Here is a 279,289-nt window from a genome sequence, read left to right as displayed (position 1 = left end):
ATTCGTTTGCTGAAGCTAATGACAGGTTGGCTCTTAGAAACTAGTGGGGACGGGGCTTCTGGTGGGAAGAGAAGAGAGTATTCAGTTTCTTGTTATGCAAAACCTGTCCCCCAGAAACAGCTAAAACGTCCTACTGCGGTTGAATTTAAGCTACAATACACAAATGTTTTATGATACGGTCCTTTTTCATGATACTACTGACTTGGAATGCGCTTGTGTTGGTTTAGAGTTTCATTTCTGCCCTTAGGTTGGCATACAGACTGTGCTTTTCAGTAAAATGGCAGCATTTGTCAAGGTGTGATTGTGAATTCTGTCCAGATGTGTTAAGCACAACTGTCCTTGGAGAGCCTACTCTGCGGGGTCAAGGGGACAAAGCCACCTTGCCCGAGGAGAGAGGAGACTTCTGAGGAAAGCGCTGTGGATAGCTATTCGAGTGGAAAGGCACTCAGGAGAGAGGAAGCAGATCAACAGGGAAGGAAAGACCCCCACACATGCTCGGCTGCTCGGAGATGAGTGCCAGAACCTAGCGTCCATTGGCATGCAGACATGGCAATCCTCAGGCTGGCCCTTGGCCTAGGGTCACGCTGTAGAGCAGGCTGGGAGTATCTCCCTGGCACTTGATACTCCTCTCTGCCCTATTTTGAGACTCTCCCATTTTAGGCTTTCTGACTTGCTCTCCAAAGTGTTCTATGACCTGGGTCAAGAGGAGCACAAGGGGAACATTTGGAACAAACTCTTTCACACGGAGATGTGACCCAGCATGATTCCTTACCCCCACTCCTGCCCCCACTCTTACCTTTAAATTCTCACTGAAGTGAGCAAAAATGTGTTGGGGATCTAGGCAAATATGCAATACAGCCCCTTTATTCACCTGATCCCTAAAATGGATATCTGACTGTGATTGTTCTAGCTCAGACTCTCTTTGCCCTGCTCTGGTAAGAGAAACCCTTTATCCTGCAGAGAACCTATCATCCTTGCAGTTTGGTTGGAGCTGAAACCATCTGCCCCTCCTGACCACAGGGCTGGGCCTCCTGTGACCTAAACTGGCCAGTCAGCATCCACCTCCCTCTTAGGCATAGTGCTTGAACAAAGGGAGGGCACAACAGAGAGCAAGACTTCAGGTACTAAACTAGCTATGGAAGCCAAAACTTGACCCCATGGGTAATCAGATTGGGAAGAGACGTTAGGATATACTGGAAAGAGACAAACACAGAGTTCTAATCTGAGAGCATCCAGGGGAGAAGACATATCGTCATGGTAGATATCCAGGCTGAAGAAATGAGACAAAAGTCTAGTTCTGTGAAATGGACTAGAAAGATGCAGAACCAATTTAGAAGCAAGCAGAGCCCAACGCTGAGCCCAGAATGTTAAAGCGGGGCTCCAGAAGTTTTCACTGCGAAGAGACAGTGTTTGTTATAGAGAATGAGGCAAGATTTAGCCTTGAGGTGGGAATTGAGGGGTCCTTTTAGGAGAAAATGATAATAGTGACTAGAAAGCCAGCTGGAAATGTCACTGCTACCATCCTGACACCTCCTTCAGTTCTATGTATGCCACTATTAGAACTGGATTTTGTTTTTAGCAAAGGGCTATTTCATTCCTTATAGGAAAATTTCCTATTAGTATATGGGCCATCATTTAAATGGTTATCAGCCATTTATACCTTAGTATGAATTTGCTTACATATTTCCTTCTTGAGAGTGGATTTTGATGGAGGCTGGAAGAAATTATTCATATAGCAGAGTCTTACTGAGAGGCTAAGGGCCAGGCACTGTGCTACACCCTAGGGATACAAATATGAAGCAAAGCACATGTGCTTCATCCCTGAAGAATTTTATAGCCCTCTAGATTGAAGGTTGAAAGGAAGCCACTAAAAAGAAAAAGATGTGCAACAGGGAACCTGGATATAGTATAGAGAAAGGTTTTATTTTCTAGTGTTTCCAAAGGACTCATTTCTCCATGGAAATCCCACAGATGATCCTCGCCATCTTCCCACAGCCGTTAGCCTCAACTCTTCAAGTAGCATCAGGGCTTCTTGTTCCATGCTTACTGTCAGGAGTAGAGATGCTGGGAAGATCATTTTGTCCAATAGCCTTTGACTTATTAACAAGGAAAATCAGGACCAAAGAGATAAAGCAACTGGAAGAAATTATGATGGGAGTTCATGACAAAAGTTCATGGGTTCCTCCAAACTTCTCAGCAAAACCCTTTCACTGAACCTGCTGTATAAAAATAAATAAATAAAAAATTTTTAAAAAAGGATGGTGATGGTGGGATGAATTGGGAGATTGGGGTTGACATATATACACTGATATGTATAGAGTAGATAACTGATAAGAACCTGCTGTATAAAATAAATAAATAAATAAAATTTAAGAAAAAAAAGAAAAGAAAAAACCCTTTCACTGCATCACAGCATCTCCTAACAATAGGCTGGGGGGTGGGGCTATAATAACAGAGAAACCCCAGGTCACTTGTTCTCCAGTGTCCACTACATAAAATTCAAACCCCTCAGCCTGGCTTTCAAAGCTTTCCATTCTCTTTGGTCTACATAACTGTACTACTTGATCTTTCATTACTCATCTACTTCAATTATCTGACTCATGATTCCCAGAATAGAATCTGTGCTTTCCTATTTCCATGCCCTTGCTCATGCCATCCTCTCCACCAGATGTCCCACTGCCACCATTTCTATATAAAGAATTTCTACCAGTTCTTCAGTGCCATCCCATTCACTAAATCATCCCCAATCTCACCCACCAGAAAAGATCACTAACTATATTTGTGCTTGTACCATTCCAATGGCTCTTACCACATACCACCTCAGATGGGTAGTTTTTAACTGTCTTATGTATCCTACTGAAAGACAGGGACTCTAATGCATATCCAGAACTCCTCCAGCACTCCTAGCACAGTAAATTCTGGGCATCATAAATACCTGATGAATGAATGAATTGAATTGAATTCATGTCGTTGGCAGAAAGATAAAGACCAAATCAAAGCAATGTTGTTCCAAAGCTTAGCCTGGCTGAGGCAGGCAAATAGGCCAGAGAAGGGGAAACCAGAAGGAGGCTGCAGAGGAGCCAAATAAGGGACCTGTGATTATCACGGAGTGAGGAGACAAAGGTAGAGATCCAGACAGTAGAACTGGGCCTGGACAGGAAAGAGCAAACTGGAAAGGCATTTCAAGCCAAGACGTGCGGCCTGTAGGAGATGAAGGATAAGGTTTCATCTTGGGTAACTAAACATGGAGGTGCCCTAGACACAAATAAGCAGAGAGCAATTGCCAAACTGTTCTGTGCTTTTTTTTCTTCTTGATTCAAGATCTGAGCTTAGTTGATAATAACTCATTATTTTAAAATTTTTGTTGAAAGGTCTTGGAAGTCTTTAAGGTGCAGATGTGGAGGTTGTGTTCCTGGGAACCCTGTCCCCCACCTCCTCTCTCCCCATTCATGCTCTGGGTAGACATCTCAAGGCCACCAGGGCTGTCAAGTGGCAGTACAGGCAGGGTTCTGGAACTCCAACTAACCTCACTTCAAGTACTCGACTTCAATTTATCTTGCATTTTGGGGTTTCCCATAAAATGTATCTTGAAAAGAATTTGCTGTTTGAAAAGTGTTTTATATGACACAGCAATTCCATTCCTTTTATTCAAGAGAAATGAAAATATATGTCCATGCAAAAACTTGTACGTGGGGCTCCCCTAGTGGCACAGTGGTTGAGAATCTGCCTGCCAATGCAGGGGACACGGGTTCGAGCCCTGGTCTGGGAAGATCCCACGTGCCGCGGAGCAGCTAGGCCCGTGCACCACAACTACTGAGCCTGCGCGTCTGGAGCCTGTGCCCCGCAACAAGAGAGGCCGCGACAGTGAAAGGCCCACGCACCGCGATGAAGAGTGGCCCCGGCTTGCCGCAACTAGAGAAAGCCTCGCACAGAAACGAAGACCCAACACAGCCAAAAATAAATAAATAAATAAATAAATTTATTTAAAAAAAACGTGTACGTGAATGTTCATAGCAGCACTATTAATAATAGCCAAAATGTAGATGCAAGCCCAATGTCCATCAACTGATGAAGAGATAAAATGTGGTTTATCCATACAATGGAATATTATTCAGCCTTAAAAAGGAATGAAATACTAGGAATTCCCTGGTGGTCCAGTGGTTAGGAGTCGGCACTTTCACTGCGGTGGCCAGGGGTTCAATCACTGGTTGGGGAACTAAGATCCCAAAAGCTGCGTGGTGCGGCCAAAAATAAAAGAAAGGAATGAACTACTGATACATTCTAAAAGTGAGTGAACCTTGAAAACATTATGCTACGTGAGAGAAGTCAGTCACAAAAGGTACATATTGTATGATTCCATTCATATGAAATGTCCAGAATAGGCAAATCCATAGAAACAGTCGATTAGTGGTTACCTTGGGGAGGGGGGGAATGGAGACTGACTTCTAACGGGCACGAAGTTTCTTTGAAGGGGAGGACAAAATTGTTCTAAACTTAGATTGTGATTATGGTTGCTTGACCTTATAAATACATTTTAAAAACCACTTTTAAATGGTGAATTGTAAAAGACAGTCTCTTCAATAAGTGGTGCTGGGAAAACTGGACAGCCACATGTAAAAGAATGAAATTAGAACACTCCCTAACACCATACACAAAAATAAACTCAAAATGGATTAAAGACCTAAATGTAAGGCCAGACACTATAAAACTCTTAGAGGAAAACGTTAGAAGAACACTCTTTGACATAAATCACAGCAAGGTCTTTCTTGACCCACCTCCTAGAGTAATGGAAATAAAAATAAATAAATAAACAAATGGGACCTAATGAAACTTAAAAGCTTTTGCACAGCAAAGGAAACCATAAACAAGACGAAAAGACAACCCTCAGAATGGGAGAAAATATTTGCAAACGAATCAATGGACAAAGGATTAATCTCCAAAATATATAAACAGCTCATTCAGCTCAATATTAAAGAAACAAACAACCCAATCCAAAAATGGGCAGAAGACCTAAATAGACATTTCTCCAAAGAAGACATACAGATGGCCAAGAGGCACATGAAAAGCTGCTCAACATCACTAATTATTAGAGAAATGCAAATCAAAACTACAATAAGGTATCACCTCACACCAGTTAGAATGGGCATCATCAGAAAATCTACAAACAACAAATGCTGCAGAGGATGTGGAGAAAAGGGAACCCTCTTGCACTGTTGGTGGGAATGTAAATTGATAACTGCCACTATGGAGAACAGTATGGAGGTGCCTTAAAAAACTAAAAATAGAATTACCATATGACCCAGCAGTCCCACTACTGGGCATATGCCCAGAGAAAACCATAATTCAAAAAGACACATGCGCCCCAATATTCATTGCAGCACTATTTACAATAGTCAGGTCATGGAGGCAACCTAAATGCCCATCGACAGATGAATAGAAAAAGAAGATATGGTACATATATACAATGGAATATTACTCAGCCATAAAAAGGAAGGAAATTGGGCCATTTGTAGAGACGTGGATGGACCTAGAGACTGTCATACAGAGTGAAGTAAGTCAGAAAGAGAAAAACAAATATTGTATATTAACACATATACATGGAATCTAGAAAAATGGTACAGATGAACTGGTTTGCAAGGCAGAAATAGAGACACAGATGCAGAGAACAAACATATGGACACCAAGGGGGGAAAGTGGGGTGGGGGGGTGGTGGTGGGATGAATTGGGAGATTGGGGTTGACATATATGCACTAATATGTATAAAATAGATAACTAATAAGAACCAGCTATATAAAAATAAATAAATAAAATAAAATTCAAATAAATAAAAAAATAAGTGAATTGTATAGTATGTGAATTGTATCTCAGTAAAGCTGTTTTTTTTTAATTTAAACATTTTACTCTAGGGCACTGGTTCTCAATGGGCAACAAGGAGGTGATTTTGTCCCCCAGGAGACATTTGGCAATATCTAGAGACATTTTTGATTGTCATAAGCAGGTAGGTGCCACTGGTGTCTAGTGTGTAGAGGCCAGGGATGCTGCTAAACATCCTACAATGCATAGGACAGCCCCCACAACAAAGAATTATCTGGCCCAAATGTCAGTAGAGCCGAGGTTGAGAGACCCTGATCTAGGGTGTAAGGTGCTTTAGAGGGGTGGGATAGGGAGGGTGGGAGGGAGGGAGATGCAAGAGGGAAGAGATATGGGGACATATGCATATGTATAGCTGATTCACTTTGTTATACAGCAGCAACTAACACACCATTGTAAAGCAATTATACTCCAGTAAAGATGTTAGAAAACAAAACAAAACAAAACAAAACACCAAACAAAATAAATAAATAAATAAAAATAATAAAGATGATTGTTCCTAATACTCTTATCAGAGTTTGTTGTTGCTGCTCTTTCATGACACTTGCGCCCACACCCCCTATACAGCCGTCGGACTCTGGAGTTGTCTTGCAATTTTTGCAACCAGCTTCTCAGGCTAAAGTAGCCACTAGGATGCATGAATTCCTGTGTTTATAGCAGTGATCAGCTCCTCTTCTGTCACAATGGTTAGAAACCATTTTAGGATTACAGTCAGAGCTATTGAAAATATTTATGCAACAAACAATTTTTCAAGATAGTTATGGCTCTATAAAATGGGCACAGGATATCTTAACATTCTAAATAAAGTATTGTATTTTAGAAAGTAAAGAAACGTCCATTTTTTTATAGTCTATAACATGTAAATCTATGCTTTAAAAAGAGACCTTACGGGCTTCCCTGGTGGTGCAGTGGTTGGTAATCTGCCTGCCAATGCAAGGGACACAGGTTCAAGCCCTGGTCCGGGAAGATCCCACATGCTGCGGAGCAACTAAGCCCATGCGCCACAACTGCTGAGCCTGCGCTCTGGAGCCCGCGAGCCACAACTACTGAGTCTGCGTGCCACAACTACTGAAGCCCACATGACTAGAGCCCGTGCTGCTCAACAAGAGAAGCCACCGCAATGGGAAGCCCGCACACCGCAACAAAGAGTAGCCCCCACTTGCCGCAACTAGAGGAAGCCCGTGCACAGCAAAGACCCAATGCAGCCAAAAATAAATAAATTTTTTTTTAAAAAAAGAGAGAACTTACATGAAATGCATACACAAGTCAGTAAGTTTATCAATATACAGTTTGACAGGGACTTCCCTGGTGGCACAATGGTTAAGAATCCAGCTGCCAATGCACGGGACACGGGTTCAAGCCCTGATCCAGGAAGATGCCCCATGCCACGGAGCAACTAAGCCCATGCGCCACAACTACTGAGCCTGCGCTCTAGAGCCCACGAGCTGCAACTACTGAAGCCCGCGAGCCACAACTGCTGAAGCCCGCGCGCCTAGAGCTGGTGCTCCTCAACAAGAGAAGCCATCGCAATGAGAAGCCCACGCACCACAACAGAGTAGCCCCTGCTCGCTGCAACTACAGAAAGCCCATGTGCAGCAATGAAGACCCAGTGCAGCCAAAAATAAATAATAAAATAAATAAGTAAAATTTTAAAAAATTGAAAAATATATACAGTTGACCCTTGAACAACGTGGAGGGTTAGAGGCTCTGACCACCCCAAGCACACTTGAAAATCTGCATGGTTCCGCATCCGCGGTCCCTGTAGTACTGTAATACTTATTTGTCCAAAAAATTGCATTTAGATGGACCCAAGCAGTTCAAACTCCTGTTGTTCGAGGGTCAACTGACTATTTATACAAAAGGTGCATTATGAAGCTAGCGAATCTGGTGAGACTGGGTATTTATAGACCAGATCCAAATGAGGGCAAATGCCTATGGAAAAATTTTGTGACAGGCAAGTTGAAGTTCATGGAGATAAACTCTGTATAGGGGCAACTCTACAACATTGGGAAACCAGAAACATTTGTCTTTATGTGTCAGAGCCTCCCTTGCCTGCTTTACTGGTTTCCCTCAGGAACACCTCTCAGATGTTAGAAGCTATATTCTTTCCACCTTACCCCCATCACACTTTTAACAAAACCAATTCTCAGAAAAAAATTCTGCCAAGGTCTTCACCTGGAAGTGTACATCCTATTGTGAGTATGAACTGGGGGATGCACATTTCAATGGGATTTGTTAGCAACAGCAACACTTGGATGGGAGTCTGCAACACTGTAGGTCCTGTTCTACTTAATATAAGCAGAATCATGCTGTATTTGTCTTTTTGTGACTCTCTTATTTCACTTAGCATAATGTCCTCAAGGTTCATCCATGTTGTAGCATGTGTCAGGATTTCCAGGGCCATTTTTTTTAATGTATAAGTCTCCACTGAAGATGTCATGGACTTGCTCCAGAGCCCCAGGAGTCTGAGTTGGGATTCTCCCACTGGGGCTTACTATAAATTCTCCACCATCTTTTCCCACCACTGATATTTCCAACAGCCTAATGTCTGCCAGATCATATGTCCCAAGCACTAGAGCTGCTTGAACTGCACCTTGAACCTGATACAGGGCCCTTTCCTGCTCTGGGTTCCAATCAAATGCAGCAGCCTTCTATGTCATCTGGCATGTGGGCCAAAGCAATAACCCCAGGTGTCAAATACCCTGCCTGCAAAATCTGAAGAGGCCCACCAGGCACTATCCTTCCTCTGTGGCGGGAGATGCAAGATGCAATAATTCATCTTTTACTTCGGAAGGGATGTTCTGGAACTGAACTCTGGACCACTGAACTCCTAACATTTTTAAGCATGTGACAGATTCCTGAATTTTCAGTGTTCATCTCCTACCCTCTGGAGCACATGTTTTCCGGTTGTCCAGTGTGCTGGCCATCTCTTACATGATAACTGATGTAATGAATCAATATGATGTTCTGTGAAGTGGCCAGACAGTCCTGATTATTTTGTACTAATTACAATAGAAGGCAGGAGAGTTAAAAGAGTTTGGGGACAAAACTGTAAATTAATATTATTGTCCATTCTATGTGATTGTAAACTGTTTTTTATCTTATTTTCTGATAGGGATAGAAAAGGATGCATTCAACAAATCGAGGGCCGCATACCATGTACCTGAGGCCATGTTAATCTTCTCTAGCAATGATATCGTATCTGGCTGCCACTGGGACTGCTGTTATTAGGTTGAGCTTGGAGCAGTCCACTGTCAACCTTCAGAATCCAGTCAGTTTCTGCAGGAGCCAGACTGGCAAATTAGATGGATATACAATGAGGATCACCATTCCTACATCCTTTAGATCCTTAAAGGTGGCACTAATCTCAGCCATACCCACAAGGATGTTATATTGCTTTGGATTTACTACCTTTGATGAGTGAAGGGTAGTGTTATGGGTTGAACTGTGTCCACCTAAAATTCATATGTTGAAGTCCTAACCCCCAGTACCTCAGAATGTGGCCTTATGTGGAAATAGGATTGTCGCAGATGTAATTAGTTAAGATGAGGTCATCCCAGAGCAGGATGGGCCCCTAATCCAATACAACCAGTGCCCTTACGAAAAGGGGAAATTTAGAGACACACACACACACACACACAAACACACACACACACAAAGGGAGAATGCCATGTGAAGATGAAAGCAGAGATCAGGGTGATGCAGCAGAAGCCAAAGAATGCCAAAGATTTCCAGCAAACCACCAGAAGCTAGGAAGATGCACAAAGAGATTCTCTCTCAGCCTCAGAAGGAACCTTCCCTGCCAACACCTTGATTTTGGACATCTAGATTTCAGAACCGTGAGATGATAAATTCCTATTATTTAAGCCACCCAGTTTGTGGTACTTTGTTACAGCAGCCCCAGGAAATGAATACAGGCAGTTCCAGAGGTTTCCACTTAGCCTTCCCCACTATCATAGCTCTTATCCTACAGGCCAAGGAACCAATATAGGAGTTGCACCAACTGCCCATCATGTCAATCCTGATTATACGTTCAAAGTCTGGCAAAATGACCACGGGTTGGGACCATGGACTCAGTGCCCCCACCATAAACTAGAAAAAGTGTCACTGTGAACTGGTCTTGGGACAGGACTCCATTTATTACCTGGTCCTTATATACCCCCACTCTAACAGTGAGGCCATGATGACACAAAGTTTCCAGATATCAATGTCAACTCAGATCCAATGTCCAACAGTCCTTAACACATCTGGATATTTCCCTTCCTAGTGTAGTTGTCCAAGACCAGTTGCAATGGCAGGGTCTGTGGTTCATCCCACTAATCTCCCTCTTCTAAGTTACCCCTCAGGAACAGAGGCCCATCAGTACTTTGGAAGAGCAGCACCTGATCATATGTGGAGAAGTAGATCCATGTGATACAAGGGGTGGGCTGTGCAGACACAAACTTGAGCCTCCCAGGCCCGCTTCAAGCTCCTTTGGCATCTGCCTCAGCTTCAGAGAACCACCTGGGTTATAGCCTTCCCAAGACAGCACACAAGCAGTGACTGAGGGAGACAGGATGGATGAAGGCCCAGCCAGCTCCACCCAACACAAGACACTCTGATGAGCATTACTTACTGCAATGGATTGAATGTTTCTGTCCCCCGACCCATATTCATGTATTGAAACCCTAGTCTCAATGTGATGGTATTTGGAAGTGAGCCTGTGGGAGGTAAATGGGTCATGAAAGTGGAACCCTCAAGTGGAATTAGTGCTCTTGTAAAAGAGGCCAGACACCTAGCTGGCTCTCTTTCTGCCAGGTGAGGATACAATGAGAAGTCGGCAGCCTGCCACCCAGAAGAAGGCTTTCACCAGAACCCAGCCATTCTGGCACCCTGATCTCAGACTTCCAGCCTCCAGAACTGTGATAAATAAATATTGTTGCTGAAGCCCCTGGTCTATGGTAATTTGCTGTAGCAGTCCAAGCAGACTAAGACACTCCAGGGTTCCCTCCTGGGTTGGCTGGCCGAGGCTTTGTCAGGCTCTCAATCACAGTTTGATTTCTCCCTCTGCCCAGTTCCACTTCTGTATCCTTCTTTCACAGGTGTTGGTCCTTAATAAATGTCTTGCCCCCAACTGTCTTGGGAGAATACAACATGTGACATATGTGTTCATTCTATACTTGTATCAGAGTCATGTTTGAAAATTGTACTTTAATAGAGATTTCACAGACAGTATAGGAGTGTTACAAGCACAAACTCCTGGATGGAATAAAGAATCAGTTCTTTATTAAGAGCTGTGTGAGGTCAATTGATGTTCTTATTTCATCTCAAGCAAAACTGTTATTTTCTGAATTCCTTTCCTTGGAAACACATGGAGGCCCGTGTAGAGAGGGAGCTACACTAAAGAATATAAATGGAAGGGAACACTTCTCAGTAACGTTGTAAAACGTGTTATGTTCCTTCAGGGTCTTCACTTTTCCCTTTGGGCATCCTCCTCCTTCTCCTCCATTAATCATGTGAACTCTCACTGTGACCTGGGTCCCCAGCAAACCTCCAGGACCTTCTCCCCCATTAAACTCCCCTGCCCACCAAAAGTGACCCATTCTTCATTATCCCTGTGGGTCACATCCCCATAGACAAGTGCTAAATGACTCATTAATTTGGATCAACCAGACGATTAATAGCTGCTAATAGCAATGTAAACAGTCCTATTTCTATGCTTTTTCCAGAAGAGGAGTATAATGCAGGGACTTCAGAGCTATGTTGGGGACAGTGGGGGGCAGACTGTCATAAGTAGAGGCAGCCACAAATCATGGCTTCTCAGCAGCCACCTTGATATGGAAAGACAGAGAAAGATCAGAGTGGTATTCTAAGAAAGGGTTAATGACAAGCACCACGCTGGGTTATGGCCCTCAGCAGCTAGAGTGATCTGGGCTACTCCAGGGGCTGGAGAAATGGTGAAGGGACCTGGGAGGAAAGTGAGACTACTCCAGCCACCTGCTTACCCAGTTCTGAATCTTGTATTCTGAGGAAATTCCAGACAAATAACTGATTTAAACAGGCTGTTTATCCAGTCTGCCTTTGTCTTGGAGAAATTGGCTTCAGATAAATGATAGCATCCTGATTAAAACAAACAGGAATCGTTCAGAAATCCTGACAAAAAGAAAAGAAGATCGAATTGAATACTGAAGACTGTATTGAATTGAATACTGAAGCCCTACTGACACAGCCAGAGAAAGTTATCTGGAAGAACACTTTTCTCTGTGGGTTTTCAATTTGATCAAGAGTGAGGTTCATTTACCCCCCTTCAGTATTGGTGGGAATGTAAATTGGTGCAGCCACTATGGAAAACAGTATGGAGGTTTCTCAGAAAACTAAAAATAGAATTATCCTATGATCTAGCAATCCCACTCCTGGGCATATATCCAGACAAAACTATAACTCGAAAAGATACATGCACCCCTATGTTCATAGCACCACTATTCACAATAGCCAAGACATGGAAACAACCTAAATGTCCATCAACAGATGAATGGATAAAGAAGATGTGGTATATATATACACAATGGAATACTACTCAGCCATAAAAGAGAACAAAATAATGCCATTTGTAGCAACATGGATGCAGCTAGAGATTATCATACTAAGTGAAGTAAGTCAGAAAGAGAAAGACAAATACCATATGATATCACTTATATGTGGAATCTAAAATGTGACACAAATGAACCTCTCTGTGAAACAGAACAGACTCACGGACATAGAGAACAGACTTGTGGTTGTCAGGGGGAGGGGATTGGGGGAGGGATGGAGTGGGAGGTTGGGGTTGGCAGATGTAAGCTTTTATATATAGAATGGATCAAAAACAACATCCTACTGTACATCACAGAGAACTATATTCAGTATCCTGTGATAAACCATAATGGAAAAGAATATTTTAAAAAAGAATGTATATATATGTATAACTGAATCACTTTGTTGTACAGCAGAAATTCACACAACATTGTAAATCAACTATACTTCAATTTTCTAAAAAAGAGGTTCATTTGTGTATGCTTGTGTTCACTTTTAGGGTTTGCTTTTCCTCCCATACTTTCACATTTTTACGTTTTGACTACGTAGCTTTCCCCACTTTCCTATGCATCACAAGAGAAAATGTTTGAAATATATGCTGCAAACACAGGTGTTTGTTGCCTTTAAACATTTCTGCTGTGTTTTAAAACTAGATTGCAGTACGGTTTCAAGATAAACCTGGTTCCAGGCTTAAAGTATTTCTGCAAAAACAGCAAAAAGAAAACCCACATGGGAAAATATTTCATCGCAAAAGCACCAACTGCTGGAAACTGGGTTTGTCTAAGGAGCCCTGCTCTGTGGTCCTGGGATCATGGGCCTTCCACCAGGGCAGGATTTCTGCTTAATAAAGTAACTTTTGTGAAATTTCCCTAAATCTCAAATCCAACGATGCAATTTTAGCAATGGAGAGAATGAATGAATGAATGAATGCAAGGAGGTAGAAGCGCTTGCTGGGCTTGTGACTGAGTTTAGGGGCAAATGGGAAACATGAGACTGCAGCTGCTCACACAAGGTCGGCCCCCATCACCGCTGCACTAAGAGATATAGTTTTAAATTCTGCTACAGGAGAATCTTCAGCATCTTTGACAAGTGAACCGACTGAGTCACGTAGACAGGATTCGAACGGAATCTCCATCCCGAAAGCCCCGCCTCCACAGCCCGAAACTCTGGCCAAGCCACCATCGCGCCTGCGCCAAATCAGAGGCCAATTGGAGTTCGGCGCGCGCCTGGGGGCGGGGCTAATGCCGCTGTGCGCACAGAGAAAGCTCCGGATTGGTAAAAACTCGTGTTGACCAATCAGATCCCAAAACGAACCTTGAGACCCGCTCACCTCTGCGTGGATCCAATCGCTTGCTCCTGCACGCTCAAGCCACTGATTCAAAGGTAAAGAAATTGTAGGGCGGAGACCGAGAAGCTGCGAAGGAAGCTTGGGCAATGTGGAGGCCTCAGTCCAATAGAGGGTACCTGCCTGGGACTCGGATAGGAATCGGGAGGATGGGTGGGCGCTGTGAACGGTCAAGGTTCTGACATTCCTGCCTCCATCAGGAGCTTGTGCGGAAACACTTAAGCGGCCCTTAGTGTCCCCTCCAACCCACGCAGTAGTTTGTTCCAAAATAGATGCCACCTACCCAGTGGTACCTCCCAGAACTGACTGTTCCATCTGTGCCTCACGCAGGGGTATAACCTGAGAGGACGGTTCTATTACCGACTCCTCATCCCTACCTCCCGTAGGCCCCCTAGTGGTGTGATCAAGTAGGCTTCGATGCAAATGCCCTGTGAACCGTTCCTTCCTCAGCCTCCTGCCACTCCCTGGACCCTTCCATCCCTGTCTCCCCCCACTCCACACCCACGTCCCCAAATGGACCATCCCAGGCCCTGACCCAGAAGGTCTTGGCAGAGAGCAAAGGCAAGGGAGTACACCCACCTGCCTTAAAGTTCCCGCCCCAGAAGAAGGCCGAGGATGTCAGTAATTGGACAAGTGTGGCAGCATCTATCAAAATAAAAACTGGAACTATCCTCCACTGGAATGTCAGCTCCACCAAAGCAGGAACATGTGGCTTTCTAGTTTCTTGAGTCTCCCCAACGCCTGGAGCAGTGTCTGGCACAGAGTAGGCACTAAGGTTGTTGACTGACTGACCCCTTTGACTCAGCAGTTCCACTTCTAGGATTGTGTGCTAAAGAAACACTCACACGTGCACATAGCTGTGTGCACAAGGATGATACGAGCAAACTATTGGAGAGGGAGGCGGGGGGTGGGGAGGGGGGCTAAATGACCATTTATAGCCAATAGCTTGCGGAGTAAAATTAATGACTGGGATTCATGTTATATACACAGCACCCACTGGATATGATACAAAATGAGTGGGACCTGTGTGCACCTGCAGGGGCAAGGGGGAGTGCTTTCTACAGGACACGCTATTAACAGAGAACAGCAGGTGGAACAAGTGTGTTGCAGAGAAAAGTGTCCGACCCCAAGAGGCTAGTGCCCGATTCCTGCAGAAGGAATGGGGACTGGGCTTTGTTCACCGCAGGTCTGTCTCCACACCACTCGCAGGACAATCTCAGAGGAGGGGCTTGGGGAGGGCTGGCTCAGGAGCCTGGGAGGGGGTGAGCCATTCCTTTGAGTGTCATTCATTTATTCACAAATGCAGTGGGCTGCCAGTTACCTTTAGGACTTGGATGAAGATACAATGAGAAGCTTATCCAGACTGACAGTGGGAAGACAGGAATCCCCAGACCCTAACTGTCTCCAGGAAGTCAGGCCTCCTGGAGTGACCTTCACGGGGCCCAGAATGAGGCCCTGACACCCAGCTGGGCCTTTTCATGGCAGGGAAAGGGGGTTCCATGTCACTTTGGGAAGGTACCCTTGGGAGCCACAGGGAAATCTTGGAGGCGCAATAACAGGAGTGCCATCCAGAATGGAGGAGACAGGCCCCCTGCTAAGGGATGGAGACTTAGCCCTAGGACTAAGGCTAGGGCTTTCTCAAAGTGAACACATTAAGAAAGATGTAACAAAATAGGCGCAATAAACTTTGGAGGGTAGTGCTGATATCACCTCCAATTTACATGTGAGGTGACCTTTATGTCTTCTTCCCCTGTGTCCCTTCTTGAACTTCCGTGGGCTGCACTCCTAATTCAGTGCTTTAAAATTGTTTCATTAGCAAGCACTTATTAAATGTTTATTATATTCCAGGAACTGTTCGAAATTCTTTACAAATATTAACTCACATAATACTCTCACAACAACCTATTGAGTTAGGTAGTTTTGTTTTCTCCATTTTACAAATGAGGCACCTGGGAAACAGAGAGGTTTAGAAACCTACCAGAGGTCACACAGCTGGGAAATCATGGAGCCAGGATTTGAACCAAGGCCATGTGGATCCAGAGTTCCATCCTTGTAACCACATACTGCAGTGCCTTATTGTTTTCTTTTTGTGCTTGTGTGTGTGTGTGTGTGTGTGTGTGTGTACACTAGATCCCCAGGGCTTATTTACGTTATGACTGGAACTGTGTACCTTTTGAGCCCCTTCACCCATTCCCCAACCCCCACCCCACCTCCCTGCCTCTGGCAACCACCAATCTGTGCTCTGTTTCTATGAGTTTGGTTTTTTAGATTCCACCTATAAGTGAGATTATTCAGTCTTTGCCTTTCCCTGACTTATTTCACTTAGCACAATGCACTCCAGGGCCATCCATTTTGTTGCAAATGGCAGGATTTCCTTCTTTTTTATGGCTGATCCCAAGCACTTCTTTTTTTATTGTTTTGGGGGTTTTTTTGTTTTTTGTTTTTTGTTTTTTAAAATTTTTTTAACATCTTTATTGGAGTATAATTGCTTTACAATGGTGTGTTAGTTTCTGCTTTATAACAAAGTGAATCAGTTATACATATACATATGTTCCCACATCTCTTCCCTCTTGCCATCCTACTTAATCCTCACTAGGCCCCTTGGAAGAAAACCCTGTCACCCCTGTCAGCGATGAGGACACTCAGGCCCAGAGAAGGCACTTAACCGGCTCTGTCATCCAGCTAGGGCAGGTGCCAAAGCCCAGGAGGACAGCAGCTGGGGCAGTCCTGCCCCAGCCCCTCCCAGAGTCCCTTCCCTGTCCTCACAGATCCAGCCCTGCACTCTGTCATCCTACCTCCTGCGGGACACCCAGCCCAGCTCCTGCTCTCAGAGACCCTCTCCCTTTCCCCCCAGCCCTGCAGGAACTGCCCTGGACTCCTGGTCTGGGTCTGGATTTCATCTGGATCCTGGAGAGATTTTCAGTTCCGCCCTCACAGTGACTTTTTGAGAGACCCCTGTTTGTGGGCAGGAGCGAGGTGTCCTGAAGACACCTCTGCCCTTGCAGGGAGCTGGCAGGGTCCTGAAGGGATCCTCTGAGGCAGCACTGGGTGCTGGGTGAGAGGACACAAATGGGGGGAGGGTATAACTGAGGCCCTGTAAATAGGGCTGGGGGAGGGGGCTAAAGAGGCCCCTGGGTGGAAGGGGAGGCCTGGTGGCAGGCGAGGGGAGGTTTGGGAACAGACGTGTTGGGGTGTCCGGAAGTCCTTGTCCAGACACGTGCACCATCCACGGTCTGCTGCCCACCTTCCCCCAGATGCCCACAGGAGACTTTCACTCTCCCAGGCTGCCTCCCGCTCACTCTCAACAACTAGGCCACTTTAATGGCCTAGAATCTTGAGCTGAGGAGATTATCCTGGACAGGAATGTGGAGCTTTGTGTAAGGCATGCCCCACGCGTGCTGAGGGTCATCGTCCCTGAGTTACGTAGATACATAACCCCTAACTTATGTAGATTAAGCCACAAGTATAAGATACCATGCTGTGTGTGTATGTGTAAGAGAGAGACAGACAGAGAGAGAGAGGGAGGGAGGGAGAAGAGACAGAATCAGAGAGTCAGACACAGAGAGAGGTGGAGCCAAACAGCCTCTCTGTAGGTTCATAAAAGGTAGTGATCTGGCCACTAGCAAACCCTAAAATCCATCCTACAATTCTAGGTCCATAAACGATCCATTCTAAGGAGGTCTCCCCTGACCTCTGGGGGTCATGGTCATAACTTGAGGCAGTGGCTTAGGGGCACAGGCTGTGGAGAAAGCTGGAGTTCTAACCCTGGCTCCTCCACTCCTTCCCATCTGCGTGATACTGGGCAAATCATAGAACCTTGCTGGGCCTCAGACTCTCACTTGTAAAATGGAGACAGTGGCAAGTATAACTCATGCAAAGCACTGGCACATGGCAAGCCTAGTGCAAACGGTACCTGTTATGATCAACATTGTCGCTATTATTATTCTTTTTTTTAGGTAAGAAGTGGATTTATTTAGAGAGAAACACACTCCACAGACAGAGTGTGGGCCATCTCAGAAGGTGACAAAGGCCACTATTATTCTTAAGGCCATCGACTGTTGCTGGATTTTTCTCCCTTGTGGGATGGGGACCTTGCTACTCTTAGAGGTAAGCCCCATCTGTCCACCTCTGTGGACCCATTTGGGGACAGTGACAGTCACCACAAGGGCTTGGGGGCGGGAAAGGAGGTGTGATACACAGAATAATGACCCCCGCAAAGATGTCCACATTCTAATCCCCAGAACCTATGAATGTGTCACTTTACATGGCAAAAGGGACTTGGCGGATGTGATTAAGTTAAGAATCTTGAGCTGGGGAGATTATCCTGGATTATCTGGATGGCCCCTGTGTAATCACAAAGATCCTTATAAGTGGAAGAAGGAAAACCAATGTCCATATGACCAAATTCTGAGTCATAACAAAATCTTAACAAATTTCAAAGAATTGAAATAATGCACAGTATGTTCTCTGGCTGTAATGGAACTAAACTAGAAATCAATGACAGAAAAATATCTGGAAAATTTCCAAACGTCTGAAAATGAAAGACACTTGTAAATAACCCATGGGTGCATCAAAGAGTAAGTCACATAGCAAATTAGAAAATATTTTTAATTAAATGACACTGAAAACACAATGTAACAGGGTTTGTGGTATGCACCTAAAGCAGTGCTTAGAGGAAAAATTACGACATCAAATGCTTATGTTAGAAAAGAAGGTTATAGGAGAGGAAAAATTTCCCCTTGGCCCTCTTAGGGTCCTTGGCTGGGTCTGAAAATTAAAATGACAAAGACAGATTAACAGGAGAAAAGTATGCAAATTCATTTAATATAAATTTTACATGACACAGGAACCTTCATAAGGAAATGAAGACCTGAGGAAACAGACCTGAGTAGTTTTATTCTAGGTTTGATGAAGCCTAGACAGTCATAGAGAAATATGATAGGGTCAGAGAGCATGTGGTAAGTGTAGTAAACTGGGGGAAAGTTAGCAAGGCCTGTTTGTTCAGATTCTTATTAGGGTTCCTTTGTCTTCAGAGATAAGAATGCTCCTTTCCTCTGGGTATACAGAGGGCACCTCTCACATGAGGGTATATGAACTGTTTCAGGGGAGAGGGCAGGAGGGTCAGAGTGACCTCCCTGCTTCTGCTGTTTTCTCCACTTCCTTCAGCTTAAAGTTTTCAATATGCCAAGGTGCCATATTTGGGAGCAGCATGTCCTGAACTCCATCAAGTCCTCCTATCAATGATCTAAGCTTCCACCTCATGAAATTAGAAAAAGACAAACAAACTTAAGCCAAGCTGAAGGAAGGAAATAACACAGAAAAGAAATCAAGAAAACAGAATAACAAGAGGAAAAAAAAATCAATGAAACTAAAAACTAGTTCCTTGGAAAGATCAATGAAACTGATAAAACTCTAGCCAGACTGACCAAAAACACAAACAAACAAAAATCAAAGAGGAGACAAATTACCAATATCAGGAGTGAAAGAGAGACAGGGGGAAATGGAGAGGTCATGTGTAATGGGTACAGGGTTTCAGTTTTGCAAAATGAAGAGTTTTGGAGATGGATGATAGTGATCATTCACAGAAATGTAAATGTACTTAATGCCACAGAACTGTACACTTAAAAATGGTTTAAAAGGTAAAACTTGTGTTATGTATCTTTAACCGCAATTTTTAAGTAAATAAAATAATTGTTTGAATGAAGCAATGGTTGTTACCAGGACCCCAAAGCAGAATGTTTCGTGCAGGAGGGGGAGGCTGCTTACCCGCAACTGCTGCAAATGCTTGTCCTGCAAGTACTGGAATTCCAGGTGCCCAAGACCCTGACCGACCTGAGCTGAGCAGCCTGGAGGGGCTGGTGCCTCTTTGGGGAATTCATCACCGGATTCTCAGCCTCATGATTCCCAGCAGACACATCTGGTGGTCTCTGGTCATCCTGAGGCCTTTGTCCCTATGACATAGACCAATTTGTGCAACTATAAGCCTTACCTGGGGCCTAGATAAGTATCTTTTCTCTAAGGAGCCCTGGCTGAGGGGGGCTGACACCAGTCTTCAGCATGACTTCTGACCCAGCCACACAGTTCCTGACAAAGGTCTGTGATCCAAAGCCTGAGCAATAAAAAGAGATTTCCAAACACCTTTAATGCGTAAACTTGAGTCTAAACTGACCAGATGTCAGGGATTTATCTTCTTCCATAAGAAAAAAAACAAAAACAAAAAACAACTCCCTACATTCCCTCATTCCCTGCATTTTCTGTCATCCTTTGAGTGCCTCTTCACCTATATTTCTGAATCAAAGACAGTCATCAGGTGACTTGGGGGAAAGAGCAAACATCAGCCAGTTTTCCCTGGCTTTCAGCTCATTGAAAACACTCCAAAGTTGGTACAACCTAAGAATTTCTGCTCCCATGGGCCATCTTTTGTCCTTTACAAAAGGTTATTGTCAAGGCTAGGGGACACCAGGGTTTGTAAGTCTATGGGCAACACACAACTTCAGTGCTCTGTAAACTCTTCCATTGGGAAGGGAAAAAAATGAATTTCCAAGATTTTGTAGGAATTTGCCGTAATATTGGTTTCAGAACTCAATAAAGAGACCTTAATTGGATTAAGTGTATGTTTATATTTTAATCACCCATTAATTAAGAAAAAGCAGAAAAGTACATTTTTTTTTGGCCACACTGTGAGGCTTGCAGGATCTTAGTTCCCCATCCAGGGATGGAACCCATGCCCCCTGCAGTGGAAGCGTGGAGTCCTAACCACTGTACCACCAGGGAATTCCCAAAAAGTAGAATTTTTTTTGTTTTTTGTGTTTTTAAATTTTTTATTGAAGTGAAAAAAAATAGATTTCCAAAAAACCTCCTGGAAATCAGGCAGCTAATATGAAACATTCAATGGAAGGCTTGAAAAAACAAGTTGAGCAAATCTTCCAGAAAGTTGAATAAACAGACAAAAGGAGTGAAACAATTTTTTTAAGTCTTAATAAAGGTGATCTAGAATTAGATTTTAAAACTTTCCAGATACTTAGATACTGAGAACAGAGGAAAAGGCAGAGAAAAGTATCAAAGAAATAATGCAAGAATGTGCCTTAGAAATGAAGGCCATGTGTATCCAACACAAATGAATAATGACTTAGACAAAGGGATATTACTGTAAAATTTCAGAATACCAAGTAAAAATAAAAATAAATAGTAGATCCAAAAAAAAAGAGAAGACAACCCAGGGACGTCCCTGGTGGCACAGTGGTTAAGAATCCGCCTGCCAAGGCAGGGGACATGGGTTCGATCCCTGGTTCAGGAAGATCCCACATGCTGCAGAGCAACTAAGCCCGTGTGCCCACAACTACTGAGCCTGCGCTCTAGAGCCCATGTGCCACAACTACTGAAGCCCATGTGCCCTAGAGCCCGTGTACCGCAACTACTGAGCCCGCGTGCTACAACTACTGAAGCCCACTCACCTAGAGCCCATGCTCCGCAACAAGAGAAGCCACCGCAATGAGAAGCCCACGCACTGCAACGAAGAGTAGCCCCCGCTCACTGCAACTAGAGAAAGCCTGCACACAGCAAGGAAGACCAATGCAGCCAAAAAAAAAGACAACCCAATAAAACATGTACAAGAAATGTGAACAGACAAGAATAAATGTGGATGAAAAATTAGCACATGAAAATAGGCTCAACATGTTGAAATGCAAATTCAAACCACAAGGAGATGCCACGCACTCCTTTTAGAATGGCTAAAATTAAAAAGACTGACCATCCCAAGAGTTAATGAGGATGTGAAGCAACCCTCATACACCGCTGGTGAGAATGCAAAATTTTACAGCCAGTTTGAAAAATATTTTGGTGGTTTGGCACTAAAGCTGTAAAAATAAATAAATAAATAAACTCCAGATGAATTAAAGAGAAAGAATTCATGGGACAAGCAGAGCAAAGAAACATATGTATGGTGAATGTGAATTAAGACAGAAGACAATACTGAAAGCAAATAGATGGTTATAATGAGAAGCACATAGGGGTTCTAAGAGTCCTGGGTTGAAAACTAGCTGCACTGGGGGCTAGTGATTTGACCTTGAACAAGATACTTATCTTCTCTTATCTTCCATTACTTGACCTATAAAATGAGGGTAACAGAGCAGTGAGGTTTTTTTTTTTTAAAAGGGTAGTAACAGAGAGATTGAAATGTACTTATAGTGAAGCAGTACCTAGAGCACTCTCACATCACCCCCTGGGAGAAGCCATTCCTGACCACCTGGGTTACAGGGCTGTCCTCTGTATTCTGAGCACCCCCTGGCTCTCCCCTGCCATGGCTCTCATCATACTTGTTCTATCAATCATTATCTTCTGGATGGTTCTCTGCTCATTAACTCTGAGCTCTTTGAGAACTTATATCCTGCCTGAATCAATCACTCCTATGTCCTCAGAGCCTGCCTAGCCCAGAGCAAGGAGTTTGATTCCCAGCAGGGGCTCAGACAAGACTTTTTTGTCTTTGGTTTTGGGTTTGGTTTGGTTCGGTTTGGCTTGGTTGATTGGGGGGTTTTGTCTGAGTGATGACGACACTAGATAATCAAGTTTAGAGGATGATGAAGTTCAGGACACGCTACCCCAAAATATGGCACCTTGACATGTTGAATATTTCCAGCTGAAGGAATTTAAGAAGCGGCAGGTACAGGCAGGATTTTCTGACCTTTCTCTGAAATAGGTCATAAGACCCTCATGTGAGAGGTGCCCTCCCTCTACCCAGAGGAAAGGAGCATCCTTATCTCCAAAGACACAGGGACACTGACAAGAATCTGAACAGACAGGCCTTGATGTTTCCCCTAGTTTATTACACTCGGCTCACATTCTTTTTTATCTTATCACATTTTTCCAGGACTTCCCACTCTTCATCAAATCTAGCATAAAACGCTCAGGTTTAACCACTTCTTCGGGTCTTGTAAAACTTATATTAAACAAATTAATATGCTTTTCTCTTGTTATCTGTCTTTTGTTACAGCAGCCCCAGCCAAGAACTTCGAAGGGTAGAGAAAAAAGATATTTTTCCTCCCTACACCATTATTAAACCAGCATTTGGTTATTGGAAATAATACATTATAAACAAGAGATCATAGGAAATATCTCTTTGCAAACTTCTGTTCTCTTAGAGGGGGATGTGCAGGAAAGGGTTACCTCAGTGGGCCTGGGTTGCTCAAATCCTGCACATACCAAAGAAAAGTCTGCCTCCGGGATTGGCCCTTGGATGGCTCCTGAAAGATAACTTCTGAGCCCTTCGAATATTTTGCCTGATAAGAGTTTCTGCATGTTTGAGACCTTGGGCCATGCTGTACCAGCAGGATCAAATAAGTTTATCCTAACAATGTGATTTATGATGAATGTCTGGTTTTGCTCTGGGGAGATATGGTCTGAGTAACTGAGATCAGTCACATGAACTCTGCATGCCTATGCGACTGACTCCCCCAAAAAAACATGGACACCAAGGCTCAGATGACCGTCCCTGGTTGACAACATTTCACATGTATTGTCCCACACCATTGCTAGGAGAATATACAAGCATGTCCCCATGCAACTCTACTGGGAAGGGACCCCTGGGAAAGGAATCTTGCACCTGGTTTCTCCTGGCCTCCATCCCATACACCTTTTCCCTTTGCTGATTCTAATCTGTATCCTTTCACTGTAATAAACCAAACCAGGAGTATAACAGCTTCTGAGTCCTGTGAGTCCTTCTAGCAGATCATCAAGCCTGAGGGTGATCTTGGGAATCTCTGGCACAGGGAGCTTGTGCCCTTTACCCCACACTCTTGCCAGAATCAACTAGTACCAGTGTATAGCCCACTTTTATATTTATAATGAAACTTGGTCACTGCTACTTTCTCATATCAGCCCCCAGGGGCTGCATTGGCTAATTCGCTAAAGCCTTCCCATATACAAACGGGCTAGATACCTTTCCCACCATCACACAGTGCGTGTCAGAGGCAGGATCGAAACCAATGGCTATTTCATGCCATGGCCTGTAAGCAGACAGAGTAAGTAGGACCCAAGTCGTTTGGCCTCAGCCAGTTGCCCTGCTCCCTTTCCCTCTTCTACTTACATTCTAATCCTTTCATCCAACTCTACAGCCTAGGGACTTCTCACATATTTTGTAGCAAATTGGGATACCCTACGTTTAGTCTTTTTATTTGAACCATAGATTTTCAGTCCTTTTGGGTGAGGAAGTATCTTTAAACCTGTATTAAGAGGGAGAAATAATTGCATTTATTATTCCTTAAGCAGGATGGATTCTGAGCAGGGTCTTTTCTTCAGAACTGTTTTTTTGGGGTGTTAAGGTAAAAATGCGAGCTCAGAGATGTAACTTGCTCTCGTATATATTAATAGGGGTATAAGGCTGGAATCAGGCAGTTGGGGGCTTCTGAGTGTGATCTGTGACTGTCAAGCCAGTGGAGGATTTTGCAGAGGAAATAAGAGATTTGTGGCTGCTCCCTCCCCACCTCTGAATAACTTGGAAGGATAGGTGTGTTTGCAGGGGATGTTGTGGCATTTTGCCATGAGGCTTGTGGCATAAGTTTTTTTCTCTGTCTCTCCACAAACTGTCCCCAAAAGGTTTAGTGTTCTAGTTATATTTTTCTGTAGCACTATAAGATAAGCATGTTACTATTTTTAAATGTTTGTTTTTAGTATCAATGATTTCGTCTGGAATACCATCTGGGGCAACGCTTCATCTGCAGTATGTGGTCTGTGTTTCACATACTGGGAAACCCTTCCTTCAAGAGAAAAACAAAGCCTTTTAAGTCAAACAATTTTATATATTTTTTAAATTTATATTAAATCTGTTAAAAACATCAGATTATAACTGAAGTCATTATATACACCATCAGTACTGTACTCAACACTTCAGGAGCTTCTACTCTGAGAAAAGAGCAAGGGTTTTGAACTCAGAACTCGAACCCCCAATCTGCTTTTTACTGGAGTCAGAGATTCTCAATTTTGTGAAAACTCTTGACTTCCTTTGTGAGGATCTGATGAGGTCGGTCATACATGTACAGAATCTAGCACACAAAAATGGCTAACAGTGCATACTCTGTGAGTTTTTATAGTAAATCCTATCATTATTAGATAAAAGAACTCAATAAATGAAGCTATGGTCATAATTTTACATAGCTCCAGGGTTGGTCAGCCATTCGTGACCATACAGGACAGATCAAAATCATCTAGGCAAGTTAACAGAGCCGTGACTTTTAACTTTCTGTGTAGAGGAGTTTGGTATCAGCATAGAAACAGGAGCAGGTAGCTTTCAGAGTGACAGCATCATTAGAGGTATCTTGCAGGGAAGATGGGCACCTCACAAAGTTTGAAGGGATGGCAACCTGGAGCTGCCCCTTCTGTCTCTACCTTTTAAGTAAAGTCCTATCTTCAAAGAGAAAGGCAATTCGGAAACAGCTGATCACAGGAGAGCCTGGCCCTACATTACTCACAACCTTGAAGCTCTAGAGAATAGAAGAAGAGGTTTTACATCCCAGCTCATTGTATGAAGCTAGCATAACCTTGATACCAAAGTCAAAGAAAGAGAGTACATGAAATAAAAGTATAGGCTAGTGTCACTCATGAGGACACACATAATCCTAAACAAATTATTAGGACATAGATTACTCATGACCAAACTGTGTTTATTTTAGGAATATAAAGTTGGCTTAAACATAGAAACTTATCCATTTAATTCAACCCATTAACATATTAATAGAGGGGAAAATCTTATGATCATCTCAATAAGTGCACTTTAAGTGTTTGGTGAAATTCAACATGTAATCAAGATGAATAGTCTAAGCAAACTAATAATAGAATAGAATGATAAAGTATATCTACCAAAAGAAAAGCACAGTAAACACCATGGTGAAATATTGAAAATTTTCCATTTCTCATCAGGGAAAAACAAGGATGTCCACTATCACCAGTTCTGTTCAACATTATTTTCCTGGGTGGGTCTATCTAATGCTTTAAAATGAGAAAAGGAAATAAAAGCTATAATGTTTAAAATGGCAGGAACAAAACTTATTAGTATTCAAAGATGATATGATTATGTATGTTGAACACTGAAAAGGATCTAAAGATAAACTTTAGGGCTTAATAAGCATATTTTAGCAAGGTTGCTGGGTAGAAAAAAGAATACACAAAAATTAGGTCTCTATATACCAGATTAAACAAAATATAAAATTTCCAAAAAAAGGTACAATTTTCAATAGCATCAAATACCTAGGAATAAATTGAACAAAAGACACACAAGACTTCTTTGGACAAAACTGCAAAACTTTACTGAGAGAATTTGAACAAGTCATGTTTCCAACACAAGAGCAGCCTGCATGGTTACAGTTTGTCTTCATTTAAACCTGTGGTTGCCCTTCACCTGTAAGATAACATAACATTTGGGAATATTAGTTAGAACTTTATTCAGATGACGCTAAAGGGATACAGAGGACACTACGGTCTTAGTTTTATAAAATGGACTAAACCCAGAACCCTAAGGGTGACCCTTGGCTTATATACAGTTAAACCTCTGTAGCGACTTTGAAGGTAGACTTTCAGGCACATTAACAATATTTGTAAACACACCACTCTTTCTAGTGGTACAGAGAAACAAAGAGACTGTTCAAGTTCAGAACTGATTAAACCCAATGCTTCCATTCAGAGGTAGTTTTAGGTAGAAAGCAACATTTTTTTATACTTTTAGTAAAAATCCAACCAAACAACAAATAAAAAACCTAAGAAACAAAAGAAACTTTTTAAAAGTTCATTTAAACGTTTTGACTTGAAAAAAATATTCTTAATATAGGATATCTAAAACAGTAATGTCACACTTAGAATTACTTAAATGGAAAACAGAAAGGCTAGTATTGCATTTGTTTTGGCTCTACTGTGGAAAAGTACAAAACTTTCTATGAGCCAGTTTAGCCCTTACATAGTAGTAGGTGAACCATTTGTCCCTGTTTTCATCCATACTCCTGCTATAATTATGAGTAGTGACTCTCTACACACCTAAAAGCATTCCAGTTTGTATAATAAATTATATGGTTACACTAGTTTTAAGCCATTACCATCAAAAGTAACATCACATTGTGAAGGAAAATAGTGCCATGTCTCACAGTCCGGAAGAAAAAAAAGGACAGAAGCGGGGTGGAGAGAAAGGAAAAAAACCTGGAGAGCCAAGTATCTAGATAGACAGGTAGATAATATAGTCAATATCTGTTAGTGTCTTTTTTTTTTTCACTGTATATTTATTAACATTTGTATTGACTTGCTTTACAATGTTGTGTTAGTTTCTGCTTTATAACAAAGTGAATCAGTTATACATATACATATATCCCCATATCTCTTCCCTCTTGCGTCTCCCTCCCTCCCACGCTCCCTATCCCACCCTTCTAGCTGGTCACAAAGCACCGAGCTGATCTCCCTGTGCTATGCGGCTGCTTCCCACTAGCTATCTATTTTGCGTTTGGTAGTGTATATATGTCCATATATACACTACCACTCTCTCACTTTGTCCCAGCTTACCCGTCCCCCTCCCCGTATGCTCAAGTCCATTCTCTAGTAGGTCTGCATTTTTATTCCCATCTTGCCCCTGGGTCTTCATGGCCTTTTTTTTTCTTCTTCTTAGATTCCATATATATGTGTTAGCATACAGTATTTGTTTTTCTCTTTCTGACTTACTTCGCTCTGTATGACAGACTCTAGGTCCATCCACCTCACTACAAATAACTCAATTTCGTTTCTTTTTATGGCTGAGTAATATTCCACTGTATTGTGTATACTTAGCCTTTTGTCTGTTTTCTGCAAGATTATTTAAACTAGTGGATCTTCCACTCACAAATATTTTCTATAAGAGCAATCTCATTGATTTATTAGTTGTATTATTTTTCCTTTTCCTAATGATTCATACCTGTCTTTTATTATGAATCCCCTTCCTTTTCCCTTAGATTTATTTTGTTGCCTTTTTATTATTTTTTTATATTGGATACTCATGTACTTTTATTATTTTTTTAAATAGCATATATATTTAAGGCTATGATCTTCCTATGAGTATATTTTAGCCATGTTCAATAGGTTCCTGAAAGTAGCCTGAAAACTATCTTTTAACGTAAAGAGTCTGGAATGGGCCAGGAATGTAAAGTGAAAATATTTAGAAGACTAATGCAGGGTAATTCCTTCTCTAAACATCAAGTGCTTCCTTTAAATTCAGAAGCTGTGTGATTAATGGTCAGTAATTTGGAAAACACACATGTAAAACACACTTAAACTGATTACTCAGGAAGTACTTCAGTTATGGTCTTTGAAATTCAGTCTTACCAATTTGATGCCTCAAGGTGCAAAATCTTCATGCATTTGACATGGTTAGAGGTGACTGTATCATGCTGTCCACATGTTATTAGGAACAGTAGCTCACTAAGACTGACTGTGGGGACAGGGAGCGTGCTCAGCACAGGTATCTTACTAACAGTCACCTTGAGCATCACTGACTACATGCACTCTCTACTTGATCAGCCACAGAGACCAGAAACGAGACTGTCTCTTGATATTTTATTATTCAGTCATCTGAGGCTTCATTCGGGGAAGGATTTAAAATGCAATTGTTCACATTTTTGTCAATTATACACCAATGAAGCTGGAAGAAAAAATAAAATGGAATTGTTCTTTAAGAGCCAGAGAATTCAGAATTCAACAGAATCTGAGGACAGGCATTCAGAACTCCAACAGAAAAACAAATATCAAGCAAAGTGTTAGTTCATTTTCTTAGTAGTGATGAAACCTCAATTCAAATGTAATTTGACTCAGGTCAGGATTTGACGATTTATGATAAACAGAATCACATAAAGCAGCTTATCTTTGTATTCTATGCAACAGAACCAGAGTAAGTAAAAATGAGAATTGAAAATAATTTTTAAATATCTGATTTGAAGTCACTATTTTTATAAGAGCAAAGATGGGTTTAGAAGTTAAGGGATTTGCCCGGAGTCACACAAATTATGTTAGAGCTGGTACTAGAACCTACTTCAGCGCTTCAGCATATTTCATACAAACTGATGTGTGTTACAAATGCATTACACATTTGTTAAATGCAGATCTCTATAAAAGCATCTGACGATTATTAACTGTTGGTTAAAGGGCTTATACTTAAAAGTAAGAAAATGCTCTCATTCTATAATTCAATATGGCTTTGACCCAATTTGTTTCTATACCTGATAGTTAAGGTCTGAACTCCATTTCAAATCATCTTTATATATGAACTCTGTTATTAAAGCAACAGTAATGTTATCTTTATATTATTAAAAATATAATACTGTGGAAAACTGACACCCTATAATTTGCATGCTTAATAGATAACATACCTGCTTCCGGCTCTTCAATGGGCTCTGGATTTGGCAGTCTCTTCCCCTTGACATCAGAACCACCTCCACACCCACACCCAGTCTTTGGCTGAGCCAGTTCCTGTTGATTAGCTTCCAGGGCAAGCCCTTGCAAATAAAAAGTTTATCAATTTAGGAAGTAAAACTTGAGATATGAATAAGGGAATGATAATATTCACTCCTTCAGTGTTGTGAAGTAAAAGCCTTAGGCTAGTGTGGTAATAAATGTGATGCATGAGAATCACAAGAGCATTATTTCAGGAGTCTGTTACCAGAAACTAGGAAAACAGGGTTTTATTACCCTCTTCCTTTCCCAAGACTGCCCTCAGACAAATTAGGCGCTCCCTTTGTACTTATCCATATTGTACTTGTGACTGTACTTATCAGTGATTTGTTTGGGTCTCTCCGACTAGATTGTGAGCTCAAGGTTGAAACCATGTCTCTTATTAGTACTTAGCATATTACATGGCATGAGCAGACAACAATAAATGTTGAGTGGGGAAAAAGTCTTAAAAAATACCTCAAACTGATTAACATTTTGCAAACCAACTGGTATGTCCTCTTCAAAAACGTCAGTGTCATGAATGCCAGAAAACTAAACAGACTTGACAACTAAATGCAATGCATGATCCTGGACTGAACTCTGGATCAAAAAAAATTCTATAAAGGAAATTATCGGGACAACTGGGGAAATTTGAATATACACTGTGTATTTAATGATTGCATATTCTCATTGTCAAATTTCCTGATTTTGATAATTGTACGGTGATTAGCCAAGAGAATGACTTTTTCTTTGTTCTCAGGCTATATATACACTAATGTACTTAGGGTAAAGGATCATAATAGTTGAACCTTTATCTAAATGACTCAGTAGTAATAATAGCAAACATATCAGTAAGTGTGTATGTGTGTGTGTGTATATATATAGGGGGGAAGGGAAGAGGATATGAAACCAATGTGGTAAAAACTATTAACAATCGGTGAATCTAGGTGAAAAGTATATGAGTTAATTGTACTATTCTTCCAAATTTTCTGTAAATTTTATGTTTTTAGAAATATAAAGTAAAAATTAAAGAGAATACATGACAACTACATTGTACTTCAGGAAGACAAGAGTTATCTTATTTTTAACTGTGGTTTAAAAACACGTAACAAAAAAAAAAAAAAACACGTAACAGTGAATTCCCTGGTGGTCCAGTAGTTAGGACTCTGTGCTTTCACTGCCGAGAGCCCAGGTTCAATCCCTGGTCAGAGAACTAAGATCCCACAAGCCACATGGCCAAAAAAAAAAAATTTTTTTTTTAAAAACACATTAACATAAAACTTACCATCTTAACCATTTTTAAGTGTACGGCTCAGTAAGGGGTTATTTTTGCATCATTAGCAGAAACTAGGAATGGACTTTACATATTTGTTTTCCTGTATTATGAAACCTTTATTTTAAATGGTCTAAGAATAAACCATAATAAATGTATAATTTCTGTATTTTGCTATAGTGTACTAAAAGCAGTGAGCATCAGCTATTTACAAAGCCTGAAGTCTATACCATGTATAGGATTTCAATTACAATTAAAATGTAATCTTCTGAAGGGTTAGCTCAGTGGATTTGCAGGCCCATGACAAATCTTATAGTGTGACACCCACCCTCTACTGGGGTAGCCAGAAACTTACTTTGTTAAAATAAACAAAAGTTATATTTAGGTCCAAAGGTCCTATATGTAACTTTCCATAAATAAATCCCATGTAAAACAAAGTAAAATTATTTTACTTTTAAATAAAAAAAATAACCAAAATAACAGTAAAATTATTTATGAATAACAGTCAAATATACAATGAGAATAAAGGAAATGGGGTAGAAAGAAATGAAAGGGCATTGTTGCCAGTCATATTCTACAAACCTTTAATAGTGGCCTGAGTTATGTAAATGTTTTGCTTCAAAATACTATATATATCCAGGAGAAATAATGTCTGTCTCATGTTAATCTTAGAATAATTAATCTTTTGATTTTCCTAACCATAGAAGGATTTAACCACCTTTTGAAAACCACTTTAAAAAAATCATACTAAACCAGCTACCTGTATGCCAGTATCCTGAACTATCCAGCTTTCATCAAACTTACCATGTAAAAATATCAATTACAGAAACAATGGCCATCATGCATGACTCATTTCTGGAGCCTCTATCCTACTACATTGAACTGGGGCAATACTGAACTACATTACAGTACAGACATTTGAGTTTTGAGCAAAATCATTCACCTTTTTTACAGCAACATTCATGGTAGGAAGACACAAACTTTGGAGTGAAATACAGATTTTGTATTCAAAAGCCAAGTGCTCTTTGATAAACCCAATCCTTTAGCCTCAATTTTCTCATTCATAAAATGGGGAAAATTTATTATAGTGAGGGATTGCCCTAAGCTGCAAATTATACTCTCTTCACTTCTCCAGCCAATTGTCAGGCCATGTTTGAGATCCCTTTCTATTGTTTTCTTTCCTTCTCTTACTGGTATATCATTAATGCGTGAGACATCACATACACACACACACACATACACACACCCAACAGGCATTCTTCTTCCTTTTCCCTTCACCTTGAACTGAAGATGCTCCTTCATCCTTTTTCTCTTGACCAGGTGTAATGTCCTGAGTTTCAGTTAGTGGCTTCTCTCGTTGAGGCTGCTGGAACTATGGGTGTGTGTGTGCAAATGAAAAGTTTTGTTACTAACACACGTCAACAATATAAATATACAAAATACAAAGATACATTTGATCATAAATAAATCTAAAGACATTTTTCCAATACTATTCAGTACACTTATTCTTTTTTTTTTTTTTTTGGAGCAGAGAATGTTGTATTGCAGGGCCATGCAAGGAGATGAGGTGGCTCATGCCCTAAAAAGTCTCGAGCTCCCAGCATACTTATTCTTAATAAAGTTACTCTTCCCACAGAGAGGCTACTCCAAGAAAACAGTTACCCACAAGGACTTTGGAAGCTATTTTAATCTATGTCGGGATGGCTGTGTGCAATCTGTTAATAAGCATGAGAAGGAAGTCATCAGTCAAATTCCCCAGGAACATAACAGCATTCATCCAGGCAACACCAGAATGTAATCCTCCTGGCTCAATGTTCCTTATCACATGGAAGACCTTTATCACTGTATCTATATTAGTTCAACAACATTTTCACAAAAATTAATTTCTACTAATAAAAAACATCAAATGTTAAAACACTTACAACCACAGGCGCAACTGCCCTGGGAAAGCCTTGATCATAACCTCTTTCTTTAGGTCTGTATGTTGACTTTATTCTCCGACTCATATTTCCCACTGAAAACAGAATATTGTCATTTGGAAAATGCACTTAAGAGGATAATTATATTTGAACACTTCTGTGGCCAAATGATGATGTATACTATTTTTGTAATATTGAACACATTTTCAAAATAAGTCTCAAGGTAATTTAATTGTGTGTGCTTTCCAATCACACCAAATCTGGCAACTTACAAAAGCAATTGTTTATGTCATGGCCAAGCTGACAGAAAAATCACCTTAAAACACATGGTAAAAGACAAGAACACATTTCTGATGAGTTCTGGATTCACAACTTGATTCACCATTATGGAGACATTTAGTGAAATACTACTGGAAATTTAAAACTCGAGTGACTATTGCTTTCGTCACGCTCTCGTTTACCAAGCCCTTCCCCCCACCCCAATAAAATTTTATTGGAACACAAAGCCACACTCACTCGTTCACATATTGTCTACAGCTATTTTTGCACTTGCAGAGTTGGGCGGCTGCAGTAAAGACTCTTATGAGGCACTCTCCTTCCTTGGCACCCTGTTCGGGGCACTACAAATCTCGGGATGCAGTTACAACCCCACAGCGGTCCTAGGTTTTCTAGGCCTTTCCTTTACCTCCCGCCCCGCCCCGATGTCCCGGGCCCCATTGCCGACTCCGGATTCTGTGCTCTGTCTGCAGTTCCAGGGCCTCCAGGACCCAGATACCGCAAATAACGCCGCCATGACTCGCTCTACCTTCATCTGACCCCCCTGACCTCCACCGCCCACCGCCCTCCCTTTCCTGCCACCAGGACGAGAGCTATGGTGGCCGTGACGCCTGTGGCGAGAAGGACGACGACCTCGAGGACCTTCCTCCTCAGAGGCCATAAATCGCACCGCCTGACCCGCCCGAAGCCCGCTGGCTCCCCCTCACACGCACGCACACTTAAACTCCACGCACGACAGACCTGTGGACCTACCTGGTGAGTCTCAGCCAGGCAGAACGAACGGAGACGCTGAAAAGCGATGTGCGCAACTCCGCACCCCGACCACGTTGCACACGCCGCACAAGGGCCGACGGGAAGGCGTGCAGCCCTGAGCATGCGCACTGCGTCTCGCATGTGCCACGTGGGCTGGTTTCCCCGCCCCTCCACGGGACCCCACAGAGAACTCCCGGATCTGTACTCGTTTGCAGTTCCGGTCCCTCCAGGGTTCAGATACCTCAAGTAACGCCCCCAAGCCTCTCGCGACTTTCAACTGCCCCTCTCCCCTTTGTGGCCCACCATTTTCCGTTTCGCTGCCTGTGAAATGAGTAGAATGCCTGCTAAAACCGAAATGACAATATACTCCGTAGGATTTGCATAAGACCAGGTCTCAGAACCTAATATGCAAAATGTCCAGCATATGATTCAAAATTACTCAGAATACTCAAAAAACTAAAAATAGAACTACCATATGACCCAGCAATTCCACTCCTGGGTATATACCCAAAAGAAACAAAAACATTAATTGGAAAAGATACATGCACACCAGTGTTCATAGCAGCATTGTGTGCAATTGCCAAGACATGGAAGCAACCGAAGTGTCCCCCAACAGATGAATGGATAAAGAGGATGTGAGATATATATACAGTGGGATACTGCTTAGCCATAAAAAAGAATGCAGCAACATGGATGGACTTGGAGGGCATTATGCTAAGTGAAATAAGTCAGACAGAGAAAAATACTGTATGATATCACTCATATGTGGAATCTAAAAAATGCAACGAACTAGTGAATACGACAAAAAAGGAGCAGACTCACAGATACAGAGAACAAACTAGTGGTTACCGGTGGGGGGAGGGGGCAATATAGGGGTGGAGGAGTGGGAAGTACAAACTGTAGGGTGCAAGATAGGCTCAAGAATGTATTGTACAACACAGGGAATATGACCAATATTTTGTAATAACTGTAAATGGAAAATAACCTTTAAAATTGTATTAAAATTTTTAAGTGAAAAAATTGCTCAAAATATGAAAAAACAGGAAAATCTGAGCTCACATGGGAAAGACAATCAATAGACACCAATGCAGAAAAGACTAAGATGCCAGGATTATCTGACAACGTCTTTAAAGCAGCTATTGTTAAAAAAAAAAAATACATAAGCAAATCAGTCATGAACACTTCTGAAATAAATGTAAAGATAGGAAGTCTTGGCAAAGAGAGAGAGAGAGAGGGAATATTTCAAGAAACAAATGGAAATTTTAGAAGTGAAAAATATGATAACCAAATAAAACTCTCACTGCATGGATTCAATAGCAGAATGGGGATGAGAAAATAGTGAACTTGAAGATAGATCAATAGAAATTAGTCAATCTGAACAACTCAGAAAAAAAGAGATCGAAAAAAATAAACAGACCTGTGGGAAAATACTAAAACATCTATAATTTTTATACAAAACATATATAATTTTTCCTTCAGAAAACCAGAAGTGAAAGAGTTATAGGGATTAAAAATAAGAAGAGGGCTTCCCTGGTGGCACAGTGGTTAAGAATCCTCCCGCCAATGCAGGGGACACGGGTTCGAGCCCTGGTCCGGGAAGATCCTACATGCTGAGAAGCAACTAAGCCCATGCACCACAACTACCGAGCCTGTGCTCTAGAGCCCACATGCCACAACTACTGAGCCCATGGGCCACAACTACTGAAGCCCGTGCACCTAGAGCCCGTGCTCCACAGCAAGAGAAGCCACCGCAGTGAGAAACCCGCGCACCACAATGAAGAGTAGCCCCCGCTCGCCACAACTAGAGAAAGCCCGCGTGCAGCAACGAAGACCCAACGCAGCCAAAAATTAATTAATTAATTAAAAACATATTAGAGCTAATAAGTAAATTTAGCACCATTGCAGAATATAAGTTCAACACACAAAAATCAAGCTTATTTCTTTATACTAGCAATGGACAATCAAAACCAAAATTTAAAAACATACATGCAATACTGTTTTACAACAGCTCCTCAAAAAATCTAACAAAACGTGTACAGGATCTGTGGATGTTGAAAACTACAAGAAGCTGATGAAAGAAATAAAAGAAGACCTAAATAAATGAATATAGTGTTCATGGGTTGACAGATTCAATGTAGTTAAGACATCAATTGTCCCCGAATTGATCTTTAGATTTAATGCAATTCCAATCAAAATCCCAGTAGGAATTTTTTTGTAAATACAGAATAATTGATTCTAAAATGTATGTGGAGGACATTCCCTGGCAGTCCAGTGGTTAGGACTCTGCTCTTTCACTGCTGAGGGCCCAGGTTCAATCCTTGATTGGGGAACTAAGATACTGCAAGCTGAGCAGGGCAGCCAAAAAAATTTTTTTTTAATTAAAAAAAAAAAGAATAAAATGTATGTGAAAAAACGAAGGAACTACAACTGTCCAAATAATTTTGAAAGGAGGAACAAAATTGGAGGACTAACATGGATTTTAAGAATTACTATAAAGCTACGAAAATCAAGACAGTGTAGTATTGGCAAAGGGATAGATACACCTTTGTAAAATATCAGTTGGTCATATTTGTGTGTGAAGGTGTGACTATGAAGGGACAGCACAAGGGAGTTCTGTAGGGTGATGGGACAGTCATGTATCCTGAGTGTGGTGGTGGTTACATGAATCCACACATGGGTTAAAACTCACAGAACCCCCAAGGTCAATTTTACTGTATGATTTTTTTAAATTAATTAATTTATTTATTTATTTATTTTTGGCTGCATTGGCGAGCGCAACTAGAGAAAGCCCGCACAGCAACAAAGACCCAGTGCGGTGCACGGGCTTCTCACTGCGGTGGCTTCTCTTGTTGCAGAGCATGGGCTCTAGAGCGCAGGCTCAGTAGTTGTGGCACACGGGCTTAGTTGCTCCGTGGCATGTGGGATCTTCCTGGACCAGGGCTCGAACCCGTGTCCCCTGCATTGGCAGGCCGATTCTTAACCACTGCGCCACCATGGAAATCCCTGTATGATTATTTTTTAAATAAATTTTTAAGACTTTGTCAATCAAGCAGGTGAGAATCCTTGCTTTCTGTAAGACTGTTTTAACACAGGTGTACCTATGCCTAAACAGCAGTTCTGTTTTCTTCTGAGCTACATATAAAGGGAATCCTAAGTTATGTCCTCTCGTATCTGACTTCTTTCACTTAACATTTTGTCTGTGTGGTTTAGTTCATTCCATCTCATAATTGTGTAGTATTCCATGGTATCCATATAACAACTTATTTATGCATTTCCTATTGATGTATAATTGGCTTGTTTCCAGGTTTTTTACTATTAAAAATAGTTTTACTACATGAACATTCCTGTATCTCTCCCAGGTTTACATGCATGTGCAGGAACGCTCACCACAGCTAGTATAAGATGGCAAAAAAGTAAATCAAACACTACCTAACCACCCAATAGGGAATGACTGAATACACTCTGGCTATAATAGATGATGGCACATTATCAAAATCACTTCAAAACCTGTGAGCCACTGTTTGGATAAGTTACACAAGTGCTCACCAGGGGCTGTTGTGGTGATGGCTCATGTCCCTGAGACTGCAGATGGGTCTCAGTAACCTTTAGGGCAGGGAGCTCACTGAGCTCATCTTGGGGCTCCCGAGGGCAGAGATAAGGACAAACAGGAAGGAGCCTGTGACACAGGCTGCTGGCTGCCCCAGAGCACTCCGGAGAGGGCCTCAACGGGTCCTGGCCCAGGGTTCTGATCTCAGAGCTTCTGCACCTGCCTGCCTGCCCCGAGCACTTCCAGGAAGGCAGCCCTGGGCCAGGCCTGAGGCGGCCACTTCAGTCCTGCCCCACCAGTTCTGACCCCCTTCTCTTCCTCCTCTTGGGCAAATCTGCTCTCTCATCTCTACAGATCACCCTCCATTCATGAGCACCCCCTGCATTACACTGGGAGTGTAATAGTGCCTGCTGTGTAGGTGAGGAGACAGGCCCAGAGAGGGCAGGGGCTGGGTCTGCAGCCCCACAGCAGGTCAGCAGGCAGGTTGTGGGTTGTGGTCCTCACCCTGCAGCAGCGCTTCCCCTGAAGCCACACGGAGCTTTTCTGCTGCTTCTCCCTCCAGGCCTGTGTCTCCCCAGACAAGCAGCCCTGGTGCTCCACTCACCCCAGCCAGGGGTTCTAGACCAGCATTCAGGCCCAGGGAGGGGACTGGGTGGAGGCAGAGCTGGCGGCTGGCCAGGATCTGAATGGGGACTTGGGGGCCTTTTCCTAAACCCCAGGCTCTGTTGGGGCTTCCCCCAGTGCCTTCAGCATCCGTGGCTGTGCCTTCTGGCTATAGCCAAACCTGCCCCAGGATCCAGGCTGCAGAGCCAGTCTGTCTTGGTGAAAAAAGGCATATGATGCAAGCTTTCAATGAGAAAAAGAAGATTAAAACTATGACAACTTCCCTTTAGCCCTGGAAATGAGCTTCTGGTAGGAGGCAGTAGAGCAGGAGGGAGAGGAAGGCACTAACAGAAGACCCTGAACTTAGACCAGGGTCCTCCAGGAGGAACAGGCAGAGCTGACCCTAGGTACCCCCAGCTGCCCACACACAGAGAGGGAGCCTCCGAGGGACACCCAGGCCTGGGGCTCACGCACCCAGAGGCCTGTGACCGTCTCAGGTGTGAATGTGAAAGCCTCTGTCGCTCCTCTGTCTTTTTTGAAGCCTTCCCAGTCTTGGAGATGAGACGCCCCTGCTGGCGAAGGCAGGTATCGCTGTAACGTGGACAGTGCGTGGCTGAGCAGTGCCTGGTGACACCAAGACCTCCCATGGGGCCAAGGCTTCAGTCAGGCTTCCATGGATGAAAGGAAAAGGCTGCTTTAACTTAGCCGGCTGCTCAGGTTTGGACCTGGGCTCACCCTGCACCACAGACATCCAGAACGGGAAGTGGGGAGGTTGTAGGATGTGGTCCAGTAACAGCCAGGCTGAGGGCTGAGAGCTCAGGACAGAGGGCAGAGGCCACTGTGAGATCAAGATACTGGGCCTAGTAATGAGGAGAAGGAGGGAGAGGAAGATCAGGAAGGCCTCTGCAAAGGACTGGGCTCAGGGCTGATGAAAACATGGACACTCAGGGCCTCAGTTTGCCCACCTGTACACTGGTGATAAAAGTTGAATTTACATGGTGCAGTTGGTGTGAGAAAAGCACGGTTCATGTAAAATGATCAGGCAGTGTCTGACACAGAGTAACTGCGAGGTTAATGCTGATGGTATTGTTATTTTTATTATTACAATAATCACTCAATCTTAATTAACTGTTGACATGCTCTTCTCTCCCGTGGGGTGGGCACCTTGCTCCCTTCAAGGGTAAGCCCCATCTGTCCACCTCTGTGGCTCCAGTGTGGGGACACTGGCAGTCACCATAGAGGCCTGGTGAAGGAGGGGGTGTTTGATAGGCGGAATAATGGCCCCCGAAAGATGTCCATGTCCTAAACCACAGGACCTGGAATATGCCACCTTACATGGTAACAGGGACTTTACAGATATGATTAAATTTAAGCATTTTGAGACGGGGAGATTGTCCTGGATTATCGGGTTGGGCCCAGTGTAATCACGAGGGTCCTTATAAGTGAGAGACGAAGGCAGGAAAGAAAGAGAATGATTTGATGTGAGAAAAGTCTCGACTGGCTATTGCTGGGCTTTAAAGATGGAAGAAAGGGGCCAAGGACTGCAGGCCACCTCTAGACACTGGAAAAGGCAAGGGAATGATTTCGCCCCGAGAGCCTCCAGAAGGCCCAGAAGGAACACAGCCCTGAGGACACCTTGTGAGACTTCTGAACTCCAGAACTGAAAGATAATACATTTGTGTTGTTTTAAGCCACTGAGTTTGGTGTAAATTTGTTACATCATTAATAGGAAACCACTAGATAGGGAAACACATGTCCTCCCCACTCCCTTCCTTCCTCCTTCTCAGGCCCCTATTTCTGTCAGAAATGCCCAGTCCTGTGGCCCCTACGAGATGGTACCCCTGGGATGAGGTGGTGGCCCTGTCCCCTCGGTCAACCTCAGAAACAGGGGGAGACTGAGGAGGGTACGGGTCCCCTGGGGAGGGTATATTAGGACCCAGTGCTTCTCAAGGGGGCAGGCAGGGAAGGGGCCTGGAGGAGGCCCCCACATTGCCCATTATCCACCCACTACAATAATACACACACTTGAGAGTGGGGACAAGGTGTCGTGAGTGACGGTAATTGTGAGATCTAGAGGGGGCTGATAACAACTGATGTTTACTTGCTCTACCAAGCACTTCCCTAGGTGAATGATGTATTATCTCATTTAACCTTCACCATGACCCTGTGAGGAGGGAAAGTTATTACCCCTGATGACAGAGAAGCAAAGGGAGGCACAGAGAGCTTGAGTAACTTGCCCATCACGTGACATGATGGAAATTTAGTCCTGGACTGTGTCATTCCAGAGCCCCTCCTCTTGCTCACCCTACTCCACTGACTGGATTACTAGATTAATCAAATGTTGTCATGGGGAATTCCCTGGCTGTCCAGTGGTTAGGAGTTGGCGCTTTCACTGCTGTGGCCCAGGTTCAATCCCTGGTCAGGGAACTAAGATCTCACAAGCATGGTGTGGCCTTAAAAAAAAAAAATAATGTGGTCATGAGTGAGGGCCATTACACATGTTTTCTCCAAAGCCCAGTGGGCATTAGCACCCTTTTATGAATGAGGAACTGAGGCTAGGAGAGAATAGATGACTTGCCTAAGGTCACACAACCAGGGCTTGGGGTTCTGGCCTTTAAATGAGATTTGCCAGGCTCTAAAACCACATTTCCTCAGTTATTATGAGTGTGAATGAGGTCCAAGGGGAGATGGACTCCAACATCTGAGGACAAAATGGGCAGACCCTCTCCATCCCCTCAGAGACAGGTGTCCCCACACCACAGCTGGTGCCAGGAGATAAAGAATAAACAATTCCCCCAAATATGACTTCCACAGACAGGGCTGAGGGAACCTCAGTAACTTCCAGGGCTGAAGGCAAGAGGACCCTGACCCCAGAGGAGGTTCTTTTTTGTTTTTTTTAATGTTTTAATTTTACACATTTATTATTTTTTAACATCTTTATTGGAGTATAATTACTTTACAATGTTGCATTAATTTCTGCTGTATAACAAAGTGAATCAGCTGTATGCATGCATATATCCCCATATCCCCTCCCTCTTGAGCCTCCCTCCCACCCTCCCTATCCCACCCTTCTAGGTGGTCACAAAGCACCAAGCTGATCTCCCTGTGCTATGCGGCTGCTTCCCATTAGCTATCTATTTTACATTTGGTAATATATATAAGTCCATGCCACTCTCTCACTTCGTCCCAGCTTACCCTTCCCCCTCCCTGTGTCCTCAAGTCCATTCTCTACACCAGAGGAGGTTCTGAAGGAAGTAGTCTACACTTTGTGGTCTAGACAAGGAAATTGGGGTGGCTCAGACCCTGTGTGGAGGAGTCCCAGAGTGTCACATTACTCCCCATTCTCACTGCATTTTTAGTTTTTTCTTTGGTATTTTTTTTTAACCTGAGAAATGTACATCTTAATGAATATTAATGAATTTCACATCCATGAACAATCACCCAGATCAAGCAGTATACCATTATCCACATTCCAGAAGTCCCCTGGGTCCCTTCTCAATCATGTTCCTCCCTCCACCAGAAGTAAACACTATTATGACTTGGTCATTATCATTCCCTTGATTTTCTTTATAATTTTACCACTAGCAATGGATTCGTTTTGGCTGTTTTTGAACTTTGTGTAAATGGGTCATACAGTGTGTAATCATTTACATTCGGCCTCTTTTGCTCGACGTCTTATCTGTGTGGTTCGTCCAGACTGTTCCATGTATTCATGGATCTTTCATTCTCATTGTACAATATTCCATTCTGTGAATATACAACTTATTTATACACCTCGTGGCACTTCTGGTTTTTCTATTTTTAGTTTTTAATATATTCTAGATGTGTTTCAATTACCTTTTCTCCCAATTTGTGTCCCAGTTTGTGGCTTTCATTCTCTTTATGGTGTTTTTTGATCAATAGACATTCTTAATTTTAATGTAATTGAATGTTTTATAATTGTCACTTAGTGTTTTTCTGTCTTGTTTAAGTAAAACTTTCCTATCTTCTATATTCTACTATTTTAAAGTCTTAAAGCTCTTTGGGGGACTTCCCTGGTGGTCCAGTGGTTAAGAATCCGTCTTGCAATGCAGGGGACACGGGGGATCCCTGGTCGGGGAGCTGAGATCCCACATGCTGTGGGGCAACTGAGCCCGTGCGCCACAACAAAAGATCCCTCGTGCCACAAGTAAGGCCCGATGCAGCCCAAAAATAAATAAATAAATAAATAAATATTTAAAAAAATTAGAAAGCTCTTTTGTTTTGCCTTTCACATTTAGGTTTTCAATCAACCTAGTATTATTTTTATTTGTGTTGTGAGGTAAGGATCCAATTTCATTTTTTTTTTTTCTATATGGATAACTGATTGTTCCATTTATCAGAAGTCCAACCATTCCCCACTGGTTTCACAGTACCTCCTTGGCCACCTATTCTCTGTCTACATTATGAATGGGTCTGTTTCTGAGACCACTGGTCTTTCACTGGTCTATTTGTCTACCCTTGCAGCAATATCGCACCATCTTAATTGCTATACCTTTAAAATAAGTATGGGTGCCCTGGCTAGTTGGCACTTCCACATAAATTTAAGAATTAACTTGTTAGGATACACACACACGAATCTATTGAAATCATGATTGTATTTGTATTGAACCTATAAAACAGTTTAGAGGGAACTGACAGCTTTATGACATTGACTCTTCCATTCGATGAACATGTATATCTATTTATTTAGTCTTTTTTTAATATAGAGCTATTTATTTATTTATTTATTTATTTTTGGCTGCGTTGGGTCTTCCGTTGCTGTGCGTGGGCTTTTCTCTAGTTGCGGCGAGCGGGGGCGCCTCTTCATTGCGGTGCGCGGGCTTCTCATTGCGGTGGCTTCTCTTGTTGTGGAGCACAGGCTCTAGGTGTGCAGGCTTCAGTAGTTGTGGTGCATGGGCTCAGTAGTTGTGGCTCGCAGGCTCTAGAGTGCAGGCTCAGTAGTTGTGGCCCGCGGGCTTACTTGCTCTGCGGCATGTAGGATCTTCCTGGACCAGGGCTTGAACCCGTATCCCCTGCACTGGCATGCGGATTCTTAACCACTGCACCACCAGGGAAGTCCCTAAAAGCAATAGATTTTTAAATATGGATTTTGTATCAGAAATCTTCTTAAATTCTTAAAAATTCTAATAATTTATCCATGGACTATTTTGGATTTTCTAAATATACGGTGGTATCATCTACAAATAATGACAATTCTGTTCTTCATTTCCAATTTTTAAACATTTTATTTCTCTTCCTTGCCTTACTGTGCCTGCTAGACCCTCCAGTACAATGCTGAGCAGAAATGGTGATAGCAGGCATCCTTGCCACGTTCCAAATGTCAAAGCTCTTAACATTTCACTTCTGTCATTTACTGTAAATCTTTGTAGATACCCTTCAAGAAAATTTATTCAACTAATTTGCTAAGATTTTTAAAATCATGAATAGATGTCGAATTTTATCTAACCCTTTCTCTACATTCATTAAGATGATATTGGTTTTTCTCCTTTAATCTGCTAATGAGGCAAATTATGCTGATTGAGTTCAAATGCTAAACCATATCACAGGTTTACAATAAATCTAACTTGATCATATTATTCTTTTTTAATATATTGGACTTAGGCAGTGCTATAGACTGAATGTTTGTGTCCCCTCAAAATTCATATGTTGAAACCTAATCCCCAGTGTGAGGGTATTAGGAGGTAGGGTCTTTGGGAGGTGACTAGGTCATGAGAGTGGAGCCTTCATGAATGGTATTAGTGCCCTTATAAAAGAGACCCTAGGGCATCCCTGGTGGTGCAGTGGTTGAGAATCTGCCTGCCAATGCAGGGGACATGGGTTCGAGCCCTGGTCTGGGAAGATCCCACATGCCACAGAGCAACTAGGACCGTGAGCCACAACTACTGAGCCTGCGCGTCTGGAGCCTGTGCTCTGCAACAAGAGAGGCCGCGATAGTGAGAGACCCGCGCACTGCGATGAAGAGTGGCCCCCGCTTGCCGCAACTAGAGAAAGCCCTCGCACAGAAATGAAGACCCAACACAGCCAAAAAAAAAAAGAGACCCTAGAGAGCAACCTTGCCCCTTCACTATGTGAGGACACAGCGAGAAGACAGCCGTCTAGGAACCAGGAAGTTGGTCCTCACCAGACAGCAAATCTGCCAGCACCTTGATCTTAGACTTCCCAGCCTCCATAACTGTGAGAAATAGATGTTTGTTGTTTATAAGCCACCTAGTCTACACTATTTTGTTATAGTAGCCTGAACAGACTAAGACAGGCAGTTATCATTTAGCTTAAAATATTTACATCTATTTTCTTGAGATTGTTCTGTAATATTCTTTACTTACTCATCAGGTTTTAGTATCAAGGTTATAGCAGCCCCATAAATTGAATTAAGAATGCTCCCTCTTTTTCTACACTCTGGAATTGGTTTTATAAAATTGGAATTATTATTATTATAAATAATTATTATAAATTATAATTATTATTCCTGGAGTATTTCACCAGTGAAGCCATCTGAAGACAGTTTTGGCAAGTCATATGTCTGTAGTGATTTGTCCATTTTATCTAATTTTCAACCCAATTGGCATAAAGTTGCTTTTTTGGACATTGAGCAAATTGTCACATCAGTGGAGGGCCACAGACACATGCCCGGACTTTGATATTTGACAAAGTCAGAATATCCTCATTGAAAGGTGAAATATGGGTGTGTTGAATTTGTTTTCACTAGATGTTTTCCACTTCCAGACCTCTGCAATGCTATTCCTTCTTACTGGACTGCCCTCTCTTCCCCTTCATCACCTGGTGGATTCCTTCTTGCTTTGTGTGGTGTTTTTGTTGTTGTGTGTGAGGGTGGGGGGAGTTGGTTTGCTTGTTTGTGTGCCGCGCGGGTTGCAGGATCTTAGTTCCCCGACCAAGGATCTAACCCGGGCCCTGGCAGTGAAAGCACCAGGTCCTAACCACTGGACCACCAGGGAATTCCCACTTCTTGTTTTTTAAAATGCAGTTCAGGTACCACATCCTCCAAGAAGGCTTCCAGAGTCCCACAGTGGACTAAGCATCTGTCCTAGGGTCACCACAGCTCACTGGATCCATCACTGCTAATGTACTAACCACACTGCACTGAAATTCTTTCTCTGCGTCTGTCTCCCCCACTAGACTGTGGGCTCCTTCCTCTGTGTCCTCAGAGCAGAGCAGACGTCAACACTTGTGGAACTAAAGTGAGCTGTAACCACTGAATGACCAACTAAGTTCTCTAGCCGTGTCTCTATATTTTCCCACACACGTTTGTTTGTTCTTTTATTTCATTCAATAGGTATTTATTGAGAACTTACTATGTGCCAGGTAGTGTTCTAGAAGAGTGGCCAGTGAGGAAAGAGGAAAACTACGAGAGTGTGGTATCCTGGAAACCAAGTGAAGAAAGGATTTCAAGGTTGAGGAGATGGTTAACTGTGTCAAAGGCTGCCAATAGGTCAAGTAAGACGAGGTCTGAGACTTGACTGTTGATAGAACATTGTGAATATCATCAGTGACTTCAGCACTTTTGCTGAAGTGGTTGGGCAAAAAAATCCAATTGCGGTTAAGGAAAAGCACTGGAGCCCTGGGGGAGAAGGACTGAAGAAAGCTGGTATAAAGTTTTGCTGTGAAGGGAAGCAAACAAATATATTGTGCTTTATTTTGCTATGCAGAGTTTTTTATTTGCATGCAGTATATACATCTATCCTTTCTTTCAAAGCTTCTGGGTTTCCAGTTTTGAGTTAGAATGCAATGTCTGTGGACAGCAACTCTGAAATGAATTTTTCACAGCACATTAAGTCCTCTGTCCTTTCTGAGGCCTCCTCAGTCTTGAGGGCAGAGGGCTCTCCCTGCTAGTGTCAAAGGCTGTGTTTTGGGGTTTTTTTCCCACGAACCTCAAAACCTTGTGGCTGATTCACAACAAATATCCCCTCAACCACAGCTGACCACGTCATGCAGTCATGTATGTGACACCAAACACTCATGTGGCCACCATTCTTCCTCCCTCCCTGAATGTGGAAAAGACCAAAGGACCTGCCCCCCAAAGACCACCAGACCACATGGATTAGTACCACAAGATGAGGTGACACAGATCCTCAAGGACATATTGAAGCAGCAGCAGCAGGCAATGACCACATCCCACCCACCCCTACCCACTCCCCACCGTGGTCCTCCCACAGAACGTGACCACCCTGCACATTCAGACCCAAACAGGAGAACATTGCACAAGACACATCGTTTCTCATTGAGCTGTATTGTGGCATATAATAATAGGTACTCTATATAAATTAAATTAAAAATAAAGCTCCAGCAGGTTGCACAGGTTGGCTGTTAATAAATATATCTCTGGGTAATTGTGCCCCAAGACCAGCTCATGACCACTCTCCCTCATCCAGAGAATTATACAAAAATAAATACAGGCTTGGTGGGGGGGGCGGGATGGGAAGGGAGGACATGCCCAGTTCCATTCTGAAAGTTCTCACTCACACCATCCACCCATGCTGTTTCTCTCCACTGCTATCACCGCAGGGAGCCCCATGCTGACTGGAGAGCTAAGGGACAGGAAGGCCTCTCTCCAGTCAAGCATTCTCAGAAGCAAAGGACCCTTCGCTGTACAGGCCACACATCCCATCTGAACCCTCTGGGGGGAGGGGCTGCCCCTCCCCAGAGAGGGGGAAGCCTGTTATTGCTGATCTCACAAGCAGCTCCTACGAGAACCAGGCCAGAGAGAGGCACAGCACAAGCACCAGGAGGGACATACCACTGTTCAGAGCCACAGGGACCACCACCAGCCCAGCCAGGACCCCCAGAGTCTGGGTCAAGGGCCCCCAGAGCTGGGGAGGCAATACACACACACTCTCTGCAGGGGCTGCTAGGGTAGGAGACCTCTTTGGGGGCTCAAGGCTTGGGCCTGAACTCTCTTCATCCTGGGAGCTCACATGGGGCCTGGCCAGGCTGGAAGGACAGACTTCAGCCCCCAAGGGACCAAGGAGGGGGAGATCTTGCCCCTGCAGGACTGGAGCAGCTGGCTCCTTGCCAGATATGGAAACCGATCTGTCTGCCAACTCAGTGGTAAACTCCATCTGGACTTCTGTCCCCCCCGGTGACCCAGTCACCCCAGCTATCACCCTATTCACATGCAAAGAGTCAGAGTCCTTGCCCATCCCCTTCTCTGGAGCCCCAGTGAACTGACCCTCCATACTCAGAACCACAGGGCTGTTACATCCTGAGCCTTCTGCCCATGGGAGCCACACATCTCCCATAGTGGCTACCACAGGATGGGCCCCAGAGAGGATTTCCGGAGGCGATTCCTTGGGGGTGTCCCCTTCTGGGCTGGAGGGTATGATGGAGAGCCCCTCTTCCCCCTCCCCCTCCTCATCAGGGTCCTCGGTGTCCTTGATGAGCTCCACACCACGCCCCAGCCTGGCATAGTGCAGCGTGATCTCCTCAGCCAGGGCACTGTTCAGGGCCCGCTCGGGGCCAGGCCACTTCAAGATCAGGTCGCGGTCCGTGAGTATGCCCAGGGAATGGCTGGGAGACACCCCCCCATCTGTGGGGCCCTCCCCACCACCTCCTGCCCCACCAGCAGCCACGGCAGCCCGCAGGCGGCTCAGGTGGGACAGGTAGAGCTGCTCCAGCTCCTGGTCAATGGTGTCCTCGCCAAGCAGCTCCTCCAACCCACTCACGACCTCCAGACCCCCAGGGGGCTCATCCATGATAGCTCCCACTATGGGGTCCTTTCGGCCCCTTCCATTCTCTCTGGATACTTCCCACGTGGCCTCCACCTGTCGCTGGCTGGGTTCCAGGAAAGGCCCAGCTGCCCCCTCACTTGCATCGGGCCCCGAGGCCTGGTCCCTGGGAGAGCCACCCAGGCCACAGAGGGAGGAAGAGAGGGGAATCCTGATGGCCGGTGCCTGGGGGACCTCTGTGAAAGCCACAGGTGGACTGCTTCTGGGGACATCACCTTCCTCTGGGGGTTTGCCAGTCACTGTAACTTCAGAAACCTGGAGCCATAGGGGGAGGGGGGAGGGAGGGGAGAGAAAGGGAAGGGAATGAAGAAGAGGAGGGGATGGGACAAGCAGAGACAGTGAGAACTGGTGACAGCCCACATCCAGCCCCACAGGTGTTTCCAAATGAAAACTCTGTAAAGAACTATAAACTCCAAAGACTATGTCTACATTAAAATAACAAAATTAGATGGAATAAAAGGGGGCTTCCTGTAGATCATAAAGCTGAGGAATTCAGTGGGCACCAATATCTGGTGAATGATTATCAGTAACTACTGTTGGTTGACCTCCAAAACATATCCAGAATATCCATATGAATTCATGTATTTTCTCCTTTAAAAAAAATTTATTTCCTAGCTCTGTCTTTTGACAAGTCCTAGAAACAATTACCAATCTAGTAGCAACAAGCACATCTAGCACCCAGATCTTGGTTTCTAAATACCATTCTCCACTAAAAGGAATCAGGGCTCCTGAAATAAATGACTGTTTCCAGGCTTGGGGCAGAGAAAGTACAAGATGAGGCTGGGACATATTGACATACCAGAATGTGAGAAAGTGCTCAAAGAATGTTGGGGATGTATCAAAAGAACTCTAGAGCCAATGGAAATAAGCTCCCACTGGCCAGAGACAGTTCAATTTAAGTGTCAAAATAAATAAATAGGTGCAATGGGTTGAAACTCATCAAATATGTTTAAAATTCATGAGTTATTAATGCCACCCCAAAACTTAAATCCCTTAATTGGTCACCTTTGGAGAAGTTCATTTCTTCTGAAAACTGGTAAATAAAAGGGAAGTTTTTAAGTATTTATCCAGCTTTTTCTATACAAACCATATACCCTCAGGGCATATATGCTCAAGGTAGCCAAATAGTTGATGTGAGAAAGTTTTTCTTTAGAGAAGAATTCCAGCTAATAAATAAAATGGAAATAGAATTAAGTAGAATCAATTCTATTTAAATTAATTTAATAATAACAGGTTATATTTAATAAAAGTAATAGTTTACTAAATTAAATTAATTAAATTTAATACTAGATCAAATTAATTAAATAGAATAAATTAATAAAAATGGAGTAGAAATGTGTTTCCACGTGGATGAAATCAGCCAAATCCAGACTGTGGGAAACTCTATAGGACAAACAAGGCTTCTTCAACAAATAAATTGCAAGAAAAGTGAGACAGATTTAAACATCTAAAAAGACGCATCAACCAAATACAATGTGTTGACCTTGTTTGGACCCTAAAACACTTATGAGACAAGGAAATTTGAACACTGACCAAATATTTGATGACCCTAAGGAATTATTGTTAATTTTCTGAGGGGTAATGTGGCATTGTGGGGGTTTTTTTAAGAGTGCTTAATTTTCTGAAATACAAACCAAAGAATTCATGGATGACATAAAGTCTGGATTTTTTCCAAAATAATTCCATAGGGAAGGTGAGAGGAGGGGGTGGGGTATAGAAAAAAGTAGGAACGGACCTGTTGAAATTTGTTGAAGCTGGGTGATGAGTACATGTGGGTTCATTATACTGGTTTCTTTACTTTTATTATTTATTATTATTATTATTTTTGGCCACTCGCATGGCATGTGGGATCTTAGTTCCCCGACCAGGGATCAAACCCATGCCCTGTACAGTGGAAGCGCAGAGTCTTAACCACTGGACCGCCAGGGAATTCCCGGTTTCTTTACTTTTATATGTTTGAAAATCTTTGTAATAAAAAGTTAAAACACACACACACACACACACACACACACACACACACACACACACACACTTACATCTCTAGAATCTCTCTTATCTCCCTGCCAGCACCAGCATCACTCACCTGGACCACTGCAGTGGCCTCCTCCTCAGGGTCCCCGGGCTTCCACCCTCAACCCTGCAGTCTATTTTCCTCACAGCAGCCAGAGGAAGCCTGTTAAATCCTAAGTCAGATCATGGCCCTCCTCTGCTCAAGACCCTCCTGCGGCTCCCCTGTCATTCGTGGTAAAAGCCAGAGTCCTCTGCATGGCCCGTGAGGCCTCACACGATCTGTGCCTCCACCTCTCCCACCTCACCTCCTGCGGTTCCCCCTCACTCACTCTGCTCCACTGCACGGCCTCCTCCTCCTCCCTGTTCCTCACACATATTAGCCACGGCCCCGCCTTGGGGACTTTGCACTTGCCTGAGATGTTCTTCCCTTACCTTAGTTATCCACATGCCTCACTATTCCACTTTCTTCAGATCTTCTCTCAAATCTCACCGACCACCAAGGCCTTCCCTGGCCACCCAATCTGAAGTTGCAAACGTCTTCCCTCCCCCAAACCCCCGCCCCGACACACACACACACATACACTCTCTCTCTCTCTCTCCTTATCCCTTTATTTCTTTTGGCCTTAGCACTCATCATCACCTAAAATACCATATATTTTAACTACTATTTTGTTTTATTATGTCTCAGTCCACTAAAATGTAAGTGAGCCCCATGAAGACAGCGTTTGGGTCATTACTGTATTACCAGTGTCCCTAACAGTCCTTGGCACAGAGCAAGCACTCAATAAATACTTGCTAAACTAACAAATGACATTTCTATAAGCCCAGGCGAATAACTGCATTCTACCCTTCTGCCACCAAGTTCTGATTTGGGGGGCCACCCCCCAACCTAGGGCAGACCCAGAGCAAGTCAGTCCCCACCACCCAGCCTCCCGTCGGGCTGTCCATCCAGAGGCTGCCAGGCCTGCTTACCTGAAGTGTCATCTGGGGCCATGGACGGAGAGGCGTGGGGGCCACCAAGGGACCCACTGACTCCTGGACATCAGGACGCTCTGCTGGAAAGAAGAGGACAGCGTCGGGGCCAGGCAAGGGTATAAACAAGCCTGGTTTGGTTAAGAAAATATACTCTTCTAGCCAACTGGCAGATTTGCCTCTGAAGCTTTCTGCGACAGTCTAAGGCAGGAGGTGCCTCTTAATTTGTGGAGAAAGAAAAGGGGAGGAAGAAAGAAATGGTAAATATAAGCTAAAAGTCCCCAGCCTGCCAATCGCTTACCCACAGCAGGGGTATTATCGTCCGCACTCTTCATCCTCAGCTCCTCCTCGTTAGGCCTGTGGGGCGGAGGAGAGAATGCATGGATCTGATGCCCTGAAAGGCCGGTTCTGCCACCTACCGGCACCTCCTGAGCCTCTCTGCTGGCCCACCCTCACCTGACGGCTGCTGTTTTCTCTTCTGCTGCCTCTTTCTATCCTCTGGTCATAAAGTCCTACACACTCACTGTAGAAAATTGACGAAATACAGGAAAGCGTAAGGAAGCAGGAGAAAAGTCACGCATCAGCCAGAGGCAACCACCGTTACCATTTTGGAAAATTTCATTCCACACATTCTGTGAATCGCTTAGATTCTGCGGGCATAATTTTGCAGCTGGCTTTGTCCATTTAACAGTAAGAAGCAGCATTACATACTTTTGTAAACATTTGAAATGGTTGCTTACTACCCCTATCACATGGGCTGACCTTAATGTACGTAGCCATTCCCTTCCTACTAGGCAGCTAGGTTGTTTCCTTCATCTTGCTCCCACAAAGCAGACTTCGGCAGACATCATTGGGCAGAGCTTAATGAACATTTTGGATCATTTCTTTAGAGTATATTTCTGGCTGTGGAGGAAACCATCTTTTCCAAGAAAGGGCAAGCGAGGACTGTGGGGCACAGGAAACAGCAAAGGGAAGGAAGGAAGCAACTGAAGAATGGGAAGGAGGTCAGCAGAAAAGGCAGTAACCCGAGATCACAGAGGCCTAAGGTCCCTCTGCCAACCCTCCACCCATCGCCATATCAGCCTGGCAGGGCACTTAACCTCCCTGAACCTCGCTCTCCTCACCTTAAAATGGAGCACAGGGGAGCCAGGATGTGTACACCAAGCACAGGGCAGTCGAGGGAAATGAGGACATCAAGCCAGACACCAGGGCCTGGCACAGAGCAGGGGCTGAATCAAGCATAGATATTTGTTGGTCTTTTTTCCTCATTTGCCAGGCAAGTCAGACCCCAGGGTCTGAGTGGCGGAAACCAAGGGTATTTCAGCCAGTCCCTGCCAGGGGTGAGGGCATGAGGATCATGGAGAAATCGCTGCTCTCATTCTCACCAATAAGTATCAACTGCTTACAAATTAAGGCAGATGAGGGAACCATTAACTAAAACACATGCGGAGACCTGAGAACAGCTGAGGCAATAGCTCAGACCTTTTTTCTTCCTCAGAAGTAACAGGATGATGTTGACATTTCTGGAAGTGGCTGCAACTTTTCTGAAAACACACAATCAGTTACCTTCACAATTACCTACAGAAACAGAATATCACTAGCTGACCTGAATATAGTGCTTACTATGGTACTTCGTAGCAGAGCTTCACATATATTCATTTAATTCTCATGAGAACCCTATGAGATAGGTACTTTTACTCTTTTGAAGTAGGCAGTTTTATTATCCTCATCTTACAGATGGTGAAACAGAAGCCAAGTAAATGGCTCAAGGTCATGCAGCAAAGATCGAAACCCAGGTCATTCAGCTCCTAACTCTGTGCTCTCAACCAACAAACTGCTGCTTCTTGGATGACGGAGGCTGGGGTCTTACCACAGCCCCACCTCCAGTCCTTTCCAGGGCAGATAGAAAGAGGCAGCAATAATGGACAAGATCACTCCCTCCACCTTCATTCAAGCTTTGCTTTTGATCTGCCTTTTGCCCACACCCTCATTCCCAGTTTCCCTGCCTTCAGGGGACATGTGGCTAGGAGACCACCAGAAACAGAAATGGCTGCAAGAACTGGTTTTTATTAGCACCCTTGGGGAGGAAGCTTGAACCATGTACATGGATCTAGAGTCTGGAAGATCCGGAAGGGACCGTCTGGTTTTCTCCACAGACTAGGGCTCACACATCACACCAGAGGTATTTGAGTCAGAAGACTACAGGGCATGAAGTAGGTGACTCCAGGAGCCCAGCCATCAATTCCTGCACTTCACGGATGAGAAAGGGGGATTCGGAGCAAATTGGCTTGGTTCTGCACCAGTCCCCTTAGTAGGTCAAAAATCCAGGTCTTTGGATTTGTGGCCCAACACAATTTCTGCTGACTTCTTTTGCTGGTGTAGTCCTTCATTAGAGAAAATGTCATCTTCCTAGGGTCTTCTAAAGCAAGCATCCTCAAGACCCACAAACAAACAGAGAGGCAGCCCTCCTCTCAGGGCAGGGCTAGGCAAGCCTTCCCCTGCCATCTGGCCCAGTGCAGGTGCATGACAACCAGGCTTCTAAAAGCTACTCCAGAGTCCTAGATGTACATGAGAGAGAAGAGAGGGGAACTCAGGACGCAGCCAACCAGCAGGAAAAGAACTCCATGGTCCATTTGAAGGAAAAAGAGAGAGAAGAAAAACAAATACAAAACAAATCCTTCAGCCCCCAGAACATCTCTTCCAAAGCCGGGGAGGGTGAGAAGAGGCGGAACATCCAAAAATCACATCAAGCAATTCAGCCAATCCCAAAATCCACGAAGTCGGCAGAAGTACACAGGTCACTCTCCCTACTTCCAAAGTCAGAGAGATGAAAGCAGGAGGCACAGCATCTATTGTTCACCTCCTCCACCGTGGGCCCTTTTCATTGATACACCAAGTCATTTGAAAACCCTCACATCTATCCTTCAAAGCAACACCCTTCCCTTTGCAGAAACTGTTCCCAAATGCAGAAACTGAGGCTCAAGGAACAGTATCTACACCCACTAACTACTAACTACACACCACACTGATAACATCCAAAGAGGGTTCCATTTTGAAGACAGTGTGTGAAACTGTGGGCTTAAAAAAAAAAAAAGAACACTAAATATCCTTGAACTGTCTTTCACAGTAAATATTCGGAGGCAGCTATGACTTTAATCAAAAGGAGGATAGTGAAAGAAATGGAGTACAAATGTATACTGACTCACTAATCAGTAACAGAGAAGAGGGGTTCTTAGAAAAATGGGGAGGGAGGAGATTAAGAACAAAACTGTACCTCCCGTATGCTTGCTAATTTTCGAGAAGGAAACTTGCTCTTTTGGCACCAACCCCACACACGCCACGTGGTATTGCCTCAAGGGCAGTGGGCAGTCACGAGCTGTAGCACAGACCAGGGGGCATCTTGGGCACTCATCCTCTGGGTGCTCTCGCGAGAACTAGTCAAGACAGTGTAGTCTAGGATGGGCCGTGTCAGGCCTGCACGCCTGTCTCCTGGGCGTGAGAAGTCTTCCTGCCATCAGGAGACTCAATGGCCTCTGACCTCAGACGGCACCCAGGGAGACCAGGGGGTGAGATTTCAGAAAGAGGTGCTGTGGGCCCCAGCCTAGGCCAGCCAAGACAGAACAAAAAAGTCAATCGCCACAGTCAGAGAGGGAGTGAGCAAGTGAGGGCTGACAACCTCTGTGGAGAAGAGCAAAGCAGACTTTCAGAGCAGTCACATCACTGCCACCACCACCCAAGTCCTCTGAGAGCGCCCCCAACACTCGTGTTTTCAAAGAACCTGGCCAGCCCAAAGTGGGTCATGCGCTGAAACCCAAAGGGAAACTCAGCAGACCCCAGCTCCCATGCAGTCAGCCTGAAGATAATGCTGACTCTCCGAGGGGACAGGTGGCTTCGGAAATCTGCCCGAGATACTTGGAATCCCAGTTACCCTGAGCCATCTGCTTTCTGAAAACAACAGGGTTTGAAGGAGGCTGTGAAAGCCACCAAGTTATGTGGGGTACTGCTCTGTCTTCCCCAGCTAGTCTGTGTCAGTGTCAGTTCTGGGACTTACGGACAATCCAGTAGGGCGGAGGGAAGAAGCTGAGCAGTTTGTTGTGCTATGAGCTTCTGCTACAGCAATGACTTCATTCATTTGGCCATGACCCACGGTAAGAAATACATTTTACATCATAACCCAGCACACACCCATATATACATCTCTCTGAAAATCAGTTGTTCTTTGAATGAGACAACACTTACCTTTACTACGTGTTGTGATGCACTCATTATTTTCTATGCTATTTTTTTAATGTTTGTTGGAATCCAGTAAATGTATTTCACATCTTAATAAAGGGTCATGACATGTAGTTTTGAATAACCCCAGCTCTGCCACCTACCAGCTGTGTGACCTGGAGCAAGTTACTTAACCTCTCTGTGCCTCCGTTTCCTCATCTGTGAAGAGGGTATAATAGTAATACTTACCTCAGAGAGCTGTTAGGCAGATTGAGGAAATATTTGAAAGTCGCCTTTAAAGTGCTTAACAAACAGTACTCCACTCCAAATTCCCACTGAGAGAAACTGAGGCTCTGAAGAGGAAAGCAACTTGCCCAGCATTGCCCAGCTGGTAAGACACATCACCCAGCCTGGCACAGCAGTTGAGAACTGGGGCACCAGAACAGGAGCACCCAGCTCAAATCCCGGCTGTGCTGCTTTCATAACACGTGGCCTCAGGCCCACATCCTCGACCATGATGCCCTATCAGTTTTCCGTGGAATAAAAGAGGATCACTTTCACACTAAAATCCTCACTCCAGACAACTAAGATGACCCCTGGCCCATCCTGTTTCGACTTTGATTGTTCTGATTTCCCAACTGCCAACTCAGATAGCAAGTTGGGTCCCCATCCATTCGGCTACAGGTACACCTAAAAATCATCGAGGGCTTACTGTGCATCAGCCCAGGGACAGACTCTGGAGACACAATGGTGAGCAAACCCGACTAGGAAGCTTACAATTTAGCGTGCAGGAAGACATCAAAAAAAGATACTCACACTCATTCTTTCAACAAACATTTATTGAGCACCTGTTAAGTGCCAGGCACCGTGGCAGGCCCTGTGGGAATACAGTGGTGAACAAAAGCAGACCATGTCCCTACCCCTCACGGAGCTTACAGTCTAGCAGGGCAGAGAGGGTCATCCGATAATCCCCTAATGAAGGTCTAACTACAAACTGAGGTCAGGGCCTTCAGAAAAGGAAAGACTGCCCTAGAACAAGGGGCCTTGGCCCAGACTACAGGGTCAGGGAGGGCTTAAGATGCTTAGAAGGAAAATGAGCAATGGAGGGGTCAGGGAGTGAGGGGCTGCTGAGGACTCTAGGGGGGAGGTGATGGAGTCAATCTCGAACAACGGGAGTTTGAGGCATCTTTGGGACATCAGCCAAGTAGAGATACCGAGTTTGTATGTATGAGGCTGAAGAAAAGAGTAGGGAGAAAGAGAAGAACCAGAGAGTTCAGAGGAAAAGCAGCAGAGTGTGGTCCCAAGGCAAGGGAAGAAAGTGTTTTAAATAGGAGTGCTCAACCACTTCAAGAAGAACACCAAAAAACCACCTGTGGAATCTGGCAGATGCAGGGGCAGAAGTGAGTGGAGAAGACAAGTGTAGGCAACTCTTTAGAGGGGGGTCGACAGTGAAGGGGAGAAGGGTGATTGGGTGCTGGCCAGGAGCAGTGGGGACAGAGGTGGGGTCAAAGGACAGATTTCTAAGACAGCAGAGACACTGGCATGTATAAAGGCCAATAGAGAGGCTCAAGCGAGGAGGGCAGTGAAAAGCTGCCAGGAGAGAAAGGGTAACTGATTATGTCAGGTTCTGGAGCAAGTGGCAGAAAAACGGAACCCAGAGCACAAGTGGGGAGACTGGCCTGAGGGAGGAAAAGGGCCCCCCTCCTCCCCTGTAACACAAAGGAGGGAAATCAGTTTGCAGGCTTGGGGGCTACAAGTTGTGGGGAGTTCCATTCTTATGGTTTCTACTTGTTTTTTTGAAGCAGGAAGTCTGAAGGTGAAGAACATATGAAAGAGTCACCTCAGGGACGAGACAAGAGTGGATCAGAATAAAACAGTAGGACTGCCAGGCAGGGTGGAAAATGATCCTGGATTTGTGGCAATGCTCATCTCCTCTGCTCTATGACATTCTCTAATGGGGCTTGCCTGCTTGGCTGGTCAGTTGCTATAAAAAGACCCGGGCCTGAGGTGGTTGGGATGGACAGGCTTCCAGGAGGAAGCACTCTTAGAACTGAAGGATCAAAATGAGACTGCAGTGGGCACCGGACCAACATTCCTGATGAGGGAAACAGCATGGACAAAGGCCCTGAGGCAGGAAAGGGCAAAGCACCTTGGAAAGACCACAGTGACAGAACCTCAGAAGGCAGAGGATGGCATGAAGTGAGAGTAGCTGCCCTGGAGGCCAGACTGGGGGAGAGGTCAGAGGGTGCTCAAAAGCCATGCTGTAGCTTTCTTGGTCTTTATTTTTAAGAGGAATAGGACACCTCCCAAGGGTGTTAAGCCAAGGCAGACCCGGAGGGCTCTCCTCCCCACACCAGCCCTGGGATTTTGGACTCTGGGAGCCTCAGTTTGCTCATCCAGAAAAGAGGGATCGAAACCATCTATCTCACAGGGAATGTTGAAGGGATCAGATGAGACCGTACACGCAAATACTCCGCAGGGTCTCTGCCAGGTCTTGTACAACAAACCCTCCATCCCTGCCCCTCCCACCCGGTTCCACCACCGGCCCTTTGACATCTTAGCGCCAGTCTGCAGCTTTGGCCCTGTTTGAACCTAGCACTGTGCCCAGCACATGGTAGGCCCTCAATAAATGCTTGTTGATGGATCAGCTCTAAGCCTAAGGGTTATCAAAAGCCTGGTCCAGCAACTCGAGGAATGCAGCCATTTCAGTTTCTGAGCTGTATCCCGAGGGCTAGCACAGACTTCTCCCGTGTCCCCACGTGACGTGGCTGTGCTGGTGCACAGTGGACCTGCAGGCAACACTTCCTGAATGGGAAGCCCTCTACAACAGGGCTCCCGCAGGCTGAGGCTATCCCCTAAGATCCTCTACCATCTCCCAGAAGGGCTGGGTCGCAGGGAGCGGCTGTTCTCCAACAGCACTCCAAGTCACCGGCAGCACGCAAGTTTTAAAACAATAATAAGTTGAAAGGTACTCGCCAAGAAAGCCACCGACCTACAAAGAAAATCTTATCGCTGATCTTGCAATGAGCACCAACCTCCCCTTTGCAAGAGCTGAGATCAAGATAAAGAAGCTATCAAAAAGCCATCTGCCCACTTAAAATAATATCACAAGTCATGTTAGGAACCACAGACCTGGGGCCAGATACCAAAACAATTGTCTGAACGGGCTGCTTCAATTTCTCCTTAAAACCACCCATGTATTTTAAAAGAAAAACACCCTCTCCGCCCACCTTGGCCCTGCAAGCTTTTGACTTCTCTGTTCCCTTCCGTTCACACTCTAAAATGACCAAACTCTGTTACCCAAACTGTCGCGTCTTACAGACAAGGCTCCCACGACAGCCAGCTGGAATGACGACTCGGGAAAAGTGACAGAAATTAAGGCGAGGGGCACTGGAATGGCTGGATATCTTGATCTGGGTGATGCTTTCACAAGGGCATACATATGTAAAAATCTATTGAGCTTCACACTTAAGATCAACAGAAGGAAAGCAAGGCATGCTAAGAACATGGGAACACCTGGAGTGAAATGCAGAATTTGCCCTGAATCCTATCAGGCCTTCAAGAGGAACAGTAGTTTTTAAAAAACGTTCCTACCGTCTCCTCCCTGGTCCTATCACTCACTAGCTGAGTGTACCTGAACAAGCTGGCTCACTTCTCTGAGCTACCTCGGTTTCCCCCTCTATTAAATGGGCATAACCATAGCACCTACACCACACAGCATGCACAGCGGGACTCAGGGGAGAACAAACTTGAAGCTCTCAACACAGAGATCGTTAAATGTTGGCCACTGTTAATCTTTCAAAGCTACCACCATGCTTCAGTTACCTTGCCCATGCTTGCTGCGTCCAATCCAAGCACACAAATTGACTGTCATTCCCCTTTAGCAGATGAGAAAACGGAGGCTCACAGATGAAGAAACTGAGGCAAGGCTACACAGCTGGTGATGGACAGAGCAGAGTTTGGGAGGGGAATCCAAGGAACTATCTGTGATTCCCTAAGCATTAATACTGACACCTATACGGCACTACTAAGAGCCAGGCTTGGTTCTGAGTGCTCTTACTCATCTCCTGTGAAGTGGCTGCAATAATTATCTCTGCTTTACAGATGAGGGTACTGAGGCACAGTGCGGTTAAATGAGTTGGCCAAGATCATAAGGCCAACAGATGACAGGACTGGGATTTGAACCCAGACACTGATATCAGAATCCACACTCTTACGCCTGTAAGGAAAGCCATGCTGCCTACCCTGCTCAGATAGTCCCAGGTTACTGTTACCAACACAGGTTGGTAAGTAGGTACTTGTCTGCTTGCTCACTTACCCAGGCACATCTGCCCACCAGCCCCAAGCTAGACCTTTCTGAACTACTCACAGCCTAAGGCCCTTCCAGAATCACAAACATCTTGCTGCAGCCAGAGGCTTCTGATCAAGCATATACAAGGTCCAAACAGCATTTTCCCATTCCCATTTCCAGTCCTCCCAGGAGCAGGGAAATGTATGCATTTCCCACACGTGCTTGGAGAATCTACTTATCCCAGGTTAGACTTAGGTTATTCCCCCCAAAATCAGGCCTAGCTGCTACTCTTGAAGAACTCATGGCTTGATAGAAAAAACCTAGGAGAATCTTGTATCAGGGGCTTCTGGGGTTAAGTGGTTCCTTCTCCCAGGCCCTGAATGGTCACAGGTGGTACAGCAAAAACAAAGGTAAAGAGCTTCCAGTCCAGGCCCATCTGGTTCTGCCTCTGCCAGAGCCACTGCTTCCTGTGAGAGCAGGGGCTCAGCCCCTCAACTCCACAGGCGATATCAGACTAAATTAGAGCGAAACAGTAAGGAGAGTGCACAGGCTTCAAGGTCAGACATGGCCCAACTGGAAAAGCCAGGAGCCATCACTTCCTCAACCAGTTGCTCCCTCTAGAACCCTGGCTTCCTGCTCCGTCAAATGGGGATCAGATTCCCTGCCTCCCACTGGTAAGGACCTTGGTCCACACTACCATATCACTGCAGTTCTCTCCGCTCCAGCACACTACCCTTCATTCACACCAGATTCAGTCCCACCTCAGGACCTTTGCACTTGCTGTTCGCTCTCCCTAGAACACCTCTGCTCCCATTATGTGTGCAAAACTATTCGTCTTTATCATTCAAGGCTCAGTTTAAACAGTACCTCCTCAGAAAGTCCTCCTTGTTCCCTTTTCTACAAACTCTCTCCCTCCTCATATCTGGGCATAACTCTTATCAGCATCCAGGACTCACTTCCTCGAAGGCCTTCCCCAAACACCCTACTTAAAGCAGCTATTCCCTCCCAAACTGTCCCCTTACTCTATTTTACTTTCCTCTCAGCAGCTAAACTTATTCGTCTGTATCTTATCCACCTGCTGGTTTTTTCAAACTGTCTCTCATAAAAGCCTGTATGCTCCTTGAGGGCAGGTAAGATGTCTGTCTTGTTCAGGGCTTTACAGTGCAATTCAATAAATGAATGAAACCCCAGTAATTAAAACACAGCCTAGCACATGTTTGGTCTCCATTACTCTTTGACCGACTGACTGAATGCGCCCTCCTCCCTGTCCTGGAGAGCAGGCCTCAGGGGCTCCTGGGTCGGAATGCTTGTCCTCCATCCTAAACACAGCCCTGCGTTGGCGGAGGTGGCGCTGGCAGACATTACCTGCGCCTCACCGGCTTCATGCAGCTCTTCAGCTGCCTGGCCTCAGCCTCCACGGGACCCTGGCACTCGGGCTGTGGCTCCAGCTGCTGCAGCTGCTGCTGCTGGGGCAGCCCTTCGGCATCAGTGGGTGTGGGAGCGGGTGCAATCCGGAGCAGGACTGTGTAGTTGCGGCCGTGGTTGTTGGCCCAGAAAGTGCCCTCGGGGGTCTCATAGCGCACCACGAAGTCCAGGCGCGCCCCATCGCCCGCACCCTCAGCAAAGGGCAGCTGGAAGGCAAAGCGGTCGGTGCGGCCGCCGTCGTCGGGCGAGGAGGCGGGCGCCTGGCCGGGGCCCAAGCCAAGGCCCAGATCCAGGATGGGATCTCCTGCTCCTGGTCCTCCCGCTCCTGCCCCCGGCGGGCTGCGCGGGACGTAGCGCGCTGGGTGGTCGCAGAAAGAAGCCCAGCCGTCGTGTGAGGCCCGCACGTGCACCGCCTTCTCGAAGGAGCGGTTCAGCACGCGGACCAACCCGCGCAGCACCGGCGGGCGCCCCCCAGGCACCCACACCCCGGCACCCCCGGGGACCGCTCCGGGAGGCGGCAGCAGTGCCTCCAGCTCCACCATGACGCGCCCCAAGCGCTCCAGACGGCCCGGCGCGGGCGGCAGCGAAAATGTGGGCACCAGGTAAAACCCCCCGCCAGCGGGAACGGGGCACAGCAGCGAGGGCTCGGGGCAAGCCTCCTCTTCCTCCTCCCCTTCATCCCCATCCTCGCCATCGTCGTCCTCGTCAGCCCCGCCGCCGACGCCATCTTGCCCGGCCGCCACCGCCATCTTGCCCGCCCCGGGCCCGCCCCACGGCCGGTAGCGGCGCAGCTGCGCCAGCGGCAGCCCCAGGGCCTCGTCGGCGAACAGCACCCTCCGCGGGGCCACCGCTGCCTCGACTGAGGTGCGGGGCTCGCCCGCGGCAGGCGAGGGGGGCGCGGGATGCCGCAGCGGGGGCTCCACAGGGGCCGTGCGCGCCATATCGGCGGCGGCGGCGGCGGCACCGACGGCACCGGCAGCGGGACCGGCGGGGGCAGGGCCTGAAGGGGCGGGCAGCCAATGGGAAGGCCAGCGCCGGGGGGAGGGGGATACGACTCACGGGGGGGCGTAGGCGGCGAGACGACAGGTAGAGCGGAGAGCCAATGGGGAGCCGCGCACGCGTGACGTAGACGGTGAAGCGAGTGCAGGGGAAGCACGCAGCCAATGGGGATACCCGAGAGTGGGCGGTGTAAGAGGCGGGATGATTGGGGAATCAATGGGGACGCGTGAATGGGGGGGGGGGGTGCGGGGTCCGGGATGAAGAGAGCAGAAGTAGGACAGCTAATGGGGAAGTGTGAGCGGGAGCGGCGTGGGAGCGGCGGGGAAAACGGAATGGCTACAGGCGATGGGGGCAGCAGGGAGCGAACGGAGAGGCCGGAAAAGTAGGAGATCCGTGGGTTGCGTATGTAGTGGGACGGAAGGTAGAGACAGCGAACAGCCAATGGGGAGCCGCGCGCAGGTGACGTAGAGGAGGGATGACGATAATGGCTGCAGCGAGCCAATGGGGAGTCTTGTGAGTGTGCACTACACCTTCAAGGGGCGGTGCCAGGGAGGAACTAGCCAATACGGAGACTGGTGACCAAGAGGTGACCAAGAGGCGGTATGTGAGCGGCCTCGGAGGCGGGACTGGAGGGGAAGAGCCAATGGAGTGGGTGATGAAGGCGAGAGCGAGGAAGAGAGGTAGCAGATAGCCAATGGGGGAGTCAGAGTGAAGGCAGTTGAGACCTCAAGGGGCAGTGCAAGAACGGGATGAACCAATGCCGAAGCTAGAAAGTGTAGCGGGACAGAAGGACCCAGAGGTGGGACAGGAAAGAGCGGAGCCAACGGGGATGTTGTAGCTGGTGTGAAGGAGGGGATGAACAGCCAATAAGGAGGGTAGAGGAGAGGCAGGTTCGTAGGCCGTCTGAGCTGTAGAGTGGTCGGGCCTCTGAACCGTAGAGTGCAGGCAGCCCTTAGAAAGAGTATGCCTCTCATGGATGGCTTTACCTTCTCCTTAACCCTCCGTGACTCCCTATTGCCCCAGGGCTATGAATGCCCAGAGCCCCTGAAGACCTAGACTGCATCCTGGTGTGAGATCTGAGAAAGCAAAACGGACTCTCCTGTCGCAGTTAGTGGGTCTGCCCTACCCAGCTCCGAGCCTTTGCTTGAGCGGTGCCACTAGCCAAGAATGCCCCTGATTATCATCCTCAGTGTTCTCCAGGACTTGGCACCATTGTTGAATGAATGGCCAAATGAAAGATTGAGCTTTTGGGGAAGATTAGCTTTTTCTAACTCCAGCTCAGAAAACACTGAGCGTGACTATGCAGCCAGGAGTTGGTCGGGCATGCTGGCAGATATTGACTAACGTAATCACAAATCAAAGCCCTGTCTTTCTTGCGGGACTCAAGCTCCACACCCCACAGTGGCCTCACCTCCCTTCTTTCTGTCCCTGGTCTCTGCTCCTACTGTTCCCTCTCCCAGGAGTGCTGCTCCTTCTTCCTCATCTAGTGAACTCCTTTCATTCCCCTTTCACTCTTCCTTTGAGATCCCGCCTTCCGTGGGAACAGAATTGTAGCTTGTGTCCAGTGAACATGGCCATTCATACATTCCCCCTCCATCCTGGGAGGATTTTCTGAACACCTACTGTATGCAAGGTTCTGACTCACAGCATCCCTAGGAAGGAGGCAGTTCCCCCGGCGGGCTCCCCTCCTCAGGTCTCAGTGTCCAGGATGGGGTTATGGGCCAGGAACCAATCAGTATGTTTAGTTGCAAGTAACAGGGAAAACCCCACAAAATAATATGGGCTTAAACAAGATAGAACTTTTTTTCCTCACCTAAAAGTTCAAGCTGTTAAGTAGTCCAGGGACTCCTTCCTGCCCACAGAGTTAGGGTGTTGTCTGTGTCCTGGTCTGGCCCCAAGACTCTCATCCTTCAGCAAATCCTGTCAGCTCTCCATTCGATATATTTCCCAAATATACCCTCTCCCCACCCCCTCCACTGCCAGCGCCATCATCAGTCACCTGGACCATTGCAGTAGCCTCCCTCTCACTGATCCCTCTGCTTCCATCCTCACTCCTAAAGTACATTCTACACTCAGCAATCAGAGGGATCCTGTTAAGTCCTAAGACAGTTCACATCTCTCCTCTACTCACAACCCTCCCATGGCCTCCTACTCACTCAGAGTAAAAGCCAAAGTCCTTACCATGGGCTACAAGGTCCTGCATGGTTTAACGCCCCACCTAGTCCCCTCTCTTACCTCACCTCCTACCCCTCTTCCTCTCACTCACACCATTCTAACCACACTCTTACCTCCTTAGTAGACCTTGAGCAAATCGGGCACACTCCCACCTCAGGACCTTTGCGCTGGCTGTTTCCTCTGGAATTACTCAGATATCTACATGGCTCCCTCCCTCACCTCCTTCAAGTCTTTGTCAAAGGCCCACTTCTCTGGGGACTTTCACCAACCTCTCTATTTAATCCTGTCCACTCTCCCCCAGAAGCCTCCCATGTGAGAGGATATAGTCCAGTGCAGAGAGGAGGTGGGGACCTCTGCCCCTCTCTGCCCACCTGACCCCTCGGCCCTCATTCTGCAATCAGCAGCAGCAGCATCACCCCTCACTCAGCTTTCCTCCTTCTTTCCTGGCACTCCTCTCATGGAGCAAGTGACAGTAAGGGAGAGGTGGTTTGGGGAGGATGTAACCCACACCTCGGACCCTGAAAGAGAAAACCAGCCCCCTCTCTCAGGAGGGAACAGGTCCTGAGGCAGGGAATGGGGCCTCGGCTTCTAGAACTGACCTGGTTTATAGTTACATGGGACATGTAGGGAATGTTCAGAACCAAGTCCACAGGGAGCAAGGGGTCATTAATTAACCTTGGGGCCATCCCTAAAGTTGGACTCCCTCCTGATGAGTGCACTCCTCACCCCCTCTCTTGCTCCCCACCACATGCCGTATCTTTTAAGCCCCTGCTGTATGCAGGGTCCCTGCAGGCCTTCAACCTGAGACCTCACCCCACTTGGTACCCCCCCTGCCTGCCCGGCACACACAGGCCATCTTTGGGTCTCAGACGTGTCCCACCAACTCAGAAGCCTCAACCAGTGAAAGTCTTGTTTTGAACTAATGGGAGGGAGGGTTGGGTTCTTTTTTTTTTTTTATTGTTGTTGGCTGATTTTTTTTTCTATTCACCTTTTTTTTTTTTTTTTCTTGTCTTCACAAAGCCAGGCCACCAGCCCCCCTCTGGGCTTTTCCAGAAAGGTGAGTCTGAGTTGAGGAAAGAGGCTCTCCTTCTTTTGAGGATTCGGGAGATGGGGGGAGGAAAAGAAGGAAAGGGGTAAAGGGGTGGGTCTTGGCCAGTAGGTTTATACCATGTGAATAAAAATCTGTTTCCAATTTCTCTTTCCCAGGCCTGAAGCCAGTCTTGCAGACGGGTTGGAGTGGACGTTGGATGACAGAACTCTGGGTCATGCAGGGCACTGGAGAGCCAAGGGCAGGGAGTCTCAGCCACGGCCTGTCAGGAGAAGCCCCTGGGGGCTGGTCTCCCCTGTTGACCATTGGTTGGAGGGGGTGCCCGCTGAGGTGAGGAAATGCAGCCGCCAAGTCTTGGACAACCTGAAACCTTCAAGACCCCAGAAGAATCTCCAAATCTCAGAACCTCCCTGTCATTGCAGCCTAGAATTTAAAACCTGAGACCGTTGTGCTCAAGGAAACCTGGCGGTTTCAAAGCCCAGCACCAATGGAACGCAGGGCCCCTATCCTCCAGCTCTGTGATATTGGGCAAGTTGCCCGACTACTTCGTGCCTCCGTTTTCCCCATCTGTATAACGGCCATGATGACAAGATGGATCTCCAAGGACTGTGGTGAGGATTGAACACAATAATTGTGAGAAGTGTTCGGCGCCGCATCTGGCACGTGGGAAATCCGAGATAATTGTCAGCTACGGGGATGATGGTGGATATTTAGAATCCTAAATCCTTGGAAACTGGGACTTTTTGAAGTAGAAAATCGTAAAGGCTGAGGGCCTCAGAAGCATCAGGCCATGGTGTGTCCCTGACCATGAGAAGGTTGGGGTCCCAACGAGCCTCTCTCGGCTTTGTGAGGATGGATTCATTAATACTGGGGCCTGGTTGGGACCTTCCCCTCTGGGTCAGAGTTCTCAGGCCCTAAGATGTAATGAGGCAAGACTTTTCTCCCTTTCCTCACTCAGTGATGTTCAGTGGATTCTGGGAGCCAATGATTCTCAGACTCTTGGATTCTGTGAATTGTCGGGGGTAGGGAGGGACTCCCTGCTTTTTTCTCCATGAAGTAACTTCCATGCCTCTCACCCTCTGTGAGGAGATGGGTTGCAAGAGTATCCAGAGCTCCCCACCCCTGGGCAGTAAGACCGTGATGACCGTATCAATTCCACTTAAGGGGAAACTGAGGCCTGGACCAGAGCAAGGCCTCTGGAAACGCAGCCCTATTCCATTTCTTTCCCTGGTGTTTCCCATCCACACGTAGCATCTCAGTTCCTTTCTTCCTTTCCCCAGAGACCCTCAAATATCCCCTCACTCACAGAGTGGCATCTCTCCCTGCCTGGGATGTCCCTGTGATTTGAGTTCTTTTCCCTTTTTTTCTAACTCTACACACTTTTGTTTTAAAAACTGTGGTTTCTCATGAGCCCTGTTATCTCATTGATACCTCTCACCTCTGTAGTGAGGGGAAGAAATCATATTTTCAGATGACTCGTAAAGGGCAAAGAAAAAACCCAAAATTTCAAAATTTCCGTTTAAGTCTCATAATCAAGAAGAGGAGAAACAGAGCGAGCGAGTGAGAGAGAGAGCGAGAGAGAAAAAACTATGAGAACCCCCCCCCACCCCGTGATTATCAGCGTACACACTCATCGAAAAAAAAAATTGGATTATTAGAAGAGAGAGGTCTGTGGCTTCCACACCGTGGTTTTTCTTCTCGGTATAAAAGCAAAGTTGTTTTTGATATGTGACAGTTTCCCACAAGCCAGGCTGATCCTTTTCTGTCAGTCCACTTCACCAAGGTGAGTGTCCCCGCTCTCCCCCACCAGATGCGGGTCCAGCGGAAGAGACGACAGTGAGGTAGGCACTGGGTTGGGGGGGTAGTCAGGGGCCCTCTGGGACCAGCAAGACGCACGCAGCAGCTCCTGTGGTCCTGGTCAGGTAAGGTATTTTTTACAGTAATAATAGTAATAACAAACACCAGAAGACTGATAGATCAAGTACTTAATCAGTGCTGAGGCAGAGGCAAAGATAAATAAATGGATCGATGTGTGGACGGGTAGGATTTTTTAAATATATCAACTGCCAGTCTTCATGAATCTCAGAGCTTTGAACAACTTGAAACACTGTCCAGGTGTAACTGGAAATTTCAGCGACGTCTCTGGCATACCTTGGGCTCTTCTCTCTCGATATCTCCCGTCCCTCTCTGTCTCACTCTTTTCGTGTTTCTCTGCCCCTCTCTTTCTCTGTTTCCCTGGCACGCAGACTCTCCACCCCTCTGTCTTTCTCTGGCTCTGACCGTCTCCCCTGTCACTGTCTCCTCCATCTTGACCACACTCCATTTATCTCCTTTCCTCCGTCTCTCCCACCGCCTTTCCTGCTCACTCGTCTTGCCTTCCCCCTGCCTGCCTCTCCCCCGCTACCCCCAGCCTCCAGCACAGAGCTTTGTACAGTTGGCGCTTAATAACAGCATGTTGAGTAATGTCGAGGAGGACATTTACATTTTACAAGAATGAGCATCAATTCTGTTTGCCCCGATCGAAAGAGGATTGTGGGCTGTCAGTTGGGCTGAGCAATTAACTTGAACTTGCGCTTGCACCGCATGAGGAGACCGTCCAGGGGGGCACTTCATGCCATTGTCAACCATGGTTTAGCTGTGGGGTTCTACCCTCAGGACCTGGTGTTGCGGGGCGGAGGGCCAGGATCCATGTCTAGGAACAGAGCAGGCCATTCAGGTCTGGGGTGACCTCGTCTCTGCAGGCTTAGCAAGTGCTCACTGAGTGTTAACTGTTAGTATTTTTTAACCAAATTAGAATCATGCTATCTAGCTATCTATTGCTTTTGTTTCTGCTTTATTCAATGAATAGGAGCATTTTGGTAGGTCACTGAAAAATGTTTCAACGTATGATCTTTCATAACTGTTCAGACTGTCCTCACATTGGTATGAACCACGACTGGTTCGACCAAGTGCTGATTTTTGGACATTCGGGTTGTTTCTAGCTTTTTCGCATAATCATCCCTGATTAGTTCCTCGGATTCCTACAAATCGAGTGGCTAGGGCAAAGCGTTTGTGCCTTTTTAAGGTTTCTGACCCTCTCTGCAAATTGTTCTTCCAAAAGGTTGTCCTGTTTTATGTTCCCTCTACTCAAGCTAACCGTGGGTGGGTATTATCATTTTTTAATCCTTTCTCAACATAACAGGTAAGAAAAATATTACCATGTTGTTGAAATTTGCATCTTTTGATAAATTATACTGTTTGTTGACCATATGTGCTTTTTTTTTTTTTTCAGTTGTCTGGTCAAGTCCTTAGTCCTAGTAGGGTGTTCATCTTTTTTATTTATTGATTTGTCACAGCTCTTTATATAAAAGGATATTAACCTTCCATCAGCCATACATATATAGCAAATATTTTCTCTCAATTCATCATTTACTGAAGTTGTTTTTCTATTTGTTTATGCTGTTTTGTGATGCTTATGATGTTTTTATATTGTCAGCAAGGTTAGTCTTTTCTTCTGTGGTTACTGTCTCTGGTTTTGTGCTTAGAAAGTCCTTTCCCACTTGAAAATGAGATAAATGTTCACCTGTGTTGGCTTCTATTCTCTTTTATGGCTTCATTTTTTCCACTTACTGTAGAGGTTAAGAGTGTGGGTACTGGAGCCAGACTGTCTGGGACAAACCCAGCCTCAGCTCAAGCAATTCGTGTGATTTTTAGCCAGGCATTTAACCTCTCGATACCTCCATTTCCTCATAGGTACTGTGATGGTTATAATAGTACCGACCTCAAAGGGTGGTTGTAAGGATTAAATTTCTCAACCTTGTTAAATGCTTAGCCTAGGGCCTGGTATACGATAAACCCAAGATCCATATAAGATTATTATTTATATCTTTAATGGATCTGGAATTTATTTTAGGGTACATGATGAGGGTGACATTTCAAACTGGGCAGGAAGGGGTTGGTGGAAAAATGGACTGGTTAGTCATTAGCTTTATTTTCCCCTTAATTATCCCAGAACCATTTGTTAAACAATCTATTCTCCAGCGTCCCCTGGTTTGAAATGCCGCGTTCATCACAAACTCCATTCCCTCTAGACATTGGTCTGTATTTGAGCTCTTCCATTCTGTTCTGTTCCTCAGTGTCTGTTCCGGTGCCAGGGCCACACCGCTTTGCTGATTGTTGCTCTGCAATACAATATAGCACCCGGCCGAAGGCCCTGGAATCTTGCCCTTTGGTATTCCTCGTTATTTTGGAATAATGAAGGATCAGCTCCTCCAGCCAGAGACCAACAACTGTTCTTATTTGGAGCATCTCTTTCTCTCAGTCTCTCTCTCTCTCGCTCTCTTTTTCTCTCTCTCCGTCTCTTTGTCTCTCCCCATCTCCCTGTGTTGTTTCTGTCTCTCTTGTTCTCTCTCTCTTTGACTTTCTGCTCCTATGGGTTCCTTCCCCCTCCTCACTGTCTCTCCTTCTCTCGGTGTCTCTCACTATCTCTCTTGTTCTCTTTGTTTCTCTCTGTGTGTGTCTATCTCTGTCCCACCTCATGTCTCTCCCATCTCTCTCTGTAGCTCTTCTTCTCTGTGTCTCTGTTTGCCTATGTCTGTTTGTCTATCTCTGTTTCTGTCTCTCAGCCAGTCCCCTGGGTAGAACGGCAGTTACCGAATCAAAGCCCTGCAGACACCTAACAGCTCACTCAGACACAGAGCACAAGGCCCCTGGCCCTCATCCGCTCCACACCTCTCCCCTTCCCAGCGTACAGAGGGGCAAATTGAGGCCGGGAGATGGGCGGGAGGGCCTCTCTGAAGGCCTCACAGAGATGCAGTGGTAGAGTTGAGACCCAAGCTCAGATCTCAGGACTCTCAGTGGGGCCCTGGCTCTGTCTCTCTCCCCCACCGTGGGCCTCAGTTTACCCCTCAGCACCCATGACAGGGGCAGGGGGACCCTGGGCTGTCTCCCAGCTGCTGCCGTTCCCCCTTCTGCCCTCTCACAAGTTGGACCCTCATGGTCACAGTGTGGGGCTAGCCTCACAAGAGCTTGGCTGGGTGGGGTCCCAGGGCCCCATGGGTCAGGAGGCCTCATGGCCAGAGGGTGGTGATACTAGAGGGACATAAGTCAGTCGGTCTATCTGTGGGTCTGGCTGTGGACAGAGCTCAGCCGTGTCCCCAGAGTTGGCACAGGTCCCTGGGATCCTCTATCCCACGGCTCCTCCAGAGAGCCTGGTGGTAGACTCTACCGGCAAAGGCCAGGGCTCTGCCTGCTCCCACCATGAGGTCCTGGCTGAAGGTCTGCCAGCCTCAATGTCCCCTTCCTTCCCTCCCCATCTCTGGCAGAATGGCTGTGAGTCTGGGAGCACTGTCCCAGAATGGACAGGGAGATGGAGGCCCTGCAGGGGTCCATCTACTGATCACCAACATTTTGTTAAGCATTTCACGTGTGTTAACTTTGGAAGATGGGTACAATTATTGTCCCCTTTTACGTATGAGCCTGAGGAGAGTTACAGCTAGTTCGTGTCAGAGCCTGGCCCCAGGCTGAGGGAAGCAGAGGGGACGATTCTGACCCTCCTACCTTCACAGAACTTAGGAGGGAGGCTGAGGGGAGGCTTGCTGCAATTCCAGGCCTGGCAGGCGGGAGGCACTATGAACTTTGGGAAGTTCCAGTGAGTTTGGACACCAGGGACATAGGCCTTCACCTACTGAGAAGTTGGACCCATGGACCCCACAGAGTCTGTGGGATCCTTTGAATCTAAGAAATGATGTTCTACGATTCTGAGGTTCTAGCATAGTACCATTTGAAGACCCTGAGGGTCCCAGTCTCTGTGGGGTCTGCATGGCACTCCCCAAGCATCAAACCTTGGGCCTCTCCGTGGCCCAAAAAGGGCCGGGTCTACAGGGCCCAGGGCTTGTCATGGTGGCCAGATGGACGTCACTCACCACATCCGCCAGCACCCACATCACCCCACCTGGGCCAGGCCGGCCGCAGGACGGGACGGCCAATTCTCAGAACGAAACCCGTGGGATAGGGTACCTGCCCCCTTCTCTTCCTCCTTGGTGCCGATGAAGCCCAGCGCATCCGGCCGCCATGACGTCAATGGCGGAAATATCTGGGGAAGTCGGGGGCTGTGACAACAGGGCCCAGATGCAGACCCCGATACGAAAACACAAACTGTGTCCCAGAAACATCCTCCATATGGCTTCTGAGAAATAGTCAGAAAAGGATGCCCCAACAGACAGTGCAGGAAGCCGGCTGCCCAGCCTGGCCCTCCAGGTACCCCACCACGAGACAGACCATACCCACGGCCCCTTTCTGAGAATGTATCTATGCTGCCCTGAGTCAGGTTGTTCCAGATATGTCTGAGGAGGCGATTTCTTATAGGCTCTGGCCAAGGGTCCAGGCAGTTTGAGAAGTGACCACAGGCTAGCCGTGTGGGCCAGGCCAGAGCATTGGAAAACATCCACTCATTCACCAAAATCAGTATTGGTTCGCTCAGGTCTTCTGTGACAAAGTACCACAAACTAGGTGGCTTAAACAACAGAAATGTTTTGTTTCACAGTTCCGGAGGCCAGAAGTCCAAGATCAAGGTGTCAGCAGTGTTGGTTCCTTGTAGGGCTACGAGGGAGAAATCTGTTCTCTCTCCTAGCTTCGGATGGTTTGCTGGCACTCTGACATTCCTTGGCTTATACAAGCAACACCCGGATCTCCGCCTGCCTTCATGCACTCATTCATTCACTCACCTCTTCAGGGTCATCGACACTCTCTCTGGCCCTTGTTCTGAGCCTCCGTAGACCCAGGCTCCTGATTCTCACGCAGTAATGTTCTAAGGCCCCGAGAGACTAAGGGTTTAAATACCTGGATTCACACCCCCACCTCCCTCAGCACCATAACTCTGGCAACCCCCATGAGCTGACAGAAAAGAAAGGAAGGAGCAACTGCCCCCTCAGAGCCCTTCTTCTACTCCCCAGGGCTGCTCTCGGCAGCTGTGTGCCCAACCCAGTGCTATGGGGCGGGGTGGGGAGACACACACATACACACACACACTTTCCGGAGAAAGAAGTAGAGATCTCAAGTCACCATGGGGCCGTGGGACACTGTACCTGGTTGTCCCCTTCAGTAAAATGGAAGTTGGGCTTGGCAGTCCCCTCCAGCTCTGGCTTCCTCTCAGATTGGGACTATAGGATTCTGAGAAACCGAGGCCCTGCCCATCGGGGAGTGTAAGGTTCTGGAGCCATTCTGGAGGACTTTCTGGATAGGGCTTGGGTAGGGGAAGAGGAGGAGGAGCGGGCATTCCAGGCAGGTCGAATAGCATGAGCAAAGGCTTGGAGGCAGGCCTGGAGAGCAGAGATTGGGGTGAACTCTGGTGGGAGCCGAGTCGAGGAGCTCGCACAGGCCCTGGCTCAAGAGAGCCTGTCTCTCCTCCTCTCTGGCACCTGCCCTGCCAGCTCCATGCAGGGTGGGAGCCCAGAGATGATCTCAGATGGAGATGCCCATCTAAGCTCCAGACTCCTGTACTCGGCTTCCACTCGGCCTTGCCGCTTGCATGTCTAACACCAGAGTCGTCATGTCCCTCCACACCTGGATCACCACCCCCAACCCTGCTCCCCCATCTCAGGTCATGTCAGCTCTGTCCTTCCAGCTGCTCAGCTAATACCCAGAAGTCACCTTGACCCTCCCTCTCTCACCCTCCGCATCCAAGCTGCCAGCAAATTCTCCTGACTCCACCTTCAAAACATTAACTCAGAACCCACCCACTTCTCACCATCTCCACTGCCATCATCCTGGTCTGGACTATTGCAGTAGTCTCCTCACTAGTCCCCCTACTTCTGCCCTCACCTTTCTAGAGTCTGCCCCCCTCACAGCAGCCAGAGGGATCTTTTGAGTCCATGCCCCCCTTTCACTCCCAGATATGCCCGTCACTGGGGTAACAATGCTCCCAGGAGAAAATCAGAAAGCAGCCCCCGTGGGATCAGCAAAGGTTGTGTGGCCTATACTGGGTTCAGGGAGGACAGGAGGGCTGAGGCTTGAAGAGCACCACTCAGGTGCTGAGACCTATCCTGGCTGAGGCCCCGCAAACCACCCCGGATTCCCCACCACCCTCAGGGAGGACACCTCCCCACCAGGCCTGTGCCAGCGTGCACAGGCACACTGTGCGCTGGGTCCAAGCACATGGGGTGTGCTTGGAGACACAGGCACGCCAGTGCTCCTGACACCGAGTATGTGTGTGCACACGTGCACACACGTGACCAGAGCTGGGGCCCCTTTGGGACACACCCCAGCCAATGCCTGCTCTGACCAGAGGGGGTGTCCACATGGTTCAGATGGTTGAGCATTTCACACACACGCCAGCACATTTGTAACTCCTTCCCCTTGTGTCCCCGCAGCCTGCCCTTGGACAAGGACCCAATGCCCAACCCCAGGCCAGCCAAGCCCTTGGCCCCTTCCTTGGTACTCAGCCCATCCCCAGGAGCCTCGCCCAGCTGGAGGGCTGCACCCAAGGCCTCAGACCAGCTGGGAGCCAAGGGTCCGGGGACAACCTTCCAGGGCCGGGACCTCCGAGGTGGGGCTCACGCCTCCTCTTCCTCCTTGAACCCCATGCCACCATCGCAGCTGCAGGTGAGGCCTAGGGCCCAGGATGGGGCAGGCAGGGTGGGGTACCTGGGCCTATAGGTGCCGACCTTTACTGTGGCACTGGGCGGGGGGCCCAGCTGGGGCACAGGAAGTGGTTTTCTGGGTCCCAGGCACGTCTGTGACTTATGCAGATGTCACGGGGCCAAGAAAGTCCCCACTTAGCAGGTCTCAAGAGATTCGAGGCTCTCCGCAACCTCCCAATCCCTGTCTCAGGATAGGAGACCCTATCAAGGTCCCACAGGCATAGCCATGTGTGTCTCCATCCCCCTGTGACAGAGGGCTTGGGGCCCAGGGAGGTGAGGTGACAGGATGGAGGCCAGCTCTGCCACTTATTAGCTGTTTGATCTTGAAAAAGTCACCCAATCTCCCTGAGCCTCAGTTTCCACATACGTAAAATGGGGTTGGTCATTCTGCCTAGTACGTGGGGTCGTGGTGAGGAGTATATGGGTTAGACGTGTAGAACAGTGAACATGAGGATGGCATCTCACCCGCCTGCCTTCCCCAGCTGCCCACAGTGCCCCTCGTCATGGTGGCACCCTCTGGAGCACGGCTGGGTCCCTCGCCCCACTTGCAGGCGCTCCTCCAGGACAGGCCACACTTTGTGCACCAGGTACCAACCCAGAACAGGCAGGGAGGAGGGAGCAGGCGGGAGAACTGGGGAGAGGACCTGGTTGAAATGGACCCCATGTGCCCCTAGCTCTCAACGGTGGATGCCCATGCCCGGACCCCTGTGCTGCAGGTGCGCCCACTGGACAGCCCAGCTATGATCAGCCTCCCGCCACCCACTGCTGCTACGGGGGTCTTCTCCCTCAAGGCCCGGCCCGGCCTGCCACCTGGTAACACTGTACCCCACAGCTCCACAGAAGCCCAGAGCCCCCAATCCTTGAACATAAGTGGTGTGGGCTGCTGACTTGCGGCCCTCAGGAGGCCAGAGGTGTCAGGTCTTATCATCTTGGAAACTCCAACCTCTAAAAAATGTCAGGCTCAGAACCTTAAAGACACAGAATGTCAAAATCACGGAACCACAGATCTCTGCAAAGTTAGTCGAAATGTCAGCGCAGTCTTTGAGCTGCTCCACCAGTAGCCTTGGAGATTAGGGACCACAGAGCCCCCTGGGAGTCTGGGCCTGCAAAGCTCAGGAGGGTGGGAAGGGCAAAATGAGAGGCTTTGTGGGCCGAGCTCCAGAGCCTGGCCCCCAGCCCCCAGAGGTGCCCTGTCCCCACCTGCAGGGATCAACGTGGCCAGCCTGGAATGGGTGTCCAGGGAGCCAGCACTGCTCTGCACCTTCCCAAGCCCCGGTGTGCCCAGGAAGGACAGGTCAGTGTGCAGGGCTGGGAAGGACCCTTGCCCTGCCATCCCCTCCTCTGACACACTTTGTCCCCCCAGCACCCTTTCAACCATGCCCCAGGGCTCCTACTCACTGCTAGCAAATGGTGTCTGCAAGTGGCCCGGATGTGAGAAGGTCTTCGAGGAGCCAGAGGACTTCCTCAAGTGAGTGGGTCAGGCCCGTTCCAGTCCAGGGGGGGCCCCAGTTTGTGGGAGGAGGTCTGGGGTGCAGGTCTCAGCTCAGGCCTCATCCCGATAGGGGGTAATATGAAAGAGGCAAAAGCTGAGACTGCAGGTTCAGATCCTGGCTCCATCACTCACTGGCTCTGTGACCTTGGGCAAGTTACTTAGTTTCTTGGAGCCTCGGTTTCCTCATCTGTATAATGGGGGCATCATAAGAGAGGTGTGTGCTATGATTTACCTCCATTTTACAGACAAAGAAACTGAGGCCAAAGAGGTTAAGTGTCTTGATCAAGATCACCCAGTTCCTGAGTGACAGCCAGCCTCCGGAATCCACAATTCACCCCCTCATGCCAACACACCAGCCTTTTATTGATTTTATTGATCCCCAAAGTCCCAGATCCTCACAATGGCTATCGCTGCCTCCTCTCAGCCCCATCACTGTCTCTCTCTCTCTCTCTCTCTCACACACACACACACACACACACACACCTTTTCCAACCATACCCAACTATCAGTGGCAATTCGGTGCATCCCGTCCTCTTCACAACCAGGCCTTCGCACAAGCTGTACTCTCCACCTGGAATGCCTTTCCCACTCTCAGCTCACTAACCTTCCATCATCATCTCCAGCACCCTGGCCATACAGTAGATGCCAAGTAGCATGTGTTGAAGGAATGACAGGTGTGAAAGGAAGACTGAGGTAGAAAGAGGGGAGGGAGGCTGAGGCTCTGAGGAGAGACCTTCCTCCCAGAGGGTCTGAGCCTTTCCCACTAGGAATGTTGAGCCGGGAAGCCAGGCTCGCCATGGTCACCCGCATGGGCTCTTTCCACTACCCAGGCACTGCCAGGCAGACCATCTCCTGGATGAGAAGGGCAGGGCGCAGTGTCTCCTCCAGAGGGAGGTGGTGCAGTCTCTGGAGCAACAGGTGACATGGGGGGGCGGGGGCAGGGTGGCGGTGGGTGAACCGTACGTCCACCCTGTGCCAGGACCGACCCCAGCTCACCCAGGATGGGGGCTGGCATGAAGGAAGGAAGGGGGCAGCCTGTGCAAAGATGTGGCAGAGAAAGACCAGGTTGAGGCCTCACTCTGTGCCTGTCCTCACAGCTGGTGCTGGAGAAGGAGAAGCTGGGTGCTATGCAAGCCCACCTGGCTGGGAAGATGGCCCCAACCAAGGCTCCATCCACGGTGAGCCACCCCAGGCCCACAGGTGGCACAGACTGCTGGGGAGCAGGGGAGGGGCCCTGCAGGGGGCAGGGGACCTATCCTTGCACCCAGGCCCTGGGATCTCTGGGCCCCTGTCCCCAGCTCCAAACATGCCCAGACCTAGGAATCTGTCCCTTTCTACTTACAAACCCTCTGACCTTAAGATCCCAAATCATGATCTTGAGTTTGCAAAGCGACAGCAAATCGCCCAACACTGAATGCAGACTGTGTACCGCTGGCAAGACCAGCTATATAACTCACAGGGCCCAGTGCAAAATGAAATCGCGGGGCTCAGATTTCAAAATGATGACCACAGAGCATTAAACAAAGTGCAGGGCCCCGGGACCTTCAGAGATCACACAGAAGCTAGCCCTGGGTGTCAGGCACTGTTTGTGAGCCCTTTCGTGATGTTAACTTATTTAATCCCCATGATGCATGGTGAGGTAGGTATTACTATCATCCCCAATTCACAGATGAGGAAAATTGAGGCCAGGGAGGCTTAGGTGACTTTCCCAAGGTCGCAGTTGGGTAGCAGAGGAGCCCAATTCAACCCTAGCTCGTGGCCCTGGCACTGGTGTGCTACACACACTAGTGTCCACACCCGCACTTTAATAAATACGGCTCGTGCTGCTTTGTGGGATTCTACATCAGAGTGGAATTGAGAAGAGGGTGCCCTTACTTTTAAAAACACTTATTTAAAACTAAAGTGGCAAGTTTAAGCCTCTGGGTCACCGGCCTCTCCCTCTTCCCCCAGGCATCATCCGACAAGGGCTCCTGCTGTATCGTAGCCACTGGCACCCCGGGCACCACTGTCCCAGCCTGGCCGGGTCCCCAAGAGGCCCCTGAAGGCCTGTTTGCTGTGCGGAGGCACCTCTGGGGCAGCCATGCAAACAGCACGATCCCAGGTAAGGATGGTCCGTGCCCTACGTGGTGCCCTACGTGGTGCCCTCTGAGCCCCTCATCTCCCTGACTGGTACTGGGCGGGGGACCGCTCCTCCCCACCACTGCCACCCAGCCTTTGGAAACTGGCAACTGCTCGTAAAAGCTTCCTCTCTGGATTTCCATGGCCTCCAAGCCCCCATTGTGGTCTCAGATGTCTAGTCCTAGCCCTGTCTCCCCTGGGGATTAGGGCTCACTCACTCTGGGCTTCAGCTACTCCATTTGGTCATCAGAAGGGAGGGAGCTAGCTTAGTAATTCCCAGGGACTCTCCCTCTCCCCACCAAGGAAAAGCAGGGTGACTCGCCCAAGCTCACCAATCCCCTACTACCCGCAAGGTCTGGGCTGTAGGCTTAACAGGGATTAGGGCCTTTGAGTGCCATCCTGACTCCGCCATTTAACCAGTTACATCCATTTGGTGTGGAAGTTACTTCACTTCTTTTAAACCTTGGGAGAATAAGCCCCATTTTGGTGGGAGCGGTGCAAAGGGGAAATGATATCATTTATGTCAAGTGCTTAGCAAACAGTGACTGTGATCCTGGAAAGTGGTGTTCACGGTGGGATTTCAGGCGTGCAGACTCGACAGCCGGTCGGTCGAAAGCAGAGGGTGGGAGAGGGAGCGAGGAGTTCCCAGATGGGGCCTGATCCCTCTGTACCTCTGACAGAGTTCTTCCACAACATGGACTACTTCAAGTTCCACAACATGCGGCCCCCTTTCACCTATGCCACCCTCATCCGCTGGGTAAGCAGAGTGCCGGGCTGAGGAGAAGGAAGAGAGGGCGGGGTGGAGGACCTGCCTCTCTCTGAGCACCCCCAGGCGGGCTCCTCCATGAACAAACCCACGCCTCAGATGTGATCCCCCATCTTCACCCCAGACCTGCCCCCAAACCCACAACTAAACTGCCATCCAAGCCAGTGCAAGCTAAAAGCTGGCCTTCAACACACCCCCTTCCTGATGGCCACATCAACTCCATACCTAACTGCCTCCTGGGCCTATAAATAGCCCCCAAACTAGCCTGAATTCTTCCCCTTGCCTTACACCCGCCCCAGGTACACCCTAACTCCTTCGCCAGCCCAGACGTACCCTAGTCTGCCAACACATTCCCCCCTAGACCCCAATCCCTAACCCCTTCCTTGTAACACCTGACCCATCCCAACCCCTTCCTCCTCATCCCCCTAATGCCTTCCCAGAGGCTTCACCAGAGCCCGCCCGGACCTTTATCCTAGGCCCACACCTAACCCTACACAATGCCACCCGTTCACCTACCTAGCCCCATCCCAACCTGGAGCCTCACCGCAGCCATGATCACTGACCCTTGACGCAATTCCATTCCTAAATCCAAGCAGATCAAATTCCCGGACCCTTAGCCTCACTCCACACCTAATCCCAGCTCTGACCCTTAAGGACCACACACAGTCAACCTCATTCTTGACCCTGAAACTAACCACATCCCTGACACATAAAATAACGACGTAACTAGGCCCACCTCTGACTCCTGACCTAATGCAACGCGTCCTCCCACCCCTCGACTCACCCCGGTTCATCCCCAGCCTGACCTTTCACCAGCCACTTCCCTGACCTTTAACTCTGCCTGGTCCTTTACTCCTTCCAAATCCTTAACTGGACCCCACTCTCTGGCCCTTACCCTTCCCAAACTCTGAAACCTCACTCCCACAGAGAACTCCAACTCCACCCCAGAAATTTAACTTAACTCTAGCCCTAACCCTGAAGCAGACCCCACTCCAACCTCAGCCCTGATCCTCTACCTAACCCCATCCCAGCCCTACCCTCACCCCGCTTCTAACCCTGTCTCTGACCTGTCACCCCACACCATCTCCCTTCCTTCCCCCGACCCCACAGTTTCACCCAGGTCAGAAGGCCCAAGGTGGGCCAGTGCCCCTCTCAGTCCGAATCTGGGGGAGCGGCTCCCCTTACCCCCACACCCCCTAACCTCCAGGCCATCCTGGAGGCTCCCGAGAAGCAGCGGACACTCAACGAGATCTATCACTGGTTCACACGCATGTTCGCCTTCTTCAGAAACCACCCTGCCACCTGGAAGGTGAGCACCTCCGGAGGTGGCAGTGGCTGGGAGGGCCTCAAATGCCACTGCGGTGCTGGGTCAAGTTCAGGAACGGGTGGGCCTGGGACTGGGCTTGTAGGCATGTTGAGAAAGGGCAGGAGGTCGATTTTTGGTGGGGACTGCTGGCCTCAGAGGATGACTGCCTGCCTGCTCCCCTCCCCAACATCCCCGGCCCGGCTGGCTGGCCCTCCTTCCACAGAATGCCATCCGCCACAACCTGAGCCTGCACAAGTGCTTCGTGCGCGTGGAGAGCGAGAAGGGGGCCGTGTGGACCGTGGATGAGTTTGAGTTCCGCAAGAAGAGGAGCCAGAGGCCCAGCAGGTGTTCCAACCCCACACCCGGCTCCTGACCTCAAAGCCAAGGAAAGAAGGACAGGGGCCAAAACGGGGGAGTAGAAGTGGCTGGAGGCAGGGGTGACCGGCCCTGGACGTGCCTGCAGGGACCAAGAAGTAAGGTGTGCACCATCTTGCTGGCCAGGGACCCTGCTCCCCAGCTGACCGCCCTCCTGGATCACATGCTCTGCACCAAGGCTGCTCAGAGGGACCCCGGCCCCAACCCCACACCCCCGCCCCAGCCCCCTGCGACCAGCCCTCCAGCCAAACTGAGCCTTCACAACCGACCACACACACAGCCTGCCTCAGTCGCTCTCACAGATGACCTTAGGGCTGGAAAGGACACAGAGAGTAGCAATCCTGTCCCTCGGACTCAATACAAACCCCAAAACACGAAGAGCCTGCCTCAGTACACTCACACCACCTCAAATCCGCAGTCACACAAACAGTCACACCTGAGCACAGTCCTGTCAACCCACATACCCCAAAGCACACACCCGTAGCCAGCTTCCAGGCCCACTGGTGCAGTGTCACACGGGGCGTGCCCAGACACCCGCACAGAAGCAGCCTCGGTACCTTCAGGATCTCAGGTCCCAGAAAGCCACACAGACACATGCTGGTCACACACGGTATCACACAGCTCCCGACACAGACGCTCGGTCACACAGACCCTCTGAACTCACCTGCATGTCTCACGCATGCGCACCCACAAAGCACCCCAGTGGGCCTCCTGAGTCCCACGCAGACACCCAGGGCCATGCACACCGACTCCCCAAATGTACCCAGTGTCTCACCTGCCACCCGCCCCCTCCCCCATCCTGAGCCCTGTGCCCTGTGCCCCCATCCATGCCTCAGCTTAGACTGCAGACAGAGCCCCTCATTTATTTGAGATCCAAGGCCCCAACCCCCAGTGCCCTCTGCAATAAACTGCAGCTGAGCTCCCACACTCTGGATGATCGCCCCAGATAAGGGTTGGGGTCAGGTGGGCGAGGGTCTGGGGCCAAGGCTACAGCAGGAGGAACTGGACCGCAAGCAGAGGGCATGGCCCAGGCCAGTGCTTGGCCAGTGCCCCCAGCACCCCAAATCCCTGCCTGAGGCCCAGGGGAGACCTCTGCTGGGGGCTGCTCAGGCCTCACGGACCCGGCCCAGGAGGCCAGCGTTCTCCTGGCGAAGGGCTCGGTAGTCCTCACGGATCTTCTCCAGGTTGCTGAGGGTCTTCTTGCCCATCTCCGTCTCAATCTAAGGCAATGCGAATCGCAGCCCTTCAGCGTGCTGGGCCCCTTTCCCAGCTCCTGCTCACCACCCCTACCCCATCACAGCCACCCAGGGCCCCTCCCGTGCTCCTCCCACCCCCTCCAATAACAGCCTGCTCTGTCCCACCGCCAGGCCTTTGCACATGTCATCCGTCCACCTAAAGCATCCTTTGCTATGTGGCAGGATCGCCCACCACATACTCGAGCTGAACCCTCTGCCAACGGCCCTAGGAGGCAGGCGTGAGGACCCTCAGGGGGAAGGAGGGGGTGAGAGCAGGCCACTGGGCTGTTCCAGGTCACACACACAGCGACTAAGGGGCAGGGCTGCAACTCCAGACACAGGCTGTGTCTGGTTCCACAGCCTCTCCTGGCATAAACCGAGGAGCTGATCCCGGGCCTGCCTTGGTTAGCCCTCCCACCCCCGGGCCTCACCTGCTCCTCAAGGTCTCGAACCTCCCGCAGGATTGTGCCCGTGTCCTCGATGGTCTGGATGAGCTGGCTGCAGTTCTGGGGACAGCAGGAGCAGAAGGCTTGCACCCCAACTTGGCCCCACCCCAGCCAGCCCCCAGGCACGCTTCTCCCCTCACCTCATGCAAGGCAGCGAGATACTTGTAGGCCTTCCGAACAGCATCGTCCTTTTTGGCATCCTGACCAGACAGAGGAGACCCTGAAGGTGTCAGTGGGCTGTTCCCGCCTCACCCCGCCCCTACCCCACCCCCACCTCCAGGCCCCCACAAGGCCACCCTCTCCCACAGGGCCCAGGCCCACCCCACCCCCGCGCCCAGCCCGGCCTGCCCCACACCTTGAACACAAGCTCATCAGTCACCGCAAACGTCCGGTCCAGCTTCCCAGACAGGGAGTTGATTTCCTTCTGAAGCTCCTTCGTGTCAGACAAGATCTGGCAGAGACCAGGGTAGCCGTGAGCCCGTCTGGGGCGGGCGGCCAGCCAGCTGAGGGCATTCACGTTTATGCTGTCCCATCCAGACAGGGTCAGGGGCGGCTGCAGTGGACTGTGTGGGGCTGTTCCGTGTCTGGGTGTGGCCAGATAGCTCTGACTTTCAGAGGGTGTGAGGTCCCCGTGTAGCCCATATGACCCACCCTCCCCGGCCACGATGGCGTACCTTAGTGATCTCTTCCTTCTGCTTCCGGATGTTGCCCACAATCTCCAGGATGCGCTGGGTATAGGCCAGCCGAGACACGTCTCTGGGCAGGGTCTCGAGCTCTGACATCTAGGCAGAGACAGCAGGTGCTCCCTTAGCACCGACACCTCTCCGGCTCTGAGCGGCCCAGGGCCCCCACACAGGCCTTACCAGCTGCTTATAGACGTCCTCCTTCCGGCGGGCCTCTTCAGCAGCTGCCCGAACACTCTGGTGCAGCTCCTGGATCTCTGCCAGCCGTCGAGAGGATTCCAGCTGCCAGGACCCCACGGGTAGAGGGCAGTGAGGCAGAGCGCAGGGCTAGCCCCCTAGGGAGGGACCGAACCCGCCCCACCCACGGCCCCGGACCCCACCACCTACCTCTCTGCAGTCCTGGAGCTTTCGGAGGTGGCGGTACTCAGCAAGGAGCGGAACACGGTGCTTTTCCCACTGACCTGCCAAGTGGATGACCCGCTGGGCACTGCTCTCTACCACGAGCTGGGGGTGGTGGCAGGGGGGCTACATGTCACACAGGCTGGGCCCATCCAGCTCCGACCCTCCCAGCCCAGCCTCAGCGCCAGCCCCACCTGCAGCTTGGCAAGGTTGGCAGCCCCGTCGGGCAGCAGCTCCACCGCCCGGCTCTTCAGGCGCAGGGCCTGCTCATGCTCCGCTGTGCTGAGCTTGCTCTGCCGACACTCGGTCTCCACCTGGCACCCGGGATCCCCACTCCCAGTCAGTGGGGGAGCCCCACGCGCACCACAACCTCCCAGCCCCCGTTGAGCCTGGAAAGCCCTGGCCTAGCCCAAGCCCCTCAGATGACAACACATCCCTCTAGGGGCCCTAGGGGCCCCTCGGACCTCTCCTGATAGCGACGGAGACCTATAAGCAGTGACAGGCACCCACAGGCCCCTCTGACCCCTCCACCTCCACACTGACTCCCCAGGACCCCTGATGAGCCCCACGAGCCCCTACAGAGGCCCACGGACACTTACACCCCTCTCGATTCTCACAGACACCAAGGCACCTCTAACCCCTGCAGGTCCGACACCACCCCCACCCCCAACCCTACATCGCCCTCTCACTCCCACTGATTCTCCTGAACCCTCAAGAGGCCCACAGGTCCCCAGTGTCTCCCATGAACCCTTCTGACAACTGCAGACCTCTACAGAGTACCCCCTCAAGTCCCTCTAAGCCGTCTAGGCCAGACTTGTGACCTGACCCCGGTGGGCAGACCCTCTCCCACACCCACCTGCACAAGGCTGATTCCCAGGGTCTTCATGTTGGCTTCAACCTCTTCAATGCTGCGATTCACTCCCTCCAGCTGCTCCCGAAGAGACTCCAGCTCCTGCTCCTGAGCTGCCCACATGTCCTGGGAGGCACAGGCAGTCGGGGTGGGGGTGTCAGGCCCAGTAGACAGCCAAGGGCCCAGGACACCTCCCCCGCCCCACCACTGCTCTGCTCACCTGTTCAGGCCGCCGGGAGGTGGCCGGCACATCTGACACCTGGGCCGCCTGGGCCTCAGGCTCCTGGGGAGCGAGAAAGGAGCGTCCTGGCTGTCGGGGAAAGCCCTGCCCCTCACAGCCCAGCCTCAACACCCCCCAAAAGCACCCTCCCAGCACGATACCCAGGTACAGTACCACTGTACCACTGACGGCTGTCAGAATGTGTGTGAGGATCGATGCGCTCTCTGTGACCTTAGACTGGAGTGTTTGCTCATAAAGAAACCTCCCTGACCCTGACACAGCTCTTGCCCATCTGCCCATGAGAAGGATGAGGGCCCCTCTGGATGACCATCCAAGGAGAGAAGATATGTCCAGAGGAAGCTGCCCAGGAAAAGCTGGGGTTTGCACAAAGAGCAGCCCTACACGCTTACATAGTTCCCACCCCTCTACCCTTTCTCCACGGAAGTTCCCAAGAAGCCAGGGGACCGTTCTGGGTGCCCACCCCCCGTGGGGAGAGGGCAGGCCCGGTGGGAACACGGGCCCCTGTATGGATGAAATGTGGTGTGTGTACATAAAGCAATACCGCCTTGGCCCCATCAGCATGCCCCAGGCCCACTCAGGCCCACCCACCAGATGGAAGGTGAACTTCTCTGAATGTGTGAAGCGGGAGCCCTTGGGAGCACCAGTCCTGGCGCCAGCACCCCAGGTCTGCAGCAGCTCTCCCAGGTCTCGGGCTTGTTGGGGGGGCCCTGGCCGGCCCCAGGTCTGGCGCAGATGCTCAGCCAGGTGCTTCTGCAGCCGCTGCCGCTGAGCCCGAGTATCCTCCTAGAAACAGTGGAAGAGTGTGGAGGCCTGCTGGGTACCCAAGGCCCCGCCTCCACCAGGGAGCCGCTTGACAAGGTGCTACCCCCAAGTCACACCAGCCATCCAGCCTCTCCCACGAGGGGGCCCGGACCCACTCTCCTGGTCCACAGGCCTGGGAGCTCCCTGAGGACAGGGCCTCCTCTTCTTCAGCCCTGCTTCTCTCTACCCACTGGCTCCCTGAACTGGAGGAGGCTGTGGGAAGGGAGAGAAGTAAGCCTGCAGCCCCCAAATTAGAGACCGACACTCAAAAGATATGTGGGGACAGAGCGGAAACCGAGTCAGAGGTGCTGGGCAAAGAAGGGGCGGAGGCAGAGTGGAATTGAGAGAGAGAGAGAGAGACATGAGAACAGAGGCAGTTTTGAGACAACTGGAGAAATCTGATTATGAACTCAAGTGTTGGATGGTATTAAGAGGTCACTGTTACCAATGCAGGGGACACGGGTTCAAGCCCTGGTCCAGGAAGATCCCACATGCCGCGGAGCAACTAAGCCCATGCACCACAACTACTGAGCCTGTGCTCTAGAGCCCGCGAGCCACAACTACTGAGCCCGCGTGCCACAACTACTGAAGCCCGTGAGCCACAACTACTGAGCCCGTGTGCCACAGCTACTGAAGCCCGCGTGCCTAGAGCCCATGCTCCACAACAAGAGAAGCCACCGCAATGAGAAGCCCGCTCACTGCAACTAGAGAAAGCCCACACGCAGCAACGAAGACCCAACGCAGCCATAAATAAATAAATAAATAAATTTAGGGGAAAAAAAAGATGTAATAGGTTCTGGTTCAAAAGATAAAATGCATATACAAAGCTTTAAAAAAAAACAAAAGAAAAAGAGGTCACTGTTAATTCTGTTAGGTGTGAAAATGGCCCAGGGGTTGTGTTAAAAAGTGAATGCCCTTATGAGTTAAGAGATGTCTGCTTAAGTATTTAGAGTTAAAATGATATGATGTCTGGGACTTGCTTTAAAATATTACAGAAAAAAAAGTTAGAGAAGGGATGAGGAAAGATTGGCAAAATGCTTATATCTTTTTTTTTTTTTTTTCGTTTTTTGGCTGTGCCTCGCGGCTTGCAGGATCTTAGTTCCCCGACCAGGGATTGAACCTGGACCCTCAGCAGTGAAAGCACTGAGTCCTAACCACTGGACCGCCAGGGAATCCCCACAAAAGGCTTATAATTGAAGGTGGATGGCAGGGACATAGAGTTTATGAGACTATTCTCTCTACTTCTGTATTTGAAATGCCTGTAAGTTTAAGAAAGAGAGAAAAAGATAAAGACAGAAAAAATGGCAGCGGAGGAGGCGGAAGGAGACAGCTACAGAGGTGGACAAAGTTGGGAGGGGATGGGGACAGATACTGAGGTGGACAGAGGGGAGATGGAGGCGGATATAGAGGAAGACAGAGGCAGAGACACAGAAACGAGGAGACAGCGGTGGGGAGAGAGAAAGAGGGGCAGCAAAACCACAGAACGAGAAAGCCAGTGATGAGAAGAGACGGTGCAGAGATCTGGAGGCCACACATCGGTGATGACGGCAGACAGAGAAAGAGGGAGCGAATCAGGGGCAGGAAGAAGGCAGTAGAAACAGGGAGGAAGGGGGCAGATCCTGACAGCTCTGGCTGCCTGTGCACGTCCTTCGGTGGAACATCGCCCTCAGAAGAGAGCAGTATCACCACCCGTGTCTCACAGCAGGAAGCCGATGCTCCGAGGGGCCATACTGACTTGTACAACCTTTCTGACTCCAGCGTTCTTTCAGGCAGGGAGCCAGGTAGTTGCACACAGAGAGGAGATGACGGAAGAGAGGGATGAAGTGGGGAAAGGAGAGGGGCAGAGGACTAACGGGAGACGAAATGGGAGCCACAGTGAGCAGGGACCTCGTCAGCAGGGACCAAGCACTGGGCAGTACCTGGACGGGGAGGCGGGATGGCCGGTGGACCCAGTCCTCATCCCTGGGGCGGTCCCGGCCCGTGTGCTGGCAGAGTTGGATGGCGTGGCGTTCGAGGAGCGAGGCCACCCTCGCAGCAGGCTGGGGCACCTGGGCGGGGGCTGGTGGCAGCAAGGGACTCGCCTGGAACTCCCGGGGCTCTGGAGGCAGCAACAGAGTCAGCCAGCCCTCCTGCCTCACCATGCAGTTAGGCCCACCTCTACCCCTCCCCCCAGCCCCTCTCCACAGCCTCATCCTCACCTCCTCTGGAGAGCAAATCAGGCATGAACAGCCTGCTGGCATGGAAAGGCTTCTGGTGGGCCGAGCCCTGGTGAGAGAGCAGAGTCAGACCTCTAGGATGAATCGTGACGGGGGCACCAGTGGGAGGGGGCCAAAAACCTGAGCACCCAAATGGGGACAAGGCAGGCAACGCAGCAACAAGCAATGTTGACATGAGTTGAGGGGTCCCACCTGGAGGCGCTGCAGCTTAGGAGTGCGAAGGAGGGGTGGGACCCAGGGCAGGGCTAGCTGGTCCCGGATTTGGCTCCCGATGGCCCGGAGGAGGATAGCTGAGTCACCTAGGGAAGTGGGGAGGGAGTGTCAATCAGGTGACAGTGCCACAACTCCAAAAATGCATAACCTGGGAAAGCAGCCTGACTGCCCCCCAGAGATACATATCTATGTAGCTATCATTCTCACACTCAGTCATTCAACAAACACTTATTAAGCACCTACTCTGTGCCAGTCACCATTCTAGACCCTTGGGCTACTTCAGTGAACAAACTGATAAATATCCTCCTGCCCTCCTGTGGAGGCAGGTAGAGGAGAGCATGACCAAGGTCGTAAGTACAATACAGAAGACTGTCAGGTGGTCATCAGGAAAGGAAGATAAGGCCCGTTGAGAGGAAGATATAATTTTAAACAAGGCAATCCAAGGAAGGCCTCCCTGAGGTGACATGTGAACAGGAACCTCCAAGAGGTAAGGGAGTGAACCATGAGGCTATCTGTGTGAGGAAGCCAGCAGATGCAAAGGCCCTGAGGCCGGAGTGGCCTGGTGTGGTTAGAGTGGAGTGAGCGAGGCAGGGGCAAGGCAGGAGGTGAGGCAGAGAGGCCCCTTCCAGCACCAACTCCCCACCTGGGTCAGCCCAAGCCCCAGTTCCCTTCCCCCTGCCCTGCATCCCCTCTCCCAGCCCCAGTCCTCCCACCTAGCTCTCCTGAAGACACATACCCCCCCCCACCAATCAACCTTTTCACCACTTCCACCTCTCTCAGCCCCCACAACACCCTCTCCCTCACCCCCACCACGCCCCAGGCACCCCACACCTGCAGGCTGGTCTGCGTCCTCAGAGGCATCAGTGGGCAGACGTTCAGCCAAGAAGAGAAGCAGGTCCCGGAGGTCAGGCTCACTGGGGTAGAGGAAGTTCTGATAGCCAAGCTCCAAGGGATATCCCAGGTCCTGGGGGTGGGGAAGGGTGGCCGCTATCAGTCGGGCAGGCAGGATCCTCCTGTCCTGGGAGCCCAGGGCTGAGACCACAAGCGCTCCCACTCTCTCACCAACCACCACCCTCTGAACTCACCCTTGGCTCACCAAGGCCTTCAGAGCTTTAAAAATTAAAGCTCTGGGGACTTCCCTGGTGGTCCAGTGGGTGTGACTCCACGCTCCCAATGCAGGGGGCCCAGGTTCGATCCCTGGTCAGGGAACTAGTTGTGGCGTGCGTGCCACAACTGAGAGTCCGCATGCCTCAGCAAAGGTCTCCTGTGTCGCAACTAAGACCCGGCGCAACCAAAATAAATAAATAAACATTTTTAAAAAAAATAAAATTAAAGCTCTGGCCTTTCTAAATCCAGAGGCCATGAAAGAGAAGATGGGTATTTCTGAATACATGAAAAAATTTTTAAAGAAAAATTACAGTGAGCAAAGTCAAAAGCGTAATGACAAGCTGGGAAAAAATATTTGGAGTTCATATCATAGGCAAAGAGTGAATCTGCCTAGTATATAAAGAGTGCCTAAAACTACACAGGCAAAAAGACCAACAGTGCAACAGTAACAGGGGCAAAAGACAGGAGCAGACAATTCCCAGAAATAGAATGAAAAACGGCCCTTAAACATATGCAAATATGTCCAACCTTGCTTACAAGAGAGACTTGAATTGAAAGCACACGGAGAGACCCCACACGAGCATCACCGATCCGGGACAACCTGACCTTACGTTCTCCTGAGGTCCACTCGGGCAGGGAGATACTATCACTTGCACAGAGTTCCTGCCCCAGACCTGAATCTCGTCACGAGCAAACAATCAGACCAATTCAGATTGTGGGGCATTCCAGGAAACAACCAGCCTGCACTCTTCAAAAACATGTAGCATTGTAAAAAGAAACAAAGTAACAAAAACTAAGGCGGACTGTTGGATACAGAAGATTAGAAATGTAACAGTGAAATGAAATGTATGATCCTGGATTAGACTCTGTAGTTGGAAACAAGAAGAGCTACAAAGGATATTTTTGTACCTACTGAGGAAATTTGACCATGCACTAAATATTAGATACTATTACTCTATCAATATTCAATTCATGGGTGGGATCATGATATTGTGGTTATACTGGTGAACGCCCTTTTACTTAGGAGAGGTGCACTGAAAGTTTTAGGTATGAAGTGTCGTGATGTCTGCTGCTTTCAAAAGGTTCAGAAAAAAATGTGTGTGTGTGTGTGTGTGTGTGTGTGTGTGTGTGTGTGTGTACCCAGAGAGAGAGAAAAGAATGGAGGAAAATGTTAACAACACAGAAAGCTAGGAGAAGGGTGTTATTTTTCTGTTTTCATTTTTCCTTAAATTTGAAAGTTTTTCAAAGTACAAAGCTAGGAGGAAAACTATATAGAGATACTATTCCTCACCTGTTGAATGGGGAAAACTCTGACAATACACGCAGTGGGTGAGGCTGTGGGGAAACAGGCACCCTCTCATATACTGCTGTTGGGAAGGCAGAAATTAAACAATCCCAGTGAAGGCGATTGGGAAAAATCTAACAAAATGGCGTATGCGTTTACCCTTCCACCTAGCAATCCTACTTCTAGGAGTTTACCCTGAAGACAGGCCTCCAACAATTCAAGAATATATATGCACAAGATTATTCATTACAGCATTATCTGCAAAATATTGGGAACTCCCTAAATGTCCAAGCATAGGAGAGGGGTTGAATAAACTACAGTGCATACATACAATGAACTACTCTGCAGCTGCAAAAAGGAAAAAATAATGATTAAGATCTCTATTGTCTGATATGAAATGATTTCCAGGATATGTGGCAAGGGGGAAAAACAGGTAAGAAACTAGGCATATGCTCTCTTTTGTGTAAGAAAGGGGGGAAATAAGAATATATATTTATATTTGCTTATATCTTCATTTTTTAAAAACTGGAAAGACACACAAGAAACTAATCAAAGTAATCCCCTTACAGCAGACGGGTAAGGGTAACGAGGTGAACGGTTTGGAGTGCAAGTGGGACTTCTCAAGGTATTGTGTTACTTCTGTCACACCTTGGAGATTTCTTTGACTCTTTCAGTAGTTAACCATCTTCTACCTAGTTAACAATTCTTTATATTGAAATATCCCTATTCAAATTACTGCTGGGGTTTGTATCTCTGGACTGGACCCTGACTGATAAAAATGACCCACGCAAAATAGTAAATAATGTTTTTAAAAGAGACTATGGGCTTTGGAGTCAAAAAGATTGGGGTTGAAATCCAGCCTGTGCTACTTAACTGGCTATAAGGCCTTGGACCGGTTACTCAACCACCAAGAAGCTCAGTTTCTAGCTGTAAAATGGGGCTGACAGTACTTTCCCGATGTGGATGCTTTAAGGGATAAAAGGGCCCATCAGGGTTCTGGTCCGGAGCTGCATGGATTCTGAAAGCATATTTCGTGGATGCAAATCCAAGCTTTGCTTCTTACCAACTGGGTAACCACAGGCAAATCACTTAACCTCTCTGAGCTTCACTTTTCTCACCTGAGAAAAGGGATACCCACAGTGCCTACTTCAGAAAGTTGTCACGAGAATTCAGTGAGTTAACACCAGGTTACCACAATGCCCAGCACAGAGCACACACTCAAAAAACATCATTATTATACACACATATGTGTATTTGGTCACAACGTAAGATATATTTATTTCAGAGGATCACAGTCAAAACAGTGTGAAAACCACTGTCTTTTAAGCTACTTTACTTTGGGTTTTTTCCAACACCTGCAATCAAAGAGCTGTGACTGATACAGAAACTCACTCCAGGAGTGGGGTGTGTGAAATGACAGACACTAAAGTATGGAGGTGGCTGAGTCGCAAAAAGTGGTGCCAGGAGTAGGGCACATGAAGAGGCAGACACCAGAAGGCGGCAGTGCTGAGCCAAGGTGGGCTACATGAGCAGCGCCCAGCTGGGTTAAGAGAGACCTTTTCTACCTGCTCAGGGCAAACCGAGGCTCTGGGGCCAGACAATCACGTGAACCTCTCAATCACTGAAAAAGCCATACTCACGCTAAAGTTAGTGTGAGGAAAAGTAGGTCACCACCAAATCCACGTATTTGGTATCCACGTATGAACTCATTTTTAATCCTCATAGCAACCCTACGTGGTAGGTCCAATTCTTATCCATTTTACACATGAGAAAACTTAAGCCCAAAGAGGTTAAGAGACTAGCCTAAAATCCCAGAACTAATGAGCCAGGAGAAATGACATTTACTTGGAGCCCTTGGGTATAGTAACTGGACACAGGTCTGTACTGGGGAGGCATGAGTGCTTCACCAGAAGGCACTTTATTTACAAAAGAGACAGTATGTAAGTTATTCTCACGAGAGGCAAGCTGCAACAGGGCAGAGTAAAGTTTTAGTGCAGACACTGTTTTAGTTAAGCAGCGTATCTTCCTTTGGGTAACCCTCCCTCCCCCAACTCCAAGTGATCCTGAAGGAGCAGCCAATCACAGTGCCCTATAGGGATGACCATGTGATCCAAGCTGGGCCAACCAGAGAACGTGGTGGTTAATTTCAGCCTGAGCATGTGAATCAAAACAGGGCCTTTTCAGGAACTGGTAAATGGATACTATAGGGGGAAAAGTTCTTGGTGCTAAGCTCAAAATTTGGGAGCCAGGGGCAACTCAGGCACAAACTGGATCAACTCATTTAATCCTCAGGACAACCCTACTTTTATCATCTCGATTTCACCGATAAGGAAACTGATGCCCACAGGGGCATCAGTTAGCAAGGTCACACAGTTAGCAAGTGCTGTAGCCAGGGTCTGAACTACTCAGGCAGTTTGACCACAGAGCCGGCAGCCTTAACCACTAATGAACGCTAAGCCACAACGGGAGGCGGCAGAGAGGAAAGTCAAGAGTCTCAAAGGAGCTTGGTGACTTTGTGAAGGAGGAAGGAAGAGGCTGTGTGTATTGGGAGGAAGACACTCACCATACAGGCCTGAGCCAGGCTCATGGCCAGACGGAACCGGGCAGACATAGCAAGAGGCAGCAGGGGGCTAAGGCCGGAGCCCACAGCAGGGTTGATCACACGCAGGCAACGGACCACAGCTTCCACAACCAGCTCAGTGGTGAAGGCTCGCAGGGTCTGCACATCTGGAGGAACTGCCCTGAAGAAGAAGGAGGCAGGCTCGATGGGGGGTGGGGGGAAGCAGTCAGGAAACAAGGATGAGGCTGGGCCGTGCTGCCTTCTGGAAGCCCTAGTACTGGGATGGGGTGGGGAGGGTGGCCACAGTTCAGACAGGTCCTGGGTGTTGTTGTCTGACTTCCATTTGGAAAACTAAGAATGGAGGGAGTCCTCAGGTCCTAAGATCTTGGTGTAGAATGGTGGATGGAAGGGATCCGAGTTCAAAAAATCTCAAATTTCCCTATGCCTAAAAGCCCCAAATTTCTGGGGTCTGGGAAGGCCTAGGAGCCCAGGTGGAATAGTCTCTGGGTTTCTGCATCCCCAGATATCATGTTTGCTGCATGTCAGAGGCCCCTAGATACTGACCTGCTAGGATTTTGAGACTAGATGTTGGGAGGCTGGAGTTTTCAGGAGTTCCAAATGTCAGAGTCCCTGGGTATCAGGACCACCCAGTCTCAAGCAATCCAGAAATCAAGCTCCCTAGATGTTGTCATCTTGGGTTTTTAGGACCCTCGAATGCAGGAGTCCTTGTGCGTCGGGGTCACCAAGCATTAAGGCCACCAGATTTTAGAGTCCTGGGGTTTTAAAAGCCTCAGGTATTGGGAAACCAGGTTTGCAGGTTCCCAAGTATCCAGTCCCAGGGGATTTTGGAGTCCCTGAGTGCCAGGATCCCAGAGTTTTAAGTTCCCTGGTTCACAGGATAAAGGTGGCTTAGAATCTCCAGATGTCAGAGTCCCAGGGTATTGATGTCAAGATCCACAGATTTCAGAATCCCGGGTCTTGAGGTTCCAAGGTTTTAAGGTCTCGAGGTGTCTAGGTCCTGGAGTTTGGGGTTTACCAAGTGTAGAGGTCAAAGGGTTTGGGAGGCCCCGTGTGTGTGTGTGCGTGCGTGTGTGTGTGTGTGTAAGGAGGAGGGAGGGTCTTAGGGTCCTGGAAGTTGCAGCCCTAGATGTCAAGGTCCGGAGTTTTGGAGTCCCGGATGTGGGCATTCCGGGGTGGGCGGGGGCTGTGTCCTTACGTGCCGGCCTGTCGCAGGGAATGGATGAGGATTCGGTCCGCCTCCTCCATGGTGGAGCCGTGTTGGAGTCCGAGGTTGGGTCCAGGGCCGGGTCCGAGCAAGAGAGGCGCAGCTGTGGAAAGCCCGCTCCCTGCTCGCGGTCCAAGGAGTGTCACGGGCTGCGCGAGGAGACCCGGGAAATGTAGTTCCGAGACCTAGTTCGGCGCAAACCGGATGCCTGTCGTTCCGGTGTGAATGGGCGCGCGCAGGCTTGAGCGTGCAATGGCTGCTGGGAGTTGTAGGTTGGGGTTTTTTTGTTTTCTCTTTCCTGCAGCCCAGTGCGCTCTTCCAAGTGAGCAAAGGATTATACTGCACGCGCAAGTGTGTGTGTGTGTATGTCAGGAAGGAAGGGGGAAGGGGCGGGACGGAGATAGGCTTCTCTACTCATTCATTTAAGGCAGCGTTCATCTTCTAGATTGTAAAAGTGTACACGTTAAGGCAGGGGCTTTCGCACAAAGCGACTAGGTTTGAGTCTCAGCTCTGCAACTTGCTAAATGTGCAACCGTGGGCAGGTTACATAGCTTCCCTGTGTCTTAGTTTCCTCATCTGTAAAATGGAACTGTTAATGTACCTGCTTCCTAGGATTAAACAGAATTAACTCACGTAAAGCAGCGTTGAAATGTGTGCCTGATACATAATACTGTAAAAAACAAAACAAACAAACAAAACACAATGTAAGTTACAGTCACTAGTATTCATGCATTCAATAAATGCTTTATTTTAATGTTATATATATATGTGTGCACTCCAGAGAATAATTACATAGTAAACATCCATATAAACCATTCATGAAAAAGGCTACCCTGCCTCCACTGCTCAGTAGTGCCACGTTTGTCATAAATCACGTGTACCTATATGTGGGACTCAGTTTCTGAACTCTATTCTGTTCGTAATTACTCTTGCTTTATAACAAGCTTTGATATCTGATATGGCAAGTCCTCCCATCTTGTTATTTTTCAAAGGATTTTGGCTTTTCTAGGTCTTTTGTATATCAATATACATTTTAGAATCAGTTTGTCAAATTTCAAGGAAAAATCTTTTGAGATTTTTTAAAATTAATTTATTTATTTTTGGCTGTGTTGGGTCTTCGTTGCGGCGAGCGGGGGCTACTCTTTGTTGCGGTGCGCGGGCTTCTCACTGCAGTGGCTTCTCTTGCTGCGGAGCACGGGCTCTAGGCGCGCGGGCTTCAGTACTGTGGCTCGCGGGCTCTAGAGCGCAGGCTCAGTAGTTGTGGCACACGAGCTTAGTTGCTCCGCGGCGTGTGGAATCTTCCCGGACCAGGGCTCGTGTCCCCTGCATTGGCGGGCGGATTCTTAACCACTGCGCCACCAGGGAAGTCCCTTTTGAGATCTTCGTTTGGGACTGCATTGAATCTCTGGATCACTTCGGGAAGAACTGACATCTTCACAATATTGACTACTTCAATTAGTAAATTTAATGTATCTCTCCATTTATTTAGGTCCCCTTTAATCACTTGATAATATTTGATAATTTTTTTCCATGGAGATCTTGCACATATGTTATGTTAGGTCTATTCCTACATACTTCGAATTTCAGGTACTGTTGGGAAACAATTATCATTTTTCTTATTTTAGTTTCTGACTCTGGTGCTGGTATATATTTTGTAAAAATATTTTTTTTAAATCAGTGCCTTTTCTGTTGCCAGGCTCTGGCCCACAAGTGTCCCATCTCCACCCCTCCTCACCTTCCCATCCGACCCTGTTATGGCCCCGCCCTGTGACCTTAATCCCTCCAAAGCTGGGGGAAGAGAGGGGGGCTGTGTGCAGATGGCTCTTCAACCTCGAAAGGAGGATGGCGGCATCTGAAGGCGGGAAAGGTGAGAACAGGCTTCCACCCCTGCAGACCCTTGGAGCAAGCCTGGGCTCTGCTCCATCCTCAGCCCCTCTGACCCACCCCCTGCCCACCAGGACCCCACCCCTGGAGAGCCTTTAGGAGACCAGAATCACATCACCCTGTTCCCATCCCAGCCAGCCCCAAACACAGCCTTAGATCCCAACTGAAACCCAACCCCAATCCTGGCCCTGATCTCTATCCTAGCGCCCACCCCAACTTCAACTCCAGTGCCAGCCCCAAGCTTAATCCTAACACAAACTTTACCAACCAGAGGGCAAACCCCCTTTAGAGTCCAAACCCCAACGTGGATACAGACCTTACCATAAGCTCTAAAGTTACCGAAACTCAACCCCAACCCCCGGATATAAGCACTGTTAGTGAGTGGGTCTCTGACTTTCCAGAAAGAGTGCAGACCCATTTTTAAGGACCAGAGAGAGAGAGAGAGAGAGAATACACACTTGATGGTGGTAGTAAGTTGTGAAGGCTTAGAGTCAGAGACTGCCTGGATTTGGCTCCCAATTCAGCTACTTCATCAAATCACTTAACCTCTCTTTTTGCATCAATTTCTCCACCTGCAAAATGGGAATAATACTATGTGCCAGACATTCTTCTGAATGCTGAACTCATTTAATCCTCACAGCAACCCTATATTGTAGGTACTCTTACTGTCATCTCATTATACAGATAAGGAAATTGAGGCTCAGAGAGGTTACATAATTTGCTCAAGGCCACACACAGCTACCAAGTGGTAGAGTCAGGATTTAAACTCAGATAGCTTGTTTCCTCCAAAGCTGGGTATCTTAACCAGGCCAACCCACTGCCCCTTGGAGGCTGAAACAAGGCCAAGGGACTTGGGAATGGCTTTAGCTGAAAACCCCAGTGCAAAACTCAGATCCCACCCAAACTCGTTAAAACCTAACCTTGATCCTAATTCAAATTCCAGCTCATTCAAATATCCAGTCCTAACCCTAAATCATATCTCAAGAACACTTTACTCCCACCGGTATTTAAACCCAACCCAAAATCTACCACTCAAATTTAATCCTAAATTTGCTTCCAGCTATAAACTTAATCCTACCCCATGCTAATTTAAGCTCTACCCCCCCCAAACCTAACACCAAACCCTACTTCAATTAGAAACATAATCTCACCTTCACTCCCCTATAAACTCTCACTCTATCGTCAATCAACTCCAATCCCAACTCTTATCCCCCAATCTTTAACTCAGGTACCCTCAACTTTCCCTAATTTTACATGCTCTTCTCTCCTTCCCTCAGACAGAGGGATAGGATCATGTAGGAGGCAGCCATGACTGCCCCAATACCCTGTTCCCCCCCCAACTCGGTTTCTCCACACAGACACCACCCCAGAGCCCAGTCCAGCCAATGGGAGAGGCCCTGGGCCCGAATGGGGGCTCTGCCCTGGGCCCCCAGCATCAGGTGGTGAAATCGGCGGGGCATCCAGCCTGGGGACCCCTAAGCGAAGGACTCAGCACAGTAAGCACAAGACAGTGGCAGTGGCCAGTGCCCAGCGCTCACCCCGGGCACTCTTCTGCCTCACCCTGGCAAACCCCCTGCGGCGGTCCTGCATCAGCATTGTGGAATGGAAGCATCCTGGAAGGCCAGGGGCAGGGCTCAGGGGTGAAGGTCACCAGGGTACCAAGAGTCAAGGATTAAGCCAGGGCTGGAATGGAAGAGGGCTGAGGTCAGCAGGGATCAAGGATTAAGAACTGGATTCAAGGGGGAGTTGAGAAAGGTGAAGGTCACCAGGGGGGTCAAGAGTCAAAGACTAAATCTCAGCAAGAGTTGAGGATGGCTAAGGTTTCCAGGGGGGTCAGAGTCAAGGCTTTGGTCAGGGCAGGGGCTGGGAATGTCAGAGCTGGTCACCTTAGGGTCAAGGGTCAGCATTGGGTAGAGAGGGCCCCAAGGGAATGTGGGGCTCTGAGATCACTCTGCCTGGGTCCTTAACTGTGTTCACCTGAGGCCCTTCGACATCCTCATCCTGCTGACCATCTTTGCCAACTGCGTGGCCCTTGGGGTCTACATCCCCTTCCCAGAGGATGACTCCAACACTGCCAACCACAACCTGGTGAGGCTAGCCCCGCCCCGCCCCGCCTCCAGCTAGATACAGCCCCAGTAGAGCCACACCTCAAGCCTTCCAGCCAGGCCCCGCCCCTCTCTGACCCAGATGACCCTCTCCTGCCCAGCCCCCCCACCCCTTCGGTCCCCGCTAAGCTCCTCTTCCCCTACCCCCTGTCAAACAAACCCCACTCCCAAATAACTTCCCGATCTCCCGCCCCCCACCCCCGGATCCGCCCCCAGGAGCAGGTGGAGTACGTATTCTTGGTGATTTTCACTGTGGAGACCGTGCTCAAGATCGTGGCCTACGGGCTGGTGCTCCACCCCAGCGCCTACATCCGCAATGGCTGGAACCTGCTCGACTTCATCATCGTCGTGGTCGGGTGCGCCTCTGCAAGGGATACCCCCAACCCTAGCTCAACTTCCCACCTCAGGCCCGCTAAATTCGGGGCTCGGGGAAGCGACTGCTTCAGACTGCCTCCATTCGGCAGCCAGAATCAGGAATATTAACATATTTTAAACCTATTTGCATTTCCAGTTAGAGGGACTTGTACTTTTCCGAGGAGAAGGGAGGGGGGAAGGGGGGGGGTCCCAACGCCTGACCCCCGCCTCCTTGTCCTGTGCTCCCCCATCAGGCTGTTCAGCGTGCTGCTGGAGCAGGGGCCCGGACGCCCGGGGGATGCCCCGCATACCGGAGGGAAGCCGGGGGGCTTCGATGTGAAGGCGTTGCGGGCGTTTCGGGTGCTGAGGCCACTGAGGCTGGTGTCCGGGGTCCCGAGTGAGTGGCTCGTCCCCCGGGCTTGGAGGTAGTGGAGGGGAGAGCGGGAGGGGCGCTGAGCTGACCCCGCCCCTACGTTGCCCACCCCTCGCTCCCCACAGGCCTGCACATAGTGCTCAATTCCATCATGAAGGCGCTGGTGCCGCTGCTGCATATTGCACTTCTCGTGCTCTTTGTCATCATCATTTACGCCATCATCGGGCTCGAGCTGTTCCTCGGACGCATGCACAAAACGTGCTACTTCCTGGGATCTGGTCAGCAAGCCCACCCCAGCCCCCGGGACAGGATACGCCCCTTCCATTGGCTCCTAAGCCCCACCCTGTTCTCAAGGGGACACACTCAAATTCACAACACTCCGCCCCCAAGTTCAGGCTCCGCCCCCAGATAAACAAGTCTTACCCCGCCCCCCCATATTCAAGACCCCGCCCTCAATTCCAGACTACAACCACCCCCCTAGCTAATTGCTCCGCCCTATCACAAGTTTCCACTCACAGGTTAAGGCCCTGTCCCACACTGAAGACTCCATTCTCCAGAACTGGTCCCAAATAGTCAGGTCTTTTTCATCCACACCCAAACCCAAGTCTTGGCCCCACCCTTCTTTCAAGAGACCCTCCCAAATTCACAAGACTGCTCCTAGGCTCACGCCTCACTGTTATTCACAAGATTCTGCCCCAAGGTTTACAGTCCCACTCCTCAGATCCCTGTGGTTGGGCTTCACAGCTTCCCAGGGGTTCAGAATCCTGACCCAGCACAGTCAGAGGCTAAGGGTTGTCTTTGATTTAGAAAAATCTAGAACCCTGAGGCGAGCTTCCCAGGTAGGCGGGCCTCCAAGGTGGCAACGACTGTGGGTGGGCGTGCTTCGGGTTCCAGAGCTCCAGTCTTCCCACAGACGTAGAGGCGGAGGAGGACCCATCGCCCTGTGCGTCATCGGGATCGGGGCGTGCTTGTGCGCTGAACCAGACCGAGTGCCGCGGACGCTGGGCAGGTCCCAACGGAGGCATCACCAACTTCGACAATTTCTTCTTTGCCATGCTGACAGTCTTCCAGTGCATCACCATGGAAGGCTGGACTGACGTGCTCTACTGGGTGAGGTGGACGGCGGGCACACAGTGCAGAAGCTGCACCTGCCTCTCCTCACCGAGCTCGGGCGGGAGTGTCCGCACACCCTGAGGGATGCATGCCCCCTCTCTCTCCCTAGATGCAGGATGCCATGGGGTATGAGCTGCCCTGGGTGTATTTCGTGAGTCTTGTCATCTTTGGATCCTTCTTCGTCCTCAACCTTGTACTTGGTGTCCTGAGTGGGTGAGGAACCTAGACACCTACCCGGGCCTTCCGTCCTGCCCCTCAGCCCCTGTCCCTTTACTTTGTTCCTGGCAAACTGCTAGGCATCCTTCAAAACCCATTTAAAATACCCCTTCATTCATTCAATCAACATTGAGCATCTCCTGTGTGTGAGGCACTGTTTTAGGAATGGAACAAGAGACAAAAATCTCTGCCTTCCTGGATATTACATTCTGGTGGGGAGAGACAGACAATAGCAACATACACAATAAATGTGTGTGTGTACATACATACACACACATATGTGTAGTGTCTTATATGGAATATGTGCTATGGAAAGAAAGGAAGAGTTAAGATAGGAATGCTGAGATCTTGTAGTTACAAATAAGGACAATCAGGACAGGCCTCCTTGAGATGGCGTTATCTGAGTAAAAGTGTGAAAGAGATTGAGCCATGTGGGTATCTGAGGAAAGAGTGTTCCAAGCAAAGGGAACAGCCAGTGCAAAGGCTCCAAAGCTAAAACGTGCTTAGCATATTCAAAGAACAGAAAGGAGGTCAGTGTGGCTGGGAGGTGATGGCAAGGGGGCCAGGGTTGTTCCCCCACCTAACCCTCTATTCTCCTCCCTCAGAGAGTTCTCTAAGGAGAGGGAGAAGGCAAAAGCGCGAGGGGACTTCCAGAAGCTTCGAGAGAAGCAGCAGCTGGAGGAGGACCTGAGGGGCTACCTGGACTGGATCACACAGGCGGAGGAGCTGGACATGGAGGACCCCTCAGCTGATGGCAACTTTGGTTCTGTGGCTCAAGAGGGCCAGGCCAGCCACCGTAGGCAATCCCAACCTGGCCCACTCCCTGCTCCACGCATGCCTCAGATGCGGGCTGCCCTCCTGAGATCCAGCCCCAGCCCGCAGCAACTCTAGGCCCCTGGGTCTTCCCTGGAGGTCCAGTGGTTAAGACTCCGCGCTTCCACTGCAGGGAGCACGGGTTCGATCCCTGGTCGGGGAACTAAGATCCCACATGCCATGCTGTGCGGCCAAAAAAAACAAAAACAAAAACAAAAAAAACCCTCTAGGCCCAGCCTCCGGTTAGGACACAGAACCCGGACTCAGATACCCTTCCCAGACTGCACCCAGAACACACACACACACACACACACACACACACACACACACACGCGGGGCCCTAACCCCGCCCCAGGCCGTGATCCACCACTGTCCTCCATGTCCCCACAGGGCCACAACTGGCAGAGCTGACCAATAGGAGACGAGGACGTCTGCACTGGTTCAGTCACTCCACCCACTCCACGCACTCCACCAGCAGCCACGGTGGGGGTCCAGCAAGGTTGACAAGGGGGAGGGATGGGTAGGCGGAGGAGAAAGCCAAAGGCAGAGCCCTGGGATCTTCATGTGCCGACCGCTTCTTCCACCCTGCCCACAGCCAGCCTCCCAGCCAGTGACAGCGGTTCGATGGCAGAGACCCCAGGCGATGAGGAAGAGGAAGAGGGGGCTCTGGCCAGCTGTACACGCTGCCTGTGAGGGCCCCCAGCCCTTGACCCCTGACCCAGCCAGAACCCAGAACAGACCCTGACCCCAATCCTTACTTTAGCTTCCAACCTTGACCTCAGCCCCTGACCTCCAGCCTCGCCGCTGACTGCCGCTCAGCGCCTGACGATGCCTACCTCCCATCCCCCTCTTTTCCAGAAACAAGATCATGAAAACCAGTGTCTGGTGAGTTGCAAAAGTTGTGTGACAGCTGGACCCCATGACTTTGTGAGCCCCACCTCCAAGCCCTCCAAGCCCCCCATGACCGCCGGGCTCCCCCACCTGAGCCCCCCAGGGCAGGCTTAGGTAGGTGATCTCAGCCGGTGGGTTCCCCATCCCCACAGCCGCTGCCTCCGCCGAGCCAACCGGGGCCTTCGGGCGCGCTGCCGGCGGGCTGTGAAGTCCAATGCCTGCTACTGGGCCGTGCTGCTGCTCGTCTTCCTCAACACGCTGACCATCGCCTCGGAGCACTACGGGCAGCCCATCTGGCTCACCCAGATCCAGGGTGCACCCCCCAGCCTGCCAGCCCTCTCCCCCAGCCCCCAATCCCTTCCACCCCAGAAGCTCCAATCCAGGATCTCTCGGGTGCCCCACACCCCCAGATACTGCCCTCCTACCCAAGTAAATGCAGAAACTTTAGCCTGTTCCATCCTACCTTGTAGCTTACACTTGTATAGCACTTGCTGTGTGTGTCAAGCTCTGTTCTCAGCACTTTACCTGTACTCACTCAATTTCTCTTCACTGCAACTTTAGGTGAATTAAGTACTAAGGTGCAGTAAGTGACTAATCCCAGGACTCAGCTAGTGAGTGGCAAACCCAGGCAGCCTGGCTCCAAAGTCCAGGCTCTTAACACCGCACTGTCTGGACAAGTTAAGCCCTCTGTGCCTCAATTTCCCCATCTACAAAATGGGAATAGTAGTAGTATCCACTTCAGGGGGTGGTGGGGAGGATTAAATGAGTTAAAGTGAAAAATGCTTAGAACATTGCCTGGCCCACATAAAGCTAACACTTTACAAGTGTTAGCTCTTACTATTATTCATCTTAATCTCAGCCCCCAACCTGAATACTGAGTACACTTCTAATCCCAACCCTCAAGCCAGCCCCAGTCCCAACTAAACCCCAGATTCTAACTCTACCCTTGAATTGGAGTTTTTCTGTATTCATAGAGGCTGACCGAGGCCCACACCCCAGCTCTGCCCCTCGCCCCAGCTCCAAGCCCCTCAGAACCTTGCCCACTGTGACCTACAAAATCACCCGATCCCTAGTCCTAACCACGCCACCGGCCTGTGCCTGGACGGATACCAGCTACCCCAGATCGCCCCATGGCCCCTACCTCCCCACATGTCACCACAAAAACTGACTAGCCCAGTCACCCCTGCCCCTCTCCCCACAGAGTATGCCAACAAAGTGTTGCTCTGTCTGTTCACGGTGGAGATGCTTCTCAAGTTATATGGTCTGGGGCCCTCTGTCTACGTCTCCTCCTTCTTCAACCGCTTTGACTGCTTCGTGGTCTGTGGGGGCATCCTGGAGACCACCCTGGTGGAGGTGGGCGCCATGCAGCCCCTGGGCATCTCGGTGCTCCGCTGTGTGCGCCTCCTCAGGATCTTTAAGGTCACCAGGTGTGTGTGTGTGTGTGTGTGTCGGGGGAGAGGATGGGGGCCCCAAACACAGCCCCAACAGCCACCACCCCAGCTCCAATGATGACTATATCCGCATCACCATTCATTTATCAAATATCCATTGAGTGCCTACTGCATACAAGGCGCCCTTCCAGGCCCTAGGGAAACACCAGGAATCAAAGCAGACACAAGTTCCTGCCTTCCTGGAGATTAAAGTCCGCTGGGGAGGGTGTCTACTCCATTTCCATCCCCTTCCTCAGCCTCAACTTCAGCTAGAACATTATTCCCAACCCCATCTCCAAACTCAACTCCATACTCATCCCCAACCCAAACCCCGTCCCCCACCCCCAACCATAACACCATCTCTAACCCCAACCACCAACCACTCGTCATCCACAAGCTCATTTACAGCCCCATAACCCAAGCCCAAGCCCACCTCCAGCCTCATTCCTAGCTCCCAGCCTCATCCCCATCACTAGCCACAACCCCCACAGCCCAAATTCATAACCATCAGCCTATCCCCAAATGCAAACCCATCCCCAGTCCCAGCCCCAATATCATCCCCATCCATCCTCTCCTCTATCCCAACCCTCAGCCACAGACTTATCCCCGACGCAGTCATCTACAACTCCAAATATTCCCCAACCCCATCCCCAGCTACAATCCCTAACCCCAGGCCCAACCTGAAACCCAGTTTTAGCTTCACCAACTTCCATATACCCTCCATACTAACCTCATCTCCCCTAATGCCAACCCCAACCCTGAATACAACCTTCCCCTTACTTCTTATTCTCACCTCACCCCAACTCCAAAATCACTTCCAACAATGACACAAAAGCTCATCTTAACCCAGTCCGCCCCAGTGCATCCCAAGCTGGAGCCCTGCCCCGGCTCCTGACTCACCACTGGATGTGTCAACCCTTCCCCCTCCATCTCTGCTGCAGGCACTGGGCATCTCTGAGCAATTTAGTGGCGTCCCTGCTCAATTCAATGAAATCCATTGCATCCTTGCTGCTTCTCCTCTTCCTCTTTATCATCATCTTCTCCCTGCTTGGCATGCAGCTGTTTGGGGGCAAGTTCAACTTTGACCAGACACACACCAAGCGAAGCACCTTTGACACCTTCCCCCAGGCCCTCCTCACTGTCTTTCAGGTGGGACCTGGAGATCATGGGATGGGTGGGCGAGGCGGGGGGACCCAAGGTTGGGGAGAGGGTCCCAAGAGCTTCACGGTGACCTCCCACCCCCAGATCCTGACAGGTGAGGACTGGAATGTGGTCATGTATGATGGTATCATGGCCTATGGCGGCCCCTTCTTCCCAGGGATGCTGGTATGCGTGTACTTCATCATCCTCTTCATCTGCGGCAACTGTATCCTCAGAGCCTTGGGAGGCTGGATCGTGGCAGGGTTGGGGGAGGATAATGGGGACATGGGCACTCCACAGGCAGGCTGCTTCTCCATCCTTGTAGCCTGAGCTCACCCCAGACATCCTGTTGAACGTGTTTCTTGCCATTGCTGTGGACAACCTGGCCAGTGGAGATGCAGGCACTGACAAGGGCAAGGGCAGGTGAGGTCTGGCTCTGCCTCCAAGACAGTCTCTCCCTGGGAGCCCTGACTGGGACCCTCCCACACACATCCCACACCACCAGAGACGCCTTGGTCACCCTGGCAATCCCCATCTGCAGATCCAACCTTCCAGTCCTCATTCACTGAACATGCATTTATTGAGCACCTACTTTTTGCCAGGCCCTGTTCTAGATGCTAAAGAGACAGCAGGGGTTAAAGAAGACAGAGTCCTTGCTTTCATGGAGCTGACATTCTAGTTGGGGAAGGCAAGCAAAACAAACAAATGAATATATAACAATATAATTTAATTAAATATATGTTAATAATATGTAATGAAGAAAAGGAAAGCAGAATAAGAGAATAGAGAGAAATGAAGATTGCTATTTTGGTTAGGGTAATCAAGGAAGGCCTCTATGAGAAGGTGACAGTTAAAGAGAGGCCTGAATGAAGTGGGGGAGTGAGCCATGCAAATATCTGGGGAAAGAGTGTTCAAGGCAAGGGGACAGCAAGTGCAAAGGTCTTGAGGTGATAATATTCTTGGCACATTCAAAAAACACCATGGAGGGAATTCCCTGGCAGTCCAGTGGTTAGGACTCGGCTCTTTCACTGCTTTCACCCGGGGCCCCGAGTTCGATACCTGGTCTGGGAACAAGGAGAGTGGTAGGAGGTGAGCTCAAATGGGGGGAATAGAAAAGCCAGATGAAGGGCATTCTGGGCCATGGTGAGAACTTTGGGTTTTGCTCTGAGTGGTGGGGAGCCATGGGAGGGGTGTGAGCAGAGGAGGAATGTATCAGACAGAATTTAACAGCGTCCCTCCTGCTGCTGTGAGAATAGACTAAGGGGATGAGGGAGGAAGCAGGGAGGTTGTATGGGACCTGAGAAAGGTCTGTTCTGACTGCAATGACCCCCTCCCTTGGCCTTGCCTATCTGCTTCGATCCTTAACAGTCGCCTCCTCCCCAATTTCCTCGCACAGGGAGAAGAACACTGAGGAAACTCCACAGGAGAATGGAGCACTGGTGAGTTAGAGGCCTGGGCTCTGTCTACACCTCCCACTACCACCAATATCTGTCTATGCGTGTGTGTCTTTATCCCGCATCCTCTGCCTATTCATTCCTTCTTTACTGTGTCCCTCCCAAGCCTCCTCTGTGTCCATCCCCTGGTGTCTACCCCATCATCGATGACCCCCATCTTCCTGTCCCCAGGTGCCTGGTGGGGAGAATGAGGAAGAGGAAGGTGCAAAAAATGAAGGAGCAGGCAAGTGGGCAAGGCCGGGTGGAAGAGGTATGGGACCTTGGGGACAGCACCCAGGCAGAGCTCGTGACCCCTGAGACCCTCCTCTCTGGAGAGCAGCCTTCTCCAACATCATCTTTAAAATAATGGGCTTGGTGTGTGGCCAGGAACATTTGAGACGCTGAGATTAAAGAAGAGAAACAGACATTTTGTTTTACTGCAGAACTTCTCAGGGCCTTTATTATAAAATAGTATGTATATGGCTGAAGATGGCAATGTGCGTTCAACACACATTTACTGAGCCCCTCCTGTGCCCCATGCACTGTTCTAAGTGCTGAGGACACAACAGTGAACAAAACAGTCTGAAATCCCTTCTCTGAGGAGCTGACATTCTAGCAGGGAGATGAGAATTTACGACATGACAAGCACTGTTCTAGGTGCTTTACATACATTTTCTCAATTAATTCTCTCTCCTTTGATCTTCTTCTGCTGCCAGGCATGGAGGAAGAGGAGGAGGAGGAGGAGGAGGAGGAGGAAGGGGGTGCAGGGCATGTGGAACTCCTGCAGGAAGTTGTACCCAAGGAGAAGGTGGTACCCATCCCTGAGGGCAGCGCCTTCTTCTGCCTCAGCCAAACCAACCCGTGAGTGCTGCGAATGTGCAGGGCGTTGGGGCTTGAGGGGCTGGGGCAGGGGGAGGACCAGGGAGCAGCCAAGGCTCGGGTGGGGTGCACGGCCTTATGCAACAGGGCCCATGCTGTATCTCTCGGGCTCCCCCAATCAACTCTGCGGTCCTGTGTTCTGACCATGGACCATTCCCCACTCCCCAGGCTGAGGAAGGCCTGCCACACCCTCATCCACCATCACGTCTTCACCAATCTTATCCTGGTGTTCATCATCCTCAGCAGTGTGTCCCTGGCAGCTGAGGACCCCATCCGAGCCCACTCCTTCCGCAACCACGTGAGCCTTGGGCTGGGGGCTCAGGGGACACTCCCAAGGGTGTTCTACTGGGCACAAGCTGGGGCCAGGGTGGAGGCAGGGAGAAGACCCCTAGTTGGGCAGAGAGAGAGAGGAGCAATAATGGCAGCTGCAGCAGTGCCAGCCTTTATTATGAGTGCAACACACTTGGGGAAGCACCGGGGAGGTGATCAGTGTTTGGCAGAGGAGGAAGCTGTGCTCAGAGGTTGAGGAGACCAAGGGCGCCCATGTAGCTGAGTAGAGGCAGAGGAGCCCAAATCTGAACCCTTGTCTTTCTGGTGGCCAAGGCTTTTGCCTCGTAGAAAAGTCCTTGATGATGATGACGATGGGAGAGAGAGAGAGAGGGAGGGGAGGAGAGAGGGAGGGAGGGACAGCAAAACTTACTGAGAGATACACACAGCTAGGATCCCCCTCAGCCATGACTTGGTGGCTCCCCCTCTTTCTTGCCCCCCAGATTCTGGGGTACTTCGATTATGCCTTCACCTCCATTTTCACTGTGGAGATTCTACTAAAGGTGACTAAGGGACCCCCCATCATACCCCCAGTTACCTCAACCTACTCCCCACCCACTCCTGCAGCCCAACTCTCCTGTTTCCATCCCCAACTCCCCTCTCTATCCCCGGATCTGGGGTGTAACTAGCCTGATGTCCCCCTACTCCCCAGATGACAGTGTTCGGGGCTTTCCTGCACCGTGGCTCCTTCTGCCGTAGCTGGTTCAATCTGTTGGATCTGCTGGTGGTCAGCGTGTCCCTCATCTCCTTTGGCATCCAGTGAGTGACACCTGCCTACCCCATTCCTCCAAGAGCCAAGGCCAGGCCTGGGCCATGGCCTGAGGACTGCCCCCTCCTCAGCTCCAGTGCCATCTCGGTGGTGAAGATTCTTCGAGTACTCCGAGTACTACGGCCCCTCCGAGCCATCAACAGGGCCAAAGGACTCAAGGTAATCCCATCCCACCCAAATCCGTGGGACCCAGACCCTGCCCCGCCCCTGGGGCCAGGATCACTGATCCAACTGACCATTTGCAGTGATGCATGACCACATAGCCTGGCCGCAATGTGTAACCACACGGCCCTGACCACTGGCCATGTGGCCTGATCCATGTTCCTTACAAGTGACCATCCATTCCTTACCAAAGGCCACATTTCTGTGATCCAAGTTCCTGACATGTGGCCACATACCCCTGTCTGGCAAACACATTTCCCATTGGTACCCACACATCCTTCACCCAAGACCACATGTTCCTGACCCAAGTCCCTGAGCTCCATCCATGCCCGGAGTCCTTGCCCTGTGGCCACCGTGGCCTGCGGTGTCCATGAGCCATATTTGTGGGTGTCTGCAGCACGTGGTGCAGTGTGTGTTCGTGGCCATCCGGACCATCGGGAATATCATGATTGTGACCACGCTCCTGCAATTCATGTTCGCCTGCATTGGCGTGCAGCTCTTCAAGGTGGGAGGAAACTCTGGAGGGAGGCCCAGGCATGAGTCAAGGCAGGGAGGGGGTGGGGGATGAAGGGTGAATCTGCTTGACAAATATCCTCTCTGCAGGGGAAATTCTACAGTTGCACTGATGAGGCCAAACACACCCCCCAAGAATGCAAGTGAGTGCCTGAAACCCTGCCCTCCATGGAGCCCAGGACCCTCCCAAAGTCCAAAGAGGCCCCTAGATCTCACCCAGGCCTCTAAAACCCCTAGATCTTCCTCCAAAGAACTGCAGAGAACCCCCCCAGATTTTATCAAGGTCCCCAAGACCCTAGAATTCCTCAAGGCCCCAAGATACATCCCGAGAATTCTCCCAAGAATGGCAAAAGCCCTCAGACATCACCAGTCCTTAAGAGGCCCCCCCCCAATAACTGCCCAAAACCCCTCTCCACACTCCCCAGAGTTACCTACGTTCCACTCCAGACTCCCAACAATCCCCAAACACCCGACCCCCACCACCAAGTCCCCAGCTTCCGTCTTGAGACTCCTACAGAGGGTAATAGTTCGCTGAAGTTAGACATTCCTGGTTCAAATTGATCTCATGAGACTTGGATACATTTCTTAACCTTGCTGAGTCCCATTTTCCTCAACTGAAAAATGGGGATAAAAAGAGTGTGGATTTCACAAGGTTGTTGTGAGGAGCGAATGAGTTACTACACAGAGAGTGTACTACAATGTAAAGTTAGTACGTGTAAAGCCTAGCACAGTGCCTGGCATATACTTAGTGCTGATAAATGTTGGCTATTATTCGTATTACTTTTTCCTGGATGGCAATGATGGTGATAATAATAATGCTGATGATAGCTAACGTATACGGCCCCAACAATGTGCCAGACACTGTTCTCATTGATTAACAAAATTAATCCTTGTAACAAGCCAGGAAATACCTACTGTCATTATCCTTATGTCATAAATGGGGAAAACTGAAGCACAGAGGTTAAATGCCCAAGGTCACCCAGCCAGTAAATGGAAGGGCAGGATTGGAACCCAGGCTATCCAGCTCCACCACTATGCCCTGCTGCCTCCATGCTGGAGACACCAGTCCCCATTCCACAGCTCCCTACCCCTCCTCACCCACCCAGCATGTCTGCAACATCCACAGGGGCTCCTTCCTGGTCTACCCCGATGGAGATGTGTCAAGGCCCCTGGTCCGGGAGCGGCTCTGGGTCAACAGTGATTTCAACTTTGACAATGTCCTTTCAGCCATGATGGCCCTGTTCACTGTCTCCACCTTCGAAGGCTGGCCTGCGTGAGGGGCAGGGCCCCAGGGATGGGCAGGGGACTGGGCAAGAGTCTTTAGGGGATTGGCTTTGGATATCCTGGGGATGGGTGGAAGGGTATCTTGGGATGTGAAGAAGGTCTCTGGAGAGTGGGTAGGGTTTTCTGGGGACTGGTGGGTGTATCAGATGACTAGGTGGGGATCTCCCAGAAGTTGGCTGGGGGTGCTCTGGGGACCTGGGTGAGGGGGGGCCTCCAAGAATTGGGTAGAGAGGTCTCTGAGGCACTAGGTGGGAGTCTAGAGAGGACTGCGTGGGATTTAGGGGGGGTACCAGGTAGAGGTCTGGGGGGACTGGGTGGAGGTCTTGGAGGAGATGGAGCTGGAGATTCAGGGGTTTCCGGATAGCTGCACAAGTCTTTGGGAGTACTAGTTGGGGGGCGATGGAGCAAAGAATTCAAGTTGATGGGACAGGGGATTTAGAGATCTTTGGGGGCTTGTTGGGGAGTTCTGGGGAGCTGCATGGGGATCCTCAGATGGCTGGAGGAGAACTGGGAGTCTGTGGGAACCTAAGGGATTTGGGGGTCTTGGAGGGCCTGGATGGGGATTCTCAGGAAGGTTGGATGGGGATCTCTGGGTCTCTGGAGGGCTGGGCTTTGGGAGTCTTTGAGGGCCTGGTGTGTAGGTCTCAGGTAATTAGGTCAGGGGATTTGGGGATATTCTGGGGTGTCTAAGGTATCTGGGGACAGGTCTGAGGGGTCTGGGATATCCCTTCACTTGCCTCCACTGGCTCCCCAGGCTGCTATACAAGGCCATCGATGCAAACGCAGAGAACAAGGGCCCCATCTATAATTACCACGTGGAGATCTCAGTGTTCTTCATTGTCTACATCATCATCATTGCATTCTTCATGATGAACATCTTTGTGGGCTTCGTCATCATCACCTTCCGTGCCCAGGGCGAGCAGGAGTACCAAGACTGTGAGCTGGACAAGAACCAGGTGACCTCCAACCCCTGATCCACCAACCGCCCCCCCACCACCACCTCCTTGCCTCGGGACCCCACTGCTCACTCATGCCTTGCACCTATATGCAGCGCCAGTGTGTGGAGTATGCCCTCAAGGCCCAGCCACTCCGCCGCTATATCCCCAAGAACCCACATCAGTATCGGGTGTGGGCCACTGTGAACTCTGCTGCCTTCGAGTATCTCATGTTCCTGCTCATCCTGCTCAACACGGTTGCTCTAGCCATGCAGGTCTGAGCTCCCCACCCTGATCCCGCCAGACACCTGACCCTATTCTGTCTGCACAAATCCTTGAGAACTGTCAGGAATGCTTTAGGCTACAAGTAACAAAACCCCCAACTGACAGAGACTTAAGCTTTAAAGATATGTGCCACATATCTTCAAATCAAAGGCCAATAATCGTAAGTTGTATCCTGATTTCAGAGATGTGAGAATGTGGGGAAAATGGCAGATGGCAAATGTAAGTTATCATTGACTGAGAAATGCACCCCAATTTCAGAGATTCTAAACTGTGAAAAGATGTATATCCTGGAGTCAATGAATTATGATAGTTACCTCACATAGCAAGCAGTGCAGAGGTAGGCTGTTTGCTCATTGCTCATCAGGGACCCAGGCTCTGTCTTTCTGCTCTACTATCTTAGTAAGTTGGCTTTCGTTCTCATGACTGTTGCTTCATGGTCACAAGATGGCTGCCACAGTTCCAGGCATCAAAACCACATTCAAAGCAGGAAATAGGAAGGAAGGTTGCACCAAGGGTCTCTCCTCATTTGACCTTTTATTGGAAATCAAAAATATTTTTCACAGAAGCTGCCCAAGCAGCAGCAAGCTAATGTTTCTGTCTCAGTCAGAACTAGCTGCAAGGAAAGCTAGGAAATCAAGAGCTGGGCTTTCCAATATCCATAATGGGAGGTGGACAGTGTGAGAGGTTTGGCCAACCCATAGTGCTACCACATCCCCAGACTTACCCCAGTCCAAGACAGAGAATATTTGGTAGGGGTGTAGGGGGGAAATCTCTGCCTCAGGCTATGTCCCCACATCTGATTTTCTCCCCCAGCACTATGAGCAGACTGCTCCCTTCAACTATGTCATGGACATCCTCAACATGGTTTTCACTGGCCTCTTCACTGTTGAGATGGTGCTCAAAATCATCGCCTTCAAACCCAAGGTACCCCCCAGGCCTAGACCCATTCCTTAGGGTGGAACTCACTGCGTAGCTCTCAGGGGGGCAGCAACCAGGGAGTCATGAGACTAGGGAGGAAGAGGAATCTAGATGCAGCCTTATCATGTGATCCAACCTAGACCCTGCCTCCCCAGTGCCCCCAACCACTACTAGCCCCATACCCTAACTTGCTAGCTCTGAGAAGACAGGGCACTGCTTTCCTCCTGTCTACAGCATTACTTTACCGATGCCTGGAACACGTTTGATGCTCTTATTGTGGTGGGCAGCGTAGTGGACATTGCCGTCACTGAAGTCAACGTGAGGACTGGCTCTCCACTAACCCACTCAACCCCTACCAACCTTCCCTCACCTCAACCCCAGGGCTTTCTTTCACATGGGGAGGTGGTTCCCACTCACATCCACCCCACTCCTGGAGACTCAGAGCTCCTCCCTCTAGCTCTATCTCTTGAGTCCCTATTGGGTTCAGCCAAAGCCCCCTTCTACCAGCTCCCGCTCATTCATTTGCAAGCTATCCTCTGGCTCCAGCATCTCCTAAAATGACTCTCCTGTTATTTCTATTATTTTCTTCATTGCCTCTACATCCCCCTCCATTGGCCCCATCATCTCCACCAACTCCTGCTTTGACTTCATCATCTCCTCTGATTCCTTCATTGGCTCCATTTCCTCCACCGACACCATCGTCTCTGACACTGGGTCTTTCACGGTTCTGTCATCACCACTGACTGCACGGTTGGCTCCATCATCTCTTTCACTGGGTACTACATGGTCCTCCATTGACAATGCTGCTGGGTCCATATCTCCATCACTGGCTTCTCCATTGGATCCTCCATCGGTTCTCTCATCTCCGTGAAACCACCGGCTTCATCATTTCCTCCATTGGCTCCAATATCTCTCCTCCACCATCTCCTGTGCCCTCTCCTCTACCTTTCACCCTCACTACCAACTTTTCCTTCAACCATCCTGATCCATTACCACATAACCTTCCTTATCATCCCTTGGATAATAACTCTACCATCCATTATCCTCCGTATCTGCTCCATCATTTCTCTCCTTGTTCATTGGCCCTGTGATCTCATCATCTCCTCCATCACCTCTGTTTTGGCAATATCTCCGTGCAGAATGGTGGCCACCTTGGCGAGGTAGACCCCCCACCTCACAACAGGGACTCTCTGCCTCTCTCTTCACCTACCCTCCTTTCCTTTCTTCCCGAAAGTCCTTAGAAATGCTCCCTGACCACCCTGGGGCCTGGGTTCTGAGGGATTTGGAGGCTGGGAGGGCCAAAGCATGAGACAGGGAGGTGGCTGGGGCAAATGTGGACTGAGCATACCCACCACACGCCCAACCCCAGAGCTCTGAGGACAGTTCCCGCATTTCGATCACTTTCTTTCGCCTCTTCCGAGTCATGCGGCTGGTCAAGCTTCTCAGTAAGGGTGAAGGGATTCGCACATTACTCTGGACATTCATCAAGTCCTTTCAGGTAACTCCCCCACTCCTTTGTTCACCCCTCATCCCCACTTCACACCCTCAGCTTGTCCTTTGTTACCGCCCCCAGAACTACACCTTCCAGCATGCCATACCCATGTGCAGCTTACCATGTCCAGTTTTCTCTCTCTTGTGGGCTCTCAATTCCCAACATGTCTTGGCCTCACTGACCTTACTCTATTGTATTTAATACCGTGTCCATATACGGGAGACCCTGGCAGTCATGGGCACTTTGGGGATGGACCACATCTCTCAGCAGGCCCCGGCTTGAGTGCATTCTGGGGCTTACAGTTCTCTGCCTGGACCTGAGTATCTATCCTCCTCTCCACCCCCATAGGCCTTGCCCTATGTGGCTCTTCTCATCGCAATGATATTCTTCATTTACGCAGTCATTGGGATGCAGGCAAGTGGCAACCCTGGGGAGCATCCCTCAGGCACTCCTCTGTTGAGGGGGGTTAGATGGGAATGAGCCCAAAGTGGGGGTAGAAAGACAGACAAGCTGCACCACCCTGAGTCAGTCCATACATCTGTGAAATGGGATCAGCAGTGCCTGCTTGTCAGGGTTGTAAGGATCCTTTGAGTATTAGGTGTTGTGAAATGGATGGGAACCTGTAGGGGCACGGAGTCACCCTTCTGACACAGCCCCTGTATGCCCACAGATTTTCGGCAAGGTGGCTCTTCAGGATGGCACACAAATCAACCGAAACAACAACTTCCAGACCTTTCCACAGGCTGTGCTGCTTTTGTTCAGGTGACACACACACACCCTCTCCCCTACTGCTTTGATCTCCAGCATGCTTTTGGGTGCCCACACATCCTCTCTGGGCCCCAGACTGCCTGAGCTATGGAAGTAACAGGGCAGCATGGGGCTCCATATTGCCTGAGACCTTTTCTGGCTGTGTTCTAAAGAATCTTTTAGAATATTCTAGCCTCAGCCATCCTTTTTCTGGCTGCAAGACATATACCTTTCATAGGCCTCAGCACCCCCTCTGTAAAATGCAAACATGATTGTCATCAACATGGCCACACCAGCTTTTAAAATATTGAAACGCTGTTTTTACCAGATGTAGCCCCTGGTAAGAAATAGGTCATCTCCTCACCCCTCTGGCCCCCACAGTGCCCCTTGTCATGACTTCATAGCCTCCCCACCAAGATGGCACCACTGTGTGACCCCCAGGTGTGCTACTGGTGAGGCATGGCAGGAGATAATGCTTGCCAGCCTTCCTGGGAGCCGGTGTGACCCTGAGTCTGACTTCGGCCCTGGTGAGGAGTTTAGCTGTGGTAGCAATTTTGCCATAGCCTATTTTATCAGCTTCTTCATGCTCTGTGCGTTCCTGGTAAGGACCAATCCCCACAACCACCACTACTGCCCCGGGGGCTGGTCCTGATGGGGATGAGGTGGGGAGCCCAGATCTTCAGAGCGGGTGAAAGGGCTGGCCTGACGACAAGATCAACCCGGGGACTCATGACCCAGTGACCATAGAAGCTTACCTCCGCCCCCCACCAAACCCCCCATACTCTTCTCTGCCTTTCACCTAACCTCTCCTACTCACTGGCCCACAGATCATAAATCTCTTTGTGGCTGTGATCATGGACAACTTTGATTATCTAACCAGAGATTGGTCCATCCTGGGCCCCCATCACCTCGATGAATTCAAGAGGATCTGGTCTGAATATGACCCTGGGGCCAAGTATGCCCTCTGACCCCATACCTGGGATACCAGAGGACAGTGCACTGCCTCACAGTCTTCCAACTCTGGAACCTCTGACCTATGCCTCCCATTACCCAGGAAGTAGATGTCCCAAGGTTCCCACTGCCCCTGTCCTCTGCCTTTTCCCCTCCCCCCACTGACTGCCCTCCAGTTCTTCCCTGGCAGGCTATGGGGTGTTGGTGGGGCGAGGGAGTGATGAGCTGGTAGGGCCTTGAGTAAGGACCAGAGGGGGTATCTCCAACCCAGTAGTGCCTCTCTTCCACCCCCACCTTCCCCAGAGGCCGCATCAAGCACCTGGACGTGGTGGCCCTGCTGAGACGCATCCAGCCACCCCTGGGATTCGGGAAGCTGTGCCCACACCGAGTGGCCTGCAAGGTCTGTGCACCTGCCCACCACTGCCTCTGAGAGGACTGTCACCACACAGCAGGGGTGGGCAAGGACCCTGCCTTGGGTGGGGAGGGGCTGTTTGGTGGCATCCTCAAAGGTTTCTGCCCTTGGGCATCACATGCCTGCATCCCTGGCATTTGCCCAAAATGGGTTCCATGTCCCTGGTGTGCACAGAGACTTGTGGCGATGAACATGCCTCTCAACTCAGATGGGACAGTGACATTCAATGCCACACTCTTTGCCCTCGTTCGGACATCCCTGAAGATCAAGACAGAAGGTGTGTGGGGAGAAGGGGGAGGGGCAGGAGGGGGAGGGTCCCTGGGGAAGGTGCAAGGAGCAAACTCATTGAGGGGTGGGCCCCACTCTTAGCTCTTAACCTCAAAATAGGTGACTTTGCCTTCTCCAGGCCTGTTTTCCCACCTGTCCAACGGGGGCGGTGTTTGGCTGCGGTAGAAGTTTGTGACGCGCCCTCCAACAGTGAAGGAGTGGCTGTGAAAGGCTCTTCCTATTGGCTCATGCCCCACATCCTCTCCCCATGCAGGGAACCTGGAGCAAGCCAATCAGGAGCTGCGGATTGTCATCAAAAAGATCTGGAAGCGGATGAAGCAGAAGCTGCTAGATGAGGTCATCCCCCCAGCTGACGGTGAGCTAGCTCCACCCCAATTCCTTAAGCCTGCCTCTGAATGTCAACGATTGCTCACCACCACCAAACCATCACTGGCTGGAGAGGGAGGGGTGCAGGGGGAGAGTCCAAGCTTTGATGTGGGGGTTGGGGAGCAGAGGACTCCTGTGTGACCTTGCCTCCTCTCCCTTGCTCCCAGAGGAAGAAGTTACCGTGGGCAAATTCTACGCCACATTTCTGATCCAGGACTATTTCCGCAAATTCCGGCGGAGGAAAGAAAAGGGGCTACTAGGGGCTGAGGCCCCCCCAAGCACCTCCTCTGCCCTTCAGGTCTTGGGGGCAGGGCCTGAGCTGGGTGGGGGTATGTGGGAGCTCTGTGGTTGAGGCTGACTGCCTTCTTGATCTCGTGGAACCCATGTCACAGATGAGGAAACTGAGACCCCAGGACCCACAGAGGGTCAGGAGTGACTGTGGGGCTCCTTCCCCCACCCCACACTCCTACTCAGGGACAGGGAAGTTTAGACCCTGAGCTACCCGATTCCCTATTTTCCCACCCCCCACAGGCTGGTCTGAGGAGCCTGCAAGACTTGGGTCCTGAGATGCGGCAGGCCCTCACCTGTGACACAGATGAGGAGGAGGAGGAAGAGGGGCAGGAGGGAGAGGAGGAGGAAGACGAGAAGGACCCGGAAACGTACAAAGTAAGGACAATAAGCTTTCACTCCCCCAGGAACTCTTGATTGTAAAATACTCCTTCAACCCCCTGAGTGATTTCCATACTGCGTCTGGGAGGAAGCCCCCCAGAGAAGACCCCCTGCAATAGACAAATGTTTATGTGGTACCTACCACCCACTGTTGGAGGGCAAGACCCAGATTTGGCCCCTGGGGAGCTCATTGGAGACACACTATTTGACCAAGTGACTTAGTTATAACCTGGATGCAACGCTCAGTCCTGTGATTTCCACAGGCCCCAGTGGGCTCCCAGCCCCCATCTCGCCGGAGCTCTGTGATTTCTGTGTCTCTGCCTGCCGGGGACAAGCCACCAGATTCACTTTCCCTTGGGCCCAGTGATGACGATGGGGGTGCTCCCAACTCCAGACAGTCCAGTGTGCCCCAGGATGGGTCCCACGCCCACAGGTATGCAAAGGTCTGCAGGAGGATTGTGAGGGAAGGCAGGGACTAGCCACTTTATGGGGGTACTTCAGGGGGCAGAGGGTGTTTCCAGTGAGACAAACGTCTATTAAAAGAAAGCCCATGTCTCCTTTAAAATGATGACAGGTTAATTTTATGTTATGTGAATTTTCCCAGTTAAAAAAAGTCTAGTGTTTCTGTAGAAGGTAGGGCATGAAATGAGAGGGAACCAGGGGCCCAGGGCCACACTGGGGGGATCTGGTCTGCCTAACTTGCCTCACTTTCCCCAGGAGAAGCTCTGGGGTTCTCATTTTCACCATTCCGGAAGAAGGAAGTTCTCCGTCCAAGGCAACCAAAGGGCAAGAGAAGCAGGATGAACAAGAGGAAGTCCCCAGCCAGCACTCTGGCCATGACACGTAGGATGAGCCCATGAGCCACGTGCGAGGGGGATGGCACCCCATCGCGCATGCCCAGGCCTGAGCTCACCCCAGCCCTCCCTCCCAAACAGGCTCTCCTACCTAGATGAGCAGGCAGGGACTCCCCCACGCCCCATCCTTTTGCCACCTCACAGACCCCAGAGATATGTGGATGGCCACCAAGCACCACGCCGCCGTCTGCTGCCCCCAACGCCTGCAGGTGAGAGTGGACATGGGTCCTGGGGGGCCCCATGGGCCATAAGGGCAGAGGGCTGGGGAGGCACTGACATTCCTCTTTGCCCCTGGTGCCCCCCACACCCCCAGGCCGGAAGCCTTCCTTCACCATCCAGTGTCTGCGGCGCCAGGGCAGTTGTGAAGATTTACCCATCCCAGGCACCTATCATCGTGGGCGCAACTCAGGGCCCAGCAGGACACAGGTGAGGTGGGGGAGGGGGGCTGAGGCCTGGAGGGGTGGGGGGCAGCCTAGGCTGAATTTATCAAATACACTACAAATCGGGCTCTTCTGAAGAAGGGGGCACGTGTGAATTCACACAGTCCTCACTGTGCCTGTGAGGTGGGTACTGTTACTAGCCCCAGTGTACAGATGAGGAAACTGAGGCCCAGAGAGGCTTACCCAAGATCACACAGCTAGTAAGTGGCAAAGCAGAGATTTAAACCCAGGCCTTCTATGCTCTGAAATAAACCCAAGGCTGATTTATACCCATTCAGTTTGACTCCAGTTGTGTTTGGGGGTAAGAGGTAGGCACAGGAGTGATTCCTAGATCCTCATACCCTACCCATCAATCACTATGCCCCTGCTGTTTATTCTGGTCCAGGGTTCCTGGGCAACCCCTCCTCAGCGGGGCCGGCTCCTATACGCCCCACTGTTACTGGTGGAGGAGGGTGCAGCAGGGGACGGATACCTCGGCAAATCCAGCGGTCCACTGCGCACGTTCACCTGTCTGCACGTGCCTGGAACCCACTCAGACCCCAGCCATGGCAAAAGGGGCAGTGCTGACAGCCTGGTGGAGGCTGTGAGTCCAGAAGGGGAGGGGGCCGGAGGGATGGGAGAGAAGGGGAGAAGGTGGGAGCTTGGGAAGGAGGGTCCCCAGTCTCTGTGTTGTGTATGTAGCTATCCCTTTGCTCTGTGACTTCTGCTCAGCAAGATGTGTGCCCCACTGTCCCCCACTGACTTCCCTGCGTGCCTTCATGGGTTCATCACTCATCCACACCAACCCCTCTGTGCACACTGCTTCGACTCCATGCTGTGCCCTCTACCAACACTGATCCCATCTGTGCCCCCAGGTGCTCATCTCCGAGGGCCTGGGCCTGTTTGCCCGAGACCCGCGCTTCGTGGCCCTGGCCAAGCGGGAGATTGCAGATGCATGTCGCCTGACACTGGACGAGATGGACAGTGCCGCCAGTGACCTGCTGGCACAGGGGACCAGCTCACTTTATAGTGACGAGGAGTCCATCCTCTCCCGCTTTGATGAGGAGGACCTGGGAGACGAGATGGCCTGCGTCCATGCCCTCTGAATTCCCATCCTTCCCCCACTGCTCAATAAACCTCCTGCCCTCCCTTCCTCAGAAGGAGACCGGCATGGACCACACCCCTGGATTTTGGTGTCTTTGCACTGGAGGCCTGGGGCTGCCCAGCGGTCCCCATCTATCCATCCCCTGTTTCAGCCCTGAGCCACTGCCCACACGCGGGTATTTCCAGAAACCAGGACAGCCAGGCCTGATTATTCAGCGTCAGGGAAGGAAGGAGGAGGAGGGGAGGCGGAAGAGGCAGCAGCCAAAAAAAGCTGGAGACAGAGTGGAGGTGGTGGGGGAAGGGAGGTTTCTGGACAGATGGAGGAAAGTGGAGAGAGTGAGGATGTGTGAGGGCTCGGATGAGGGGAGGGGGAAAGTCAGAGATTCCACAAGGGGTCAGGCAGATGAGACTGAGGCAGGACAGATGGATGGAAAGGAAAGGATAAGGATACCTCCAGGAGAGTCCTGCCAGTAGAAAGGCCTGGAGGTTAGAACTAGCCTGGCATGTGATGTATCTTAGGCAGAGGGGTCCTCTGACAGCATCAGGAAGGGAGGCTAAATTGGGATCACCCCCACCTCCCCCCTTCTGCTTGTGAAAAAAGAAATCTAGGACTTCCCTGGTGGTCCACTGGTTAAGACTCCATGCATCCCACTGCAGGGGGCACCGTTAGATCCCTGGTCGGGGAACTAAGATCCCGCATGCCTCCCGGTGTGGCCAAAATAAATAAATAAATAAAGAGAAAAAGGAAATTTAAATTCATTTGTAAAAGACATGGGTGACAGCAAAGGGCGAGGCTCCTAGCCTGGGGCAACCCACTCAGGGCTTACCTGGCTCCCCTGAGACCAGCTAACAGTACCCCACTCCCAGATCCCAGAGCTCCTCTCTGTTTCTTGCCCTACTTTTAGTCATTGCCCAACCGTTGGGGTCTCATTCATTCAGTGAAGGTTTATCGGGCATTTATTTTGTGCCAGGCACTGTTCTGGGTTTCCCTCAGCACAAATTGAGCTGGCTTAGACATGTGACGGGGGTTGTCCAAAGTGGTAGTCATCCCCACTCCAAAGGAATTGGAGGTAGTGTTAGAAGTGACACCGGATGTGGCCACCCCTGGGGAGGGTCTGACCTAGGGTCTCCTCCCAGCTCTCAGAGCAGGGGTTTCTCATTTGTCTAATTTGTGTCAATTGAACCAGGACTGAAATTTGAGGGAAGCCAAAATTGGAGACTAGGACTCAGAATATAGAATTGCACTAGGTCTGGAAACAAAGGCTTGGAGTGGTTGGGCTGGTGTATTGTGCGAAAGTAAGTCATGGACAGGGTAAAGAGAGTGAAGGGAGATTGTTGAAGGAGGAGGTGGGATAAGCCACCTGAGGGCAGATGATGCAGACCCTTGAATGCCAGGCCCCAACCCCTGGGATTTTTCCTGAAAGCAGTGGGGAGCCATGGGAGGGATTTGAGCAGGGTAGTGACATAGTTAACTTTGCATTTTAAATAGATGCTCTGACGGGTGTGCTGAAAACAGATGGGAGGAGGAAGAGACTGGAGATGCTAAATTTGGCAGGAACGATGGTTGCCTTAGCCAGGGGAGGTGGCAGAGGAGATGGTGAGAAGTGAGTAGATTCCAGAGATGCGTGGAAGGTAAAACGAACCATTTATTGGGCCCTGTGCTAAGTGCATTACAGTGATTATCTTGTTTAATCAGTGCAACAATCCTATAAGTACCATTTTAAATTATTTTACCTGTCCAAAGTCATACAGGAATAAATATTAGAGGTGAGATTCAAATTCAGGCAATTGAATGCCAAAACCCATGCTCTTCCCCCGAAAAGGCAATAACTGTGAAGTACCCATTACATATTCAATATTTGTGTGAACTTGAGTGTGAGTGTGTTTGTTTAAAAAACATAGGTATACATTCAGATGGTTCAAAGTTCAGAAGTACAAAGGGGTATAAAGTGAAAGTTTCCCTTCCCTCTGGAGGCAACCAATGTTATCAGATATCTTTTATATAGTTATAGGATGCTGTACTGATAAGTTAGCACAGTGGCTAAGAGTAACAGGTGCTGGAGCCAAGCTTCCTGGGTTCAAATCCTAGTTCCACCACTTACCACCTGTTCAAATCTTAGTTCTACCACCTACCAACTGTGTGACCTTAGGAAAATTCCTTCAGCTCTCTGCACCTTAGTGTAGTCAGCTATAAAATGAGGATAGTAGTAGTACCTGACTCATAGGGCTGTTGTGAGGATTAATTGATTGATTGAGTGATGGCTGCATTGGGTCTCCGTTGCTGCACGTGGGCTTTCTCTAGTTGCGGAGAGCGGGGGCTACTCTTCGTTGCAGTGCGCAGGCTTTTCATTGTGGTGGCTTCTCTTGTTGAGGAGCACAGGCTCTAGGTGCGTGGGCTTCAGTAGTTGTGGCACGTGGGCTCAGTAGTTGTGGCTTATGGGCTCTAGAGAGCAGGCTCAGCAGTTGTGGCATATGGGCTTACTTGCTCCATGGCATGTGGGATCTTCCCGGACCAGGGATCAAACCCGTGTCCCCTGCTATGGCAGATGGATTCTTAACCACTCTGCCACCAGGGAAGTCCCTATTGTGAGGATTTAAATGAGTGATATATGGGAAGCTCACAGAACAGCCACAATTTAAAATGTTAGCTATTCTCTCTATAATTATGATATAATGCTTCCCTTCTCTTTGTACACAATTCCCACATAATTTGGCATCTTGCATTTCTTACTTAACTAAGTATCTTGGCTATCATTACACAGCTCCATATTATTAGTAATGACAGCTACATAGTAGTCCATTTTGCGGCTCTACCTGAGTTTTTTAAACAGGCCGCCAGTAATGAGCATTTGGGGAGTGTCCACACTTTATAAACAGTGCTGCAGTGTATTATCTTATACATACCTCTTTTGGCACATGTTTGAATCTCTCTGTAAGACAAATTCCTAGAAGTGTAAATGCTGAGCCACATATATGGACTTATTAGTTTGCTACATTTTGCCAAATTACCCTCTACAGAAGTTATAGCAATTTAACTTCCACTGGCAATTTATGAGAATGCCTGTTTCTGGCCAACTGCTAATATTGAGCATTATCAAACTTTTTTATATTCACCACCCTCAAAGATGAAAAACAGTGTCTTAGTAGCTTTTATAGGCATTTCTTTTAGTATGAGTGAGGTTGAGCATCTTAAATTCCAGCTGTATTTATCCATTGGATTTTGCAACATGGCAATTGCCATTGACCTTGGTGGGCCTAGTTTTAGTAGCATGAAGGAGGCATAGTCCAATTAAGAGAGGACTGAGGAATAAACAGGATGCAAAAAGTTGAGAGTTGGAGTAGGCAACACTTTGACTAGGGAAGAGCGAAATAGGGGAAATGGTTGGAGGGGGAGGGTTTTTTTTTTTTTTTTAAGTGCTTAAAATGCAGATGAGAAGAAACTCTCAAAACCCTGAACCACGTTTAAATTGCAGGGACTTTGGGCACTGCCAATAACTAGCTGGGCGACCTTGTACAAGTCGCTTAACCTCTCTGGGGACTAATTTTCCTCACCGGTAAAAATGGGGCCAATAGTCCCTACCACTTAGGGATGTTCTAAGGCTTAAGTAAGTGAACACATTCAACAGTTCAGCAAACGGCCTGGCAAATTGTCCTACTGTAGGACCCAACGGCCCACCTCCCCAGATCTCTCGCTGTGTTTTCAGAGATAGCGATCTTCTGATAGCATTTTCACGGTTCCAGCCTCCGGACTGGAATGGCTGCCTGCGAGGTTTAGACACGGCCGCTGTGCGCAAGCGCGCGCGGCGAGCGAGGCGGGGGCGCGAGGGGCGGAGCTGCGGCCCCCTGGGCTGTTCCGACGATCGCGCACCGCCCCCGCCGCGCCCCGCGCCCGCCCTTGCTAGCAGGCGCCTCCCGCCCCCCGCATTGCTGATGCTGCTGCTGGCCGACATGGACGTGGTGAATCAGGTACGCGTTCCAGCACCGCGGACAGAGCCCGCCGCTGGCCGGCCTCCTCGCCGGGGTCGCAGCGAATCCGCCGACTCTACGAGGTGGTGGCCAGAATCCTAGCAGCGGACACCCGGTCCCCGGCGCTGGGGCTGGGGTCTGCGGCAGGCGAGGGGAGGAAAGGGGAGGTGGAGAAAAGAAGGAGTGCGCCCTTTGCCGCAGCGAGGGCCGTCCTCACTGCCGCAGCGGGGGCCGCCAGAAGCCAGTTCCTTACGGGCGACCGGGGAGGAAGAGGGGTCTTGGAGCTAAGGTATAGGCAAGGAGGGAGGGGAGGGGAGAGTGGAAGGAAGATGGGGGGTGCTGCAGATGAGCTAGGAAATAGAGCGACAGAAGGCGTGGGGGCGGGGGTGAAGGGGAGGGCTGACACCTGCCCCTTCCAAACAGAGATGGTACCCTGGTAGACGACCACCTCTTCCCCCAGAGCAGACCAAGGGGGACGATCGGTTTCGCTTCTCCCAAACCCCTAGTCTCCCTTCCCCCAGCACATATGCAGTGAAGCCATGTCCTAGCCCTCCTCCACCTTAATCAAATCAGTCCAGACCCTCTCTGCCATCGAACTCCTCTTCACCACCTCAGAACCTCGCCCATCTCCAACCAGGACTAACCCCTCCCCATCCTCATCACCTCAGACACCCCACCACCGTCATCTGACTCACCTTTACCGCTGCAGACCCCTCCCCCACCCTAGCAAACCCGACTCCCTCCCTGTTATGACTCACCTTCACCATCCAAGACCCCTTCCCCCACCCTAATGAACCCCAACTCCTTCCTCACTCTCTCCACCGGATCCCCTTCACCATCTGACTCACCTTTACCGTTGCAGACCTTCTCCCCTTCCCTAACTAGTCCTGACTCCATCCCCATCTTGCTCACCCCTGACCCCCTCTGCCATCTATCTCACCATCTCCCCAGACGTCCCCACCAGCCCTGAACCCCGGGGACCTTCTCTCAGAGACCCTGAGCTCACACCTTCCCCAAAGTGTCACTTTCTCCTTTTCACCGCCTCTCCAAACGTCACTCCCTCCCGGAGATCACATGCCTTATCCCCAGGGGTCATTGCCTGGTGGCCTTGTCCCTCACCTCCCTCTCCATCCCCAACAACCCCACGCCTCCCCACCGTTTCTCTCCTCAGCTGGTGGCCGGGGGTCAGTTCCGGGTGGTCAAGGAGCCCCTCGGCTTTGTGAAGGTGCTGCAATGGGTGAGTGTGGTCTGGGCTGTGGGGAGAAAGGGGGAGGTAGTGGGGTCCGGAAGAGCAGGGATGGAGGAGGGATAAGGAGGGAGGGATGGATGGGGGGGGCAGAAGGGGGTGGGGGAATTGGGCTCCTGGGTGAAGTCCCAGGGGGTTGGGGCCAGAGAACAGATGGGCTGTGATGTGACGCCACATAAGGCCAAGGGTACCCCCATTCTGAAGTGGAAGATTGCGACGTCCTACTTCCTCTCCTGAGGTGAGAGAGGGGCAGGGGAGGTGGAGACTGAAGCTGGTTGCTGCAGGGAGAGACGAAAAGCCAGAGAAACCCAGAGACAGTGAAGGAGACAGAGAGAATGGGAGATCAGGAATGATGGAGACAGAGATGGAAATACCAGGAAAAAAGTGATATGGAAATGGGAGAGAAACAAACAGAAAGAGACAAAGAAAAGGGAGACAGAGAAAGATTCACAGAGAACAGAGATGCAAAGAGAAACAGACACAGGAAGAGAGGAAGAGAAATGCGGTGGGGGAGAGAAAGAGACAGAGGGAGAAGAAGAGACCCTCCGGGAAAAGAGAAAAGGAGAAACTGATAAACAGAAAGAGAGGCAGGAGGGAGACAGAGAGAGCACCGTAGAGATAATGTCAGAGACAGAGCAGGGAGATAGAGACAGACAGACCAAGAAACAGAAAGACACACACACACACACATTCAGAGAGAGAGAGAGAGAGAGAGAGAAGAATCAGAAAGAGACACACATAGATACTAGAGAGGCAGAGAGAGAAACAGATACAGAAAGACAGAGACATCTGAGAAAGACAAAGACACATTGAGAAACAGAGACAGAGAGATACCGAGGGAAACAGAGACACAGAGAACAACAGAGACAGGCAGAATACAGAGAGAGACAAAGACAGAGACAGAGAAATAGACTGAGACAGAATAAGGGGAATCAGAGCATTATTGAGAGGTAGAAACCAAGAGAGACACTGGGAGAAAGACTGGAAGAGATAGCCACACCCCTCTAATCAGCTTGTCCTTGGGCCTCGCTGAGCCCTGATTAGGGGGTGGGGGTGGGGACCAGTCCATCTGCTGCTGCCTATGCTGGGCCCCGATCTGTCCAGAGGAGGGCAGCCCCATCCCACGTGCACACAGGCTCACCGTGGCCATCCCCATCCCTGCTGCCCAAGGTCTTTGCCATCTTCGCCTTTGCCACATGCGGCAGTTACAGTGGGGAGCTCCAGCTGAGTGTGGACTGTGCCAACAAGACCAAGAGTGACCTCAACATCGAGGTCGAATTCGAGTACCCCTTCAGGTGTGCCCCCACACTAGCCCACCCCTGGGATCCTGACAGACCTGGGATGGGGGTGGGGGTGGGACCGGCCAACACCTCCCCCCCAGCGGCTCCTGCCCAGCCCCCACCTCGGGAGACCACACCCACTCAGGTCACTGCACATGCACTGAGCACCTACCTTGTGCCTGGCACTGCTCTGGACATCTAGGACACGTGGTGACCAAGACAGGCATAGGCTGTTGCCCTCTGGCTGTGTTCTAGTGAAGAGGAGGGGCAGGAGACTGGCAATAAACAAGATTCAAAATTTTATATATATATATATGCACACATATATATATCCTTAAGGCAGTAGGTGCTCAATTAATGTTAGCCAATATTATTATTTAATTCCCATTCGTTCATCCCATACACATGTTTTGAGAACCTACTGTATGTCAGGTACTGCTGAAAGTGCTGGGGATATAACAGTGAACAAAACAGACCAAGCTCCCTATCCTCATGGAGCCGACATTATAACAAATAAACAAATGAATAAAGAGGATAATTGCAGATTGGGAGAAATCCAAGGAGGGCATCTTCATGCAGGGTTTTATGATAGAGAATAATGAGGGGGTGCTGCTTAGCCATGGGGAAGGATTAAGCCCAATTAAACAGTTCTGCGAGTTATTGAGCTCATACCGTGTGCCGGGTGCTAGGTACACAAGAGTGAGCACAAGCAGGCAAGGTTGCTGCCCTCATGGAGAGGCTTACCTCCTAGGAATGGGAAGACAGAGACCCACAGACACAATTTCAATAGAGGCTCCTGAGGCTCCTCCACTACTAGGACAAATCACATAACTGCTCTGGGTCTCCATTTCTTCATCTGTAAAAGGGGATAATAATACCCACCTTACAGGGTTATGATAAATATTAAATGAATTAATACTTGTAAAATGCTTAGCACAGTGCCAGGCACACAATAAGTGCTCCATAAGTGTTTGTTAAAATAAGGAAAATAAATAAGTTTAAAGGATTCAGGAAAGAGACCAGGGATTGAGTTGGAAATTAGGGATTTTTGAGCACTAAGGGTAAATGTAGGCTCAGGGGATCACCCAGGGTGAGAGGCAAGACTGAAGAGAAGATAGCCCAGCGCAGGCCCTGAGCAATAATCAAAAGAAAAGGGGGCACCAGGGAGGCGTGGTCTGAGAGGCTGGGGAAGGGGAGGATGACAACCAGGGATCCACCAGTTCACAGAAGCCAAGAGAGTTTGGGGAAGGAGTGGGAGTTGCAGCATGGGATACTGCTGAGAGCAGGCCCTTTGGGGATCTAGAAGACCAGAAAAATCTGTGGACCCCCCAACTCCTCCCATGTCTAGGACCTCGGGTCCTGAGGATCTGCCCTTCACCCACAAGCCTCCCAGGGTAAAAAAATCTTTGCCCTGTGTCCCCCTGACCAACCCTGCCACTGCCCCAATAATCCTCCCCAAAGACCCCTCATTCCTCCTAGAAACCCAGAAACTTAAACCCAGATCCAACTCCTAGCTCCGTCATTTAGCAGCCATGCAGCCCTGTGCAAGTAACTTAGCCTTGCAGAGCCTCGCTTTGTTCATCTGTAAAACAGGTATAATAATGCCTGCTTTAGAGAATTGTGGGGGAGGGTCATTAAATGAAGCAATTATGTAAAATGCTTAGAGGCGATCAATAAGTGTAAGCCCTTCCCTTAGGGCCTTTGCTATACAAGGGCACTGGCACCATTTGGATCCTGCCCCCCAACCTGAGGCCAGAGCTCTGGGACTTCACCCTGCTCTTTCTCTCCACACACGTTCCTCCTTATGACCCCTCTTCCATCACACCATAGGAAAGGCCTTAGCCTCACATGCCTTCCCAGTCTGCAGCCGCCCCCCACCCCACACCTCACATACACGCATCCTGTTCCATCATCCCTTCTACCCTCCTGTCTTTCTATCTGTCTCCTCCTATTTTGTAGTCCCTGGGCTCTCCCCTGCTATGTACACATTTGTGTTTCTCTTGGGGACCTGAAGTGAGGTGGGGAGAAGAGTCAACATGACGTAGGGGGAAAAACACAGGGTTCAGATTCCAACTCTGTCATTCCTATACCAGCTGTGTGACTTTAGGCAAGTTAATGCGTTTCTCGGAGCCTCTGTTTCTGCCTCCATATACTTCATTTAATAAACATTTATTGAGCGCCTACTATGTGGCAGCACTGTTCCAGGCCTTAAGGGTACAACACTGAACAAAACAAAGGAAAAAGCCCTGCCCTCTTGTAGTTACAACAAAAATCAAGGAAAAAAGTAAAATACATGGTATGTCAGTTGGGGTATCACAGCTACAGAGAAAATGGAGCAAAGAAGGGGGCTAAGGAGTGCTGGGAGGGAATGGTTAGATTTAATTAAATAGATCAGGGAAGACCTCACTGAGAAGGTGACCAGTGGAGCAAAGCTTGAAGGAGAAGAGCATTCCAGTGCAAAAATCCTAGGGTGGGAGGGTGCCTGGTATGTTCTATGAATAACCAAGGGGCCAAAGTACCTAGGTTGGAGTGAGGGCTGAGTAATACCTATTTCACCGGCATGCCCTCAGCAATCAATGAAATGTGACTGGTACACCGTAGGTGCTCGTGAATGGTTATTTCCTCCTCTTCCTGGGACCTTGTCAGAATCTGGGGGGGACCCATGACTGGGCGGGGGGGAGGGGAGGGAGTTCTTAGGGCCTGGGCCACACCTGCCCACCTCTCTCCACAGGCTGTACCAAGTGTACTTTGAGGCACCCACCTGCCAAGGAGACCCTAAAAATATCTTCCTCGTGGGGGACTACTCCTCATCAGCTGAATTCTTTGTCACCGTGGCCGTATTTGCCTTCCTCTACTCCATGGGGGCTCTGGCTACCTACATCTTCCTGCAGAACAAGTACAGAGAGAACAACAAAGGGCCCATGCTGGTGAGCTCCCACAGCCATTCGTATGCATACAGGGGCCAGGGGACATGGAACCTTGGGGACACAGCCATGTTCAGAGGCCACGTCAAATCCCAGACAGGCCCACATGCAAGCGGCCCTGATAACAGCCGCACACATTACTGCTGCTGCTGCTATGAGCATCAGAGACACCGAATCAGAGTGACAGGGACACACCCACAGCCCACACAGAATCCCAGACACCTGGAAACTTGCCACCTCTCACAAAACCCTACAGTCTAGATGAAAGAAAGAAGCACACAGAGGTTCATTGTGACAGTCATGCTTGTCATCTCACCACACAGACACACTGATTCCTACACAGCTGTACTCATACACCCTCATCCCAGACACAAAATGACACAAATTCCCACATTCAGGTAAAAGTGGAAAGACACACTACTTTCCACAGATTTGGCAACCATCTCACAGAATCCCCCCCACACACACCCACACCACATACCACAATCACACTCCCACACCCTCTGTCACATACACACACATGCACAGACAAGCCCAAGCTAGGAGGGCCACCTTCAAGTGAGTGTTGGGGGCTTCAAGAGCTGGAAAGGCAGGGGAGAGACAAGCCTCTTCTGGGAGAACCCCCTCCCAAGAAAGCCTGTGATCTGAGGAGGCCCCACAGCCCAGCATGAAGCAGCCCACTCACGGTGCCATCTCCCTCCCCCCTGCCCGGCCTAGGACTTTCTGGCCACGGCAGTGTTCGCCTTCATGTGGCTGGTTAGCTCGTCGGCCTGGGCCAAGGGGCTGTCAGATGTGAAGATGGCCACGGACCCAGAGAACATTATCAAGGGGATGCCTGTCTGCCACCAGACGGGGAATACATGCAAGGAGCTGAGGGACCCTGTGACCTCCGGCCTCAACACCTCGGTGGTAAGCCCTGGGAAGCTGGCTGGGCCAGCTGGGGAGGGTGGCTGGGAAACTTAGTCTGGCATGGGGAGTGGTGGAGGGAGAGAATGAGAGGAGAATTCAAAGGAAATCTAAGAGGGCTCCCTGGAGGAGGCATGCCAACAACAGAGCCTTGTAGGATGAGATAGCAATTGTAACCACTGTGACACCACAGACTGTCCCCAAAAGGGGAACGTGAGATCTTCTGTCCAGTTAGGTTTGGGAGACCTGGATCACAGGCTCAGCCTAGTCATGTAGAATCTCTGGCAACGCAGTAAGAACCCTCTTGGGACCTGTTTCCTTATATGCAAAATGAAAGAATAACTTGAAATGTTTCCCGTATGGACGCCCCCTACTGGCCAGAGTCAGACTGAGCTCAAATCCGAGCTCTGCCACTTGCAAGCTCTACGACCTGAAACTAGTTACTCAGCTTCTCAGGCCTCAGTTTGAGCATATAAATTGAAAATAAGAGGTCCTGCTCCAAAGTTAAGTAGTGAACTAATAACATACAAAGTGCTTAGAAAAGGGCCTGGCACATGGTAAGTAGTATACAAGTGTTACAGATCCTCAGATTCCAACTCTTTTTTTGGTCAATTGCTGGCTACGAGATCTAAGCCACTTAGCCTCTCTGCACCTCAGTTTCCTCAACTATAAAGTGGAAATATTACTTCCTGTCCCCAAATTGAATTACATTGCATATATTTATACAAATATATATATTTGTTTTAATATAAAAGCATATATTTATATACTTTATACATGGGTATTTATACATATATTTGTATATACATATGTATGTGTATATATGCATCCATTAGTGGTATATCTACATATTTAATAAAAATTTATGCTTAACATTTTACTATATATTACAAAATTAGGTTTACTATATTTTGTACATGTATAAACGTGTATATAAACACATATATGTAATACTGATATATCGCAACATCCCCGGGAATCTGAATTCTAACACGCCCCACGCCCCCCTCCCCACCAAGGTGATTTTTGTGCACATTGACATTCATGCGCTGGGACTCGGAGGGTCGGGGTCTCAGAAACCACCACCCTCCGGGCGCCCGCGAATCCAAGCCCAACGCAAGCGGCCTCGATGTTCCCCGGGGCCGCCAGGGCAATGGGCGCAGGACGACAGCCGAGCTTTGTCTCCCCGCAGGTGTTTGGCTTCCTGAACCTGGTGCTCTGGGTCGGCAACCTATGGTTCGTGTTCAAGGAGACAGGCTGGGCCGCCCCATTCCTGCGCGCTCCTCCCGGCGCCCCCGAGAAGCAACCGGCGCCCGGGGATGCCTACGGCGAGGCAGGCTACGGGCAGGGCCCCGGCGGGTACGGGCCCCAGGACTCCTACGGGCCCCAGGGCGGCTATCAGCCTGACTACGGGCAGCCCGCCGGTGGCGGTGGCGGTGGCTACGGGCCTCAGGGCGACTACGGGCAGCAAGGCTATGGCCCTCAGGGTGCGCCCACCTCCTTCTCCAATCAGATGTAGTCTGGTGAGTGACAGACAGGCGGGGCGGCCAAGGAGGGTTCATGAAAGGAGATGGGCGGGTTAGTGAACCAATAGGAGTAGGACACTGGCCGGACAGGTAAGGATGGGAATTTGAAGGAGCCAATAGAGAGGCGGAGCTACGTGCTAAGGGCGGAAAAACTAGCCAATGGTGGAGAGCAGAAGAGTGGTGTTTGAAAATGGGCAGAATGAAGAGCCAATGGGAGAGAGGTAGAAGTGCTGCTCTGAGAGAAGGGAGGGGAGAGAGAAGTGGGCAGAGCAACCAATGAAAGGAGGGAATAACAGGAGGACTTGCGTAGTGGGAAATCCGCTGGGCGCAGGAGCCATGGAGGGAAGAAGAGGTGGGTCTTAGCCAATACGTTATGATAAGGCCAACAGATGATGAGGGTAAACGGGCTTGGATCATGAAGGTCAGACAAGATCACTAATCCGAAGGAGGTGACAGATCTGCCACCTCTCCACAACCCTGGAGGCGAGGGAGGTGGTGTGGAATTTCAAAGAAGGAAAGGGCCGGGGCGGAGCGGGGCGGGGTGGGGGGGCGCATTGGAAAGTCTTGCCGGCCTTCTTGTTGGGCCTCAAAAGAGAAGCGAGATTTCCCTCAAATGTGAGGGGGGAAGATGGGGAGTAGAGGCAGGCTGATGGCGTTAGAGGGGAAAGGCAAGGAGGTGGCAACACATGGGTGGAGGTAGCTTCTGGCACTTGGCCAGGATGGAAAGGGCAGGGAGCAGTTTATCAGGCATCCCATATCTAATTGATTAAAAATTCCTGTTGGCTCTACCTTCAAAATATATCCATAATCTTCCCACTGTCCCCCTGGACCTCTTCACTGGTTTCCACCCCCATTCCCATTATATTCTGCTCATGGCGTGGGGAACGATCCTGTTAAATCCTAAATCACGCCACGACCCTCCTGTGTTCAGAGCTCAGAGCTCTACTGGGGCTCCCATCTCACTCAGATTCAAAGCCAAAGCCAAAGCTATGGCCCACGAGACCCTACACAATCTAGCCCCACCCCTCACTTCTCTGACCTCTCACCTCCAACCACTCCCCCGCACTCTGTTCCAGCCACACTGGCCACCTCCATGTGCCAGGCACAACAGTCCAACTTCACAGTCTTGGTACTTGCTTTCCCCCTGGAGTTTCACACCCACACACACTGATAACCTTACCTGGCCAACTCCTTACAAGTCCCTTTTCTTACCTCTCCCTGTGCTTTTCTTTATCACAGTCTGTAATTATTAGTTTATATGTTTATTGACTGTCTCTTCTACTAGACTAGGGGATGTGACCATGACTAATTCACGCTACAGACACATCACCTAGAGCACTACTAATGTTTTTTTTTTTTTTTTTACCAATCACTTGTATTTATTTCAGGACATAATATACTATTTTGACCCATGGACGATACTAAACTATAATCCTGTTAAGTATCTATAGGATATTTTATTTTTGTAAAGATAGGTCCTTAAAAAAAAAAAAGACAGATTAATAACATATCAAAATTAGATTAAAAACATAGGTCATTGCTTTCATTCTCTGTCCTAGTGTTAAAGATGTTACAAAGACACACAGAATATCACCCGGCTGGTCTCTTTTGGGGAAGCTATATTCAAGTTGACAAAAAGTACCCCTACATTTACAGACACAGCTGTTGCCAAAGGGGTCTTTCTCTGATTTTAGCAAAGAAAAACAGTCCAAATTGTATTCTTTGTACTAGGTGATTTAACTAGTATATAACATGCTTGGCACATGGTATTATTTTTCTCCTACTGGAACAAGTTCTTGTTTTCTCAAAGCCTTTCCCCAACTTTTCTAAAATTAAGCTTAAATATCATTTATTTCAAGCCTTCAAAGTAAAATGCTATCCTCATATATACATGCACCAGGTTGGTATATTCATATCTATCCTTTCCAATTGCAGGCTAAGCAAAGACATGCATTTAGAGCTGTATTAATGTAATAAAGCAAAAGACAACCCAACTTAATATCAAGAGAAATTGTGACCTTCCATGTAGTGCTTGACAGAGAAACACTGATTTTGACACATTGTCTTATTTTATTCAAATAGCAGTCTGCTCACACATGGTCCAAGAACACCCAAATAACAAAGCAAAGATTGGTCTTCAAACATTATAGCCAATGATGCCACGCTTGCCTATGATCTCGCCAACATAAAACCACATCCACACCTCAGTGGCCACCAAACCATTCAGTAGAGCTTCCTTAACTGTGAGCTGTTTGAAGCTACCAGTTTGAGCACTATTGATAATTTTTTTCAAGCTCTGAATAGCTGTAGGGATCTCAGCAGGGGTTGGAGGAACCAGCTCAACCTTGGCATAGTGCCAAAATGTGGCCAATCGAGGCTTCGAGTAAGTCACAGCAGCGCTGACCAGCGCCGGGGCCTTCTCCGCGAGGTTACGGACAAACTGGGCCATGGTTCTAGCACTACTAATGTTAAGAAACATTTATTGAGGAAATAAAAGAAACAACATAGCATGAGACATTTTACTATCATTTTACTCTTCTCTGCTTAAAATCTTCACTTGATTTATACCTTATCCAGAGTCAAAGCTGAAGTCCTCACAGCCTTGTCTACAAGCTCCTACGTGACCCCATTACCTACCTCTCGGACATCACCTCCTCCCACTCTCACTTGCTCACTCCATTGAAGCCCCACTGATCTCCTTGCTGTTCCTCAAACACACTAGATGTGGTCCCACCCCAGGGCCTTTGCACTGGCTGTGCTCCCTACCCGGAATGCTCTTCTCTCCAGTTATCTGCATGGCTCATTCCCTCACCTCCTTAAGTCTTTATTCCAATGTCACTTCTTCAATGAGGTCTTCTCTGACTACCTACTTACTACAGCAACCTTTCTTCCCCTACTGTCACTCCTAATCCCCCTTGCCCCAGTCTACTTTTTGTTTTTCCATTTCACTTATTATCACCTTATGTCCTACTAGATAACTTATTTATACATCATGGTAATTGTTTAAAGTCTTTCTCCCCTGCTACAATGTAAGCTCCACGAAGATAAGGATCTTTGCTCTGCTCAATATAGTTTACCACCAATGAGGAGAACAGTACCCGTTAACAGACTTTTTTGGGTTGGGGGAAGGGGAAACCATAATTTCTTTGGTACCTAATCTAGTGGAGGCAAGGTATATCTTCCCAGCAGGGGCAGCTGGGATGAAGCTGACCCCAAGACTATAAGTGAAGGAAGAAGGAAGGAAGAAAGGGCATGGCAGATAGAGGGTGAAGCCAGGGCAGAGGCATAGCAGCCCAGCCCTTCCCTAAAGGCACCACCTGTGTCTGGACCCCCTCTCCTTTTGTATCTTTTGTCTCCACAGGTCAGTGCAGCCCGGGAGGACCCCGTTGGTAGGCAAGAGCTCAGGAGAAGGACTGCCCCCCATTCCCATCCCTACACCCCAGGTCTCCACCCCTCAAACCAGGAGACCCTTAACTGTCTTTGCTGTTTATATATATATATATTATATATAAATATCTATTTATCTGTCTGAGCCCTGCCCCCACTCCACTCCCCTTATGCATTAGGGACCCGATCTTGCATGGGCCCCTCTCTTACCCCTACCCCTTCCCCTTCATCCTTTGGCCCCTCTCTGTTCCCTGGCCCTGTGCCCTGAGGTTGGGGGGCTCTGTAAGGGGGACAGGGAGGAGACAGAAGGCTGTGTGGGGAGGGTGGGTGTGAGTTCAGACTCTCTCCCCTCTCTCCCTCCCCTCCTCCCCAACTCGGGCCTTGATTCCTCTAGCAATGCCTGAACAGGGGCCATTAGGGAAAATTCAACCCTGAAGAGAGGAGAAAGGCAGAGACTGGGGAAGCTTGGGACCCAAGGTGGTCTTGAAGAGGACCTCTGGAGTGGACGGGGCTAGTAAGCAGAGGGGTTGGGTTCCAGACATCCTGGATCTGGAGTCTGAAGAAGAAGGGTGCCCTACAGCATTCTAGAATGGGGCTTAGAAGGAGGCTGAGGGTGTGGTCCTGGAAGGGGTGGAGCTTCGAGTGAGGCAGCGGGTGGGCCCACAGTGGGCAGGGGTTGGAGTAGGACAGGGTTCTACGGAAGGAGTGTGACTTGGGACCTGGACACTGGGTTTGGAAAAACGCTAAGGGCGTGGTTCTAGAAGGGGTGGGGCTTGAAGCAGGCAGTGGGTGAGGCCCCAGAGTGGGCAGGCCTTGGATTGGGACCAGAATCTATGGAAGTGGTGTGGCTTGGAACACTCGAGAGACTGAGTTTGATTCTAAAGGGGGCCGACCTTGGGCAAGGCAAGAAGTGGAGTTCTGGAATGGGCCAAACTTGGAGTGAGGTCGTGGTCCGGGTTCTAGACAGTTCGGAGCTTAGAGTGGGGCGTGCATGGTGGTTTCTGAAGGAGCAGCCCCGCCCCCGCAAAGGAGCAGTGAAGAAAATATGTTTTAAAGTGGGTGGGCTTGGCAGTGGGGAGGGCGAGGTGAGAGGCTTGGTCAGGAGCTGAGGGATGGGTTTTGTTAGGGGTAGGGGGGAATATCCCTGGCCAAGGCTGAGGACTGAGGTGGCCTGGGAAGAGATGAGAGATAAGACTTGGAGGGTAAGGGGTGGGATCCAGAGAGAGGCACCCCCCACACCCTTGCCAACCCCGAGATGGGACAGCTAGGCAATCAGAGGACAGAGCCAAAGGGTCTGTGAGGCCGACCTACCCTTCTCCCCCCACCCCCCGGCCTCCTCCCTCCCTCCACACCCCCATCCGTCCCGGAGTGGTTGGAGGCCCGGTCTGGAGCCCCTATCCTGCACCCTCTGCTGTGTCTGTGACGTCGGTAGTGCCTGTGCTTGTGTGTTGCCATTTTGTCTGGCTGTGGCCCCTCCGCCTCCCCTCCAGACCCCCACCCTTTCCCGTGCCCTTCGGTATTGTTTGAAGACTCCATCCCCGAGGAGGAACAAATATGATTAATTCTTCTCCCCTAAATAAACTCCTCAACCACCTAGTCCACATGGCTCTTACTTCTCAGTGTGTCTTTTTGGAGGGGGGAGAGAAAGATGGGGAAGAGGAGGCGAGAGGAAGCTCCGCCTCCGACCTGCTGGACACCGTTCGAGTCATCCCACCATTTTCGGCCCCTCCAACAGTGTCTTGCCGAGCCCTGTCCTCTGTGAAGCCTCGCCTGCCGATCATTCTAAGTCACGCTCTGAGTAGCCCTGCCGACTGCCCCACTACTGGCCACCGAATGCCCAGTCTTTCTAGGGTTCAGTTCTAATTCTGGTCCCTTAGCCATGCCCCTTCCCAGCCCCTGTGGAGCCCTGTCCTTGAATCCCCAAATGGTTCAAAGGAAGACTTCCCTCTAGCCACCCGCCTCGCATTCTTCAGACCCTGATGTCTCTCTATCTCCTTGTCTCTGCTCCAGCTGGAGAACCGGGAGACAGACTAGGCTGCGAGGCCGGGAGGCGGGGCGCCAAGGTGACTCGTTAGTTCTTTCATTCACTCCCTATAACCTGTCTCAGGCTCCTCCCTGGGGCAGGGAGGGACGGGAAGTGACCAGGATGTGCGTAATGGGGCGCGGTGGGGGTGGGTGAGGTCCCCGGCGCCCACGATGAAGGGCCCGGCTGACCGCCGCCACCGCGGTGCCTAATTAGAGACCCTGGCCGGGCACCGGAGTTCTGGCTGTGTGCCGGGGACCCCCTCCTCCCAGCCCCGAGGCATAGCGAAGCCTGAGAGCGCGGAGAGACTCCTAGCTCAGGGAATGAGCTCAGGGAAAGAATCACTGGAGAGAGAAAAGTGGGAGCAGGGGAGGGAAGGCTTGAAAATCTATTTCTCGGGACTTAGGGGTCATCGCAGCTGGGCCTGTAAGGTTGGGGAGCGAACAGGGAAGAGGGCCTCGGAACCTGGCCGGTAACTTTAGCCCCCTCCCCATAAACCTCAGATAACCCTGGCTGTGAAAACTTATGAGAGCGGGGACGTGGGACGGGGGCATAAGATCGAGCTCTCTGATGGGGTGAGGGAGCACCAGCTGGGGCTGCGATGGGGTTGGGGACCGTTCTTGCAGCATTCATCCGGGGGAAAGAGACCCTCAGAACATCACCAGTGGGGAGGGGGCCAAGAGGTGGCTTTAACCCATCCCCCAAATAAACATCCAAGATAAATCCACACGAAGCGTCAATACAAGTACTGTAGCGCACACTCCTTGCAGTCAGGTCGCCACTTCCAAGTTCCCACTCCACCACTACAGAGCCCTCAAGCCCTAGAATGTCCTGTGAGAGACCATGTGGAACCCTGGGGGCTCTGGGGGCCGTGTTTTCTGAGGCCCAGCTGCCGCCCAGGCAGGAGTGCAAGGAAGCTTTCGCGCACGGCGTTCCTGTGCTGCGCGCCCCTCACCTCTAGGCAGGGGGCGCCTTGGCCCGGGAGAGACAACAGGCCCAGGGGCGGACCCCGCTGGGCGCGCTCCTCCTACGCCGGTGTCAGGTTTACGGAACCGAGAGCTCCCCTGCCGGACGCGCGGTGGCCAGACGGCCACAAGGATTCCATTCGCCTGACCCGGCCCGGCTTGACCCTGCCCGGGCGCGCCATGTTCGCGCGTGGGTCCCGGAGGCGCCGCTCCGGGCGCGCGGTGAGCGAGACTCAGGGCAGCGGTGGGGGTCGGGGTAAACTGAGGCCCGGGAGAGGGAGCAGGGGATAGGGATAGCGAGGAGGCGCTCCCAGAGGATCTGGGAATCCCCATCCTCAGGGTTCCCAAACCGGAGGGCCTGGGGCTGCTGGAAGCATGTGGATGAAGGAACGTGGAGATCTGGTGGCCCTTGCTCCCTAATCACCTTTCCGCACACCTTTATCAGCACCCCGGGGACCTGGTGCACTCCCCTCTCGGGTGAATTATGGGAGGGGATTCTGAGAGCCAAAAGATTGGGTCCTGGAGTCCTAGATTGAGCAGGGGCCTCCTGAGCTTATGAGAAAAGGGACCTCCCCCTGTACCTTGGCGGAAGGTGAACTGAAGAGTGAGGCCCTACACTCCTGGGGTGCCCTAATACTGAGAGTCGAGTGGTTGGGATTTGTGAGGAGAGGGCTTCCAGGCTTCCACTTGAGCCTGGAAGCTTTTGCCTTCCTAGATGGGAGGGTCTCCCTCTTCCTTTGGAGGGGCTGTCTGGGTGGGGTCTGCGTTTGGTGGTCCAGAAGAGTGAATAGCCCTAGGATATGAGGGGTAAGGGCCAAGGCTTCTTGGGGTGTGGGTTTCTGAATGGCTCAAGGGCCTCCTGAGATCCTGGAGGAGGGTCTCAGTTCCTTGGGTATGAAAGGGTGAAGCCAGGGTTTGGGGGATGGGCTCTTGAGCTTCTGAAAAGAGGAGCAGGGCTCACGTGGGGATCCCAAGTAAGGATAGGGTCTCAGATTCCTACCCTGTGGAACTGGAGTGCTGCTGGCTTCCTGAGTGGAGAAGGGGCCGAGATGAGGCCTGAGAGGAGACACCCAGATCAGGGGCTCTGCTCTGGTGGGGAGAGTACTCTGAGTTCAGGGGGAGGTGTTTTGAGGCCTGGAGGAGTCAGAGGCTGGTGGGAGGTGTCGAGGCTGGGCGAGGGTAGTCCGATGCTGGCCCGGGGAGGGCAATTCCCTGAAAGGGGCGGCATATAGGGAGGTGGCCTCAGCTCCCCCGCCTCTACCTCGGTTGTGTCCCCCTCCCCCGCGCTCTGGGCTCTGTCCCAGCCTGCCCGGCGTTGCCCTGGTGGGACAGGCCCCGGCGTGTGGTTGTCGGCCTCGGAGTGGAGAGGCGGGCGTTGACTTCTCTCTCCCTCCCCGCCCGCGCGCACCTCGCCGGGTCCCGCGTCTGCCCCCGCCCACTACAGCCTCAAGAGGCAGAGGACCCAGACCGCGGCCAGCCCTGCAACTCCTGCAGGGAGCAGTGCCCCGGCTTCCTGCTGCATGGCTGGAGGTAGGTGACCATCCCAGGACCTTGTCTTCGTCAGGGTCCTGCCCTTATGGGAACCCGCCCTTAGGGACCCCCCCCCCCACAGAGACTTAGGGCACGCCCCTAGGCTTGAGCCAGGTCTTAGAGAAAGCTCAGGTCCAGAGCCCCTCCCCTGACTCATTCCCAATTGTCCAGTTCCCAGGAGAGCTCCGCCTACTACACAGCCCCGCCCCCAGAAGTTTTGAGTCCCATCGCTAGGGAGATCCTCCGTCCCGGGCTCTAAGCACCGCCCACTGACCTCCAGCCCCCTTCTGGGGCTCAGAACTCCTCTCCCAGACCCAGGTCCTATCCTCCTAGTGGAGCCCTGTACCCAAAACGTCCCATAAAATACCACAGACAGAGCCCTACTCACTCAGGCTCAGAGCCCCACCCACTCACAAGTTCAGAGCCTCAGCACAAGCTAGAGCCCGCCCCTAGGGAAAGTTCCCCCACCACGTCCAAAGTCATGAGGGGAAACCCTTAGATTTATAACTCCAATCTCAGACTCAGAGCCCCACCCCTACTCAGGCCCGTTGCCGGGAGAGTGTGACCCAAGTCCCAGTGCTGAAAGTCAGGGGATGGCCTTGAGACCTCCCACAGCCCCACCACCCCTTCACATCCTCGGCCCAGGCCCCGCAGCCCCACTCCCAGCTCACAGCCCTGCCCCCAGCTGGCCGCTCTGCCCCTCACAGCCCCCGCCAACTCCCCACAGTAGTCTGGCTCACAGCCCCACCTCTGCTCAGCACCGCCCCCAGGCCCCTGTCTGGCTCGGAGTCTTTTGCTGGTGATAATCTGAATGTCTCTGGCCCTCAGTTGGACTTCCTTGGGCTGCCAAGGGGCCCAAGTGGGCCAACCCTTAGGAACTGACCCCCCATCCCGGTCCCCTCAGAAAGATCTGCCAGCACTGCAAATGCCCGCGGGAGGAGCACGCCGTGCACGCAGTGCCTGTGGACCTGGAACGCATCATGTGTCGGCTAATCTCAGACTTCCAGCGCCACTCCATCTCTGACGACGACTCTGGCTGTGCCTCGGAGGAGTATGCCTGGGTGCCCCCTGGTCTCAAGCCCGAGCAGGTGACCAAACGCCACCACCCACTCTTGCTCACCACTGGGCACACACACATGCACACTCAAGTGGGAACCTATTTCCAGGGAAACTCTAGCGTGCGTGGTCAGACTGTGCATGTCCTTCTGACCCCTCTGTGGTCTAGCAGGGAACCCTGATTGATCGCTGAGCCAGTTCCTCAGGACCTGTTCACCCCTCTCCTGTCCTCCCCTTACCTCAGGTCTTATCCCAGTACTTCATTCACTTCATTTCCATTGATTGATTCATTCAGCAAACAGTCACTGAGCACTTACTGCATGTCAGACAATGTTCTAGGCACTGAGAACACAGCAATGAACAAAACACAAAAAAATACATCTGCCCACATGGAGGTTGTATTCCCAAAGGGAGCAAGAGCCAATAAGCAAACCTGTAAATATATGTCAGATGGTGTAAGGGCTATGGAACAAATAGAGCAGGGAAGTGGAAGAGAGGGGGGAGGAGAGAGAGAGAGAGAGAGAGAGAGAGAGAGAGAGAGAGAGAGAGAGAGAGGGAGAGAGGGAGAGAGAGAGATGTTAGAATTGTAAATAGGGTGCCCAGGTCAACCTCTGTGAGAGTATGATGTTTGAGGGTCTTGAAGGAGGTGAGGATATGAGCCATGCAGATATCTGAGGTTAGAGCGATCCAGGCAAGGGAAACAGCTAATGCAAAGGCCTTGAGGCAGGAGTGTGCTTGGCATGTATGAGAAACAGCGAGGAGACCAGTGTATCTGGAGCACAGTGAGCAATGGGGCGAGTGGTTGGAGGTGAGGTCAGAGATGGCGGAGGCCATGGACAGAACTTTGACTTCCACTCTGAATGAGGGAGAGGACACAAGAGGCTTGTGAGCAGAGAAGGGATGTGATTTGTCTTAGGACTTAACACAGTCCCTCTGGCTGCTGAGTGTAGAATGGACTGTAAGAGTGAGGGTGGAAGCAGGGGATCAGTGAAGGGGAGGCTACTGCAATGGTCCAAGTGACTGATGATGGCGCTGGCAGTGGAAGTAGTGAGCAGTGGTCAGATTCTAGTTAAATTCTGAAAGTAGAGCTGAGAGGATTTGCTTGTGGGTGTGACAGAGGAGTCAAAGATGACCCCAAGGATGGATGGATTGACTGATATGGGGCAGGCCAAGGCAGGAGCAAGTTTGAGGGCTAAGAGCAGAAGTTTGGTTTTGGCTATCTGGAGTTTGAGACGCCTGTTGGACATCTGAGTGGTCACGTTGTCTGGAACTCAAGTGAGAGGTCACAGGGCTGGAGGTATGCATTTGTGAGGCATTAGCCATGAGATGGTATTTATAGCCATGAGGGTGGATTCGATTCCCAAGGGACTGAAGGTAGACAGAGGCAAGAGGACCAAGGACTGAGCCTGAGGACCCTCCCACATTTAGGGGTTGGCCAGTTGAGGAGGAACCAAAACAGGGACAGAGAAGGAGCAGCCAGTAAGGTAGGAGGAAACAAACCCAGGGCTGTGTGGTGTTCTGGAAGCTAAGGGAACAGTGTTTCCAGGAAGAGGGAGTGATCAGCTGTGTCCAGTGCTACTGATGGGTCAAGTTGGATGAAGACTGAGACCTGAACAATGAGTTCAGCGATGTGGATATCATCAATGACTATGACAGGAATAGCTTTGGAGGAGAGGCCGGGGCAGAGGGGGTGGGGAAGCCTGACTGGAGTGGGGTCTAGAGAGAATGGGAGGAGAGGAAGTGGAGACAGCAAATGCACACAACTCCTTCAAGGAATTTTGCTATAAAGGGGAAAGAAAAGTGGAGCAGCAGATGGAGGGAAAAGTGGGGTCAAGACATGAGGGAACTCTCAGTAGGCTTGGGAAGTGGCAGAAATGATCTGGCCTGTAGGGAGGAGGGGGTCAATAGAAGTTCCCTCCCGATGACTTTAATTTTCTCAGAAAAGTAGGGACCCACCATCCCACTGCATCACCCCTAGTCTCAATTGTTTTCTCCCATCCCCCATGTCCTCCCAGGTATACCAGTTTTTCAGCTGCCTTCCAGAGGACAAGGTCCCCTACGTCAACAGTCCCGGGGAGAAGTACAGGATCAAGCAGCTGCTGCACCAGCTGCCCCCACATGACAGTGAGGTGAGGAGACAGAAGACAGGAAGGGCATGCCAGGTAGGGGACACAGCCTGGACAAATGCTGGGCAGCTGGAAAGAAGTGGGCAGGGTCAGAGGAGGAAAGGTGAGCTGATCTGAGGTGACAGGTCTGGACAGGCAGGGGCAATCAGGGGACATTCCTTGGCAAAACCACAGCTGTGCCTTGGGAGAAGAGGTAAGGGGTGGGTATTTCAGGCAGGAAGCACCATCTATATAAAGGCCTAGAAGTAAATTTTTTTGAGCACGGATGAAATTTGGAAGAAGGCTGGGGGCAGGCATCAGGGGAGGAGCCTGGAAGATCCCCACTACTCCAGGCACAGTACTGCACAGCACTGGAAGAGGAAGAGAAGAAAGAGCTCAGAGCCTTCAGCCAGCAGCGGAAGCGGGAGAATCTGGGGCGTGGCACCGTGCGCATCTTCCCCGTGACCATCACTGGGGCCATCTGTGAGGAGGTGAGCCATGGAGGGCCTCAGTGAGTAATGGTGCCTTTGCTCCAAGCCCTGGGGTACAGGGCCCATCTGCCAGGCCCTGGAAAGAGTTTTCTCCCCTCCATGCAGTGTACATGGGGCGTGGGCTATCTCTTTGGTCCTCTTATGATTGAGACTTGTCTTTAAGAACCAACCCACAGTGGCAGGGCCTGTCTCTAGAGCTGGGTGATGGGTGGGATTTGTCTCTAAGGCCCCCCTGGTGGGTGGAGCCTAACCTTAGATCTTACCGTTAGGTGAGGTCTGTTGCTAAGATCCCCCAACTGGGCCTGGCCTGTCTCTATGGTTTCCCCAACCCCCTAAAGGGGAGACTTGCCTTTAAGGCCACCCACGGGGAATAGGGCCTGTCTCTGTGGTTTCCCCCAGGAGCAGCGCCCTTTTCTAAGGCTCCTGCTCCCACCTCCACCCCTGGCCATGTAGGCAGGGCCTATCTCAAAGTTACCCCCTGGATGGGGCCGGTCACAAAGGCCACGGGGAAGGCCCACATGTGACACGCCTTGGCTGACCCCCATCCATCCTACCATCTTGGTGATGGTGACGGCGTCCACCTGTCATTTGGCAGTGCGGGAAGCAGATTGGAGGTGGGGACATCGCCGTGTTTGCCAGCCGTGCAGGCCTGGGTGCCTGCTGGCACCCACAGTGCTTTGTGTGCTCCACGTGCCGGGAGCTGCTGGTGGACCTCATCTACTTCTACCATGCTGGCAAGGTCTACTGTGGTCGCCACCATGCTGAACGCCTGCGCCCGCGCTGCCAAGCCTGTGATGAGGTTCGTGTCTCTCTGCCCAGGGGTGTGAACGGAGGGTGGGCAGGGGCAGGCCCTTCTGATGGCCATGGATGGCCTTTGCCCCCCAGATCATCTTCTCCCCTGAGTGCACAGAGGCCGAGGGCCGGCACTGGCACATGGGTCACTTCTGCTGCTTTGAGTGTGAAGCGTCACTGGGAGGGCAGCGCTATGTCATGCGTCAGAGCCGCCCCCACTGCTGCGCCTGCTACGAGGCCCGCCACGCGGAGTATTGTGATGGCTGTGGGGAGCACATTGGTGGGTGAACATGGGACTGGATGGGGGATGGATGGACAGCTGGGTCACAGCCCCACCCCTAGGATTCTTCCTGGGGGCATCTTCCAGGCCCCATCTTCCGTTATACCCCATACTTTAAGTCTAGCTCCAGCACTGTAGCCCTGTACCCTTCCCTGCAATTCCATTACCAATGTCCCCCATCATGCCATACTTTCTAAACCCCACCTACACTAGGCACCACTACACATCTAGGTCCACCTCCAGAGTGCCCTCTAATTCCTAGCCCTGCCCCCCACCAGAGCTACCCTCCTACCCTCTCAGCCTGGCCCCTACTCCAAGCTATGCCCTATTCTCTAAGACTCTCCTCCATCAGCCTAGGTAAACCCTACCTTCTAAGCCAGACCCTACTCTCTTAAGACCCACTCCCTTCCCACCAAGGCCATGCCCTACCTTCTAGGTCCTGCCGCCACCACCCAGGCCTCTTCTTCAGGTCCACCTTCACTCTCCTTCCACCTGAAGCCACCTCTTAATGTCTAAGCCTGACCCACATCTTGGAGTCCAATGTCTACCCCCACCCTGGGAAAGAAAGGGAGGCAGAGGAGACATTTATCAGCCAGTTTCCAGGAGAGAAGGATGAGGAAGGGCCCCATTCTGGAGAGGTGGGGGGAGAGGGCATCTCCGGGTACCCTGCCTCAGATTCCCTGCCTCTTCCCAAGAAGGGCCCCTATTCAGGAGGGTTGGGAATATGCCTGGGGGCTCTGCCTCAGTTTTCCCCCTCGTGTCCATCCCCGCAGGCCTGGACCAGGGCCAGATGGCTTATGAGGGCCAGCACTGGCACGCCTCAGACCGCTGCTTCTGCTGCAGTCGCTGTGGGAGAGCCCTCCTGGGCCGCCCCTTCCTGCCACGCCGTGGCCTAATCTTCTGCTCCCGAGCCTGCAGCCTGGGGTCCGAGCCCACGGCTCCGGGGCCCGGCCGCCGCAGCTGGAGCGCAGGCACGGTCTCCACACCTCTCACAGCCTCTACAGCCTCTTTCTCTGCTGTGGAGGGGGCGTCTGAGACCTCCACCAAAGGCACCAGCACCGAGCCAGCGCCTGGTGAGCCAACCTTCCAGCCACGCCCAGCCACTCCGGTGCCCCCGCCTCAACCCTGTCCCCTCCCCTTGATTTGCCCAGGCCCTTCACCTGTGGCATCCCTGGCCCCGCCCCCATCACAGCCCTGGCTCCGTCCCCAAACCATTCCAGGCCTAGTCTCCATCCCCAACTACACCCCAACGTGAACCCTGGTTCCACCCCACTTCTGTACAGGGCCCTTCCCCTACCTCAACTTGTCCCAGCTTGAGCCCGAGTTCCTCCTTTCCTCCAAACCCTCTACCCGTCACCCTCCGCCCCCAGGCCCCGCCCCCATTCTATCCCAGACCCTGTCTGCTCCAGCCTATGCCACGCCCCTTTCACCAGAAGCCACGCCCCCACCCCGGCCACACCCCATACACCAATCCATCTGGTCCTATTCCTCCTGCTTTCAACCTCCTTCCCTCCACCCAGAACCTGCCCCAAGCCTCACATTTCCCAGACTCCCCACCTCGCTGCCCCGCCCCATGCCTGCCTCCACTTTCCCAGTCCTGATAGGGGAGAGAGAAGGCCCTTTCCAAAGGCCTCCCCAGGGCTGGGGTAGGGGTGGGGTGAGAGATACAGGGAGTCGCTCCATCTCTCTTTCCAGCTGCAGGCCCCGAGGAGCCTGCCCGCTTTCTGAGAGGGGCCCCTCACCGCCACTCCATGCCTGAGCTGGGGCTCCGCAGTGTCCCTGAACCACCCTCAGGGCCTCCTGGCCAGCCGGACCCGCGCCCAGAAGATGGTGCCTTTGGTCGCCAGAGCACCCCACGCGTCAGCTTCCGCGACCCTTTGGTGTCTGAGGGAGGCCCGCGGCGGTCCCTGAGTGTGCCCCCAGCCCAGCGCCGCAGGCCACGCAGCCCCCCGCCCAGGGGCCCCACACATCGCCGCCACCACCACCACCACCACCACCATCACCGCTGCCACTCCGGCAGACGTCGCCACCATCAGTGTGACTTGGGATCAGGGTCGGACTCGGGATCTTGCTCCAGCTCGCCCTCCAGTCCCAGTTCCGAATCCTCAGAGGACGACGGCTTCTTCCTAGGGGAACGCATCCCACTGCCCCCGCACCTGTGCAGGCCAATGCCTGCTCAGGACACTGCAACTGAGACCCCCAATTCCCCATCTCCACAGCTCCCCAGGAACTCTCGCCCAGGGATGCCTCGCCAGGCCAGAGACAAGAACTGCATCGTGGCTTGAAGGAGTGACAGTTCTGGAGGGCTGCATTCTCAAGTCAGTGTAGATGATGACCCCCCCCCCAACTTAAGTCATAAATCCCCTGCCTTCCTCCCTCCTTTGTCTGTTTGTATTACTGAAGTAATTTAATATTTGTTTTAAAACAGGCCTGGCTTCTTTACCTCCTTGCTCCAGCTGCTCCAGCTCCCCCCAGTTTTCCCCCTCCTGACGCTTGAGATTTATCTACATTTGATCAAAGGATTAATTTATTCACTATCATATATTCTAATAATCTGCTTATTATTTATTTATTCCTCCACAGAACCCCTCTCCTCCCACACACACATGCACACTGAGAAGGTTATTAGGAGTGGGTTACAACCTGGGGCCTGGAGTCTGAAATCTGAGGCACCCTCTTCCGTCATTTTGTGGCTTAGGTGGGGGCATTGTCCAGGCAGAACTGGTGTCTCCGTTTGGATACTGCAGAAGGAAGGGGAACCTAGGCACACCCATAAAGGTGGCCATACCCAGAGGAGTTGATTAGCAGCCTGGAAGACAAATTCTCGCGATAAAGGCACTTTTACCTCAGTAGGGGGCTGGGAGTTGACTGGGAGTGTTGTAGTAGGGGCGGGGAGGAGTTATTTCGATGGAGGTGTTATTTGCAGGTTGCTGATAGAAATGAAGGGAGTTCACCTACACCGGGCCATCTGCAGGGTCTGCAAGAGGAAAAGAGAGAACGCATTGGCTGGATCCACATGCCCATTTTGCAGATAAGAATATTGAAGCTTATGGTACTTATTGGCACCAAAGCCTTAAGTATCAATAAGAGACAGAGTTGGCATTCATGCCCCTTGGGAGACCCATTTTCTTCTCACCCCCTTAGCAACACCCCCCCGCCCCGCAACACACCCACACACTTACCAGTAGGGGCTGCTGTATGTCTTTGCTGCCGCAAGGGGAAGGTAATGTAGGCATCATAGCCAAAGAGGCATGCAGCGATTAGGCCCAGCACCTGGGGATGGGGATGGGAGTGAGGTGGGAGCGGATTAGGCTGGTCAGCCTACTCGGCCTCCTACCTCCTTGTATCCACCACCTCCAGTGACTACCCCATGCAGGGACGGTAGCTAAAGCCCCAGGTTGGCAAGCCAGAGAGCCCCAGGGAAAGGCCAGAGACTGGACTCTATCCCACCCTCCCTCTTCCTAGTACCTTTCAACACAGTGCAGCCACACAGTGGCCCCACATATAGGGGACGCCATTCATACTGTACATTGAGACAAAGCTCTAGCAGATGGTGTAGTCTAGTGTATCGACAAAGGGGCCACCTCTCTGTGCTTCCCACAAAGGCCCCTGTGTCGGACAAGGGATGGCCCTTTACAGCAAATGATTTGGGGAGGAAAACCAGGGCCTGGGTCAGACTTTCCTGCAGACCCTGAGGACAGGTGTGACCTACTGTGGGTCACACACTTTCTGGCAGAAGCAGAGGCAGAAATGACCCCAGGATCCTCAAACCCCTCTCTCTGTGCTTTGGAGCTGACTCCACAGCCTTTACCCCTGCAACGATTTTGGAGTGGTTTCCTCTCTCAACAAGCACAACAATGGAGGTGATCAGGTAGAGGATGACCGCTACGAGGGTTCGGAAGAAATCCTGTGAGGTGTAGGGAGAAGAGGGAAGTCAGTGTCCAGAATTCCCCCCACAATCCCAACTTCCCGAGCCCCTCCCTAGCCTTGCCATTGTGGCCCCTTTCTCACACTCCAAGGCCAGTTGATGATCTGTATCTTGGTGTGCAGGTCACACATGTAGACGACAAAGAAGATAGCAGCAAAGATCATCTCTATCACCGACAAGAAGGAGTATCCTGATGTCGAGGCACCGAAGCAGATCAGAATCACCAGGCACAATATCTGGAAGGATATGTGAAAGGGGGCCTCGATCAACTCCCAGGGCTGAGGGGACTGGTTTAAATTGGGGGTCTCAAACTCAGATGCCTACCAGGACTGGGAAAATGACAAATAATAATAGCTAAACACTTATTGTGTGCACACTGTGTTGCAAATGTTGTTCTAAGAGCTGTGCAAGTATTAATTCACTCAATCGTCACATCAACCTAATGAGCCGGGTACTATCATTCGTATCTTTATAGATGAGAAAAGTGAGGCACAGAGACATGAAGTGACTTATCCAGGATCACCCAGCTAGTAAGGAGTAGATTTAGGTGCCTCAGTTTCCCCTCTTTTCCCTTCTAGGATGGCCTGCCGGGAGTGGTGCCTCCAGGTGTTTTTTGTGAGCACTCGCGGCGCCAGCGTCAGGGCTTTGACGGGGCGGGACGTGCGGTTCTCCCAGCAACCTCTTTGGGAAACGGTGAGAGCGATACCAGAGGGGCAGGGCTCCATTAAAGGCGCCGCACCCCTTTTACAAGTGACTCAAAGGAGGCGCCCACTTTGAGAGGGACGGGAAACCGAGGCTCCCAAATAGCTGAGGACCTCCCACCCCACCACAGAGAGGCGAGGAAGAACTGGGGGAGGGCTGGTCACCCTACCACGCGGGACTAGCGCGCGGGGGCCCCACCCCAACAGGTCCCGCCCCTGGGCGCTCTGCCAACCCTCCCGCCAGTGCCCAGGCCGCGCCACGCCCTGCCACGGGATGCCCCCCAACACCCAGCCCCTGGGGACCCCTTCGATGAGTCCACCGATAAGTCTACGGGGTCTCTCTCTATGGGGCCCCCCCATATGTCCTATGGGTCTCTTGCCTGACCCCGTGGGCCAGCAGCTCCCGACCACCTTCTCCAAACCTCACTGACTCGCCCTGCGTGCGCCCCTGGTTTCGGGCCTGCGCCACCAACCCACGCACCCCTCGCCCCACTGCCAAGAGGCCCGGGCCACGCGCCTGCCTCCCCCGGAGCTGCCCCGCTCCGCGCAGTCCAGCCACCCCACCCCGCCTTTGCCCACCCGCCAGTCCCGGGACGCTCACAATCTCAGCAAACAGGAGAATTCCCTTTCGGGTGCGTGAGAAGTTGGTGCAGGCGGCCCAGCAGCCGGGGGCCGAGAGGCGCTCGGAATCCGCCATGGCGTGGACCGGAGTCCCGAGAGGCGCGGAGGATCTGCTCGCTTGCTCGTGGGTTCGAGGACGGTGCACACCCAGCCGTCTTGCCCGCCGTCTGGCCGGGAAGGGGGCCCCGGGGCGAAGGAGGGAGTGAATCACCGCGCGGAGCAGAAGCGGGCGGGGCCGGAGCGGGCCGGGCCAGGTGGCCGCCGCCCCGGAAGCCCCCTTGCCCCTCCCGCCAAGGATTCTCCGCGCCCGGCGCACAGCCCCCAGGGCGTCCCATCTACGGGGGCGCCAGCCTCTGAGGCTTGGCAGTTCTGCGAACCATGTGTTGCACTGGAGAGACCCTTCATGCTTTTAGAATACCAATGCGCCTAGGGCTGCCTCAACTCAGAACCGTGGGGATTTGGCTTTGGAAGGGAATGCCTCAGTTTCCTTAGCTGTAAAAACGGCCGAAGCCAGGGTTAAACTCAGGTATGTTTCCAGAATTCGGAATATTTTGGATTTTAGAAAGTTTTCTCAATACATATAAGGTATATTATTTAACACTCTCAGCAGGGTCTGAGACTGCCCCGTTAAAAAACCAACCAAACAAACAAAAACACGTTAATATTTCCTCAAGGAATGGTGTGGACATTCACAGTAAGTGGGATAGGCCAGGACCAAAAATTTTTCCTGGTTAAGTCAGGTCAAGTTTTGTAACCAAATGGTGCCCAACTTGTGGGAAAACTGTTGGTTTCCAAAGCTGTTTGGATTTCGGAATTGTGGATAAAAGACCGTGGACCACAGAATAAACCTCTTAGCAGTGATGGAATGAGACCTCGCCAGTGCACAGGCTGAGAGAGAACAAAGCCTGTTGAGCATCAAGCTGCTCGGTAAATGAAGGGTGGACGTTATTAATAGTGTCAGAGCTCAGGGTCTGTTTCTCTGTTCTGCAATTCTAGGGAGGTCCTGGCCCCAAGTGTTGGGCTTCCATTTCCTGGTTCTAAGTAGAGGGGCTGTCAGCCCAGTCTTAGATGAAGAATGGGGAAGGAGCACAGCTTTATTTATTGCCATGAGCTTGGCAAGATGAGGGGAAGGCTGCTGGGTGCCAGACTGGGTGAAAAGGCTGATGACATTTGAAGAGTGTGTTATCCTGAGCGAGTAATTTCTCCTGACTCAGCCTCAATTTCTGCGTCTGAGACATGCACCTGGTCACGGAATCAGGATCTCCCCCAAGATGTGCTGAGGGGCACACTCTCTCCAGAGTGAGTGTTGGTTTCATTCTCATCTCATCTGAGGAGAGGAGAGCCATGGCTGGAAGGCCAGGATGGTTCAACCCAAGGGCCTGCCTGCTTCCCCCCCACCCCCGAACCCGGGGTCCCACAAAACTAAGTAAGGGGCTCCCCTCTTTCAGCCCAGGTTGCTGAAAGAGGGATTGGATAGTGGAAGGCATGAAGCATACCTTTCCCAAGGCTGAGTGTTTGCTTTCCAACTCTGTGAGGCCATGCCAGAGTTTCTAGAACAGAACAAACTCTGCTCTGTATCAGGGCCTTTGAACTTGCTGTTCTCACTGCTGTCAATGCCCTTCCCCCAGTTCTACAAACATCTAGCTTCTGGTCACTCAGGTCCCAGATCAAATATTATGTCTTCCAAGAGGCCAGCAGCCCACCATCATTACCTCCCCCACCATTATCTTTTGCTATCTTCCTAACTCTCACTTCTCTCTGAAATTATCTTTTATTTATTCATCTTCTTGTGTCTTTTCTGACATCTGTCTACCCGCCCCCACTACCTCAGCTACACAAGGATAGAAATCTTTATATTTCATTCCTCCAGCATCTCACCAGTGCCTATCACAGTGCAAGGTAAACAGTTGGGGCTCAATTAATACTTCTCAAATGCAGGTGAGATTAAGAGGACAGGCTTGGAAATCGGGGAAGATTAAATATTGCCTCAATCCCCAACTTCCTCAAGCTATTTATACTCACTGGGCCTCATTTCTCTCCTCTGTGAAATGGTCACATCGGGATTGTTGAGTCGATATGTAACTAGATGGAAATAGATAGTTCCAGTAAAGCCGGTAGCCAGGATAAGACCAAGTAAATGGTGGCTGCGGGTACTATCGATATTATTAGTCTCCTGGGTGTGACTGTTTTTATAGGACTGGGGCTCTGGAGCCCTTTCCTGACTTCCCTAGAGCCACACTTCTACCAGGCTCTGAGTTAGGGTCAGCTAGAAGCCCCAGTGCACTCCCCCACAATGCCTACAGCGCTAATCATTCAAGGGTTCACCTCTTCACCTCTTTATACCCCAACTCCCAGCCTAGCTTTACAGTCCCTCTCTCCTCCCCAGCGCCACCTTGGACACTCACACTCGGGCCCTTTAATTTCCCTCCCTCACCTCTCCAGCCCCTCCCCGTAGGGGGTAGAGTTGCCCATTCCCTCCAGACCACAGCTTCCTTCGTTGGGGGGGATGGGACGCAGTGTTCAGGATGTGGTGACAGCGGAGGTGACTGGACATTTCTGGCCTCGGTCAGCGCCCGCACTGGGGCTACACCGGAGTCCGGCTGGCCATATAAGCCCTGGCTTTGGGGCTCTGTTCCCAGGACGGAGGAAACTCGGGCCTCTCCCAGGACCGGGAACGCCCAGCGTGTAGCGTGTGCACACAAGCCCGTCTGCAGTTCGTCACCCATCTATGGAAGAGGGGGGCGCAGCCCAACGGTTCTAAAAGCCTTTTTTAGCCCGGCCCGCTGACTCACACCTTCCTGGCTCCGCCCCGAAGGGGGCTTCGGGGCCCCAGCCAGCGCCCTGAGGGTGGCAGTCTACAGCCAGCCAAAGCTGAGAGACCAGGCTGGAAGTGAGAGACCGCAGGTTCTCGGCGAAGGAAGCCGCCCCGGTTCTAGCCTTGCTATCCAGCCCAGCTGAGGGTCTGGACGATTCCTGGCCGGGGTTGTGGGTACACTGGTGCACACCCCGCCACAATAGGCCCACCTCTGCATTCCCCACGCCACGCGCAATAATTAACTGAGCCCTGCACACGTCCAAAAAAGTGAAATGAATAAATGGGGAGAGAAGCAGGAATTGGCGAAGGGGAACGGCGTGGGGCTATGCCGGCAGAAGCGAAGACCTCTCTAGAGGCATGAAAGAAACAGCAGGAAGTAAGCTTGTCAAGGGTTGCTAGAAGAGGCCCTCCTCGCAACCAGGTCGACCCACCCGCTGCTTTACGAGTTGGACTCGGGAGCCCCACCCGGCCTAGAGCACCTGGCAAGTCAAGACTGGATCGAACCATTTTATTACCTCCCCTGCCCGAAGCAAGAAGCGCAGGGCTGGCCGGTCCGGGAGGGCCGTACCACTGACGCCTCGAGGGGAGCGCGGGCTGGTCGACTGCGAAGCAGGAGGGGGGAGAAGACCAAGGAAGCTCTCCCCATGATGCTAGTGAGCGGCGGGCGGAGCACGCCAGATCCAGGTTGGGCAGTACCAGGTGACCCGTCTGCTACACGCTCAGTGCCTCCGCCTTCCGGCTGCCATCTCCAGGGCTAGCTGCGCGGCCCCTGGGACCCCTAGGGCTCGCGAGAGCCGTTCCTCGCTCGGCACCAGCCAGGGTCCAGGGGAATCCGGGGTGTGGTCGTTGGGGTCCTCCGTGCTGCCCTCAGGAGGAGGAACCGCGGGGTCGTCCGCCACTCCTGGGCTAGACTCCGGGCTGCCCCGGGTTTGGGGCGTCGTACGGGGTCGAGGGTGCTGAAGTGGGGAAGCGCTGGAGCTGCGAGACCTCGTCACTGCTGGTCCCCCAGGATCTGCGCTGCGATCTGGGGATGGCAAGACTGCAGATTAGATTGGGCGATAGGGTGGGGAACGGAGATGGGGCCCCTTGGCTGAGGGTGGCCGGCAGACTCGAAGGGCTGCGGGAGACAGAGACCCCAGTACTTAGAGAAACCTCCCTCAAGGAATGGACACGCCCTTCAGGAACCGGAGCCACTCCTCAAGACCCGACACCTCCTTTCCCGAGTCCCCTCCTTTCCTGGATGCAGAACACTCCCCTCAGAAATCAATTCCCACAACTCCCAAAGGAAGTCAAACCCCTCCCATCTAGGATCCCAGACTCTCTCCTTGCTCATCCTACCTTCCTCAACTCCCAACCCTTTCCCTAATGGATCCCTCATCTTTTGGGACCAGACCCCCTACCCTCTGGATACCCATCCCATCCCCTCTCCACTGAGACCCACTCTGCTTTCCCATCTGGGGACCACGACCCTTCCTTCTGAACAACCACTTTTACCCCAAACCCCTCTTTTCGCTTCCCTCCCAGTACCTCAAAAGCCTCCCCTCTGAAATCCACCCTTATTCCTATCCTGGGACCCCGGTCTTCCCATCCCCACTTTTGAAAATATCATGACCCTCACAAACACCAAGCCCTGATCCTCCCCATTGAGACCACCAAACCCTTCTCACCCAGGTCCCCAGCCTCTCCACTCTGCGACCCTCATCGTCTCACAGATCCCTGACCCCAATCCTCTGAGAAACCCACCATCTTCTTTCCAGGGCCCTCCCACCCCCTCAGGCTTGCCGGGGTGGGTCTCAGGAGGCCTGCTTAGCACAAGGTAGAGCCGGGGACCGCCTGCGCGAATCCGATCCATGACCTCGGCATGGGTGAGCCCCTGAGTTGACTCTCCATTGATGTGGAGCACGAGGTCGCCGGCCTGCAAGAGTGCAAGGCAAGGGGTGTTGTAGAAAGGTCAAAATGGAGAGCACGTCGACAACAGGATAGGACAGGGCTGGCACCGTCGAATGGAGGGTGCCTTATGCTTCACCTGCAAGCGACCGCAGCGCTGTGCCGGCCCGTCCTTCAGCAGCCCGCGCACTGCCAGCGGAGCGTCCCCGCCTGCATCTCGGCCTCCACTTAATGTGAAGCCAAAGCCCACGGAGCTGCGAACGAGTTCCACACAGAACTGACCAGAGGCCTGGGGCGGCTTCGAAGCACGACGTGCCTTACCCTGGGTCACTTGGAGCGGCGCGGTACGTGTACCCAAGGTCTCTGACCGACGATGCTGGAGTAAGGACACAAGTATACATACACTGCCAGTCTCGAGGCAGGTGGCCTCGAAGGAGGACAAGGTGGTACCTGGGGCCGGTGTTCCACGAAAGTGGCATTAGGAAGGCGACTGTCTGTGACCTCTATGTCCGCAGAATCCAGCACGCTAATGGCTGGGGGATGAAAAAGGCAGTCGGAAGGTTACTATAAAGAAACTATCTAGGACCAGCCTACTGAGTTAATATTTCTAGCCTCATCTCATTTCCTTGCCTCTAGGATGCAGAGACAGACTTGCTCATCCATTTAACTAGGCTCCGCCCACACGAATAACTATCCTGATTCCGCCTTCTTAGCTAATAACCCTGGGACCAGCTATTTGAATAATCCTAAAGACCTTCCTACCTCCCTCTAATAACACGCAGATCCCGCCCCTCATATTAAACCTTTAGGCTCACCCTGCAGGGTGCTACTCCAGGATTCCGCTGCTGAAGATTCCAGGCCCCGCCCTCCAATCAGCCTATAAACTTCAACCTATTCCTGACCTTTCGAGCCGCTACCGCAGTACGCTTATAGACTCCACCTCCTTGACTAACATTCCAGGCCCGCCCCTTAGCCAAATGCCCGCCCCCAACCCTCTCCAGGCCCCGCCTCCTCAGAAATGCCACTCGAAACCCTGCTGACAAAAGTAAAGATCAAGCTCCGCACCCACAACTAACCTTGCAACGTTCACCTACTGCAGTAACCCTCTCTGTGTCACCTCCTAGAGGAATAATCTAGGCTAACCCCAGCACCCTCGAATCACCGCCGAAGCCCGTCCTCCCAGCTCACACCCATTGGCCCCACCCAGGGGAGTAGCTAACAATCCTGGGCCCGCCCCCCCAGAACCCAGCTCCACTCCGACCACGCCCCCGGGAGGCCACGCCCCCATCACGCACCCTCCTTGGGGCGCAGGCGCAATGTGGCGCCGGCCCGGCGTACCAGCGCCGCCACGTCGGCCGCAGCTCGGGCCGCCAGGGGGCGCGCGTCCAGCCGCGCCAGGAGCTGCCGGGCGCTGGGGCCCGCGGGCGGGGGAAGGCCACGGCCTGCGCGAGTGAAAAGAACAGATCAGGGCCCACCCTGAGTCTCAGCGACCCCCTACGCCACCCCCCCCCACGACCGAAGACCTAGAATGCCCCTCAGGATCCCGGAGACCCGAGACCACTCCCTCGATAGTTCTGAAAGTCACCGACTGCCCCTCTCATCTCCCGTGACCCCCGACCATCGCGGGTATGCCCGTGGACCCCCGCCTGCCCCCACGACATCCCTGGACAGCTATTTAACCCCAATATTCCTGGACACCTCCGAACACCCTGTGAATAACTCTGGAGGTCTCTCACTACCCCCCTATAACTCCGGATTCCAGACTCTTCCCCCGAACATCGAGAAGGATCCCGATTCCCCCAGATGTCCCAACAGAACACGGTTTGCCCCCTGTGGCCCAGGCACCCCCGATTCCCCTCCAGTTATCCTAGGCAACCCTGCCGGCCCACATATCCCCAGAGCCCCCAGCCTAACCCCCCACAATTCACCAAAGACCCCGAGTGTCCAGTTGTCCCCAGTGACCCCGGGCAGACCCCTCCGGCACACCTCCCCGGAGACTCCGGAGAGACCCCCGGGTCTGGTGCGCCGCCCCGCAGCGCGGGTGCGGGTAGGGCGCCTCGAGCCCAGCCCGGGTCGCTGGGCCCCTGCCCTCCACCGCCGCCGCCCGCAGCCGCTAGGGCGCCAGGGTTGCTTTGTTTACCACCTGTCAGAAGGAAAAGGTGAGGAGCAGACAGGCGGGGCGAGGGCTGGCAGGGACGCGCCCACTACCCTCCCACCCCCCGCCCCGTACCTCGTCTGCTCCCCTTAGGGTCCGTGGCGCCCCCCGCGCGCGGCTCCATGACCCGTACTTGGCCTGGTGGACGCACTGCCGCCAGCGACGCGTTTGGAGCGCCCGGGAGCGCTCACCTGGCGGCCCGCCCGGGCTTGGACGCGGCTGAGGCCGGCCGGCCGGTCCCGTGCTCGGCGCCCCAACCAGCGCGGTGACCTACCTGGCGGCCGCCAAGGAGGCCTGGCCCTGGGAGCCAGCGCGAGCTCTTGGCCTCGCTCTGCCTCAGGCGCTGCCTCTCTTTCCCAGCATCATGGGAAAACTCTTTCCGCCCAGGGGATGTTGTTATTCCACGTGTGAGAGGGGGAAGTCGAGGCCCAGAGAAGTTAAGGGCCCCACCCGAGCTCTGACGACTAAAAACGGGGTGCAGAACCGGAACCCAAGTTTACCAGGGTATTCTGCAGCCTCCACCAGAGCTTTGCACATCGTAGGCACTCAGTAAATTTGCAGTGAATGTTTCCCTACTGGGGGACTGGAAGAGTACGGTGGGCTGGGGAGGGGGGTGCCCTTGGAGCCTTTGGGAGCTCCGGGAGGCTTCAGGGGCCTGAGCATATAGGGTTGGGGGATTCAAAAAGTAGGGAAGGGCAGGTCTCCTGGAGAGTGGAGAGGCAGTAGGAGCCTGGACTTGAGGAGCCTTTGAAGGCACATGGTGGGGGAGGGGACACTAGCCAATGAGAGGGGAGAAATGAGGCCCTTCCTAGGTTTGAAAAGGGGTGGGGCTTTGTCTGGAGACAAAGCCCCCAAGGGTGGAGCACTTGGGCAGAGTGCTACTGAAGTGGAAGGAGGAATGGGGAGCTGTGAGAGAAGGCCTGTGGCCACCACTTTGTGGAGGAAGAAACAGGCAAAAGATTTGAACACAAACTTTACCAAAGAACATATGCAGATGGCAAATAAGCGTGTAAACAATGCTTAATACTATTAGTCTTTTGGGTAATGCAAGTTAAAATCATGATGAAATACCACTACACACATATTAGAATGGCTAAAGTTAATTAAAAATCTGACCATACCAACTGTTTGTGAAGATGTGGAGAAAACGGAACTCTCATATACTGTTTACTTTTTTTTTTTGTCATGCCGTGGGACTTGTGGGATCTTATTTCCCCAACCAGTGATTGAACCCAGGCCCCAGACAGTGAAAGCACCGAGTCCTAACCAATGGACCCCCGGGGAATTCCCTCATATACTGTTGATGGAAATGTAAAATGGTATATAGCATCTTTAGGAAACAGTTTGGCAGTATCGGTTTTTTTTTTTTGGCTGCGCCTCGCAGCATGCGGGATCTTAGTTCCCAAACCAGGGATGAAACCCACATCCCCAACATTGGAAGCACTGAGTCTTAACCGCTGGACCACCAGGGAAGTCCAGCAGTATCTTTGAAAAGTTAAACTTACATGTATGATCCAGCCATTCCACTCCTAGTTATTTACCTAAAAGAAATGAAAGCATATGTCTACACAAATATTTGTAAATGAATGTTCATAGAAGCTTTATTTGTTGTCTTAGTCATCTCAGGCTGCCATAACAAAATACCATGTGACTTAACAGAAATTTATCTCTCACGGTTCTGGAGGCTGGAAAGTCAAAGACCAAGGTGCTAGCCAATTTGGTTCCTGGTAAGGCTCTCTTCCCAGCTTGCAAATGGCCACCTTCACTCTGTATCCTCACATGGAAGAGAGAGAGAGAGAGAGAGAGATCTTCCTCTTCTTATCAGGCCACATCCTATCAGATTAGGACCCCACTCTATGACACCATTTTTTAAAATTTTGGCCACGTCCTGTGGCTTGTGGGATCTCAGTTCCTTGACCAGAGGTTGAACTTGGGCCACAGCAGTGAAAGCACCAAATCGTAACCACTAGACCACCAGGGAACTCCCGTCTTATGACATCATTTAACCTTATTTTCCTCCTAAAGATTCTATCTCCAGATACAATCACATTGGGGGTTAGAGATTTAATATACGAATTTTGGGGAGACACGAGTCCATAGCATATGTTAATAGCCCAAAACTGAAAACAACCCAAATGTCCATCAACAGGTGAATAGATCAGCAAACTGGAATATTCATGCAATGGAATACTACACTGCAATAAAAATGGATGTAAAATTTGGATGGATCTCAAAATAATTATGTTAAGTGAAAGAAGCAAGACCTACCTCCCCACGCAAAGAGTACATTCTGTATGATTCTGTTTATATAAAAATCTAGTAAAATGCAAACTAATGTATAGTGAAAGAAAGTAGATTGGTGACGAGGGGGAGGGGGCAGCAGGCAGGAGAGAGGAATCACACAGGGGCAAGAGAAAACTTTTGGCAGTGAGGATTGTGTTCTCTATCTTGATTGTAGTGATAGTCTCACAGTTGTAAACAGTTTGAAACCATGCCCCATAGGGTTAATGTTTCTGTTCAAGTGCCTAACAGAAATTCTTGAGCTTGTCTCACAGAACAGCAGGTAAGGGAACAGCTTGTTAAAAACCCCTCTGCTTGTAACCTGCCTTCACTGACCAAACTCGTCTTAATTATTTTTGACTCCTTTACCACCCCCTATTGATAACACTTCTGACATATGGGTTGCTATAGTAATGGGGCTTACCATTGTTTTCCAGGAACTTGGAGTCAGCTCTTGTCCAATTCGAGCCAGTTAAGACGGGTTGGGACCACCGACCCCAAAACTGGGCCTGCACAGGTGTTTGATGAATGACCTTTTGACATCAGAGGGCTGAAAACTCCACCCTCAGATCATGCTAAGCACCTCCATTTTTGAACATGCATTCCATGAAGAAGCATGTAACTCATATACACCTGTGCAGAACATCGATTGCCTCACCTTTTCCCTGCCTCCAAACACTTTACCCTGGGCCTAAGACCACCCTGATTCTTTATCCCATAAGTATCTCAAGCCCTGTGCCTTTGGGGAGGTGGTGAATAAACCCTTTCTCTGCTGCAGACCTTGCTGTCTCAGCCTTTGGCTTGCTGAGTGTTGAGCAAATGAACCTCGTTCAGTAACAAGTTCAAAACCTATCAAATTTTATGGCAATTAAACCTCAGTCCCTTTAAAAGGGATCTATTTCTTAAAAAGAAGAAATATTTGATTAAATTAATAAGAACTGGTGGGGTTGTGAAAGGGACTGACTTAAATCCATGAATGAGGTGACGCTAAAAGGGGCAAAAGGCTTATTTTCATGAATGGATGAGGCTAAGAATGCATTGGTTTAAACCCACAATGGAGCAGGACTAAGAGGGGGTTTGGCCTGTCCAGCTTGATTGTAATCAATATTGATTAAAGATAAGCACCGGAGCTGCTACCACAGGTTGGCTGGGCACAATGCAGGTGGTTTGGAAGGTTTATTCCTAATCCTTTGGCAATTTTACCATGCACACTTCATTACCACCACTTCCCAGAGGGGTACACTGAGGGTCCAGACAAAGCAGTAGCTAGGGTTCCACCTTCTGTAGCTAGGGTTTGCCTTTTTTTTTTTTTTAATCTTTTTTTTTAAATTAATTTATTTATTTTCGGCTGTGTTGGGTCTTCGTTTCTGTGCGAGGGCTTTCTCTAGTTGCGGCGAGCGGGGGCCACTCTTCATCGCGGTGCGCGGGCCTCTCACTATCGCGGCCTCTCTTGTTGTGGAGCACAGGCTCCAGACGCGCAGGCTCAGTAGTTGTGGCTCACGGGCCCAGTTGCTCCGCGGCATGTGGGATCTTCCCAGACCAGGGCTCGAAGCGGTGTCCCCTGCATTGGCAGGCAGATTCTTAACCACTGTGCCACCAGGGAAGTCCTAGGGTTTGCCTTTTGTCTGGGCCCCCCAACCCTGCCAGCTGCCTTGGTGACCTGAGTATGGCTCCCTCAACCCCAATCCTTGCCCCTATCCCCAGATTTGTGGCCCTGCTGGTATCAGCTCTCAGCAAACTCTCACCCAGGGTCCCGTCCCTACCATTCATCCCTGAAGCCATCCTTGGACACCCCATTCCTTTGCAAACTCCCCTAAGACTGAGCATCTCCCAGTCTCAAACAATCCCCCATCTCCAAACCCTCAAGCCCCCATCCAGTTGGCAAGCTCCTTGCCCCATTTCTGAAACATCCAGGCTGCCGGATACTTGGAAAGCTCCCCTCACCATCCACCATCCTGAACTTTTGACAGTGCTCCTCTGCAAGGCCCTCCCATCAAGCAATCTATAGAACCTCAGGCACCCATTCCTCAACCTTTAAGCACCCCTCTACCACAATCACTGGTTCCCCAGGCCCCAAACCCCAGATTGGAAGCTGCCATCTCCATCTTCAGTGCTTGAAGTCTCAGTAAGAACAGGGCCAGACGAGGGTAAGTTACTTACACTCTCTGGGCCTCTTTCTCCCAATTTATAAAACTGGGGTAATAATTGTGCCTTGTGTTGCCTTATTTCTCATTCCACAAGCCATACGTAAGAAGTTTACACGGCATTATACAAAGAAAGCATCTTGGCTTCTCCGAAGAGAAGGTGGGCAGATGCAGCCATCTTATGCTGGGGACTGCTGGGGACCCCTGGGAGCGCACACATCAGCTGGACTCCCAAGGGTGGCCAAGAGGGACAGAGCAGATCCCAGTTCAGGCAGGCAGATGCCCAGAGAGGCCAGTGATCCTGGTGACCAGCACTGCCCTGCAGGATTGGGGAGGTCCCTGGGGGAGGGAAAGGGGACTGGGCCCTGGAGGAGAGAGTGGCAAGGCTTCCCAGTGGAGGAGAGGATATGGATGCCTAGGGCTCAGCCTTGGTTTTTCTCCTCAACCCAGTTCTCTTGGGAAGACTCAGGAAAAGAAATCAGCTTGGACTCATCCCCACAGACAGAAGCACTTTGGTTGGGCTTCCCTGGTGGCGCAGTGGTTGAGAATCTGCCTGCCAATGCAGAGGACACGGGTTCGAGCCCTGGTCTGGGAGGATCCCACATGCCGCGGAGCAACTAGGCCCATGAGCCACAATTACTGAGCCTGCGCGTCTGGAGCCTGTGCTCCGCAACAAGAGAGGCCGCGACGGTGAGAGGCCCACGCACCGCGATGAAGAGTGGCCCCCGCTCTCCGCAACTGGAGAAAGCCCTCGCACAGAAACGAAGACCCAGCACAGCCATAAATAAATAAATAAAAATTTAAAAAAAAAAAAAAAAAAAAAGAAGCACTTTGGTTTACAATTCTGCAGGGACAATCATCCATCGTCTGCATATAAACATGCGTTCTTTCTTTTCAGAAATGGAAGAACAAAGGGTTGAAGACTTTGAATTGGGCCTTGATAACACGCAGTCACCTTCCAGGTGGACAAAAGGCTGGGAAAGGCCTCCTAGAAAGAGGGAACAGCATAGGCAAAAGCAGGGAGATGGGAATAACAGTGGGCATATTTAGGGAGCTGTGAAAGCCCCATTCGGTCACAACAAGAACAGGGCAGAGCAGTGAAGGAGGTCCAGTGTGTTCCCCCACAGACAAGGTCAGGTCAGAGATGGGAGGAGCATGGGACTAGAGGAGGAACGAAAGCAGGGACCATTCAGCCCTTTCAACTACAACAAAACCAGGACTCTGAAAGGTGGATGAGAGAGGTTGCACAGCCTGCCAGAATGGACATCAGGACACAGTGTGTTCACAACCCATAATGAAACAGTCATGGACCAGATGACTGTTGGGGGTAAGCTGCCTGAGACCCCCACTGTTGTTGGCTGACTGTGCGACCCTGGGCCCCTCCCATCCTCAGTTTCTTCTTCCACAAAGTGGTGGCCACAGGCCTTCTCTCACAGCTCCCCATTCCTCCTTCCACTTCAGTAGCACTCTGCCCAAGTGCTCCACCCTTGGGGGCTTTGTCTCCAGACAAAGCCCCACCCCTTTTCAAACCTAGGAAGGGCCTCATTTCTCCCCTCTCATTGGCTAGTGTCCCCTCCCCCACCATGTGCCTTCAAAGGCTCCTCAAGTCCAGGCTCCTACTGCCTCTCCACTCTCCAGGAGACCTGCCCTTCCCTACTTTTTGAATCCCCCAACCCTATATGCTCAGGCCCCTGAAGCCTCCCGGAGCTCCCAAAGGCTCCAAGGGCACCCCCCTCCCCAGCCCACCGTACTCTTCCAGTCCCCCAGTAGGGAAACATTCACTGCAAATTTACTGAGTGCCTACGATGTGCAAAGCTCTGGTGGAGGCTGCCGAATACCCTGGTAAACTTGGGTTCCGGTTCTGCACCCCGTTTTTAGTCGTCAGAGCTCGGGTGGGGCCCTTAACTTCTCTGGGCCTCGACTTCCCCCTCTCACACGTGGAATAACAACATCCCCTGGGCGGAAAGAGTTTTCCCATGATGCTGGGAAAGAGAGGCAGCGCCTGAGGCAGAGCGAGGCCAAGAGCTCGCGCTGGCTCCCAGGGCCAGGCCTCCTTGGCGGCCGCCAGGTAGGTCACCGCGCTGGTTGGGGCGCCGAGCACGGGACCGGCCGGCCGGCCTCAGCCGCGTCCAAGCCCGGGCGGGCCGCCAGGTGAGCGCTCCCGGGCGCTCCAAACGCGTCGCTGGCGGCAGTGCGTCCACCAGGCCAAGTACGGGTCATGGAGCCGCGCGCGGGGGGCGCCACGGACCCTAAGGGGAGCAGACGAGGTACGGGGCGGGGGGTGGGAGGGTAGTGGGCGCGTCCCTGCCAGCCCTCGCCCCGCCTGTCTGCTCCTCACCTTTTCCTTCTGACAGGTGGTAAACAAAGCAACCCTGGCGCCCTAGCGGCTGCGGGCGGCGGCGGTGGAGGGCAGGGGCCCAGCGACCCGGGCTGGGCTCGAGGCGCCCTACCCGCACCCGCGCTGCGGGGCGGCGCACCAGACCCGGGGGTCTCTCCGGAGTCTCCGGGGAGGTGTGCCGGAGGGGTCTGCCCGGGGTCACTGGGGACAACTGGACACTCGGGGTCTTTGGTGAATTGTGGGGGGTTAGGCTGGGGGCTCTGGGGATATGTGGGCCGGCAGGGTTGCCTAGGATAACTGGAGGGGAATCGGGGGTGCCTGGGCCACAGGGGGCAAACCGTGTTCTGTTGGGACATCTGGGGGAATCGGGATCCTTCTCGATGTTCGGGGGAAGAGTCTGGAATCCGGAGTTATAGGGGGGTAGTGAGAGACCTCCAGAGTTATTCACAGGGTGTTCGGAGGTGTCCAGGAATATTGGGGTTAAATAGCTGTCCAGGGATGTCGTGGGGGCAGGCGGGGGTCCACGGGCATACCCGCGATGGTCGGGGGTCACGGGAGATGAGAGGGGCAGTCGGTGACTTTCAGAACTATCGAGGGAGTGGTCTCGGGTCTCCGGGATCCTGAGGGGCATTCTAGGTCTTCGGTCGTGGGGGGGGGTGGCGTAGGGGGTCGCTGAGACTCAGGGTGGGCCCTGATCTGTTCTTTTCACTCGCGCAGGCCGTGGCCTTCCCCCGCCCGCGGGCCCCAGCGCCCGGCAGCTCCTGGCGCGGCTGGACGCGCGCCCCCTGGCGGCCCGAGCTGCGGCCGACGTGGCGGCGCTGGTACGCCGGGCCGGCGCCACATTGCGCCTGCGCCCCAAGGAGGGTGCGTGATGGGGGCGTGGCCTCCCGGGGGCGTGGTCGGAGTGGAGCTGGGTTCTGGGGGGGCGGGCCCAGGATTGTTAGCTACTCCCCTGGGTGGGGCCAATGGGTGTGAGCTGGGAGGACGGGCTTCGGCGGTGATTCGAGGGTGCTGGGGTTAGCCTAGATTATTCCTCTAGGAGGTGACACAGAGAGGGTTACTGCAGTAGGTGAACGTTGCAAGGTTAGTTGTGGGTGCGGAGCTTGATCTTTACTTTTGTCAGCAGGGTTTCGAGTGGCATTTCTGAGGAGGCGGGGCCTGGAGAGGGTTGGGGGCGGGCATTTGGCTAAGGGGCGGGCCTGGAATGTTAGTCAAGGAGGTGGAGTCTATAAGCGTACTGCGGTAGCGGCTCGAAAGGTCAGGAATAGGTTGAAGTTTATAGGCTGATTGGAGGGCGGGGCCTGGAATCTTCAGCAGCGGAATCCTGGAGTAGCACCCTGCAGGGTGAGCCTAAAGGTTTAATATGAGGGGCGGGATCTGCGTGTTATTAGAGGGAGGTAGGAAGGTCTTTAGGATTATTCAAATAGCTGGTCCCAGGGTTATTAGCTAAGAAGCCGGGATCAGGATGGTCATTCGGGTGGCCGGAGCCTGAATGATTACTTGAGGGTCACTGCCTAAGTAGTAAATGGTGAACGAGGCCCGGATGAGTTCAAAGAGATGAGGCTAGAATGTATATATAGGGGGATAGGCCTATGCTGTTTCATTGGAGGGTCATTAACGGTTTTCTTAGCCTCTTTCATCCTTCAGCCCTTCCGTGTTGGAATGTAAGGACAATAACATCATGGATAGTCACTTGTCCCAACATCCCCTTGCCTCCCAGCCAGAGTTCCTAGCATGGCAAATAAAGTCGGTTTTTAAAACCTTGTGTACTTTTGGGAAGCTTGAACTGTCCATCCTGCCAAGACTTCCTTAATGAATCTTGGGTTCCTGGATGGGGAGAGAGGGTGGCAGAGAAGGATGGGTGCTGCAGGAGAGCAATGGACAGGGCCAGCTGAGAATCCAGCACAAGCCTTGAGTCAATATTGGATGTCTCTCCATTTATTTAGGTCGTCTTTAATTTCTTTCAGCAATGTTTTGTAGTTTCCAGAGTACAGTTTTCAAGCTTCTTTTGTTAAATTTGTTCCAAAGTATTTTATTGTTTCGAGGCTGTTGTAAATGGAATTATTTTCTTAATTTCATTTTTTTCTATAGAAATACAATTGATTTTTGTATATTGATCTTCTATCCTGTAACCTTGCCAAACTTGTTTATTAGTTCTAATTGTTTTTTTAGTGGATTCCTTAGGATTAATTTGCAAATAGAGATGGTTTTACTTCGTTCTTTTGTTAAAAAGAAACAACCAGCCCAAAATGGAGTGACTTGTGCTAAGCCCCACTGATACTTAATAACTAACCTAACTGTAGTTTCAGGCTATCCTACATTTGAATTTTAAGCCAATCAGTCTGTGATTTTTCCTGGTCTGCACTAGTGAGGTAATCTGCCTAAAACACCCTCCCCTCTCTTCCCCCTAAGGGAGGGTGACCTTGCCAGAAATAATTCACTCTTTTAACTTCCTTGTCCTTCCTTTCTTAACACTTTCCAATCTGGACGCCTTTTATTTCTTTTTCTTGCCTACTTTTCCTGGCTAGATCTTCAAGTACAATATTGAATAGAAGTAGCAAGAGCAGACATTGTTTTTTTCCAGATCGTGGGTGCAGAGTATACAGACTTTCACTATTAAATAGGATCTTAGCTGTTTCATGGACCCACTGTTTCTGATAAGAAGCCTGCTTGTAATCTTATTGGGGTTACCTTGTATAATAGATGATCAGTCATTTTTCTCTTTGTTCTTTCAAGTTTTCTCTTGGGATTTTAACATTTTTGACTATGATGTGCCTAAGTATCTATCTCTTTGTATTTTATCCTGGTTGGAGTCAGTTAAGCTTCTTGGACATGTAGATTAAAGTTTTTTTCATGAAATTTAGAATGTTTTTAGCTGTTACTTCCTTGGAATTTTTTTTCTGCTCCTCTCTCTGTCTCCACTTCTTCTGCTACCCCCGTTACACATATGTTGGTGCTCCTAATGGTGTCCCATATTTGTCTGACGCTCTGTTCATTTTTTCTTGATTCCTTTTACTGTCTGTTCTGCAAATTGCATAATCTGTATTGCCCTCTCTTCTAGTTCACTGCTCCTTTCTTCTGCTAGACCATATCTACCTTTAGCCCCTCTGGTTAATTTCTCATTTTGGTTATTGTACTGTGGATGAAAAACTAATCAGTCAATCCAAGAAAGAAATGGAAATTTTTATTCAAGCCAAATTTGAGGGTTATAACCCAGGAACAGCATCTGAGAAAGCTCTGAGAACTGTTCCACCCCTTAGAAGTCAAGGCACAGTTATATGTTTTTTGAGAAAGAGGGCTGTACATCAAATGATGTTTTTTTTTTTTTTAAAGACAGGGATTCCTTTTTTTTAAATTAATTAATTAATTTATTTTTGTCTGTGTTGGGTCTTCGTTTCTGTGCGAGGGCTTTCTCTAGTTGCGGCAAGCGGGGGCCACTCTTCATCGCAGTGCACGGGCCTCTCACTATCGCGGCCTCTCTTGTTGCAGAGCACAGGCTCCAGACGCTCAGGCTCAGTAGTTGTGGCTCACGGGCCTAGTTGCTCCGTGGCATGTGGGATTTTCTCGGACCAGGGCTTGAACCCGTGTCCCCTGCATTGGCAGGCAGATTCTCAACCACTGTGCCACCAGGGAAGCCCAAATGATGTATTATTGATGGTTTACATAATCCATATCTAAGCATCATCATGGTAGGTCATGTTACAAGATCAAGAAGGAATATTATCTTTTAAGGAGTTGTCTTGTTGATGCTGAAACCTGCACACCTGGTCTGATTAGATTAGAACACAATCGCACCTCAGATGGGATTCAAACCCAGCCAAAACTCAGATTGAGACTTGAACCCATGGGCTGGGACTCAAACCCACTGTCTTTTAATTAAAGTCATTCAGCTCAAGTCAAGACTTACTGAAGCTCAGGTTCTTTATGTCTCAGCACAGAAGGAATTCAGCAAGAGTCAAAGCAATAGGCAAGAAGTAGACTTATTAATATAGGACTCTTGTGAGGGATACAAGTGGGCAGGCAAGGGGGCTCTGCCCCAAGAAGGAAAGTAGGTTTATTTAGGGAGATAGATATACACTCCATAGACAGAGTGTGGTCCCAAAACATGGGGTGGTTAGTTTTTATGGGCTTGGTAATTTCATAGGCTAACAAGTGGGAGGATTATTCCAACTCTTTGGGGAAGGAGTGGAGATTTCCAGGAATTGGGCCACCGCTCACTTTTTGCCCTTTTATAGTCAGCCTCAGAACTGTCATGGTGCCTGTGGGTGTGTCATTTAGCATGCTAATATATTACAATGAGCATATAATGAGGCTCAAGGTCTACTGGAAGTCAAATCTTCTGCCATCTTGCACCTAATTGGTTCTAAGTAGTTTTTGTCCTATCCACAATGGCTATATCATTTTTTATTTTTTGGTTGTGTTGGGTCTTCGTTGCTGCGTGCGGGCTTTCTCTACTTGAGTCGAGTGGGGGCTACTCTTCATTGCGGTGCATGCGAGCTTCTCATTGTGGTGGCTTCTCTTGTTGCGGAGCACAGGCTCTAGGCACGTGGGCCGCAGTAGTTGCAGCACGCAGCCTCCGTAGTTGTGGCTTGCAGGCTCTAGAGTGCAGGCTCAGCAGCTGTGGCACCCAGGCCTAGTTGCTCCACGGCATGTGGGACCTTCCCAGACCAGGGATTGACCCAGTGTCCCTAGCATTGACAGGTGGATTCCCAGCCACTGTGCCACCAGGGAAGTCCCTGTTGTTCTTTTAAGGTTTGTGCCCTGCCCCCTTCCCTCCTGTTTCAATGCTGCTCTTTATGGTTGAGCAGGTATTCCTGCTGATGGGAGAGGTTTGGGCAATGCATAATGCAGATACACAATGCACAGTGCGGGGAGAGAGGAGGCCAAAGGGCAGAGAAGAATTTTTATGTTTAAATTTTCCTTGTCTTGCCATGAAATATGAATTATATTTCACAGTACTTTTCAGCTCCTGGATTTCCATTTGGTCGTTTTGTAACTTTACTTCTTTATTGATGTCCTCTATTTTTGAGATACTCTTATCATACTTTTCCTACCGTCTTTTTTATTTTGAATTATATTTTACTTATTTTTTTATACAGCAGGTCTTTATTAGTCATCAATTTTATACACATCAGTGTATACATGTCAATCCCAAACGCCCAATTCATCACACCACCACCATCACCCCCCCGCCAGTTTCCCCCCTTGGTGTCCATACGTTTGTTCTCTACATCCGTGTCTCAATTTCTGCCCTGCAAACCATTTCATCTGTACCATTTTTCGAGGTTCCACATATATGCATTAATATACGATATTTGTTTTTCTCTTTCTGACTTACTTCACTCAGTATGACAGTGTCTAGATCCATCCATGTCTCGACAAATGACCAAATTTCGTTCCTTTTTATGGCTGAGTAATATTCCATTGTATATATGTACCACTTCTTCTTTATCCATTCGTCTGTCAATGGGCAATTAGGTTGCTTTCATGACCTGGCTATTGTAAACAGTGCTGCAATGAACATTGGGGTGCATGTGTCTTTTTGAAATATGGTTTTCTCTTGGTATATGCCCAGTAGTGGGATTGCTGGATCATATGGTAACTCTATTTTTAGTTTTTTAAGGAACCTCCATACTGTTCTCCATAGTGGCTGTATCAATTTACATTCCCACCAACAGGGCAAGAGGGTTCCCTTTTCTCCACACCCTCTCCAGCATTTGTTGTTTGTAGATTTTCTGATGATGCCCATTCTAACTCGTGTGAGGTGATACCTCATTATAGTTTTGATTTGCATTTCTCTAATAATTAGTGATGTTGAGCAGCTTTTCATGTGCTTCTTGACCATCTGTATGTCTTCTTTGGAGAAATGTCTATTTAGGTCTTCTGCCCATTTATGGACTGGGTTGTTTGCTTTTTCATATTGAGCTGCATGAGCTGTTTATATATTTTGGAGATTAATCCTTTGTCCATTGATTCGTTTGCAAATATTTTCTCCCATTCTGAGGGTTGTCTTTTCATTTGTTTATGATTTCCTTTGCTGTGCAAAAGCTTTGAAGTTTCATTAGGTCCCATTTGTTTATTTTTGTTTTTATTTCCATTACTCTAGGAGGTGGATCAAAAAATATCTTGCTGTGATTCATGTCAAAGAGTGTTCTTCCTATGTTTTCCTCTAAGAATTTTATAGTGTCCGGTCTTATGTTTAGGTCTCGAATCCATTTTGAGTTTATTTTTGTGTATGGTGTTAGGGAGTGTTCTAATTTCATTCTTTTACATGTAGCTGTCCAGTTTTCCCAGCACCACTTATTGAAGAAGCTGTCTTTTCTCCATTGTATATCCTTGCCTCCTTTGTCATAGATTAGTTGACCATAGGTGTGTGGGTTTATCTCTGGGCTTTCTGTCTTGTTCCATTGATCTATGTTTCTGTTTTTGAGCCAGTACCATATTGTCTTGATTACTGTAGCTTTGTAGTATAGTCTGAAGTCAGGGAGTCTGATTCCTCCGGCTCCGTTTTTTTCCCTCAAGACTGCTTTGGCTACTCGAGGTCTTTTGTGTCTCCATACAAATTTTAAGATTTTTTGTTCTAGTTCCGTAAAAAATGCCATTGGTAATTTGATAGGGATTGCATTGAATCTGTAGATTGCTTTGGGTAGTATACTCATTTTCACAATATTGTTTCTTCCAATCCAAGAACATGGTATATCTCTCCATCTGTTGGTATCATCTTTAATTTCTTTCATCAGTGTCTTATAGTTTTCTGCATACAGGTCTTTTGTCTCCCTAGGTAGGTTTATTCCTAGGTATTTTATTCTTTTTGTTGCAATGGTAAATGAGAGTGTTTCCTTAATTTCTCTTTCGGATTTTTCATCATCATTGTATAGGAATGCAAGAGATTTATGTGCATTAATTTTGTATCCTGAAACTTTACCAAATTCATTGATTAGCTCTAGTAGTTATCTGGTGGCATTTTTAGGATTCTCTATAGTATCATGTCATCTGCAAACAGTGAGTTTTACTTCTTCTTTTCCAATTTATATTCCTTTTATTTCTTTTTCTTCTCTGATTGCCATGGCTAGGACTTCCAAAACTATGTTGAATAATACTGGTGAGAGTGGACATCCTTGTCTTGTTCCTGATCTTAGAGGAAATGCTTTCAGTTTTTCACCATTGAGAATGATGTTTGCTGTGAGTTTGTCATATATGGCCTTTATTATGTTGAGGTAGGTTCCCTCTATGCCCACTTTCTGGAGAGTTTTTATCATAAATGGGTGTTGAATTTTGTCAAAAGGCTTTTTCTGCATCTATTGAGATGATCATATGGTTTTTATTCTTCAATTTGTTAATATGGTTTATCACATTGATTGATTTATGTATATAGAAGAATCCTTGCATCCCTGGGATAAATCCCACTTGATCATGGTGTACGATCCTTTTAATGTGGTGTTGGATTCTGTTTGCTAGTATTTTGTTGAGGATTTTTGCATCTGTATTCATCAGTCATATTGGTCTGTAGTTTTCTTTTTTTGTAGTATCTTTGTCTGGTTTTGGTATCAGGGTGATGGTGGCCTCATAGAATGAGTTTGGGAGTGTTCCTTCCTCTGCAATTTTTTGGAAGAGTTTGAGAAGGATGGGTGTTAGCTCTTCTCTAAATGTTTGATAGAATTCACCTGTGAAGCCATCTCGTCCTGGACTTTTGTTTGTTGGAAGATTTTTAATCACAGTTTCAATTTCATTACTTGTGATTGGTCTGTTCATACTTTCTGTTTCTTCCTGGTTCAGTCTAGGAAGAATTTGTCCATTTCTTCCAGGTTGTCCATTTTATTGGCATAGAGTTGCTTGTAGTAGTCTCTTAGGTTGCTTTGTATTTCTGCGGTGTCTTTTGTAACTTCTCCTTTTTCATTTCTAATTTTATTGATTTGAGTCCTCTCACTCTTTTTCTTGATGAGTCTGGCTAATGGTTTATCAATTTTGTTTATCTTCTCAAAGAACCAGCTTTTAGTTTTATTGACCTTTGCTATTGTTTTCTTTGGTTCTATTTCATTTATTTCTGCTCTGATCTTTATGATTTCTTTCCTTCTACTAACTTTGGGTTTTGTTTGTTCTTCTTTCTCCAGTTCCTTTAGGTGTAAGGTTAGATTGTTTATTTGAAATTTTTCTTTTTTCTTGAGGTAGGCTTGTATAGCTATAAACTTCCCTCTTAGAACTGCTTTTGCTGCATCCCATAGGTTTTGGATCGCCGTGTTTTCATTGTCATTTGTCTCCAGGTATTTTTTGATTTCCTCTTTGATTTCTTCAGTGATCTCTTGGTTATTTAGTAACGTATTGTTTAGCCTCCATGTGTTTGTCTTTTTTACATTTTTTTCTCTGTAATTCATTTCTAATCTCATAGCGTTGTGGTCAGAAAAGATGCTTGATATGATTTCAATTTTCTTAAATTTACTGTGGCTTGATTTGTGACCCAAGATGTGATCTATCCTGGAGAATGTTCCGTGCACACTTGAGAAGAAAGTGTAATCTGCTGTTTTTACATGGAATGTCCTATAAATATCAATTAAATCTATCTGGTCTATTGTGTCATTTAAAGCTTCTGTTTCCTTGTTTATTTTCATTTTGGATGATCTGTCCATTGGTGTAAGTGAGGTGTTAAAGTCCCCCACTATTATTGTGTTACTGTCGATTTCCTCTTTTATAGCTGTTAGCAGTTGCCTTATGTATTGAGGTGCTCCTATGTTGGGTGCATATATATTTATAATTGTTATATCTTCTTCTTGGATTGACCCCTTGATCATTATGTAGTGTCCTTCCTTGTCTCTTGTAACATTCTTTATTTTAAAGTCCATTTTATCTGATATGAGTATTGCTACTCCAGCTTTCTTTAGATTTCCATTTGCATGGAATATCTTTTTCCATCCCCTCACTTTCAGTCTGTATGTGTCCCTAGGTCTGAAGTGGGTCTCTTGTAGACAGCATGTAGATGGGTCTTGTTTTTGTATCCATACAGCAAGCCTGTGTCTTTTGGTTGGAACCTTTAGTCCATTCACGTTTAAAGTAATTATCGATATGTATGTTCCTATGACCATTTTCCTAATTGTTCTTGGTTTCTTTTTGTAGGTTCTTTTCTTGTCTTGTGTTTCCCACTTAGAGAAGTTCCTTTAGCATTTGTTGTAGGGCTGGTTTGGTGGTGCTGAATTCTCTTAGCTTTTGCTTGTCTGTAAAGCTTTTGATTTCTCCATCGAATCTGAATGAGACCCTTGCCGGGTAGAGTAATCTTGGTTGTAGGTTCTTCCCTTTCATCACTTTAAGTATATCATGCCAGTCCCTTCTGGCTTGTAAAGTTTCTGCTGAGAAATCAGCTGTTAACCTTATGGGAGTTCCCTTGTATGTTATTTGTCATTTTTGCCTTGCTGCTTTCAATAATTTTTCTTTGTCTTTAATTTTTGCCAGTTTGATTACTATGTATCTCAGCGTGTTTGTCTTTGGATTTACCCTGTATGGGACTCTCTGCGCTTCCTGGACTTCGGTGGCTATCTCCTTTCCCATGTTAGGGAAGTTTTCGACTATATAATCTCTTCAAATATTTTCTCGGGTCCTTTCTCTCTCTCTTCTCCTTCTGGGACCCCTATAATGCAAATGTTGTTGCGTTTAATGTTGTCCCAGAGGTCTTCTAGGCTGTCTTCATTTCTTTTCATCCTTTTTTCTTTATTCTGTTCTGCAGCAGTGAATTGCACCATTGTGTCTTCCAGGTCACTTATCCGTTCTTCTGCCTCAGTTATTCTGCTGTTGATTCCTTCTAGTGTAGTTTTCATTTCAGTTACTGTATTGTTCATCTTTGTTTGTTTGTTCTTTAATTCTTCTAGGTCTTTGTTAAACATTTCTTGCCTTTTCTCGATCTTTGCCTCCATTCTTTTTCCGAGGTCCTGGATCATCTTCACTGTCATTATTCTGAATTCTTTTTTCTGGAAGGTTGCCTATCTTCACTTCATTTAGTTGTTTTTCTGGGGTTTTATCATGTTCCTTCATCTGGTACATAGCTCTCTGCCTTTTCATCTTTTCTGTCTTTCTGTGAATGTGGGTTTTTTTTCCACAGGCTGTAGGATTGTAGTCTTCTTGCTTCTGCTGTCTGCCCTCTGGTGAATGAGGCTATCTAAGAGGCTTGTGCAAGTTTCCTGATGAGAGGGACTGGTGGTGGGTAGAGCTGACTGTTGCTCTGGTGGGCAGAGCTCAGTAAAACTTAAATCCACTTGACTGCTGATGGGTGTGGCTGGGTTCCCTCCCTGTTGATTGTTTGGCCTGAGGCAACCCAACACTGGAGCCCACCTGGGCTCCTCGGTGGGGCCAATGGCGGACCCTGGGAGGGCTCACGCCAAGGAGTACTTCCCAGAACTTCTGCTGCCAGTGTCCCCATCCCCACAGTGAGCCACAGCCACCGCTGCCTCTGCAGGAGACCCTCCAACACTAGCAGGTAGGTCTGGTTCAGTCTCCCCTGGGGTCACTGATCCTTCCCCTGGGTCCCAATGCACACACTACTTTGTGTGTGCCCTCCAAGAGTGGAGTCTCTGTTTCCCCCAGTCCTGTTGAAGTCCTGCAATCAAATCCCACTAACCTTCAAAGTCTGATTCTCTAGGAATTCCTCCTCCTGTTGCCAGACCCCCAGGTTGGGAACCTGACGTGGGGCTCAGAACCTTCACTCCAGTGGGTGGACTTCTGTGGTATAAGTGTTCTCCAGTCTGTGAGTCACCCATCCAGCAGTTATGGGATTTGATTTTACTCTGATTGCACCCCTCCTACCATCTCATTGTGGCTTCTCCTTTGTCTTTGGATGTGGGGTGTCTTTTTTGGTGAGTTCCAGTGTCTTCCTGTTGATGATTGTCCAGCAGCTAGTTGTGATTCTGGTGTTCTCGCAAGAGGAAGTGAGAGCACGTCCTTCTACTCTGCCATCTTGGTTCAGTTCTGGAAGTCAGAGTTCCTAAATTCAAGGTGTTGTTAGGGCTACATTCCTCCTGGAGGCTCTAGGGGAGAATCAGTTTCCTTGCTTTTTCTGGTTTCTAGTGGCCACCTATATCCCTTGGCTTGTGGCCCCTTCTTCTATCTTCAAAGCCAGAAGCATAGCATCTTCCAATCTCTTTCTCTTTGCTCCTGTCATCACATCACTTTTTCCTCCCTTGCGTCTTTATACATGATTTCTTACTTCTTTGAACAAATTTAATAGCTGTTTTTGAAACCATACACCTCAGACTGGAACTCAAGTCCAGCTGAAACCCAGATTGGGACTTAAACCCACTGTCTTTTAATTGAAATCACACAGCTGGTCTCAGCACTTAATGAAGCTCCCGTTCTTTATGTCTCATCGCAGAAAGAATTCAGTGAGAGACAAAGTGATAGGTAAAAAGTGGATTTATTTAGAGAGATACACATTCCATAGACAGAATGCAGTCTGTCTCAAAAGGCGAGAGTGGCCCTGAGAGAAATACACTCCACAGACAGAGTGTGGACCAGCTCAGAAGGCGAGAGGCCCTGAAATATGGGGTGGTTAGTTTCTTTGGGCTCAGTAATTATGTAGACTGAGTGGGAGGATTATTCCAACTATTTTGGAGAAGGGGCAAGGATTTCCAGGATTTGGGCTACCACCTACTTTTTGGCCTTCTCTGTTTAGCCTCGGAACTGTCATGGTGCCTGTGGGTGTGTCATTTAGCATATGCTAATATATCAAAATGAGCATATAATGAGGCTCAAGGTCTCTTGGAAGTTGAATCTTCTGCCATCTTGGACCTAGTTGGTTCTAACCAGTTTATGTCTTATCCTCAACTGGTATGTCATTCTTTTAAAGATTGTGCCCTGCCCCCTTCCTTCCTGTTTCACGTTGAAGTCTTTATCTGTTAGGTCCTACATTTGGGCCCTCTAACAGTTTCTGTTTCCTGTTCCTCCTGCTCCTGCCATGTATGTGTCACATTTTCTTGTTTCTTTGCATATTTCACTGAACATTTTAGATAATATATTATAGCAACTCTAGATACTGATCTGCCCATTTTTGTTTTCTTTTGCTTGTTTATTTGTTTAGTGACTTGACTGGACTAATTTAGTCAAATCTATTTCCACCTGATGTCCTTCTTCAAAGGGTTCAGGCTTGGGCATGAGCACAGTCACTCTGGGATGACCTTGCTTTTATCCAGGCTCTCTTTGTTTCTTTCCCTGATCTCCTGGTTTAATTTCTGGCTGGTCTGCCTGTATTGATACCACACCTAGCTTAACCGGTACTAATTTTTTACAGTACCCTGGTGCATAATTTTTTCCAGTTAACCAATTAAAGTCTTATTCAATTAAAGTCAGGCCCCTTATTCAATTAAAATATGGGGCAGTCTTTTTTTAAATCTTTTTTTTTAATTGAAGAATAGTTGATTTACAATGTTTCCGGTATAAGTATGGTGTAGTCTTTGAGAGCAGTCTTTGTGGCTTGCTTTGACCCTAGAAGGATTCTTCTTAGCTGTTTCTCTCTGTTTTGCTTGTTGCTATCTTGGAGATACCAGCCACCTCTTAATTGCTCATAAAGCCCTTATTCTTTAACTTCTTGACTTTCTGTCCAAATAAAGTCAGTCCCCTTAAGGAGAGCTATTAAACTGTCTGTTCTTTTTACTCCCCCTCAAGAGCTGGGGGTGGATCAGAAGCCCACTTCTCTTGGAGTGACTGACACTCCTCTTCTATGAGCAGGATGCTGGGGAGGTTATATCCCTTGGCATTATCTGCTTGTCTTTCGCAGTGTGGAACCCCCACTCTAACAGTAAGCTGTGGAGTGGGCAATTGGGGCCCAGTATACTTGGTCTGCCACACTGGGGTAAAGCTTCCACCCTAAGAATGGGGTCTGGGTGGTAGAAGAGAGCACCAGACCTCTTAGTCATGCGTTCCCAGAATAGAGCTTCTGTAACATGGGGCTGGAGGAGATGAGACATGCTGGTAGCCTACCCCTCATGAGGAGAAATCACTGCCCTAGACTTGGAGCTGGAGGGAGAGAGAGCCCCATGTTCTTGGCCACACTGTCCTGGAGTAGAGCTTCTTTTTGTCACACTGAGCTGGGGTGCAGGGAGGGAGCAAGTCATGGCTCAAGAGCCAGACTCTTGGTGTTCTTACAGTGATTTATTGGAGTTTCTTGAACAAATGTTTCTCCATTTCCTGTATGCCCTTATGCAATTCCCAGAGACTTTAAAGTGTTGTCTTAAAAAATAACTTTCACTAGTTAGGGTTGCTTTGTTAAGGATAAGGTCTACCAAGCTCCTAGAGCTACTATTCAGGAAGTGCTTCTCTATTTTTTAAAAAAGTGAAATATACCTAATAGAGAAGAACATGCATACAACATACATGAACAGTTTGACAAATTGTAAAATCAGTACAGTACCTGTGTGACTCTCACCATGTTAAATAAGAGAACGTTATTAATTTCCCTGAAATCCCCTACATATTCCTCAAATTGCTTTTTCCATTTAACGAAATATTGTAGCTATTGTTCCTTGTCAAGCCATGAAGAATTTTTAAACCTTTTTAGTAAAAGTATAACATACATTCACTCATTAGCATACAGAACATCCTGCCCCAATTTTCCATTCTTTCCTTCAGATCTATTCTTAGAAATGGAGTCATTGGGTCAGGGAAGGCATATATATTATTATACTGCCCCCGATAAATGTTGAATCAATTTGTGCCCCTATCAGCAGTGTATGAACGTGCCCATTTTCTTCCATCTTTAGTAACTCTGGGCATCATCCACAGTACTTACTGTTTTGTGATCTTGGCCAACTCAGTTACCCTCTCTGTGCTGCAGTTCTCTTATATGTAAAATGGATTTTTAAAATAGTTCCTACCTCACAGAATCCTTTGGAGGACTAAACGAGTGCTTAGTTGGGCAATTGGCATAGAGAACTTACCACAGAAGTATTTGTCATTTTTACTTTTGGTCTTTACCAATGAGTTAAATGAAGAACATTTTATTATTTATTTATTTGCATTGCTTTGAGTATTAGTGAGGTTGAGAATCTTTACATGTGCTTCATGGCTATTTGTATTTCCCATTTCGTGAACCACCTAATTATGTCCACTGCCCATTTTTCAGTTGGGGGTTGCTTGCCTTTTATAGTTATTGAACTACAGGAGTTCTTTGTGTATTGAGTACATTGTCCCTATACCTTTGATATACATTACTTTTTTTTTTTTTTTTAATTTTTGGCCACACTGCATGGCATGCGGGATCTCCCCGACCAGGGATCGAACCCACGCCCCCTGCAGTGGAAGCCAGAGTCTTAACCACTGGACTAACAGGGAAGTCCCTATATTACTTTTTGTTTTTTAAATTTATTTTAGCTGCATTGGGTCTTCGTTGCTGCACGCGGACTTTCTCTAGTTGCGGCGAGCGGGGGCTACTCTTCATTGCGGTGCGTGAGCTTCTCACTGCGGTGGCTTCTCTTGTTGTGGAGCACGGGCTCTAAGCGCACAGGCTTCAATAGTTGTGGCACACAGGCTCAGTAGTTGTGGCTCGCGTGCTCTAGAGCACTCAGTAGTTGTGGTGCACAGGCTTAGTTGCTCCGCGGCATGTGGGATCTTCCCAGACCAGGGCTCGAACCCTTGTCCCCTGCACTGGCAGGCGGATTCTTAACCACTGCACCACCAGGGAAGTCCCCCTACATTACTTTTTTAAAACATAAATTTTGTCATGTCACATAACCTTCTCATGACTCTCATCACATGCAGCAGAAAGTCCTAAGCCTCGAATTCCTTGCTACCCATGACCAAACCACTGCACATCACTCCAGCTTCGCTTCCTGCCATCTTTTAGAAAGCTTTTAAAATCTTCAGCCCCTCTTAGAAGTGGCATAATCCCCTTCTGTCTTCTCAGCCACCCCTTCCCACAGCCCTGTTTGTCTACAGCCATAACCACACTCGTAACCATGGGTTTTCCCCATAATCCCATATGAGTACCTTGAAGGAAGGGCATGTAACAGAGTAGGTGCTCAATTAATGTTTATTCAATGAACAAAAGAATAAATGGTTGAGTTTGCAAAACTTTCATATTCTTCCTTCATTGCATGGCAAGCAAATACTTTTCTCAGTGCTTGTATAGAAAAAAATTCCTGATTTTGTTTTCAGAATGAAGGAAAGATAGGGGAAAAAGTGTCTTTTCTCCCATTACATTTTTTTTTGTTGTTGTTGTTCTCCCATTACATTTTCACCACGAAGTTTTGCATCAGGACTTGGCATGAGCTCTGTGGCACATGTCAGGAGTGAGTCAGAGACCAGGTGTGAACCAACCCAGAAGGCAAGACCCTCAGGGACCTCTGGCCCTAGCCTGTGTAAGCCTGTATTGTGCACACTATCTCAGGTGGCTGCTTCAGGAAATGGGTATCACTTCAGCCATGGACAGTTCACCTCCCAGGCAATGTTCACATCATTAGTAATAAGATATAATATTGTGAACCCTCTGATATGATGTGATGAGAAGGGCACATCACCTTTGTGTCATTCTTGCCAGGAACCCATAACCTCAGCCTAATTGTGAGAACTCATCAGACAAGCCCAAACTGAGGGACATTCTACAAAATAACTGAACTGTACTCTTCAAAAATGTTAAGGTCATGAAAGACAAGGAAAGACAGGAATTTTCACAGGTTGGAGGAGACTTAAAAAGGCATTACCAGGGCTTCCCTGGTGGTGCAGTGGTTAAGAATCCTCCTGCCAATGCAGGGGACACGGGTTTGATCCCTGGCCCGGGGAGATCCCACATGCTGCGGAGCAACTAAGCCAGTGCGCCGCAACTACTGAAGCCCACACGCCAAGAGCCCGTGCTCCACAACAAGAGAAGCCTGCGCACCTCAACAAAGAGTAGCCCCCGCTCGCCACAACCAGAGAAAAGCCCGTGCGTAGCAACAAAGAGCCAACACAGCCAAAAATAAAATAAAATAAAAAATAAATTTTTTAAAAAAGGCATTACCATTACATGCAAAGTATGATCCCAGATTGAATCCTGGAACAGAAAATTATCATTTAGTTAATTGTATTGCATCAATGTTAATTTCCTGATTATGATAATTATACTATTGTTATATAAAATGTTTAGGGGGGATCTGGATATACAGGGACTCTCTGTACTATTTTTTCAACATTTCTTTTAGTCTAAAAGTATTTCAAAATAAAAATTTAAAGTTTTTGTTGTTGTTGTATATTTTGAAAACCAAAATGGCTTCTCCCTTGAGATACCAGGGCCCATCCCAGGATGCCCAGGGCTTGTAAGCCTCAAAACAGGGCCACAAAATTGATTGAATATTGGGCTTCCTGTTTTCAAGAGCAACCTCTGACCCACCATACTATTCTACTTTCCAAACATTGTGACTATGTCCCCATTTCATTTAACTATATGTATAGCTTCATATTTAAAGGCTCTAGTATATTCGTTCCACCCAAACCATGTGCTGTAATTCATTTAGCCTTTTTAGCCCTTTTGTTGTTCATTGAAGTGGTCTTCAAGCTTTTGTTACAATAAATAATACTCTGATGAATCTCATATAAAAATACTTTTGCACATCTTGGATGATTTCCTTGGGATGAATTTTTAGCAGATTTGTAGTATTCTTTCTTGTGACTATTTGTTTAAGTATCACTCTTCTACTTTACAAACTCTTGAGACAGGAGTCTGTCTCATTAATCTTCTGAGGGCTTAGGACCTGGCTCTCACAACATATTTAAAGTTGGTAGGAACTATTTTTTTAAAAATCCGTTTTGAGTGTCATTGTTCCCCACTAGACTTGGAGCCTCTAGAGAGGAGGCCAGACTATTTTATTAATACAATTGACCCTTGAACAATGTAGGCATTAGGGGCACCGACCCAGCACAGTCTAAAATCCCTATATAACTTTTTTTTTTTGGCTGTGTTGGGTCTTCATTGCTGTGCACGGGCTTTCTCTAGTTGCGGCCAGTGGGGGCTACTCTTCGTTGCAGTGCGCGTGCTTCTCATTACGGTGGCTTCTCTTGTTGCAGGGCATGGGCTCTAGGCACGCAGGCTTCAGTAGTTGTGGCACGTGGGCTCTGTAGTTGTGGCTCACGGGCTTTAGAGTGCAGGCTCAGTAGTTGCGGCGCTTGGGCTTAGTTGCTCCGCGGCATGTGGGATCTTCCCGGACCAGGGCTCGAACCCGTGTCCCCTGCATTGGCAGGTGGATTCTTGTTTTTTTGAATTTTATTTTATTTATTTTTTTATACAGCAGGTTCTTATTAGTTATCCATTTTATACATATTAGTGTATATATTGTCATTCCCAATCTCCCAATTCATCACACCACACCCGCCCCCGCAGGTGGATTCTTAACCACTAGGCCACGAGGGAAGTCCCTAAAATCCCCGTATAATTTTACAGTCTGCTCTCCATGTTCTGCATCCTCGTATTCAACCAATCTTGCATCATGTAGTACTGTAGTAGGTTATTTAGTGAAAGATATCCATGTGTAAGTGGACCCTCACAGTTCAAACCCGTGTTATCTAAAGGTCAACTGTATTTGAATCTAGAGTTTATCCACTATTAAATCTGTCATCTTGTAGGTACCACTTACATGTCTATTATTTATTATTGCACACAACTGGCACTCACAGATTTTTTCTTTCTTTTAATAAATTTATTTAATTTTATTTATTTATTTTTGGCTGCATTGGGTCTTCGTTGCTGCACGCGGGCTTTTCTCTGGTTGTGGAGAGCGGGGGGGGGGGCTACTACTCTTCGTTGCGGTACGTGGGCTTCTCATTGTGGTGGCTTCTCTTGTTAGGAGCATGGGCTGTAGGTGAGCGGGCTCAGTAGTTGTGTCTCGCGGGCTCTCGAGCGCAGGCTCAGTAGCCGTGGCGCACAGGCTTAGTTGCTCCGTGGCATGTGGGATCTTCCCAGACCAGGGCTCGAACCCTTGTCCCCTGCACTGGCAGGCGGATTCTTAACCACTGCGCCACCAGGGAAGCCCAGATTTTTTTTCTTTTTTCTTTTTTTAAAAAATTATTTATTTATGGCTGTGTTGGGTCTTCGTTTCCGTGCAAGGGCTTTCTCTAGTTGCGGCAAGCGGGGGCCACTCTTCATCGCGGTGTGCGGGTCTCTCACTATCGCGGCCTCTCTTGTTGTGGAGCACAGGCTCCAGACGCGCAGGCTCAGTTAGTTGTGGCTCACGAGCCTAGTCGCTCCACGGCATGTGAGATCTTCCCAGACCAAGGCTCGAACCCGTGTCGCCTACATTGGCAGGCAGATTCTCAACCACTGCGCCACCAGGGAAGCCCCAGATTTTTTTCTTAATGATTTATTTTACCTACATTTCCCACACCAGTAGGGCACAGTAACGTGCACACAGCAGGCGACCAATAAACGCCTACACGAAGGAGTGACGACTTAGCAAGAAGGAAGCCACCTTCTACCACGCCTACCTTCCCCAAGAACTACATTTCCCTGTACGCTTGGCGCCACGCACTCTTGTGACGTAAAAAGAGCGGCAATTACTTCCTACTGCCCCTATCCGCCTTCGCCTGGCGGTGCCACAGTGTTTCTTAGGAAAGGTAGTTGAAGCACTGGTGGTCAAGCCCCAGCAAAGCGAGCGCAAACTACACTTCCCAGCAAGCAGCACGCCGGCCTGGGAAGAGGGGAAAATGGCGGACGCCAAAGATGGTGTTTTGCGGCCTGCGGGAGCCTTCAGTGCCCCAATTTCATTCAGCTTCAATCGCACGTCCGCCCGGAGACGGCTGGCGGGAGACGCGGCTCCGGAGAAGGATTTCTTGAAGACCGAGAAAGGGAGGGAGCTGCAGAGGTGAAGCGCTGGGTGTTTCATCCCTTGGAACGCGGTGCGGTGGGTGCCTCCGGGAGGGTGGAATCTTGAGTTGATTGTCTTGGTGACAGTGGCCTGGGAAGTCTGAAGCACAGCCGGAGAAAATCCGTGGAGCTCAGAAGGAGGGAGTTAGTAGGAGAGGTGGGGAAATTGGACCTGTTGGCCGAGGGGATTGAGAGGAGAGGATGTATTCCTGAGAGGGAGTGTCTTTAGGCCTTGAGAACCCTGAGGAGCGTGCGTTCTGAAAGAAGGAAAGGAGGGGAGAATGACAGGACTCCTAGTGTCCCAGGTGAAGCGATGGGGCTTCTCCCATACGGGGAGCAGGATAGAGTGGCAGATTCAGGTTGTGGGAGGCGATCGTCAGCTTAATTCGGAAAGGACAGTCTGAGGGAGGGACTTCCAGAAGAGAATCAACCATCCAGGAGGCTGGTGTGGAGCCTGGAGCGGGGGAGAGAGTCTGGGCTGAAGATGGTGATTTTTAGGTCATAGTGGAAGCCACGGAAGTGGGTCTTGGGATGAACAGAGGGTCCAGAACTGAGGACTGATTCCTCGAAGGCACTGACATTTAAGAGTTGGGGGTGGTAAAAAAAAAAAAAAAGAGTTGGGGATGGGGGAGAGGATCCAAAGAAAGCACCACCAGAGATATAACAGGAGAGCCAGCCAGGAGAAGGGAGGGTGTAGTCAATGGGGCTGGGGGTGTGTTTGGCTCTTGTGTTTCTTCTGAATGAAGGGTTGTGGCTCAGAACTCACTGATTGTGCTACTCTCCCAACTTCACCCCCTCTGTGTCCACATCAGTGTGCAGCCCTCAGAAGCCCCCAAGGAACTTGTCATCCCGTTGATTCAGAATGGCCATCTCAGGCAGCCACCGACCCAGGCCCCTGGGCCATCCACACATACTGAGGTCTTGGTGGATGGGATGCTGTCCCAGGCTGTGAAGGAGCTCATTGAGGGTGAGTGATCCCTCCTTTGCCTTGCCCTAGTGAAGGAAGAAGGGGAGGAAAATGGAAGGATAGGGTAGAACCTCATTGCTCCCTCCCATTCTTCTTTAGAATCCACGAAGTCTCTGGAGGAGAGAGAGAATGCAGGTGTCGACCCCACGCTCGCTATCCCCATGATCCAGAAAGGATGCACCCCCACCGGGGAAGGGGCAGACAGCGAACCCCAGGCTGAGACAGTGAGCTGGCCCCTGGCCTCCCTCCTTCCCCAGTCTCTCACTGCCCTGTCTGCCAGGACTTGCGTCCCTGCACACAGCAGGCAGAGTCTGTGTGTGTACTAAAGGGCTGCTGCCTCGCCCTGCCTCCTTCCATCCTTTTTGGAAGCATTAACAAATGAATCCAGATACTGAGGTGTGAAAAGATACTTGGATTCTGGGATTATCTGAAGGAGATGAGCAAAGGGAACAGGAAATGTAAAGATCCTGAGGGTAGACTCTGCCTGGAGTGTTTGAGGAACATCAAGGAGACCAACGTAGCTGGAGTGGAATGAGTGACAGGGAAGGGTAGTAGGTGAGGTCAGAAGTGGGCCACGGTGAGGACTTGGGCTTTTACTCTGAGTGGGATGAGAGCCATGGGAGGGCTCTGAGCAGAGAAGGGACAAGACTTATGATTTGACAGGCTCTCTCTGTCTGCTATGAGCAGAACAGACTAGTAAGCAGAGGCAGAGGCAAGGAGAGCAGCAGTCCAGGCTAGAGGTGATGGAGACTCAGATCAGAGTGGTAGGAGTGAGGCCGGGAAGACAGGTAGGGTTTAGTGAGAGGGGAGAGGAGGGTGAGTGCTCCTAATGGCAGCAACCACCCAGACAATGGCATGGTGGCAGAAAATCGGTATGGTGTGTGTCCATCAGTGACAATCTGTGGTGTGTCTAGAGCGAATATAAAGAATTGAGGGAGTGATGATGGGAGGTGATAACAGGAGAGGTGAGGGATGTGTCCACAGAAGTAACCAAGTCTGTCTTTCATACCCATGGACCCTACTTTTCACCTCTTCGTTCACAATTTTTTGGCAATGCTTGTTTGGGTCCTAGTTCTCCTATAGCCCCACACCAGAGAGACTCTTTCAACTGAACTGTTCTCATCAGCCTTCAGACATCCTCTGGTATCTTTCATCTTAAAAAGACCTTCACTTCACTCTCCATCCTATTCCAGCTTTGGCCTCCTTTCTCTAATTTTCCCTCCTCTCAGAGCCTTCCGCATCTCAGTTGATCACAGTTCCATCCATCCTTCCTCTTCAAAATACATCCAGAATATGACCACTTCTCACCATCACCACTACCACTTCTCTGGTCTGAGCCACCAGCATTTCTCATCTGGACTATTGCAGTAACTTCCTCACTTGTCCCCCTGTGGCTGCCACCCTATCGTGGCTCCTGCCCAGCTCTCCTGATTAATCCCTTACCACCCCTCTTTGCCTCCACATCTGTTTCAGTCAGATTGACTTTCACAATTCTCTCCACACATAGAAGATCTTGTCCTGCCTCAGGGCCTTTGCTCTTACTGTTCTCTTTGGAGGACTCTTATCTTCAGGGTTCCCTCTGTCTCTCCTTCTGGTCTCTGCTCAAATATCAACTCAGTGACACTCCTTTCTTCAGCCCTCTGCATCCCCTTAACCTGCTTTATTTTTCTTCATATGACTTATCACTACCTGGCATATCATGTTTTATGAATTTTATTTATTCTGTCTCCACGACTAGAATGTAAGCCACACAAAGGGCAGGAGTTTTTGTCTATTTTGTTCACTGTTTTATCCCCAGCACCTAGAACAGTAGCTGGCACAGAATAGGTGCTTTATAAAGATTTGTCCAAGGACTGAACATGGAGGAATAAAGTGAGGGATGGCAAGAAGAAATAAAAATTCACCCTTGAGCTGACTGGAAAAGAAGTCTCGAGGGTCACCCAGTGGGTGATAGCAAGTACACTTCAGAGGGCCCACTGTAAGCCAAGCCTGACCGTCCTTCCTCTGCCTAAACCCGTAGGTGCCGGAGGAGGCTGATTATGAGGCAGTCCCTGTAGAGGCCTATGGGCTGGCCATGCTGCGGGGCATGGGCTGGAAACCTGGCGAGGGCATCGGCCGTACCTTCAATCAGTGAGTTTCTAGGGTAGGGGCAGGGGACAGCAGACGGGCCAGGGAACAGACCCCCATGGTTACCGCCCACTTAGAACCATCCAGGCAGGGAGAGGGCACATTACCACCCTATGTATTTCAGTAGCCCCTTCCACTACTGTTTAAGCCTCCTATTTGCCCTTTGAAACTCCATTAAGAGATCCTATTATGTAAAGATTGCCTCTCTGGGCATCAGCTTCCTCATCTGAAAAATGGGGATAATAACAGTACTGACTTCCCAGGGCTGTTGTGAGAGTTAAGTGAAATGATACACATAAAGCACTTACAGCAGGCCCTGGCCCCAGATAAGCATAGGCTAAACACTTGCTATTATCATGATCATACAGATTACAATCCGTTCTCCACAGTTCTAAACTCTAAAGAATTCTGAAAACCAAACTTTTTTTTTTTTCATAAACTATTTGGCAGCCAAATGTGAACTGAATTGACATTGAGCTTTTTACAATCTGTTTCTCTTGCTTGGTATGAATAGTCATGGTTTCCCCTGTAGAAAAATTAGTATATTTGGTTATTGGGATCTGCCTCATATCCCACTGTAAATACTGTGTCATAGATGTTATACACCATAGGTTATTAGGTTGAACCAAATAAAATTGCCATTTCTGCAGGTCAGAAATAGTCCCTAATATGAGATTGGGAAGGATACTCTCAAACATATCGATAGGTTGGGATTTGGGTGGTGGTTGGGGGTAGGGGTGGGGAACGGAGCACTGAAGACTGATGCATCCCCCCAACAAGCCCATATTCTGTGTTCCCTGCAGAGTGGTGAAGCCCCGTGTCAACTCACTGAGGCCCAGGGGGTTAGGGCTGGGCGCCAACCTGACTGAGGTCCAGGCCCTGGCCCCCACCGGCCCCCACCACCTGCTGAGGCCAGATGAGGAGCCAGAGAAGGATAAGGAAGACCAGCCTCAAGGACTGGCGCCTGGAGGAGCTGTGGCGGTCCTTTCTGGCCCTCACCGAGGCCTCTATGGGAAGGTAAGGAACCAAGATGTGCCTGGAGCCCAAGACAGGCAGCAGGGAAAATTGACATGAGGGTCAGAGGGAGGCAGAATTGGGTTTGGGGTATAAAGGCCGGAAGTCCTTGTCTTTCAGGACTGCCTGGCCTGCCGCCTCATTCAGTAACTCAGGACTACTTGCTGGGCCTTTCTGAGCCTCAGTTTTCAACTAAAAGGGAGAGAATGCCATATGCCACAAGTCCCTGAGGATTACATACTTAAAGTGTATCCAAGCCCCACAGTCTGCTGGGAGAGGCACAGGGGTCAGGCCTATTAGAGGTAAGGGTGGACAGCGTGGTCCTAGGAACGTGGGTCAGGTCCACTCACTTCTTCCCCCCCAACACTTTAGGTGGAAGGCCTCGATCCTGACAATGCTCGGGCCATGGTCCGTCTGGCTGTGGGGAGCCGCATGGTGACAGTTAGTGAGTACTGCCTGCGGCCTGTCTCCCAGCAGGAGTTTGACAAGAACTCCTTGGATCCGAGTGAGTGAGCCTCTTAACCTAGCTGGGGGAGTTGGAGAAGTATTCCTGGGGCGGGGGGTTAGATCTGCAGAGGGGCAGGACAGTGGTCTGCCTGGCAAGGATGACTTCTGGTCAGAGTTAAGAGGTAAGAATGAACATAGTGGTTTATTCAGTTTGATTGAAGAGAGGTTGATCTAGTACCCTTGGGTCTTTAGCCTCTTTCTGAGGAGGAAGGAACAAGTGTGGAAACCAGTTCCTACCCTTGGGATGTCTTTGTCTCTTTGGGGTGGTGAACCTCTCTTTTGCTAGGGACTGAGAGCAGCTAGGACTAGGGCATGATGGGGAGAAAGGCATTCTAGGCACGTCAGTAGGATGGATCAGTTTGGCACGTAGAAGATGGGAGCCGACAGCCCTCCAGGACTCCCTAGCCCGCCCTAGGCAGTTGACTCAGGAAAGTGCCGACAGGACGGGCTGGGGTGGTTGAGCAAGGCTTCCTGAAGGAGGCCGAGACAGCTGAAAGGAAGGGGAGAGCATTCTAATAGCCCAGGCAAAGGCTTGTTGGTGAGACGGGCACTTTGGCAGATGGGAGGTGGCCTGAGGCTGAGGTGTGGCCTGGAAGGGAAGAGAGGGAGACATTGAGGTTGTTTCCTGGTTCTCTCCACACCCCCTTGAACAGGCCAGGTGAGCAAAACTTCCCCAAGGCAACAGAACGGAACAACCTCGTCATGGAAGGCCCTTCAGCATCAGGACCTCCACGTCCGGCAGGAGGACTCAGCGAGGAAGCGGAAACACCATCCAGACCGGTGGGACTCTGAGCATCTCAGATGGGGGTAGGGGACAGGGCTGTGGGGAGGCTCCAGCAGTCAGAGAAGGCTTCTAGGGCAAGGCACGTGCCTAGAAGGAACTAGGAATGGCATTATGAGTGGGTTTTAAGACATCGGCGAAGGTGGGATGACCAGAATGTGCCTCTGATAAGGAACTAAGCCTGGTGTTGGCCCCGCTCCACAGACAGGATGCGCCTGCAGCCAAGAGTGAGAAAGCAGCTCCCAGGAGTCAGCACTGGCTGCACAGGGACCTGCGTGTGCGGTTTGTGGACAAGCTGCACAAGGGTGGCCAGTATTACAACACCAAGGTGAGAGCCCCGCACCTGGGTCCGCTTCCTCCCCAGGGACTGGGCCCACTTAGCTCTCTAACATTCTCATGTCCCCTGACCCTTTCCCCAGATGACAATCGAAGATGTCCTGAGCCCAGATACCTGTGTGTGTCGGACAGATGAAGGCCAGGTCCTGGAAGGTGAGTCTGAGGGATGGCCATTGGGTCGTTATCATCCTGGAGGCTGACTGAGACGGCTGTCTTGGGCCAAGAGCCTGGCCCAGGCAAAGGCGGGAGGTTGGACAGAGTTAAGTTTTTTGCAAGGCCCAGCATCCTCTAACATATCATTAGACGCTTCCATGATGGTGAATATCTGGGCCCCACTTTCCTCTTCTGCAAAATTAGCATGGAGATAACCTATTTCTCCCTCTTATAACTGGTGCCTTGTAGGGATGTGAGTAAGCTCCCGGTGCAGGGCAGGGCATACAACGTGCCCACAATAAATGGTGTCTGTTATCACCCCCACCCATCATCATCATACATAAATGCTCCCTTTATTACAACTATTGCCAGGAACTGCTCCTTAGGTTTCCTCCTCTGTGAAATGGATGTGGGGGCCTCGCATCTGTCAACAGGCACAGAGTGGCACCAGGGAATACAGGAAAGGCCCTTCTGACAGGACCCTGACTGGGCTGGCTCTTGCTGCGGGCCTCACTCCCCTCTCCTTATCCACAGGCCTGAGGGAAGACATGCTGGAGACCCTGGTCCCCAAGGTCCAGGGCAAGCGGGTGATGGTGGTTCTGGGGCCATGGGCTGGAAGGGTGAGTCCAAGACCTGGGAATGGGCGCAGGAGCACTCAGGGAATGTCCCTGAGTCTGGGTTGGCCTTGCTGACTCCACCCGCCCCTACTCTAGGTGGGCCGCCTGCTGGACCGGGACAGAGAGCAGAGCCGGGCTCTTGTGCAGCTGCAGAGAGAGAGTCGGGTGGTGGAGCTTCACTATGATGCCATCTGCCAGTACATGGGCCCCAGCGACTCGGAGGACTGACCTGTGGACACACTCCCATCCCCCAGGTTGTTACCAATCCCGTACAGTGTGAAAAGCCTGCCTTTACGAAGGTGGGGGGGGGTCATGGTTCCGCCCTCCACTTGCAGTGCAGCCCTGGGACAGGATGGACCAGAAGGGAGGCTAGAAACAAACCCAGTGTTTACCAGAAGTTAGTATATAATAAAAACCAGTTCAAATGCTTTGTAACACGAAGAGATCATAAATGGTGTGCTGAGCTGTGAGTGCAGATGGGAGCCGCGCTGATTGAGGTGGGAACCAGTCTTTTCAGCCCCATCGCCTAGCTTGGGCTGCTCACCAAGTGGAAGGATCCATCCGCTCCCGAGCTCACTATCAGAGTCCAGAAGCTATGAACACTGTCCCCGAGCAGAGACTAGGGATTCTGGAACACCACATCTCTGGACAACTTTCTGAGCAAGAATCTAGCAGGCTCTGCTTTTACTTTTGGTCCAGAGCAGATGCCCAGAGGATATCTTGAGCCTGTGACAGGAGTCAAGTGGAAGGGAGGCTTCTCCCCACCAATGGGACGTGTTAGCACTACTTTCCAGAGGAGCCAGTTAATCTCGGGGCCCCCGTTTTAGTCCCAAAACTTTGAAGGTGAAAAAGTTTTGTCTATCTCGGGTAGAATCTCTCTGGTTGCTCCAGGTAACTGGATTCTCAAAAAGGTTATCCTTTTTCCATTAAAGGGTTCCAGAGAATCCTTTTTCCTGTTTAATGGCCTAACATACAAAATCAACAAGAAAAAAAAAATCAGGGGAAGTCAGAACTTTAGGCACAAGTGTTTCTAAATCATCCCCAGTCACTAAGTCATTGATGTAATTAATGGTATTTGAGTTAGATCTAGGCTTCTGCTATAAACTCCTGATGCTTCAGAACACAGCACAGCTGTGGAGAATTTAAACCCTTCCCCCTCAAGCAGGATAATAAAGGTGAGCTTCTGTCCTTGCCAAGCAGAGGCAGACTACCCTTTTGAGCCAAAATGAGCAGGTATAGAAAGACAGTGAGTTGGCCAGATCAGCGTGCCCAGTAAGGTAAGGGATGATTAGAAAACCTTCCAGTATAGTAACCCCAATATGAGGGACACTTACACAGACCGATTTACTTCTTTTTTATCGTCCCTGCTTAATTCCAGAACTCTGTTTTCAAGATTAGCCAAACAGGGTTGTTAAGGCAGATACCAGAGAACAAACCCCCACCCCCAGTTGCTCGTTCTCGAGTCGTCATCGTGATTGCACACGCTGCCCTGGAATTCCAGGCTGAGTTGTATTTTTAGTCTTGGGAAGGGTTAGGGGACTTCCCTGGTGGTCCAGTGGGTAGGACTCCACGCTCCCAGTGCAGGAGGCCCATGTTGGATCCCTGGTCGGGGAACTAGATCCCACATGAGTGCCACAACTAAGAAGCCCACATGCCACAACTAAAAGATCCCACATGGGGCTTCCCTGGTGGTGCAGTGGTTAAGAATCCGCTTGCCAATGCAGGGGACATGGGCTCGAGCCCTGCTCCGGGAAGATCCCACATGCCGCGGAGCAACTAAGCCCGTGCGCCACAACTACTGAGCCTGTGCTCTAGAGCCCGCGAGCCACAACTACTGAAGCCCGCGCGCCTAGAGCCCGTGCTCTGCAACAAGAGAAGCCACCCAATGAGAACCCACACACCGCAACGAAGAGTAGCCCCCGCTCGCCGCAACTAGAGAAAAGCCCACGCGCAGCAACAAAGACCTAACGCAGCCAAAAATAAAAATAAATAAATAAATTTATAAAAAAAAAAAAAGATCCCATGTGCCGCAACTAAAGACCTGGCGTGAGCCAAAAATAAATAAATAGGGCTTCCCTGGTGGCGCAGTGGTTAAGAATCCACCTGCCAATGCAGGGGACACGGGTTCGAGCCCTGGTCCGGGAAGATCCCACATGCCGCAGAGCAAATAAGCCCGTGCGCCACAACTACTGAGCCTGTGTTCTAGAGCCCGCGTGCCACAACTACTGAAGCCCACGTGCCTAGAGGCCGTGCTCCACAACAAGAGAAGCCACCACGGTGAGAAGCTCACGCACCGCAATGAAGAGTAGCCCCCGCTCACCGCAACTAGAGGAAGCCCGCGTGCAGCAATGAAGACCCAACGCAGCCAAAAATAAAATAAATAAAATTTAAAAATAAATAAAATAAATAAATAAATAAATATTTTTAAAAAAATCTTGGGAACGGTTGGGAGTTCTAGAGGTTCCCTATTTGGCACACCCAGAAATCAGTTTCCTATGCTGTTACGTGCTTCACCCAGTCAAGAAGGCCGCCTCCTTTCTCCAAATCATAATAAATCCATCTTGGTAATGCCCTTGAGAAGGACAGAAAGCTCCTCGGGGAATCGCCCTGGTCCCATGTGTCTGCCCTGCAATGTGGCATAACCTGGCAGTTTCAGACAAATCCCTCCATCTCCTCTGTGCGCCATGACACTTAAAACAGATCTTTCATCAGATCTGATTTTCTGGAGTTAATGTTTCTCCTGAGCCTGCCTTTGGAAATGGGGCCTGAAGTTCTTGCACACGGCCCTGTGTCCAGAAGGCCTAGCCCTCAGCAGAGCACCTGGTCCCCCCGGGGCAGATCATTGGGGCTTTACATGCTTCCCCTGAGAGGATCCCTCCTGATCCCTCAGTTTGAGGACAGGGCTCCTTACATTCCGGGAAGCATAGACAATATCAGGAAGCTTTCCCAATCTGCCCCTTGTTCACTGTGTACACATACCCTTTGAGTCTGTGCAGTTTTCTCGGCTGCTGTGCTTGCTGCCAGTGTTGCCCCTTCGGCAGTGGTTACTGCAACGACAGCTTCTGTGAGCCCATGAACTCTCCACAGACCACTCACAAGCCGGGGACCATGACCCGTACAATTTGTCCAGACTGGCTTCTTCCACATCACAGGGTCTGAGCAAGATGTGGGTGAAAAAGCATCTGCCTCTTCTGCCAAGTCTCCAAAAGTTTCCCTGGCAGGGTGCAACCTCTGTTAAAAAACTGTCCAGACACTGAACCAGGAATGTGTGGCAGCAGACTCAAGAAGCAGCTTCTCTGCCTTTTGAGAGAGAAGTGAATTATTTGGGTGATTGGGACTACTGCGCGGGGCTGAGTTTGGTGGCAGAAATATACAGGTAGGCCCTTCATTTCTGACGTTGCTTCCTCAGCCGGGGAATGCTCCCCTCCACTCCCACACTGGGGCCTCTTAATCTCTATGTTTGTAGCATCAAGCAGAGAGAGAAAGTATCCAGCAACTTGGAAAGCTACGTCCTCACCAGGTTACCCCTATTGCTCCAATTCATTCAGCAGGCATCTGTTGAACCCCTACTGTATGCCAGATACTATTCTGCATGCTAGGGATACAGTAAAGGGTAAATCATTCATTCAACAAGTATTGAGTCTCCATTCTATGCCAGGCATGATTCTAGCTACTGAAGATTTAAAAAACACCATGAACAAAACAAAGATCCTTGTCCTTGTGGAGCTGACATTCCAGTGGGGCTGAGAGACAATAAGCATAAGAAGTAAATTATCCAGTATGTTAGAAGATGCTAACAGCCATGGGGCTGGTGGTGGGGGAGCAGGGAGAAAGTACAGCAGGGTAAAGGGGATCCAGAGTGGGCAGTATTCATAGGATGGCCAGGGAAGGCTTTACTACAAAGGTGACATTTGAGCAAATATATGAAGAAGTGAGGGAGAGTCATGCAGCTATCTGGAGAGTGGTCTGAGTCGGGAAACAGAAAGTGCAAAGGCCCTGTGGTGGCACCAATGCTGGTGTGTTTGAGGAATAGTGAAGCCAGTGTGGCTGCAGGGGAGTAAATGAGGGAGAGAGGACGTAGTAGGTCAGGTCCGAGAGGTCCTATGGTGCTTTTGAGGGCCACATGCAATGTTCTGACTGAGGTGACAATCATAAGTCTTCATGCAGCCACTGCCAGAGACTGCCTGCTGATGCCACCCCCACCCCCACAGCCACATTAAATACAGCTGCCCCTCAAGTGCTTTGGTCAGTCTGGCTGATTTCCACTGTCGGGAAATGACTCTCCCACTGGCTGCCCAGTGGGGCTACTGGAACTTCCTGGAAGGCTTACTTCTCTGTCAATGCCAGTGGGGTACTTTGAGGCATTGCCTCACACTTGGGAAGCAACTTCCTTCCCAGGCCTCGGAGGTACCCTCAGGACCTGACTTCCACACCCCACCCCACCCCACCCCCGATCTTTAACCACTTCTCTGGAAGAGTTATTGTCTAAAAACAGACACCACCAGCTAAAGAGGAGAGGCACTAAATATATCCTGTTCCCCCACAGCATCTCAGAAGAGGACTAAATGCCACAACTCTGCTCACTAATCTTTTGGTAGTACTGATTTTCCTTATAACCTCATCCCATCCTTGTCTTCAAAAGTGCTTTAAGTCTTTGGGGAATTGCAAATTTAAAACAACAATGAAAAAAAAAACAACGAGCTACCACTACACACCTATGAGAATGGCAAAAATCCAACACACTGACAATACCAAATACTGGTGAGGATGTGGAACAACAGGAACTTTCATTCATTGCTGGTAGGAATGCAAAATGGTACAGCCACTCTGGAAGACCATCTGGCCATTTCTTAAAAAACTAAACATACTCTTACCATATGATCCAGCAATCACGCTCCTTGATATTTACCCAAAGGAGCTGAAAACATATCCACACAAAAACGTGCACATGGATATTTATAGCAGCTTTTTTCATAAGTGCCAAAACTTGGAAGCAACCACAATTGTCCTTCAGTAGGTGAATGGATAAATAAACTGTGGTACATCCAGACAATAGAATATTATTCAGTGCTAAAAAGAAATGAGCTATATAGCCATGAAAGGAAACTTAAATGCATATTACTAAGTGAAAGAAATCAATCTGAAAATGCTACATACTGAATGTTTCCAACAATATGACATTCATTCTGGAAAGGTCAATACTATGGAGACAGTAAAAAGTGGTTGCCAGGAGTTAGAGAGTAAGGGAGGGATGAATAGGCAGAGCACAGAGGATTTTACAGCAATGAAACTACTTTGTATGCTACTCTAATGGTCGACACGTGTCATACATTTGTGAAAACCCACAGAATGTGCAACACAAAGCGTGAACCCTAATGTAAACTAGGGACTTTTGGTGACAATGATGTACTATTGTCAATAAATGTAGGTTCATTGATTGTAATAAATGTACCACCGTGGTGCGAGATGTCAATAGTGGGGGAAGATGTGCATGGAGGTAGGGGCAGGGGTGTATTTTCTACTCAGTTTTGCTATGAATCTAAAACTGCTCTAAAAAAATAAAGCTGATTCTTTAAATAAAAGCGCTTTTGGGCTTCCCTGGTGGCGCAGTGGTTGAGAATCTGCCTGCCAATGCAGAGGACACGGGTTCGAGCCCTGGTCTGGGAGGATCCCACATGCCGTGGAGCAGCTGGGCCCGTGAGCCACAATTACTGAGCCTGCGCGTCTGGAGCCTGTGCTCCAGAAAAAGCTTTTGACAAAATTCAACACCCATTTCTGATAAAAACTCTCCAGAAAGTGGGCATAGAGGGAACCTACCTCAACATAATAAAGGCCATATATGACAAACCCACAGCAAACATCATTCTCAATGGTGAAAAACTGAAAGCATTTCCTCTAAGATCAGGAACGAGACAAGGATGTCCACTCTCACCACTATTATTCAACATAGTTCTGGAAGTCCTAGCCACGGCAATCAGAGAAGAAAAAGAAATAAAAGGAATACAAATTGGAAAAGAAGAAGTAAAACTGTCACTGTTTGCAGATGACATGATACTATACATAGAGAATCCTAAAACTGCCACCAGAAAACTGCTAGAGCTAATTAATGAATATGGTAAAGTTGCAGGATACAAAATTAATGCACAGAAATCTCTTGCATTCCTATACACTAATGATGAAAAATCTGAAAGAGAAATTATGGAAACACTCCCATTTACCATTGCAACAAAAAGAATAAAATACCTAGGAATAAACCTACCTAGGGAGACAAAAGACCTGTATGCAGAAAACTATAAGACACTGATGAAAGAAATTAAAGATGATACCAACAGATGGAGAGATATACCATGTTCTTGGATTGGAAGAATCAACATTGTGAAAATGAGTATACTACCCAAAGCAATCTACAGATTCAATGCAATCTCTATCAAATTACCAATGGCATTTTTTACGGAGCTAGAACAAATCATCTTAAAATTTGTATGGAGACACAAAAGACCCCGAATAGCCAAAGCAGTCTTGAGGGAAAAAAATGGAGCTGGAGGAATCAGACTCCCTGACTTCAGACTATACTACAAAGCTACAGTAATCAAGACAATATGGTACTGGCACAAAAACAGAAACATAGATCAATGGAACAAGATAGAAAGCCCAGAGATTAACCCACGCACCTATGGTCAAGTAATCTATGACAAAGGAGGCAAAGATATACAATGGAGAAAAGACAGTCTCTTCAATAAGTGGTGCTGGGAAAACTGGACAGCTACATGTAAAAGAATGAAATTAGAATACTCCCTAACACCATACACAAAAATAAACTCAAAATGGATTAGAGGCCTAAATATAAGACTGGACACTATAAAACTCTTAGAGGAAAACATAGGAAGAACACTCTTTGACATAAATCACAGCAAGATCTTTTTTGATCCACCTCCTAGAGTAATGGAAATAAAAACAAAAATAAACAAGTGGGACCTAATGAAACTTCAAAGCTTTTGCACAGCAAAGGAAACCATAAACAAGACGAAAAGACAGCCCTCAGAATGGGAGAAAATATTTGCAAATGAATCAACGGACAAAGGATTAATCTCCAAAATATATAAACAGCTCATTCAGCTCAATATTAAAGAAACAAACACCCCAATCCAAAAATGGGCAGAAGACCTAAGTAGACATTTCTCCAAAGAAGACATACAGACGGCCACGAAGCACATGAAAAGATGCTCAACATCACTAATTATTAGAGAAATGCAAATCAAAACTACAATGAGGTATCACCTCACTCCTGTTAGAATGGGCATCATCAGAAAATCTACAAACAACAAATGCTGGAGAGGGTGTGGAGAAAAGGGAACCCTCTTGCACTGTTGGTGGGAATGTAAATTGATACAGCCACTATGGAGAACAGTATGGAGGTTCCTTAAAAAACTAAAAATAGAATTACCATATGACCCAGCAATCCCACTACTGGGCATATACCCAGAGAAAACCGTAATTCAAAAAGACACATGCACCCGAATGTTCATTGCAGCACTATTTACAATAGCCAGGTCATGGAAGCAACCTAAATGCCCATCGACAGACGAATGGATAAGGAAGTTGTGGTACATATATACAATGGAATATTACTCAGCCATAAAAAGGAACGAAATTGAGTCATTTGTTGAGATGTGGATGGATCTAGAGACTGTCATACAGAGTGAAGTAAGTCAGAAAGAGAAAAACAAATATCGTATATTAATGCATGTATGTGGAACCTAGAAAAATGGTACAGATGAGCCAGTTTGCAGGGCAGAAGTTGAGACACAGATGTAGAGAATGGACATATGGACACCAAGGGGGGAAAACTGCGGTGGGGTGGGGATGGTGGTGTGCTGAATTGGGCGATTGGGATTGACATGTATACACTGATGTGTATAAAATTGATGCCTAATAAGAACCTGCAGTATAAAACAACAAACAAAACAACTAATACTAAACTTTCATTGGGTTATTTGTATGGAAATATGTTAATATAAATGTTTCAGACATTACATGAAATTTCTAAAAATCTTATATTTGTATTTGTATGGAAATATGTATGGAAATATGTTAATATAAATGTTTCATACATTACATGAAATTTCTAAAAATCTTAAAAAAAAAAAAAAAAAGCAGTTCTTATATATTCTAGATACAGATACTTTATCAGATACGTGCTTTGCAAGTATTTTCTCCCAGTCTGTGGCTTGTCTTTTCATTCTCTTAATGTCTTTTGAAAAGCAGAAATGTTCAATTTTGATGAAGTCAAATTTATGAATTTGTTCTTTCTGGATTGTCCTTTTGATGTCATATCTAAGAAATATTCGCCTAATCCAAGATCACAAAGGTTTTCTAGAAGTTTTATAGTTTTAGATTATATGTTTAGGTCTTTAATCTATTTTGAATTAATTTGTGTGTGTGGTGGGAGGTATGGATCCAGGCTCATTCTTTTGGGTATGGATATCCAACTGTTCCAGCACCATTTGTTGAAGAGACTACCCTTCCTCCACTGCATTGCTTTCCGCTTTTTCAAAAATTAGTTATCCACCACAAAGAAAAGAAAAAGATCTGTTGTCCACATATTTTTGGATTGATTTCTGGACTCTGTTTTGTTCTATTGATATATTTGTCTATCTGTATGCCAGTATCATGCTGTATCGATAACTATAGCTTTATAATGATTCTTTTTTTAAAATTAATTAATTTATTTTCGGCTGCGTTGGGTCTTTGTTGCTGCGCGCAGGCTATCTCTAGTTGCGGAGAGCAGGGGCTACTCTTCATTGCGGTGCGCGGGCTTCTCACCGTGGTGGCTTCCCTTGTTGCGAAGCATGGGCTCTAGGCGTGGGGGCTCAGTAGTTGTGGCTCATGGGCTCTAGAGCGCACGCTCAATAGTTGTAGTGCACGGGCTTAGCTGCTCTGTGGCATGTGGGATCTTCCTGGCAGGGCTTGAACCTGTGTCTCCTGCATTGGCAGGTGGATTCTTAACCACTGCACCACCAGGGAAGTCCTATAATGATTCTTGAAATCAGGTAGGATTAGCCCTGCAACTTTGTTATGCTTTTGCTGAGTTGCTTTGGCTGTTCTAGGTCTTTTACATTTCCATATGAATTTTAGAATTTTTTTGTCAATTTCTACTACAAAAGAGCCTACTGGGATTGGATCAAATCTATAGATCAATTTGGGAAGAACTAACATGTTAATAACATTTAGCCTTCCAACCCATGAATAAGGTCCATTTATACAGGTCTTCCTTAATTTGTCTCAGCAGTTCTTGTAGTCTTCGGTGTATAAGTTTTGTACTGAAGAAAAAAAGGATAAATCTTTTATCAGATTTATCCCTAAGTATTTCATATTTCTTGATATTATTGTACATATTTTTTAATTTTTGAATTTTATTTTATTTTTTTATACAGCAGGTCCTTATTAGTCATCAATTTTATACACATGACTGTATACATGTCAATCTCAATCGCCCAATTCAGCACACCACCACCACGACCACCCCCCCGCTGCTTTCCCCCCTTGGTGTCCATACGTTTGTTCTCTACATCTGTGTCTCAACTTCTGCCCTGCAAACCGGTTCATCTGTACCATTTTTCTAGGTTCCACATACACGTGTTAATATACGATATTTGTTTTTCTCTTTCGGACTTACTTCACTCTGTATGACAGTCTCTAGGTCCATCCACGCCTCTACAAATGACCCAGTTTCATTCCTTTTTATGGCTGAGTAATATTCCATTGTATATATGTACCACTTCTTCTTTATCCATTCGTCTGTTGATGGGCATCCAGGTTGCTTCCATGACCTGGCTATTGTAAATAGTGCTGCAATGAACATTGGGGCGCATGTGTCTTTTTGAAATATGGTTTTCTCTGGGTATATGCACAGTAGTGGGATTGCTGGATCATATGGTAATTCTATTTTCAGTTTTTTAAGGAACCTCCATACTGTTCTCCATAGTGGCTGTATCAATTTACATTCCCACCAACAGTGCAAGAGGGTTCCCTTTTCTCCACACCCTCTCCAGCATTTGTTGTTTGTAGATTTTCTGATGATGCCCATTCTAACTGGTGTGAGGTGATACCTCATTATAGTTTTGATTTGCATTTCTCTAATAATTAGTGATGTTGAGCAGCTTTTCATGTGCTTCTTGGCCATCTGTATGTCTTCTTTAGAGAAATGTCTATTTAGGTCTTCTGCCCATTTTTGGATTGGGTTGTTTGTTTCTTTAATATTGAGCTGCATGAGCTGTTTATACATTTTGGAGATTAATCCTTTGTCCATTGATTCGTTTGCAAATATTTTCTCCCATTCTGAGGGTTGTCTTTTCATCTTTTTTTTTTTAAACATCTTTATTGGAGTATAATTGTTTTACAATGGTGTGTTAGTTTCTGCTTTATAACAAAGTGAATCAGTTATACATATACATATGTTCCCATATCTCTTCCCTCTTGCATCTCCCTCCCACCCACCCTCCCTTGTCTTTTCATCTTGTTTATGGTTTCCTTTGCTGTGCAAAAGCTTTGAAGTTTCATTAGGTCCCATTTCTTTATTCTTGTTTTTATTTCCATTACTCTAGGAGCTGGATCAAAAAAGATCTTGCTGTGATTTATGTCAAAGAGGGTTCTTCCTATGTTTTCCACTAAGAATTTTATAGTGTCCGGTCTTACATTTAGGTCTTGAATCCATTTTGAGTTTATTTTTGTGTATGGTGTTAGGGAGTGTTCTAATTTCATTCTTTTACATGTAGCTGTCCAGTTTTCCCAGCACCACTTACTGAAGAGACTGTCTTTTCTCCATTGTATATCCTTGCCTCCTTTGTCATAGATTACTTGACCATAGGTGCGTGGGTTTATCTCTAAGCTTTCTATCTTGTTCCATTGATCTATGTTTCTGTTTTTGAGCCAGTACCATATTGTCTTGATTATTGTAGCTTTGTAGTATAGTCTGAAGTCAGGGAGTCTGATTCCTCCGGCTCCGTTTTTTTTCGCTCAAGACTGCTTTGGCTGTTCGGGGTCTTTTGTGTCTCCATACAAATTTTAAGATTTTTTGTTCTAGTTCTGTAAAAAATGCCATTGGTAGTTTGATAGGGATTGCATTGAATCTGTAGATTGCTTTAGGTAGTATAGTCATTTTCACAATATTGATTCTTCCAATCCAAGAACATGGTATATCTCTCCATCTGTTGGTATCATCTTTAATTTCTTTCATCAGTGTCTTATAGTTTTCTGCATACAGGTCTTTTGTATCTGTTGTTTGTATTCCTTTTATTTCTTCTTCTTCTCTGATTGCCGTGGCTAGGACTTCCAAAACTATTTTGAATAATAGTGGTGAGGGTGGACATCATTGTCTTGTTCCTGATCTTAGAGGAAATGCTTTCAGTTTTTCACCATTGAGAATGATGTTTGCTGTGGGTTTGTCATATATGGCCTTTATTATGTTGAGGTAGGTTCCCTCTATGCCCACTTTCTGGAGAGTTTTTATCATAAATCGGTGTTGAATTTTGTCAAAAGACTTTTTCTGCATCTATTGAGATGATCATATGGTTTTTATTCTTCAGTTTGTTAATATGGTGTATCACATTGATTGATTTGCGTATACTGAAGAATCCTTGCATCCCTGGGATAAATCCCACTTGATCATGGTGTATGATCCTTTTAATGTGGTGTTGGATTCTGTTTGCTAGTATTTTGTTGAGAATTTTTGCATCTATATTCATCAGTGATATTGGTCTGTAATTTTCTTTTTTTGTAGTATCTTTGTCTGGTTTTGGTATCAGGGTGACGGGGGCCTCATAGAATGAGTTTGGGAGTGTTCCTTCCTCCACAATTTTTTGGAAGAGTTTGAGAAGGATGGGTCTTAGCTCTTCTCTAAATGTTTGATAGAATTCACATGTGAAGCCATCTCATCCTGGACTTTTGTTTGTTGGAAGATTTTTAAACACAGTTTCAATTTCATTACTTGTGATTGGTCTGTTGGTATTTTATATTTCCTTCTGGTTTAGCCTTGGAAGGTTATACCTTTCTAAGAATTTGTCCATTTCTTCCAGGTAGTCGATTTTATTGGCATAGAGTTGCTTGTAGTAGTCTCTTAGGATGCTTTGTATTTCTGCGGTGTCTGTTGTAACTTCTCCTTTTTCATTTCTGATTCTATTGATTTGAGTCCTCGCCCTCTTTTTCTTGATGAGTCTGGCTAATGGTTTATCAATTTTGTTTATCTTCTCAAAGAACCAGCTTTTAGTTTTATTGATCTTTGCTATTGTTTTCTTTGGTTCTATTTCATTTATTTCTGCTCTGATCTTTTTGATTTCTTTCCTTCTGCTAACTTTGGGTTTGTTTGTTCTTCTTTCTCCAGTTCCTTTAGGTGTAAGATTAGATTGTTTATTTGAAATTTTTCTTTTTTCTTGAGGTAGGCTTGTATAGCTGTATAAACTTCCCTCTTAGAACTGCTTTTGCTGCATCCCATAGGTTTTGGATTGCCGTGTTTTCATTGTCATTTGTCTCTAGGTATTTTTTGATTTCCTCTTTGATTTCTTCAGTGATCTCTTGGTTATTTAGTAACGTATTGTTTAGCCTCCATGTGTTTGTGTTTCTTACATTTTTTTCCCTGTAATTCATTTCTAATCTCATAGCATTGTGGTCAGAAAAGATGCTTGATATGATTTCAACTTTCTTAAATTTACTGTGGCTTGATTTGTGACCCAAGATGTGATCTATCCTGGAGAATGTTCCGTGCGCACTTGAGAAGAAAGTGTAATCTGCTTTTTTGGATGGAATGTCCTATAAATATCAATTAAATCTATCTGATCTATTGTGTCATTTAAAGCTTCTGTTTCCTTCTTTATTTTCATTTTGGATGATCTGTCCATTGGTGTAAGTGAGGTGTTAAAATCCCCCACTATTATTGTGTTACTGTCGATTTCCTCTTTTATAGCTGTTAGCAGTTGCCTTATGTATTGAGGTGCTCCTATGTTGGGTGCATATATATTTATAATTGTTATATCTTCTTCTTGGATTGATCCCTTGATCATTGTGTAGTGTCCTTCCTTGTCTCTTGTAACATTCTTTATTTTAAAGTCCATTTTATCTGATATGAGTATAGCTACTCCAGCTTTCTTTTGATTTCCATTTGCATGGAATATCTTTCTCCATCCCCTCACTTTCAGTCTGTATGTGTCCCTAGGTCTGAAGTGGGTCTCTTGTAGACAGCATATATATGGGTCTTGTTTTTGTATCCATTCAGCAAGCCTGTGTCTTTTGCTTGGAGCCTTTAATCCATCCACGTTTAAGGTAATTATCGATATGTATGTTCCTATGACCATTTTCCTAATTGTTTTGGGCTTGTTTTTGTAGGTCCTTTTCTTCTCTTGTGTGTCCCACTTAGAGAAGTTCCTTTAGCATTTGTTGTAGGGCTGGTTTGGTGGTGCTGAATTCTCTTAGCTTTTGCTTGTCTGTAAAGCTTTTGATTTCTCCATCGAATCTGAATGAGATCCATGCCGGGTAGAGTAATCTTGGTTGTAGGTTCTTCCCTTTCATCACTTTAAGTACATCATGCCACTCCCTTCTGTCTTGTAGAGATTCTGCTGAGAAATCAGCTGTTAACCTTATGGGAGTTCCCTTGTATGTTATTTGTTGTTTTTCCCTTGCTGCTTTCAATAATTTTTCTTTGTCTTTAATTTTTGCCAATTTGATTACTATGTGTCTCAGCGTGTTCTTCCTTGGGTTTATGCTGTGTGGGACTCGCTGTGCTTCCTGGACTTGGGTGGCTATTTCCTTTCCCATGTTAGGGAAGTTTTCGACTATAATCTCTTCAAATATTTTCTCTGGTCCTTTCTCTCTCTTCTCCTTCTGGGACTCCTATAATGTGAATGTTGTTGCGTTTAATGTTGTCCCAGAGGTCTCTTAGGCTGTCTTCATTTCTTTTCATTCTTTTTTCTTTATTCTGTTCCACAGCAGTGAATTGCACCATTGTCTTCCAGGTCACTTATCTGTTCTTCTGCCTCAGTTATTCTGCTATTGATTTCTTCTAGTGTAGTTTTCATTTCAGTTATTGTACTGTTCATCTCTGTTTGTTTGTTCTTTAATTCTTCTAGGTCTTGGTTAAACATTTCTTGCATCTTCTCGATCTTTGCCTCCATTCTTTTTCCAGGGTCCTGGATCATCTTCACTATCATTATTATGAATTATTTTTCTGGAAGGTTGCCTATCTCCACTTCATTTAGTTGTTTTTCTGGGGTTTTATCGTGTTCCTTCATCTAGTACATAGCCCTCTGCCTTTTCATCTTGTCTATCTTTCTTTGAATGTACATATTATTTTTAAATAAAAATTCCAATCGTTCATTGCTAATGTATAGAAATACAATTGATTCTTGTACATTGATCTTGTATCCTGCAACCTTGCTAAACTATCATTAATTTTATTCGCTTTTTTATAGATTCCATTGGGTTTTCTACTAGATAATCATGTTTCTGCAAATAAAGACAGGTTTATTTCTTTCCAATTCAGATTGTCTTTTATTTCTTCTTGCCTTTTATGCACTGACCAGAATATTCAGTACAATATAAAATAGCAGTAGTGAGAGTAGGTATCCGTCTTCTTCTTGGTTTTAGAGGGAAAGCATTCAGTCTTTCACCATTAAGTACAATGTTAGCTGCAGGGTTTTTTTTTTCTCTCTCTCCAACAGACCTGTTATTTATTAAACAAACATTTATTACCAAGCAGGCTCAATACATGCTAACCATAAACCTGTTTATAAACACAGCAAAATCCCAGCTTCCTGTCCTTCTAGGGACTCTGGGCATACCTTGAATCAAGGGTTCCCTTGAGGAAGTTAGGACAATACTCCAGGGGCAGAGTTCTGTTACTTCGTGGTATCAGGCAACCAGTGATTCTCAAAGTGTGGACCCCAGACCAGCAGCAGCAGCATCACCTGAAAACAGGGTAGAAATGCAAATTCTCAGACTCTTCCTGGACCTAATGAATTTGACATTCTGGGGATAGGAACCAGCACTCTGTTATAATGAACCACCCAGGGGCTTATGATGTAAGCACCAGTTACAAACTGCTTTCACAGGAAAACGGCAGAAGTGGATCTGTTTCAGGGTCAAACCTTGGACCATGTCTCTAAGGACAGAGGCCATGGTCACAACTAGACTCTCATGCCTATTAATGAAAAATGCAGAAGGCTTCCAAAATAGTTTAGCCAATCCACGTATCTTTTTTTTTTCTTCCAAGGAGCTTTTATTTATTTTTTAATCTTATTGTGATGAGAACACTAAACATGAGATCTATGCTCTTAACAAATTTTAAGTATATAATACATTATTGTTGACTATAGGTATAATATTGTATAGCAAATCTCTAGAGCTTATTAATCTTACCTAACTGAAACTTTATTCCTGTTGATTAATAACTCCCCATTTCCCCTTCTAAATCAGCCCCTGTTGACCACCATTCTAGTCTTTGATTTTATGAATTTGACTATTTTAGATACCTCATATAAGGTGTCTGGCTTATTTCACTTAGCAAAATGTCCTCGAGGTCCATTCATGTTGTTGCATATTTCAGTAATTCCTTCCTCTTTAGGGCTAAATAGTATTCTATTGTATGTACATACTACATTTTCTTTGTTTATTCTTCTTTCAATGGACATTTAGGTTGTTTCCATACCTTGGCTATTGTGAATAGTGCAGCAATGAACATGGGAGTGCTGATATCTCTAAGAAATCCTGATTTCAATTCCTTTGGATATATACCCAGGAGTGGAATTGCTGGATCATATGGTAGTTCTATTTTTTTTTTTTTTAAAGGTTTCACATTATTTATTTATTTATTTATTTATGGCTGTGTTGGGTCTTCGTTTCTGTGTGAGGGCTTTCTCTAGTTGTGGCAAGCGGGGGCCACTCTTCATCGTGGTGCATGGGCCTCTTACTATCGCGGCCTCTCTTGTTGCGGAGCACAGGCTCCAGAAGCGCAGGCTCAGTAGTTGTGGCTCACGGGCTTAGTTGCTCCGCGGCATGTGGGATCTTCCCAGATCAGGGCTCGAACCCGTGTCCCCTGCATTAGCAGGCAGATTCTCAACCACTGCGCCACCAGGGAAGCCCTATTTTTTTTTTTTTTTTAATTTTTTTTGGCTGCCACTGCATGCATGTGGGGATCTTAGTTCCCCAACCAGGGATCGAACCTGTGCCCCCTGCAGTGGAAGCATGAAGTCTTAACCACTGGACCACCACGGAATTCCCCCCCCCCATTTTTAATTTTTTGAGGAAAATCCATTATGTTTTCTGCAGTGGCTGCACCATTTTGCATTCCTACCAACAGTGTGCAAGGGTTCCAACGTCTCCACATCCTCACCAACACATGTTGTCTCTTGGTTTTTTGATAATAGTCATCCTGACAGGTGTGAGGTGATATTTCATTGTGGTACTGATTTGCATTTCCCTGATAATTAGTGGCAATGAGTGTTTTTAATATACCTGTTACACAGATGCTCTTTATGAGGTTGAGGAAGTTATTTTCTATTCCTACTTTCCTGAGAGTTTTATCAGGAAATCATGTTTAATTTTATCAACTTCTTTTTCTGCATCCATTGAGATGATCACGTTTTTTTTTTTCTTTTGTTGTTTGTTAGTATGAGAAGTTACATTGATTGATTTTTTGAATGTTAAAGCAACCCTGCATTCCAGGGATAAACTCCACATGGTCATGATGTATTATCCTTATAATATATTGTTGGAATCAATTTGTTAAAATTATGTTTAGAATTTTTGTACCTGTATTCATAAGGGATATTAGTTTTCTTTTTTTGTAATGTCTATCTGATTTTGGTATCAGAGTAATGATGGTCCCATAGAATGGGCTGGGAAATATTCAAATTTTTGCAAGAATTTATGTAGAGTTGATATTATTTCTTGCTTAAATGCATGATAGAATTCATCAGTGAAAAAATTTCTTAAATTAAAAAAAAAGAATTCGACAGTGATACCATCTGGGCCTGAAGTCTTCTTTGTAGGAAGGGTTTTTGTTTCTTTGTTTTGTTTTGTTTTGTTTTTTATAAATTTATTTATTTTTTGGCTGTGTTGGGTCTTCATTGCTGCACACAGGCTTTCTCTAGTTGCGGCGAGCAGGAGCTACTCTTCATTGCGGTGCACGGACTTCTCATCGCGGTGGCTTCTCTTGTTGCGGAGCACAGGCTCTAGGCACGCAGGCTTCAGTAGTTGTGGCTCGGGGACTCTAGAGTGCAGGCTCAGTAGTTGTAGCACACGGGCTTAGTTACTCCACGGCATGTGGGATCTTCCCGGGCCAGGGCTCGAACCCATGTCCCCTGCATTGGCAGGCAGATTCTTAACCACTGTGCCACCAGGGAAGTTCCAGGAAGGGTTTTAAGTATAAAGTGTATTTATTTATTTAATATATATAAGGCTATTCAGTTTTCTATTTTTTAAAAAAATTGTGGTAAATACATATAACATAAAGTTTACCAACTTAACCATTTTAAAGTGTACAGTTAAGTGGCATTAAGTACATTCACACTGTTGTACAACCATCACCACCATCCATCTCCAGACCTTTTCATCTTGCAAAATTGAAATTCTGTACCCATTAAACAATTACTCCCCATTCTTTCCTCTCCCCAACCCCTGGCAACTATCTGTGTCTTCTTGAGTGAGCTCTGGTAATTTGTGTCTTTCAAGGAATTTGTACATTTCAGTGAAGTTGTGGAATTTATTGGCATAAAGTTGTTTATAATATTCCTTTAACCTTTTTAGTATCTGTAGAATCTGTAGTGATGTCACCTCCCATTCCTGATATTGGTAAGTTGTGTCTTCTCCCTTTTTTTTTTTTTTTCCTGTAAGTCTTCATGTTTATCAGTTTTGTTGATCTCAGTCAACCAGCTTTTGGTTTCACTGATTTTCTCCATAGTTTTTCTGTTTTCTATTTTCATTGATTTCCACTTTGATCTTTATTATTTCCTTTCTTTTGCTTACCTTAGGTTTACTTTGCTTTTCTTTTTCTTTTTCTTTTTTTTTTAATTTTACACTTTATTTATTTATTTTTGGCTGTGTTGGGTCTTCGTTTCTGTGCGTGGGCTTTCTCTAGTTGTGGCGAGTGGGGGCCACTCTTCATCGCGGTGCGCGGGCCTCTCACTGTCGCAGCCTCTCTTGTTGCGGAGCACAGGCTCCAGACGCACAGGCTCAGTACTTGTGGCTCACAGGCCTAGTTGCTCCGCGGCATGTGGGATCTTCCCAGACCAGGGCTCGAACCCGTGTCCCCTGCATTGGCAGGCAGATTCTCAACCACTGCACCACCAGGGAAGCCCTGCTCTTCTTTTTCTAGTTTCTTATGGTGGAAGCTGAGATAATAGATTTTAGACCTTTCTTATTTAGTTCTTTCTTCTTTTCTAATATAGGCAGGCATTTAATGCAATAAATTCACCCCCGAATACTGCTTTAGTGGCATTGACAAATACTAATATGTTGAGTTTTCATTTTCATTCAGTTCAAAATGTTTTCTAATTTCCATTCTGACTTCTTTGATCCATGAATTATTTTGAAGTGTGTTACTTAGTTTCCAAATATTTGGAGATTTTCCAGAGATCTTCCTGTTATTAATTTCTAATTCAGTTCCATTGTGGCCAGAGAAAACAATTTGTATAACCTGAATCCTTTTGCATTTATTGCGATTAATTTTATGGCCCAGAAAATGGTCTATCTTGGTAATATAGGGAAACTGCTTCATGCTGGTGCCTTGACCTTGCATAGATCCTCATAGTTCCTGTAGGTAATGCTTAACCACAGCTGATCTATCTAGGTCTTGGCAGAAGCCTTGTGATCCTCCCAGAACATGAGAGCATGGGAAGCTTGTGAAGAACTGCTACAAGGCCATTTCCCACTCACTTTTTTATCTTCATGGGAAGCTGTCATGAGAGATTCTTATCATCTCCCAAATTCTGATGAGATACGAGGCTTTCTGTCTCACCCTTAGGGTACAGCTGCAGGGTATAAAAATGCTTACCTGCAGCATGAAATCAGCACCTCAGCAACAGGGTGTTCCACCACTTGTGTTGCAGCCATCTGGACCCTTTTGTTTCAGTATCATCCTGTGGGACAAAGGATATGGGGAACTGCTGTTGAGCCCCTCTAGTGAATTTTCATTTCAGTTATTTCATATTTATTTTCTTTACATTATTTTCATATTCTATTATTTTTTTATTTTTTATTTAATTTTATCATATTCAACTACTTTAACTCCTGAATTTGTTTTTTTTAAATTTCTATCTTTTTGTTGATATTCTCTATTTGGTGAGACACTGTTATTATACTTCCCTTTAGTTCTTTAGATATGGTTTCCTTTAGTTCTTTGAGCATATTTATGCTAGTGATTTAAAATCTTTGTCTAAGCTGCATGTAAATCAATGAAGTCAGAACACTCCCTCACACGATACACAAAAATGAACTCAAAATGGCTTAAAGGCTTAAATATAATACATGACACCATAAGACTCCTAGAAGAACATAGGCAAAAGATTCTCTGACATAAATCATAGCAATGTTTTCTTAGGTCAGTCTCCCAAGGCAATAGAAACAAAAGCAAAAATAAACAAATGAAGCCTAATCAACCTTATAGACTTTTACACAGCAAAGGAAACCATAAACAAAACAAAAACACAACCTAGGGACTGGGAGAAAATATTTGCAAATGATGCTGAAACCGTGCAACTCAGATTGGGACTTGAACCCACATGCCAGGACTCGAACCCAGCCAAAACCCAGATTGGGACTTGAACTCACGTTTTTTTAACTGAGATCACACACCTGGTCTCAGGACTTAATGAAGCTCAGGTTCTTGATGTCTCATCACAGAAAGAATTCAGTGAGAGACAAAGTAATTAGGAAGTGGATTTATTTAGAGAGAAACACACTCCACAGAGTGTGGGCCATCTGAGAAGGCGAGCATAGCACCAGGGTATGGGGTTGTCAGTTTTTATAGGGGTGGGTAATTTCATAGGCTAATGAGTGGGAGGAGTATTCCAGCTATTTTGGGGAAGGGGTGGGGATTTCCAGAAATAGGGCCACCGCCCACTTTTTGACCTTTATGGTCGGCCTTGGAACTGTCATGTCACCTGTGGGTGTGTCATTTAGCTTGCGGGTGTGTTACAATGAGCATAAACTGAGGCTCAAGGTCTAGTGGAAGCCATCTTGGATCTATTTGGTTCTAATCAGTTTATGTTGTGTCCTTGGGCTATATCATTCTTTTAAAGGCTGTGCCCTGCCCCCTTCTTTCCTGTTTCATTCTCCTCTCAGAGATTTTATTCCCATATTCTTATGGGAAGCAGAGGGGCAATGGTCCATCTTCTGTAACTGCTTCGAGGCTGAGTAGGGGTGTCGACCCTGCCTGTCAGGGAGTAAAAACATCTCTGGATGCCTGATCTAGGGGCCCCAGGGGCAGGACAGCTCCTTGTTTTAAGTCAGTATGGGCTGGAATCCTCGCATAGTTATCATCTTGATGTGGAACTGTTGTAACTGCTTCCATAGCCTTTCTATGAATCTCCTTGATGATGAAGCACGTTTTGTAACAGCATCAGAGTACAGAAATAACTATCTATAAATGACAAAAGACTTAAAAGGCATGGTTAAACATCTGATTACAGTGTAATTGGTAAAGAAACTTGGTTACAATAACCAGAATTACGAATGATTACATTTAACTTAACATACCAAATAACCCTAGTTAAATATTTCTCTTTGAGATACTTCAGGGGCCCTCTACAGTATCCCAAAATTAGCTGGAAATCAAAAGAACTTTAATTAAAATTTGATATTTGGGAAGTTTGTCAAAAAGTTTTCAAACACTTGGTCAAATAAGATCATAGGTCACTGTGAGACAATACTTATTCCGTAATCAAAGTGACAATAAAAGATTTCAAAGACAAATACAGAACAGATCACTTAAAAGGTAAAGAAACTTAATATCTGTTATCAAAGGCAGTTCAACATTTTAAGAAAACCTGTCCTCTTGGGACTTCACTGGTGGTGCAGTGGTATCTGCCTGCCAATGCAGGGGACACGGGTTCGATCCCTGGTCCAGGAAGATCCCACATGCTGTGGAGCAACTAAGCCCATGCACCCCAACTACTGAGCCTGCACTCTAGAGCCCACAAGCCACAACTACTGAGCCCGTGTGCCACAACTACTGAAGCCTGCGTCCCTAGAGCCCATGCTCCACAACAAAGAGAAGCCACCACGATGAGAAGCCCGTGCACCGCATCCAAGAGCAGCCCTTGCTTACCACGACTAGAGAAAGCTCGCACACAGCAATGAAGACCCAACACAGCCAAAAATAAATAAATAAATAAGCAAATTTATTTTAAAAAAAAGAAGAAAACATGTCCTCTTAAAAGAGAGAAAAGCCACATTCAAGTCTTGCACCAGCTTACTTTTAAAATTCATTTACTCAATTAAATATATTCTAAACTTAGTCAATCCTGACTGTGCAAAAAACACTTTTCTCACAGTCCACTTTCCACAAACCTTTCATTACTTTCTGTAACCATCACTTTATTTTTTTGCATCCAGAAACAACCATCTGGGTTCAAGTCACAATCTGAGTTGCATGGTTTCAATGCAAGCAACAAAGGCTTAATTTCCAAAATACACAAACAGCTCATACAACTCAATAACAAAAAAAACCCAAAAAACAACTGATCAAAAAATGGGCAGAAGACCTAAATAGACATTTCTCCAAAGAAGACATACAGATGGCCAATAGGCATATGAAAAGATGCTCAATGTTGCTAATTATTAGAGAAATGCAAATCAAAACTACAAGGAGGTATCACCTCACACCAGTCAAAATGGCCATCATTAAAAAGTCTACAAATGACATATACTGGAGAGGGTGTGGAGAAAAGGGAACCCTCCAACACTGTTGGTGGGAATGTAAATTGGTGCAGCCAGTATGGAAAACAGTATGGAGGATCCTTTAAAAATTAAAAATAGAGTTACCATATGATTCAGCAACACCACTCCTGGGCATATATCTGGAGAAAACTCTAATTCAAAAAGATACAGGACTTCCCTGGTGGCGCAGTGGTTAAGAGTCCGCCTGCTAATGCAGGGGACATGGGTTCGATCCCTGGTCTGGGAAGATCTCACATGCCATGGAGCAACTAAGCCCATGCGCCACAACTACTTAGTCTGCGCTCTAGAGCCTGTGAGCCACAACTACTGAGCCCGCATCCCACAACTACTGCAGCCCGCGTGCCCTAGAGCCCGCGTACCGCAACTAATGAGCCCACACGCCACAACTACTGAGCCCACACGCCACAACTACTGAAGCCCACACGCCTAGAGCCCGTGCTCCGCCACAAGAGAAGCCACTGCAATGAGAAGTCCGCGCACCGCAACTCAGAATAGCCCTCGCTCGCTGCAGCTAGAGAAAGCCCACATGCAGCAATGAAGACCCAACGCAGCCAAAAAAGAAAAAAAAGATACATGCACCCCAATGTTCATGCAGCACTATTTACAATAGCCAAGACATGGAAACAAGTTAAATGTCCATCGACAGATGAATGGATAAAGAAGATGTGGTATATATATAGAATGGAATATTACTCAGCCATAAAAAAGAGTGAAATAATGTCATTTACAGCAACATGGATGGACCTAGAGATTATCATACTAAGTGAAGGAAGTCAGACAGAGAAAGGCAAATACCATACAATATCACTTATATGTGAAATCTAAAATATGATATAAATGAACTTATTTACACAACAGTAACAGACTCACAGACATAGAAAATAAATTTATGGTTAACAAAGAGGAAAGGGGATGGGGGAGGGATAAATTAGGAGTTTGGGATTAGCAGATATATATATATATATATATATATATATATATATATATATATATATGAATATATATATTCAGGAATTCCCTGGTGGTCCAGTGGTTGGGACTCTGTGCTTCCACTGCAGGGGGGATGGGTTTGATACCTGGTCAGGGAACTAAGATCCTGCATGCCACGAGGCACGGCCAAAAAAAAAAGAGAGAGAGAATACGTATATTCTTAATCACTTATACTGTACACCAGAAACTAACACAACATTGTAAATCAACTATACTTCAAAAAAAACCTAAAATCTTTGTCTAGTACATCCAATGTTTGGGCTTCCTTAGGGACAGTTTCTATTTCATGCTTTTTTTTGCCCTGTGTATGGTTCATACTTTCTATTTTCATTGCAATTTTAAAATCTGGATATTTTAAATAATGCAGCAGCTCTGGAATTCAGATTCTCTCCACCCCAGGCTTTATTGTTGCTGCTGTCTGTTTAGTGACTTTTCTGAACTAGTTCTGTAAAGTCTGTATTCTTTGATATGTGTGATCACCAAAGTCTCTGCTTCATTAACTTCGTGGTCAGCTAATGGTTAGAGAGAGATTTCTTTAAATGTTTTGAACCAATAAGTCTTCAACCTTTGCCTAGGGTATCTCTGTGTGTGTTGGAGCATGCTTGAACACTCCAGCAAGGTAGTTTACAACTCTGCCTTAGCAGAGTTCTCCATAGAGCTTCAAGATCACCCAGAGGTGGAAATAATGCCATTTGCAGCAACATGGATGGACCTAGAGATTATCATACTAAGTGAAGTAAGTCAGACAGAGAAAGACAAATATACAATATCGCTTATATGTGGAATCTAATTTAAAAATTATACAAATGAACTTATTTACAAAACAGAAACAGACTCACAGATCTTGAAATCAAACTTATGGTGACCAAAGGGAAAACATGGGGGGAAATGATAAATTAGGAGATTGGGATTAACATATACACACTACTATATATAAAATACATAACAAATAAGGACCTACTGTAGGGCTTCCCTGGTGGTGCAGTGGTTAAGAATCTGCCTGCCAATGCAGGGGACATGGGTTTGAGCCCTGGTCCGGGAAGATCCCACATGCCACGGAGCAACTAAGCCCGTGCACAACAACTACTGAGCCTGTGCTCTAGAGCCCGCGCACCGCAACTACTGAAGCCCGTGAGCCACAACTACTGAGCCCACGAGCCACAACTACTGAAGCCCGCGTGCCCAGAGCCCGTGCTCTGCAACAAGCAAAGCCACCGCAATGAGAAGCCTGTGCACCGCAACAGAGTAGCCCCCGCTCGCCGCAACTAGAGAAAGCCCCCGCACAGCAATGAAGACCCAACGCAGCCAAAAATAAATAAATAAATTTATTTTAAAAAACAAAAGGACCTACTGTAGAGCACAGGGAACTCTACTCAGTACTCTGTAATGGCCTATATGGGAAAAGAATCTAAAAAAGAGTGGATATATGTATAACTGATTCACTCTGCTGTACACCTGAAACTAACACAACACTGTAAATCAACTATACTCCAATAAAAAAAAATCACCCAGAGTTGAAAGCTTAGGGCCTTCTCAGCTCTTTCCTTGGCATGCTTGCAGCCCTGCACTTGCACATGCATATGGCCTTCCAGATTCCCAGAAATATGTCAGAGCTTTTCAAGGTCCCTCTGGATATCTTATTCCCAGTTTTTCATGATTGTTGGTCAACTTCTTGTTTGCTCCAGCTGTTATCACCACCTCGGGCAGCTGTGATGTTAAACAGTTGTCACCAATTATTTTTTAAAAGGATATTTGACCTGAGAGAGCTCTGAATCAGGTCAAATAAAGACAAGCCCTATAAGTGAGGGTTTCCAAGGAACTGCTATACAGGTCAAGAATGACAATTTTCTTGGCCTCACACCCATTAGGATGGTTACTATAAAAAAAAAAGAAAGAAAAGAAGTGTTGGTTGGGATATGGAGAAAATTAGAACCTTTGTGCACTACTGGTAGGAATATAAAATGGCGCAGCTGCTATGGAAAACAATATTGCAGTTCCCCCCAAAATTAAAAAAACGATTACCATATCATCCAGCAATTCCACTTCTGGACAAATATCTAAATTAATTGAAAGCACAGTATCAAAGAGACTTTGCACACCCATGTTCATAGCAGCATTATTCCCAATAGCCAAAAGGTGGAAGCAATCCAAGTGTCCATTGATAAATGAATTGATAAGCAAAATGTGATATATTCATACAATAGAATATTATTCAGCCTTTAAAGGGAAGGAAATTCTGACACATGCTTCAACGCGGATGAACCTTGAGGATGTTATGCTAAGTGAAATAAGCCAGTCATAAGAAAACAAATACTGTATGATTCCACTTATATGAGGTATCTAAAGGAGTCAAATTGGGACTTCACTGGTGGTCCAGTGGTTAAGAATTGGTCTTGCAATCCAGGGGACACTGGTTCGATCCCTGGTCAGGGAACTAAGATCCCACATGCCAGGGGGCAACTAAGCCCGTGCACCACAACTAGAGAGCCCACGTGCTGCAACTACAGAGCCCACATGCTCTGGAGCCCACGTGCCATAACTAGAGAGAAGCCCGTGCGCTGCAATGAAAGATCCCACGTGCCTCAACTAAGACCCAATACAGCCAATAAATAAATAAATAAATAAAATAAAGGAGTCAAATTCATAGAAACAAAGTAGAAAGGTGGTTGCCAGGGGCTGGGGGAGGGGGAAATGGGGAGATGTTTAATGGGTCTAGAGTTTCAGTTTTTTTTTTCAAGTTTCAGACTATTTATTAATCAGTGTAAACCCCAACACAATACACCAACATGATTTCGTGCATTTATTTATTTATTTTTTACTTTTTGGCCGCACCACGCAGCATGTGGGATCTTAGTTCCCCGACCAGGGATCGAACCGGCGCCCCCTGCAGTGGAAGTGCAAAGTCTTAACCTCTGGACCACCAGGGAAGTCCCTGATTTCGTGCATTTAGAGGGGAAATGTTTCCTGGTTAAGTGGGAAATTGTGCGGATGGCTTCTGGAAGACCTTCATTCTAAGCAGCTTTATAGTGAAACATTTCATTTAGAAGTCTGGACCTTCTTTCTTCAATTTGCTGTAATCTACATTTACTGAGTAGAACTTGTACTGATCATTGGGACCCAGTTTGTTCCAGGGTTCTGGGTTACTCTTTCTGTCCCAACTGACATCTGTATTGAACAATGCCAGGCGCAAGACATACAGTGTAGCTCCAGTACCTCCCGCTTCAATAAATATGAAGAGGGGGATCAAGCTAGGATGCTTCTTGGCCTGACTGATGATTTGGCGGAGCATGGTTGTGACGGAAGCCTCGAGTCCAGATGGAGAGAACAATAAACTTGCAAGGCCCGGGACTAAACAGTCTCCGCACCGAGTAGAGTTTCAGTTTTGCAAGATGAAAAAGTTCTGGAGATCTGTTTCACAACAGTGTGAATATTCTTAACACTCCTGAACTGTACATTCAAAAATGGTTAAGGTGGTAAATTTTATGTTATGTATATTTTGTTACAATTAAAAGTACATGGACACCTACTATGTGCCTGGCATTCTGGTTCATCTTTGTACACCCAGTGCGTGCATATCATGAGTGCTCCTCATCTTCCCTCTCAGCAACATTTTTCTTTTTAATTTATTTATTTATTTATTTATTTTTGGCTGCGTTGGGTCTTCATTGCAGCGAGTGGGGGCTACTCTTCGTTGTGGTGTGCAGGCTTCTCATTGCAGTGGCTTCTCTTGTTGAGGAGCACGGGCTCTAGGCGGGCGGGCTTCAGTAGTTGTGGCTCGCAGGCTCTAGAGCACAGGCTCAGTAGTTGTTGTGCACAGGCTTAGCTGCTCCACGGCATGTGGGATCTTCCCAGACCAGGGCTCGAACCCATGTGCCCTGCATTGGCAGGCAGGTTCTTAACCACTGCACCACCAGGGAAGCCCTACAGTAGGTCCTTATTTGTTTCCGTGCAAGGGCTTTCTCTAGTTGCGGCAAGCGGGGGCCACTCTTCATCGCGGTGCGCGGGCCTCTCACTATCGCGGCCTCTCTTGTTGCGGAGCACAGGCTCCAGACGCGCAGGCTCAGTAGTTGTGGCTCACGGGCCTAGTTGCTCTGTGGCATGTGGGATCTTCCCAGACCAGGGCTCAAACCCATGTCCCCTGTATTGGCAGGCAGGTTCTTAACCACTGCACCACCAGGGAATTCCTCCCTGTCAGCAACATTTGACTCCCTTCTTGAAATGCCTTTTCTCTTTACTTCCAGAAATCCTTTCTTGGTTCTGTTCCCGCCTCACTGGCTGCTCCTACTCAATCTTTTGCCAGTTCCTCCTCTTTCCCCTGACCTTTGTACCTTGGAAATGCTTCGGGGCTTAGGCTTCTAACCTCCCCACCTACTTTCACTTCCTAGGTGATCTCCTCTGTCTCCTGACTTTAAATGACTTTGATATACTGACGCCTCCTAAATTTGTTATCTCCAGCCTGTACCTCACTCCTGACTTTCAGTTATATCCAATCACCTACCCAACATCTCTATATGATATTTCATACGCATTTCAGAGTTCACAAAAATAATACAAAACTCCCAATTCCCCCTCTTAATCTGTTCCTCCAGCTGACTCTCAGCTTACCTAAAACCTTCTGAGTCATTCTTAACTTCTATCTTCCACACATCCTATATCTAACCCATCAACATATCCCTGCAGCTCTACCTTCAAAATAATTCCAGAATACATCTTATCTCCTCCACTGCCCAGTGTCCCAACCACCAAAAACCATTGCCTGGCTTACTGAAATAGCCTCCTAACTGCCCTCCTTGCTTTCCCTTCTCCTGCTCCCTGCCTTAGTCCACACACAGAAGCCAGTGCTATTTTGAAAAGGCAAGTCTGGTCGTGTCTCTCTCCTGTGCTCCAAACCCTCCAAATGGCTCCCTATCCCACTCAGAATAGTAGTCAAAGCATTTTTTTTAATGACTTGTATATTTATTTGGTTCAACAAACATGTTCTTGAGCATCTACTAAGTATTAGGTTTGATGAGGGGCACTGGGGATACATAACATCTGCCCTTGGAGAAGTCTCAAGCATAGCAAGTCAACTCTGTACCTTGTAACATTGTGGGGGGGTGCAGAGCACTATGGGGGAGGAATTTTTAATACAACTTTTATATTAGGAAAGACTCTCAAGAAAGTATAATGCAAAAACTAAGCCTTCAGGAATTGGTACAAGTTATACAGAGGATGTGGCCAAGGGATGGTAGGGAACAACAGAGGGATGTGAGAAGGTTACTCAGGTTGGGGAAACCACATGTTCACAATTAGCCAAAGCATTTTAAATGGCCTACAGGCCCTGCATATTCTGCCCCCCATCCACCCCTCTGTGACTCATCTGCTCAAGCTGCACTGATATCCTTGTTGTTCCTTCTGCCCAGAATGCACTTCCCCCGAATTTCCACAGGGTTCATTCCCGCACTCCCTTCAGGTTTCTGCTCCAATGTCACCTTATCACAGAAGTTTCTTTGATCATCCCACATAAGATAGCAACCTCCTACCCTTACCTCAACCCTTCCTATCTCCTAATCCATCTTATCTCTAATTTATATATAAATATAAATATATGTATCTTCATTCATTCATCACCTTTCTCCTCCAAGGACACTGCTCTGTTTACTGTTTGATTCCCCAAATTTAGCACAGTGTGCCTGGTGCGTTGGAGGCACTCAATATATATTGGATAAATGAATGAATGAATGTTCAATAATTAGTTGTTAAATGAAGGAGATTAGTATGCTACTTTTCAAGACATCAGGGCAAAACTTAAACAATTTCTCAATCTACAAACAATCCATTTTCCAGGATGCATTAGAGAAAATTAATTCATTGAGTCACGTCCACAAAAGAAGGTGAAATGCTCCAAGGAGCAATTCTAATATTAAAGTTGACCCAACCGGGTCTGAGCAGAGCCATGCTTAACTTCAAGATTTATGTCTTGAGAAAGATTTTTACTGAGACATAGATACTTACAACTCATTCCCACAAATCTGGAATGCCTAAACGTTCACCCAAGTTTGGATTTCTTCCACAGGTTACTCGGTCATTAGATCTTGGTCCTTTTCAACTCTGACACCCTTCCTCATGACAACTTTGTATGACAGGCATGTGCATCATTCTTCCTTCTCTGGTGACAGTCCTATTAATATACAGCATTAAGTGAACACCCAGACCACTGGTTTGAAAAGCAAACTAAAAAGGATTTAAAGACTTAGGAACCCATCTTAATTCAAATAAGATGTTAAGTCCTAGGGACTCCCCTGGTGGTCCAGTGGTTAAGACTCCGCGCTTCCAATGCAGGGGGTGCGGGTTCGACCCCTGGTCGGGGAACTGAGATCCTGCATGCTGCGCAGCCTGGCCAAAAATTAAAAAAAAAAAAAAAAAAAAAAAAAGACGTTAAGTCCTATTTGCTCCAGGAAAAAAGGTGAGGTAAAACACTCATTGTGGAGGTGAAGGTGGGGTGATACTTCTATAACCAGAAGTTATAACAGCACCAGGAAGGTTGAAGGTCAATTATACTTCAAAAACAAACTAATAGAAAAAGAGATCAGATTTGTGTTTACCAGAGGTGTGGGTGGAGGAGTGGGAACTGGATGAAGACAGTCAAAAGGTACAAATTTCCAGGTATAAGATAAATAAGTACTAGGAATGTAATGTACAACATGATAAATATAATTAACACTGCTGTATGTTATATATAAAAGAGAGTAAATCCTAAGAGGATCACAAGGAAAAATTTTTTTTCTATTTCCTTAATTTTGTATCTATATGGAATGATGAATGTTCACTAAACTTATTGTGATAATCATTTCATGATGTATGTAAGTCAAGTCATTACGCTGTACACTTCAAACTTATTCTGTGCTGTAAGTTGATTATATCTCAATAAAATTGGAAGAAAAAATAAACAAAAAAGATTTTCTCTGTATCATTGGTTTGGAGCAGTTTTATAACAATGTGCCTTTGTTTGTTTGTTTTTAGGCCTCACCACGTGACTTGTGGGATTTTAGTTCCCCAACCCGGGCCCTTGGCAGTGAGAGCACAGAGTCCTAACCACTTGACGGCCAGGGAATTCCCACAATGTGCCTTTGTGTAGTATTTTTCATCTACTTTTTGCTGGTGTTCATTGAACTTCTTGGATCTGTGAGTTTATATTTTTTATTAATTTTGGAAAGTTTTAGGACTTTACTTCTTCACATACTTTTTCTGTCCCCCTTCCTCTCCTTTGGGGATTCTATTTCCTGCATATTAGGCCACATGAAATTGTCCCACAGCTCATTTATGCTTTTTTCTATTTTCAGTTTTGGGGGATTCTTTCTTCCTCTGTTCCATTTTCTTAGTTTCTACTGCTATGATTTAAACTACTGATGTTTTTCTTCTGCAATGTCTAGTCATTAATCCCATCTGGTGTATTTTTCATCTTTAGAATTTCATTTTGGGTACTTATATATCTTCCATGTCTCTGCTCAACTTTTTTAACATATGGAGGTAGCTTTAATAACTTTTTTAGCATCATTCTCTCCTAATTCTAATATCTGTGTCCATTCTGTGTTAGTTTCCATTGATTGATCATTATGGTTCGTGTTTTCCTGCTTAAAAAAAAACAACACTCTTTTATTGAGATATAATTCACGTACCACACAATACACCATTTAAAGTGTACAGTTAGGACTTTCCTCGTGGCGCAGTGGTTAAGAATCCGCCTGCCAATGCAGGGGACATGGGTTCGATCCCTGGTCCAGGAAGATCCCACGTGCCGCGGAGCAACTAAGCCCGTGCACCACAACTACTGAGCCCGTGCTCTAGAGCCCACAAGCCACAACTACTGAGCCCATGTGCCACAACTACTGAAGCCCATGCACCTAGAACCCATGCTCCACAACAAGAGAAGCCACCGCAATGAGAAGCCCATGCACCACGACGAAAAGCAGCCCTCGCTCGCTGCAGGTAGAGAAAACCCGCGCATATCAACAAAGACCCAACGCAGCCAAAAATAAAATAAATTCATAAAAAAAATAAAGTGTACAGTTAAATGGTTTTTTTTAGTATACTTACAGAGTTCTGCAACCATTACCACAATCAGTTTTAGAACATTTTCAACACCCCAAAAAGCAATCCCATACCCCTTAGCAGTCATTGCCTTTTTTTCCCCAGTCACCTTCCTCTCCCACCCCACCAGCCCTAGGCAACCACTAATCTACTTTCTCTCTCTGTGGACTTGCCTATTCTGGACATTGTCTATAAGTGGGATCATACAATATGCAGTCCTTTGTGACTGGCTCCTTTCACTTAGCATACGTTTTTGTTTGGATAACAGACATTGTGAATTTTACCTTAGGTGCTAGGGTTTTATTATTAGTATTCCTATAAATCTTCCTGATCTTTGTACTGAGATAGTTAAGTTACTTGGAAACAATTTGATCTTTCAGGGTCTTCCTTTTATGATTTGTTAATTGGGTCTGCACTGGTACTAAGTCTAGGGCTAATTATTCCCCACAACCTTCCTGTGTATTCTGTGCCCTGTGAATTACGTTTTTCCAATTGACCTATATGCCAGGCCTTGTTCTAATCCAGTTGGATGGTTCTTTCCCTGGACTTGGGTAGTTTCTTCATATGCACGCACTTATCAGTATTCTGCTGAATATTCAAGGGGGACTCTTTGCAGATCTCTGTGGTTCTCTCTCTGTGAAGCTCTCTCCTGATATTCTGTCCTTCGAACTCTAGCTGCCCTTGTCTCTCTGGATTATTTCAATTTAGGGAGGCCACCAGGCTCTGCCTTCTCCCCTTTCTGTGCCACAGCATGAGAACTCTCCAAGTGGTAACTTGGGGCAGTTTGGGACTCATCTTCTTTCCCATTTCTCAGGGATCACTGTCCTTCACTGTCTGATGTGTATGCCTTGAAAACCATTGTTTCATGTATTCTGCCTTTTGGGAGGGCAGTGGTTGGTTGTTTCATGTGAGAGGACAAATTTGGTCCCTGTTACTCCATCTTGACTACAAGTGCATGAGCCAGGGGTTGTATTTGTGACACCACTTGGACAGTGGGACCAACAGAACTTGCCAGTGACAAAGAAGGAGAATCAAGCATGATATATCTGCTCTTTGGCTTGAGTGACAAACTGGGTGTTATGGTGCCATTGGTTAAGATGAGGGAGACAGGAGGGTGGTTGAGCCAGGGAAATTCAAGAGATCTGTTTGGATGCGTTAAATTTGAGATGCCTTATGCGACATCCACGTGAACACATCAAACAGGCCATAGCATATGAGTCTGGTGTTCAGGAAAGAGGTCTAGGCTAGAGGCCTAAATCAGTGGATCTTCCAAATATTTGCAATAATTAAGGCTATGAGACAACATGAAGTCACCTAGGGAGAGAATACTGACTACAAAAGTAAGGCGGCCAGGATCATACCTAAGGATACCACAGTATTTGGAAATTGGGTAAAGATGGAGGAGTAGCCAGAGATATAGGAGAAAACTAAGAGAGTGAGAGCAAGAAACTGTGGAATATGCTGGGTGGTTACAGGAAGGGGTAGAGAAGTGACTGCTGGTTTGGGAAGATTGTTACTCATCAGTGATCTGGTTAAGAGCAGTCTCAGAGACATGGAAGTGACAAAAGCCAAACTGAATTAAGTTAAATATGCTCTGGGAATTCCCTGGTGGTCCAGTGGTTAGGACTCGGCCCTCTCACTGCCGAGGGTCCAGGTTCAATCCCGGGTTGGGTAACTAAGATCCCATGCTGTGGCCAAAAAAAAAAAAAAAAAAAAAAAAAAGTTAAATGTGCTCTGGGATGTGAGGAAGTAGAGACCGAAGAAAGCCAGAAGATTGGCTTTGCTGAGGAGCACAGCAATGGAGTCACGCCTAGGGTAGTACACAGGGACAAAATTCACAAGTAAATATGTCTGTGGATGTTGACAACACAGTACATCAAACAACCTAGATGGCCATCAGTAGGGGAACAGCTGAACAGTTATACATTTATTCCACGGAATACCATGAATCAATTAAAATGGATGAATAAAACAGATGTCTATTATATATTAATAATTTTTAAAGCATCAAAACAATATTTGAAAAAAAGTAAAGGATGGGTGGATTGTGTCAATATCAACTCTGTGATACTTAGTGTCACAACTGTGTCAACATTCTGAGTGTAGTATTTTACTATACAACATGTTACCTTCAGGGGGCAGTGTTAAAGCACATGGGATTTCTCTGTATTATTTCTCAAAACTACACGTGAGTCCACATCTCAAAATTTATAAGTTGAATACAAAAATATTTCCAGTATGTACACAATTGGGGTCTTTTTTCCTCCCACAGTGAACACTTATACCTCTTGCCATCAAAAATACTTTTTCACTTTGTAAATAAAACGAAGCATGGGTGGGGTGGGGAATCCCATCCTGGCTTCCCCTGGCTATGGGGATAGACTCAGCTTTGAAGGTCTCCAGGCCCACCCCCGCCTCGAGGCCCACCCCCGCCTCGAGGCTCCCCGGTCGCCTCCCTAGAAGTCTGGGAGAACTACAAATAGCTAACAGGGGCGGCCCCTCTAGCCCACCTCGGAGGTCCAAGTCTTGTTAGCCCAGAAGGTAACGCCGCTAGCTCTCCTAGCAGGATCGAGTTAAGGAATTCTCGCCCTTTTCCGCTCAGCGAGGGGAAGGCTCTCTCTCCCCCACCCGGCCTCGGTTCCTTCAGACAGTCATGCCCTGGCGGAGCGTCCTCTGCTCGCCGCGCTCCCTCTCTCTGCTCCACCAGAGACCCAGAAGCTGGTTTTGGAGGACTGCAGCCGCGCTTTCCGGCGAGGATGAGTCATTTCCGGTCACAGACTCCCTCCCCCGGAAGTAAGGCCTGATGTAAACACCGGAGTGGGGCGTCAAGGCACGGGAGGTCAGAAAGCCGTGCCGCGGGCGGCACCGAGAGCTTGGGCCAGGATCGGGGACGCGCAGAGGTCAGGTCAGTGCAGGCGGCAGGGAGCTGGGGCATGGTCCAAGAATTGGTTGCGGTCTGGGGGACGGTCTGGGGTCTTCTGAGCAAGGGTCTTGGTGGATGGGGGGTATCTAGGACAGGGATCTTGAGTAGGTGCTGGCACTGGAAGGAGTATGAGGGTGGTCTTGGACATAAGTGGTGGGAGCGATGTGTGAGGCATCCCTGGGCAGGGTTCCTGGGTGGCAAGTGTCTTTGGAATGGGGGTCCCAAAAAAGGGATCTTGGAAGGTGGGGCTGTCCAAAGAATGGGTCTTTGGGGGTGAGGCGGTCCGGTGGAGGTGGTACAGGGGGGAAGGGAGGACGTTTGGAGAGTGGGAAGGGGTGTGCCTGGGCAAAGGTTTTGCGGAGATGGGGGTTTGAAGGGAGTATGGGGACTCTGGGACAAGAATATTAGGGGGGGTCCAGGGCAGGCGTCTTGCAGGGGGGATTGAGTTGTCCCAGGTAGGGGTTTTGGGAAGTGTGTGTCCTGGGCAAGGGTTTTGAGGGGTTAGGGGTGCCCTGGAACAGGGTCTTGGGGAGGCGATAGGGGGTCTGGAGGAGGAACCTTAGGGGGATGCAATTCCTGGGGGTACGTCCAAGCCAACCCATGTCAGAGTCAGGGACAGCAGAACACATGGAAGGGTATGACCCAGGGGTGGGGGATTTGGAGTGATAAGGGAATCCTGAGGTAGGGTCTTTAGGGCATACAGGGGTCTGGGGGAAGGTCCAGGTTGTCCATGGTTGGACGGAAGTTAGCATGTCATGAGAAGGGGTTGTGTGGAGGTGGGAATGGAATCCTGAAGGGATTTCAGGAAGCCTGTGAGGAAGGAAGGTGTGAGAGAGCTCTGGAGTGGTAGAATAGGTTGGAGTAGAAGGACGTGGCGGGGGAGCTCCTGTGAGCGGTGGACCAACCATAGCAGGTCTCAGGGCCAGGTCAGGGAGGTGCAGGAAGAAGTGGATGTTTGAGCCCCCTTTCCCCATTTATTGACAGGCAGACTTAGGTGCTGGGTCCAGGTGTAAAGATGAGAAGTGGGTAGGGGGTGGTTCCAGGCCATGTTGGGCACTGGGGCCAGGATTGGCTGAGGGTAGAGAGGAGGTATCACTGGGATACCCCCTACCCCATTATCTCTTGATAAGCAGTCAGTCAGGGAAGGAGTAAGGAGGAGGTGGGGGAGTCCAGGTCAGGGTAGGCCGAGAGAGCTGGGGTCAACCAAGTGTAAGAAGATGTGAATGTTCCTGTCCATGCTCTTTGGGGTCTTGGGAGCTTAGAGTGGGGACCCTAGGATTCTCCCCCTGATTTTGTCTTCTTTGCAGTCCTGCTGGGGTTAGGTAGCAGAGTGGGAGGAGGAAGAAGAAATCAGTTGGGGACAGGAGTTCTAGGACTCAGAGAACAGACTCCAGGACTCTTCCCAACCCTACCCCCATTTGTGTCCAGGGAAGCAATCCTGGACCATGACTCAGCAGCCACTTCGAGGAGTGACCAGTCTGCGTTTCAACCAAGACCAAAGTGAGAGAGGCTTGTGCCTGTGCCCTTTTGGGAGGGAGGGAGGGAGAGAATGGCCAGAGGTGGGTGTTAAGCCCCTAGCTTCCCACCTGGGCATCTTTTGAGGCAGCCCGGATTCCTCCCGTCCCCAGGCTGCTTTTGCTGCGCTATGGAGACAGGTGTGCGCATCTACAACGTGGAGCCATTGATGGAGAAGGGGCATCTGGGTGAGCTGTCGGTGGGGGAGGGGCAATGGGCAGAAGGGATGGGCTGGGCATTGGCACCCACCCCTACTGACATCCTGGTCCTTGTCCAGACCATGAGCAGGTGGGCAGCATGGGCCTGGTGGAAATGCTGCACCGCTCCAACCTACTGGCCCTGGTGGGCGGTGGTAGCAGCCCCAAGTTCTCAGAGATCTCAGGTAAGTGTCCTCATCCGGTCACCCTTGGCCCAGATTCCCCGGAATCCTGGCCTCCCGGAGGCTCTGGCAAATGAAGATGTCAGAGTAACTCAGAGTCACACAGTGAGGCCTACAGCTTACAAGTCCTGGATCTTATCGCTTGAGAAGCTTGGTGTTTTGTCTTCATTTAACAAACGCTTGTTGAATGCCTCCTGTATGCCATGTCCTTACCTATGGAGCGCTTGCTGTGAGCCTGGTGCTGTTGTAACCACTTTACATGTATTAACTCATTTAATCCTCACAGTAACTCTGTGTGGTAGGAAGTATCATCATCCCCATTTTTGCAGATGAAGAAACTGAGGCCCAAAGGGGTTAAGTGATTTATCCAAGGTCACACAACTAATAGGTTTTAAAATCTTGGGGCTGTCTCCCCAATGCCCTCTTGCTTTGAGTCTCAAGCACCATCTTATTTTAAGGGCTTTTGTTGATCCCACTGGGACATGGCAAAAGATGCCCTAGGATTCCTCACAGAAATCTTCTGGGGGGTATGAGCTGGGACCCTGGAGGCAGAAATAGTTACTGATGAGAAGTTACAGGCCTGGGTGTGAGTCCCTGCTTGGTTGCTGATGGGTTGTGAGGTCCTTGCCTAGATAGAAAACCCCTTCAAGCCTCAGCTTCCTCATCTGTAAATGAGTATAACGGTTCTAGAACCTGTCTTCTCAGGAATCACATCTACAAGTGCTCATGCTGTGTGAGGTCATATTGGGTGTTAGCAAAAGGTTAAGCAAGTGGGTTGAGGTCCCATGGGGAGTAGGGGTAGGTCTTGTGTCACCAGGGCTGCCCCTCACCCTAAACCTTGGCCCCGACAACACACCCACGTGCCCAGCAGTGCTGATCTGGGACGATGCCCGGGAGGGCAAGGACTCCAAGGACAAGCTGGTGCTGGAGTTCACCTTCACCAAGCCAGTGCTGGCTGTGCGCATGCGCCATGACAAGTGAGCCTGAGGTGGGCTGGGGGTGGGGGAGGTCGGAGGTCCCCACAGCAGGCTAGAGGGTTAGTCCTGCATGGGCACCCTGCCCTCCTCTCACGACCATCCTGTGTTGTGTGATGCCCACAGAATCGTGATCGTGCTGAAGAACCGCATCTATGTGTACTCCTTCCCCGACAATCCCCGAAAGCTGTTTGAGTTTGACACCCGGGACAACCCCAAGGGTGAGAGGACCCAGAGATGCAGGTGTAATGGCAGGAGGCAGTGGATGGGGCAGAGGGGCAGAAATGAAGAGAGACAGAAAGAGGCACACAGAGAGTAACTGGGAAAGAGAGGCAGGGAGAGATTCTTTGTATAAAGATGCTCCAATGGGCTGAGATGCCCACATTCCCAATCTATCCATTTTCCCATCCTTAGCCAGTTCTCTCTCTCTACTCTCGGCCCCGCCTCACCCCTGGCTACCTCAGATAGCAGAGCAGAAAGGCTCATTAAGGACATTAATGGGTATGCCAGGGATTCCTAGGCCTCCTGGGGCTGCCAGAGCTGCATAGGGAGGCAGGGAATCTGCCTTGATGGTGGGGAGCACACCTGAGGGCAAGCCCCCTGTGGGTTCTGTGGGTAACATGTATCATGGAAGGTTGAAGTCCGGCCCTTATCCAGCTCTGTCCATCCTGAGACCCTGCCTGGCCCTGACATCCTCTTTACCAGCTCACCGCCCCCCCACCCTAGGGCTCTGTGACCTCTGCCCCAGCCTGGAGAAACAACTGCTAGTGTTCCCAGGACACAAGTGCGGGAGCCTGCAACTTGTGGTGAGCTGTCCAGTGGGCAGGGGTGGGTAGGTGGGCTGGCTCTCCCTGTGGACTCTTGGCAACTTACCTCCTTACCACCTACCCCAAGCCCAAACTGCTCCTTCTATCATAGGACCTGGCAAGCACAAAGCCCGGCACCTCATCTGCTCCGTTTACCATCAATGCACATCAGAGCGACGTGGCCTGCGTGTCTCTGAACCAGCCAGGCACGGTAGTGGCCTCAGCCTCTCAGAAGGGCACCCTTATTCGCCTTTTTGACACGCAGTCCAAGGAGAAGCTGGTGGAGCTGCGCCGAGGCACTGACCCCGCTACCCTCTACTGGTGAGCACAGGGTATGCGTGGTGGGCTCCTGACCCCACACCACATGACACGTGGGCGTCACTGCTGCTCTGTCTTTCAGCATCAACTTCAGCCATGATTCTTCCTTCCTGTGTGCATCCAGTGATAAGGGCACAGTCCATATCTTTGCTCTCAAGGATACCCGCCTCAACCGCCGCTCTGCGTGAGTGCCTCCTGCCCCACCCTGCCTCACCCCCATCCCCCTGCCCATATATCACACCTGGGCTTAGCCAGTGTTGCCTGCAGGCTGGCTCGCGTGGGCAAGGTGGGGCCTATGATTGGGCAGTATGTGGACTCTCAGTGGAGCCTGGCGAGCTTCACCGTGCCTGCTGAGTCAGCCTGCATCTGTGCTTTTGGTCGCAACACTTCCAAGAATGTCAACTCTGTCATTGGTGAGTGGGAATAGCCCTTGACTGGGGGGTACTGCATGGGCGAAGGCCTACAAATTGGACCTGAAAGAATTTTAGGGCATGGGAGGCCTGAGGGAGCCAAACGGGTGGTTCACTTCCACCATCACTAAGGGAGATGGCACGTGGGCAAAGACCTGGAGATAGACCCTGGGCCACGGGACACCTGAGAGGACTGGAGTGTGTGGCTTTGGCAGCATCTAACCTTTTCCAATCCTCCCCCCTCCTCCAGCCATCTGTGTAGATGGGACCTTCCACAAATATGTCTTCACTCCCGATGGAAACTGCAACAGAGAGGCTTTCGATGTGTACCTTGACATCTGTGATGATGATGACTTTTAAGGACCCTGTGGGTTGTGCTAGGGACCTGCAGCGGCAGACTGCAAAGCCTGTGCGGGGGTGGGAGTGCTGTGGAAGCCACCAGCCAGCAAACATTAATGGAGCAGGTGCCCACTTTCCACTCTTAAGAGCAATGCCTGAACAGCTCAGTCGCCCCAAGCACTTCTTGATGACTGTGTGCCCACAGAGCCAGGCCAGGGACTCAGAGAGACAGCGGCCCCCCTGGGGCTCCCAGCCTGGAGAAGACTGCTAGGGACCCAGAGTGGGTGCCCTAATTCCAACCTGTGGGGAGTGTTAAAAGACTTACCAGAAAGAGACGATCTCTGATATGATGAATATGAATAAAAGGCCCCTAATAGTATTTATGGCTGGACCTCGGGAGTGGGGCCTGGAGGAGATGAGGCTGAAAAAGCCCTGCAGGAGTTTCCTGGAAAGGTGTGAACCTCTTGGACCCTGACAGGAAGGAAGTGGGATCCTGCTCGGGTCCTTCTGACAGTCTCTGCATGTCCTCTAATGTCTGGCCACTTTGTGCCAGAGCCGCCAGCACCGCCCAGAACCGTCCCCATGGCGCCCCCGCCTGGGGGTGGACGGGAATGCCTTGCCCCGCGGCGGAGACTTAATTTCCCAGCGGCCCCTGCTACCTTACAGTTCCGGCGTGTTGTTGGTACTTTCGGTCACGTGCGCTGCTGCCTCTGCGCAGTCCACTAGGTCGTCAGGGTAGCGGTTGCAGGGCCCAGACTCCATTTCCCGGTGTGCCCCACGGTGGCGCGGTGTAGAACGGGTGTTGTAGTCCGGCCGCTCCTCTGACTGGTCCAGCTACATCGACCGGCAGGATGTCGGAGGTGCGGCTGCCACCGTTACGCGCCCTGGACGACTTCGTTCTGGGGTCGGCGCGTCTGGCGGCCCCGGATCCACGCGACCCGCAGCGATGGTGCCACCGCGTCATCAACAACCTTCTCTACTATCAAACCAACTACCTTATCTGCTTCGGCCTCGGTCTCGCTCTGGCCGGGTGAGGGAGGGAGGGAGGGAGGGAGGCGCAGGTTGGCCGGGGGCGCCCGCTGGGCATGGAGGGTGGACCCGCGGGATTGTGAGGGGGCTGCAAGACCTTGAAGGGCGAATTCAGTAGAGTGTGAAACTGAAGGGAAAACTGGGAGACAGAAGGCCTGGAAGAGGAATCTGAAAGGGTTGGCCTTATGCAAAGGGTGGGTTTAGGGGCAGGTTGGGATGGGGGGGTCGGCTGGAGTGGGTCCTGCGGGGGTAGGGGGAAGTGTGGACCTGAAGATAAGGAGGGCCCGAAAGTGGGACACGACTGTGCCTGAGGGGTGATGGGGCCAGATTAAGATGGCCTTGGAGGACTTACGACAGGGACAGGACGTGGTCAAGTTGAAGGGTGGACTTGTGGAGGATCTGGGCTTGGAGAGGGGCCTGGTTATAATTGGAATGCTCCAGGAGCAGGTACCTGTTGGGGAACTTGAGTCTAGAGGGAGGACCCGGGGATGGAAGGCCTGAGACCAGGGAGGGATGGAGAACCTGGAAGAGGGACTTGGGCAGGACTGGAAGTTAAGAGTGGCACTGAAAGCCTGGAAGGGGTTCTAGTAATGAGGGAGGAATCTATAGGAAATGGGAACCTGGAGGGGGAATTTGAAGGGGAGGAAGTCTGGAAGGGACTCTGGGCCTGGGGAGAGGGAAACGTATGGAAACAGAAGGACTGGAAGAGGAATTTGCAAGGGATGGGCCTTTGCAAAGAGTGGGTTTTGGGGCACGTTGGGTTGGGGGGGCCGGCTGGAGTGGGTCCTGCAGGGGTAGGGTCGGAAGGAAAGAGCAGGGAAAGGCTGTGAACCCTGGGGCCTAGCGGGATGGGAGGGCCTGAAGCAGGAGATCTCAGGAAGATGGGACTGTAGGATTGACAGAAAGAAATGAGGGTCCACAGGGTCCACAGGCTCCAGGGGAGCCCAGGGCTCCTGGGAGTTGGAATCCCTGAAGGGTGGACCTGTTGGAGACAGGGCTGACGGGAGTATTTGCCGGGCTGGAGGGTCCGGAGCGGGAGCGGGGGCGGGGGGTGGGGGTGGGAACCAAAGCTCTCGGGGCACGGACTCTGGTGGACGGTGGTCTGGGAGGCACGGGGGCCAGGCGGCCCTCTCCCCGCCTGCCCGGCTAGCTTAGTTCCATTGTCCCCGCAGGTACGTGCGCCCGCTGCACACCCTCCTAAGCGCGCTGGTAGTGGCGGTGGCCCTTGGCATGCTGGTGTGGGCGGCTGAGACTCGAGCAGCCGTGCGCCGCTGCCGTCGCAGCCACCCAGCCGCCTGCCTGGCCGCAGTGCTTGCCCTCGGCCTCCTCGTTCTCTGGGCCGCGGGCGGCGCTTACACCTTCCTGCTCAGCATCGCCGGGCCCGTGCTTCGTGAGTCTCCACTACCCTGAGATGGCCGGGAAGACGGCCAGCGCTCGCAAACGGCACCAGGCCCGCCCTACCCTGGTTCCTGGGCTGAGAGGGGGCTGGGACACCCGGCGGGCAAGGCCACACCTCCTTTACAAAGCGCCTTCCCTGGCTTTGCTCCCCTCCCTGGGAACGCCCCTCTTACAACCGCCCTTCTGGGCGTCACTGCTAGTATGAAGTGCCTTCCACCGGCCACGTCCCCATTACTGGGCACCCTCCCTGGCCACGCCCCTGTTGCGAAGCGCATTACTCCGCCACACTAGCAGGGTTCAGAGGCGTCCTGGCTACTGACCACGCCATTGGTCTGCCTGTGCTCCAGTTCCCTTCGCTGGGCCCCCATTAGCTAAAGGCTGATGTCCCATCCCACTGACCCCACTCCTCTCGGTATTGCCCACAGTGATCCTGGTGCACGCGTCACTGCGCCTGCGCAACCTCAAGAACAAGATTGAGAACCAGATCGAGAGCATTGGTCTCAAGCGGACGCCAATGGGGTTGCTGCTGGAGGCGCTGGGACAAGAACAGGAGGCTGGATCCTAGGGCCCTGGGATCTGTACCCAAGACATGGAGAATGCCATCCCCACCCTGGCCCAGACCCAGAGCCCTTTCCCAGTCCTTAAAATAGGAGCCCCTGCCCAGTTCAAAAAACAGGACAACTGCAACCCTTCCCCCAGGTCCCAAACTGGGATATTCCCTCATCCCCAGCCCCCCAGTTTAGGAAACCAGAGTCTCCCCAGCCCTGAACTTGGGAACCAGAGACACCCACATCCAGCCCAAAACTGGGGCTTGGAGACCAGAGCATCCATGGCCAACCTCCAACTCTGGGCCCAGAGACACTGCCCCCCAACCCCAATCTGGGACCCACCTATCTCCCATGCTCAGCCCCAAAGCTGGGGACTGGGACCAAGGCATTCTCAGATCTTGAACCCTGGACCAAGGCTTTTCCAGACCCCACCCCAGCTTTGAACCCAGGGTCCAAGTGTTCTCAGCCCCCATCTGGGTGGAGGACTCAGGTATCCTGACCCAGTTGAACCCTTGGTCCCAGGTGACCCCAACATTCACCAGTCCCACTTGCCTCCCTCCAGCTCTGCTTAGGGATTCTGCCACTCCCCAGCCCACCCCCCACAAAGTTCCACAGTGACAAGGACCAAGGGGTGGGATGGGGTGGGGTGGGGTGGGGGTAGCCCTGACCAGGAATGGGGCATATATATCAGTGTTGCTACAACAATAAAGGCTGTTGCATTGCTCAAGCCAATTTGGGCCTCCTGGGTAAAGTCTGTGTGTTTCAATGGCCCGAAGTGACCTGCTTTTCAATTCTACTAGAGACTTTCTGACTGGGTCTCTGTCAAATATGTGGGCTGAAGGACGAGCTCTCAGTTCCTTTCTTGAACCTATTACCTCTAGGGTGGCATTAACACACAAGGGAGTTAAGGGCACGGAGTGTTTGCTGCCAGCATTTGTATTACTAAGGGCTCTTGGCTAGGAATCTGAGCACGGACAGGCAAAGAAGTTGCCCCACATCACAAAGCAAGTAAAACCAAAGCAGATGACATTATCACAGGCTGTTTCCATGGTGCTATATTTTTTTTTCTTGTAAAAATACATTATCTAGTCTTAGCTAAAGATGTGGGCCCCCAAGGCAAGGCAGACAGGGAAGCAATGCACTGTTTCAGTTTACACATTTATTATAGAAATCCCCTTCCAGTGTGGGTAGTGTCTTGGACCCAGATCCATTAGTACAAAAAGAAAAGTTTAACACTAGGTAAAGGGGGTAGGGGAACCCCCAGCTCCAGAAAGCCACAGACAGGTATCATAGAAAACACAGCTTGTGTGGATTGGTTTAAAAAGTGGTGGATGGAAGGAAAGCCAAGGAAGGTGTGACATAACCCGTGGCGAGACGTCACTTGAGGATTTCATTGTCATCTACCAGACGCCAGGTTCCACCACCGCCACATCCCAGGACACAACACACCCAATGGTTCTGCCCTTTGGTCCTCCTGCGGGGCCTCCTGATTGGGGATAGTCGGGGCAGAGGAGGCTGCCGCCAAAGGCTGGGCCATCTCACTCTGTGGGCAGAGGCAGCGGGCACAGAGAGGCAGACAGGGACTGGGGCGCCTTCAGGCACCCTGGGGGAGGGAAAATGAACGCAAGCCCCCCACCCAGACTTCAGTCCTTCCAAATGTGGGCAGAGACTTCATTCCTTCCAAATGTGGGCACCTCCCCAAGAAAAACTGCCCCAGTGGGGGGTGGCAGGGAGTTCTGTTCACACTGGAGTCTCCTGGCTGCCCCAAACTGGGCCCTGAGACCCTATATGGTCCGTTTTGTGGAGGGGGCTCCTGAATGGAACAGGCTGGGCATGGGGACAGGAATGAACCCAACCAGGACGAGATCACAGTTTCCTTTTTTATAAAACGTCTAGTGTTGAGGGAAGACAGTGAATACCTAGATCACAACTGTAAACAGAAATGGAGGAAGGGGCTTGGAGTCCCCATTACATCATCCCCTCCCCTCTCTTTTAAGCTGGCGGAGGGCCCCCAGTCCCCAGCACAGCGTGAGAGGAGACACAGGGTGTCAGACACCTTCGTGGGCCCACGGGGAGCCAGGGGCCCTGGAAGATCACGTTGGTGCCCCCCAGGACCGAGAGCAGCCACACCCCAGGGCTCAGCGAGGTCAGCTGTGTGCTCCCCAGACTGAAGTCATACCCAGGCCAACAAGGGGCATATGAGGAGGGGTCAGACCAGTGTCCCCGGGGTCTGGGGGTCAGAACCGGAGGACTGCTCCCCCTCTAGCGTCAGGTCACTTAAACGAGCGCTCAGCTCCGGGGGGTACAGGAAGTCCGCGTAGTATCTTTAGAAGGGGTAGCAGGAATCCGGAGGACAGGGTGGGAAGACAGAGGAGAGAGGAAAAGACGGACAAGACACAGAAAGAGAGAGGAAAAGAGGCTCGTTAAAGAGGTGGAGGCAGGCACAGGACAGCACCTTTAGGCTCACAAGCGTGGGGCGTGGTGAAAAGAGGAAGAGAAAGGCAAGGGGCACAGGACGTCCCTTCCTCCCAGCACCCTAGTTTCAAGGCTCATTTTCAGCTGACATGCACTGGTTGTTCAAATATTAAAATTCTTGTATTAGCTTGGTGAAGAACTGCTGCTACCAGGACCCAAGATACCCCTCCACCGAGACCCCACGGACTAATGCGAGTCAGGCAGGGCCCAATGACCCCGGGCCAAGGCTGCAGCTACTTCTCTCGTGGTCCATGTCATTAACTACCATGACTAGCCGGCTCCCTGGCCTGGACACCTTTGCCATCTGCCTCAAGAGACCCCTACCCATCAGTAAAAGCACCCCCCATACCTGCCGGAGACAGGGGGCGCCGTGAAACTCCTTGAGTGCGGGAGTGGCGCCTGGCTGGGGGCCCCATACAGCGCCTGGCCCACCTCATAGCAGCGGGCATGGAGGAAGGGCGGGTGCTGCGGGCCCATGTGGGGGAGCCCAGGCCGGCGCTGGGGCCCTGTGGCCAGTCCCGAGTTCCGGATGTACCAGTCCCGCAGCCCCTCCAGGGCAAGGTTCTTGTGGCCGCTGCGCTCACCAGCTGGGGGGATACGGGCGGGTGGGGGCATCCACAGCAGAGGGTTGGGATGCACCTCTGGGCCCTCAGCGGCCTCCAGGGGCAGGCCACAGGGCTTGGTGCGGGTGGCACGGCTGTGGGGGTCCTTGCTGCGGAGGAGGGGGCTGCTGCCGTCAGCTGCATACACAGGTGGTGGGCCTGGGAGCATGGCGAGGAGCCCATCCCGGCGGGAGAGGGGTCCTGGGACCTCAGCTGCGGGCAGCAGCTCCCCCCAGCCTGTCCCGCCGCCACCGCGGGGCAGGCCCCGGTCCAGGGAGTAGTCCAAGAGGAAGTCCCCACACACAGGCGGGAGCCGGGGGACCCCGCGGGAGGCAGGGGCGGCTGAGCTGGGCCGGGCGGCCCGGGGAGGGTCTGGGGGGCCAGCTGTGCGGGAGGAGAAGGCAGGAGTTGGTTGGGGGCGCTCATATAGCACCTCACTGCTCTTGCAGACTGGGGGACCAGCGGCAGGGGGAACCAGAGGCGCAGGCGGGGAGCCAGCTCCCCCACTAGCTGCCCGGTCCACCAGCAGGGCCTCGGAGCTATTGCTGCGGCGGGTGCGAGCTGCGAAGAGGGAGGCACGGTCGGAGACAGGGTCCGCCCGGGGGAAGCCCATCTGGGAGTCCTGGCTGCCGGACCACTGGCGAGAATGGAGGCCTTCAGGTCTGGGGGAGCAGAGGTGGGGGTGATGGGAGAAGGGTCAGAAATATCAGGGAGATGGGATGAGTGCCCTCCCTATCCTGCCTCTCTCTGAGCCTTCACTTCCACACCTCCAAAATAGGCCCAGGATTAGAAGCTGTGTGTATAAAGGTGAAAGGTAGTGGCATGTAAAGAGCAGCAGAGGTTCTGCCACGGACTGGGGAGCAGAGGGGTTAAAAACGTATGGGGGTGCCTGGGACTGTTAGCTCCGAGGGAGATGTAAGTGTGTGTAGGGCTCAAGAGGAAATGCTAGCAGGGGAGGGCGGAGGACTCTTGCTAACACATCTGACCCCTCATCCCCTGCTAAGGTGCTTCTCAGGGCTCCCCGCCTCCTCTAACATGAGGTCCTAAACCTTAGGCCAGGAATTCAAGACCCTTCCTGAATTCTCTGTCCCATCATGTGTATGAACCACCCAAAACTATCATCCCAACAGCCACTATTCATAGAATGCAAGTGTCACAAGGATGGGGACTTTGTTCTGTTCACAGCCCAGAAAAAGTAGGCACTTAGTAAGTACATACTTGTTTAAGAAGTAGTAGAGTACCGTGGTTAAAAGCACGGACTCTTGAGTCAAACTTGCCTGGATTCAAATACCAGGTCTTCAGTTTACTAGCAAGTTACTTAACCTCTCTGTGTCTCAGTTTCCTCATCTCTAAAATGGGAATAATAATAGCACCTACGTCACAGGGACGTTGTGACAATTAAATGAGTTTGATACCAAGTAAAGCACTGATTCCTAGCAGATGGTAGGTACGCAGTACATGTTAACCAGAACTCATTTATGCCTACAGTATCTTCCACAGGCAGATATTATTATCCCCATTTCACAAATGAGGAGACAAAGATTCAGAGAAGGGAAATGACTTGCCCAAAATGCATAGAAAAGTCCATTCTCAAACTTTGGTGCTTCTGCCCCAAATCCCCACCCCCTTCTCCACCAAGACAACTCCTATTCACCTTTCAAAACCCAGCCTTTCTTTTCTTTTCTTTTTTTTCTTTTGGTCAATTAAAAAAATTTATTTATAATGTGACATTACACATATACACATATGGCATATTCCAAAAGGTGTTTTACCTATATTTCTTTATCATGCAATAGGGTGCATTATGAACAAAAGTTCTGAAACTAAAATAAAATTCTTGCGTTTTCATACAACCTACATAGAAAACCAGAATAAAACTGATAGATTTAAAGGCCAGTCTTTCATGTCCCACACCCTTTGATAATGCTCTCCCCAACACCCCCAGTTAGAACTACCGGTTCCCTCCTTTGGCCTTCAATCTCACCCTCAGAGTCCACTTACTTGCAGAGCTGGGGGCCAGCGCCCCGGGTGAGGACAGGGGTGGCAGGCACACTTCGCCCCTCAAAACTGGAGGCACTCCTGGGCAGCGAGCGTGTGGGGCTAGACAGAGACAAGCAGGCCCAGGTCGGGGTCCAGGTTAGAGACCGTACCTAGCAGCAGGCCCTCCTGCCAGCCCAGGCTCAGCTCCCACTCCTGGCTCCTGGGGAAGGAGGGGAGGGGCTCACCCTCACCTGGTGGGGCTGGCCACAGAGTTCCGCCGGCTCTTCAGATCCCCATAAAGATCCGACGGGGGTGGTTTCCACGGGGTTCGCCGCTCAGGGCTGCCCCCAGATACTGCCCGCAGCTGGTCCCAGGCCTTCGGTGGTGAAGGGCGCTCAGCCAGAGGGAAGCAGCCACGGGGCTCCTCTGGGTGGAAGGGAGAAAGCGGGGGAGAATTCAATGGGAGGGTGCCTGAAGGGTTGTGGGCAAAGCAAAGGGCAGGGGCTAGGGAGGTAGGGAGGGGCAGAGGGCTAAGCAGATAGGACAGGCTGAGGAAGAGCTAAGGGATGAGGCAGGAACTGGGGCTGATGGGGCGGGGCAGGGGGATTGAAGCAAAGAAAATGGGGGCTCCACAGGAGGATGGGTCATGGCTAAAGAGGAGCTGAAGAGGGAGGGTGGGGGCTAAGCATCAAAAGATGGGTGGATTTGGGGGACAGGGGTCCTCACCATTATCATGGCTGGCCCCAGACTCTGAGAGGGAGCTGCTCTCCGAGTGCAGAACTACGTCTTCTACAGGTAAGAAGGGGAGACCCAGGCCTATCAATGCAAGGTCTGGGTGCCATCCCCTTACACCACTGGGCCGTCTCCTCCCCATCCCGTACACTTCCCAAGAATCCACCTTTACCTAAATCCAAGACCACCAGAGGCTTGGTTCCTCACTTTCCTGATGCCTATTCCCAATGGCCCCACCCTTGCCCAGGAGCCAGTTTACACAATTCGTCTTACTGGTAGGGCCCCTTAAGTTCTGCCTACCTCCCACTTTTCACTGGCTGCTCACCCACTCCACCTCTACCATGTCCCTTAGCCAATGCCCACCTTCCTGCTTTCATCGGTGGGGTGACAGGGCCTGGCTCACCTTGGCTGAGCTGGGTGAGGCGCGTGCCCAGGCAGACTCCCTGGGCAGTGATAACTGTCCCAGCGGACAGCGGCAGGGGCTGGGGCGGCGGGATCCCCGGGAGACCCAGGTGGGCCCGGACGTCCCCGAGCTGCTCCTCCAGCTCATGCAGCCTCCGCAAAGCATCTGCCTGGACCTGGCGCCGACGTCGGCGCTGCTCGGCGCTGAGCTCAGGGGCCAAGGCCAGGCGGCGGGCAGCTGCCGCAATCTGCTGCTGCACTGACACTTCGCGCTCCAGGGCCTCGAGCGCCAGCTCCTGCGGGGACTACCCAAGAGGGTGGGACAGGACCAAATGTTGGAAATGGAAATGGCCAAGCACCAGGACCAAGTGGTGGCAAAGCCCAGCTACGCTGGAGGCGGGGCCTGCCCCTCCTGGGGGTGGCCTATTCTCCCTCTGGGGGCAGGGCCTGTGTGGATTAGGGCTGGGTCTCTTCATCTTCCTGGGGGTGAGAGGCCTATCCTGACAGGGACCAGCATCCTCTCTCAGACCTGGAACCCACCTCCCTCAAGCTCCTTCCCTCCTCACCTTAGCCTCTCCTCCCCCTGCTGCAACCCGCTCTCGGCTTCCTCCGGGCTCCTGTCCCACCCCCATGTTGCTCTGCACGCCCATCTGCTCACCTTGGCAGGGCACAAGGAGTGGTGTGCTGGATTGGGGTGCGGTGGAGGGTAGGCGCGGGCTGCAGGGGGCCGCCGGCGGACCAACTGGGGCCGTTCACCAGGCTCCAGTGGGCACTCGGGGGGCAGCTGGCCAGTCAGCTCCTGGGCGGGGGCAGGGGTCAGAGACTACCAAGTGTTAGTTGGGGGGATGTGGCAAAGCAGTAACGACCCCCGAAGGTGCAGAAGTCCTACTAGGAGCCCAGCCCTGCTCAGCACCCATGCCTGTTATTTCTCTTCCTCCTCCCAATTCTCCACCAGGTGGGTATGCAGCAGAGACTCTCAGCGCCTCAGTGGCCCAAGTCCCCAGGGCAGTGGGCACGGGAGGCAGGGAGACCTGCTTTGGAATACAGAATTTCATAGTTTTTATAAAGGTGACACCATCTGTACACTGCATATTATATGACATTCCCTTCAGGGCGTGGGCTGCATGCTCTGAACTGCATTATTATTTCTGGCAAACTGTGTGGTCATTCACAGCAAGGGGGATAAATCGAAACTATAAATCACCCCGTGTCAGTTCAGGTCAGGTTTCCCTGCCAAGTTTTGGAAATAACTTGTTTTGTTCTGTTTTTGAGTTTTTTTGGATTTCAAATTGTTGATAGGGGATGGTGGCAAAATATCACCATATTTTACTGATTCTAAGACATGCAAGCTGAGCTTTGGGGAATCTACAGCTCAGACAAGTGGCTCAGCAATCACCACCGCAGTCTGCCTACCTCGTGCCTGTTCCTCCCCCCGCACCGACACCCTTAGGGTCCGGCCCTCACCGCCTCCTGGAGACACACTTTTCGTAGCTCCTGAAGTTTCAGGCTCAGGGCCTCCTGCAGGGTCCGCTGACGGTCGAGCAGCCCCCGCAGACGCTCTGACTTCACCTGGGGGGCAGCCTCTCCAAACAGGGCAGCTGGACACAGAGGGAGCAAAGATCGGGGGGCAATCAGGGCAGCCTGGGGCAGCTGTGGGGCCAGGGACCAACCCTTCCCAAGTGGGCAGGTGGTGACTCAGAGCAGGGGAGGAGGCAGCAGGAGGGGGAACCAGATACTAACCTGAGGCACTGAAGGTGGGAGAGCTGATCAGCTGACCTTTGACTTCCATCCTGGTGCCGTCAAGAGGCTGTGGCTGATGGCTGGACAAGGCCTAGCAGTGATGCACGGGAGCCACTGAGGAAGCACATCCGGTGTGCACCGCCAACCTCTCCCTCTACCCAGGTTCCCACACCCCAGCTGGGAATAAGGGGTACCCTGACCCCGCCCACCTGCTTGGCCTGCCCTCTGAGAATCTGTGTCAGTGTCAAGGCCCTGGTACCTTGGTTCCCTTCCCATTGAGTGGGAGCACAGCAAGTGGGGAGCTGGGCGGACTTACAATGCCTCCTCAGAGGCCCATGGGCCACAGTCAGGAGTCTTGCCTGGGAAGGGAGAATTAATGGTACAGATTCAACCAACTACAAGAACAGTAGGCATTTATTAAGCACCTGGGTGCCTGGAACAGTTACCTTCTATGCCACATTTAATCTTCACAACCACCCTGTGATGGCAGTTCTGTGATTATTATTACCCCCATTTTAGAGATGAGGAGAGTAAGACACAAAGAGGTGAAATAACCTGCCCTTAGCTACGGATGTAGCCAGGCCCACCCCTCCGGTCCAACACTCCCCCTTACTAGAGGTGCTGAACCCCACCAATCCCTCATAAGCTCCCAGCCCATCAGGCCGCCAGGCCTTTGCACAGGCTGCCGCTGCTGTCCAAAGTGCACTTTTCACCTCTCGCCACTCCAGCCCCTGGTTGTCTCTTACATTCTGGGGCTTCAGTGTCACTTCCAGAGGTGGGCCCCCGCATTATGTCCCCTCACAACTGCTGTCAAACAAGACTGTGCCTCCCTTGTACATTTATGAGGACAGAAAATGTATCAGTATCTCTGGCACTCAGAACACTTCTGTGCACACAGCAAGTGCTCAATGAAAGTCTGCTGGGTGAATAAAAGAATGACTGTGGTCTGTGGGTCGCTACTTGTCCCAACTCTATCCCGCGGCCCTGGTGTGGCAGGGAGAGCGTTCACTTGGCCTCAGGACCCCTCCGGCCCCTCCCCGCACGCCAGCCTGTCCTGCACCCGGCACAGGGAAGTCAGCCTGCTGGGACTGGGAGTGGCAGAGCCCACAGCTGCAGATAACAAGCTGACTGCCTCCTGCCTCCTTCTCTGCCCCCAGACACCCTGGCTGACCATGGAGCCGGCCCTGGCTGGCTGCCAGCCCTGCCCTCATCCCTTCCTCTGGAGTTTGCTCCCTCCGTCCCACAGCCTGCTCAGTCCCCAGCTGGGCAGCCAGGTGACATCACCTCCCACCACCTGGCCTGACCTCGGTGGCAGGCGATTGGGAGGACCTCATGAGGCCACAGAGGTCCCATCCCCACCTACCTCGCACTTTGTCATGACATGGTGGCCAGGTGTGAAGACCCAGGCAGCCACGGAGGGGTGGGTTCAAGCCCCTTCCCCATCTATGCATTGGGGGTGTGGCCAAGCTGCTAATAGGGTGCCACCAGCTTCTCGGCAGTCCTCCCACCCACCCCATGGGGGCTGTGCCCCTCCCACAAAGCAGGGGTTCCTTGTCCTCAACATCAGGGGCGGGGTCAGTCCCTAAAGCCGTTTTGCACATCCAGGCAGCAGCATGTGCTCTGCAGAGGTGCTCACATGCCCTCACCACCCCCCTCCAAGGTCTGACATTACCCGGCAAGGCAGGCTTTCCTTGAGGTCCCAGCTTAGCCTCCTCTGCCCCTCGGCTCCTGGGGTTCCTTCTTCCCCAGCCCCCATTTGGGTTTGAGGAACTCTAAACCTTCCTCCACCTCAACAGGAACCTCAACTCCTCCCCAGTGGGCCCGTTCACCAGGATTGGTCCCACATCCCACACTGGGATGCCTCGAGCCTTCCTTCCCTGGGAGCTCGTGGCATCCTGGAAGTCCACCTGGGGTATAGGCAGGAACCCCGACTCCACCCTGTCAGCCTGACCTCGGGGACATAGCTAGGGCCTGAGTCATGGGGTCATCGGGCAGGGTCCACGCTCCACACCCCCAACACGCTCACACCCGCTCCCAAGCCTCTGCCTCTGCTCACCTACCCTCCGCATATTGGCCTGGGGTCCTGGGACTGCCTGGTTCCCACCCAAAGATGGTGAGAAGGGGGAATCCCAGCAGTCCCCTCCCCAACACACCCACACACCAGCCCTTGGGTCTCCCCACTGGTGACCCCGTGGCCCCGTCCCGTCCCAGGATGGGCTGCAGCAAGAGAGCTGCAGAGGGCACCCCCCACACCCAGAGGCGGGCCCAGCAGGTTTTTCAGGTCTGCCCTTCTGACACCACAGCCGAGAAAGAAATTCCTGGCTGTAATGACTGTTTACAACCAAGACACCTCACCTGGGTGGCACCCCAACACCTCAGTGGGACCCCCATTTCCACATCCCGCCACCTTCGGAGCAAATACAAACTCCCAATGCCTGGGCCTGTTCCCCACACCGCCCCAGAGGTCCTCTCCCCCCGCCCACACTCTAGGGGAACAGTGTGGAGGACCAGGCAGGTGCCGGCAAGTAGTTTCTCAACAGCCCAGTCTGGGCTTTCTAGGGGGCTGGGCCCCAGGTTGAAGGAGGGCAGAGGCTACCCCTGCAGGAGAGGAAGGGGGAGAGGAAGGAGCGGGGAGCAGAGAAGGGGGACGCTGGCTTCTCTTCTCCCCCATCCCTTCCCCTCGTCCACTTCCGGCAAGGAATCGGCTTCATGCCAGGAAAGAAAATTGGACATTTTAGGCTTCGCCCCTCTAGCCAGGCCGTCCTACCTCGCTGTGCCTCTCACAGAGACCTAGCTGCCTCCCACAGGGAACTTCAGCACACCCTGTGCCCTTCTCCCCCGACCCCTCGCCCCTGGGCCCATTGTTCCCAGGTGCTCACCAATGCCAGAGCAGAGAGGTGCTGTGGGGTGGCCTCAGGTACCTCAAAAAAAATAGTTGTCTCAACCAGGCCCTGCTCCGGCTGGTAGTGGCAATAAGCGGGTGAGCGCAGTGGCGGATGCCTAGGCCGCCTCCCACTAGGCAATGGCCCAGCCTACCTGGCCAGGGACTGGGCCGGCCCATACCTTTTAACCCTTGCCTGCCTGACACCAGGGCTCCGGCCACCCTTAGGAGCTGTCTTGGAGCCAAGTCCCCTCAGGGTGTCCAGCACGGCCAAGAAGAGAGCCCGGACCTCCCCCCTCACCCCATACACCTAACAGAGGATTGAGGAAGAAGGGCTAAGGGTCGTGGGAGCGGCGACTGCCTCTGGTGCTGCCCAAGTACCCAGATCAGACCCTGCCCACCCTAGGGTACTACCTGGGAGCCAAGGGATGGAGGTCTGGGGAGTTGTAAGCACAGGAGAGGACTTGGGGTATCTCGGGTGTGCGTCTCTTGGCAGCACTCCACGTTCCTGACACCCCTACCCTTTCCTCCCAGGGCAAGGCAGGGGTGGGAGAAGGTCTTAGGGCAATTCCCACCCTCACTGGGGTAATAGTTTCCCAAGTTGGGACAGACAAGGTCCACTTTTCTAAGGAGAGACCATGTCTCAAGACCCTACCACCTTCTGCAGCTTCAGAAGAAATCATCCCAGCAAACGGAAGAAACACACTGGTGGTTTAACCCCTCCTGACCCCTACAAACCTGGGAGGATGGCACAGACCCAGCTCCTCATAGCCAGCTTGGAGAGATGAAAGCTGGGGCTCGCAGAGGTGAAGAGGCCCGATTCTGATCACAGAGGCATGAGAGCAGGTAGAATCAGAACTCAGGGGGCTGGGTCCTGGGTTGCAAGTTGACAGAGGCAACTCCTGCAAGGGAGGAGGAGTGGGAAACGGGGCTCATGCTTCTTCACATCCAGGCTGGGTCTCCCCAGTTCCTCCCCCCACCTCCTGGGGCATTTCTGGCCAGAAGTCAAGGAAATGGAGGGCTCTGAGTCTCTGTGATGTACTGTTTCCCCACCACCACCACCTGGGCTTTGGGCCTGCCCCGGCACACACCACACATCTTGAGCTCCATTTGGGACCATCTGCTCTGTGACCTCAGGGCCCAAGCCCAAACCAGGCCCCGACAGCAGCCCACGCCAAGATGTGAAAGAGGAGAGTGAGGAAAGCTCCCTCTCCACTTGGCAGGTGGGCCAAGCCTGGAGAGGAACTTGCTCTGTATCAGCAACGCCCAGTGTACCCCAGTGTACGTGTTACTGAGGCTTCCCGCCACCCTGCCCACCTTTCTTGCTGGGTGTGAGATTTCCGGCACGGGACACAAAGGCCCCTTTCATCACCCCCCTTCTCCCTCCCTTCACTGCCTGGGGCTGATGGAGGCAGCAGCCACAAGGTGGGCAGCTGGGTGTTGGTGGGGAGTGTCCTCTCAGCCATGGCCTCTCCCACCTCTTGTGGGACACCAAGGAGGCTGGGAAGGGGGATGTTTATAAAATCAGAGCTGAATTCCCTGGTGGTCCAGTGGTTAGAACTCCGCACTTCCACTGCAGGGGGCATGGGTTCGATCCCTGGTCGGGGGACTAATATTCCGCAAGCTGTGTGGCACGGCCAAAAAAACCCATCAGAGCCGAGAGGGACAAGTGTACCTGGCCAGCAATGCAGATTGAGTCTCAAGGCTTAGATTTCTGCATTTGGAAAACGGGTAAACAGTGCTAACAGAGCCAATGGAGACCAAAGTAACTCTGGAAGACATTTCAAAGTGCAAGAAAACTCATACCACATCATTAACAACTGTTAATAACTACAATAATAAACTCAGGCAGAGGTGGGCTGGGGCGAGAGTAAGGAGGGAAGAGCAGGTAACTGGGTCTCTTGGGCCAGGCAAGGCGGAGTCACCCACACATATCATTGCCCTGGTCCACAGCTTTTAACAGTCTGGAAGACAACCACCTCTAAGCCCCACCCCAGCGGTGACCTGAGCCTCCTGTGGCCTCCCATAGGGCTAGCAAGTGGTGGGTCTGAGATTCAACCCAGCTCTGCCACTTCCTGGCTGTGTGACTGCTTGGACAAGTCACTCAACTTCTCTGTGCCTCAATGTCTTCATCTGTAAAATGGGGATGCTGACAGCAGTATAAAACTCACAGGGGGGCTGGGAGCATGACAGGAGCTAAGACATTCAAAGCTTGCTTAGGACAGTGCCTGGCCCATGGTAAGTGCTCAATATGTATATGTAATATGTCATACATAATTACAAGTATTCCTCCCAGTCCGAACTCAGGAATCAAATACACACACACACACACACACACACACACACACACACACACTTTCAGACACAGCTGGTATCCCTCAGCCTCGAAACCCTCCCTACTTGCAGCCCAGATATAGAACCCTCCTTACTTGCCAAACCAGACATATTTGAAACAGAGCTGTTTTCCCTCATTATCCAACCTCTCCCTCCTCAACATCAAAAATGCAGGAACCCCCCCCCAAAAAAATGCAGGAACCAAATATATTCAGAAAAATTGTCTGAACTCTCACTATCCAAATACAGGAACTGAATGGATTTGGATACATTTTTGAGATAGGACTGGTATCCCTCACTCTCTGAGCTTTCCTTACTCACCAGGCAAAACAGAGGAACCAAATACATTTATATAATGCTGTACCCTTACTATCCCAACTCTTGCCACTGTAGTACAGGAAAATGAATAGATTTGAATACATTTCTGAGTTAGAGCCATTATCCCTTGTTATCTGAATTCTCCCTACTCACTCTGCAAAATGCAAAAACAGAATAACTTCAGATAACTTAATATCTTTCACTGTCTGAACTATCCAAACTCTCCCTCTCGGAACTTGGGTACCAAATATACTGGGACAGTGAGGGATGTGTGTGTTGTTATTAATAGGTTTGGATACCTGTTTTGGATAAATGAAACAGGTCTGATATTTCATTATTCAAACTCTCACTATTCTCTATGAGAAATACGGTAATAAAACATAGTTGAATGACATGTTACTTCCTCACTATTCAAATTCTCTCTGTCTGTCCTCAAAATCAAGGCGATTCAGACAGTAAGAGAACTTCTTTTGTTGTTGTTGTTGTTATTGTCACTACTGGATGAGCCTGATTCTAACAGAGATCCCCCAATACACACAGACCTGCCCACAGAGGTAGGATGGACTCAGCATCAAGATTTGTACTGCTTACTGCTGACAGGAGGAGGATAAACTCCTGCCCCCATCCTACCCCTACCAAGCCCTGAAGCCTCTGGCCTAGGATGGACTTTTTTCCAGGCCAGGAAAGCAGGGATCACTGCACCTGGGATCAAGACCAGGAGATGGGGGTAACATGACCTAGAAGACTCACACATACCCCTGAGTCCCCCACCCCTACATGGGGCAGCCCCCAACCTAGCAAGGCTGGAAACATGACCCAGACCTCACAGACTCCCAGAGAGTCACTGAATAATTTAGGGTGTTCTTTCACACTTGGAGAGGGTAGCGGGCACAGGAACAGTTCCATGCCCTCCTGGGGCAGGGAGAGAAATGCAAGCTCTGTGTGAGATCACTGGGTGGGGGAAATCACATGTGAAAACTCCCTCAGCCTCACGGGGCCCACAAGGCTGCTTGCTCTTGCTCATGCTAAGAGAAGCATTTGGGATGAATTTCAGAGATAATAGGTACAGTGGAACCTCCAAGTTCATGGTCAGGGTATAATGGAACCCCTGTCCTTCTGGGCTCAGAGGAGATGGAAAGTGGGTGTTACGAAGGAGGGAGATCTGAACAGCGTGGAGGGGCATGGTAAGGGGCAAAACAGGGGGCCTGGGGTTGGGACAGAATGAAGACACAGGACAGGAAGGGGTATAAGGGACAAAACAGAATCAGAGTTGTAGGATGGACGTCAAAAGATAAGACAGAGAAGAATCCAGGACACTGGCCAGGGGATAGGATGGACAAAGGCCAGAGAAAAAGTAGGGGACAGTAGGGGACAAAAGAGGAGGGCAGGGATCAGGGTCAGTATAAAATGGTAGTCAGAAGACATGATGGGGGCAGGCCAAGACAGCGGTTCAAGGAAGAGGATAGGGAAAAGAGCAGGTTCAGGGTGGAGGTAAGGAACAGGAAAAGACCAGGACAGAATGAGGATAGGAACGAGGACAGTGATGGGCCAAGAGAAGACAAGGGAAAACAGCATAGGTTTGGGGGCAGGGACATGGCAGGAGGCAAGAGGGACAGTCTAAAGGTGGTGGGCCAGGATGGAGTTCAGGAGACAGGAGGGGGACCCGGGGGATAGTACTGGGTGGGGAGAAAGTACGTAAGTCAGAGGTCAGGAATCGGGACAGACCTGGATCAGACTGGGGTTAGGGGTACAGGACATGACTGGAAGGGGTTCAGGGACTGGACAAGAGAATAGGCAGGTCAAGCATCAGGACGGAAAACCGGGGAGATCAAGACAAGGCAAGATGAGCTTCAGAGATGGAACAGGGTCAGGCAAGGATCTGGGGTCAGGTCAAGGATCCTGAGAACATAACTGGATGGGGTTTGGGGTCAGGACTGGATTTAGAGGTACAAAACAGGGGTTGAGGATCACACCAGGCCAAAATATGGTTAGGTCAGGGGTCAGACCAGAGCTCCTGGGGCCAAGACTGGCCGGGTTTCGAGGTTAAAAAAAGATGTAGCCAGGTAAGGCAGGGGTCGAGGGGGAGACCACGGAGTCAGAGGTCGGGGGTGCGCGAGCAGGTACATCGCCGGTCGGCGTTTCCGGGCCTTCACCCCGCCGTCTCCTCCCTTCCAACCCCAAGCGGGCGTTACTCACCGAGGGTCCTCGCCCCGCGGCGTAGGCGGGGTCGGTGCAGGCCTGAAAGAGTGGTGGGAGCGCCCCTCCCTCGCTGCCCCCAGCTCGTTCCCGGGCTCGTGCCTACTCCCCTTCCGCGCCCTGCCCGTGGGCCGCGTTCGGCCGTGCGACTGTTAACCCTGGGGGCCAGATGGGGGGCGCGGGGAGGGTGGGAGGGTAGCAGCCGCTCGACCGAGGGCAGTGGACCCCGGCCCCCCACCTTCAACTCAGGTCTGTCCGCTCCCAGCGGCACCGCCACCTCCGCCGCTGAGCGCGAGCCTGGAGGGGCGGGGTACGGGGGGGTAGAGACAGGGGGCGGGGCGCGAGACCACAGCAGCGGCGGAGGCCAAGTGCGCAGGCGCCAGTTCGGGTCTTCGTTTTTTTTGTTGTTGTTTTTTTTTTTCTTTTTCTTTTTTTTTTCTTTCCCTGCCCTGGGAGCGCCAGGACCGAACCAGTTCGGAGCGCTTGCGCACACGCTTTCTCGAGGGCAGTGGAGCTGTCCCCTACCGAGGCCACGCCCCCTCAGTGATCAGACTAGCGCCCCTCACCCCAATTCACCGCGCAATGAACACCCAAGAACTACCCACAGACTGCCTTCTGTCAGCCACCACCACACTTCTAAATTCCCCCAACTACCCTCCGGTGCCCCAAATGCACTCCAAACCACACTCCATCATCTCCCAAATTGTATCCCCAAACTATTGTCCATTGATCCCAAAGCAGTACCCCCAATCTGCCTTCCTTGGACACCCAAGCTGTACAAATAAGCTACCCTCCAATACCCCCAAGTTGTTCCCCCAAACCATCTACAATCAGCCCTGAAACTGTTAACCTCCGAAGAGCACTTCCAAATCACCCTCCATCTACCCCCAATATGCACCCAAAACACCCTCCATGACCCTAAACCACTCTCCATGTACCGTCCTAACCACACTCTATTGATCCCCAAATGGCACTAAAGAGCCCTCAACACCACCCCAAACATTCTCAACTACCTTTGGAGTGTCCCCCACCTGCACGCCAGATCAATTCCAACAGTCACCTGCTCTAACTCCAACCCATGTTCCATGAACTCCCACCACCACCAACACCACCAAACCTTCCACTGACCAACCCCACTCCTGGCAAAACTCCCATGTACTCCCAACTACTCAAGGTGGATCCCCCAACCACACTTCAAACTACCCTCCAACACCCTCTCCACCTCCAAACCACATTCCACTGATCCAAACTCCGACCCCGAAGTTGAGGGACTCTACAACAGTCCTCAACAAACCTCCATAACCACTAACTTTCTGTAGTTACCCAACTGAACCTCCAAATCATACTCCCGTGACCCCAAATGTGTCCCTCAAGCCCTCCAGTGACTCTTATCCACACCCTAAATCATTCTTCAGTGACTCTAATATATTACAAAGCATCCTCCAACGATCTTTTCTTTTTTTTTTTTTGCAGTTATTACATTTTTCTTTATTGTGGTAAAATATCCATAACATAAAATTTACCATTTTAACCAGTCTTAAGTGTACAGTTCAGTGGCATTAAGTACATTCACATTGTTGTGACAATGATCTTTTCTTAAAATAACTTAATTGAGGTATAATTTGCATATCATAAATGTCACTCATTTTAAGCATGCAATTCAATTCAATTATTTTAGTAAAGTTACCAAAGTGTGCAACAATCACCACAATCCAGTTTTAGAGCATTTTCATTATCCCTGTAAGATCCCTCATGCCCAAATACCTTTTTCAATTAATTAATTAATTAATTAATTTGGTTGCATCAGGTCTTAGTTGCGGCACCAAATACATTTAATCTCTGTTCCCATTCCCACTCCCAGGCAACTGCTAATCTACTTTCTGTCTCTATAGACTTGCCTTTTAAATCCAATATGTGGATTTTTGGTATTTGGCTTCCTTCACTTAGCATAATGTTTTTGAGGTTCAGTCATGTTGTAGCATGTATCAGCAGTTTATTCCTTCTATTGCTGAGAATAGTATTCCGTCCAATGATCTTTCACTGCCCCCCAAATCACCCACTAATAGCTCCTCAACTATAACACATAAAATCCCTCTGACATCCAGACCTCAAAACAGGCCGCTAAACTGCATCCCAGACTGTACCCGCCAGCCTTCAACTATATCCCCAAACCACACTGTTGACCCTCAAACTTCCTCACTAAACTACCCAACCAGGTCCTCACCTTCACCCCCAAACCTTCCAACTGACCCTACTTTACCCTCAAGCTGCCCTCTAACTCTCAAGAATATCCCCAAAGTGCCCTTTCAATGATACCCAACTCTAATCCCAAACTACTCTCCAACAATTACAAACGTCGCCCCCCCAAATTTCCCTTCCGAGAGCCCCCAACTCTGCCTCTAAATACCCCTTAACTACCTTCCCTTGGTCCCACAGCTACAGCCCCAAACTATACCTCCAAACCACTCTTCAATGACAGCTATAGCTGTCTTAAATTACAGTCGGCCTCCATATCCACTGGTCCCACATCCAGGGATAGGGAGGGCTAACTGTACTATGCCATTTTATATAAGGAACTTGCACATCCTTGGATTTTGGTGTTCACACATGGGGGTGTCCTGGAACCAATCTCCCTATGGATTCCAAGGGACATGCAACTACATCCACAAAACATCTTCCAATTTTCTCCAACCGTACCACCCAAACCACCCTTCAAGAACCACACCTCCAAACCACCCTCTGGTGACTCCCCCAACCCCACCTCAGTCTTCCCTTTGATGGCTCCAACTGTACCCAAACACTTTCAAATGCCCCAGTTATACCCTCAAACTGCCCTCAATCACCTCCAAGCATACCCCTAAGCCCCTCCAACAACCCCAAATCTACCCCTAAGCCATCTGTATTAGCTTCCTGTGGCTGCTGTGATGAATTACCACAAATTTGGTGGTTTAAAACATAAGAAATATTTAAAAACAACATAAGAAATTTATTCTCTCAGTTCTGGGGGCCAAAAGACCAAAATCAAGGTGTCAGCCGGGTCATGCTCCCTTCAGAGGCTCTAGGGGAGAATCTGCTTGTTGCCTCTCCCTCTTTTGGTGGCTATCAGCATTCTTTGGCTTGTGGCCACATCACTACAATCTCTGCTTGATTGTCACATTGCCTTCTTTTCTGTCAAATCTGCCTCTGCCTCCCTCTTACGAGGACACTATGGTTACGATTAGAGTTGCCTGGATAATCCAAGATAATCTCCCCATCTCAAAATTCTTACCTTAATCACATCTACAAACTGCAAAGTCCCTTTTCTTTTTCTTTTCTTCTCTTTCTTCCATCTAAGTTACATTCAAAGGTTCCAGGAATCAGGATGTGCATATCTTTGGTGGTGGCATCATTCAGCCTACAACAGTACACCATTTGGCCTCCAAAGATGCACATCCACTCTATGTGAAAAACACATGTACCTTATCCCAATACTCCCAAAATTTCAACCCATTACAGCATCAACTCAAGTTCAAAATCTGACTTTAATATCATCAGCTCAGAAGTTTCAAATCTCATCATTTAAATAATCTAAATCAGGTATGAGTGAGCCTCTGGGTATGATCCACCCTGAGGCAAAATTCTTCTCCATCTCTGGACTTGTGGAACTAGAAAACACAGTGTTCCCAAAACACAGTGGTGGGACAGGCATAGGCTGAGAGTTATAGACATTCCTATTCCAAAAGGGAGAAAACGGAAGGAAAAAAAGGTGTCACTGGTCCCAGGAAATGGTGAAATCCAGCAGTGCAAGTTTCATTCAGTTTCAAGGCCTGGGAATAATAAATCCTCTGTGGCTTGATGCTCTACCTCTGGCTCAAGGCTGTGTCCTCAGAGTCATTCTTTCTTTCCCTTGAAAGGTAGCACATGTTTCCTGCTGAGTAGTTTTAGCCTGTATCCTTCCAGTAAAATTTTGGGAGTCCAAAATCCTTCCTTCATTTCATCCTGTCTCTGTTTTTTTTTTTTTTTTTCCAAGCCAATCAGGCAATGTTTCCATCAGTATAACATTCTGAAAAATCTTTTGGATCTCCCATGGAAGGCACAAGGATTCACATCATTAGACAAGAGGGTCCTCCTCAAATTTTTCATGGATAATCCCATCTCTATTCCTGACTTCTACTGAGATGGTTGAGAGGATCCATGAGTCACACACAAAATCTCTTTAGTACTAGCAAAAGGCTGTCCAGCCACACCCTTGGCTTTCTCTCCAGAGCATACTTTCCTGACAATGAATCTCCTAAATTTTATGTCTTTTGCAATCTGGACAGCCTGAGAATTTTCCAAATCATCAAATCTCGGATCCATTTTGCTTAACAGTTCTTCCCTCAATTTATCTCTTTCCTTTCACATTTTACTATAAGCAGCAAGAAGAAACCAGGCAGTACCTCAAGATTTTCATTGGAAATCTCCTCAGTTAAATATTCAAGTCCATCACTTACAAGCTCTGCTTTCCACACAACTGTAGGACACAATTCAGCTAAGTTTTCTGCCTTATATAATAAGGATTTTCTTTTCTCCAGTTTCCAATAACATGTTCCTCATTTCCTTGAGCCCTGTTAACAGCAGCACCTGTAACATTAATATTTCTACCAATATTCTGTTTATGATGATATACGTATTCTCTGAGACAATGTATGCTTTCTCTACTGTGCTCCTCACTTCCTTCTGAGCCTTCACCAGCAGTGCTTTTAACATTCATATTTCTACTAGCAGTCTATTCAAGGCAATCTAGGCTTTTTCTATCATGTGCCTCAAAATTCTTCCAGTCTCTACCCACTATCCAATTCCAAAGCCACTTCAATTTTTTTAGGTATTTGTTGCAACACGTTATGGAATTAATTGTGTTCAACCCCCCCCCCCCAATTCATTTGTTGAAGCCCTAACCCCCCAATATGATTGTATTTGGAAATAGGGCTTTTAAGCCGATGATTAAGGTTAAATGGGGTCATAAGGGTGGGGCCCTTATCCAATAGGAATGGTGTCATTATGAGAAGAGGAAGAGACACCAGGAGTGCACATGCACAAAGGAAAGACCACGTGAGGACACAGCAAATATCAGTCATCTGCAAGTCAGGAAGGCTGCTCTCATCAGAAATCAACCCAGATGGCACCTTGATCTTGGACTTCTAGCCTCCAGAGCTGTGAGAAAATAAATTTCTGTTGTTTAATACCACAGTCTGTGGTATTCTGTTATGACAGCCCAAGCAGACTAAGACACAGCAGCATCCCATATCCAGGTACCAAAATCTATATTAGTTTCCTGTGGCTGCTGTAACTAATTACCACAAATTTGGTGGATTAAAAATATAAGAAATCTATGGGACTTCCCTGGCGGTCCAGTGGTTAAGACTCTACACTTTCAATGCAGGGGGAGTGCATTCGATCCCTGGCTGGGGAACTAAGATCCCACATGCTGCGTGGCACGGCCAAAAATTTAAAAAAAAAATAAGAAATCTACTCTTTCATGGTTCTGGGGGCCAGAAGTCCAAAATCAATTCCACTGGGCAAAATCAAGGGGTCAGCAGGGCCATACTCTCCCTGGAGGCTCTAGGGGAGAATCTGTTTGTTGCCTCTTCCAGCTTCTGGTGGCTGCTGGCATTCCTTGGCTTGTGGCCATATCACTACAATCTCTGCTTCTGTGGTCACAATGCCTTCTCCTTTATGGTTTGTCAAATCTGTCTCTCTTCTTTCTTCTTATAAGGGGTTACAATTAGGGGTTACAATTAGGTTCCATTCAGATAATCCAGGATAATCTCTCTATCTGAAAATCCTTAATTTAATCACATCTGCAAAACTTTTTTTTTTTTTTACATATAAGGTAACATTTACAGGTTCCAGGGATTAGGACATGGATATCTTTTGGGGGGCCATTAGGCTACCACACTATCCTATGACAGTTAACAGTTCTATTAACAACTCCTTAAACTACAAAAGACCACACACTAACCTTCCATAGTCCCTCCAACTGCATCTCAAACCATCTTCCAACCCCCCAGGAGTATTCCCAATTTACCCTCCAATAGCTGCCACCTGCGCTCTTAAACTGTCCTCTAGCAGCCCCATTCCTCATGAAGACGTGGTCCTTTAGTTGTGTGCCAACTGTCCTGTAATAGACCCCAACCTCACCCCAAACCACCCTCAATCACCCCTCACATCTCTCTATAAACATCCCTAATTTCACCATCCAACTGCCCTCTCTTCTCCCTACATATCTCCCATTCACCCCACCCCTTAGTTGTGTTGCAGTGAAACCCCAGCTTCCAGAGAGAGAGAAAGACAGAGACAGAGAGCACGCAGCAATGAAGACCCAATGCAGCCAAAAATAAATAAATAAAATAAATAAATAAATGGGAAAAAAGATGGCAGGCTCATTCAAACTAAGAAAAATACAAAAAAAATTTTTTTAAAAAAAGTGTGCTTGGGTTCCAATCCCAGGTTTTATAAACTGGTGTGACCTAGGGCAAGTGACTTAACTTTGCTGTACCTTGGTTTCCTAATCTGTAGGTTGGGAAAATAAATGGAACCCTCCTCAGAGGTCTGTTGTGAGGATTAAAATGAATGAATACAGATAAAGTGCCAAGAATGACTGACAAATGTTGCTTATTGTTACTTTTCTTTATAGCTTTTGCTTTTTGTATCCTGCTTAAGAAGGCCTTCTTTTTTGCCAAAGACTTAAACATAGTCTCCAAACATATTTTGTTCTGATATTTTTTATAGGTTCTTTTTTAACGGTTAGGTCTTTAGCCAATCTGGAATTAATTTTTCTGAATTGAGTAAATTAGGAATCTAATCCCTCCCCCCAAAAGACAGTCATTTCTCCCCAAACTATTTTAGTAAATAGTCCATCTCTCTCCCAGTGACTTGAAATATCACTTTTGTCATTTATGAATTCCCACAATACCTGGGTCGATTTTTCGATTTTTTTCTGTACCATTGATCTAGTTTTCTATTCCTACTCCCACATCACGATGCTTCTTTTTATGGTTATATTTCCCTGTGCTTATTTTATTTTATTTTATTTTATTATTTTTGGCTGCGCAGCACGTGGGATCTTAGTTCCCCGACCAGGGATCCATCCGCGCCCCCTGCAGTGGAAGCGTGGAGTCCTAACCGCTGGACTTCCAGGGAAGTCCCACAATGTTTTAATAACTAGAGTTTTGTCAGACATTTTGAATCTGGTAAGATGACGCCTTCCTCTTTCTTTTTCTTTTATAAAATTAGATATTCTTGTGTATTTAAGGCACCGTAGGAATTTTAACATCAGGTCTACAAGTTCCATTTTGCAATTTTTACTGGTAATGTATTGATTTTTTTAAAGATTAAAGAACTGTCTTTATTATGTGGGTAATGTTTGTGTGTGAGCGTATGGGGATGTGCGTGTTTACCAAGCCAACTTGGGAAATAAGGGTGCCAATACAGGAAGGTGCAAGGCAAATGGGCGCTCAGCGAAGTTCCCAGTGGTCCAACTGATGGGCATGGTCTCGGGATGTTGGGAGGGATAAAGGGAAGGTTGTAGGTCTGGGTATTTTGTGAGCTGACTGTGCATCTGAAGGTATGGGTGGGACCCTCTGCTGTGTGCAAGCCGGCTTGCATGTATCTAGCACACAGAGGAGCTCAATAAATGTTTGTTACATCAGTGCACAAATGAGTGAATCAATTTTTGGAGAGATTATTGTATGCCAAACAACCTGCTAGCACTATTCAAAAATTACCTCGGGCTTCCCTGGTGGCGCAGTGGTTGAGAGTCTGCCTGCTGATGCGGGGGACACGGGTTCGAGCCCTGGTCTGGGAGGATCCCACATGCCGCGGAGCGGCTGGGCCCGTGAGCCACAACTGCTGAGCCTGCGCGTCTGGAGCCTGTGCTCCGCAAGAAGTAGAGGCCGCGATAGTGAGAGGCCCGCGCACCGCAATGAAGAGTGGCCCCCGCTTGCCACGGCTGGAGAGGGCCCTCGCACAGAAACGAAGACCCAACACAGCCATAAATAAATACATAAAAATAAATTAAAAAAAAAAATTACCTCCAATCCTCATAACAACCCTGACAAACAGGTATTATGACCCCCATTTGACAGGCCAGTAAAGCTGAGGCTCAGAGAGGGGAAGTCCCTTGCCCATATTCTAACCTTGGTCTTTATAATTCCAGAAGTCAACCACAGAAGGGGCCAGATCTAATTTCCATCCTTCCACTCATTCATCCGTCAAGGATTCACTAAGCACCTACAGTGCAGCGCAACGACCTAGTACAACAACCGCTCTAAATGACATAGAGTAGGCGGACCGCTTCCAGGAAGACCAGCTGGGCGGCTGGACTGTAGGTACCGAAAGGGTGGGGTTTCTGGTGCGCACCTTCCGGGAATGTAGCTGCCTAGGCCTCAAGGCTATGGGTTTGGCTGAGGAGGCACCGCTAGATCAGGGTTGGAGCGCGGTTTAGGGAGTGGATACTACGTATATTGGCCTATAGAGGGCGCGTTTCCGCAGCTAGAAGCGTCTCCTGGAGACCCTCCGCGCGCAGACTGGCCATCAGTACGCAGGCGCAGAGGACCCAAGGAGCGGCTTAATATCTTGCGGAGAGATAATTTGAGAAGAGGAGGCGTGGTTCAATCTCATTACCTCTCATTGATTTGCCTCTGTCTCTGAGGGCGTGGCCTCGGTGCCCCCTTCTCGGAATAAGGGCCGGCGGAATCTGGTTCTCTCTCGGCTTCGGAGGCGTAGCTTAGGGCGGGCCCTTGAGCCACCCCTCAACGATTGGCCGCCTCACCCAGAGGGCGTGGCCCAGCGAGCTGTCTATTCGCTCTGCGGTCACTTCCTGTGGAGTTTCCCCAGCCCAGGGAGGAGGGGGAAGAGGACAAGGGGGAGGAGGGCGGTCGTCCGGGGTTAGGTTGGGGGGGGGGGTGTTGGTCCGTTCTGGGCGGGGGATGACTCACAGCCCATCCCATCTCCCCGACGCCGCCCGCCCGCGCAGAGCTTGCTCCATGGCTTAGCGGAGGAGGCGGTGGCGAGCGGGGGAGGGGGACTCTTATTTTGTTAGGGGGACCGGGCCGAGGCCCGACCGGCCTGGCAGGGCTCGCCCGGGGCCGGGCGTCATGTCTCATGCGGCCGAGCCAGCTCGGGACGGCGTAGAGGCCAGCGCGGAGGGTCCTCGAGCCGTGTTCCTGCTGTTGGAGGAGCGCAGGCCGGCCGACTCGGCCCAGCTGCTCAGGTGCGGGACCGCCTGGGACCGGTAGTGCTAACTGGGGTTCCCGGGGGCCTGATCTGGGGGCAGCGGGGGCCCAGGACTGTGATTGGAGGCCCTCGGCCTAGTCTTGGAAGACGTCTGGGCGCCCGACTTGTGGGGGCACCTAAGGAATCTGGCGGTGGCTTGCTTGGACTGAGGCTTAAAGGAGTCGTGGAAGTGCATTAAGGGAGGCCTAGTTCAGATTTGGGGGGGGGGCCCTTGACTGGGTCTCGAGGGGCTGATTCTGTTGTGTCCAAAAACTAGTCTAGGGTAGCTGAACTTCGGGGACTGAGACTCTGACTAGAGGCTGAATTTGGGGTCTTTGAGTCAGATATGAGGGGAATGAGTTTGAGGGGGCACTCTGTAGGTGAGGCACTGATTTTTAAGCGACTTTTTCCCTCAGAGAAGGCGTCCTAAGATATAGAGGTGCTGTCTTGGGAGCTTGGTGACTCCCAGTGGCTGGTTGCTGGAGGCTGTGTTTGGGGATAAAATGACTCTGGAGGGATTTGGGGGTATCTCGGATATACTGCGTGGGACCAGCCTTGTGAGTGTGTGTGAGTGAACAAGAAAAGCAACATTCATCAAGACTTGATCAGAATAATCCCTTCACCTGCCCACCCATCCAGCTGGGTAGTGGAAAAGCCCTCTTCCCACACCCCATAGGGGCTTGAATGGGAAACAGTCAGACAGACAGGCAACGGAGATGGTGCTACCTCTTAGCCCAGAGAAGGCCTCAGACCTTATTTTGGAACCCAGAGGAGGGTCTTGTTCCTGCTGCCACCTGCCCTAGCCTCTCAGCCAGCTCTTTTCACCCCCTACACACACACAGACACAGAGGGGTTTTTTTTATCTCACCTTCCCAGTCTGTCTTTCAGGCCCTGGAGACAATCTTGAATCTGACCCTAGAGCTGGAATGAGCACCAATTGCACCATCCCTGCCTGGGTGGGTCCTCTCTGACCTCTTAGCCTTACTTCCATCAGCGGGCCTGGAAGCCCCAGCCCTCTCTGTCCATACCGTGCCCATTCCAGTGCCCACCTCTTCCAACTTCTGTGCAATCGAAGTGTGAGCATGGGAGGGGGCTTTGCCTACTTTCTGTCTGGGATTGTGCTGAGCTCAGCGGCTCCCCAGCTTCCTCTTCCCGACTTCCTGGGGTGGTTTTAGGGCCCCGTCTGTGAGTGAGGAAAGGGAGGAAGACAGATTCTTGGGGAGGGGCAAGTCAACGACAATCTCAGGATTCTAAATCTTTGACTAAATTCAAGGATGCATATCTATCTGCCTGCATGTTAATGTCCCCTACACACTAGTGTCTTGCAGCCAGCATGGAGGGTTGAGCAGGAGCCTTTCAATATATGAATTTACCATCTCCTGATGCCTTTATAACAACCTAGATCATCACAGTAGTGGCGATAGTTGAAAGGGACTGGTGTACATGGCTTCTTAGTTTGTGTGTCAGTGGGTGTTGGTATTGGAGGTGTGTTTGTGTTTTGGTCTATCGAAAAAACTGGAGAGTGCTGGGCAAGCTCCTCTGACCAAGAAAAGAATGTTCCTATAAAGCAGATCATCCACCCAAATTCTCCCTCTTGTCAATCCAGATTGTTGGACTGAGGGGAGCCCTTGTTATTTCCATCTTGTTTTTGGATGCGTGTTCGCATCCCACAAACTCTGGCTGGGGCAGGGTTGGTGGCCGGGAGCTCTTTTGGGAAGTAGTGGATCCTTCAGTAAAGTGAATCAGCTACCCCAGTTCTCTTTGTGATGCATTCAGTTTGTGTTACAATGGACTGTTCTGCCGAGGGAAGCCCCTACCGTGCAGTATGCCTGTGGACCTATGTGGGCTCACATTCAGCAGCCAGGAAAACAATGGGGGGTGTGGGGGCTGGGAGAACTCTGAATGCAAAGTCAGGAATCCCACAAAGTGAATTGTCATTCCTCAATTCTTCGTTTCTATTCTCCTGAAACCCAGGTTGTACACCCAGGTGATTGTTAGATTGAGGAGCTGGGGTCCAGGCTTATTATTTTTAATCTTAAGGACCTATGGGTAACACGGAGCAAAAGAGAGTGGAGAGGGGAGAAGACATGGGAATTCATGGTGGCGGTTTCAGCAAAGTGGCCGAATGTGAGGGATACACTCTATTCTCCTCTCTCCTGGTGTATGCTTCTCTTCTCTTCTTTTCTCTTCTGTCTCTGTCTCTGTCTCTCTCAGGGGAATGACGTCTCCATACAATCACTGACCCTCACCCCTGCCTTCCCCCCACCCTCAGCCTGAACTCTTTGCTTCCGGAATCGGGGATTGTTGCTGACATCGAATTAGAAAACGTCCTTGATCCTGACAGCTTCTACGAGCTCAAAAGCCAACCCCTATCGCTACGCTCAAGGTATGTCTCCTCTCTCTGACTCCCCTTCTGATTCCTCAGGCCCCTCCATCCCCTCTTGATGGGCAGAGGCCCTCAGTGCCAGTCCAACCCATTCTCTCACCAGCCTGAATTTTTCAGATAGTAAAATTAAGAGCCAGAAAGAGCATGTGGAAAGCAGGAGGCCAAGCTAGGATTCTAGTATCTCAGACAAAATCTCCCTTGCTTCCTCCCCCACCTGCACATCCATTCATAGATTAAAATTGCAGCATGCCTGGAGTTCCCAGACACAGGGCGTGGCCTGATCAAGCCCAGCCCCCAAGTAGGCGGAGCCGTTCCCATAACCCCTGGTCACCCTCCCCCCAACTCAACAAATTCACCCACTCCCAGCCCTTGAAGAACCCCTGCTGGTCTCTTCTTTCCCCCAAGCTTGGAAGTCTAAATGTGCTGAGTCATGGGCCTGGGCTCTAAGAGAGGGGAGGGGACCTGGAAGAGGGGCAGGAAGAGAGGATTGTGAAATCGCTGAGATTTTCAAGACTGACTAGCTGCTGGGACCAGAGGCCCAGGCAGGGGAGGAAGAAGGGCCTGCGGTTGCCCATATAGCCTGATGCCCACTCCCAGGAGCTCAGGGAGCATCTCCAGCCCCAAATTGAGCTTAATGAGCCCTCTGTGTCCGTATCTACTCCCACAACCTCAATTCTGTTTCCTTCTGCTCTCCTTTAAATAGCTCGCAGAGCTGAACAGTAATGGTATCTCCGCTTGATATACGTACAGGCCCAAATCCAGGCTTCACCATAAGGACTGAGGGCTAAAGTTACCCCACCAGACTGTGACCCCTGAGGGCTGTGACCAGGTCTGGTTCCTTTATCTCCCCTCCACATTGTGGCTTCTGAAGGCAGAGAACAGGCCAGGTTCCTATGTCTGCTCCATCGCACTATGACTTCTTAGGCTTGGGCCGAGACTTTTAGCTTACCTGTGGCCCCGTATTTCCCATTCCACAGCCTCCCAATATCACTGCAGGCCACACCAGCCACCCCAGCTACACTCTCTGCATCATCTTCTGCAGGGGGCTCCAGGACCCCTGCCATGTCGTCATCTTCTTCATCGCGGGTCTTGCTGCGGCAGCAGCTAATGCGGGCCCAGGCCCAGGAGCAGGAGAGGCGTGAGCGTCGGGAACAGGCTGCAGCCTCTCCCTTCCCTAGTCCTGCACCTGCCTCTCCTGCCATCTCTGTGGTTGGCGTCTCTGCTGGGGGCCACACATTGGGTCGTCCTCCCCCTGCTCAGGTGCCCAGGGAGGTGCTCAAGGTAAGGTGACATCCAGAGGCCCTGGGAGGGCCTCCTGGTGACTGAGGATTGGTCCTGGTGGCTTTGGGACGAGGTCCTAGGGGCTCTAAGGAAGGTCTCAGGTACTGTTAAAAGGGGGCTGTGCTAGTATCCCATTGTGTTTAGGGTTTCCAAGACGTTCTTGTGGAGTTGTGAGGGGTTCTTGGGGGCCATAGGATGTCTTGGTAGATCATGGAGGCTCATGAGTGCCCTGAGTGGGCCCTGGAGTCTGTGAAGTGGCTTTGTAGGAAGCACTTCACATATGGTTATGCATTAGGAATTCTTTGGCCAGTGGAGTGCCTTGGGAAGCCATGTACAGTTCCCACGTCTGTTAGGTGGGGTCACAGGCTTTGCGGGGGGCCTCTTGGGGACTGTGACAGGGTGCTCCAGAAACTCTGAAGGATTCTGCCACCCATGGGTAGATCTTGAGGGCTGTGAAGGATCTCTGAGAAAGGGAGTTTGGGTCCTAGGGGAGACTTGAATCAGTATTTGGGGGCGGGAGAGGGTTCTCAGATTCTGGGCCTGGTTTGCCATCCTGAGCCTAGGAACAGATGACTTCGGAGGGGCAAGCTGGGGCTCAGAGTCACCCCTCTGAGCCCTGTTCTACCTTGTTCCCTCCCATCCTGTCTCCCCCGCATTCCACAGGTGCAGACCCATCTGGAGAACCCGACGCGCTACCACCTGCAGCAGGCGCGCCGGCAGCAGGTGAAGCAGTACCTGTCCACCACACTTGGGCCCAAGCTGGCGTCCCAGGCCCTCACCCCACCACCGGGGGCTGCTAGTGCCCAGCCACTCCCCGCCCCTGAGGCTGCCCACGCTACTGGCCCCACTGGCAGTGCTCCCAACAGCCCCATGGCGCTGCTCACCATCGGGTCTAGCTCGGAGAAGGAGGTGAGTGGCTGCAGACGACCCGCCCATGCTCCCCCTGCCCCAACTTCTTCTAAGGCTCTTCCATATGTCTTCTCCCAGATTGATGATGTCATCGATGAGATCATCAGCCTGGAGTCCAGTTACAACGATGAGATGCTCAGCTATCTGCCCGGAGGCACCACGGGGCTGCAGCTCCCCAGCACGGTGAGGCCCTGAGATGGGAGGTTGGTCTAAAAATTAGCACATCCCTCTATCACTGAGGGATATCTTATATACACCCGGGCTAGCTGTGTACATAAGAGACTGTCACCTTGGATTGTACTGAGATAGAGATAGAGGCTGTATGTTGAGAATGGGCCACAACAGTGCCCTGGGGCCATGTTGAACTGCATGGAGAGGTGAACCTTGTAGTTTTTGATATATACACGGTGGGGACTTCATGGAGCTATTAGGGCATACCGAAGCACTCAAGCTTCATTGTGGGAGGGACCAAGAAGTGGGACTCTTGTAGCATTTTGTTTGTTTGTTTTGAGTGTAAGACAGGTTTCTTTTTTTTTCTTTTTTTTAAATAATTCTTTATTTTTATTTATTTATTTTGGCTGTGTTGGGTCTTCGTTTCTGTGTGAGGGCTTTCTCCAGTTGCGGCAAGCGGGGGCCACTCTTCATCGCGATGCGCGGGCCTCTCACTATCGCAGCCTCTCTTGTTGCGGAGCACAGGCTCCAGACGCGCAGGCTCAGTAGTTGTGGCTCACGGGCCTAGTTGCTCCGCGGCATGTGGGATCTTCCCAGACCAGGGCTCGAACCTGTGTCCCCTGCACTGGCAGGCAGATTCTCAACCACTGCGCCACCAGGGAAGCCCCAAGACAGGTTTCTTTTTATTAAGTTTTCCTAAACTTGTCTCATGTTTACTGAATGTTTTTCTTTGTGTAAGAACCTAACCTGGAGCTTTAACAAACCAATTTGGACAATGCAACCTGGATAAATGCTTGTCTGCACACAAGTCATCGATTACCATTCTCTGGCCTGGCCTCCATGTAAATCCAATTGGTCTTAAAGCCTATCTAAACAGAGAGCAAGCAGACCACATCATCTTATTTCTAGTTTAAACTTTAAACCTCAAATTCACCCCCATCCCAAGACCCACACCCTCCCCCACACACAAAAGAAAATTTTTAGAAGAAATGGCCATTGAGAACTGAGTCAGTTGCCTAAGAATTGGCTTAATCCTGCAGCCAGCACTCCAAAGTAGCTCTTGGCTTCACAGCAGGCCAGCTGGAACTCTTGAAGCAGGACAGGTAGAGAATGGATAGAGGATGCTCTGAGAACAGGGCCAAGTCCTGGTGCTGCGAGGCTTCCACACATGCTTACACTCCAACATAAATACACTTCCACCTTTCTCCTCTAAGTGATGTTTCTCTATAGCACTTTAGAGCTTGTAACTCTCTAAATTTTTTAGTGCAGAGATGGACAGAAAGTTATTCTAAACATGCAAGGTATAATCTTATTTCTAACAACATAGGCCAAAATTAACAGAGAAGCTCTCCGTTATACAGATTATCTTGTTGCGTTTTGAATGTACCAGGACATTCAGGTCATGAAGACACACCTAGACCATGAAGTGATTGGAACATGATATGCCAAAGGTGTCCAGATTTGATGTGGTTGGACCTTGAAGTGACTAGAACATACCACATCTCTTACAGTGAACTGTGCCGAGAGGCTGGGTCATTGTAAATACTGGATAAAACTTCCTAGAGCTGGAGATGCACCAATGAATTTTAACATTCTGGTTCTGAACATTCCAAGAGTCTCATAACTCGCTTTGGGACATACCAAGTGGCTATAGCTTTACTTCTTTCCAGCTTATCAAGAGGAAAGAGGCACATGTAAAAATGGTACCAATTTATCAGAATTTTTCATTGATTTGGGCACAGCTAGAGATTGGATGGATCCAGCAGACTAGTGGGGGTTTCAAGAGATGAAAACTCATCAAGAGGTGGGACTAATTACTTATGGATTAGTTCGTTGCCCTAGGGTGTATCCAGGAGAGTGTGAAGGAGAAGAAAAAAGCAAACTAGGCTGACATAAAAACAGTGCTTGTTGAGTAGTTGGACAAGAAATCCTGAGAGATCAGAATGTGCAAGAGGGTGCCAGATCAGAACCTCGGTGCATGGCAGCCTGAGACTGTATGCAACGCAGTCACAGCAAAAGACTGGAGGTTGGGCTGGAACTCTCCAAAAGGCCAGATTTTGGGTGGAATGTTGCCATGACAATTTCCCAAGGTCTGAGAAGACTGGGTTGGAGTGTTCCAAGAATGCTGAGTTGGAATGTAGCTCTAGGAGGGGCTGAAATGTTGCATTGGAGCTGACAAAGACCTGAGAAGGGTGGTTTTCTGGCACTTCTCAGAGCCAGTGCCGGGGTTTGGGAGAGGGGCTTCAGAAGTCACTGGGGGATTCGAGGGGCTGTGGGGACACGATGAGCAGGCCAGGCAGGCTCCAGTCCCCCAGCAAAGCAGGGTAGGTCCCCTTGACCCTGTCTTCCCTGTTGAGTGGCTGTGTGAAATTCCCTTGAAGGAGAAGGAAGGGTTCCCATGCTGAGCCAGCCAATCCTTGCATGAGGGGGCCCATCTTTGGGGTGAGTGGAGGGTCAGGAACCTGGTCGAAGAAGGGGCCGAGCCTGGGGTCTGTTTCCAACCATCGTTTTTCCACTCTCCCTGCCTGCAGCTGCCTGTGTCAGGGAATCTGCTTGATGTGTACAGTAGTCAGGGCGTGGCCACGCCAGCCATCACCGTCAGCAACTCCTGTCCAGCTGAGCTGCCGAATATCAAACGGGAGATCTCTGGTAAGGGCCAGGGTCTTGGCCCCGTGCAATTATCATATACCCCAGGGTGAGCCCCATATCTACCAGGTCTGGGGGTCAGGCCTGATTCTAAGGGAAGAGGGTTTAAACAGACAGAAATGGGGGCTGTTTGCCATCTTTGTCCATATGGCCCGTGGTCCTACTTTCACTCCACTCCCTCTCCTCGGGTTTAACAAGTGGCCTGTCACCATGGCTTCTTTAAAAATTGTAAAAATGGTGGCACTTCGCTTGCTTGCGCCCACCAAAGCCTACCCCAGCGGCTGCACATGCTGCCCACCGTCGTCTGTCATCTTTCCCAGACCCAGAGGCCCTGACCACCTCCTGCACTCTCTTCCAGAGACAGAGGCCAAGGCCCTTTTGAAGGAACGGCAGAAGAAAGACAATCACAACCTGAGTGAGTGAGAGCGCGTGCTCCTGCCCACGTGCCGTGCAGCCCTGCCTCGCTCTGCGCCCGGCCTTCCTTGGGGGCCTCTCCCTGCAGCAGCCTCCCAATTCCCCAGTTTCTCCTCTTCGCTTCTCAGCCTATTGACGACTCTTTCCCACTTTCTCTTTCTCTCCCCCGCCTTCAAAGTTGAACGTCGCAGGCGATTCAACATTAACGACAGGATCAAGGAGTTGGGCACCCTCATCCCCAAGTCCAGTGACCCGTGAGTCTGGGCCAGGAGCCCCAGGCCGGTGGAAGGTGGGGTGGGGGCCCCACTCCCTGAAAGTCATTCCCGGGTGGGCCTGCCCTAAGTGGGAACCACCCGGGCAGTCCTGCTCCTTTGCCCCTTTCTCACCCAGCTTTCCTCACCCTGAGCAGGGTTGCAGCCCCTCACCGTGTTCCCATCTAAAATTTTAGGTGCATGACATTATGGTCCATGACATTATGGTCCACGTTGTCTGCCCCCCTGCACGACATAGACAGTTTTCCGCTTATTTAGTACCTCCTTTATTTACTCAAAAAATGTATTGAGCTGCTTCTGCTTTGTGCCAGGTACCATGCTAGGCCCTGAGGATACCAGAGGGAACAAAATGCACAAAAATCCCTGACCTCACGGAACTGATGTTTTAGTGGGGGCAGACAGACAGCAAACAAGATAAATATGTAAACTCCGGTGGTTATGATGAGTGTTGTGGAGAGGAATCAAGAACGGAGGGAAGATGGGATATTGGGGAGGGTCACAGTTTGGGGTGAGGAGGGTGGGGAGAGGGCAGGCCTCAACTGATGAGGAAGTACTTGAATAAAGAGCCTAAAGAGGTGAGGCAGGAGCCATCTGGGTGTCTGAGAGAAGAGTGTTCAAGGTGGAGGGCAGAGCTGGGCTGGAGGCCCTGAGGTGGGAATGATTTTCCATGTTCTAGGAGCATTGAGAAGCCAGTGTGGCCGCAGTGAGATGAATCAGAGGGTCATGGGTAAGAGGAGCAGTATGGGATCAGGTCAGAGAGGGCTTCCTGGGTTCGGGGTGTGATGGGGCATCATTGGAAGGTTCCAGGCAGGTGGTTTTCATCCGAGCATTCCATACCCTTGATGTCCCTCTGCCTCAAGTTCTAGGCACGTGGCGGGGTGCTCCATCTACCTGGTGCAATCGCCCCCTTCAGCTCCCGAGAGACTCCATGTGCAGCATTCCCTTCTTTCCTCCCCCTTGGGCCCCACAGGGAGATGCGCTGGAACAAGGGCACCATCTTGAAAGCCTCTGTGGATTACATCCGCAAGTTGCAGAAGGAGCAACAGCGCTCCAAAGACCTGGAGAGCCGGCAGCGATCCCTGGAGCAAGCCAACCGCAGCCTGCAGCTCCGAATTCAGGTCTGGAAGGAGGAGGCGGTGGCAGGGGTGAGGGGGGCTTCCTGGAGGCAGAGGCAGAGGGAGAACAGGCTAGGATTTCTCCGCCTGGCATATTTGGGGGATCCCCGGGCTTCCTGACTCACATGATGATGATAAGTAGTAATCATAACATTAGCAATAATAATAATGAATATTGGTTAACGGACACGGTGTTTTATCTTGTGCCATGCACTATGACCAAGAGCCTTATCTCCATTTACTAAGTTAATCACAACAATCCTGTGAGACAGGGACCATTATTATACCCACTTTCTAGGTTGGGACTCTGAGGCTCAGAGACGGTAAGCAACTTGCCTGAAGTTACGCAACTAGTGAGTGGCAGAGGCTGAATTCGAACCCAGGCAGCCTACCCTTTTAACTGTTATATCCTCTGCCTCTGAGGGACTCTGAACCCCATCTTATCCCACCCCCACCACCCACCCCCCTACGTTTTGCAGGAGCTAGAACTGCAGGCCCAGATCCATGGTCTGCCAGTGCCTCCCACCCCAGGGCTGCTCTCACTGGCCACAACTTCAGCCTCTGACAGTCTCAAGCCAGAGCAGCTGGATGTTGAAGAGGAGGGCAGGCCAGGCACAGCAACATTTCATGCAGCGGGGGGACCTGCCCAGAGTACTCCCCATCAGCAGCCCCCAGCGCCACCCTCCGATGCCCTTCTGGACCTGCACTTTCCCAGCGACCACCTGGGGGATCTGGGGGACCCCTTCCACCTGGGGCTGGAGGACATTCTGATGGAGGAGGAGGAGGGGGTGGTGGGGGGACTGTCAGGGGGCGCCCTGTCCCCACTGCGGGCTGCCTCCGATCCCCTGCTTTCTTCAGTATCCCCCGCAGTCTCCAAGGCCAGCAGTCGCCGCAGCAGCTTCAGCATGGAGGAGGAGTCCTGATCAGGCCTCACCCCTCCCCTGGGACTTCCCCACCCAGGAAAGGAGGACATGTCAGGATGAGGCCCCGCCTTTTCCCCCACCTTTTCATGAGACTGCCCTGCCCAGGTGTACTGGGGGAAGAGGAGACTGATGAGGCCCCACCCCTGTAACCAAGCAAGGAGGAGGAGTCAGATGAGGCCCCACCCCTTCCCCACAGGACAGGCCAATGCAGGTATTTCAGACGTGGAGAAGGTAGGGACATCAGGGCCTGTCTCTTGCAGAACGCAGCCTCACCCCTGCCCCGTGGGACCCGCCCTTGCCCAGGTGAGGGAAGGAGACAGGATGAGGTCAGCCGCTGGCCCCTAGGGACTGTCCTAGCCATGTTTCCTGGGATAAAGAGTGTCAGGATACTGCTCCATCCCCTCTCTTGGAACCAACAGTCTAGTCTATCCTGGCAAGGAAGAGGAGTCAAAATGGAGGTCCCACCCTGGGGGTTTAAGCCCTGCCCCTTCCCCGTGAACCCTGCCCTGTGCAGGCAAGGAACAGAAGTGAGGATGAGAGCCAACCCCTTTACCTGGGAACTCAGTCCTGGCCTTCTAGCAATGGAGGAGTCAGGCCCCGCCCTTTCCCTATAGGAACAGCCCAGCGCAGGTATTTCAGGTGTGGAGGAGTCAGTAAGATAGGGCAACTTTGTGGAGATCACAGCCCTCGTCTCTTAGCAACATCCCATCCAATCATTCCACACTGCAGGGAGGAGTGGTACTTAAGCTCCCCCGCCTTAACCTGGGACCATTGTGACTTAACCTAGGAGGGCTCTAAGCCGACCTGGCCCTTGAAGAAGGGGGCAGATCTTGAAATCTTGTGGGTTGACATTCCAGACCTAGATCAGGAGTGAGTGAGAGTTAGACCCCCACACTTGGGCAGAGTTTTACCTCCTTTCTTGAAGGGTAGATTGGGGAGGTGATGGAGATAAGGGGGTACTGGGTCCATGTTCCCAGAACCAGCACCCCGGTACTCTTTTTTAACATGTAGAGGAACAAGATGAAGGAAGGGGCCTTTCCAGGGAGTTCCCCAGCCCAGGAACAAGTGGAAGCCTGTCTCACCAAGGCAGAGGCTTAGGGGGAGGATTGCAAAAACATATATACCCCCTCTTTTGTTTATCTGATTTTTTTACTGACCCCCTACTCAGAAGCTAGGTCACCCCCAACCTCTGGCCTCCACCTAGTTCTCCATTTGGAGAAATCTTCCCCATTTCAGAGTTATCAAGAGACACTCCCTGCCCATCCCCATCCCTCCTACCCCATACACCCAAGGTTGTCAGCTTTGGATTGTTGGGGCCGAGTCCCGAGGAGGGTGTACTAAGGGGTCTGTAGGTTTGTGATTAAAATAATAAATGCTAGGCGTGTTTGATGCGCTTTTAACTTTGGCAAAGAGTCTCCTGTCCTTGCTTTTTGTCTGTGCAATGAGCATGGCTCATGAAGGTTCTTGGAAGAAACAGATTTGAGAGGGATGGGTACAAGAATTTAGATAGAGGGGCTGGAGAAAACAATGTACAAACAAAAGCAATGAGTCCTTAACTGTCTGCTAGGCAGCCTCCTAACTGTTGAAAGCGTTTTACCCAATTTATTATCCTAAGGAATATTCATCAAGAAAGTACTGATTCTTACTCCTATTTCACGTTTGAAGAAACACGAATAGAACAGGGTTTAAGTAACTATCTGACAATATACAGCTGGTAAATGGATGAAGCGCTAAATGGTAAAGTTAGGTGAGGGCTCTGGTTTGAACAATGTCATTGAGGACAGACGGGCCAATGAAGATTTTCTTGCAAGTTCACTTTTGAAGCTGATAAGGAAATATATGAGGATATCTCCTGGCAGACAGTAGAGGTGTTCCAGCTGGTGGAAATGGCAAAGACAAAAACCGTAAAGGTAGAGGAACAAGCAAACAACTCGGTTTTGGAACCGGTGTTGACATTTGGGGGGAATTTAAATGGAAGTGAATAGACACAAGTATCTTAGGCTGGGGAAAAAATATTCCTGGAATTTCTCAACCGAACTGACTCCCAGGGCAGGTATAAGGCCTGGTCCTGTGTCACCCCCATCAGGCTGTGACCACCACACTCGCTGCCTGCCCCTTTCTAGCCTAACATACTGTGAGCCCTAGGGCCTGGTTGCTGAACCTCTACCACCAGACTGGTGGCTCCCTGATAGCTTTATTTTTTTTCTCCTCAAATTGGCTATATTCTCTTTATTTTACAAAGATAACATGTAATACCCACAAGTGTTTTTTTTTTAACTTTGTATTCTGAAATAATTTTAGATTTACAGAAGTGTGGCAAAGGCAGTAGAGAGAGTTCTCATACCTGTTATCCAGCTCCCCCTAATGTTAACAGCTTGGATAACCTTGGCACATTTATTAAGGCTAAGAAAATCACATCGGCACAGTACTAGGAACTCCAGACTTTATTTGGATTTCACTGGTTTTTCCACGAATGTCTTTTTTCTGTTCTAGGATCCAAATAAGGATACTCTGTTTGTTATCTCTTTCTGTGTAACAAATCACCACAACCTTAGTGGCTAAAAAATCATGCGTTCGTTATCTCCCAATTTTTTTAACTTTGTATTCTGAAATAATTTTAGATTTACAGAAGTGTGGGAAAGACAGTAGAGAGAGTTCTCATACCTGTTATCCAGCTCCCCCTAATGTTAACAGCTTGGATAACCTTGGCACATTTATTAAGGCTAAGAAAATCACATCGGCACAGTACTAGGAACTCCAGACTTTATTTGGATTTCACTGGTTTTTCCACGAATGTCTTTTTTCTGTTCTAGGATCCAAATAAGGATACTCTGTTTGTTATCTCTTTCTGTGTAACAAATCACCACAACCTTAGTGGCTAAAAAATCATGCGTTCGTTATCTCCCAATTTTTTTAACTTTGTATTCTGAAATAATTTTAGATTTACAGAAGTGTGGGAAAGACAGTAGAGAGAGTTCTCATACCTGTTATCCAGCTCCCCCTAATGTTAACAGCTTGGATAACCTTGGCACATTTATTAAGGCTAAGAAAATCACATCGGCACAGTACTAGGAACTCCAGACTTTATTTGGATTTCACTGGTTTTTCCACGAATGTCTTTTTTCTGTTCTAGGATCCAAATAAGGATACTCTGTTTGTTATCTCTTTCTGTGTAACAAATCACCACAATCTTAGTGGCTAAAAAATCATGCGTTCGTTATCTCCCAATTTTTGCAGGTCAGGCAGCCAGGCTGGCTTAGCTGGCTCCTCTACTCCAGTGGCTCTCAAGAAGGTACAATCAGGGGAGGTGTGGGCAGGACTGAGGACTCATCTGAAAGCCGGACTGGGGAAGAATCTGCTCTACACTTGCACTCACGTGGTTTGGGGCAGTTCTCAGTTCTCTGCAGCCTGTTAAACAGAGGGCCTCAGTTCCTTGCTGGCTGTCAGCTGGAGGTGCACTCAGTCCTGACCATGTGTGCCTTTCCTTCCATGAGGCAGCTCACAGCATAAGTACTTTGCTTCATCAAAGTCAGCAATAGAAGAGCCTGCTAGCAAAACAGAAGTTACTATCTGTTGTAATCTAATCATGGAAGTGACATACCCTCACCATTGAGGCATTCTGTTGGTTAGAAGCAAGTTACTCACGGGAGAGGATTACACAAGATCATGAATAGCAGTAGGACCACTGGAGGGACATCTTAGAAGCTCCCTACCACATTGGGTTGAGCTGTCATATCTTCTTGGTCTCCTCTGACAGTTTCTGTCTGCCCATTGAGAAGGCCTAGACATTGTGCTATTCCAGAAGCAACAAGCACATCTAGCACCCACATCTTGGTTTCTAAATGCCATTCTCCAATGAAAGGAACCAGGGCTCCTTGGAGAAATGGCTGATTTTAATGCCGGGGAAGGGAAACACATGATGAGCCTGGAGCACTGTGTGGTACCAGAAAGTAAGGAAGAACCTAAACAAAAAAAGATGGGAGTGTGTCATAAAGATGCAGGAGCCAACCTGAAAGAACTCCCAATAACTAAAGATAGAGCAGTCTGAGCAACAAAAAAATAATGATAGTGCTGTATTGTAGTCCAAAAACTAAATATCCATGATTCCATACTTATATATATCAGTGATATAATTGGGTAAGTAAATAAACGCTGGAGATGGGATAACTCTTCCTTGCATTAGAATTCTAAATAATAAATATAGAAGGAATGAGATAAATAGAAAATTACCATTAGAATACCACAGTAATACTGGGGAGTGGATCCACAGCTAAACACTAAATGGTTTTTTTTTTGGTTTTTTTTTGTTTTTTGCTAGGGGGCACTACAAGCCCAGGATCATTTTATTTTATTTTATTTTATTTTATTTATTTATTTTTAATCAGTCATCAATTTTATACACATCACTGTGTACATGTCAATCCCAATCGCCCAATTCAGCACACCACCATCCCCACCCCACCGCGGTTTTCCCCCCTTGGTGTCCATACGTTTGTTCTCTACATCTGTGTCTCAACTTCTGCCCTGCAACCCGGCTCATCTGTACCATTTTTCTAGGGTCCACATACATGCGTTAATATATGATATTTGTTTTTCTCTTTCTGACTTACTTCACTCTGTATGACAGTCTCTAGATCCATCCACTTCTCAACAAATGACTCAATTTCGTTTCTTTTTATGGCTGAGTAATATTCCATTGTATATATGTACCACTTCTTCTTTATCCATTCGTCTGTCGATGGGCATTTAGGTTGCTTCCGTGACCTGGCTATTGTAAATAGTGCTGCAATGAACATTGGGGTGCATGTGTCTTTTTGAATTACGGTTTTCTCTGGGTATATGCCCAGTAGTGGGATTGCTGGGTCATATGGTAATTCTATTTTTAGTTTTTTAAGGAACCTCCATATTGTTCTCCATAGTGGCTGTATCAATTTACATTCCCACCAACAGTGCAAGAGGGTTCCCTTTTCTCCACACCCTCTCCAGCATTTGTTGTTTGTAGATTTTCTGATGATGCCCATTCTAACTGGTGTGAGGTGATACCTCATTGTAGTTTTGATTTGCATTTCTCTAATAATTAGTGATGTTGAGCATCTTTTCAAGTGCTTCGTGGCCGTCTGTATGTCTTCTTTGGAGAAATGTCTATTTAGGTCTTCTGCCCATTTTTGGATTGGGGTGTTTGTTTCTTTAATATTGAGCTGAATGAGCTGTTTCTATATTTTGGAGATTAATCCTTTGTCCATTGATTCGTTTGCAAATATTTTCTCCCATTCTTTTTTTTTTTTTTTCACTCAAGGAGTGTTTAATAATTTGGATGCCAGGAATTACAAGCAATTTTCAAATGCAAAGACTCTCACATTCATAAAACTTTATACATCATTTGAACTAACAGATATTTATACTACTAAAATCAAACATGCATCACTTACAAACATTTTTGTCTCATGATTTTATATATTACATTACTTATCACCATTCTTCATCACTACATGTATTTTATCATACACTTGCACCATTCTCCTTGGATTTCTGATCTTTATCTTCATTCTTCACATTATCCTTCTTAAGAACAGTGTGGATCTCCCATTCTGAGGGTTGTCTTTTCGTCTTGTTTATGGTTTCCTTTGCTGTGCAAAAGCTTTGAAGTTTCATTAGGTCCCATTTGTTTATTTTTGTTTTTATTTCCATTACTCTAGGAGGTGGATCAAAAAAGATCTTGCTGTGATTTATGTCAAAGAGTGTTCTTCCTATGTTTTCCTCTAAGAGTTTTATAGTGTCCACTCTTACATTTAGGTCTCTAATCCATTTTGAGTTTATTTTTGTGTATGGTGTTAGGGAGTATTCTAATTTCATTCTTTTACATGTAGCTGTCCAGTTTTCCCAGCACCACTTATTGAAGAGACTGTCTTTTCTCCATTGTATATCTTTGCCTCCTTTGTCATAGATTAGTTGACCATAGGTGCGTGGGTTTATCTCTGGGCTTTCTATCTTGTTCCATTGATCTATGTTTCTGTTTTTGTGCCAGTACCATATTGTCTTGATTACTGTAGCTTTGTAGTATAGTCTGAAGTCAGGGAGTCTGATTCCTCCAGCTCCGTTTTTTTCCCTCAAGACTGCTTTGGCTATTCGGGGTCTTTTGTGTCTCCATACAAATTTTAAGATGATTTGTTCTAGTTCTGTAAAAAATGGCATTGGTAATTTGATAGGGATTGCATTGAATCTGTAGATTGCTTTGGGTAGTATAGTCATTTTCACAATATTGATTCTTCCAATCCAAGAACATGGTATATCTCTCCATCTGTTGGTATCATCTTTAATTTCTTTCATCAGTGTCTTATAGTTTTCTGCATACAGGTCTTTTGTCTCCCTAGGTAGGTTTATTCCTAGGTATTTTATTCTTTTTTTTGCAATGGTAAATGGGAGTGTTTCCACAATTTCTCTTTCAGATTTTTCATCATTAGTGTATAGGAATGCAAGAGATTTCTGTGCATTAATTTTGTATCCTGCAACTTTACCAAATTCATTAATTAGCTCTAGTAGTTTTCTGGTGGCAGTTTTAGGATTCTCTATGTATAGTATCACGTCATCCGCAAACAGTGACAGTTTTACTTCTTCTTTTCCAATTTGTATTCCTTTTATTTCTTTTTCTTCTCTGATTGCCGTGGCTAGGACTTCCAGAACTATGTTGAATAATAGTGGTGAGAGTGGACATCCTTGTCTCGTTCCTGATCTTAGAGGAAATGCTTTCAGTTTTTCACCGTTGAGAGTGATGTTTGCTGTGGGTTTGTCGTATATGGCCTTTATTATGTTGAGGTAGGTTCCCTCTATGCCTACTTTCTGGAGAGTTTTTATCATAAATGCGTGTTGAATTTTGTCAAAAGCTTTTTCTGCATCTATTGAGATGATCATATGGTTTTTATTCTTCAATTTGTTAATATGGTGTATCACATTGATTGATTTGCGTATATTGAAGAATCCTTGCATCCCTGGGATAAATCCCACTTGATCATGGTGTATGATCCTCTTAATGTGTTGTTGGATTCTGTTTGCTAGTATTTTGTTGAGGACATTTGCATCTATATTCATCAGTGATATTGGTCTGTAATTTTCTTTTCTTGTAGTATCTTTGTCTGGTTTTGGTATCAGGATGATGGTGGCCTCATAGAATGAGTTTGGGAGTGTTCCTTCCTCTGCAATTTTTTGGAAGAGTTTGAGAAGGATGGGTGTTAGCTCTTCTCTAAATGTTTGATAGAATTCACCTGTGAAGCCATCTGGTCCTGGACTTTTGTTTGTTGGAAGATTTTTAATCACAGTTTCAATTTCATTGCTTGTGATTGGTCTGTTAATATTTTCTGTTTCTTCCTGGTTCAGTCTTGGAAGGTTATACCTTTCTAAGAATTTGTCCATTTCTTCCAGGTTGTCCATTTTATTGGCATAGAGTTGCTTGTAGTAGTCTCTTAGGATGCTTTGTATTTCTGCGGTGTCTGTTGTAACGTCTCCTTTCTCATTTCTGATTTTATTGATTTGAGTCCTCTCCCTCTTTTTCTTGATGAGTCTGGCTAATGGCTTATCAATTTCGTTTATCTTCTCAAAGAACCAGCTTTTAGTCTTATTGATCTTTGCTATTGTTTTCTTTGTTTCTATTTCATTTTATTTCCACTCTGATCTTTATGATTTCTTTCCTTCTGCCAACTATGGGTTTTGTTTGTTCTTCTTTCTCTAGTTGCTTTAGGTGTAAGGTTAGATTGTTTACTTGAGATTTTTCTTGTTTCTTTAGGTAGGCTTGTATAGCTATAAACTTCCCTCTTAGAACTGCTTTTGCTGCATCCCATAGGTTTTGGATCATCGTGTTTTCATTGTCATTTGTCTCTAGGTATTTTTTGATTTCCTCTTTGATTTCTTCAGTGATCTCTTGGTTATTTAGTAACGTATTGTTTAGCCTCCATGTGTTTGTATTTTTTACATTTTTTCCCTGTAATGGATTTCTAATCCTATAGCGCTGTGGTCAGAAAAGATGCTTGATATGATTTCAGTTTTCTTAAATTTACTGAGGCTTGATTTGTGACCCAAGATGTGATCTATCCTGGAGAATGTTCCATGCGCACTTGAGAAGAAAGTGTAATCTGCTGTTTTAAGATGGAACGTCCTATAAATATCAAGTAAGTCCATCTTGTTTAATGTGTCATTTAAAGCTTCTGTTTCCTTATTTATTTTCATTTTGGATGATCTGTCCATTGGTGTAAGTGAGGTGTTAAAGTCCCCCACTATTATTGTGTTACTGTCGACTTCCTCTTTTATACCTGTTAGCAGTTGCCTTATGTATTGAGGTGCTCCTATGTTGGGTGCATATATATTTATAATTGTTATATCTTCTTCTTGGATTGATCCCTTGATCATTGTGTAGTGTCCTTCCTTGTCTCTTGTAACATTCTTTATTTTAAAGTCTATTTTATCTGATATGAGTATAGCTACTCCAGCTTTCTTTTGATTTCCATTTGCATGGAATATCTTTTTCCATCCCCTCACTTTCAGTCTGTATGTGTCCCTAGGTCTGAAGTGGGTCTCTTGTAGACAGCATATATATGGGTCTTGTTTTTGTATCCATTCAGCAAGCCTGTGTCTTTTGCTTGGAGCCTTTAATCCATCCACGTTTAAGGTAATTATCGATATGTATGTTCCTATGACCATTTTCCTAATTGTTTTGGGCTTGTTTTTGTAGGTCCTTTTCTTCTCTTGTGTGTCCCACTTAGAGAAGTTCCTTTAGCATTTGTTGTAGGGCTGGTTTGGTGGTGCTGAATTCTCTTAGCTTTTGCTTGTCTGTAAAGCTTTTGATTTCTCCATCGAATCTGAATGAGATCCATGCCGGGTAGAGTAATCTTGGTTGTAGGTTCTTCCCTTTCATCACTTTAAGTATATCATGCCACTCCCTTCTGGCTTGTAGAGATTCTGCTGAGAAATCAGCTGTTAACCTTATGGGAGTTCCCTTGTATGTTATTTGTCGTTTTTCCCTTGTTGCTTTCAATAATTTTTCTTTGTCTTTAATTTTTGCCAGTTTGATTACTATGTGTCTTGGCGTGTTTCTCCTTGGGTTTATCCTGTATGGGACTCTCTGCGCTTCCTGGACTTGGGTGGCTATTTCCTTTCCCATGTTAGGGAAGTTTTCGACTATAATCTCTTCAAATATTTTCTCTGGTCCTTTCTCTCTCTCTTCTCCTTCTGGGACCCCTATAATGCGAATGTTGTTGCGTTTAATGTTGTCCCAGAGGTCTCTTAGGCTGTCTTCATTTCTTTTCATTCTTTTTTCTTTAGTCTGTTCTGCAGCAGTGAATTCCACCATTCTGTCTTCCAGGTCACTTATCCGTTCTTCTGCCTCAGTTATTCTGCTATTGATTCCTTCTAGTGTAGTTTTCATTTCAGTTATTGTACTGTTCATCTCCGTTTGTTTGTTCTTTAATTCTTCTAGGTCTTTGTTAATCATTTCTTGCATCTTCTCGATTTTTGCCTCCATTCTTATTCCGAGGTCCTGGATCATCTTCACTACCATTATTCTGAATTCTTTTTCTGGAAGGTTGCCTATCTCCACTTCATTTAGTTGTTTTTCTGGGGTTTTTTCTTGTTCCTTCATCTGGTATGTAGCCCTCTTCCTTTTCATCTTGTCTATCTTTCTGTGAATGTGGTTTTTGTTCCACAGGCTGCAGGATTGTAGTTTTTCTTGCTTCTGCTGTCTGCCCTCTGGTGGTTGAGGCTATCTAAGAGGCTTGATGGGAGGCTCTGCCTGAATGCTAAATGTTAAAATTAGTGGGCAGAAGAGATAAACCCACGCACATATGGTCACCTTATTTTTGATTATGGAGGCAAGAATATACAATGTAGAAAAGACAGCCTCTTCAATAAGTGGTGCTGGGAAAACTGGACAGCTACATGTAAAAGAATGAAATTGGAACACTCCCTAATACCATACACAAAAATAAAATCAAAATGGATTAAAGACCTAAGTTTAAGGCCAGACACTATAAACCTCTTAGAGGAAAACATAGGCAGAACACTCTATGACATAAATCACAGCAAGATCCTTTTTGACCCGCCTCCTAGAGAAATGGGAATAAAAACAAAAATAAACAAATGGGACCTAATGACACTTAAAAGCTTTTGCACAGCAAAGGAAACCATAAACAAGACGAAAAGACAACCCTCAGAATGGGAGAAAATATTGGCAAACGAAGCAACTGACAAAGGATTCATCTCCAAAATTTACAAGCAGCTCACGCAGCTCAATATCCAAAAAACAAACAACCCAATCCAAAAATGGGCAGAAGACCTAAGTAGATATTTCTCCAGAAAAGATATACAGATTGCCAACAAACACATGAAAGAATGCTCAACATCACTAATCATTAGAGAAATGCAAATCAAAACTACAATGATGTATCACCTCACACCAGTCAGAATGGCCATCATCAAAAAATCTACAAACAATAAATGCTGGAGAGGGTGCAGAGAAAAGGGAACCCTCTTGCACTGTTGGTGGGAATGTAAATTGATACAGCCACTATGGAGAACAGTATGGAGGTTCCTTAAAAAACTAAAAATAGAACTACCATATGACTCAGCAATCCCACTACTGGGCATATACCCTGAGAAAACCATAATTCAAAAAGAGTCACGTACCACAATGTTCATTGCAGCTCTATTTACAATAGGCAGGACATGGAAGCAATCTAAGTGTCCATCAACAGATGAATGGATAAAGAGGATGTGGCACATTTATACAATGGAATATTACTCAGCCATAAAACGAAACGAAACTGAGTTATTTGTAGTGAGGTGGATGGACCTAGAGTCTGTCATACAGAGTGAAGTAAGTCAGAAAGAGAAAAACAAATACCGTATGCTAAGACATATATATGGAATCTAAAAAAAAAAAAAAAAAGGTCATGAAGAACCTAGGGGCAGGATGGGAATAAAGACGCAGACCTACTAGAGAGTGGACTTGAGGACACGGGGTGGGGGAAGGGTAAGCTGGGGCAAAGTGAGAGAGTGGCATGGACATATATACACTACCAAATGTAAAACCGATAGCTAGTGGGAAGCAGCCGCATAGCACAGGGAGATCAGCTCGGTGCTTTGTGACCACCTAGAGGGGTGGGATAGGGAGGGTGGGAGGGAGACCAAGAGGGAGGAGATATGGGGATATATGTATATGTATAGCTGATTCACTTTGCTCTAAAGCAGAAACTAACAAACACACCATTGTAAAGCAATTATACTCCAATAAAAATGTTAAAATAAAAATAAAAATAAAAGTTAGTGGGCAAAACTTTAAGGTGAGCACGCAGTAAGCCTATACTGTACCTTCTTTCTGCCTGGGTCAGTTTCAGGAGCCCCTTGGAGGGAAGTGGAGCCTAGGAAGAGAATAGCAATATACCTGAGCCGGGTGGTAGAGATCAGATTTCGGGACTTCGGTCTAGCAGGCATGGTATTAGAGAAAAAAGAGCTTTGTAGAAGCAAACTTCCAGAAGTCACCGAAGACATTGCTTTAGGTCTTTGGCCAAATACTAGGCTGTGCAGGCTTAGAATGAGACACTGCGAGGCCAAGCAGAGATCAGTCCTGGGCTTATGTGAACTGAATCGATGCTTGCACAATTCTGGGAGACACAGGGATTTTGACCAGCCTGAGTGCAGAATCTTCACCCAATACCCCACTGAGAAACAGACGCTCCAGAAAGACCATGCCTTAAGAGTAGGCTACTTCAGCCCTAGAGTAAGGGTTACTGTAGATATTCTCCAAAATATCCTAAAAACATGCTTCAAATGGATCAAGCTGAATTGTAACATTTAAAATATATGTAGCTATAGCATACATAACCATAACACAAAGGATAGGATTTGGGAAATGAAACTGTACTTTAGCAAGGTTTTACCATCTCATATGAGATGGTAAAATATTAACTTTGAGTCGACTGGGATAAATTAAGGATGCATTTTGTAATCACCAGGGCAACTGCTAAAGAAAATAATGAAAACAGGTACAGATGAAAAGCCAATAGAAGAATAACAATTGAATATTAAAATATATTTGGTTAACTCAAAAGAAAATGGGAGAGGAGGAACAGAGGATCAGAAACCAGAAGGAACAAATAGAAAACATATTATAACCAGATAGAGCTTAATCTGACCATATCAATAATTCCATAATATGTAAATGGACTAAAAGCTCCCATTAAAGGCAAGGAGTTTTAAATTTTATTTATTTATTTATTTTTGGCTGTGCTGTACAGCTTGTGGGATCTTAGTTCCCCAACCGAGGATTGAACCCGTGCCCTCAGCAGTGAAAGCACAGAGTCCTAACCACTGGACTGCCAGGGAATTCCCTAAAGGCAAGGATTTTAAGGCCAGAAAAATAAAAAGCAGGACTTAACCAGAGCTAGGATTAGGGGCAGGCAAGTGAGGCACTTGTCTTGAGTGCAAAATGTAAAGGGGGGCTTCCGTGGTGGCACAGTGGTTAAGAATCCGCCTGCCAATGCAGGGGACATGGGTTCAAGCCCTGGTCCAGGGAGATCTCACACGCCGCAGAGCAACTAAGCCCTTGCACCACAACTACTGAAGCCCGCGCGCCTACAGCCCATGCTCTGCAGCAAGAGGAGCCACCACAGTGGGAAGCCTGCGCACTGCAACAAAGACCCAAAACAGCCAAAAATGAAATAAATAAAATAAATAAATTTATTTAAAAAAAGAAAAGAAATAAAATGTATGGCCAACAATAGCACAAATATTGGGAAGGGAGAAATGGAAATACACTGTTATAAGTTTTGTATACTATACATGAAATAGTACACTATCACTGGACAGCATATTGTAAGAAAAAGTTAAAGATGAATAAATAAGTTAAAAATAAGTTAAACCCTAAAACCATTACTAAAATAAGACAAAGAGTTATAACTAATAAATCAACATAGGAGCTAAAATGGTATTATAGAAAACACTCAATAAATCCATGAGAAGGCCAAAAAAGAGGAAACAAAGAACAGATAGGACAAATAGCAAATTGTAAGATGGTAGATTTAAACCCAACTATATGTCCATAATCTAATAACAGAGATTCAAAATAAATGAAGCAGAAACTGATAGGATTGCAAGAAGTGGACAAATCCATGAATAAAGTCAGAGATTTCAGCACTCCTCTCTCAGTAAATGATAGAACAATCAGACAGAAAATCAAGTAAGCAGAAAATCAGTAACAATGTAGGAGACTGAATCAGAACCAATTTGACCTGACTGATATTTATAGAAGATTCCATCAGCAAATGCAGAATACACATTTTTTTCAGGTGTACATAGAATATTTACCAAGATAGACCATATTCTGAGCCATAAAACAAGTTTTAAGAAATTTAAAAGGATTCAAGTCATACTGTGTTCTCTGACCACAATGGATTTTATTTTATTTTATTTTATTTTATTATTATTTTTTATTATTTTTATTTTTTGGCTGCGTTGGGTCTTTGTTGCCGCATGTGGGCTTTTCTCTAGTTGTGGCGAGTGGGGGCTACTCTTCATTGCAGTGCACAGGCTCCTCACTGGGTGGCTTCTCTTGTTGCAGAGCACGGTCTCTAGGCGCGCAGGCTTCAGTAGTTGTGGCGCACGGGCTTAGTTGCTCCGCGGCATGTGGGATCTTCCTGGACCAGGGATCGAACCCGTGTCCCCTGCATTGGCAGGCGGATTCTTAACCACTGCGCCACCAGGGAAGCCCACACAATGGATTTTAATTAGAAACTAATAAGAAAAGTAGACCTACAAAGTCCCCAAATATTTGGAAACTAAATAATACATTTCTAAATAACCCATTGGTCAAAGAGGAAATCAAAAGGGAAATTATAAAGAGAATTTTAAGAAGACATTATAAAATGAACTGAAAAAAATGAAAACATATCAGAATTTATGTGATGCAGCTAAAGCAATACTTAGAGGAAAATTTATAGTACCAAAATGCTTATATTAAACAAGAAAGGTCTAAAATCAAATACCCCAACTTCCACCTTAAGGAAAAAGAAAAATAAGAGAAAAATAAGCAAAAGAAACAAAATAATAAGGATGAGAGTGGAAATCAATGACATAGAAGACAGAAAAGCAATAAAGAAAACTAATGAAACCAATATTACTGAGAAGATCAGTAAAATTGATAAACTTCTAGCCAGATTGATCAGGATAGAAAGGGAGAAGATACAAATGATCAGTATCAGGAGTGAGAAAGGTGACATCATCACAGGTTCTACATATATTAAAAGGATAATAGGGAATACTTGTCCACCAACATTCATAGCAGCATTATTCACAATAGCTGAAAGGTGGAAACAACCCAAGTGTCCATCAACAGATGAATGAATAAATAAAATGTGGTATATACATATAATGGATTCTTATTCAGCCATAAAAATGAATGACATTCTGACACATGCTGCAACATGGGTGAACCTTGAGGACACTCTGCTAAGCAAAATAAGCCAGACATAAAAGAACAAATATTGTATGATTCCATTTTTATGAAGTATCTAGAATAGGCAAATTCCCAGAGACAGAAAGTAGAATAGAGGTTACTAGGGGTTGGCGGTTGGGGGAGAATGGGGAGTTCATGCTTAATAGGTACAGAGTTTCTGTTTGGGATGATGAAAAACTTCTGGAAATACACAGTGGTGATGGTTACATAACATTGTGAATGTATTCGGTGCTACTGAATTGTACACTTAAAAATGGTTAAAATGGTAAATTCTGTTATGCATATTTTACCACAATTTTAAAAAGAGAATAATAGAATATTATGAGCATATTTATGACAATATTTCTGGCAACAAATTTCATGAAAGACACAAAATACCAATGCCTACTCAGGAAGAAACAGAAAACTTGAATAACCTTGTATCTATTAAAGAAATTGAATCTGTAATAAAACATCTTCCCACAAGGAAAAGTCCAGGCCCAGATGGCTTCCTTGGGGAATTCTACCAAATACTTGAGGAAGAAATAATATCAGTTCTACACAAATTCTCCCAGAAGATTTAAGAGGAGGGGATACTTACCAACTCATTCTATGATACTGGCATTACACTGATACTAAATCAAAGAACATTGTATAAGAAAACCATATGGAACTATTCTTCACAAACAGAGATGCAAAAGCTTTAAACATTTTAGTAGATCTAATCCAACTGTATATACAAAAGATAATACATCAAAACAAAGTTGAATTTACCCCATGCAAGAAAAAACATGTGATTATCTCAAAGGTGCAGAAAAAACATTTGACAAAATCCACCATCCATTCCTGGCTTAAAAAAAAAAAAAAAGAAAGAAACAACAAAAAAAGAAACTCTCAGAAAACTAGAAATAAAAGGTAATATCTCCTCAACATGATGAAGAGCATTTATGAAAAAACTTATAGTAACATCAAACTTAATGGTGAAAGACTGAATGCCTTTCCCCCTAAGATCAGGAAAAAAGCAAGGATGTCTACTCTCAGCCCTTCAGTTCAACATTGTACTGGAGGTTCTATCCAGTGCAACAAGGCAAGAAAGAAATAAAAGGCATGAAGATTGGCAAGAAAGAAATGAAGCTGTCTTTATTCAGAGATGACATGATCATCTGTGTAGAAAATCGTATGAAATCTACAAAAAAGCTACTAGAGCTAATAAGTGACTTTAGCAAGATTGCAGGATACAAGATCAATATACTACATTTAATTGTATTTCTAGATACTAGCAATGACCCATAGAAAATTGAAATTTTAAAATACCATTCATAATAGTGTCAAAAATATGAAAGTACACGCACAAGACTTGTATGCACAGTACAGGTCTCAGCAGTACAAAACTTTGTTGAGAGAAATTAAAGATCTAAATAAATGGAGAGATACACATGTTCCCAGATCAAAAGACTCAATATTATTAAGACATCAATTCTCCCAAGATTGATATATAGATTCAATACAATCCCAGCAAGGTTTTTTTCCTTTTTTCTCCCTTCCTTTCTTCCTTCCTTCCTTCCTTCCTTTCTTTCTCTCTCTCCCTCTCTTCCTTTCTTTCTTTCTTTCTTTTTCTTTTTCTTTCTTTCTTTCTTTCTTTCTTCCTCTTTCTTTTCTTTCCTTCTTTCTTTCTTTCTTTTCTTTCCTTCTTTCTTTTTTTCTTCCTTTCTTTCTTTCTTTACTTTCCTTCTTTCTTTCTTTTCTTTCCTTCTTTCTTTCTTTCTTTCTTTCTTTCTTTCTTTCTTTCTTTCTTTCCTTCTTCTTTTCTCTCTCTCTCTTCCTTCCTTCCTTCTTTCCTTCCTCCCTCCATCCCTTCTTTCCTTCCTTCCTTCCTTTCTTTCTAGACTTGACAAGTAGATTCTAAAATTCATATGGAAATGCAAAGGACCAAAACAACTTTGAAAACCAAGAACAAATTTGGAGGACTTGCACTTCCTGACTTCAAGACTTAC

The 279,289-nt window shown here is 48.8% G+C and overlaps 15 protein-coding genes, 1 long non-coding RNA gene and 1 pseudogene across 52 annotated transcripts; 9 read left to right on the top strand and 8 right to left on the bottom strand.

The window, feature by feature from the left end:
* Positions 1–45,809: 45,809 nt before the first annotated feature.
* Positions 45,810–61,215, bottom strand: PPP1R3F (protein phosphatase 1 regulatory subunit 3F). 4 transcript variants are annotated; one of them, XM_082376013.1, is made up of 4 exons: positions 60,174–61,215; positions 50,607–50,662; positions 50,306–50,388; positions 45,810–47,578 (listed from the first exon to the last, which is right to left on the bottom strand). In XM_082376013.1, the coding sequence occupies exons 1-4, from the start codon at positions 61,172–61,174 to the stop codon at positions 46,283–46,285; spliced, it is 2,436 nt and encodes an 811-aa protein (XP_082232139.1). In that variant the 5' UTR covers positions 61,175–61,215; the 3' UTR covers positions 45,810–46,282. The 4 variants fall into 4 exon arrangements, with proteins under 4 accessions (XP_082232139.1, XP_082232140.1, XP_082232142.1 ...); XM_082376014.1 differs by having other exon boundaries at positions 50,306–50,385; XM_082376016.1 differs by having other exon boundaries at positions 50,306–50,385; positions 50,762–60,174.
* Positions 61,216–72,787: 11,572 nt separating this feature from the next.
* Positions 72,788–79,861, top strand: FOXP3 (forkhead box P3). The gene is made up of 10 exons (XM_082376831.1): positions 72,788–73,035; positions 73,556–73,660; positions 73,748–73,886; positions 74,280–74,541; positions 75,396–75,483; positions 75,663–75,743; positions 76,516–76,666; positions 77,364–77,440; positions 78,657–78,758; positions 78,979–79,861. The coding sequence occupies exons 1-10, from the start codon at positions 72,826–72,828 to the stop codon at positions 79,126–79,128; spliced, it is 1,365 nt and encodes a 454-aa protein (XP_082232957.1). The 5' UTR covers positions 72,788–72,825; the 3' UTR covers positions 79,129–79,861.
* Positions 79,862–79,973: 112 nt separating this feature from the next.
* On the bottom strand, positions 79,974–92,575 carry CCDC22 (CCC complex scaffolding subunit CCDC22). 2 transcript variants are annotated; one of them, XM_082376827.1, is made up of 17 exons: positions 92,383–92,575; positions 91,170–91,347; positions 87,046–87,178; positions 86,194–86,300; positions 85,984–86,050; positions 85,705–85,883; positions 83,573–83,767; positions 82,964–83,026; positions 82,750–82,869; positions 82,088–82,207; positions 81,882–81,998; positions 81,675–81,776; positions 81,486–81,593; positions 81,167–81,262; positions 80,952–81,011; positions 80,797–80,871; positions 79,974–80,350 (listed from the first exon to the last, which is right to left on the bottom strand). In XM_082376827.1, the coding sequence occupies exons 1-17, from the start codon at positions 92,430–92,432 to the stop codon at positions 80,237–80,239; spliced, it is 1,884 nt and encodes a 627-aa protein (XP_082232953.1). In that variant the 5' UTR covers positions 92,433–92,575; the 3' UTR covers positions 79,974–80,236. The 2 variants fall into 2 exon arrangements, with proteins under 2 accessions (XP_082232953.1, XP_082232954.1); XM_082376828.1 differs by lacking the exon at positions 92,383–92,575 and adding an exon at positions 91,731–92,346.
* Positions 92,576–92,733: 158 nt separating this feature from the next.
* Positions 92,734–119,416, top strand: CACNA1F (calcium voltage-gated channel subunit alpha1 F). The gene is made up of 45 exons (XM_082377810.1): positions 92,734–94,313; positions 96,258–96,363; positions 96,597–96,736; positions 96,989–97,131; positions 97,233–97,385; positions 98,021–98,217; positions 98,330–98,433; positions 99,042–99,232; positions 99,640–99,732; positions 99,845–99,938; positions 100,108–100,134; positions 100,293–100,453; positions 101,342–101,567; positions 102,512–102,936; positions 103,052–103,133; positions 104,336–104,414; positions 104,763–105,004; positions 105,191–105,320; positions 105,793–105,852; positions 106,002–106,108; positions 106,190–106,277; positions 106,678–106,785; positions 106,884–106,936; positions 107,920–108,066; positions 108,832–109,033; positions 109,129–109,287; positions 110,111–110,221; positions 110,450–110,533; positions 111,355–111,375; positions 111,585–111,713; positions 112,056–112,121; positions 112,378–112,469; positions 112,896–113,055; positions 113,282–113,409; positions 113,709–113,805; positions 113,992–114,094; positions 114,359–114,460; positions 114,639–114,769; positions 115,003–115,137; positions 115,404–115,573; positions 115,858–115,983; positions 116,076–116,203; positions 116,308–116,420; positions 116,820–117,017; positions 117,289–119,416. The coding sequence occupies exons 1-45, from the start codon at positions 94,234–94,236 to the stop codon at positions 117,517–117,519; spliced, it is 5,922 nt and encodes a 1,973-aa protein (XP_082233936.1). The 5' UTR covers positions 92,734–94,233; the 3' UTR covers positions 117,520–119,416.
* Positions 119,417–121,394: 1,978 nt separating this feature from the next.
* On the top strand, positions 121,395–134,351 carry SYP (synaptophysin). The gene is made up of 7 exons (XM_082376835.1): positions 121,395–121,483; positions 122,655–122,720; positions 123,900–124,024; positions 126,741–126,936; positions 127,651–127,842; positions 129,032–129,362; positions 132,727–134,351. The coding sequence occupies exons 1-6, from the start codon at positions 121,448–121,450 to the stop codon at positions 129,356–129,358; spliced, it is 942 nt and encodes a 313-aa protein (XP_082232961.1). The 5' UTR covers positions 121,395–121,447; the 3' UTR covers positions 129,359–129,362; positions 132,727–134,351.
* On the bottom strand, positions 131,416–131,843 carry LOC309620457 (ATP synthase subunit g, mitochondrial). The gene has a single exon (XM_082376837.1). It carries the CDS (start codon positions 131,812–131,814, stop codon positions 131,503–131,505), a length of 312 nt encoding a protein of 103 aa, XP_082232963.1. The 5' UTR covers positions 131,815–131,843; the 3' UTR covers positions 131,416–131,502.
* Positions 134,352–135,793: 1,442 nt separating the features above from the next.
* Positions 135,794–144,536, top strand: PRICKLE3 (prickle planar cell polarity protein 3). Of its 2 annotated transcripts, XM_082376829.1 has the most exons (10): positions 135,798–135,962; positions 137,185–137,270; positions 138,175–138,358; positions 140,342–140,455; positions 140,785–140,922; positions 141,518–141,721; positions 141,808–141,994; positions 142,768–143,067; positions 143,690–144,312; positions 144,423–144,536. In XM_082376829.1, the coding sequence occupies exons 1-9, from the start codon at positions 135,921–135,923 to the stop codon at positions 144,277–144,279; spliced, it is 1,845 nt and encodes a 614-aa protein (XP_082232955.1). In that variant the 5' UTR covers positions 135,798–135,920; the 3' UTR covers positions 144,280–144,312; positions 144,423–144,536. The 2 variants fall into 2 exon arrangements, with proteins under 2 accessions (XP_082232956.1, XP_082232955.1); XM_082376830.1 differs by lacking the exons at positions 142,768–143,067; positions 144,423–144,536 and having other exon boundaries at positions 135,794–135,962; positions 143,690–144,419.
* On the bottom strand, positions 144,537–147,454 carry PLP2 (proteolipid protein 2). The gene is made up of 5 exons (XM_082376836.1): positions 147,225–147,454; positions 146,006–146,158; positions 145,806–145,901; positions 145,177–145,267; positions 144,537–144,971 (listed from the first exon to the last, which is right to left on the bottom strand). The coding sequence occupies exons 1-5, from the start codon at positions 147,318–147,320 to the stop codon at positions 144,949–144,951; spliced, it is 459 nt and encodes a 152-aa protein (XP_082232962.1). The 5' UTR covers positions 147,321–147,454; the 3' UTR covers positions 144,537–144,948.
* A 3,099-nt stretch (positions 147,455–150,553) lies between these two features.
* MAGIX (MAGI family member, X-linked) lies at positions 150,554–154,337 on the bottom strand. 3 transcript variants are annotated; one of them, XM_082376832.1, is made up of 6 exons: positions 154,177–154,337; positions 153,242–153,388; positions 152,397–152,479; positions 152,086–152,322; positions 151,803–151,974; positions 150,554–151,083 (listed from the first exon to the last, which is right to left on the bottom strand). In XM_082376832.1, exons 1-6 carry the CDS (start codon positions 154,223–154,225, stop codon positions 150,779–150,781), a joined length of 993 nt encoding a protein of 330 aa, XP_082232958.1. In that variant the 5' UTR covers positions 154,226–154,337; the 3' UTR covers positions 150,554–150,778. The 3 variants fall into 3 exon arrangements, with proteins under 3 accessions (XP_082232958.1, XP_082232959.1, XP_082232960.1); XM_082376833.1 differs by having other exon boundaries at positions 151,842–151,974; XM_082376834.1 differs by lacking the exon at positions 153,242–153,388 and having other exon boundaries at positions 154,177–154,335.
* A 6,263-nt stretch (positions 154,338–160,600) lies between these two features.
* Positions 160,601–179,254, top strand: LOC309620440 (PDZ domain-containing protein MAGIX-like). 2 transcript variants are annotated; one of them, XM_082376795.1, is made up of 4 exons: positions 160,601–160,792; positions 161,581–161,727; positions 161,903–161,946; positions 176,372–179,176. In XM_082376795.1, the coding sequence occupies exons 1-4, from the start codon at positions 160,744–160,746 to the stop codon at positions 176,390–176,392; spliced, it is 261 nt and encodes an 86-aa protein (XP_082232921.1). In that variant the 5' UTR covers positions 160,601–160,743; the 3' UTR covers positions 176,393–179,176. The 2 variants fall into 2 exon arrangements, with proteins under 2 accessions (XP_082232921.1, XP_082232922.1); XM_082376796.1 differs by lacking the exons at positions 161,903–161,946; positions 176,372–179,176 and adding an exon at positions 179,193–179,254.
* Positions 162,067–218,937, top strand: GPKOW (G-patch domain and KOW motifs). Of its 11 annotated transcripts, XR_014239553.1 has the most exons (13): positions 179,474–179,663; positions 180,478–180,632; positions 180,732–180,856; positions 182,653–182,762; positions 183,563–183,776; positions 184,146–184,278; positions 184,934–185,060; positions 185,266–185,389; positions 185,481–185,550; positions 186,085–186,170; positions 186,264–186,421; positions 203,961–204,005; positions 216,105–218,937. XR_014239553.1 is itself a non-coding variant. In XM_082376780.1 (12 exons), exons 2-12 carry the CDS (start codon positions 179,506–179,508, stop codon positions 186,393–186,395), a joined length of 1,434 nt encoding a protein of 477 aa, XP_082232906.1. In that variant the 5' UTR covers positions 162,067–162,207; positions 179,474–179,505; the 3' UTR covers positions 186,396–186,602. The 11 variants fall into 11 exon arrangements, 6 of the variants coding, with proteins under 6 accessions (XP_082232906.1, XP_082232902.1, XP_082232904.1 ...); XM_082376780.1 differs by lacking the exons at positions 203,961–204,005; positions 216,105–218,937 and adding an exon at positions 162,067–162,207 and having other exon boundaries at positions 186,264–186,602; XR_014239552.1 differs by lacking the exon at positions 186,085–186,170.
* LOC309620442 lies at positions 198,648–216,097 on the bottom strand. The gene is made up of 3 exons (XR_014239556.1): positions 215,097–216,097; positions 205,207–205,291; positions 198,648–201,121 (listed from the first exon to the last, which is right to left on the bottom strand). It is a non-coding gene; the product is annotated as an uncharacterized lncRNA (long non-coding RNA).
* Positions 212,009–212,607, bottom strand: LOC309620441 (cytochrome c oxidase subunit NDUFA4 pseudogene; annotated as a pseudogene). Its single transcript has one exon. The product of its transcript is annotated as a cytochrome c oxidase subunit NDUFA4 pseudogene (transcript).
* A 1,002-nt stretch (positions 218,938–219,939) lies between the features above and the next one.
* WDR45 (WD repeat domain 45) lies at positions 219,940–225,215 on the top strand. 5 transcript variants are annotated; one of them, XM_082376792.1, is made up of 11 exons: positions 219,940–220,077; positions 221,524–221,595; positions 221,724–221,798; positions 221,888–221,992; positions 222,861–222,966; positions 223,090–223,184; positions 223,690–223,769; positions 223,882–224,090; positions 224,170–224,271; positions 224,355–224,500; positions 224,748–225,215. In XM_082376792.1, the coding sequence occupies exons 2-11, from the start codon at positions 221,541–221,543 to the stop codon at positions 224,855–224,857; spliced, it is 1,083 nt and encodes a 360-aa protein (XP_082232918.1). In that variant the 5' UTR covers positions 219,940–220,077; positions 221,524–221,540; the 3' UTR covers positions 224,858–225,215. The 5 variants fall into 5 exon arrangements, with proteins under 5 accessions (XP_082232918.1, XP_082232917.1, XP_082232916.1 ...); XM_082376791.1 differs by having other exon boundaries at positions 222,858–222,966; XM_082376790.1 differs by having other exon boundaries at positions 222,792–222,966.
* Positions 225,216–225,346: 131 nt separating this feature from the next.
* PRAF2 (PRA1 domain family member 2) lies at positions 225,347–228,543 on the top strand. Its single transcript, XM_082376794.1, has 3 exons — positions 225,347–225,866; positions 227,038–227,255; positions 227,689–228,543. Exons 1-3 carry the CDS (start codon positions 225,688–225,690, stop codon positions 227,826–227,828), a joined length of 537 nt encoding a protein of 178 aa, XP_082232920.1. The 5' UTR covers positions 225,347–225,687; the 3' UTR covers positions 227,829–228,543.
* Positions 228,544–228,950: 407 nt separating this feature from the next.
* On the bottom strand, positions 228,951–244,290 carry CCDC120 (coiled-coil domain containing 120). 10 transcript variants are annotated; one of them, XM_082376771.1, is made up of 11 exons: positions 243,472–244,290; positions 239,362–239,525; positions 235,952–236,101; positions 235,743–235,833; positions 235,467–235,600; positions 234,661–234,801; positions 234,004–234,307; positions 233,595–233,657; positions 233,120–233,294; positions 232,890–232,988; positions 228,951–231,550 (listed from the first exon to the last, which is right to left on the bottom strand). In XM_082376771.1, exons 4-11 carry the CDS (start codon positions 235,789–235,791, stop codon positions 230,614–230,616), a joined length of 1,902 nt encoding a protein of 633 aa, XP_082232897.1. In that variant the 5' UTR covers positions 235,792–235,833; positions 235,952–236,101; positions 239,362–239,525; positions 243,472–244,290; the 3' UTR covers positions 228,951–230,613. The 10 variants fall into 10 exon arrangements, with proteins under 10 accessions (XP_082232897.1, XP_082232892.1, XP_082232895.1 ...); XM_082376766.1 differs by having other exon boundaries at positions 236,002–236,101; XM_082376769.1 differs by having other exon boundaries at positions 236,059–236,101.
* Positions 244,291–252,449: 8,159 nt separating this feature from the next.
* TFE3 (transcription factor binding to IGHM enhancer 3) lies at positions 252,450–264,232 on the top strand. Of its 5 annotated transcripts, none has more exons than XM_082376466.1 (10): positions 252,450–252,703; positions 254,978–255,091; positions 256,069–256,372; positions 257,036–257,281; positions 257,360–257,464; positions 259,984–260,101; positions 260,457–260,513; positions 260,691–260,766; positions 261,755–261,902; positions 262,758–264,232. In XM_082376466.1, the coding sequence occupies exons 1-10, from the start codon at positions 252,588–252,590 to the stop codon at positions 262,950–262,952; spliced, it is 1,479 nt and encodes a 492-aa protein (XP_082232592.1). In that variant the 5' UTR covers positions 252,450–252,587; the 3' UTR covers positions 262,953–264,232. The 5 variants fall into 5 exon arrangements, with proteins under 5 accessions (XP_082232592.1, XP_082232591.1, XP_082232590.1 ...); XM_082376465.1 differs by having other exon boundaries at positions 262,379–264,232; XM_082376468.1 differs by having other exon boundaries at positions 252,565–252,703; positions 254,920–255,091; positions 256,134–256,372; positions 262,379–264,232.
* Positions 264,233–279,289: the final 15,057 nt, after the last annotated feature.

The sequence above is a fragment of the Balaenoptera borealis genome, assembly GCF_965194805.1.
Source record: "Balaenoptera borealis genome assembly, chromosome: X".
Taxonomy (NCBI): domain Eukaryota; kingdom Metazoa; phylum Chordata; class Mammalia; order Artiodactyla; family Balaenopteridae; genus Balaenoptera; species Balaenoptera borealis.
The sequence above is the reverse complement of the archived record's forward strand: the minus strand, read 5'-3'. Positions and strand labels throughout refer to the sequence as shown.

Coding starts and splice junctions, on each gene's coding strand:
- SYP (XM_082376835.1), top strand. CDS start 121,448: ATGCTGCTGCTGGCCGACATGGACGTGGTGAATCAG. Junction 121,484..122,654: donor ACATGGACGTGGTGAATCAG/GTACGCGTTCCA, acceptor TTCTCTCCTCAG/CTGGTGGCCGGGGGTCAGTT. Junction 127,843..129,031: donor CCGGCCTCAACACCTCGGTG/GTAAGCCCTGGG, acceptor GTCTCCCCGCAG/GTGTTTGGCTTCCTGAACCT.
- CCDC120 (XM_082376767.1), bottom strand. CDS start 235,791: ATGGAAGTCAAAGGTCAGCTGATCAGCTCTCCCACCTTCAGTGCCTCA. Junction 233,658..234,003: donor CCTCACCCAGCTCAGCCAAG/GTGAGCCAGGCC, acceptor TCTTACCTGTAG/AAGACGTAGTTCTGCACTCG. Junction 233,295..233,594: donor TGGGGCCAGCCATGATAATG/GTGAGGACCCCT, acceptor CCTTCCACCCAG/AGGAGCCCCGTGGCTGCTTC.
- PPP1R3F (XM_082376013.1), bottom strand. CDS start 61,174: ATGGCGCGCACGGCCCCTGTGGAGCCCCCGCTGCGGCATCCCGCGCCC. Junction 50,389..50,606: donor CGATAATACCCCTGCTGTGG/GTAAGCGATTGG, acceptor TCTTCTTTCCAG/CAGAGCGTCCTGATGTCCAG. Junction 47,579..50,305: donor GGCCCCAGATGACACTTCAG/GTAAGCAGGCCT, acceptor CTATGGCTCCAG/GTTTCTGAAGTTACAGTGAC.
- PRICKLE3 (XM_082376829.1), top strand. CDS start 135,921: ATGTTCGCGCGTGGGTCCCGGAGGCGCCGCTCCGGGCGCGCG. Junction 140,456..140,784: donor TGCCCCCACATGACAGTGAG/GTGAGGAGACAG, acceptor CCACTACTCCAG/GCACAGTACTGCACAGCACT. Junction 141,995..142,767: donor TGGCTGTGGGGAGCACATTG/GTGGGTGAACAT, acceptor CCATCCCCGCAG/GCCTGGACCAGGGCCAGATG.
- WDR45 (XM_082376789.1), top strand. CDS start 221,541: ATGACTCAGCAGCCACTTCGAGGAGTGACCAGTCTGCGTTTCAACCAA. Junction 221,993..222,785: donor CAAGTTCTCAGAGATCTCAG/GTAAGTGTCCTC, acceptor CATGGGGAGTAG/GGGTAGGTCTTGTGTCACCA. Junction 223,185..223,689: donor CACCCGGGACAACCCCAAGG/GTGAGAGGACCC, acceptor CCCCCACCCTAG/GGCTCTGTGACCTCTGCCCC.
- LOC309620440 (XM_082376795.1), top strand. CDS start 160,744: ATGGAGCCGCGCGCGGGGGGCGCCACGGACCCTAAGGGGAGCAGACGA. Junction 161,728..161,902: donor GCGCCTGCGCCCCAAGGAGG/GTGCGTGATGGG, acceptor TTATTCCTCTAG/GAGGTGACACAGAGAGGGTT. Junction 161,947..176,371: donor CAGTAGGTGAACGTTGCAAG/GTTAGTTGTGGG, acceptor CATTCTTGCCAG/GAACCCATAACCTCAGCCTA.
- CACNA1F (XM_082377810.1), top strand. CDS start 94,234: ATGGCGGCATCTGAAGGCGGGAAAGGTGAGAACAGGCTTCCACCCCTG. Junction 112,122..112,377: donor ACGCAGTCATTGGGATGCAG/GCAAGTGGCAAC, acceptor GTATGCCCACAG/ATTTTCGGCAAGGTGGCTCT. Junction 115,138..115,403: donor AGGACCCGGAAACGTACAAA/GTAAGGACAATA, acceptor TGATTTCCACAG/GCCCCAGTGGGCTCCCAGCC.
- MAGIX (XM_082376832.1), bottom strand. CDS start 154,225: ATGGAGCCGCGCGCGGGGGGCGCCACGGACCCTAAGGGGAGCAGACGA. Junction 153,389..154,176: donor CCCTAAGGGGAGCAGACGAG/GTACGGGGCGGG, acceptor TCACTCGCGCAG/GCCGTGGCCTTCCCCCGCCC. Junction 152,480..153,241: donor GCGCCTGCGCCCCAAGGAGG/GTGCGTGATGGG, acceptor TTCATCCCCCAG/CCATTAGCGTGCTGGATTCT.
- LOC309620457 (XM_082376837.1), bottom strand. CDS start 131,814: ATGGCCCAGTTTGTCCGTAACCTCGCGGAGAAGGCCCCGGCGCTGGTC.
- CCDC22 (XM_082376827.1), bottom strand. CDS start 92,432: ATGGAGGAGGCGGACCGAATCCTCATCCATTCCCTGCGACAGGCCGGC. Junction 86,301..87,045: donor GGACGCAGACCAGCCTGCAG/GTGTGGGGTGCC, acceptor CCACTTCCCTAG/GTGACTCAGCTATCCTCCTC. Junction 81,594..81,674: donor AGGACGTCTATAAGCAGCTG/GTAAGGCCTGTG, acceptor GTCTCTGCCTAG/ATGTCAGAGCTCGAGACCCT.
- GPKOW (XM_082376776.1), top strand. CDS start 179,506: ATGGCGGACGCCAAAGATGGTGTTTTGCGGCCTGCGGGAGCCTTCAGT. Junction 179,664..180,477: donor AAAGGGAGGGAGCTGCAGAG/GTGAAGCGCTGG, acceptor TGTCCACATCAG/TGTGCAGCCCTCAGAAGCCC. Junction 183,777..184,145: donor ACCGAGGCCTCTATGGGAAG/GTAAGGAACCAA, acceptor CCAACACTTTAG/GTGGAAGGCCTCGATCCTGA.
- PLP2 (XM_082376836.1), bottom strand. CDS start 147,320: ATGGCGGATTCCGAGCGCCTCTCGGCCCCCGGCTGCTGGGCCGCCTGC. Junction 146,159..147,224: donor TTCTCCTGTTTGCTGAGATT/GTGAGCGTCCCG, acceptor ATATCCTTCCAG/ATATTGTGCCTGGTGATTCT. Junction 145,902..146,005: donor TCATCAACTGGCCTTGGAGT/GTGAGAAAGGGG, acceptor TACACCTCACAG/GATTTCTTCCGAACCCTCGT.
- FOXP3 (XM_082376831.1), top strand. CDS start 72,826: ATGCCCAACCCCAGGCCAGCCAAGCCCTTGGCCCCTTCCTTGGTACTC. Junction 76,667..77,363: donor TGCAAACAGCACGATCCCAG/GTAAGGATGGTC, acceptor TACCTCTGACAG/AGTTCTTCCACAACATGGAC. Junction 78,759..78,978: donor ACCACCCTGCCACCTGGAAG/GTGAGCACCTCC, acceptor CTCCTTCCACAG/AATGCCATCCGCCACAACCT.
- PRAF2 (XM_082376794.1), top strand. CDS start 225,688: ATGTCGGAGGTGCGGCTGCCACCGTTACGCGCCCTGGACGACTTCGTT. Junction 225,867..227,037: donor CTCGGTCTCGCTCTGGCCGG/GTGAGGGAGGGA, acceptor TTGTCCCCGCAG/GTACGTGCGCCCGCTGCACA. Junction 227,256..227,688: donor CATCGCCGGGCCCGTGCTTC/GTGAGTCTCCAC, acceptor TATTGCCCACAG/TGATCCTGGTGCACGCGTCA.
- TFE3 (XM_082376464.1), top strand. CDS start 252,588: ATGTCTCATGCGGCCGAGCCAGCTCGGGACGGCGTAGAGGCCAGCGCG. Junction 252,704..254,977: donor GACTCGGCCCAGCTGCTCAG/GTGCGGGACCGC, acceptor CCCCACCCTCAG/CCTGAACTCTTTGCTTCCGG. Junction 257,465..259,983: donor GGCTGCAGCTCCCCAGCACG/GTGAGGCCCTGA, acceptor CCCTGCCTGCAG/CTGCCTGTGTCAGGGAATCT.